The sequence below is a fragment of the Culex pipiens genome, chromosome 3, assembly GCF_016801865.2.
Source record: "Culex pipiens pallens isolate TS chromosome 3, TS_CPP_V2, whole genome shotgun sequence".
Lineage (NCBI taxonomy): Eukaryota > Metazoa > Arthropoda > Insecta > Diptera > Culicidae > Culex > Culex pipiens.
In genome coordinates, this window is record NC_068939.1 from 79,324,213 (window position 1) to 79,580,904 (window position 256,692).

Here is a 256,692-nt window from a genome sequence, read left to right on the forward strand (position 1 = left end):
TGTCCACGAGGCGGGAGGAGGGGGGGGGGGGGGGTAACAGATTCCCAAAAAAGTGTCCATGTGGTTTATGGATGGTCCCTATCAAAGTCGGCCCGGTTTGTAAAATAACATTTTCAACGAAACTACTTTTAAGCACCTTCTCAGAAAGAACTTGGCCTACCCCAGTACATGTTTCAAAATATTAATATTGAGAAAAGTCTTAACTTTAAACAATATTTGATAAATAAATTGAAATCATATCAATATCACTTGCAATTTCTGTAAGTTTTTTTTAATAGTTTTTTCTTACTCTTGCTAATGCCTTAATTAAAGAAATAATTGCTCCTAAATGGATTATGATGCAACACACAGCTGTAAGGAACTCCAAAACTCTGTTATGCACTTCAAAATAACTTATTGTATCTTGATTATTCACCAATAAAACCAAATTGAATTGAATATCAATATCACCCCGGTTTACGGTACTCCGTTTTGTTCAGATGCACATAGGCTTCATCCATAAAGTACGTCACGCTAAATTCAGCCAAAATTTACCCCCCCCCTTCCCCCCCTTTGTCACGTTTTTTCTCTACTTATAACACGTAATGTCACGCTTGTTCAGACCCCCCCTCCCCCCCTAGAGTGTGACATACTTTATGGATAACGCCATATGCCTAACATTTTGGTATGAAAAGCTTAAGAAAATATGATTTCTATACAATGTTCAAAAACAAATGCTGCTCTAATATCATGTTTTAGACGATTTTTGAGCACCCTTTTATGTTTTAGGAGCAAGTCAGCACCATACTCTTTCAGGAAAGTTGTAAAGCACCTTCCAGAGCAATCAAATATGAATCCGGTTTAATATACATTCCATACTCCGATTTTTCGAATATCTGAAGTTCGATTATCCGAAGGTTTGTATTGGACTTCGGATAATCGTATCATTAACAAAAAATGGTTTAAAATATTTTAAGGCTTTTTTCTCTCGTTCGATAAGTAGAAGCACACCGAATCAGATTTCAAACTCAATCAACTTTATTACACAATAACGGTATAAACAAAAGTATAAAACTTAGCATAGATTTTTTTTAGTGAGCAATAGTCAAAGTATACAGTAGAAAACGTCACGCACGTTCAGTACGCGACAGCTGCAGTTAACAAAATACTGAGTATTCGTTGTTTTCTGTTCCTGACAATTTAATAACTCATAACTGTTACTCCTCATAAACTATCGAAACTGTTGGAACAAGCATCACTCATCTTGGTTTTGTTGTTGTCGGTCGGTTGGTACAGTAAGTTACTTTGCATTTCGTATTGTTGCTGCATTTATTACGATAGTGTGCTAAAGATTCTTTAGAAAAAGGGGAACACTAGTTGTTTATTAAGCTATTTCATGCTTCCAGTTTGAGCTTTTTGTTGGTGATTTATATATTTTAGTTTGTATAAAAGGGGAACACTTTGAGTTCTGGATTTTCATTGTTTTTTTTTAAGTTTTCCGACAACTGAGAAGAAACGAATGGACTGAAAGATAACCTTTATAAAAACATTCTAACGTTGCGTTCAAAATCAATAAGTCAAGCCAACCAAAAGCCAACATTCTGTGAGAATTTCTTCTATGGCTGAACGATGAATTTTTCACAGAATTTTAAATTATTTGCCTAAAACAGTTGTAATTTAACTTTTATAATTTTGCTCGGAATGCCTTTCAATGGCTGTCTGGAAAACATTCCTCAAACAATTTCCACTCAACTGAAAAAAAAAATAGAAAATTATAGCAATTAATCTATCCATTTCTTCCCAGCTATAAAGTTGTTGGTGTTTCAAATTGGTTACGTGTCCGTGCTTATTTCCGGCAATTAACATGATTTTATTTCTCACAACAATAACCCAATCTATCGGTTTAAAAGCTACGTAGCAATATGGTTTGTCTATAGCTTTAAGTGTTCGTATGGTATCGTAGACGTGTTCTTCAGTTCATAATCACACTGGAGTTTCGCTAACAGATTTTACTTATTTTTTTTGCGTTTATCCCAGAAAAGCAGCATTAACTGGTTTGCTATATAAATGGGTAAGTTCAGCGTTCTATCCAATTTAGTTAACTTTAAACTGTATACTGCAAGAGTAACTTTCTTCCAACGATGTATAGAAATGAAACGCTCTGCCAGCAAGTGAGTGGATAGTTGCCTTCCACGCGAAGCTTTATGGCTGTTAAGCTCCACGTGGACGGTGCAAAGCTTTCAACTCACCACCGGCAGTGGCATAAAATAACGTTTTAAGCGTTACAGCGACGACGGAAGAAACAGAGAGCGTTATTTAGCTTGTGCTAAGTTAAGCGGAGAGCTTAGTCGGGATACACAACGTGGCAACTTATCTATAGCTCTATAGTTGTGTCTTCGTCGCAGCGCGGTAACTTGAATATTTTATCTATCATCAACGGCCACATAAAACTGGTAACAATTGTACAAATTCTGTTCTGTTATCATAAATCGGAACCACCATTTATTTTGCGTCCCAGCACAGCCTACACGGCGAATTATGTACATCTTGTAGGATTTGGTTTGTGCGAGCAGAGGGCCGTTTCAACGATAAACTTTAAATATGATTCAATTCGCTTGTTGATTACCTCCTTTGAAATCGTTTCGATCTATTATCTATACAGCATGTATTTGTATTTGTTTGCTTAACTTTAATCTTATTTTAAGATTCTAGCGCTTCGCTAATCCCGTTCCACTCTAGGAGTGTTTTCATCTTCAAACAATTGGGCTTATCTCCTAGTTGTCGCGCAATTATAGCCCACACACAAGTAACTATTACAGTACAAAAAAGACGGCCTTCCCGAGACCTCCTTCCTCAAACAAAGTAAATATCAAACTTCAACGAGAATGATTGCACTCAAACTTCTTCGCCCTCGTCCGAGTTGGTCAGCCGGACCTGGGCCGGCTCGGTCGTAACGCCGTTAACGGCCATCTGCTGATCACGCCACGGCGTCGTCAGGATCTTCATGCGCTGCAGGAAGGTTCCCGGTGTCACGATCAGCTTGTAGCAGGCCACCAGCGGGATCATGATCATCGAAGAGCCGGCGATGCACCAGCCGAGGGCGTTTGCCCACGGTGGGTAGACGTAGTCCTCGTAGCTCAGTGGTTCGTACCCGATCAGGCCATAGATGATGATGAAGAGCAGGAAAATCGGCGCTACGAACTTCCAGCAAACGCGCCAGTAGATGCCTGGCGCGAAACCGATCATGTCCTTGATGTCGTCGCAGAAGCGTTGCGTTCCTGGGAATGGGAGGGTTTCAAAAATGTTCTCTTTTAGAAGTAAAAAAGAATTCTTACCATAGATCCACGACACCGCAATCGCCTCAAACAACACCGCAATCAGTATCGAGTAACCGGCCGCGTACCGATCCAGCAGCTGGAAGAAGTAGAATCCACCCTGGGTACAGCTTGCCAGCCCAACGACAAAGTAAAGCGAAAACAGCCCGGCCACAAAGATCTCCCGATTTCGGCCAATCTTCGGGAACTCATCGCTGAGCGCCGTAATGATCGCCTCCGAACCACCAAACTGTAATTTTGATTAATTTTTAATGTTTCTCTTAAAAGTTGTTTAAAAGTGCTTACCGAGCTATCCAACCCGAGCGTCAGCAGCATCATGAAGAAGATCAACGCCCAGAAGATGCTACCGGGCATGGTCGCGATCGCGGCCGGGTACACGACAAACACCAGTCCCGGACCTTCGGTGGCCACGTCCTCGATGTTCTGTCCGCTGGAGTGGGCCATGTAGCCGAGCACGGAGAAGATCACAAAGCCGGCCACGAAGCTGGTCGCCGAGTTGATGAAGCTGGTCAGGATGGCATCTCTGAGAGGGAAATTGATGTTTTACAACCACATGTTGACTTGAAGAACCTTAAACCTTACTTGTAGACATTGTTGTGATACTTGTTGTACGAGGCGTACGCCAGCAGCACTCCAAAGCCGGGTCCCAACGAGAAGAACACCTGCGTCGCAGCGTCCACCCAAACCTCCGCCTTGAAGATCACGTCAAAGTTTGGACTCAGATAGTACTGGATTCCGGAGGCCGACCCGGGCAGCGTGATGCCACGCACCAGCAGAATCAGCAACACAGCGTACGGAAACAGGGCCGTGAACCAGACCACCTTGCCGGAGGTGCTGATGCCCTTCCACAGCGAGAAGTAACACACCAGGTAGACCACCAGCAGACAAACGGCCATATCCCACTTGATCGTGCCCAGGTCGTGGATGCCGTCACTCTTGTCCAGCTCCAGGATGAACCGACTGCAAGAAAGACCACACTTTTACTTCAAACATCTCAAAACAACGACCCCCACGCCCTCCTTACTTGAAGTACTCGGACGCTGCGGACTGAAACTTGGTCTCGTTGACTGCGACCACCGCCGAAGTCAGCGTAGCATTCACCCAGGACCCGTTGATGGACGCCGCCGCCGCGTCTGCTGCTGCCGCGGTCCTATTCGGTCCCCCAAACTCGAACGGCTTGCAGAGGGCCGTGTTCCATTCGTTGTTGCACAGGGTCCACGGCAGGTGGTCCGTGAAGGACGCGAAAAAGAACCGCAGCGACCACGCGATGATCACGTTGTAGTAAAAGTCCACGTAGAACGCGATCAGCACGACCGCGTAACCGATTCCTGCAAGTGGACAGCGTCAATATAGTTTGAGATCTTCAAGGTGTTACATGGTGACTTACCCTTAAAGAGGGGAACCAACCGGCCCCAACAGGTGATGGCACCCTTCCGATTGAACTGACCCAACGCGAGCTCCATGTAGAACAGGGGAATGCCACCGACCACCAGCATGACACCATAAGGAACGAGGAAAGCACCTGGAAGAAGAAAATAAGCGATAAGTAGCGTCTTTCAATTATAAAAAATTTGGTACCGCAACAAGTATAGGTTATCGCCTAAATTTTACAGTTATCACAGTTTTATTTAAAAAAAGTCGATTTTCCCCCGTTTTCGTCATTTGTCCTTTTCCGCGCGCAGCGCGTCGAAAAACATGGTTTTTTTTCAAAAAATCGTATCTCGAAATATTGTAAACATAACATCACCATTTTTTGATATGTTATGTAAAATTTTCCGAGGAATCCAATAAAAATATTTTCACACATAGGCTCTTTGGTCCCAAGACCTTCAAAACAGCATTTTAAGTTTTCATTCGACCTTTTCAAATGTTAGGCTAGATATTTGAAACATCTAACTATTTTTCCTTAAAAGCCTATCTAATACCCTTTCGTTTGCGTCCAAAACAGCTAAAATTGGTTGAAATGGTGCGGATTTTTTGAAAAAATTGTTTTTTGCTAAAATCGAAAAAAGGCCATTTTACGGAACACCCTTACACGGCGTAGGTCACCCTAATGGCCAAACAAAAATTACGGGTCTTATTATTTCGGCCAAGGAACCCCCAGAAAAATGTTGAGAGTTTCCGTGGGGAATTGGTCTATAATTACATGAAAATTTTCACAAAAATACGTATTTTTCCTGTACAGTCCAGACTCAACTATCCGAAGCCTCGATTATCCGAAGCCTCGATTATCCGAAGTTCGTTTATCCGAAGGTTTGTATGGAACTTCGGATAGTCGAATCATTACCAGAAAAATGTGTTTTTCTTTTTTTATTTTCAAATTCGAGTTCTGCAACTGCAATCTAGTCTGGACCGTATTTTGAAAATGCAATGCTTCTCTAAAAATATTAAAAAGTATTGTTTCTGCTATACTGCCGTTCTACGCATAATTGTCACATGTCAGTTTTGGACGATTTTGACTTTATGACATTTTTAAGTTTAGTTTGATGTGTACTTTAAGGAAAACACATAAAACATGGTACTTTGTTCGGAAACTCATTAAAAACAACACCAAGTCTGTTTGTCCCATCGTTAAACTTCTACGCATAATTGTCCCACCAAATACTTTCTTACACGGAATCATTAGTTTTACTAAGCATTATGTCTTGTTTACCTTTTGTATAGCAAGAGAATCACAAATAAGGGTGATAAAATGCTAACTGGTGCGATTAGGGACACATAGGGCTAACAGGAACCCACGGGACAATTATGCGTAGAAACACAGAAATCAGTCGAAAAATTTCAATCGCTTTTTTCTCAGTTGCACTTTTTTGAACATGGGACAATTATGCGTAGAACGGCAGTATAGGGGTAACAAATGACCGGGATTTTTTCATACATTTCGATAGTAATAATATTTTTTGTGATATACTCACAATTTTCACAAAACTAAGTATTTTCTAAGAAATACTAAAAATTAAGGTTTTTTACAATATGGGTATCAAATGATCGGAATTTTTTCATTCATTTCGAAAGATATAACACAAAAATCACAAAATTACGTATTTTCGACAAAATCACTAAAAATTTATTGTTTTGCCTTCCTCGATTAAAATGATGTCCGGGTCCATCATATGACACGTCGTTAGTTGAATTATTGAAAGACATTTCAAATTAGAATAAAACATTGAAAATCTGGCAACCCTTATGTTATGAAAGTAATGAGCACTTAAGTGTTATTTATACACATTTTAGAGGCCGAATCTAATATATTTCGATGGAAACAGGATCAATCATGCGACCTATCGTTGGGTGCGTAATCAAAAGACCTATCCAACGAGTCCAAAAGATCAATGACTATAAAATGTGAGGAAGGCATCAACCACATTACGGTGGATTAGGTAACGTTTTATAATGCAATACAATTTTTGAAACACTCTAAATTTTCACAAAACTACGTATTTAAAAAAAAATCTAAAAATTGCAGTTTTTTTTCAAACAAAAAAAATTAAAACTGAAATTTTGAGTTTTCAAAAGTACGTAGTGCTGAGAAAATTTGGAGTATTTTTTCGAATTGTATGATTTTTTTGGAAAAAGACGTAGTTTTGTTAAAATTTAGAGTATTACACAAAATATATTATTTCTAGCGAAATGTATGAATAAATCGTGATCGATAAATCGCTTAAATTTATAGTATTTTTTTGGAAAATACGTAGTGTTGTGAAAATTTTGGGTATTTTCAAAAAAGTGTGGTATAACGTTCGAAATGTATGAAAAATTTCCTATCATGTTATACTTATATAGCAAAATCAATCATTTTGAGTATTATTTCGAGAAAAAATTGCATTTTCAATACATAAGAAAAGAACGTATATTTGTGAAAATGTTCATGTAATTATAATTGCACTGGATAACTGACACTATCCCAATTCTATAACACTATAACTTTTTAATGTTTGGATGATTTTTCATAGGAGGACCAATGTCTTCCATATAGCCAAAATCCCATAAGCTAGGACTTGTACGTAATTCAAATGAGTTTTTTTTTCGGTATCTCAGGATTGAAATCGAATTTTGGGGATCAGTGAAGGTCGAAAGTTTAGGCATTGCACAAAATGGTTTTCTTAACTCAATTTGGCCTAAACTGCACGTACAATAAGATAGCTCGACAGCGACAATCTGTTCTTCCCAGAAATGAGCGACACAAAGTACAAATTTTCATGTGTGGGGTGTATAGTTCTAATGTATTCAACTTTATCTCATAAATTGTTTCAACATTTGCCTTAGAGAGGAAACGCTTTTGAGATGTACACTTTTCCGTCGTAGCTCACGCACTTGGAAGAATACAAGATACCTTATATTTTTGTAGATTAATTGTTATTTAAACTAACTTGAATCTTTAAAAAGCCTACAAAAGTATTGCGAATTAAATGGTGTCGCAGGGTGGTGTCGCATTTGATGAAAAAAAAGTATATAAAAAAAGCATTTGTTTACCTACCTATCTTTATTTATTCTTGATTCGAATATCCGAAGTCCCATAAAACCTTGGGATATTCGAAACTTCGGATAATCGAGGCTTCGGATACTCGAGTCTGAACTGTATATGCATTATTTGTATAAGTTACTATGTGTGTACATCACACCAGGTCACACCCCCACACATATGCTTTATGATTGCGATAAGTGTCCCGCTTAAGTCCTTTCACGCGTTCGTGTGTAATAATGTGTGAAAAATGGAAAGCAATCACCGAAGAGGGGTTACTCAGCTCTCCTTTTCTCTGGAAAAAATGAAAAGAAAAATAATAACGACACGAACGAAGAAGGTGTTAGAGCGTGGCCCGTGAAAAGGGGGCTTGGCTCAAAGTCAGTCCAAGTCAGTCGTCCGCTAAGGCAAAGGAGGAAAATGTTGGCGGCACTCTTGTCCGTGGGGTTTGACAATGATGGCAAATTTTCCCTCAAAACGGCTCTTCACGCTGTATAGCGGAGAGAGAGCCCGCGTCAAGTGCCGGTGAAATGAGAGTGCTTTAAAATTGAAATAAAAGCTGATGCTGGATGGAAGGACCTTTCAGAGGGGGAGGAGGAAGATGCAACGCCACCGCCGAGGAAATGCTACAAGAAATGGGGTCATTTTCACGTTTTGCCCCGGCTTATGTCGACCAGCCCCGAAGATTGCTGTCAATATCAAGTGGGAAAGGGAAAGAGATGTGGGAAATATGCTTCTTGCCTAGATGAGCATCAGAAAGGACGCGTCAAGAAGGCAAGCAAGGAGGATGTCCTTTTTAAGGAGAAGCACTTTGGGCCGCTATTCATACAGCGTACAACACTGGTTGCGTCGCGTAACAATAGGAAGGAAAAAGGCAACACAAAAAATCGGTAATGCTTTTAAGTAATATTCGATTGTGAATGATTGCCGGGAAGTGTGCCAAAGAGCCACGCTGGGAAATTGTCGTGAACGTTAAGGAAATGTGGAGGAAGAAATTCGTTTTCACCTTTTTGAAGATAACATGGTTGATTGATTTTTGAAGTTGTTTGGTTGATCTCCAATTTGAAAGTGACGATTCTCAAGAATTTGCAATTCCCGGAATTCAAGAGTCGGATTTTTGTATATTTTTAGAGTTTCCAGGTTTTGGATGTCAGTAATTTTGCTAACTTATCGCACATCGCTTTTGACGTTCCGAGAAAAACGCGTTTTAATGTTTGACCTTGAATAAACAAAATCGCGAGAGAAAAAAATGTAAACAATAACAAACACGTTTTGTGTGGTTGATCATTATGTGCATTATCCTGAAGGTTGGTTGAATTTGGTTGCTGGAGTCCCGAGTTATAATTACAAATATTTACGGTAGTCGAGCTCGTACTTGTGTCAAACGCGTTCTGACCTGAAATCATTTTGCCCTTTGTCGCACTTACATCAATTTTCAGGCTGTGTCAAGATAGCACGACAAGATTGAAACTTCTTTCATATGAAAAGTGACAAAAATCTATGGAGTTTTCTGATTTTTATTGAATATCTCAGGACTGAAATCAAATTTTGGGGATCTGTGATGTTCAAAAGGTGAGGCATTGTGAGCTGCACAAAATGGCGTTCTTAACTCAATTTGGCCTAAAATTGACGTGCGACAAGTTAGCACGACAGCAACGAAATGATAAAATATAAATTGGGAGATTTTTTTTCAAAGGTCCGTAAGCTATTTCGTTTCATATGTTTATAGGACTTTCTCCACATAAAAAAGCTCTAGAAATATTGTCTGATGCATTTGAAGACTTTTCATTGATTTTTTTTTTATTTGGATAAGACATTTTTCATTCATTCCTTACGTCGAAATAAGGAATTTTGCATCATTGATTTCCCCATACAAGTCAATACAAATTTGAGGTTTTCCATACAAAATTGTTATGAGTCATAAACACGGCGTATTTTCTGGGCAACCTTAAGGAGAAAAAATAGTCATCGCTTCTTTTAAATGTGTATTATAGGAAATATTCTCAGCTTTCCAATGCTTCTATGAGCGAAATGATTCATCGAGAAATTTCTGAGATATCTTTGTTTTAAGTTTTTTGTTCTAAATTCCTTTATTATTTATTGGGAACTTTTTAAAAACAGTTTGTGAAACTTGTCAAATGATGTGTTTCATGTGGCATTTACTCATCAAAATGTGCAAAATAAGATAAGAAACAACTCTGTAGAAGGGTGCAAAACGCTTATCATTTTTAAAATTAAGTTAAACTGAGTTTTTGAATATGTGGAACATATTTAGAAATGAATAACCGTATGAAAACCGTATTGTAATGGACATCACACCGTCTTTTCAGACTGAATTTACTAACTAACGGGACAAACACAGAACACCCAGAGGAGATGGGCGGGAATCGAACCCGGGCCCCTTAGCATACATGAGGGATCGGCAGCCGAAGCCGCTAACCACCGCGCCACGGGGTCCTCCTCCACAAAATGTATTTTTAAAAGAATTAATAGATTATTACATATTTTTTGTGAACAAATATCACTCGTCTGCTCAGATTTAGCTGATAAATCCGATTTTTTTTGCAAGTTTGAGTTTGATATGGGTATTAGATTTTTATGAAAAAAAATAACACATTTCCTTAACCAAATATTTACCAGTTGCATGAATATAACACATGTTTTATACTCGAAATTGAACTACAAATTACTGTCGCAAACTTCAAGAGAAATACTTTTCGTGAAGATATTTTTTTAACTTTTCTTATATGGAATGATCAAGGAATCGACAATATTATAGAAGTCTTATAAATTTATCTTTTATGTTTTACATTTTACAAATACTTTGACTCTTGTTCAACTAGTTTGGAATGGAAGTTTCTGTTTGATTTTTTTTCTATTAAATACTATTTAATTTTGATTTAAACAATAAAAATGTTTGTGACGATGTTTTCAACATTCAGAGTTAAAACACACGAATTTTACTCCTACTTTTAAATGCTTTTTCAACAGAAAATCATTTTATATTTTTTTTCTTTATTTTATACTTATAAGAATATGACTTTTGAAGTTTGCAACAGTAATTTGTAGTCCATTTTCGATTTTAAATCATGTTTTGTATCCATGTTCCAGGTTCATATTTGATTAAGGAAATATCATATTTATTCATAAAAATGCAATAATAACCTTAACAATCTCAAATCAGCCAAAAAATCGGTTGTATCAGCTAAATCAGAGCAGACACGTGATACTTGTACACAACAATTATGTAATTATCTTTTGATTCATGTTAAAAACATATCTCTCCACGGTTTTATGTTTTTAATTGCACATATTCAAAAACTCTGTGAAAAAAATATTTTCAAAATATTTACCGGTTTGCAACATTCTAAAAGTTGTTTCTATTATTATTTACACATTTTGATGAATAAATGACACATAAAACACATCATTTGACAAGTTTCCAGAACTGTTACTCAAAAGTTCCCAATAAATAAATTAAATCAAATTCCGAATGAACACAACAAAAAATTCGAATTAAGTAACACTTAAATCACTAAAAAATCTATTTTATGAAAAATTCTGAGGTATTTGGATTAAACCAATTAAATGGACAAAACGTTCCCATTTTTTTTATTGACTTATAGTCATCCCTCATATTCGGAACAGTTTACAGATCGACCAATGATTAAAAAATAATAGCAAATCGACAATTGAACTTAATGATTCGCTTTTACCTTAATTTGAAAGCTTTTCTTGCGATCTTTCGAATGCTGTATCGAACAACTGCAAATTTTGACTTTTATAGCAAGTTTTTGAAGAAAAACTTTGACCCTTAAAAACCACAAATTCGGAACACTTTTTTCTTACGGATGTATATAAACTTTGGTTCTCTCCATGAGTAAATATTTTTTTAAAAATAATGACTTCAGGCACTGAAACCAACGATACTCAAGCATAGTTATGTTTTATGAATGGTCTGAAAACTTTTTTTTTGTATATATCAGTTAAATTCAGGTGTTTCACAATCGTGGGAGGCACAATAACATGCCACAATTATGGAACAGGCAATTTGGAGGCAGTGTTTTGCTGCTCTGAATGAAATAGTCTTGAGATGCAGTTTTTTTATTGTTCTCATCTTAATTGCCTTAAAAAACTTCAGCTACCAATATTTAAGTTAATGGGAAGTATTTGGAAGGAGCATCGTAACTTGATGTACTAACCAATTTCAAAAATAAATAAATTGTTAATTCGGAATGAATCAATCATTTAATTGAATAATTAAGATCAAAATCAGTTACGCTTAAACTAAAATTTTATGGCTTTAGAATTATTTATTTGTTCATTGTGCGTTTTATTTCGGCAACTTTTCAATCATTGCATTTGTGCAAAAATAAATTTTCAATTTGAAGTATTTACTACAAGATTAAATAAAAAATAAGCAAAAAGCAAAACAAATATTTTAAAGCCATAAATTCACTTTAAAAACACTCCCACAATACAAGAAAAAAATATCTAACAGATCCCTTTTTCCTCCCCCGCTTCACTCCATGTCCAGATCCATTACCCACTTGTTGAAAGCCATAATAATTTATAATAACACTGTTGCCCAAGTAAGATTTCGTTCGTCCAGAACGGTTGTGGTTCTTTCGCTCCCAAGACGTGTGTGATTTCTTCTACTCTGATGAGTCCTTCTATTTTTTGCCCCCGAAACGGTTAAGGATAAAGTCACACACACACACGCACAGCTAATCCTACCATCTAGAAGTCCCCCATCCTCCTCGGAACGAAATCGGAAGCTGGGTGGGAAAAGGCGTTGATGATGATGACAGATCAAGAACCGGGGAGGCGGGGACGTTGCGGAGTTTTGCAACGGATTCGCGGTCGAGTGGACACGAAGAATATGGATCAAACCACGTGGTGGTGAAAACGGGGAAATGTGGATGGGAAAACTACGCCAAGTGGAAAAACGGAAAAGAGGAAATTTCCGCTGCTTTCTTTTAAGCAACCGGTGGCACTCAACTTTTGCCTTCAGCTTTTCAGCAAGTGACACACCCCTCGGATTGGCACTCACTTGGTGGTTCGCTATGAAGGCGGGGGGGAAATGAATCGTACCAAATGTGTCACGTGCACGGGGCTTTTCCCACAGTTCAAGATGGTTCGGTGGTGGTTCGTACGACTACAAATCATAGCGGATTGGGTGCGTGGTTAAACTCTGTAATGAGCCTCCGGAAGGAATTTACGCGAGCTGAGAAAGCTGGTAGGGCTGAAAATGGATTCAACAGGTTTGTGAAACCTGTTGAATCTGAGATATCAATTCAAATCATTCAATTATGTTTTCGTTACTTACCGCCGCCATTTTTGTAGCACAGGTACGGAAAGCGCCACACGTTGGCCAGATCGACGGCGAACCCGATCACGGACAGCAGAAAGTCCACCTTGCCGGACCAAGTTTCGCGCTGGTCCGAATCGGCCAGGTCGATGCAGTGGCCCCCCTTCCTCGAGCTGGCCTTGATCTGGCCGAGGGTGGTCATCGCCAGGGCGACCTCCTCGCCACCACCCCCGCCCCCACCACAACTTCGCTCGTCGACGCCGTTTTCGCCGGCCCCCGCAAGCCCGCCGTCGCAACAGTCAGCGTTCTTGGTTAGTTTGCCAGTTTCGCTTTTGCCTGTGGGGATAGACAGATAGGGTAGAGAAAAAAAAAAGTTTCGTTATTTAATATCGGAAACATGGATGTAAAATTACATTATTGAGTTAAAATGATAGTGCAGACACTTTTTCCATCCCTTTGTAATCAATTATGATGCTAAACGGTACCACTATTTCCCGGATGTATGCAACTAGCAATATCCTGGGAAGCATTGATGAGTATCTATGTATATTAGTGTGCCCAGAATATGGGACTTTTTTTTCAAAACCTCGCTCCTCAAGCTGAATATCGCTCCTTGGGGACCATACACAAACCACGTGGACACTTTTTTGGAAATCTCAAACCCCCCCCCCCCCCCTCGTGGACAATTTCCATACAAATAAAATCTTTTTTGTATGGAGCGTGGACAATCGCCAAACCCCCCCCCCCCCCAAGGTGTCCACGTGGTTTATGGATGGTCCCTTGACCTGTTTTAGGACTCTGGATCAAATATGAGCAAAATCGGTCAACATTTACCCATTGATACTTAAAGGAGAAGTTTGTATGGGGAAAATCGAAAAAAAGTACATCCGCTAAAATCACCGTCTCCTAGCAAAGCGAAGCCGAAAATCGAAAAAATGTACATAAAAACATTTTTTTACGCGGTGCGTTACGTTTTTTTCTAATTTGTCGATTTCTCTTTTAGAAGCAATTTGTAAGTTTTGTTTACATCTATAAATCGCTGTTTGAAGCTTGTAAAAATATTGTATGGTTTAAGAGAAATCTAGAAAAAAAAGCGTAACGCAACCGCGTAAAAAGAGGATTCTCTGTATGAAAAACACAATTTTCTTATGGTTTGGTCTGCACGGCCTGCTGTACTTCCATCCAAATATGCTCAAAAGTGAGATTCTTATTGGAAAATTAATGCTCTACAACTTTGTAGAACAAACCAAAGCTCTAAAACTCGATCCCGAAAAGTTATAAGCGATTCAAAAAAGTCATTTGTGTATGAAAAATCTTTTATTCATCAACTTCAGGCTCGGGTATCAATGGGTAAGTCTCAACCAATTTCACTCAAAATTTGCACAGATGCTTAAAATAATCCAAAAAACCGTTCTCCGCTTGTGGAGCAGGGGGTCATTTTTTCTAGGCACCCTAATGTATACACGGCGTGGCTAGAATAAATTATTATAAACCGAGGTACCCCATCGGAGATTTATACGTAGAAAGTTGTTTTTTACCGGCCTGAATCATAATCTTTTAAGATCTAACTGTAAAAATCGGGTTTTTCAAAAATTTTAGGATTTCGATTTTTAATCGATTTTTTTTAAATATTTGTTACAACAGAATTGTAGAGAAAGTTCAAACCTTTGATTAGAATGATTAGACCAAATCGGCTTAAAATGTTGTTGAAAACTCGTTGAACCGGTCCTGTGTGCATGACGAAGGCCAATGTTCAAAAAGTTTATTTAAAAGAAGATAAAAAAAATTACAGCTTTTGAGCATGAGCATGAGCATGGTTGACTGCCAATAAGCTGCTACTCCGTTATTGACAGATCAGCTGAAGTTGAACAATGAATCAAAAATGATCAGTGGGATCCAACAGTCACAGTTATTTTGCTCCACTATTATATAGAAATGGCTTTTCACCGTGAAAAAAATAAAACCTTATTCGAAAAATGTACAATTTACCCGACGCCGTGCCTTCCGATCAACGTTGATAAAGAAAGGGCTTTGAAAATCACAAAACAAATAATAAAGATTACACAAACACGAAAAACACAAATTACGCTCAAGACGCCAAAAATTCAGCAAGGCAAGCGCGTGGCCACGTCGCAGCATACAATTCACGACAAAAATGTGAAACAAAAGGCACACACAAAAATCACTTCTCACTCCGAATATTTTTTAACGACCACGCGCTCCCTTTGTCAATTATGCACTCTGAACACGATCACGAATACAGCACAAAAATAACACCCCAAAATCAATCATCCCGGCACTGCTGCTCACACGATACTGACTCTAAAAATATGTTTTTGCCATTCCGTCGTGAAACTACTTACTTTTCCTGTCATTCTTGAACGACGAAATAGCCTACTTTTCTGTACCAAAAATAACAGAATCGAATAGCAACACTTTTCAAAATAAATGCTGAAAAGTTCTACTTTTCAGCACTGAAATGGGTGCTGAAAAGTTAAACTTTTCAGCACTTGTTTCGAAATAGTAGTTTATGCAACAAGTTGCAAAAAGAGGATTTTTTCAGCACGAGTCGTACATTTATCCAACGAGGTTCACCGAGTTGGATAAATACGACGAGTGCTGAAAAAATCAAGTTTTGCAGCGAGTTCCATACAACATTTTTTGCAATTTCGAAAAACACCCATTGAGTGAAATTTTAAGTCGAATTTTCATGTATTTTGTCAATAAATCGTTTAAATCAAAAAAAAATTGAAAAGTGTTACTTTTCGAAACAAGTGCTGAAAAGTTTAACTTACAGTTTTTATATTAAAAATCAGTTAATTTTTGCTTTTTGCATTTTTCAAGGGGCAAAATAAAAAAAATGGGGTTCGTCATGCACACGGGATATGTCTTGAGAGTCTTCACCCCAAATTTCAGTCAGTGATTAGTGATTTGTGTCAGTGATTCTTGCAAAAAAAATACCTAATTTTATTATGTAAAATTTAATTTGCAATCGAAAAGTGCATTACTGATTTTTTGATAAAGGGCTCCGTTTTCATGATAAAGCCACCGAAAGTTTGATTTCAGCGAAATATGTGCATTTGTTCGATTTTTTAAAAGAGTGACCATGCGTTACCATTTCTAAAAATATTTGTTTTTGAAAAGTTCAGAAAATTTTCTATAAAATTGAAGATTGGGCTTCTGGTTACAAAGATACAGCGGCTTAAAAAAAAGAAACAGGAAAATTGAAGTTTTTTAAGTCTCACCCAAACAACCCACCATAGAGAACTCAAAAGTTGCGGATTTTTGTCTCCTAAAACATATCAAAAAATCTCGAATATCAAAAATTTGGGAAATAAAGTTTTTGTGAAAAAAAAGTTAATTGAAACATCGGCAAATTTTTTCCGTGAACCTATTTTTTTTTCAATAGTCCTCAACAATACCTACAACTTTGCCGAAGACACCAAATTGATCAGAAAATTCACTCAAAAGTTACAGCTGTTTGGATGTTTACGTACCATTTGTAAAATTGTATGTTGACTTGTATGGGTGAACCAATGACACAAAATATCTTCTTTGGTCATGGGGAAGGACCCCACAAAGTTTTAACTAAATAAAAAAATACAAATAAAATTCATTTCCGGTTTTGGTAGCGAATTGCTCTAAGGGAACGTTCTTTGATTACGTAACGCAGTTGGGGGGGAGGGGGAGTCGGAAGCCGTTTTACAATCCACAATTTTTTAAAAATTTGTATGGAAATTTTGTTACGGGGGGGAGGGGGTTTATAAATCCGATTTTTTGCGTTTTCGCAAAAAATAAAATTTTATACTTAGATATTTTGGAAACTAATGATGGCAAAATAACTGGACAGGTGTATAATGCATTTTAAAACACGTTTTTCATTCAAATGTTGAAACCATGGCTCGTAATTTCAATTTTGATACTTTTTTATTTTTTGCCCCCCCTCCCCTTGACCTTGGTCAGAGTCGAGGAACATAAACTTCAAAAAATATTTGCAACGGCCTAACTGTCTTTACAATTCTGTTATAACAGATATTCTCAATTCTTAAAGAATGCAAAAACTAGATGGTCCCCAAAATAGCATGTGAGCAACTCTCTACGAAATCATTGGCATTGGTTCACCCATACAAGTCTCCATACAATTTTGGCGGCTGTCCATACAAAAATGGTAACAGAAATCAAAAATCAAACAGCTGTAACTTTTGAGTGAATTTTCTGATCAATTTGATGTCTTCTTCAAAGTTATAGGTATTGTTGAGGACTATTGAGAAAAAAATAGGTACACGGAAAAAAAATTGCAGATTTTTTAATCAACTTTTTCCACAAAACTCAATTTCACAAAATACGTATTTTTCATTTTCGAGATTTTTTGATATGTTTTAGGAGACAAAAACCCACAACTTTTGAGCCATAGAGAAACATGGTCAAAACATCTGCCACCGAGTTACGCATTTTAAAAAAATGAAGATTTTTGGAAAAAATCGAAATTTCATGCAAAAACAAATTTGACGTAATTTTTTAATGTAAAATTGAATTTCCAATCGAAATGTACTGTACAGATTTTTTGACAAAAGGGCTCTGTTTTCAAGATATAGCCACCGAAAGTTTGTTTTCTGCGAAATATTTGCAGTTTTTCGATTTCATAGGTCATAGGGAACTTTGTGGGGGGTTTGAGCGAAATCAAAAAATACAAATAAAATCCATTTCCGGTTTTGGTTGAGAATTACTCATGTAATTTGAACCGGAACGATTTTACTCTTTCTCTTTGCAGTAATTGCATTTGAAAAGAGCATAAACCGAAAAAAGTTCTAATTCTAATTTTCAAAATTATTCTAATATTTGCTCATGATTGGCTCCGAGACTTATAATTCAATATTTCGAAAATCAAAAGTTGGAAATTTCATAAAAATTTCCACATTTTCGCTTAGTTTTGGTGTTGAAAAACAAAATTATTATAAAATTTGTCAAATCAGCACTGATTTCGTAAATTATTTTTCAAGTGTCATGGTTCAACTCCCAAATACAAATACTTTGATAAAAGCTAAAAAAAAAAAACAAATGTAAAAAATTGTATTGGTTAGTCGTTTTCATCGTAACTCTTCATCAGGGGTTCATTTCAAATCTGGACGTAATTCTTTCAGCCATAGCCGAGGAAATCAAGTGCATGGTCTGTTGTGATATGTCTAAATGAAGGTGTGTCTGGGAGGTGTTTTTAAAAAGATCATTTCTAGAGTTTTTTTTTAACAGGTCCTTTAAACATATAAAAGACAATAGCTTATAGGACCTTTAAAAAAACTCTTGATGTTTTTTAGTGTTTTAAAGTCTTTCCTGAGTAAGGAAGGAAAACATTTCAAATAAAAAATAGGGAATTCCTGCTGCGAATCAGCGTTTATAAACTATCACGATTCAAATTATGCACCCAAAGTGCAGGAAGACAAATGTTTGCCGTTTAATCAATAAAAGCGATTTAATTGGCATTACTCAGGCAGAATCCAACATGATCGATTTGAACTTTCACCTCTAATTTCCTAACTCAACCGGGAACCGTGTGTGTGTGTACGTACATCACCATAAATCAGAACCATGTCAATAAAGGTAGGTAGGTGTTGTGCTTTGCACGGTAAATGGAGCTGTTCTCCCGTTTTTGGACAGCTCGTAGTCTGCCTGAATAATGTCAAGTGGTGGCTCGCTCAAGTTTCAACCCCCATCCCTTCCCATACTTCACAATGAAGGGATGCTAATAATAGCACCCCAAACAAAATACTGAACATGTGTACACCACACACACACACACGTAGAAGCCAATCGGTGGCATCAGCATCCTCAAATTGATAAAGTGTTTGGTAATGTTTTTGATGTTTTATCCTACTTTAGAGTGCGCACATGTGGGTGGGGACGGTGTAGGTGTGTGTTACAGAGCAACCAAGAGAGCGCCATTCTGGGGGAAGTTCATCGTCACCTTATGCCCACCAACCAACCACCTACCCCACTACCCTGTCACTTTTGACACTACCCCTGGTGTGAGAGAAAATTGCGAGGAAAATTGATTTTAAGCGGAAATTTGATTATTATTGCTTCGAGAAGGGGAAAAACGCGCGCGGCAACGACGGTATCATGGTTCGATGGAGCCCCAGGGCAAAAAGTCCTTGTTGTTCGTCGGAATTGTCCCCTTCTCCGGGCGAGAAGGCTCATTGTAAAATGTGTCAAACCGGTCGGTCGTGGCCGATATTGGCCCGAGCTGTGGTGGGAGGATGTTGTTGAGTTTATCAATGCCAAGCGGTACCAAAATGTGAAAATTTTATTCATTGTATCAATGCTGAACAATGACAATTCTATAAATAGTACTAAAGTAAGCTGTAAAAATTGGCAATGGATTGTGAAATTTATAAATGTAAATTTTGAAAGCCATTACAGATTTAGCAGACACAGTACCGGTCAAAAAACATGAAATTGGAAGAATTCTCAAATCATCCTCTAAAATCCGTTTGCTAATTTTATGGTCTAATCTTTTAGCATCAAGCGTCTGAATAATATAATAAATTCAATGATATTGCCGTCATCTAAAATCATGTTATTATTGCAACCGATTTTTAACATAATTTTTAAATGCTTAAAATTTTAAATGTTGATTTTCTAGTGCGGCCACACAGAATTTACTGTTATCCTGCACAGAATTTATGCTTAGTGGAACACCACTTTTTTAAGACCTTTATGCTCTTGCTATTATACTAGTGAAAGTAGTTGTTTTTAAACAAACAGCTACAATTGTGGAACACCAGAATTTAACTGATATTTTCACAAAAAAAAAGTCATCAAACCATTCACAAAACAGCTTGAGTTTGATTGGTTTCAGGGTGTGAACTCATTATTTTGTAAAAAAAATGTATTCCTGTAGAGAACCAAAGTTTGTTTACATCTGTAAGTAAAAAAAAGTGTTCCGAATTTATAGATTTCATTTATCTTTTCTTGATTTCTTGTTTTTCTTTGAACATTTGTTTTAAAACATAAAACATTACAATCGGTCGTTACACCAATCGAAAAATATTGATATCTCGGAAATTATTGATTTGATCGTCAAAAATAATATGTAAAGTTTATGCTTCAATAAAAAATATTTATAATTTTTGAAATACCAGATGTTGCACCATCCAAAACTATAGCGCAAAAGAAGCAAATTTTCATCCCCTAAAACGTATCTGGAGTTTGTTCAAAACAAGGTTGTTAACGATAAAACCATCGAGGTTCGATAACGATAACGATAGTTCTATCCGATAATTCTATCGGCGATAATTTTATCGACGATAATGGACGATAGCTTATATTTAATAGTATTTCTAAAATTGACTAAAACAACCAATTATGTTGAATTTGCAAGCCTTTTTTTTTTTTTGATAATATGATTATTTTTAAAGTCAAAATCAAATCAAATTATTCGCTCTACAGCATTGCCTTGGCGTTCTCGATTGCGAGATTCCTACTCGAAACTAGGTGTCCGAAGGCTTGATTGTTGAGGCAATTGCATACCTCTTTTACACCTTAGCTTCCATCCACCCCTGGATTCGAACTGACGACCTTTGGATTGTTAGTCCAACTGCCTACCAGCGACTCCACCAAGGCAGGACCCAGGGAGACGACTCCTACACCTGGACTGAGCTAACGACCTAACCTTTTTTTTAGGTTAATCCGGGGCCAACATTTACTTCCCGTCCGACGGAAGGCGTGATCAGACAAATTTCGTCTCAAAATTTGCCACCGGGACCTTCTGGGATCGAACCCAGGCCGACTGGGTGAGAGGCAACCACGCTTACCCCTACACCACGGTCCCGACTAAAAAAAATCACAAAACACCGTTTTTTTTTAAAGTACTTAAATTTTTATTATTTGCAATATGGGTATCAAACGATTCGAAATTTTAAATGAATTTTTACTGTTTTAGAGATTTTTGAACGAAATGCTAAAATTTTCACAAAATACCGTATTTTCTCGAAAATACTAAATTTTTTATAATTCGCGATATGGGTATCAAACGATTCAAAATTTTAAATATATTTTAACTTTTTATGAGATTTTTGGATGAAATTCTTAAATTTTCACAAAATACCGTATTTCCTCGAAAATACTCAATTTTTTATAATTCTTAACTTGGGTATCAAACGATTCAAAATTTTAAATGTATTTTAACTGTTTAAGGGTTTTTTTTTATGAAATACTCAAATTTTCACAAAATACCGTATTTTCTCCAAAATACTCAAATTTGTATGATTCGCAATATGGTAATCAAACGATTCCAAATTTTGCATGTATTTTGACTGTTTTAGAGTTTTTGAAAGAAGTACTCAAATTTTCACAAAAATACGGTATTTTGTGATTTTTTAGTATTTATACTTTGAAACTTACCATATTATCATAGCTTGAAAATTTAACATAATTTGGCTGGTTTTAGTAAATTTTAGATTTATATTTAATATAAGTTATCGTCCGTTATCGTCGATAAAATTATCGCCGATAGAATTATCGGAATAACGATAACGACTATAACGATACCCATTATCGTTATCGTTAGACGATAATATTATCGACGATAATTCTATCGATTAACTTGGTTCAAAAGGTCCAATAAACCAAATTATTTTTGTTTGCTTCTTATGTGTTTTTGAAACCGGCTTGTGACAGGGGTATTCAAAAACACCCAAAAAGCAAAAATTAAAATGTAGTTTATTTAGACCTTTAAAAAAAACTTCAGATATAAAAACTGAAAATAAAAAATACGTTTGTATTTTTAAAATTCAATTTTTGAAGTTCGATTTGTATGGAAAAACTAATTATGCAAAATGGCCACTTTGACATAGGTAGTGCATGGACAATGTTTCATTCGAATCATAAAATACAAAATTTAAATTCTCCTTTAAAAAATGAGAAATTCGAGAGAATAACTCTTACTATTTTATTTTTCATTTTTTCCCTAAGTTTTCCCCTGGAATTGCAGAAAATCTAAAAATCTAAAACGATTATACTTTCTCAAAATGTGGTGCAATGTAATCGTAGGAAAGAAAAAATGATTTTTTTCCAATCTAAAAAAAAAAATATTTAATTTGAAAACCATCTCATTAAGTGAACGCCGCTCTCCAAAAGAACAGAAAATAAAACATGCCTCTCATTCACCCAACAATCTGGAGGACACAGTTATTCAAGCATCTCTCTCAAATCGACGACGACGACGCAGACAATGATTGAACGTTTCAGCGTTCTGAATAATTTGATTTAGTATTTATGGAACCTCTCATCTCGGCCTGTATCATCGTCATATCGTAGCCACTTCCATTGAGCGACATCATCGTTTGACATTTGGCACTCTTATTTATTGAACAGATTTCCTCCCTCCCCGCCAAGCAGGTCTCAAAATTCACTAAATAGGATTTTCGGTGACGTAATCAGTGCCACTTTTACCATTTGTGAATGATTTCCCCCCTCCTTCCCCTGTTGATACTCTCAGCTCATGCTGAAAAGGACTACAAGTGTCTTTCGACGGGTGGGTGGCATCGCGTGACAGGATTGATAGGGAAGTCGATTTTCCAAACTCACCCCCACCTAAAGCATATCGGTTGGTTTATGTGGTGGTGCTGTTGCTGCCAGAAAGAAGTTGGATGAAATGAAAGCGGGGAACCGTCGACGATGCTGGGGTTGCTGCTGGCCCATTCGCAAACGGAAATAGCAAAATTACTACTGCAGAAGAATTCTCAACTGTCCTGGGAAATGCTGGAAGCGGATTACGGCGGGAGGATTATACTTTCAATTGCGTTTGGTTTTTTTATATTTGCTCTGAATTGTTCTAAGATAAATAAAGACATTAAATTCCTTAAATATGATATTGAATTCTAAGAGTATTTAATATAACCGACAGCCAAATTCACAAAAATAATGATCGAATTAATGTAAACAATGGTCTCACTTATTTGAATAAAAAATTTGTTTAGGCATTAATTTCAAATGGCATAAACTTTTTACGATTTACACGTTACACGTTTTAGTATTTTCTTTAGAATTATTGAATACTATACTGCACAGTAAAAAAAATGAAATCTTGAACTTTTTATAGTACCTCGTTTTCGAAGTAATATTATCTCAGTTTAGGTGGAAGAAATGGAATTACTAGGGAAAAGTGGTAATTGACAAATTTCGATTTAAAAATTAACCATTATTTTTTTAATGTTTATTATCATTGTTTGCAGACCTTTTTTCAGATTTTAACCAAACGTTGACAAAAAGGAGAGTTCTTTTATTACGCAACGCATTTTTTTTTACCGAATTTTCTCTTATTCACAGCAACAGTCTGCGTGTGATTTTTGCCACGTACAATATCAACATGCTTTTAAAAAAAGTACCAAACCAGGGGCAAAAGTTATTTTTATTTGCTACAAAATAATAATAAGGCCGTTGCATATATTTTCAAAGTTTATGTCAACCCCCCCCACCCCCCCCCCCCCCCTTTAAAGTTGGCTTGAATAATCAGGAGGCAAAAAAAATATTTTTTCGAAAAACTTCAAAATTTTAATGAAAATTAAAGTTTAATCAACTGAAAACCAGTCAAAATGCATTTTCCTGCGTTTATAATCATATTTAGCATGTTTGAACTCCTTTGAAAACATTTAAAATTTTCATGAAATACCAATGTACAGTCCCACGAAAAGTTTTTTTTTTTGCGAAAAAAAAAATCCGTCAATACCTCGATATTTTCAAAACTAATGATTGGAAAGCAACTGTACGCCTGTAAAATGCATTTTAAAACACTTTTTTCATCCAAATGTTGAAACCTAGGCTTGAAATTTCATTTTTTTTTTGCCGAGGGACATAAACTTCAAAAAATATTTGCAACGGCCTAAGTTGCAAATTCAAGTGTGTTAATGCGTTAGAGTAGTTTAAAGCTATTTTTATTATCGACTTTTCTGTGTGTATTTTTCAGTTTAAATTGAGGTAAATAACATCATAAAAGTGGTAATTTTCATCCATCCAATATTAAACTTTACAAATTTACATATTTTTTTACTGTGCAAAATTTATAGATATTTTTGGATTTATGGTATGTTTCAGTGTTAGTGTTTTTATTAAAGTGTTTTTCGATGCTTTAAATATTGCACAAATAAAAATGTTATAGAAAATTTCTTAACATGAAAAAATATATTTTCAGAAATGGTTTAGAAATCGAAAAACTGAGGTCAAAAAAAATTATAAATGAAAAGTCGATCACCATCTTTCGAAAATTTTGAAAAAAAATTGGCCAATTTTTTTACCTTTATTCTCTATGATTAAAAAGTTGCGAGTTTTAGTCCCCTAAGACATATAAAAAAATCTCTAAAAAAACAGATTTTGTGAAAAAAGTCAATTAAAAAATCGCAAAAAAATACCGTAAAAGGGGTTGACTTTGATAAGTTTGAGATATTTCCGCAAAATGAAGAGTACAAATTAAATACGTACGAAATGCTATGAAATCATACTGACCATGTTAGAGAAGTGTTTAAAGTTCTTCAAGAAGAAGTTTTCATAAAATTTTGCAAAAAAATTAAATAGTTAGTTAACTACAGTAAAGAAAATGTTCATTATCTTATTACAGATTGCAGCGATTTTTAGACAATCGTGCAACTTGTGGAAAGCTCTATACCACTAGCGTGTCCAGATCCTTAAGGAAGGTGGGGCAACAATATGAGCGTTTTGAAAATTTCGTCGTTTATGGACACCCCCATAGCAATTTTAGAACAAACTTCTGAGGATGGTGGGGCAACTGCCCCATGTTGCCCCACCCTGTGCACGCTAGTGCTCTATACAAAAGTGCACACCTCAAACTACAGCAGAAAAAACTGTCTAAAACATACACCCTAGTTTGAAACTGTTATAAAGTGTTCGAAAGCAACAAAGCTCAGTCGAGACGCGCACCACTCTAGGCGAGCGCGGGGAGAAGGGGTAGGATTTAAAGTGTGCAAATATTTGGTGTGCAGTTATGATTTGCAAGGGTGGAGAATTTGGTGCAAAGTGTGCAATAATACTCTCAAAGTGTCATGATTTTCTCAATGAACACTATTTCGAATCGGAAAACGGAAAGCATTTTCGGATTCTTTGATCAATTTTCCACTAGGAGAAGGTAAAATAAGTTTGTAAATAATAAATATTATGTCCTTTTTTAAATATAATAAAAAATCAAATTTATATGCATTTTCAGTAGAAAAAAAATCATATTAAATGTGAAAATTTTTGATACTTGAAGCACGTATCAGTTTAAAATACAATATGAATCGATAATTTTATAAACAAAACTAGTTTTAACAAATTTCAGGCAAAATTGTGACTTTTTAACAATTTTACCTAAAGTTTATATGTATTTTGTTTAAAAGCATATAAACATAGTTAACTAGATTTAAACATTGTTTTTTTCTTAAAAATTATATTGACCACCTTAGCGATAGGAAATTTAAATTAAAAATATTTTTTTTGACACCTTAAATCTAATTTAAACAAGAAAAACTATTTAATAGGCATTGTCACCCCGGAATTCAAAATAATAATTTTCAGCGCATGTATTTTTCAAGCACTTTTTGCAAAAAGTAGACCATGGACCTTGCGTGGCATATTCCAGTACATATTTTTAAAATAATAATCTTGAGAAAAACCGTAATAGTTGGAAAATATCCTAAAAATAAATTGAAATCCCATCAATGTCACCCCGATTTACGGTACCTATTTTTTTCTGAATAGTCCTCATCAAAACCTACCATCAATTCAATCACAACCTTGATGTAGGTCCATCAATTTATTAGAAAATTCCTTCAACAGTAACAGTTTTTCGGATATTTACGTACCGTAAACTGGGATGACTTTGATAGCCCGGGGTGACATTGATAGAAATTTGATTTGGCCACTAATTTTGATACATCCAATGTAACAGTCACATCTTTGCATATATGTTCGATAATAAGCTATCCCTTAATGCTTACATACTCAAAATTCTCAAAAATGTTTAGATATTAATTTGACGGGCATTTGAAAAACCTATCAAAGTCATCCCGGGCTATCAAAGTCACCCCAGATTACGGTACCATTTTAGTATGAACAGCTGCCAAAATTGTATGGATACTTGTACGGGTGAACCAATGACACAAAATGACTTCTTTGGTCATAAGGAAAACCCCCACAAAGTTTGAGCCAAATCAAATAATACAAACAAAATCCGTTTCCGGTTTTGCTAAAGAATTGCTCAAATATGTATTTATTTGATAATTGATTCGAAATGTATCTTAAATTCAACCGTGTTGATGCCGTCATCCCACAGCAATGAACCTCTTCACCCCGATCAAAACAAGGCTGTAGAAAATCCCCTGACTGCCTTCCGTTTTTCAACATTTGTTTTTAAGAGTTTAAAAATTCACCTTGGTGGATCGTTTCGCTCTGTTAAATTTGCCAGTGAGTGGAAACGAAATTATTAAATAGAAAGAAAAAAAATGGTTATTGCGCGAAACCGCAAGAAAAAAAACTATTACTCAGCACTTTAAAATTTACGAGGATGCCACCTGGTGAATTTATTGACGCTGATCGTAATCGGCGATGTATTGTTGATTAGCAGTTTATTTAGCTCAGCGCTGTCCAAATAAAGTTGATCTATTTTATTTCACACATTGGAATGTTGCAATTAATTTATTTTAAAGTGTTCAATTGTAAACAAAGGATATTTATTGATAATAAATTATTTGAGTTACACTAAAAACTACAGAAAAAGTCGTTTCAGACCAAATTGTGAGTATTTATAAAAATGGCATAAATGACTAAAAACCAACAATATAAATCATGTAATTTTGTTACACAAAACCATTCCTCAGAAATATTACAATGAATTTATTATCTTAGTTTTTTATTCTTTACAGCACTTTCCATCACGATTTAAAGTGACAATCTGACTAGTACCAAAGAAACCCGTATCGTTGATTTTTACCTCACCGGTGCTAGAATTACCTTTTTTCGCCTTCCCCATCTCTGCGGTTGGGGGTTCCGATCCGGTTCGTTTGCTCGTTGATGAACGCCGTTGATTGCAGCTTTGAAGGCCCTTGGTTCCTAATTTTGACCCCAAGACCACACGTCCACCGCTACAACCTCACTCACTAATTCGCACAATCGATCACAACAACTGTTCCGCCAACATGGTTGAGCAATTCTTTCAAGAGAGGAAAAAAACAAGTTACCCACTAGAACACCGTTTCCCACTTTTCTACGCTTCAGTGCGTCAGACTTCGTCCAGTGATCACTCCGAAATGCTTCCAAAGCCAGGTCTCTAAGAAACGAACCACTTCATTTGATGTCTACTATAGTGTATACGGCTAATTAAGATCATCGCACGACGATGACTTCTCCGCCCCAAACATGAGGGCCAAGTGTGGCTCGTAAACGCACTAATCTACCGCTATGCTGGAGATTAACAAAATCTCTCGTGACTAGACATGCCGCGTGAATAAAAAAGTGACAAAGCGCGCGATGTTTAATCAAACATTTCCTTTCAGGTTGAACTGGAAGAAACTTGGAGATCTTCTTCACAATTATGAACTAACAAAGGCCACGGTTGAACAAGTCAACATTTATTGTCCCACTATGAGCAAGCCGACTGTGGGATATTTGATTAAATTGAAATGTAATTTTAGTGAAGAAAAAGCATTGTTTGTCTATCGACTCAATAGTCAACTGCGCGAGAGGCGGATAAAGTTACGACTGAATGGTTAAGCCAATATCAATAATCCGACAGCAGTGAGGTTAATTCAATAAGGTTAATTTCAATCAAAAGGATGGTAAATAAACAGTGATTCAAACATTTACAATATCATTAGACTGAAAGAAATGTAGTCTTGAAGCTTCAGTTACACAGTTGAGAATAGTTTACTGTTATCATAGGATAACATGAACTACAGTCTGAATAGGGACAGCCGTTTTTGACGCACTAAAAAGCATCAATTCTAGAAATGATTGTTCACATTTTTTGAAACCATAAAAAAATATTATAGCTGAAACAGCTGTACCTATTCGCCCCATTAAGCCCCCAGAAGACGGTACCTCAGGTATTAAAATTCGTGACATCTGGGCTCCCTTTCCCGAGCATGGGTAAATAACACGGGAAATGCAAAATAACACCATTTAATGGTACCAAATTTTGGTTTTGGCAAGCCCTTGAAAAAATGCCTAAAGTGTTAGTTAATACGAATCTTTGTTATTATACCAAATTTTGGTATTGTTCTGTTATTGGGCAAATTTTAAGAAAATGTCGAATTTTGACATACTGTTACTTACTTACATACTTAAAAACGTAAATCTACTCCAAATTATAGCCAACTATTTTATTTTGGTCTAGAAAAGTCAATTGTGATCTTTATAAATTAGGGAAAACCATACATTGGTATTGTAAAGGAATCTTAAATAAAAAAAATTTAAAATAAAATAAAGGTGATTCATAAAAAAAAACTATTTTAAATGATGTTTAACATTCTTAAAAGTATGCTGATACATTTGAAAATGATAAGAAAAACATTTATATATTTAGACGATTATGATTATGATTATGTCGTAAAGTTACGACATCAATAGGTTTAACGTGAAAAATTTAAAAATTTAGAATGGATTTTACTTAACATTGTGTGCCTTGTTCGTCATAATCGATTAGCTCGAAAAAATAATGTCAATCTTTGTTAATTTGATAAAATAACTATTTCAATACCAAAATGTTGGTATACATGTGGTATTCGGACTTCGTTCTAAAATCCTTTTAATATTGAATTTGTGTTGAATCCTATTCAGTTGGAATCATGCATTCTCAAAAATCCCACGAAAAATGCCACGCTGCCTGGGCTATAGCCTTTCTCGTTCTGGTTTAGTTTGTTTCTCTTTCTTTGAATTTCCTGATATTTTTGCCTGCAGCTGAAACATGTTGATGCAGCAGCAACTCGTTTTCAACAAGCGTTGATAGCTCAGTTGGTAAACGGGTAGCTAAAATGGTGTCTGTACCTTACCTGTCATGAGTTCGATTCCAGTATTCCTTTAGTTTTCTTTACCTGATATTTTTTGGCTCTCCAAGTAAGACTTCGTTTTCCTGCCTTTTCGAAGAATTTAAATATAGCATCAAAATTCTACCCATTTCTCATTGCAATCCCATTAGTCAAATTGAATTCTCGCTGTAATCGTATAGAAAATTCTCATTGTTTTTTGTCCAATGAGATTTTTATTTACCCGGAAAGTTGATATTATCTGGTATTCTTTGCCCTTGGAATGGCACGTTTTGGTATTGCTTTGGTCTTCGAACGAAGTTGACTTTATAGCTGTCGGCCACCATTGCTAGTACCAACCACTAGTGTCTTCCTTTTTATCTACAAGGACTTCGCCGCCCTGGGCTCCTAAGTGTATTAAAGTATGGCACGGAGCGACGGCGCCGAATACCCATATTTACACAAAGAATTTTAGAGCGCCCGCCGCGGGATTTGAACCGGCGACCTCTGGATTGGAGTCCAGTGCGCGGTCCGATTGATCCACACGGGCGGGACTTTGGTCTTCCCCATACCGTTTTTTGGTATGATTTCATGGTATTATACCATCTATTACTGGGCAACCAAGGGCACATTTTGATAATTGTTATTATGCCAATTTATACAAAATATGGTATTCCCGTGTTATTTACCCCTGCTCGGGTTGTTTAACAACTCAACAAACGGATATGATTCCGCTAAATATTTTTAATATCTTGACAGAATCGATTGGTTCAGTCCCTGATAGCACAAAGCAATTTAAGTACCGTAACCGGGACATTGATAGGATTTCAATTATTTTTTGGAATATTTTCCAACTTATAAGGTTTGGTTATAGATTATTATTTTTTAGACAGGTAATCGGGTCATTCGTCCTTGCGTTTTTTTTTTTGTTATTGGATTGTTATTGTAATAACAGACTTATAAATTTTTAGTTATTATTCGAACAAATCTTTGTTATTATTTTTTGTTATTTTAACAACTAATCCGATCATCCCAATAACAGTTGGCGGTATTCTTCCATAACAAAAAATGTTGTTCTTCATTTGTTCTGGCTATCAACTAATATCAGACCAGTAACATATTTCGTTATGATCACATAAACTGTTGTTTAACTCTTATGCAAAAATGGAATTTTCAAGAAGATATACATAAAACAATATTTGTTATTGAAAAGGCATGAATTTTGTTATTACCGTCTGCCCGGGTAAGATACAAATTAATGTTATTATATATTTAGTTAACTAAGTTTATATGATTTTTAACAAAATACATATAAATCTCAGGTCAAATTCATAAAAGTTAAAAAATTTGCCTAAAATACCATAAATCTTCTTTTGTTTCTAAAATTATCGATTTATATTGCAATATAAACTGAATTCGATGCACGAATCAAAAGTTTCCACATTTTATATGAAATTTGTTCTACTGAAAATGCATATAAATTTGAAGATTTTTTCGAATTGTGTATCAAAAAACATATTGTTTCCTAGTGGGAATGCATTCCGTTTACTGATTCGAATTAATTTTCATTTAGAAAATCATGACACTTTGAGAACATTAAAATAATCCGGTTGATCAACATGTTCGTAATTATAGTTAACTAACTATTTAAACCTTTGAAAATTTTATGAAAACTGCTTCTAGACGTACTTAAACACTTCTCTTCTACGGTCAGTATGATTCCATACACAGTAAAAAACCCGATTTAATCCCACCTGGGGTGAGATAGAACCTTTCTTACTAAAGAATATAACGATGGTAGAACTTCTTTCAATTCATAACATTGACTTTGTTTAGAAGAAGAAGAAAGTATGATGAAAGCAAAGAATTATAAATGATATGATTTCCAAAAGAAACAAAAAACGCCATTTTCACCAAAAGAATATTTTTAATCGTACATATTCTTAATCAAACAAGCGTTTATGACAAACGCGAGCATAGCAAGCTTCACATGCGCCAGTGACAACGCACACCGCGGTAAGCGCAAAGAAAAACCGAGGTATAAGTGAACCGCGTGTGCCGCACGGTGCAGGGAAGATAGCCATTCAGCTTCTACGAATGTGACAGAGTCAGAGATAGCTATTTTTACAACCGCACCACTACACACTCAATCACGAGTACCTAGGTAGAAAGCCATTGGCGTCGCCAGCATTGAAAACTTTGAAAACGATATAAACGATGAAAAGCTTAGAAAGCTCCTATTGAAATCCAATGAACTTACGAAATCACGAAAAAATTGAGTCTACTTTTAGGCGATTTTCGGAGCCCACGGAAAACAAATAGATTGTAGCCGGATGAATGTCCTATGTCACAAAAGTTTTTAAATAAACATTGGACAGTTATGCAAAAACAAACAGGGCAAAAGAATCCGAAAAGCTACGATATCTTACATGTTGTAGGAAACATCGGTAGACAAGCTACTACAAACGAGTATAAGTCGAGCCAGCAAATATATGCGCCAGCATTCTCGCGCCAGTATTCGAAGCTCAACTTGACAACTTGTCGACTTGGCGACGAAGCGTCGAAAATCGATGAAGTGTGATTTTTTGACGATTTTTCCGATTAAAATTCATGCTGAATCGACATATTTACGAAGATGGAAATGACGTCCTGGCTTAAAGTAAAACCTATACCTTTCTTTAGTAAGAAAGGCAAAAAGTAAATCGTTCTAAAAATTGATCGGGATTGCCGATCGATGTCGAATTTGTTTCAGATGCTCACTCATGGTCTGTACTATGAATGTAGCAAGATATTTTGAATAAAATCAGAAATGAAAAATGCTGGCGAAGGTCACCAGGTGGGCTTTTACCTTTTTTTAGGGATTTTTTTTCTTATGGTAGGTCAATCAAACGGCTCTAACTCCAGAACCATATTATGAATCTGGATGAAAATTGGGAAGGTTGTAGGGCTCGAAAAATGCAATTTTTGAGATGAATAAAAGATATGAAAATGAAAAAAATTGACCATATTTTCATTTGAAAACTGTGTATTTTGTTGAAAAGTCTGGCCGCATCCGAAAACAGATGGATATTTCGAAATTTGCGCGGCAACTCGCCCAGGTTCAGCACACTAGCTTTCATCTGCATTTAGAAGAATCGAAATCGGATATATGGGAGCTGAGAACGGCGCGACACAAAATTTAGCAAAATTTTACCACATACGAACATCACTCGACCTCCACGGAATTTATTTTCTCAAAATTCGAGGGTTGGAGATAGACGAGTTCTGTCAAGGTGAATCGATAGAGCGTCGGAAATCGATGCAGTGTGATTTTTTGACGATTTTTCCGATTAAAACTCATGCTGAATCGACATATTTACGAAGATGGAAATGACGTCCTGGCTTAAAGTAAAACCTATACCTTTCTTTAGTAAGAAAGGCAAAAATAATGGTAATATTACATCTGGTAATGAATACATCTTATATGTCTGAAAAAATGGGTAAATTTACCAGTGTTTTAGTATTTAACTACTATTTCAGTCTAAATTGAGGTTTTATTACATCATAAAAGAGGTAATATAACACACACAAAATTATATTTAATTTGTACTCTTCAGTTTGCAAAAAAAATCTATGAAAAATGCATTTTTGAGCAGTTCATACACAGAAAAAAATATTCCTGTAAATTTACATTATTTATCATGTACCAAAAGGTATCATGATAAATGATGTATATTTACATTAGGTTCATTGGAAATTTACATTAGATTCATTGGAAATTTACATTAGTTTTGAAAATTTACATTAGTTTTGGAATTTACATTACTTTTGGAATTTACATTAGTTCAAATCAACTAATTCTGATTGGCCAATGGGAATGAGAAGCTCGACTTGGAATGCAGTAGGAAAAGGGTGTGGCCTATGTTCTATTTTAAAATTTTTGAAGCGGGCAGCAAAAGGAAATTCGGATTTAAAAAAGTTGTTTCACAGGTAGGGGACGCTTTCTCGTCGACGGCCAAGTGGAATAACGCTGGACTGGAATCGAACGGACGACGGGTAGGATGTTCGGTGTTACTGCTGCTACCCGCTGCCGACTGAGCCATCTTCGCATTTTATAAACGAGCGGCTAAAGCATCAACTTGTTCAGGTCGAGGCTCAGGCAGTGGGCAAGCGAAATATGAGAGCGATAGAAAGAGAACCAAATATAACTATTTTTAGTTCGGGTAGTTTTGAAGTCAACGTTTGGCAGAAATACATTGGATATATGATTTACATTAAATAGGAATTTACAGGAAGCCGAACACGGGTAGAAATTCATCAGATTTGAGTTTCCATGCTCAACGTTTCCATTAGATTCATGATTTACATTAGATTTAGATTTACATTGGAGTAATTTCCATGACTTTTTACTATTTACATCATATTTCAACATTACATTATGTGAGTTTACATAAGAAACAGTTATTACGTGCTGTGTAAATTTACATATTTTTTCTGTGTAGGCATATAGTCAAGATGTCAAATTTGAACCACATTGGAGTGACACGCTTTTTGGACTGCCAGTTCTTATTAAAGTAACATTTTGCACTGCTGAAAATATATATTTTAGCTCACATCAATAATTAGAAATTTGCTGAGCCCCTAAATCCCATATTTCATATAGATTCCCCATCATCTCGATTGAATAAATTGACTTTAAAGTTACCCTTTCGTTCTTGAGAACTTGTTCCAATGACCCGAAATTTCCAGACATCAGGAATGTTGTATCATTCTACCAAATGACGTTTTGATTGCTTTACTGGTCTTTGTTTCGCACCAATACATTCATATCAGCAGTTTTTTTTTATTATAATCCGATGACTAAACCATCCATTAATCACTTTCAAGCAAAAGTTGAAACCCACCTGCTCGTACGTCTGGAACTTCGTAATCCAAACCCAAGCTTGAACAAACTTAACGTGTATTTGCATACATCCCGCGGAATCTGTCATGCAATTGAGAAGTTAACGCCGACTTGGAACAGACAACTAAATTCTTCAAGTTTAACCTCGACTGCAGTGTTGCCGCCGGGACAAATCAAAGAATTAGCACGTTTAACTTTGCCAGCAGACAGAGAGTGCAGTCTCCATGCATGTTCTTAATCCACGCTGAAGCGTTCGCACAAAGTCGGACGTTGATTAGTTTCTAACGATTAGATAATTGCAACCCTGGTCCGTCAACTGGGGACTGTCCGACTCTGTGACGGTATAGACGGTGCAAATTGCGGTCAAACCGTGACAACCTGAAACCGATATTCCCACAGTCAATTTGCAACTCACCTAATCGATAGACTTCTAGACGTGTTAAACTAAGTTCTAGGCTTAACTTAAAGTTAAGACATAAGTAGATTAGGTTGAGCGCTTTGACGACCGTGACTAGACGACTTCTAAAGTCGTGATCCTGCGATCGAAAACCAGTTCAAGCAACATTCCTATAAATGCACAATATTTTGGTAATTGCATTACTACCAAAAATGGCAAAGCATTTGATAGTAATCTTAGCTCCACGGTCACCGGTTTTGGGGGAGCCACGACTATTAATCTTGTGTGTCATTATGACCCTGAAGAAGGACAAGGTGCGGGGGCGAAGCCGGCTCTTGGGTAATTTGAAGGTTGACGGTACCGGTTTTAGACTGAGGAGCTTGGCACAACTGACGGAACTGACGCAAACTCGTTCAATATTTATTAGGTTTGATGATCATGATTAGATGGTCATTGGACTGAGCTCAACATATGATAAAAATAGATATCGTAGCTTATTTAATTCTTGAGATGTTGCATAATTTTTTTATGATTTTGGATTCATAATTTAGATCAGTGGTTCTCAAACTTTATCGTTCCATTCCCCCCTTAAATTAAAAAAAAAAATCAAATTTCATAATCTTAGATTCAATGTTAACCATAAGATTGAAATAATCATTAAAAAGTAAAAAATATGAAAGAAACATACATTTTCAGTTTGTGAAATAAACTGAACAATGACATGAAATGTACTGTTCCTGTTTGAATTAATGCTCATGGTTTTATTAAATGATTTTTGAATCATGTTTTATTCATAAATATTGTATGCTAAATTTACCAAAAATGTACTGGAATTATTTCTGAATATTAACATTTTAAATATAAGTATAAGTTTTACTGTTCAAGTTAATAAAATATTTGAATTCTTTTAAACTAAACAATTTGATTACAACCACGGCTCCTTGAAAAACATCAAGGGTCTCGTGTTTGAATCAATGCAATATGGTGAAAAAATTTAAAATATCTGAAAAAGTAAGTATGACGTAAATCACAAAAACATTGAAAAAATTGACTTTTTAAAATGCAATATAAATACTATCAGAATTTTTAAGTTAAATTTGTTTTCAAAGAACTGTAAATTTTAAGAAGTGTGTACAAAAAATCTCTTCAAAAATTTACGCTTAACTCTAATTTTAGGAAAAAAAATAAAAACTAAGATTCGCTTGTGTTTGAAATAAAATCCAAAGTCGAAAAAAAATATTTATAAAGCTTTTCTACTTTATATCTTAACCGCTTTTGTTTATAAGCTTAAAAATATCCACAAAATCACATTTTCAGTATTGGTAAATCCATCCCAATTCGATACTAAAGAAAGTGTCAGATGCGGTTTTTTATTTGCAAACGCGTTTAAAGGCATTGGATTTCTATTGCATCCTCATTCCACGCCTAGAATTACCAAATTCACCCCCATTGGGGAATTCCTCACCGGTCGAGAAACACTGATTTAGATAATTTTGGATTGATAAATCTGTATTTTCAGTGGAAATAACAATTTCTTTTTGAAAAGGTTTTAGAAAATTCATCACAATTTTCCCAAGTCATTAGATCTTAGTCATCTTAGAAAATTGTTATCAAAAGAAGAAAAATAGTTTTTAACATATTTCGAAGCATTTTTAAACAACTTAACTAATGAATTTGAAGAAAATGAGTTTTTGTGCTATCATAAAAAATGGCTCATCCTCCTAATAGTGGTCTAAACACCACTTCATATTCAACATATTTGCAAAGATTCTATGTTTGTGAGTAAAAGTTAAGCATTTTTCGCATAATTATACAAAAATATAAAAATTAAATATTGCTACACAAAGTTAACAGCTCAATGCGTTAGAAGGTTAATACATTAAAGTGGTTCGAATTAGTAATTTTTACATTTACACATTTAATTGGCAAATTTTGATGATAAAATTGCTTTGCTTCTTCTTAGTCTTCTCATCAAATTAATCGAACCGGTTCTGCAAATGCTAACCAGTACATCGTGGGCTCGTGACCTTAAAATTGAAACTTATTCTCTAATACTTGGCGCGCAATTCCATTTCGAGTCACACCTGGCCACAACTCACAAAAGTCCACTATTTCATCTCACTGGTTAGTATGCACACACCATAATCACTTCCCCCAACATTACCACTTTCGCGCCCAACTCAAATTAACACCAAAATTCGCGCCAAATATCGCACCCACCACTTGATCGTTACCGTTTCGCGCGAGATCAGAATTTGAACTGGCCGCTGCCGGACGAACCAAGTGGCAAAGCTTTGCCCCAAGTTCAGCCTCGAAAGCACTCTCGCCACCAGAGTCGTTGCTCGTGTGGGGCTTGAGTAGCTTTTTCATGTTTCTTACCAGATTTGTGTTGCTTTATTTGTGCGCGCGACCACCACCACATGCTTCGTCGTTGAATCGTTAGGTTTTCCAACTCAATGCGAGCACCGTGTGGTGGGGGAGCTTTAAAAAGTTTGCTTTAGAATTGGAGAAAACATAAATTTCGTGTCTCTGAAATAAAAGATTTGTTCCAGATGGTCACAAATTTGAACTAGATTTTTGAAACACTGATTGTTTCTTTACTGAATTATCTTTTGAAAGTAGGGCGTTTTGCAGCAGTTGCTTCACAATTTTCGAAATATATCATATTTATGGAGGAAATCCTTACCTATCCAGAAATGACTCATTTTTTAGAGAGCCGACATTTTTCCTTGATAGGTAAATACATGTATGTTAAATATTTCCAAAACACACAAAAATATCTCAAATTACACCCCGTACGGTAAGCTGGTCGAGCCCTCTCGAACCCCCTACCATTGCACTGTTTTACTTTTCGTTTTCGGACATCATCTCAATGCTGGTCTTCTCCGTTGAAACCTCAAGTAGGTGTGTGGTACTGTAGTGTGGGCACTGTTGCCCACAAATTGACCAGAACCTCGCGTCCTCCAATCCTCACTGAACAATACAGAACAAAATTTTATTTAATAGTGTGGTCACTTTTACGCGCTAAACTTCGTTTTTTTTCTTCAAAGCTTGTCGAAAATAAACATAATTGTACAATGTTGGCATACGAGGCGATTAGTGATGGACACAAAATATACAGAGTTCCCAAGAAACCAAATAAGGTTCAGTGTCAACTGATCGACTGATGATATAGACAAAAGTTTAACAAATCCGATCCATCTGACTCTCTCTTTCGGATCAAATCTCTCGCCGTATATTCGCTCTCTTATCACTTCTCGCGGATTGATCTTCACACTGTCTGCCATAAAATTTAACAAAAGGACAAGTTCTAATAATTATGTTATTGTAACCTCAATCATGTATTCTCAACAACTTCGCCAAAAAGTTCAAACAACGCTTTTTTTTATTCATAGTAGTTCAATCGAATACTTTTTCAAAAATAAATTCATAATAGTTAGATAAAAGTAAAAAGAAAAAGTTCAATAAGCTGTGGAACGAACGCTGCAAACTTATTAAATATTATTCGAAACAATAAGTTCATACAATAAGTTAGCAAGCGGCTACTTCACTAGCACTAACACTAAAGATTCTTAGTCGTTACCCCGAGCATGGGTAAATAACAAGGAAAATGCGTAAAATACCTTTCTCTGTTATAAATACCAAATTTTGGTATTCCTGAACCCTTTACAATTTGCCTTAAGGATTATGCAAGAGCAAAATGTGGTATCATACCTATTTAAGGTATTGTTTTGATATTGTTAAATTGCAGAATTTGTCAATGATCGGAAACCACATTTTTATATTATTTTAGTATTAAAGTTTTTTCTCAAATTCTTCTGAAACTATGGGAAAAATTTGACCAATTTTAATAAGATTTAAAAACCGAAAATTTCAAACTTGATTTTTAAAAATGTTGATATAACCCCTACAGAAATGACTTCAAATTGTGAAAAGTCATGGTACCACATTTAGGTATTAAGTGATTTATCAAATTCCTCTTAAAACAATGGGAAATTTTTTTACCAATTTTGACAACATAATCAATTTTTGTACCCTCCCAAAAAATCGACTTTTTGGCGATTTTTGAGCGAAACCTTTATCTTCAAACGACGATAACTCAGGAACCACAAATCTTAGAGGGTCGGTCTTGCACTCAATTTTGAAGGAAATTGGACGTAGAATCCATTTCCGTGATAAAAATTTAGATTTAATATATTTTTTCTACCTGTATTGCGCAATTGAAAACTTTAAATGGCCGTATCTCAAACTAGCCCTATTTATTTTTAAAATTTGACCTCACCATCGTATTCCTCGGCCAATTTTACATAAGAATCACTTATCGACAGAAAGGAATATGTTTCGTTCCAGAGATATCGAATTTTAAAGTTTTATGTATTTGAGATTACCTACATCAGCTGCACTCGCTGCATCTGCTAGAAGCACTCAGTCGTTCTGAACAATAATTACTACCTGGTGTTCTGTAAGATGAATTATTTTTATAATTTTATACGATTTTGAGATAATCAATACCTTGAACAATCTATTTTTTGTTTAAGAAATATTTATTGGGTAATTTTTAATGCAACGTTTTTCCTGATCACAGTGTCATTGAACCATATTAAGTAAAATTTGAACTTTTAATATTTATTTGCAAATGCTACAACGTTTTTACAATATATTTTTAAAACATATATCATTTTTCTATTGTTTTCATATTATTCCTCATTCCTTCCCACTTAATCAAATTATCAAATCAAATTATGATGATTTTTTTTTTCAATTCTGCTACATTTAATTTCAAAAACAAAACCATATACTTCTGATACATGTGGACAGCAGCTGTATCGTCTTCCAAGATTTCGAAATGGTTGACAAACAAAAAAAAAGATTATTGTTCGGACGGTGTCGAAATCAACACCACTGAATTTGATCTTAATCAGATAATAAATAAGATTAATCTTTGTGATTTTCTTACATTTTTCAGTTTTATACTTTCAAGAAATCCTCTTCCTTAATCATGTTTCACGAGAGTTTTATTCATGTTGATTCATAATTTTTAACACGATAATGTATCGTACACTTTTTCTAAAGTGTTACTTACAATATCAATTGCAATTTCCTGCTAGCTCTGCGGGTATTCCATTCTGCCCTGTATTGCGTGTCGTTTTGGCTCTGTCCTGTGGGCTAATTTGCTAATGATTATTTGGGATGAAATCTTATTTCAATAAATAACCAGGTAGCAGTTATTGATCAGCGCGCTCGAGTGCTTCTAGCATATGCGACAAATAAAGCAAATACAGGTAATCTCAAAAACCTAAAACTTTAAAATTCGGTATCTCTGGAACGAAACATATTCCTTTCTGTCGATATGTGATTCTTATGTAAAATTGGCCGAGGAATACGATGGTGAGGTCAAATTTAAAAAATAAATAGGGCTGTTTTGAGATACGGCCATTTAAAGTTTTCAATTGCGCAATACAGGTAGAAACAATATTTTAATCTAAATTTTGATCACGGAAATGGATTCTACTTTTTGCGTTTCTTTTTGTTTCGTTGTCCGTGTCTGTCGCGGGTGACCAAGAACGGCCATGATCAACGACGACCAACATTTTCAAAACTTTTTTTCGTAAAATCGCGATAACTTGTGATGTTTATAAGCAAACCCCTTATGCCTATATATTAAAAATTTTGTAATTGTCTGTTCTTTGTAGAACATTGTTACACTCTAAAAAATAACCCTGCAAAATTAGAATAAACACGAAATTTTAAAATGAAAAATTTTGTTCTAAATGAAAAATGACCCTTCTGGGTCAATGTAGATTCGAAAAGTACATTAAATTTCCCATAAAATGACATCTACCAAAAAAATTTACAGTCGAGTAACGGGAAATGGGAGAATTTTTAAAACTTTTTTAGTGTTTTTTTAGATAAAAAATACGTTTTTTCGGAATTCTGAGTACGCCATCAAATCGGGCGTCTAATTTTACATAAAAGTCCGTTTGACACCAAATGTCTATCATATCACCGTTTCTGGCTGCAAATTATCGAAAAACACCTCTTTTATCGCATGTTCAAAAATAAAAGGGGTCGTACAGCCCCTCCGTCACGAGATATCAAAAAACGGATTCGGATTCGTGATCAGGGACAAAAGTTACCCCTTAGGACAAAGTTTCACGCAAATCGAAGAGGGGTCGGGGCAACTGCTGTGTGAGTTGGCGGAGAATTGCCCTTATTGAATTTTTTGGTGAACTTGAATCCAGTTTCATTTAAATAACATTTATTTTTCAATCTTGTTATTTTTCAGAAGCTTCAAGAACTTAGCCGTTCATCAATGACAAATGTATTCGATGTGGCGAAGAGTATCACTAAGAACAACATGGAATCATCAGGTGAGTAGATTTTACAGTTGCATGTGGATCATTTCAATTTTTTCACTAACTGCAACTGCTGCACTAAAAAATGGAATGAAAATACCAAATTTTGGTATAACTTATGCAAATAACAGCGACCAAAATGTGCCCTTGGTTGCCCAGTAATTGATGGTAAAATACCATGAAATCATACTGGAATACCAAAAACTGTTTTTTTAAGGGCGCGGGAATATCTAAAAATAAAATCATGGCAATACCAAATTTTGGTATTGCAATGGTATTATTTTGCACTTGGAATGACATGTTTTGGTATTGTTTTGGTCTTCCACATACAAGATTTTGGTATGATTTTATGGTATTTTACCCTCTATTACTGGACAACCAAGGGCACATATACAAATTTGGCATTCCCGTGTTATTTACCCCTGATCGGGTACTCTAAGCTTAAAACTGAAATGACAAAAGTCAACTCGGTCCTAACCAAGTCCCTGCACCAAAAAAGACCTAATAAAAATAATGTATGAAACATAAAATTAGTTAGCTTGTGATTTTTATAAGAAATACTATTTTTGTACAATTTCAAACAATGCTTAAAATTAATGCATGCCTCACAACCATAAAATTGTCTTAAAACTTGCATCAAAGACAAGTTTAAGTTAACGCAATTAAGATTTATACTGATACAAAGAGTTAAATTTATAGAATAATAGTTTAAACATTTCAACCAAATAATAAAGTGTTTAATTTACCTTTAGAATGTAACTTTAAGTATTTAACAAAGTGTCCCTAGTAAGGACACTTTTCTATGAAATCACAACACAAAGTTGCAATGGCTAAATTTTAACTTTAAAGCAGTAATTCCTTTCTGTAAAAAAATGGTCAAAAGGTTTTGAGTTACAGATTTTGAAATATCTTCATTGCTAACATTCAGTTCACCTTCTACAACCCAACCCCGTCTCTAGACTTAAGATCTCAAAATTCGCCAAAATCCAAACTTTGAATCTTGCAGAACACATTTTTTGGTACAATAGGCCCAATATAGCAATAAAAAAACAAAAACTAAACAAGATAAAAATACTAAAACGTAACTCATTAAGGCACAAAACAAGAAACGAAAAGTTTTTCGTAGAACAAAAGTTGCTCAAAATGACTCCCTAGCACGGGAAAATTAAAAATATTTGAAAAGGATTTGGGCACAAGAGAGATAAATTTGGACCATTCTAGTGACCACGCGTGGTCGAAATCGTTTGGCACGCCGCTGCTTGCCCGGCGCTGGCACCCACTTGACATAATCCGATTGAGTTCCCCGCCTTGTAATCGACTGAACGAGGGACTGAGAGAGCCCACCGAGAGCGGTGCACAATGAAGTTGGTGGATTCTTTGCGTTGAATTCAAGTGTTGTACACGGTATAAATATTCGGCAGCATATAACATAGGGAACTAATCGCCCGTGACCCATCCTGGTGGTTGTTACTGCTGCCTGGAAGGGAACTTATCCCTCAACTACCACAACTATTGACAACACTTTAAAAATCATCAAATTAAGTTAAAATATGTTATGTTTATATGCCAATGCCAAATATTAGTACAACCAGTAACGTGTAAAGTAAATCATAAGTGGAAAGATGGTCAATAGAAGGTTAAAAAAAGTAGAAATTTCAGTTCATTCGAATCAAACCTGCCCGCCCGTGTGTTAAAGGCTGAAAGTGAAAACATAAACAACTTCTCACATTATTTTCAATGGGCTAAATCTTGGCCAAACGGTCAGCGCCAGACGCACTCAGCCCAGAACAAGAGAAAAGAATTTGCTGACCAAGCCGAGCCCGTTCGTGTTTGATTCTTGGAAGTTGAACTAAAACCTGTTTTCCCAGTTCATGGTTTACAATTTTTGAAAGTTTTTAGTCGTAATCCGAGGGTGGGGAAGGAATTCCGATTCCGAATGGAACGTGGACTTATTTCAATATTTTGAACAGCAGATAAATAGAGTGCAAATTACTGCATTTGCTCTCGAAATAGCACGCCCTCATTGATTAGCAGAATATCTCAGTTCATGGTTGGAATCCTTCGTGGTAGCCACTTAATCCATGCCCACAACAACTACTGACCGAATTATCAGCAAGTAAGCAGCAAAAACCACAAACTCCATGAATCCCGTAGCTTGCTTCCGCGTTGAAGGGGAGCACGCTGTAAGTTTAGCATAAGTTTGAATCAGTCTTCACAGACAATGCTGTTTTTGTAGTTGGATTGATGAAATCCACTAGCGTGCACAGGGTGGGGCAACTGCCCCACCATCCTCAGAAATTTGTTCTAAATATGGTCAGAAGGTGTCCACAAATGTCCATATTATTGCCCCCACCTTACTCAACGAGCTGGGCACGCAAGTGATGAAATCATTCTCAAATAGTTGAAATCAATGGTTATTTTTTTATTTTTGAAAAGAAAATTAAAGTACCGTCAAGAAATCATGCTTCTCAATTCACTAAAGAACTCGAGCGGCAAAACAGCAGCATAATACTTCAGTTTTGATCCACGCAAAAACCACTCTTCGACGAACAACGCCAGATTGAAATAGTTGCTTCAATTAGTAGCTTGATGTAATCAGCGCAAACTTGTGGTAGAGATAACCGTTTCTTCTGCAGGTAACGTGGTTTATTGTCGATTTTAATAGTAGGAATTCACAATATTTTGAGAAATGAATAGACAATCAACAAATTTGTATTAATTTACAAAGCATATAAATTAAGTTTAAGTATTCATGGAAACTATATAAATTTAATTTTAATTATTTTAATTCAAATGAATTTCGATAAAAAATAAAATGAATAATATAAAAATTTCCAAAATTCCGCTGTGTGTATGTGCTTCCCCGATCATTTTTATTCTCAAAAGAAGTCTAAAAAGTGGTAAACTTGATTAGGCAAAAACCAATTATAGAAAATCAAGTTATTTAAATTGAAAAATGATATCAAATGAAAACTAGTCTATGTATCAATTCCAACTCTAAAAAAGATCCGAATTATTCGCCAAAAATTAAACTTAAATTTTCATTTTTTAAATTTAAAAAGCATTAAAAAGAAAAACTCTCAATTTTCTGACAATAACGGATTTTGTGATTTGATTTGTTTTATGCAACTTTGTTAATGTTTGAAATAACTTGGATGTGTTTTTGACTAACAATTCATACTTAGAACGAAAATCGGAGGAAAAAATGGTTTTTGAATTGTTTTCATTTAGTTGCACTTTTGTTTACCAAAAAAAAATAATTTTCTAGGATTTGAAGACCAGAAAATTAAAATTGATATTCTAACTAATAGTCTCAGAATGTTTAAAGTTTTTGATTTTTTCTCAAAATGGTTTTAATGGCACACTGAAATGGAACTAAAAGTGGCTATGACTCAAAACAGTGCATTTAAATAAAATAAGGCGTTCATAAAAAAAAATATGTTTAATAAATCGAAAATAAAATATTATTTTTTCTCGAAATGGTTTTAATGGAACTTGCAAATGGAACTTAAACTTAAAGTGGATATTACTCAAAAACGTTGCATTTAAAAAAACGTTAAAGCATTTTCGATTGCATATTCGATTTTACGTCGAAAATTGATGCATTAGTCTGTTTTGTTCTAAGTTCGCTTTTTTCAAAGAATCCCTATTTTTGTATAACCTATGAGAAAAATTTTCACTCATACTTTTCTGTGACTTAAGAACTGCTATTTTTGGCCCTCTAAAACATATCCAAAATTTATTTAATTTTAAAAATACGGATTACCAACAACTATGCCGAAGACTTTAAACTTTAAACAACTATGCCGAAGACCTTAAACCTATAAGAGCATTCGTTCCTAAATATCGAATTTCGAAAATTGTCATGCTGCCAAAATTGTTTGAAGACTTGTATGACCAAACCAATGATGCAAAACGGCAAACGGGAAGAAACCTTATGCCAAATCAATAAAACACAAAAATTTTAACTCACGAAATCGCCTGATTTCGCTCAAAAGATTAATTTTCAAAATGGTGAGGGAAAAGAATCACAAAATTTAATCTTTGTACATGATTACAGCTAAGCTGTGGTCAAACATCAGCTATATAAATGAATATTTTTTTCAGATTTGTGATCCCAGAATTCAAACTCATGTAAAAGCTAAAAACTGTCCATTTGATTGGAAATAAAAAAAAGCAATTTATAATATGTTCTGAATAGTTTACAAGCAATTGCACTAGCTTTTTTCAGTAATTCATTTTTTGTTGAGAAAATATGTATCGCTCCCTGGTTTTTTGCGAAAAATTGGAAAGGGGGAAGTCTTTTAAAACATAAAATGAAATTACCATTGCCAAAAATCATTTTAAGAATTCATAAAATGCTGAAATTTGTATGATCCAATTTCACCCCCCAGACCCAATGTCACCCCTTATAACGGTATCTTTTTGATTTTCTTGATGATCAAGTACGTTCGTGAATCATGAAAAAAGTTTATAAATTTAATTTGTTTAATCACTCATTGAATGAACAATCTTTTAAATTCGTTTTTGCTTCCAAAACCACTAAAAACGAAAATAAATTAAATTTATCACTTGAAACAATTGATATTCTCTAGAAAGTCACCATTTTTCCGAGATTTTCAATGTTGTATTTTTTACTTGGATTAAACTTTGGCTATTCATTTTGTATCTCAAAAGAAACCAATTTGTGGCATTAGTTTTTCAATATACAAGTCTCCATAGTATTTTGAGGGCCGGTTTTACAAAATGGGCATGGAATTTTTCGAGAATCTGCATCTTGAGAAGGTTTTTTCTTATCGATTTGGTGTCTTCGACAAAGTTGTATGATTAGGACTTTTTAGAAAAAATAAGAAGACGCGAGGAACATGTTCCCATTTTTTATTTCACTTCTTATCACTTATAACTATATTCACAAAATGCGTACGCTTTAATTAATTTTTTTTGTGTTTTAAGAGACCAAAAACGGCATCTTTTACGCTAGAGTTCAGGATGGTTCAAAATCAAAGCTATAAACCCTTGAAAAAAAAAAGCTATTTGGGAAATCTCAAAGTTCATGTATTGAACCAACTTGAAAAAAAAACAAGAATGACTTTACAACTTTTTTGATAGAGTACACTTTTTCGATATGGTGATCGCACACTCCAACTTACCTGGATGGTCTCCCAGCTTGACCGGGGTCGCCAGTAATCTCAGCTTCTCCCGTGGGTCATCCAGCTCGAACATAAAACCGGCGCTTGCCCGCCGGTGGCCCGCGATTCCCCCGAAGTCAAAAGGTGTGTGTGATCACACAAGAACACCAGGAAGCCACCTGTTGATGCTCTTTGTGGGAACTATCTTAAGATTTTGGTGGTGGATGTGCTTCTTTTCAACCAAAAAGGTTAACAAAACAGTAAAGCTTTGCTAAGTGTTCAACAGGAACATTTTGAGAGTTTCTAAATTTATTCAAAGTTTCACTAAAACCACATTATTTCTGTCAGGCGTCCAAGTTCCGTCGGGGTTGCACAGTCCAAAAAGGCCAACATCACACCGCCGTAATTAGTTCAAAGAAGCTGTCGTACGCGCCGGAACTACAATCATCCACTTCACTGAAACCGACTGGTTGTCGCCGACGGGGGAGTTCTAAAACAAAACCGAAACTGCACCACTCCTTATTTCCGGACTACCCGGAAGTTCACTTCACTTTCCAGAACTTCTGGAACTGAACTAATCCAACCAACCAGCTAATTGTGTCCCGAGCTGTTGCTGCTGCTGTTCTGGGAGATCCGCACCTGGCGACGGTCCTTGGAATACTGGCACCGAACCTGGCCCACTGGGGCGCTTTTATAGGCTGTCCATGCCGAGAACCGACGAGGACCGTTTGATCCTTGAACGACGACGACGAGAATGGCGCGCCTGTGTAACGCATCGCACAATTCGGTGGTGGTTTGATGGAAGGAACTTTTTCTTGCTTTCTTCCTGCCCTGATAGTAGTGTACTACACCACGTGTTGCTTTTGAAGAGTAGAGATTCTGAAGGGAGATGGGAGGACTTCCTTTAGGAGGGGAAGGAGGAGGGAATTACGCTTTTAAGCTTGGAGGTGTGTTAGTGTTACGAAGACATTGCTCATAGTAATGACCCCGCACGTGAGAAGTAATGGGAATCTTTCAAAGTGTTAAAAAAGTGGAGTAAATTGCTGGCAGAATTTGGAGCAAATCGTTTTGTGGAGATGTTGGCCAATTTACCAAATTTAATTGATGGTTAACCACTAACTAACTAAAAAAACTAACTTTTGTATAACCATCTAATGATTTGATACACTTTTTATTATAAAGAGAGTTACGTTTATTAACGTTTTCAATTTACAATAGTTCAAGAAGATTTTATGAATACGGAAAAACCCTAAGTAATCAAAACTTTCATTATTTTGTTCAAATTTACACAAAGCCTTTTACGTGTGTTCTATTTATGTCATTTTAAAATTGATTGACCTGTTCAACTTTGTTTTCAATTTTAAAGGTATATAAATTTTTATACTAAGTGGATAGTGAACAAAAGTGTTTTGGATACATTAAATCAAACAACCAAATCAGGGGTGATGAAATACAGTCAAAACTCGATTGTTGGAAGGCCTTGTGATCACTTTGGATAATCGAAACAAAACAAAAAAAAATGTGTTGCCTTATTTTTTATTGTCGAGCATAGGTATCCTAAAGGGTCTAGCTCATTTCCCCGAATGACATTTCCCTGAATGCCATTTCCCCGAAAATCATTTCCCCTAATTGGCCACATCCCCGAATACCACTTCCCCTAATCAGCCACATTCCCGAATGTCATTTGCCCGAATATCATTTCCCCTAATGCCATTTCCCCTAATCGGTTATTTCCCCGAAGTGACACTTACGCCAATTGCCATTTATTTAAATTTAAACTGTCCCGAATTTTCATATCCCCTAATCATCATATTCGCTAAAGCCTTTTTCCATGACTAACAGTTATTTTCTTTCTCAATTTTACCGAACAAACAGCTTTTTTTGTTGATTAAATGTTGTAAATTGGGTATTAAACCCTTTTTATGAACAACGGTAAGAAACACGATTAAAAACCATTTCTGATAACGTTTCTTTCGAATTTATGCAGAAAAAAAGTTATTGATAAGACAATTTTTTTTCGATGGATCAACTACACAGAAAAAAATTAAGGTAATATTCATCAGGAAAATGTGACAGATTTCGTGTCAAAAAATGATTAATTTTACCCCAGAAAATGATGAATTTTCATCAGTTTGTTATGAATATTCATCAGGTTCATATTTTTACACATTTGTTATGTAATATTACTCAAAAAAGAGGTAATATTCAACCTGCCAAATTTTCAACATTCCAAAATTCAACTTTTTTTTCTGTGTATGGTCCCCTTGGAACGAGCTGTCAAGTAGGAGCTTTTCTGCCTAGAAGAACCGTGAAAGGAATTTTAAAAAAATGAATTAAAAATCCATTTTAAATCCTTTGCGGTCGTTCAAAGGGTCATTGTACTTAGAAAAATAAACTTTATCGTTGTGAACAATAATATTACAAATTTAAGCTTAATTTTAGGACCCAATCACAGTCCAGACTCGATTATACGAAGCCTCGATTATCCGAAGTTCAATTATCCAAAGGTTTGTATGGGACTTCGAATAATCGAATCACGAACAAAAAAAATTTTTTTTTCGTTTTTTTCTTAAACATTAAATTTGAGTTCTGCAACCCCATTTTAGTCAAATTTGAATAGTTGATTGCCTATTAAATAATAAAATGCATTTTTTTCAATATTTCAACACCGCCATATTGGCTGCCATCTTGGATTTAAAAGTTTCAAATGACTTTAACCTAGTTTATTGGTCATACTTAGGCATCAAAAATAGTAGTTTATGCAACAAGTTGCAAAAAGAGGATTCTTTCAGCACGAGTCGTACATTTATCCAACGAGGTTCACCGAGTTGGATAAATACGACGAGTGCTGAAAAAATCAAGTTTTGCAACGAGTTCCATACAACATTTATTGCAATTTCGAAAAACACCCATTGAGTGAAATTTTAAGTCGAATTTTCATGTATTTTGTCAATAAATCGTTTAAATCAAAAAAATGTTGAAAAGTGTTACTTTTCAGCATTTATTTTGAAAAGTGTTGCTATTCGATTCTGTTATTTTTGGTACAGAAAAGTAGGCTATTTCGTCGCTCAAGAATGACAGGAAAAGTAAGTAGTTTCACGACGGAATTGCAAAAAAAAAATTCGTGATTCGATTATCCGAAGTTTCGATTATTCGAAGTGAAATTTTTCCGAGGCCTTCGGATAATCGAGTCTGGACTATACTAGATTTTTTTTGTTCAATTATCATTTGTATTCAACCGCATAATTAGATGTTGTTTTTGAGAAATTTGCAAGGAATTTTGTCTTTTTTCATATTTTGGTCAAGAACCCAAAAATCTAACAATAGGTACATAAGGCTGGTACAAATTTTTTTTATGTTTTTGTTGATTATACTTTTCGCCAAATCTCAAACCAGCTATGTGAATAAAATGATCAGTGTGAACGGGGTTCTGTACTACGAAAATCGCACGGTATGTTTTTCAAATCTTAAAAAATAACAAAACTTCTATTGCATTATTATTATTATGTCTATAAGAAAAAAGTATTTGTTTTGAGAATATATATAAAAAAAAAGTCTGAAACAATATTCAATGTATTTGAATGAAAAAAAAACCTTTCAACACCCCTTCCCTCCTAAAATGTTCTGTTCTGAATGAAGCCAAAAAGAAAGTTGATCATTCAAGGCCAATACGAACCTTTCAAGAAATATTATATGTAGTTTGATGTGATAAAAATTGCCATCATTTTTTTCGTATAAAATACGCGCTCCTGGGCACCGAGCATTTCGCTTGACCGCGTTCGGGGAAATGACTATTCAGGGATATGACTAATCGGGTAAGTGGCCCATTCGGGAAAATGGCATTCGGGGATGTGGACGATTAGGGGAAATGGGAAATTCGGGTAAATGGAATTCGGGGAAATGACTATTAGGGGAAGTGTCTTTTCGGGGAAGTGGCATTCGGGGAAATGTCCCTTCGATTCATCCTAAACTACTCTTAAGTGTGAAGTTTTTTAAAAGGTTCTATACACAAAATATTCAATTTTTGCTTTTTTAGTGTTTTTGTATACCCCTGATTCAAGGCGGTTCTGAAAACACTCAAACACAAATATTGAAAATTTTGTTTATAGGACTTTAAAAAAACTCTAGAATTGATTTAGAATGAAATTTAGAATATTTAAATCCAAGATGGCGGCCAAAATGGTGGCTATGAAATAATGAGAAAAAATCATTTTGAATTTTAATAGACAATCAACTATTTATTCAATGTTGACTAGAATTGGTTCACAGAACTCGAATTTGATATTAAAAGTAAAAAAAAACGAATAAATTATCCGAAGTCCCATACAATCCTTCATCTATCAAAAAATTATCAAAATTTTAATGGAAATAGAAGTCAATGCTATGAGACGCGGGTTCGATTCCCGCCTTATCCACTGAGCTTCTATCGGATGGTGAAGTAAAACGTCGGTCCCGGTTTCTCCTGTCTCGTCAGAGGCGCTGGAGCAGAAATCCCACGTTAGAGGAAGGCCATGCCCCGGGGGGCGTAGTGCCAATAGTTTCGTTTTTTTAGAAGTCAATTCATTGATATATTCAAAATAATTAGAACGAGTAAACTACGAACTGTATTTTAAGATAAATCCTCCAAGCTTTCTTACATGTTCCGCACGAGTTTTGCAACCACGCAGTGTTGTTGTCATCTCGATGATAATATTCAGAAGTTCTTGTGGTGAAAACAGGTCACTACTGCCTTCACCCGTTGATGTTGGTTGGTTTTCCCTCGGTTGCTGACTGAAGCCAGGAGGTGTTGTATTCTCTGCAACTTTTTGCCGTTGATTCATCGGCAATGGCTGCAGATTTGGAACCACTCGAGCAGATCCCGCTCCTGGTGACGCCAAAGCAAGAAAATCCACGTCCGTGAATGCTGGTGGTGTCTTTCGACGATTTGGTTGGTGCCTGGTTGTCGCTTGCTGCCTCACATCCATGTCGTACAGGCCACGGAGGACCTGTTCCATGGGGCGTTTACCTGGGTCGTCATGGCTGTAGTATTCAATCTTTGTGTTAGCATTAGCATTAGCATTAGCATTTGAGGACGCCCTATCCACGGATGGCTCCACAACGCTTATCCCACTGTTTGGTCTGGTTGTGTTAGACCCTCATCCGGAACAATAATCCAACACGGGAGATACCATGTCTTCATCTTTTGATGAGTGTGTAATACAGCCCAGGGCATAAGGGGGTCCTTGCCGGGTCTAAGCTATCCTTTGGGGAGCGGAAGGAATGTTAGTAAACACCTATCTAAAGTGCGCAAGGATCCCTGCGTCACCTTAGGGGTATAGATGTTTGTAGGGTGGTTTTGGACTCAATGTTAGTAGAAAGGTAGGACCCTAGGATATACCTCGAAAGGTATTGCGGGTTGATAAAAAGTGGTTTATGTTTTATGATATTAAACTCATACAGTCGGCTGTAATGAGTAATGTGGATGATTTAAAGATTTATGATTTATAAGTTAATAATAATAGATTATTATACTCAGTCAGCCTGCTGTACTGAGGAAAATAATGATTTATATATTTTCAATTTTACGTTTAGGTAGGTTTTAAACTCATACAGCCGGCTGTATCGAGTAAATAGTAAGAGAAATTTTGGTGTTAAATTAAAATCGATTCATTCTTAGACAGCCGGCTGTGGAAAGACTGAATCGCCGGGAAAATATACTGTGCATTTATTATTTTCTACATTGGTGTCTCTAGCCGAACAATTAACCGAAGAAAAGCAAAAAACAAACAAACACGAGGTAAAACGAACGACGACAACGGAAACCTTCCGCGACGAACGCGACGTGAACTGTTAAAAGCATAAAAAAATAAAAATACAAAAGACGCGGCGTAGTTCTACTTCAAAATACGAAAATTGAATTTGACACCGACTCGATCTGTGAGTTTGTGACCTCTACTGTGAGTCAACTGTGGTATTCGGGAAGAGAAGCACACACACATACATCCAATCACTCATTCTCTCACATCGTAATCACGATCTTTCGCTTGCTCACACTAACACCATTCATGACGAGAAACAAAACAAAACATAAACATAAATAGAACGCTCTCACCGGGTCCGGAGCAGTAGCGCCATGTGGGTTTCAAGCTGCAGCTTCCTCCGCAATCACGCCGCCAAGTCAAGCTGCTGTTGTTGGTCGCCTCCGTTACACCAACACCAACACTGTCATACACGCCAGCATGTTCTCTCGGCACTCAAGTGCCTTCTTTTCCGGGAAGAGCGAGGAGCCAGGAGAGCGCGGCAAAAAAAAACTGTTTCTCTCTGTACTCTGCTTTTTCACAACCATTTTCGCGAGAGAAAATTATAGATACACTAACACCACTAAGTTTCCTCTCTCCGGATGGCGTAGCCCAACAAGTGCTAAAACATGACGCCATTTTCCTCCTGCTCCAAATTGAAACAAAAATCACAAAAATTGCACTTTTTTTCTCAAGAATCACTTGAATTCCACATTATTCGTACGTAGAAACATTTTCCGCGACGGATGAATAACTTTTCACTGTTAAACTTAATATTTTTCACATAGAAATCGTAAAAAAATTATGCCCGTGACAGCACACACGACCGACCCGTAGCAGTGCAGCTCTCTCTCCCTGTAGTATTCAATCTTTGTGTTGTTCAGGAAATCCCGAACGTAGTTGTAATCCTTTCTGGTAGGTAGCAGAATTTTGAGTCCATCAGCACACAAGCGAGTTGAACAACCGGCTCCGTGGCTTAATGGTTACGGCTTCTGTCTCCCAAGCAGAAGGTTCATGGATCAAATCCCGGCCGGTACCTTTGAACTTTGAAATCAGGAATTTGAATATGAATAAAAACTAAAATGAATCAGGTGGGATTCGAACTCACACCTTTGGATAGGTGGTCTGGGACGCTAAGCAGTCGGCCATCAGAAGGTTTACACTCTAGTAGTGAATTGATCCGTAGTTTTGAAATATGTTATCTTCTCATATTAAATACACGCTGATCCCTGATTTGCCTGAGGGGATTGGAAGTCTAAATATAGATCGAGTTTCCTTCAGATGCTTGCTTCTATGTTTAGGCGGGGCCGAACAATGCCCAGCGACCTCGGAATTGGACCGCAAGGAGCTCTGTCATTCTGAAATGGGTCGTTGGAAGCAGCGCGAGGGCTATCACCACCTAATACCCGGGACTGAGATAAGTTGTATCAGGATTCGGCATATTCAAAGTCTGATACAAATTATACTTTCCCATAATTTCGCTACCGGTTAGCGGGTATTGGATTGGACCACACACACACCAAACACACACACACACATCAGCACACAAGCGAATTGAAGCCCGTAAAGCACCAGATTTGATAAATCCGGTCAGCCACTTTCGCACCGAATCCGATGAAATGGTTTCAAGATGAATTTTGAGCGTCATTGCTCAAACTGCCTGGCTTTGCTGGTAGCGCATCAGCATTCTTTAGCTTCTTCAAATCTGCCGATTCTGCTGGTGAGGACCGCCTCTTTTTCTTGACGTGAAGCATTTTTTTGTACTTTTTAGCACTTCTGACGCACGTCTGACTCGCTGCTCTGCTAATCGCAGAATGAGCATTGCTAGTAACAATTCCTCATACTAGAAATATCAAAATTGCAAGAATAACGATCGTACAAGCGATTGTTCCACTTGCCCTAACGATCATCTTGCCCCACTGTCCCCTATATGGACAAAGGGATTGCATGGACAAAATTTCATCCAAGATTAAAAATACAAAGAAAAGTCAATATGCGAAAACGTAAGTCAATTACACAACGGCTTATTTTTTAAATACTATTTCCAAATCCGCAAAACTTTCTGTGTAATAGTCTGGTACGTTGTCCCCGTCACCCAAGGCATCCAATTCTGCCTTACTAGAACCTCCCGTAAGCACCAACAGCGTCTGAAACCCGGCCACCTTTCCAAAGGCCACATCCTGTGCAATCATATCTCCCACGAACAGCACCCGTTTATCCTGCTCGATTCCGTAATACTCCTTCAACTGTTGCACCAAGTGAGTTCCAGGTTTCCCCAGCGTAACTGCCTTCCTCCCAACGCTCCGTTCCAAAATTTCCGTGTAATATCCCGTTCCGATCGAGCTATAAGTTGGCGTAAACACGACCCGGTAGTCCGTTGCACCTCCAATGAACAGACACTCCTGATCACATTTCAGGTACATCTCGGCTCGTAACAGCTTGATATGGCTGCAGTTGAAGTCATAGTCCACTATCACCGCTTTGACAGGTTTCTTATCGTGAATTACGGGAATTACAACCTGCAGTGACTCCGGTTGAGGGTCGTCGGGCTAAAGTAATACAGCACTTGATTAATTCACCACTGTTTAAATACACATCTTAGCTTACCCCACTGAGCACTTCGTAGCCAGCATCCCTTAAAGTTTTCAGGAAAGCATTCGATCCAATCGCGTAGATCAATCCGTTGAAATTGATCGACTTCAAATACCTGACAATACTAACAGCCGGGTGTACAAGATCCTCCTCGGTTACTTCATGGCCCAGCTTTCGAATCTGCTCCTGGTAGTTTTCCAGCGGTCGAACGCTGTTATTCGAAACGTACACTACTCGCTTCCCAGCAGCCTTGAGTGCTCCGATGGCCTGGCCAGTACCTTCAATTGGTCCGTAAAGATTCCACACAACTCCTGTTGAACGATCAATTGATCCCAATTAGTATCGGCAAACGGCTTTTGAACTAGTTGCACTTTACCATCGCAATCCGTCAGCACGTAATCGAAGGAATCTATAAATTTGCGCTTATCTTCCTGGCTTAAGTCCAGCAAACGCTGTGATAAGATCGGTGAAGAGTTGCTGTCGCTGCCGCTCATCGTAACGTGAGGGTCGACTGTTCGGAACGAACTGAATCATGTAAATCAAGCAGCGTAAAATGTCAAATTATCGTTTTATTAGATGATACTGATAACTTATCTGGATAGTTGGTTCATGAAAAAGGAGGAATCGGGACACATTGCCGAGCAGGGGTAAATAACAAGGGAAATGCGTAATAATACCTTTTTCTAGTACCGTCATCTGGGGCGAAACGGGACACATGGGGCGAATTGAGACAGCAGTTTTAGCCTTGTTACATCTTAAGTTTTGGACGTTTTTAATTGTTTTCGGATAAGACAGGCACAGATCAATAAAAATAGTGAATCGATTTCCAAATTTCAAGCTTTCAAGTGCTCCAAAACGTGCTGTCCCTATTCAGACTGTAGTCCCGATTCGCCCCAGATGACGGTATCAATACCAAATTATGGTATTTTTAAAAACTTTGAAATTTGTCTTGAAGGATTATGCAAGAGCCAGGGTTGTTAAATTATCAAAATATCAGCTCTCAGCAACTACAATTATCCCGCCTGAATATTCATGACTCAAATACAACTGCTTTTCTCTCCTTATTGATGCTCTCAGCGCCGAACATAGCCGAACACGTTTTCGTGTTTACACACTCGCGATTGACATTTTCCTTTTCTCTCTCATTTCCGCTTCCACGATCATGCTACCGCAACAGTGATTAACCACAAAAGCCGCCACAAAACCAATTTCGCAAAAGGCAGTTTAACGGGACGTCTTGCGTGGTCGGCTCCTAATCGCCATCTCGCGATCTCTCATAGCATTTTTCTGAGAGATTGAGAGACTCAGCGGTGAGAGCGCATAGTCGAGGAAAAGGGGAAGAATGATAGAGCGAGAATGACATCGCTGGGAATCACGAGACACAAGAAGAGATCTCAGAAGCTATAGGGACGGCCGCTATACTCTCGGATGTTTTTGGTGCAGAGATAATCAATTGATAGCTTTTATATCACTCTTTTGCAACACTGGCAAGAGCAAAATTTGGTATCGTGAAAAAATATGTTATTTTTTATTACTTTATTTCTCCGTTAATAAAAATGTACATTGGGGTCTGGATCCCCCTTGGCTCGATTTTATGGGTAAAAGTAAGTAACTGTGCCAATTTTGAGTCAATCGGTTAAGATTTAAGGGTCGCAATAGACCGTTAAAGTAGGTAAAAAAATCTTTTAATACAGATACGGCTTCTTTAAATCGCTAGAACTCGTCAGGATTAACTCGGAGCGTTTGCGGTCTTCGACAAAGTTTGTTCAGTATAAAATTGTACATAAGGATCTCTCACGTTACAATTATCCGACACATTCAAGGCCACCTTTTGACAGAATTTTGAAATTTTTGCTTTTCTCCATACATTTTTTCCATTTTTTCTATACAAACTTCAACGATCAATAGCGACCCTTGAACCTTAATCAATTTGGCTCAAAATTGGCACAGTTAAAATTGAAGTATGAAGTTTTGTTGAATGTTAAATGCTATGTTAAAAAAGGATTTTAGGGTGGAATTTGTTTTCTGAGTCATTCTAATCAAAACCTACAATTTTTCTGAAGACATCAGGTCGATCGGACTATCTTTTCCCAAAAAAAAACATATTTTTGAGTATCAATGAGTATTATGTATGGACGAACCAATCATGCAAAATAGCTATTTTGGTGGTTGGGAAGATTCCTATTATGTTTTTGTCAGTTCAAAATATATAAAAAATATATCATGAAATCTGCCGATTTTGTAGAGAATTGCTCTTCTGCTCACGTCTACTTAATCCTAGCTGTATTAATAGTTTTGGCTATTTTTGAATTATGTGTGATGCGTTTCTTAAAAGTTACTTTAAATTAAAACAATTTATTTGTCCGTGATGTCAACTCGACTGACTGATGCTACAAATTATGTTTTTTACTTGCAGCCAAAACTTCTTCCACTACTCTTCCCAAATCAGCAAAACTTTCCGTATAAAAATCTGGAACATATTCCTTCTCACAGCCAGCATCCAAATCCGACTTGCTAGTCCCACCAGTCAACACTAGCAACGTCTGAAATCCGGCCACCTTTCCAAACGCCACATCCTGCGCAATCATATCGCCCACGAACAACGCTCGCTTGTCCTGCTCGATTCCGAACTGCTTCTTCAGCTGCTCCCCCAGCGGTTGACCCGGCTTGCCCAGGATGGTCGCCTTTCGTCCGATACTTTTTTCCAACATTTCCAGGTAATAGCCCGCCCCCAGGACGGTGAAGTTGGGCGTCACCGAAACCCGGCAGTCGATCCCCCCTCCGATCAACAGACAGTTCGGGTCACTTTTCAGGTACATTTCGGCGCGCAACAGCTTGGTATGATTGCAGTTGAAGTCGTGATCCACAATGACAGCCTTCACCGGTTTCTTATCGCGAATTACGGGAATGATAAGTCGCAGCGACTCGGGCTGGGGTTCGTTGGGCTAAAATAAGAACAAGTCAACCCTTCTAAATTGCATGGTAAACTCAAATAGTTGACTCACTCCTGTGATGACTTCGAAGCCGGCTTCTTTGAGCAGTTTCAGGAATGGTTCCGCACAAATGGCATAGATCAGCCCTTGGAAGTTGATTGACTTGAGGTACCTGACCACGCTGATGGCCGGATGGATGAGGTCCTCTTCGGCAAGTTCATGACCCAGGTTGTGCACCTGTTCCTTGTAGTTCTCCAACGTCCGAACGCTGTTATTCGACACATAAACGACCTTCTTGCCGGCATCCTTCAGGACTCCAATAGCCCGTCCAACTCCCTCAATCGGACCGTGAAAGTTCCAAACAACTCCTGTAGTCGAAATGAAACTTTAATTTTCTCCAAAAGTGTAGCAAACCCTTCCAAAAATTACCATCACAATCGGTCAGAACGTAGTCGAATGACGCCACAAATCGTTGCTTATCTTCCAGACTGAGGTCCAGCAAACGCTTAGTCATCGTGTGTAGAGTCTGCTGTTGTGGCGCGGTCGGCGGCTTGAGTCGTACTAATAATATTTGCGAAGCGTACCAGGAATACCTCACCTCCAGCTGTGGTTTATTAACCACAAGTAGAGTGTACGCGAAGTAGTACTGGCAGCGAATATGTGGAAGAATTAAGCGCTCGAAGTCGGTGAAGATTAAGTTCAATTGAGCGCCGTTGAACTGCACGTGACTGATGGAGTGAACAACAAAGCATGTCTAGAAAGTTAAAAAGAACCACGACCAACTATTTCTTTAAATATTTTCGGTTGGATTTTTCGGGAGCTTTGAAAAATGTGTTTTAAAAACAGAAATAATTCATCCATCCCTAACCAACCAACATGTTCCCTTTCTTCGAAAAATATCGACGATAAGCGATTGATTCCACTGATAAATGGTACACAGAAAATGCAATAAAATTGATATTGATTTAAAATTTAATAATCTGCACAGGATGACCAAAAATGACTTAAGTTTTTTTTTTCAAATTTGTTTTTATATGAAACTTATGTTCAAATAAGCCGTTTTGTGTGATTATTTTCTCCATTCAATATCCCATTCAAATAAAGGCTCTTTTCTAACAAAAAGTTATGGAAATATTCGAAAATCTGTATCTCTAGTAGGAATGCACAGACCAATGTGGTTTCTTCGGCAAAGCTGTAGGTTTTGATCATAAATTGCAAGAAAAAATGGTCAAATACTCTTATAAAATTATTTTTCCATTAACTGTATAAACTCTTTGTTTCCATAATTTTCAATCTTTACATCAGTAACTAATTCGGCAGAAATGGACGAGAATGCATTTTTTTTTAATTAAAAAAGAATTAAGGTACTCAACCGTAAAAAGAAAGGAGAAGGGAAATTAAATGTACTTTTGAATCTGCAATACTCCAAAAGGGTCCTATTTTCACATTTAAAAAATGATTTTCAAATTTAGTGTTTTTTGTAACTTTACATAGTTATTGTTTTCAGTGTAACAATAATTAATAAAAATTAGAGCAGACAATTTCAAAAATTTTGATGTATAAACATTAGGGGTTTGTTTGTAACCATCACAAGTAACCGCGACTCTTCAAAAAAAGTTTTGAAAAAGTTACTTTTTGTTTCTTTGTTCGTGTCTGTCACGGGTGATCTTGAACGGCCATGATCGACAACGAGCATTTTTTTCAAAACATGTTTTCCTAAAAGCGCGGTAACTCGTGATTTTTACAAGCATAACCCTATTTTATGCTTTTTTTTAAATTGTCAGCTCTACGACATAATAGAACATGTATAAAATTCTTAAAACACAAAAAAAAATTGTGTGTTCATATAATTTTTGTACTGTTAAGTAACGAAAAACGGCAGCAGTTTTGAAGCTATTTTTTGTATTTTTTCGATGAAAAATAAGTTTTTCGGGATTTTGAATGAAAATTACATCTTAGAACAATGAATGTTTCCCAAAATCCAGAAAATCTGTTTATCGGAAAGCTCGTTCAATTTCCCATTGGTCGCATTCAATTGAACGCGTTGGTTAATTGATATTAACTTATTTGCTTTCCAGGAGGGTATCACCTTCCAACTAAAGCCAAGGGCAATATAATTGGGTCCTAAAATTAAGCTTGAATTTGTGATATTATTGTTCACAAAGATAATTGGGAGCGTTCTTTTATTAGGTAATGCAAATAATGAATTTTAAGACCCCCCCCCCCCCCCTCATAACAAAATTTCCATACAAATTTTAAAAAAATGTTTGGAGCGTAACACGATCTCCGACCCCCTCCCCTCCCCCCAACTGCGTTACGTAATAAAAGAACGCTCCCTAAAGCTTATTTCACTAAGTACAAAACGATTACCGTAAACCGGGGTGACTTTGATAGGATTTCAATTTGTGTTTAGAATATTTTCCAACAGGTAAGGTTTTTCTCAAGATTTTTATTTTTAAAACATGTACTGGGGTAGACTACACAAAGTCCATGCACTATTTCGGAAAAAAAGTTTTTTCAATAATGTTTAGAAAAATAGTTACGTTAAAAATTCTTAGTTTTAATTCCGGGGTGACTTTGATAGTCATAGTTTTTCTTGTAAAAATCATATTTAAGATGTTCAAACTTTATTTGTACGCTAAATGTACCATCACTAAAGAAGCTGATATAGTTTTTAAGAAAAAAATCAATTTTTATATTTAGTTAACTAAGTGTATAAGATTTTTAGCAAAATACATATAAATTTTAGGTAAAATTGTTAAAAAGTCGGAATTTTGTCTGAAATTTGTTAAAACTAGTTTTGTTTGTAAAATTATCGATTTATATTGCATTTTATACTGAATTCAAAGCACGAATCACAAGTTTTCACATTTTACATGAAATTTGTTCAACTAAAATTGCCTATAAATTTGGAGATTTTTTTTAATTGTGTTTCAAAAACACATATTATTTATTATTTACAAACTTTTTTAACCTTCTCCTAGTGGAAAATTGTCCAAAGAATCCGAAAATGCATTCCGTTTTCCGATTAAATATCATGTTCATTGAGAAAATCATGACAATTTGAGAAGTTTTAAAATAATGACTTTCATCAGCATTTTCTAATTATAGTTAACTAACTTTTTAAACTTGTCAAAATTTTATGAAAAGTTCTGCTTGAGGTACTTTGAACACTTCTCTACCACGGTCAGTATGTTTCTTAACCATTCCTTACGTATTTTAATTGTACTCTTCATTTTGCGGAAAAATCGCAAACCTATCAAAGTCACCCCGTTTTACGGTATTTTTATTCTATAGCTTGACACAAGTTCACGATTTGAACATTGAAATGCAAAATTTGGTTCCATAATTTATTAATTTGTTCAACTTTATGCCCAAATCTTATTTGAAAATATGTAGTGGCAATAGGCCGTGTTCAACTACAATAGGGTCCTAAAACCCTATGTAAATTTTTATGTACAACGGTAAAAAACACGATTAAAAACCATTTCTGATCACTTTTTTTTAATTTTAACCCTCTACTGCCCAAATTTTTTTTTCGAACATTTTTATTTTTCCTTTGTTCAGGAGGTCATTATGAGCAACTTTTGTTGTACGAACAATTTTACTTCTCTTGTTTTATGTTTTTCTTGTTTCATTTTTAGTATTTTAATTTGCATTTATCTTGTTTAGTTTATGTTTGTTTTTGGTAGTATTTGGACTATTCTACCACCTTCTATCATTACATTTTGCCTATCTATTTTTTTTCATGTTTTTATAGCCACATTTTCATTTTTTTGCTTGTTTTTCACATTTTCTGCTATACAATGGCACCATTATCATTTAAACTTTAAATAAATACGTAGAGGCATAGTCTGGGACACTAGAAAAATTACTGCATACTTTTTTTTACTTAAAATATAGGAAATGTTAGTAAAAAACACAGCCAAAGTTGACACCTAAAAAAGTGACATTTTTTAAAACATTAGCAAAGTCACATAAAACAAGTAAAACTTCCAACCCATACATTTTCTAAAATTTCAAGAGTTCTTCTTTCCAATTCTTTTTTAAGATCAAAAATTGGTCGAAAAATTGATTTTCAAGTGGAGTCTAAAAGTTCAAATTTGCTTAGAGGGAGGCGAAATTGCCTTTGACTGTGTTACAGCAAGAAAATTAATCGTTTTTGCAAGGCCAAAATAGTTTGAGAACCACTGTCTTGGATAAAAATCCAAAGTAGTTGTCTAAATGTTAAAGAAAACACAAATTCAAACCACTCACACTAGCTATTCAATTCTGGTCTGCATAGCCGGCATGCCGTGCCATAATCTCGCGTGTCATATCTTCAAATATATCAGTATAAAATCTGACCATTAAATGCTGTCTTACCCTTAAAAAGAAGCACGTTAACCAACTAAACTGTTAGTATACTTCGTACCACCTTCTGAGTCATTACAGCAGTTTGCACCTCTCCAAGACAGCTCATCAATGCGGCGGTTGCTAAATTTAAGTTTGGAAGATAAGCGTCGATTCCTGGAATCCTTTGACTACGTCCTGACTGATTGCGATGGTACGAAGAAATGGTTTCTTTTGAAGTTCAGTGGGATTCACGTTTTACAGATTACTTCATTTGATTCACGCAGGAGTTTTGTGGACTTTGAATGAGCCTCTTGAAGGAGCTGATCGTGCCATTAGAGCCTTGAAGGATGCTGGAAAACGTATCGTTTTTGTCTCGAATAATGGAGCAAAATCTCTGGAAAGGTATCAGGAACAAATTGCCGGATTAGGACATTCGGCGAGTGAAGACGACATCGTTTGTCCGGCAATAAGTGTAGTAAGACACTTGCAGTCAATCAATTTTCAAGGATTAATCTTCGCGATATGCTCAAAAACCTTCATGGACATTCTTAGGAAAGCTGGCTATGAGGTCATCAGTGGGGTAAGTTTTTCGATACTGGACTTTTTCTGAATAATAAAATTTAATTTGCGATTGATTCTAGCCTAGCGATCCTCTCCCGGAGTCCGTTGACATTATCGTGAGCACTATTGATGACAAATTACCAGTGAAAGCAGTCATATTTGACAACGATTTCAACTTCAACCATATGAAATTGTTTCGCGCCGAGTTGTACTTGAAAAATGACCCCAACTGTTTGCTGATTGCTGGAGCAATCAGTCCACGAATATTCGTAACCCCTCTGGTGGATGTGACCGGCATGAGCCAATACTTTAGTGTGTTAGAACAAAGTACCAACAGAAAAGCAGTAATTCTAGGAAAACCAAGTCCTCGCTTGGCCGAGCAGCTGAAAAATCATTTGCAAATCACACAAAATCATCGGGTACTGTTCGTGGGCGATATGATTGCTCAGGATGTGATTTTCGGGCGGTTCGCTGGATTCCAGACGTTGCTGGTGCTCTCTGGAGGAACCAGTCGCGAAATGGTTGAAACACTGGAGAATGACGAAAATGTTCCTGATTTTTACACGGATAGTTTTGCTGACCTTGATCGTTTGATACAGGATGTAACGCGGGATGGAAAAGGCACAACTGAATAGATTTAGAGCAATTACTTTGAGCAAATTTCATTGCTGTTTATATTAACTAATAGAAACATAATGCATCTTAATAATCATGTTGCAATCATTCTTTTAACCCTCTACAACCCAACCCCGTCTTTAGACGGGCTTCGATTTAAAAAATCGCCAAACATCCATTTTTCAACCAATTTTTGATCTTTAAAAAGCATTGGAAAGAAGAACTCTTAAAATTTTAGGGTTGGAAGCTTTACTTGTTTTATGTGACTTTGCCAATGTTTTCAAAAATGACATTTATTTAGGGGTCAAGTTTGGCTGTGTTTTTTTACTAACATTTCCTATATTTTCAGTAAAAAGAAGTATTTATGCAGTAATTTTTCTAGTGTCACAGACTTTGCCTCTACGCATTTTTATACATTTTAAATGATAATGGTGCCATTTTATAGCAGAAAATGAGAAGAAAAGCAAAAAAAAAGTGACTGTAAAAACATGAAAAAATTAAATAGGCAAAATGTAATGATAGGAGGTGGCCAAATACTACCAAAAACAAACATAAACTAAACTAGATAAATGAAAATTTAAAATCTAAAAACAAAACAAGAAAAACATAATTGCACAAAATGACCTCCTGAACATGGGAAAAATAAAAAAAATCGAAAAATTTAGGCGAAGAGAATGTAAAACATGGCTTAGGCCAAAATAATATAAAACATGAAATGTGAATGTTTTAAGGCAAAATAACTCAATCTGAACATTTTTTTCTAAATTTTTCTTTCGTATTCTGCAGTGAGTTTGAATAGATTCCACACAACTTTCTAGAACATAGCATAATTTTTTTACCCACACTCTGACGCGATACAGGCTAGGGATCAAGTGTCCCGGGGATCAATCTATACTCTCCCCTATTCGAAGTCTTTGGCAATAAACAAATAAATTGCAATGCTGTACACTTTTTATAATTAAAAATTTTGAAGATCAGGATTGAATGAACTTCAAATCTAGAGTTTTTTTTTTAAAGGACCAATAAACTATTGTCTTTTAGATGTTCTAATGTTCTAATGTATTACAACCCTTTTCACCTGACCAGGTTATTAAGAATATTTTTTATAGTTCCCAGTCACGAAATATACTAGCAGAGCTGGTTCTGCCAGAATCCTGCTAGAACGGTGGAAAATTTCTGCTCGAATGCTGTAAGAATATACAGCTCTGTAAGAACTCTGCTAGAATTCTGGTAGAACGTCGTGACTGGATTTTAGCGAACAAAAAAAAAAGCCAAAAAAACAAAGAAGATCCTTACTTAAAAAATCATAAATTTGTTTATTTTCCAATCAATTTTTGTTAACCGTTTAAAATATGAAGTATTTTAAAACTTCCAATACACTAAATTTACATATTTGCTTTTGAGCAATTTTCTACGAAATAGGTTTTTTCATAATTTTAATTTTGTATTTTTTAATCCGACTGAAACTTTTTTGGTGTCTTCGGTATGCAAAAAGAAGCCATTTTACATCATTATTTTGTCCATATAATTTAAAAATATTTAAAAATTCAAAAAAATTTATCTTTTGAAAGAATTTTTTGATCGATTTGGTGTCTTCAGTCTTCGGTAGGTATGGATAAGGAATACACTGAAAAAAATGATAGATGGTAAAACAAATTTTGGTGATTTTTATTTCACTTTGATTTGACTTGATTTGACAAAAAACACTATCTTTATTTTTATTTTTTTTTTTCGTATCAGCAAAGTTCAAAAAACCAAAATATAGAGAATTTTTACAGCTTTTCAAAAAGCCATTGACCTGGATAACCCCTATTTCATTAATTACCGGTTCAGCAAAAAACAATCAAAATTAATAAATTTCTTAATTTTTTTTTTTGTAAAACAGAACGCATGAATGATATCTGAAACTAATATCTGAAGCCATTCATAGAAAAAAAAAACATGATTTATTATTTTCGCTGTTCGATCTAATAAGGAAAAATCAGTCTACATTTTAAACTTTATCACACTTTACCAGTATGCTTTCCAACTTCTGCAAACGAACAATATTCCACGAGAGGCGCTAGTATCGCATTAAATAACCCTCTTGTATATTTGTATTCCCCCATTCCAAACACTGGTACTCGTTTTACGCGCAAACGTCGCAAACGTGGTTTTGTTTTTATGCAGGTTTCGTTTTGTGCTGCCTGCCACAGCGACTGTCGAATGAGTGCCATTTGCGTATTGTGCTTTGCACCCAAATTATAAAATGATTTTGAATATTTCTAGTAAATTTTCATAACTACCTATGAGTCACGGGTTTCCTATGCAGATAGGACCTTTTGAAAATTTAATCAAGATTTGAAACATTGACTCATTCAATGCAAAATAATAACACTATAAGAAATTTCAAAACAATATCAGTTTTATCGAAAAAAACAACGTTTTTACCTCAGCCTATTACACTATAATTTAGTTGTTTTTTTTTATAATTTAAAAAACAACAACCGACCGAGTGTTAAAAAGTATATATTTTGTCTGAGAGAATAATGTTGTTCATGTTGTTATGAATACCCACAAAACAAAGGTCTTGATGTGTTCCGGTAATCTGTTTTTTTATGCGTGAATATATTTAAGAAGTTCTTGGGAATAAAAACTTCTTGACTCAGTCTGTTCACTGTACATTTTTGCTCTCAGTCTGGGAGGTATTTTCTCTCGATTGGGTGCTGCACTAGGGTGCCCAGAATATGGAACTTTTTCTCAAAACCTCGCTCCACAAGCTGAATATTGTTCCTTGACCTATTCTAGGACTCTGGGCCAAATATGAGCAAAATCAGTCAACATTTACCCATTGATACTCGGAGGTGAAGTTTGTATGGGAAAAATCCAAAAAATGTATGAAAAACTCAATTTTCTTACAGTTTGGTCTGGACGGTGCGCTACTTCCATCCAAATATTCCAAAAAGTGAGATTCTTATAGGAAATTTAATGCTCTACAACTTTGTACAACATACCAAAGCTGTAAAACTTGACCCTGAAAAGTTATTAGCGATTTAAAAAAAGTAATTTTTGTATGAAAAACATTTTTTCACCAACTTTTGGTTCGGGTATCAATGGGTTGATCTCAACCAATTTCGCTCAAAATTAGCATAGATTCTTAAAATAACCCAAAAACTGTTTTCCGCTTGTGGAGCAGGGGGTTATTTCTTGGCCACTCTAGTGCTGCACTGATTCAGGTGTAGAAAAGAACAAGTAAAACTGTTTTGCACAGTACTACAATGATTATAAAAGAAATATAACTTTCTAACAGTTGATTCAAACTATTTACCATTTCAAATAATCTGCTTTAAAAAAGTTCTTTTTCCTTTCGAAACTAATGTGAACATTTTCGAACAAACCTATCACAGAAAAAAATATGTGAATTTACTCGACACGGAAAAAATTAATCACATGTAAACTCAGTTGATGTAAACTTGAAATTCGACGTAAACGGTTAAATCACACGTAAAATCATGTTTTTAAGTATATGTTGTTGCAAATTTACATCAAATTGCATTTAAGTTTATATGTTTAATGACGTGCAAAAGTGTTACAACATAAATGATGTAACGTTCGGAAATATTTTTTTGTGTGTAGAATTAAACGGATTGAAAATGTTCATTTTTTCTCAATTCGTTTTGTTAACAACTTGCCCGTTTCATTCATAACCGACAATACCACATCTATGAATTAAAGGGGGAGACGCAAGCTGTGGCAAAATACAGCGTGAGTTCCACCCATCCCATTCAGTGAGTGTTGGCCATTCGCTGACTTTACATCACCATTCTGACCTGCTTCACAGGCCCCGTCCCGAGATTTGTACTTCTGTTTTACCCAAACATACATTTGCAGGGAGACGAAGCCTGGGAGCGAGAATTTTGCTAGTGAAAAACGACCTAATCGACACAACATCTGCCTGCGTTCTTTGTGCAAATTGCCGTAAGTATCGCGGATTCGGAAGCTGGTTGATGATGACTTGGTCGACGATGAGGACGTATTGGCACTGCGGGGAAATCCAAGAAATGTTTTTATTTACGCTAAATCCAATGCCTTTGTTGGCGGCCAAGGGTGCTATTTGCCACATTTGCAAACCCAGTGCTGGTGACCCCTTTCAATGGCCACAATTCATTGTTTGAGAGCTCTCCGAGAGTCATACGAAAATATTTTGATAAGACCGTGTCGTAGAAGGTCGCACTCTTCGACATCTTTTCCACGAAAACTTACGGTACCTCTGGCGGATAGTGTGTCAAGCTTTCTCCGCCACTTTCCAGCCGTGAATAGATGACATAATCTTGGCCGTAGAAACGTTCACATCTGTTCGAGTTGGAGATGATGGTTAATTGCTGAAATTCGCAAGGCGTAGTGTTTATCAGAACTTGAACGTCCCATGTTGACTGAGTGTTATCAGAGTTGTGTACTACACCAGCAGTCGTCGTCGTTGCGATTCTAGCCTGGTAGTAGTTTTCCCCCTTCTTCTGAATGTATTGAAGTTAGTAGACGGCCGAACTTGGCTGCGAATGCTGGAAGTCCACGTAAGTGTTTGCAAACTTGATTGCCGTGCTGCTGGCCGCGGCCAATTCAGCACAGAGTGCGCTGTATTTGTATCCTATAACTGGATCGTACCGTGGATCATCCCAGCTGAGTTTTGCTTTGATCGTGCTGGGAACAGAAGGTACTGCAATTCAGGTATGTCGCCAGTGAATTATCTAGCGTGTGAAACCCTAATGAATGCGCGTGAAAAGTGGTGGTGATTTTAAAGTTTGATAAGCTGTAGAAATGTTGAAACAAACAACATGTTTATCGAAAAAAAACCGTAATGTGATTCTCGCCACGGTAGCACATTCGATCGGCTTCAATGCTTGCAAGAAAAGAATAGTATTTATGTTCAAGTACTCATAACATTCGAAACTTCATTATTTATTAGAGCTATAGAGATGTAACCTTTGGAGGACCTGGCTCCGGAGTTGGAGTAAAAGTAACAAAATCTTATCAATCTCAATGTCAAGGTAGAAAAGTAAAAAGGTTGTTTAACAAATGGTTTTAAGAGGGACTCTATCAAAGAACAACTACAGACGTTCTGGAGCAAAATTATTTGATAACGATTGTTAAAACATGGCGTAACATTCGCAAAAAAATGTTTTAAAGAAAGTTTATGATTTTTTTTATTATTATGAACTTTCAACAAATACAATAAGAAAATAATGAGAATTCTTACCCCTTTCCAAATAAAGTCTGTAAGGCATTGAAATGTAAAGGTCTGGGAAAACTTAAATTTCATCCAATTCGTTTACTTCAAATAAAAATAATAATATGCATAATTTCTTTTTTAAGAAATGAGAAAATTATTAAGGAAACTAAAAAGCTTTTGGAAAAGATATCAAACCAAAATAACCCAACCGCATAATCACGAAAAAATCGTTTTCTTTTTGATATTGTCGAGCTCGAATATGATCTCAACACCATTCTGAAGTGATTTATAATTTTAAAATCCAAAATGGCGGTGATGAAATACTGTGATACAGTCCACACTTTTTTTCATGGTTTTTTTTTTCAGCGAACAAAGGCATGACCGTAAATTGACATATCTTTCAATTTCATGAAGTTTAATATGTCGGATTATGGGGTTTCTCTCATATTCCGGAAATGTCCCCAAGGGGCCACCGGTAACTGGTTCTAGATTGGCCAGAATGGCTCAGTGAACAACGGCATTACCAAAGATGGACATATCTTTCAATTTCATGGAGTTTGATGTGCAACATGATGGGTTTTCATCAAAAAAGTCAAGTTGGCCGTTCATCGGATTCGGGAACCGGTTCCAGGTTACCCGGAAGTGGCCACTAACACTCCAGAGTGGTTCTGGCAATCGTGTATCATGTTTTAGTAAGTTTTATGGATCAATTTCAACTATTATGAGAGTATTGGTATCACATATATGTGAAAAACAGTAAAACATGAACTTTTCGGATATTCCGGATTTCCGAAACCAGTACGTGCAACCCGGAGCATCCTGATTGGTTGAAATTTGCCGGAGATACAGGTCGTCAAAGTTGGGGTCTCAAAAAGATCCTTTTTCGGTTGTAGCCGATTCCCGGTGGCCACAGTGACCAAATCCGATTTTCCAGGTCGGTTTCGGAAAGGGGACGTTCTAAGCTTTCATTTGTAACCGAAAAAAACCGGAATCGGTCGAAATAGATTTTTGACGATTTTTTAAAGTTTGGGGTCGAAAAGGACCCCAATACCGTAGGAAGGTTAAGTGTGGTTGGTTCAACTTTTCAGCACCAAAAACAGTATTTGAAAGTAGGGAAAAGTAGGCCGGTTCGTTTCTCCCGAAGGACACGAAAAGTTGACAATTTCACAGCGGAATTGCAAAAAAAGATTTTTTGCAATTCCCTCGTGAAACTACTTACATTTCCTGTAATTCTTGAACGACGAAATAGCCTACTTTTCTGTACCAAAAATAACAGAATCGAATAGCAACACTTTTCAAAATAAATGCTGAAAAGCTCTACTTTTCAGCACTTGTTTTGAAAAGTAACACTTTTCAACATTTTTTTGATTTAAACGATTTATTGACAAAATACATGAAAATTCGACTTAAAATTTTACTCGAAATTGCAAAAAATGTTGTATGGAACTCGTTGCATAACTTGATTTTTTCAGCACTCGTCGTATTTATCCAACTCGGTGAACCTCGTTGGATAAATGTACGACTCGTGCTGAAAAATCCTCTTTTTGCAACTTGTTGCAGAAACTACTATTTTGAGTATGAAAATTTGTATAACAAAAAATAATTAAACGGACGACACCTTAATAAAGTTTCTGTGCCAATTCAGTTGAGGATTTGGGGCGCTTTTGAGGTTGAAGTTATTGTCCGTTTCTTTCAAAGGTACACGCCGCGCGGCATTTCAGAATGTGCCGTAGACATTGTTGCCAGCAATTTTCTGCACTTTTGATGCAATAAAAAACACACCTGGCAACAATGCCAGGCGATTCGAAGAAAAATATCAACAAAAACAAAATGCGCAGTATGGAATTTGAAAGCGCGCATTTGCCAAAAGTGCGGCGCGTCGATCCGAGGCTGGTTTGGCGCGTGTCTTTTTCGGGAATACTCGCAATATTTCCATTAAAAAACGTTACCAATAACATTGCAGGGTCAACTCGAATTATTTTGCTGTCCTCGACTTAAAATATGTACATAAAATTCCACTGTATAAACTCATGACAATGTTTCTAATCAGCTTCAAGCTTACAAAAAAAATAGCGTTTCTCCACATATTTTTAACAGTGTTGCCATACAAATTTCAACGCTTAACAATGACCTCTCAACTTAACCTTTTACAGATTTGTTTCAAAATTGTAACAGTTACCTAAATTTCCCAAAGAATCGAACTTAGGCTCAGTGATTTTTCACGCTCAAAAATTGCAATTTTCATTCCAAAATACTAAATTCTACGGAAATTTCGCGGAACGTGAAAAATGTTAAAACAACTTTGCAAAACGTATATTATAAGTAAAGAAAATACTTTTTTATAATTTATCTTATATTATACTTCAATCAACTATAACTTGCTTCAGCAATATTTAAAGTTTTAAATAAACTTCTTTATTTTTATTTCCGTAAGATGATATTTTCTACCGAAAAGAACATTAAAGGGATTTAGTGTGAAATAAGTTAAATTAAATTATTATAAACATTTTAAAATAAGTATGATCTTGCGCATGCTCTTTGTTTTTCTTGACCTTTTTTCTCAACATATTCAATTTATAAAACTTAAAAAGTATTTTCTGATTGGCTTCTATTCTATCTGCTTAACATTCAATTGAATTATAAATCAAAACAAGATTAAAGCGTTGACTTGTCAAAATGATTAATATAACTTTTTTTACGATAATTTGAAAGATTTTTATAAAAAAAGAAGTTAAAAAAATGCTATAGCTTTTCTTCTCCCCCTCTTCAAAAGTTTCTCAAAAATATAAAGATGCAAAAAATTAAATCTGTAATCTTTAAAAAAAATTGTATTAATTATTTAATTTCCAATTTCACCAAGACTATTAACCCCTTTACTGCCCAAATTATTTTTTTCGAAAATATTTATTTTTCCCGTGTTCAGGAGGTCATTTTGAGCAACTTTTGTTCTACGAAAAACTTTAATTCTCTTGTTTTATGTTTTTCTTGTTTCATTTTTAAGTATTTTAATTTGCATTTATCTTGTTTAGTTTATATTTGTTTTTGGAAGTATTTGGCCAACTCTACCACCTTACATAATTACATTTCGCCTATCTAATTTTTTCACGTTTTTGATTGATTGATTGATTTTTTATTTGGTAGGAAAAGCCACCAAAGCAGTAGCACCAAAAACCTACATCGTTTTAATACAATATACAATAAATTTTAGTGTTTACAATTAACTTTTAAATATCCGGTCAAACTCCATTGGTTTCCACCTGTGAAGGAGTTTGGTTGATCCTGGCAAGAGAAATCTGAAATGATATAAAAAAAGTGCATAGATTATGGCGATAAAGGCAAAATTATAGAATAAAGATAATTGTGTCGGAAAACTAACTTTTTAAACTGAGTTTTAGAAGGAAGCAAAAGTGAAAAAAGAAAGAAAAAAAGAAAATAAAAAGATTGGAAAACAAAATAATCTACTATGTAGCAAGAAAATCAAAGGATTTAAGGATATGTTCAATAACAGTGGGTCATTCAAAAAAGAGAGCAATTTGTTTTTAAATATTGATACGCTTTGACAATCACCAAATTTATTCCAAAAATAATTATATAATTGAGCACCTTTGAAAGATATGCATCTTTCGCCGGCTAATGTTGAAATATTGGGTCGGTCTAATAAATTATGGCTTCTGGTAAAGTGTTGATGGTTAGATAATTTGAATTTTGTATTACTGTGAGTTTGTTGATGTAAACATAAATAAATGAAGCAACATGTTTGAATTACGTAAATAGCTCTGACAGGAATGATGTTTTTGTTAATGTTGTACAAATCGGCAGAGTGACTTCGCAGTGGTTTTTTATAAATTATTCTTAAGATTTTACAGTCACTTTTACAGTCACTTTTTCAATTTTTTGCATGTTTTTCACATTTTCTGCTACAGAATGGCACCATCATTATTTGAATTGCAAAAAAATGCGTAGAGGCATAGTCTGGGACACTACAAAAATTACTGCATACTTCTTTTTACTGAAAATATAGGAAATGTTAGTAAAAAATACAGCAAAAGTTGACCCCTAAAAAATTACATTTTTAAAAACATTGGAAAACTCACATAAAACACGTTAAACTTCCAACCCTGAAATTTTCTAAAATTTTAAGAGTTCGTCTTTCCAATGCTTCTGAAAGATTTTTGATCGAAGCCCGTCTAAAGGCGGAGTTAGGTTGTAGAGGGTTAAACCAAATCATCAAAGATCGTGAAAATTTTGTGAGATTTTAAACAAATCATAAAATCAATTAAATTTCACGGAATGTCACGGAAATTTCCAAATTTTAAAATTTCACGCTGCCGTGAAATCGTGAAAATTCACTAACCCTAGAAATAAGTATTGGCCCCAAGTTTTTTTTTTAATTTCATATCAGCCTTGTTAAATCATGTTTAAAAGCCAAAAAATAATAAATAAAATCAACGGTGGTAAAATTTGTAAAATCGAACATTTGAAAGATTTTTTTTGTTGGTCTCCGAAAACTAAAATTTAAATTTAGATTAGCAGTAAATTTGTTTATCATTTCAGGTACTCTATTGAAGCTAGCCTTTTTTCCTGTTTGAAACGTAGCTGCAATCAGCCACATCATCACCATGAGTGACGAATTTGATGGATGTGAGTGCATCTGGAGCCACGAGATTGCGATGCGTCGGCTGTTGTCGCTGGTACGTTTGTTTGCTGTTGATTCAATTTCAGCAACTTTTACAATAACTTGCTATTTTTTATGTTTCAACAGCTTCGCAATGGCCAATCTTACTGCACAGACAACGAGTGCATCGATTGTAAGTAATCCACATAAATTTCCTGAAATTTTTAAAAAAATAGTTTTTTTCAAATCTTATTTCAGTGCCCAACGGTCCGAACCAGGGCGTCGGAGACAATTTCTTCATGATGATGATTTTCATGATTTTCGCTGTGATATTGTACGTGATGCGACCGGCGTCCCTTCGCCGACGGAACGATCTGAACAAGCCGCTGCCGCCATCGAACGATGTAAGAGCGCCCTTTCATGCTAAAATTTGTATAGTTTCAAAATATTTACTTTTACTTTTTTTCAGGGTCCCAACGACGGATCTCCACCACCGGCAGTCAATTGATGCGTTAACGCTGTAAAGTTCGGTAGTTTTTGCTCCGCTCAAAATTGTAATCAAACTTTTCCACAAAAGTGACCCTTCCTCGGTCCATTTTAATGCAATTTTATAAAATGTCCAGTGTTTTTTTAATATTCTAATAGTGAATTTGGCAGCACACAAAGTACAGCAAAAACTGCGGAACTTCAACGCGATTCTGTCTTTCATTCCTACTTGGTCTTCTAATTGATATGTTTAACGGAAATGCAACACCAAGTTCAGCAATCAATTTATGGCAATTTGTTATCCAATGGTGCACTAACTTTTTGTTTGTGTGATGCTTCAGAAAGTTTCTTTCAATTCCTTTTATTTGTATAATCTTACATAGATCTTATAAAACCAATCATATGAAAAGCACATGGTGAAAGACACACTTTACCAATAATAATTATCTTTTTTTTTTACAAATCCAAAACACGCAAATCTACAACTTCCGACTGGAATCTATGGAGCAAATATTATTACTATTCTATCGTTATTATGTGTATTATTTTATTATATAGCAGTGCTACGAAAAAAAACTACAAAAAATCACACAAATCCACGGGGAGCTAATGGAAAAGACATTTTGAAACATTCTGATCGCGGCGTTTTTGGGAAGAAAATTCCTAAACTCTAAACAAAAATCGGTAGCACGTTTGTATGTTTGCTAGGTCAAACGTTTGTTTCTTTCTGTTCGAAACCCACTTGTATTCCTGACTAAATAAGTAAATTAATTGTAACTTTACAAATCTGACGAAATAAAATCAAACACGTGATAAAAAAGCAAAATTTATTTTTTGAGGTATCACAATTCTAGGAGAAACTAAGTTACTTTGGCCTCTTTTACAAACGGTGGACAATGCACACCTGCGCGTCTGCCGAAAGGCTAAGAAGTGTATTAGAAATCATCCGGGAATTAGAACCAATTTCACCTAAACCAGATTCTCAATACCATGACAACGACCCGATGCTGGCTGCGCCCATCTCCTACGCATACCAGGAGCAAGGATAGGGGATTTGGAAGAAGAAAATTTAAAAAAAATATTCTTCAAATTTCTTCAAACTATGGAAGTTTATGTAAAAAATATATATTTTGCTAATTTATTGACTCATTTTTAGATATTTTTTAATATTTTAAAAATATTTGCAGCGAACTTTGTTATCTGTACAATAATTTAAATATTCAATAACGTCATGATTCGAAATCCTGACACTTAGTAGCATATCATTTTTGTTATAGCGGGCAAAAAATCATGTAAAAAGTTGGAAATGTAGAAATATCATCAGTATGTAGTATAAACAGTCAGTTTTAAGAAAATGCATGCAAAATATGTCTTTTCTAACAATTTTTCATCAGAATTTTAAAATTAAAATGACTTGTTGTGTTTCGAAACCCGGACACTGATAAAAGCTGATTCGAAATCCGGACACTTTTGGTTCGAATTTCGGGATTTTTGACCCCCCTCCCCCCCCCCTTTGTAACAAATCGTAACAGATGAGCCATCCCCCCTACCCCCCCTGTAACGCGTAACGCAAGGTCTTTTTGCAAATTTTTATGAGTGCTTATATGAAAATTTTGCGTTACGTAACAGAATTTTTCAGCACACCCCCCCTCCCCTAATTTTCGTAACATTTCGTAACAGACACCGACACCCCCTCCCCCCCCTAACTGCGTTACGTAATAAAAGAACGCTCCCAGAGTGGCCAAAGCACAGAGTAACCCAGAGTGTCCGAAGAAATGTCATTGATTTTTTTGGCTCCATAATGTTTGCTGGTAGCAGGCGTGCGATGTACCTGCGATGTACCACCAAGTTGAACCAAAAATCAAGAGGCAGTGCGAACTCTGTCTTACTCTGTGGCCAAAGTGTCAATTAGTGTTATCGTATAACCGACGACGTATAACCCTTCCTTGGGCTTATACGAACCCAACGCAACAAAAAGCACCTCGATCCGACGCTCCGTATTGAACTGATTCGCGTTCGAACAAAACCGTTGAAATATATATAGATTTTCCAACTGTTAAGGGTTTTCTCAAGATTATTATTTTTAAAACATGTACTGGGGTAGGCCACACAAGTTCCATGCACTATTTTTAAAAAAAAAGCTTTTTTAACAGTGATTAAACAAATTACGATAAAAATTCTTTGTTATTTCGGGGTAACTTTAATAGTCATAGTTTTTCTTGTTAAAATCAGATTTAAGGTGTTCAAACTTTATTTTTACGTCAAATGTACCATCACTAAGGATGCTAATATAGCTTTCAAAGAAAAAATCAATATTTATATTTATTTGATTAAGTTTAAAGCTTTTTAACTAAACACATATAAATTTAGTAAAAATTTTAAAAAGTTAGAATTTTGCTTTTATTAAGAGCGAGTCCACGAACAGGGCATACCCCTTTGTATGGGACGTCGTTTGTACCTCACCAATCTGCCTGAAATTTTCAGAGGTTGTTTGTACATATAAAACTAGCATCTGGCCAAAATATGAGCACTCTAGGTCAACGGGAAGTGGGGCAAACCGGGACACAAAGTTTAAAGGTTCAAAAACGTCAAAAATCTTAAAAAGGCTATAACTTAGGCAAAATTCAATTAAATTTCAAAATTCAGAACGCATCTGAAAGGGCTCAAAAAATGCAACAAAATGCAGGGTAGAACATCCCGATTGGTTAAATCTAAAGGAAGTTATTGGCATTTTAGTGAAAAAATAGCATAATTTTCAAACTCAAATAAAAAAGTGTTCCATCCAGATATCAACTCGGTTCGACCTGCAGCTTGTAGGGGACATCTGGGACTACCATCTGAGACTGAGAACGCTTTGGGTAAGGCAGTTTAACATATTAAATAGACACTTTTACTTTTGGTGAAGTTTTTGTTTGTAAATTTTTGCTGGGGGGACCCCTAAGATCCCATTTTCTGGTGATAATTTTATCATATTCGTGTTCCTGAGATAATTTCACAATAAAAACATGCATAAAAATGTTTATTTTGATCCATTTTAACCCTTTAAAAAATTAAAGTTAAAAAAAATTATGAAGCTGCTTTTTTTCTGGTGTCACCCAGTATCCTTGGTAGAGCGTCCAATTTCCCGTCCCGGGAAAAAATTTCCCGGGAATTCCCGGGATTTCCCGAAAAAAAAAATTTCCCGTTTCCCGGGAAATTTGTAAATTTCCCGGGAATTCCCGAAATTCAAGCGGAAGTATACATTTTCTGAAATTTTTGGAACCATTTTTTGAAAATGCTCTGATAAAATAATGAATCAACAAACTCAACATGATTTTGTTCAATGAAATGTATTGTTTGGCTTATATATAATTAATCAGATTATCAGAAATTATGATATCAGAATTATTCCTGATCATATCAATTTTTGAAGCAACTGGGAATTGATCTCGCTTAGTGAGTATTAAATTATTACAATTAGTTAGGCTTTTAACAGATTGATGTTATTTCATTTAAACAATATTAACTCCTTACCTCCAAATTAAAATTGAGATTTTTTTACGATTTTGTTTACCATGATCAAATGAGATGAAAATCGAATTTGTGCAAAAAGAATTAATTCAATTGGTTGAATACCTAGTACTAAACAAATTACAATTTGAAGTAAAAAAATTATGGAGCACTGGTGCAACTCCAGGTGTTAGAGAGTTAGATGTGAAAAAATAGAAGACTTTTTGTGGAATGAAGTTAATTTATCGTATAATTTAAATCATGTTGCATAATAATACAACAAAAAAAAAACATTGAAAAATTACTTTCTATTGTTTGTTCTCAAAAAAATGCAAAAATATATAGCTTGCTTCAAATATTTGAAAACATTGGGTTGTTTGGAGTGAAACCAACACTAAAAAGCTTTACCATTTGTTATATCTTGACAGATACATATTTCGTCTACTACTTGCAGACTTCATCAGTGTTCTGTTCTCGACTAAGAACTAAGACTAAGACTCGAGAACAGAACACTAATGAAGTCTGCAAGTAGTAGACGAAATATGTATCTGTCAAGATATAACAAATGGTAAAGCTTTTTAGTGTTGGTTTCACTCCAAACGAAATACGTATCTATCAAGATATTAAAAATATATAGCGGAATTAGAAGGAACAACTCGTCTCTTTGAATTCATAGTAATGCATTCTGCTAAAACGCTCAACCAAACCACAAGAAATTTTATGATTGTGGATTATGGATTCATTTTACTCACAGTTTGAACACATTGATAAAAAATATATCTTATCAAAAACTACCAATATACATTTTCTTGTAGTTGAATGATTTTTTACATGCAGTCAAGCTGTTAATTGATTTTCACACTTATTTAAAACATAAATGTTGATGTCCTATACAATTTTGTTGCATAATATTAATTAAAACCAAAATCATAACAATTTTCAATAAATTTAAAATTTCCCGGGAATTCCCGGGATTTCCCGGGAAATTGGCTGAAAATTTCCCGTTTCCCGGGAAATTTGTAACCCCGGGAAATTGGACGCTCTAATCCTTGGAAACGAGCTTGATTTTCTATAAATGTGAATCGAAGATTTTTTTAACTTTTATTTTTTAAAGGGTTAAAATTGATCAAAATAAACATTTTTATGCATGTTTTTATTGTGAAATTATCTCAGGAACACGAATATGATAAAATTATCACCAGAAAATGGGATCTTAGGGGTCCCCCCAGCAAAAATTTACAAACAAAAACTTCACCAAAAGTAAAAGTGTCTATTTAATATGTTAAACTGCCTTACCCAAAGCGTTCTCAGTCTCAGATGGTAGTCCCAGATGTCCCCTACAAGCTGCAGGTCGAACCGAGTTGATATCTGGATGGAACACTTTTTTTATTTAAGTTTGAAAATTATGCTATTTTTTCACTAAAATGCCAATAACTTCCTTTAGATTTAACCAATCGGGATGTTCTACCCGGCATTTTGTTGCATTTTCTGAGCCCTTTCAGATGCATTCTGAATTTTGAAATTTAATTGAATTTTGCCTAAGTTATAGCCTTTTTAAGATTTTTGACGTTTTTGAACCTTTAAACTTTGTGTCCCGATTTGCCCCACTTTCCGTTGACCTAGAGTGCTCATATTTTGGCCAGATGCTAGTTTTATATGTACAAACAACCTCTGAAAATTTCATGTAGATTGGTGAGGTCGATGCGAGATGGGTATGCTTTGCCCGTGGACTCGCTCTTAATACTTGTTTTGTTTACAAAATTATCAATTAGTATTGCATTTTAAACTTGATTCGAAGCACGAATCAAAAGTTTTCACATTTTATGTGTAATTTGTTCAACTGAAAATCCCTATAAATCTGGAGATATTTTTGAATTATGTTTCAAACACACATAATATTTATTACTTTAAGTAATTTAATTTACTTATAAACTTATTTTACATTCTCCTAGTGGAAAATTGTACAAAGAATTCGGAAATACATTCCGTTTTCAGATTCATAATCATGTTCGTTGAGAAAATCATGACACTTTGAGAAGATTAAAATAATGCTATTCATCAACATTTTCTTAATAATTAATAATCTAATTTTTTCTAATCTTATCTAAACTATAGTTTGTTATGCTATACTGAAACATCATAATTGATGTTTAAAGTTTTTGTCACAACCCCTTCAAAATGGGCTCGATAAATCAGGGGACAAACAACGAGTTTTTCAAAAAAAATTAATGGAAGTTTAAGTGCAATCAACTAAAATCAATTTAAAATCCCTTTTCCTGCGTTAGAATCATTCTTGCATGTTTGAGATGTTTCAAAAATCTTTTATAGTGTAGTGAATTTTGAATGTACAAAACAGAATAATTTATTTTCCATTTTTTTTTATTTTTCGTCAAATCTTACAGGGGGGGGGTCCATAACAGGCAAAAAAACGTTTTTTTCAAATGGCTATTTTTCAGCATAAATGAAAATAATTAATAAAAAAAAATGGCCAGAATAATTCAAATATTGTTCAAAATACTTCAGATTTCATGGTTCTGTACATAAGGGTAACGAAATAGTGCATAAAATATTGAAAACTTGTGAAAATGCTCGTCGGTTCTACTAAGGTGAAATTTCTTTCAATTTTCTAATCAATATTGAAATTTGAAAAGGAAAAAGTTTTCTTTATCAAGTCTAAAAAAATCCTAATTTCCCATTCAGCCGAGTAAATTTTTGTTCCAATTTTTTCCAAGTTCTGTCTCTCGCATCGCGCATCGCGCTGCATAAAAATCTTAGGCACCCCCGCAGTTAGCTTGCAAAATTTATAGCCACCCTGTAAACATTCCGTTATTCAAAGCTCTTTTCAAAAGCTCTCTCTCATCACCTTGGTAACCGTTAGCCGCCGCGCGACGACGCTCGCACTTTCTGTCTCTTTCTCTCATCCGCTCTCATCAGCTGACGGACGCTCCTGTTTTCTCTTTCACTCCTCCCTTTGTCTGCTGTCGCGGCCTGCTGCCGACCAGCGTTCGCCGCGGTCGTCCACTTTGAGTTCATCAAGCAACGATCGAACATCATCTCTCGTCTGGAACTGAGGCCCTTGCTCTGGAAGCAACGCTAAAATTCAGCGAAAAATTACGAAAGTGTAGCAAGAAAACCTGTCGAGAATTTCTTCCAAAGAGGCCTGTACGAAGTAAGCAAAAGGTGAGTTTGATTTGTGGAGGGTTTCTTTTTTTGGTTGGTGGAAAATGGGTTGTTCCTACAAAATGGCGTTTCGGCGTGGCCTGCTTTGTTCTTTGTCCCCAGATCAAAATGGTGTCTGCTGGATTGGACGAAAGCAAGGTGGATTTCGAGCACCTGGAGGAGGAGGAGTGCGGCTCGGATGATTCGGACTCGGCCGAAGTTCCGGCGGGGACGCTGTCGTCCAAGTTTGACCGGACGGACACGTCGATCAACACGCACCCGTTGCCGCATGGACGGTACACGCTGATCGGGATCGACATCGATACGACCGGCCGCCGGCTGATCGACGAGATCGTGCAGATCTCGGCGTACACTCCGGAGCACCAGCACTCGCAGTACGTCATGCCGCTGATGAACCTGAATCCGGCCGCCCGGCAGCGGCACCAGGTTCGCGTCATTACGGTGGGTTTCTTCCGGATGCTGAAGAGCATGCAGACGTACCGGGTGGTGAAGACGAAGACGGAAGTGTCCGCGTTGAACGAGTTCATCACGTGGCTTGAGGAGAGGCTGCGGGAGGATGAGGGATCTGATGGGGTGGTGCTGATCTACCACGAGCAGCGCAAGTTCGTGCCGTACATGGTCATCGAGGCGCTCAAGAAGTACGCCCTGCTGGACCGGTTCACCGCCACGGTCAAGTCGTTCGCGAACGGGTTCAAGCTGGCCGAGCAGAAGTGCACCAAGACGATCAAGTACTTCTCGATCCGGCAGCTGGCGGATCTGGTCATCGGCGAGGACGAGGCCAAGGGCGGATTCGAGGGGAACGCGGCGTATCGGGCCCGGCTCGCGTACCAATTGGCGCGGAAGCTGGCCAACGGTGAGTTTGAAGTGGTGGTCGCCATTTTAGTGTCTATTGTTTGTTCGTGTCCATTGTTGATGGTGGCCTCGTGGTTGGTATTCTGATTTCTATTGTTCTCCTCAACAGAAGGCGCCACCCCTTTGCACAGCACGGACCTGACGGCTCCGGAGACCGACGACGGCAACAAATCGGACACCACCACGGAGGCCGACACCGAGAGCGGTGCCGAAAATCCGAAGCCCCAGCGCAAGAGCTGCGCCAGCAGCGTGGACGAGAACAATAACGAGGTCGTCGCGACCTCGGACGATGAACAAACATCGCAACAGCAGCAGCAGGACCAATCCACCGTCCTCGACAGCTCCGTGACGGTCGAAGTGGACGACGTCACCGGACAGCTGACGACGGTGCCGGAACCGCAGCCCCGCTCCCGGCCCACGACGGAAGCCGAGCGGGAGCAGATGTGCACGGTGCTGTGCGAGCTGGCCTCGCCCATCTCGTGCGAAATCGGCGAACTCGACGAGCAGGAGAAGATCCTGCTGCGCCAGAACTCGCTGCGGCCGGTCTTCCTGCAGTACTTCAAGACGACCATCTACCACAGGCAAGTGTGGACTCGGTCGCGCTGGTAGATCAACGTTAAAACTTCTTCTTTTTTCGCAGAGTTAAGGCTGTAACGTACCGACGAGTGCTGGCCGAGTACGGGCACGACTTTGAGTCGCTGCGGCAAATCTGGACGGAGAGCAAGCGCGAGGGCCTGGAGCAGGTGATTGCGAAGCTCACCGAGCTGAAGGAGGAGGAACGCACCGAGCTGTGCGAGCTGCTCGACTGCCACTACGATCCGGACAAGCAACAGCTGAAGCCGGTCGTGAAGCGCGTGCGACGTCGCACCTCCAGAGGTAACCCCAGAATCCCTCGACGAACCCCCACCGACGATTTCATAACCTCCCTTTCTTCAATCCGCACAGGTCGCCTGTTCTTCGCCAACAAGAACAGCAACACGAACAACAACAACAGCTTCGCGAACAACAGCAACGTCAGCAACAAGGAGAACCGCAAACCCAACGGCGGCCCTGGAGGACGTAACAACAACAACAACAACGCGAACCAGAAGAACTTCAACCAGCAGCAGCAGCAGCAACCGTCCTCGCCGACCGGAAACAAAAAGTTCCGTCAGCGTCAGCCGAGACGTCGTCGCAACAATAACAACAACAACAACAACACCATGGACAAGCAGAATGATCCCAACTTTAACCAGCCACCGATCATTCAGGCTAGCGCCTAAAGTTTGCCAACTTGATAGTTAAGGAGAAAACTCGCCTAATTTGAATTTGATTCCAAGTTTTCCTTTTTTATTAGTAAGCACTGATTAGTAGTTTTTATCAACGCGAGAGAGAGCGCAAATCAGCCATCGGCTGCGATGAGAGAACGAGAGAGAGAGGGAGAAATAAGTACAGGAGTGTAAGAGAGAGTGTTCAGGGATTTTTGATCGAAGATCTTCCTTTCAATTCCGTTTCCTTCTTTTCTACTTTTTTAATTCAAACGTTATCTGCAACACACGGTTTAGACATTAGGGGTGATATTAGTTGATAACTAATGTAATTTTAAAATGTTTATATTTTACCTTTACTCCAAAAATTACATTATTGTAATTCCACACATTTTATTTACACAATTCTCCAGAGCGATTTAGGGGTTAGACGTCGAAAATGCTCTTGAAATTGCTTTTGAATTTATCGCAAAAAAAAAACAGAAACGCGCCCCCTTCCGGTTTCGGGAGGTAAGCTTTTTTGTTGCGGTCCAGCTATTACGGCGAAAAGTTTACGCGAAGAAGAAGAAAAACCTATACACGAAGATTGTAAACATTTGAAATGTAACGGAACCGTTGAGCGCGCGAGAAATGCACACCTGGTTCGGGAAGATTGTGTGCTACGCGTGTCGATAGTTGCCGAAGGTGAAGAAGAAGAAGAACACAATATCTACTAGTTTCATTGTATGAGAGAGAGAGAGATATGGAAACATCCTTGGAATGATTTGAATTTGTTGGTTCCAGCCAAACCGCAAGGCCCCGTCGTCTGCGACGTTCTGGGGACACTTGTTTAACAGCGCAAAATATAGCGAAAGCAAAAAAAAATCTTTGTTTTGTTTTAATCTATGAACTAAAGACTTATCCAACATCAATAATTATTTTAACTTTTAATAGTTTAAGATAAAATTATTTGGTTATTTTTATTAACGATCGCAAAGTTAATCCTATCCATCCGATGGTTATTCCGCGGCGACCAAATGATTGTTCTAAGGCTTCGTGGAATTGCTGACTAGGTATCATCTTGTCCTGTCTTGTCCACCTTTGAAATTTTGAGGTGCTCGAAATCAACTGTTCAGTCTGGACTAGTTTTGTCAAGTGAGTTGTGTCCACGATGTTGGAGTTCAGACGCCGAAGACTAATGAACCAATCTGGCAATTTAACCACAGAGTTCGATAGCCAGCCCTGTACAATGTTCTTGAATACATATACAGGGTCTGGTATGAACTCAAGAGTAAGCTCGGGTGTCACCGGATGTGGCGGCCTTCCTGGCCAATAGATGTGCGACGGACCACATATTCACAGCTCGGCGCGTGACGGAGGAATACTGGAACCAGGGAACTGTATGTCCTGGCTGGCTGGACATTCGAGGGGCAGCAACCGGATAGTCCAGCTTGGCATGGCAGAACAGACCTCCGTCAGATGGGCTGGGAAGAAAACGCCAAAAGTTAGTATTAAGGAAAAGGTGTGAAACAGGAATGCCCGCTCTCCCTCCAAGGATGTTTATCTTCGCCGCTTGAAGCGAAAATTCCCAAAGCTAGGAATTGATCACCACGGCAAGCTTGAGTTACCGCAAAGATAGTAGATTACCGTTACTGCTGGCGTATGTGGACGATCTGCTGGTCATAACGGAGTCATTGCAAGAAATGGATGAGTTGGTTGGAGAGCTGGAGGTGTTGCTGGAAGAGGCAGTTAACTCCTGGTACGCGATCCGTATTCAACCCGGGCGACGGTGGAAGACACTTTTGACATAGGCGTTAGCATAGGCGGCATGAGTGTCAAGTCAAAGCCGTACCTACCTCACTGCATACCTGTCAGCTACGTTGAACAGACCAGTCTCTGTAAAACAACGCTGTCTACAAAGGATTCGAGTTGCAAAGATGCAAAAAAAAAACACCGTGGATAAGGAATGGCGTGAGGCTTGTGTGGGAACAACGGAAATCACTCGCAAGCTGTTGGGACAGAGGATGATAGTTCAGCGTGTGAAATCTGGACATTTCATGTACTTGGGACACATTTCCAGGAGAAACGAAAATCATCTATTGACATATTCTGCCGTGACGTTACAACGGTTTGACGTTAATTTTTCATTCATTTTTTTTTGCTGAAACTCAAAAATTTCAAAGAAAGCACCGCAATATTTATACAGATTCTGAAAATATTAACGTTGAATTTGCGATAAGGATACATTAGACAAAGGGTCAACTCTTCTCAACTCTCTGCTGAAAAAAAAACCTGGATTTGAAGAAAGAGGTCGACAGAACCTGCCTAGTCCCAGAACAATCAGACAGCGAGGAATCATTAGCTAGTAAGTCGAATCAGTCAGAGAGTGAAGAATCTGGACATCTGAATCAGTCGGACAGAACGGAAAGCAGTAACGTGGAGCAGTCGGAGAACGAAGAAGATGGCCAAGAAGGTGGTCCTTTGGAGCATGAAGAAACGGGTGAGTCGGATGATAGCGAGGAGGCCAATCGGATAGAAATCTAGAGATTTTTTTTTTAAAGGTTATTGTGTTTCATATGTTAATAGACCGATTCTTTCGTGACGGGACAACGTTTGAACGCATATGTTTTCAGTTTTTTGCTGATAACTTTAAAATCTGTGGGAATAGGTACCAATAATTATACAAATTTGGAAAGTACAGATTCACTCCAACAAACATTTAAAAACAAAAAGTTTAAGTCAAGTGAAATACAAATGTAGCGTGACGGGACAAAATCGTACAATTGGATCCTTTTGATTTTTATACACAAAGTGAAGAACTCTGCTCTTCTAGTAAGTTTTCGAAAGAACCTTTTTCTACAGTTGTTTCTAAAATTGCTGAAGATTTTACTTCCTGAATCACCCAATTTCGTCAAATTTTGTTGATTTGACAGGTACTTCTTTTCGTGACGGGACAACGCAGATATTTTGCAAAAGAGAATACTCCAAGTACTCAGGGAATGTGCAATCCAAGATGGCGGCCAATATGGCGAAGCTAGAAAATTGAACTTTTTTTCAGGGGTGTAACAGGCAATCAACGGGTCAAATTCAACTAATTTGGGGTTTCTGAACTCGAATATGAGCCATAGAATACTCCAAAATACTCAGGGAATGTGCAATCCAAGATGGCGGCCAATATGGCGAAGTTAGGAAATTTGATTTTTTTTCAGGGGTGTATGAAGCAAACAACGGGTCAAATTTAACTAATTTGGGGTTGCTGAAATCGAATATGAGCCAAAGAATTTTCCGAAATACTCAGGGAATGTGCAATCCAAGATGGCGGCCAATATGGCGAAGCTAAAAAATTGAATTGCATTTCCTGAGTACTTTGAATATCTAAGGCTTATATTCGAGTTCAGCATCCCAAAATTACATTACTGTATAAAAAATTCCAATATTCTAGGTTCGCCATCTTGGCCGCCATCTCAAATTTCACATTTCCCGAATTTTTTGAAGTATTCAAGAGGCCGTATCCGAGTTCAGCGATCCCAAATTAGTTAAATTTGAATAGTTGATTGAACTTAAAAATCCTTTTATGGTGTTTTTTTCAATTCAGCCGCCATATTAGACGCCATCTTGAATATCTCGCTTCCCTTTGAGACTCAGGAAAATCAACAGGCAAATTTGGATTCAGGAGGGTCGATTTAGTCTAGATCGATCAAAAACTGGCCTGTTACACGATTTGTTTCTAGACACGAGAAATGAGCACCTTTTTTTGAATCCGTGCCTTGACCAAAAAATTGGCGTGACGGGACAACGCAAACTTGCGTCAGTCGTAACTCTGGTTCCTTTTGACGAAGAGAATCCAAATTATGATGCAAATCCGATTTCACGAAGCATTGCAAACTAAACAATTGTATTTTTTCGTGACGGGACAACGCTTCGATATACCCCCTTTTTAAATGTCCTGTATAATTTTATACCTACAGAATCTACTTTTGTCAGTAAGAGGGCTTTTCAAAGAGTCCTTTTACTATAAAATTCCGTTTAGAATGATTAAATATCTGCATTCCATCCATTAATTTGAGCAATTATTTGAAAAAATTGGGAAAATTAAAAAAAATCTGCGTTTATACGTTTTACAACTTCTGCTCACAGATATGTTTAGAATAGGAACTTTGGTGTGGAAATATGTTTTTTTGTGTGGTTCAAATAGTTGGAAAACATGTAAAATTATCAGAACCATCCAAAGTTCAACTTGATAAAATGACTGCTTGGTAAACAAGTGCTAAGAATCGGTCAATAGGTCCTTTTCAAAAAAAAAAAAACTCTAGAGATGATCTTTGATGCAATTTCTGATCGTAACAGTGTTGGAATGCAAACGGCAACGGATTGATAAAATTTATCGATTTAATGTAAGTTTTTATTATTTATTGCTTATTGCGAGATAAAATCACGTTTCTCCTTCGCTTAAACTGACAGGAGGTTAAAGCCTCCTTACTTCCGCAGTATAAAAATAAGCAAGTTGACCTAAAATCCAGAGTTGATTTGGCTGTCAACTTGGCTTGTTTTGAATATTTTCCAAAAAGTCAGGAGAAAACTCAAGGCAACCTTTGACAACAGTCTAGAAAATATAAAAGTGAATATTCCTGGACGGTTCAATATTATTTTTGTGTGTAAATTATATTCATTTGACGAAAAAGAGAAAAAAATAAACAAAGTAAATGAATGCAAAACAGGATAATATTGAAGAAAACTGAAGTGAAAATAACACACTATTACTATTCATAATTGTATTGCCTTACATAACTGTATTAGGAATCACTAGGGAGTATCCATAAACCACGTGGACACTTTTTTGAAATCCCAAACAGTGGTTTAAAATAAAATGAAAAGGAAAAAATAAAGTTTTCGAGCATTGCTGTCTCCAGAAAAATGGTTGCAAATGGAAAGGTCCAACTTTTGGTTGGTTTAAAATTAGGGTGATTTCGAAAATTCATCTTTTCATCAATAATTTTGAGAATTTAATTGTCTTGTAGAAAGTTGTAAAGCTTGCTTTCGGCACTAGAATTATTTTTACACTAGAAATATTACGATCCACCACATCTTCTTTTATTTTTGACCTTGTCGAAAAAGTTTAGAATCACTATTTATAATCCCTATAAAAATAACGAGTTACAAAATAACACTCTCTTCCACACCCTCTATGAAAAACTTTACATCACTTTGATCATGCAGCGCGAGTCCACTTTTGAGCCGATAAACCGTTCCGAAACCAGAACCTAACCGTTCAGTCTTCTTCCTTAATGCAATTCTCTACGAGTTGCCTCAGGTTTGGATTTTCCATCGCGGCCGCTATTCGTTCCTTGTCGTTGATTTGCTTGTTTACTGAAACATTATTTTCATTTGAAAATTTGAATGCTTCTTAAATTAAATGCAATTTTCCAACTCACTTTCCTCCTCGGTCGAGTGCGCCCCCTTCTTGATGTAGATGTCCAGCTTCAGGTTGTGGGCCAAGCTGCGCTGGACCTTGATCCGGATGCACAGCCCAATCAGCGTGGCCAGCGAGCAGTGCGGCACGGTCGGGTTGAACTCTATCCGCACGACGTACACGTTCCCCTCCGTCGGTTCCTGCACGAAGATGCCCTCCTCGTAGACCACCTTCAGGTCCTCCAGCGTGTTGGGCTTTTCCGGGTCGCGGATCGTCCGGAGGAAATCTACAAGGAATCGAAATCAACTTAAATTTATAACAATGAAAGTGCGTAAAACTTACCGTAAATGGTTTCCCGCAGGTCATCGACCGAGCGGTAACCGAGCTGGGTTAGGGAAGGCGACGCAGCGACCTCTTTTGCAACAACAGCACCACCACCAGCACTTCCTGTAGAGTTTGTTCCGTCACCCGTAAGGTCGTCTGAGGTTTTCTTGCGGAAGAACGATAACATTTTCGGGCACTACACAGCTGACCTGGCCGGCGGGGGTGCACGAGGAGAGTACAATAATCAATTCACTCGCGCAGAGTCACGTACGAGAGATTTTCCGCGATTGGAAGCGCTGTTGGATCGGATGTTATCTTGATCGCTTTCGTTTTGTTTTGGTCGTCTCTTGCACAACACTGTTGTTGTTGTTTGACGTTTCGTTTTTGGGTTTAAATTCAGCCGCCGAGAAATTGAGCCGCCCGTGAACTTTTAGTAGGAGGATTCGGTAACCGGGATATTTCACACTTCATAAACATGGATTAAAACAAGTCAGGGCTTCACAGCTGCCGGATTCCGAAAAGTTGGAGCCGACAAATTAGGCCAATTTACTACAACTTTGTAACGAAGTTGACTTTATATCTGTCGGCCACCATTGCTAGTACCAACCACTAGTGTCTTCCTTTTTATCTACAAGGACTTCGCCGCCCTGGGCTCCTAAAGGTATGAAAGTATGGCACGGAGCGACGGCGCCGAATACCCATATTTACACAAAGAATTTTAGAGCACCCAACGCGGGATTCGAACCGTCGACCTCTGGATTGTGAGTCCAACTTTGTATGGATTCTTAAATTGTTAAATTCTTTCAATTTCAATTCGGTTTTATTGGTGAATTATCAATATCCAATAAGTTCTTTTGGAATACATAACAGAGTTTTGGAGTTCCTTTCAGCTGTGTGTTACATCATAATCCATTTTGGAACAATTGGGTACTAAAGCCCTATGTCATTTTTTATGTACAACGGTAAAAAACACGATTAAAAACCATTTCTGATCACTTTTTTTTCATTTTAATGCAAATTTTTTTTTGACAAGACAACATATTTTCGATGGATCAACTATGGTCCCCTTGGAACGAGCTGTCAAGTAGGAGCTTTTCTGTCAAGAAGGAACGCGAGGTTAATTTAAGGTTAATTTAAGGTTAATAAAATGAAAACTTTTACTGCTACAGTTTTTGAAAATCTCATTGCTAACTCATTTAAATGTTTTAACTTTTAATTCGACTGTATAATTTCTTTCATTTTGTCGTTCTCGTGAAACCGTGTACGTCTAAGTCCAAAATGTAAACAAACGTTTAGGTGATTCCGGTGGTTAGTGAGTGGTGGTCCACGACGTCAATCAAAACAGAACGCGTCCGCAGCCAGGACTTGGACGCGGATACCTTCGAAGGAGGATGGTGCGGAACAAGGTTAGGGGATTAGGGGAAAGTTGGTTTTCAAAAGGATGAGGCCAGCTTCCTGCCGGATCTGCAGCTGGACCGAAATGGGTAAGAAGGGTGCTTGGGTGTTTGGTGGCGTTTGTGTTTGATTTTGTTTGTTTTTGTAGGACGCCGTTTATGCGGATGTGAATTTGCACCGGTTGTATTCGATAAAGTTAATTTTAACGGTGAGGAGAAGGATCCGACGGAAGAGGGAAACGACGAGAAGCGATCGGAGGTGGTCAGCACGGATGTTGCACTCGGTGCCGGCGGTTTACGACTATCAGCAGCATTATGTGCCGGAAGTGATGACGGGACAGTGTGGGATGTCCTGAGGGTCCGAAGTCCATTTCTCGGTGCGGGACATGTTTGACGAGTATTACATAAACATCCGGAAGAACAGTTTGCACCAGTTCTGGAAGAACCGTCTGTACGAAAGCCGCAGGTCCTGAAGCTGTCGTACTCGGATTACTTCCAGAGGTTGGAGCGATATCCGACGAACCTGATCAAGAACATCTACCTAGAATACCGAAGAAGTCACCGGTGAGTATTGAGAATGTGTTCAGTGTCTAGCCAATTTAATTTACTTTCAAACTCTTTCAACAACTCCCGCCCGCAAACTCTCAACTCGCGACGGCGCAGCTTCGGCCGGATGAACTGGCAACATCTGTGCCATTCTCGAAGGAGGACGATGCGATCGGGAACTATCGGTTCATGCGCTTCACTTCCCAGTCGGAAAACGTCGACTTACCTTCCCGAATTAACACCCAATGGCCAACTCCTCCAAGCCTGTCCTGATGATGGCCGGCAACGAGACTACCCTGTTCTCTACATCGCTGTCGCGCTCCAAAATGTAAGCCGCGATGTTATGCAGCATAAGCAGCGAGATAAGCAGCAGTTTTAATATTAAAATAAAAATAAAAATAGAAATAAAATCCATCACATTTTTCGAAAATCATCTCTGTAATGTTAAATGTTATTTATTGTTGCCATAAAAAGTTTCTTCTTATAATAAAAGTAAAAAACTTTTACCGATACAACGATTTTGTTCCAGAAGTGCATGCACGCAGAAAAATCCGATTGTGAATCTGGCAAAATGTTTGATGCACCTCACAAACATGTTTGTCATCTCAGGGCCAGCAAACATGTTTGCCAAATTCAACCTAACATGTTTGTGGGCTTAATAAACGAGATTGTTGTCATCAAAACGTTGTTTGTTTGTAATTTTTATAATCGCTTTTATCAAACCAACAAACATGATTGTCAAAGGAACTATCATGATAGGTTGGTTGAAACATCACGATTGTTGATTCAATCCATCTTTTTACCGTTCCATAATGTTTTGTTTTGTTGAATATGTCAAAGTCAAGATTTTGTTTTTCAATTATTATTATTCAACTCTTTTGAGCAAGAAACATAAAAATGCATTAATTTTTAAGTGATGATTCTCGACATACGTGGCCAAACACCGATCTCAACCGATGTCACTTTCCGCCATCGGTTTCTGGAGCTTGGATCATCGCTGCAGTTGCCAACATGGAAGAACCTAAGAGTAATTTTGAGTAATTAACTTTGGCAAAAAAGAAAATAAAAACTATATTACCTGATAGACCTGCTCCCTTCGGCGTCCACAGCTAGGGGAAAATAAAGAAATATCCTATTCGAGCAACTTGATGAATCTTCAAAAGAGGTCACTTTTTTACTGAAAACGGATAATAAAGAAAAATAAATAATTTCTTTGAAAATTTAATGGATACTCACTGATAACAGCTTCAAATTGATCCTTTTTTAAAATTGTCATGATAAATATGAAGATTCGATCGCACGATTTATAATTTATAAAAATATTGCACGATATTTTCTTATGTTTGGCCCGTTCGCCATCTTGAAAGCAGAATATTGAACAGAAAGTACACAGTAAAATTTCCCTACACGTTTAAAAGAAGAAACGCTCAAACGATAAACCAGTTTGTCAAACTGAATAACATGATGGTTGGATGGCTAAAGGTGTTTATTGAATTCATTAAATTTGTGAGTTGACTCGATAAAATATGGCAGTTGATTTTAATAAACATGTTTGTTGATTCAAACTAGCAACATTTTTGTGCGTGTGGTAGTATCACAGACAAACAGACGTGAATCATCATTGATTTTATCAAAAAATCCATCGTTTACCAAAGAAAGTTCGAAATTGGGCTGCACACTAGCGCTATCTGCAGTCCTGTTGCGAAAACATCATCATTTCGATAAACCAAATTAAGCGTGTACCCATTTTTCCCTCTAAGCGTGTACGAATGAAAACTGACAGGTGTTTGTTTATGTTTGCTGTCGATTTTGTTTTCTCATTCTATGCCCAGAAAATTCGCAAAAGATGGGCTGGAAAGTTGAATAATCCTGCTAAACTCCCATCATAATAATATTCCACCTAGTATTCCGCAGCATGTTCTGCCCCGTGACCTGCAGTTTTGTTTAGGAAATAAGATGAGAACCGGTGTGATGGGCAAGTCGCGTAAGATTGAATAAAACTGATCGCAGGTTGCGTGATTGTTATCTTCCAAGCTAATGCCGGGTGTGGGCATGTAAAAGGGTTGGAGCACAGACAAACAGACGTGAATCATCATTGATTTTATCAAAAAATCCATCGTTTACCAAAGAAAGTTCGAAATTGGGCTGCACACTAGCGCTATCTGCAGTCCTGTTGCGAAAACATCATCATTTCGATAAACCAAATTAAGCGTGTACCCATTTTTCCCTCTAAGCGTGTACGAATGAAAACTGACAGGTGTTTGTTTATGTTTGCTGTCGATTTTGTTTTCTCATTCTATGCCCAGAAAATTCGCAAAAGATGGGCTGGAAAGTTGAATAATCCTGCTAAACTCCCATCATAATAATATTCCACCTAGTATTCCGCAGCATGTTCTGCCCCGTGACCTGCAGTTTTGTTTAGGAAATAAGATGAGAACCGGTGTGATGGGCAAGTCGCGTAAGATTGAATAAAACTGATCGCAGGTTGCGTGATTGTTATCTTCCAAGCTAATGCCGGGTGTGGGCATGTAAAAGGGTTGGAGGTTCCGATTTAGTTTTAGCGGAGTGGCAATATCATTAGTTCATGTTACAGTGAAAAAAAAAATAGCCACGGTGCCAAGGCGAATGGGTTGCTTCAGATTCAAGGTCTTCAAGGGGAACAACCTAGGAAATAGCATTTATACTGGCGGATTTCACCAAATTATGAGCATGTTTAACTGATGTCGGTCGGACGAAAAAACCAATGCAGCTGCTAGAGGTGAAGGGGAGTGGAAGTCCATCAATTAAATTGTGTTAAACTGATTTATTCTTTTACATATCCTGTTTTCAAAATGTTCAGTTAATCTACTCTGGACTGGCTTGAACTCCAGTGTCGTGTCTTTGTCTCCTCCTCCAAGTCTCTTTACCAAACAACAGATCGTTGGTCACGATGTCATCGACCGAAAGTCACACTTCTACCATATCGAATTATTTCAAGAAAATCTACCGCAGTTAACCAAATCAAATTAACAATGCAACATTGGATTTTCTCCCCACGTGATGGCTATAAAGAAAACATTGCACACACACGGTGATGCACTGAAACGTCAATGGGCCAAGGGATACGGTGGCGCCACCGACGACGTTCGTGTCTTGTTGCGGTACTACGGCATCCATTTTTTGACTGATTTGAATTTGAAATGACGGTTTTAGTTGGCGATGGTTTGAAAAAGAGTTGCACGTCTGTTTGTCTGTGGTTGGAGGTTCCGATTTAGTTTTAGCGGAGTGGCAATATCATTAGTTCATGTTACAGTGAAAAAAAAAATAGCCACGGTGCCAAGGCGAATGGGTTGCTTCAGATTCAAGGTCTTCAAGGGGAACAACCTAGGAAATAGCATTTATACTGGCGGATTTCACCAAATTATGAGCATGTTTAACTGATGTCGGTCGGACGAAAAAACCAATGCAGCTGCTAGAGGTGAAGGGGAGTGGAAGTCCATCAATTAAATTGTGTTAAACTGATTTATTCTTTTACATATCCTGTTTTCAAAATGTTCAGTTAATCTACTCTGGACTGGCTTGAACTCCAGTGTCGTGTCTTTGTCTCCTCCTCCAAGTCTCTTTACCAAACAACAGATCGTTGGTCACGATGTCATCGACCGAAAGTCACACTTCTACCATATCGAATTATTTCAAGAAAATCTACCGCAGTTAACCAAATCAAATTAACAATGCAACATTGGATTTTCTCCCCACGTGATGGCTATAAAGAAAACATTGCACACACACGGTGATGCACTGAAACGTCAATGGGCCAAGGGATACGGTGGCGCCACCGACGACGTTCGTGTCTTGTTGCGGTACTACGGCATCCATTTTTTGACTGATTTGAATTTGAAATGACGGTTTTAGTTGGCGATGGTTTGAAAAAGAGTTGCACGTCTGTTTGTCTGTGGTAGTATCAAAAACTTTCCAACTTTTTTTTTTTTTTTTTTTTTTTATTTCACCAACGCGAACTTTTAATCCAACGAACGATCTTTTTAAATTTAGAGTATTTTTTCTTTGTGTGTACCGTCGGTGTTGTTGTAGCTGCCCTCGTCACTCAGTCTCGCGAACTTGTTACTGGTGGGAATGTTGGCGGATGTTGATGAGTTGATACGCCATTGGTCTATAGATTGCCGGAAGTAGCTGAACGGAGCCTTATCGAGAAATTAAAAGTTAGAATGTATGCGTGCAACATGGAGTTAATCTTTTCAAAGTGCCATGGTAATCTTCACGGCAACTTCACAGAAAGTTTAACTTCATGTTGCACACACTCTCACTTTTAAATTCTCGATAGGGCTGCGACCCTGGATACGGTAATTAGGGTGTAATAACTTCGGGTCGAATCCCCGGCGCGATGGCGGTCGACGCGGCGTTGGTTTGTTTACCTATTTGCACACGGCCGGTAGACGAACTTCGCGGGTTTTTCGAGGCCGCACTCGAAAAATTTCGGAAAAACGATGGAGCACTGACCACTTGAGTGCTGCTTGCACTCGTGCGTACACGGAGGTGATTCTTGATTTCCTTGATTTTTTTTAATTATTCTTACGCAACTTCGGAATTTTCTTAATAATAGAAAGTATTTTGTTCTAGATCTTGTTAGACATCTTGTTCTATCCAGATTTTTAAGCGAAGATGGCGTTCGAATGGTGAACGCCCGAAATGCCAAAATCACGAAGTGGTACCAACATTACGAAACAAGTGTGACACGGCATGACAGCCATACTTTTTTTTCTAATGTTGGTGCTACTGCGCGATTTTGACATTTCGGGCTTCACCATTCGAACGCCATCTTCGCTTAAAAACCTGGATAGAATATATTTATGTGCCAAAGTCTTAGAGAAGTGTGTTGCGAAAGGAAAGTGGGGGTCTGAAAATCTCAAATTTTGCGTTACAAATTAAAAGTTTGCTCTTTTAAATTTTGACGTCCATGAAATTTATTTAATGCAATTATTAAATTTGTTTGACAAGAACCTAAAAACTTCCCCCCATTCCCCGGATGAGGATACCCCCAAACTGACAACACTGCTCTTATCAGCCGCCCCACCATCGTGGAGATGGATTGTTTTGACAGGATTGACTCTCAGCTCGAAAAACGTCATCAACTTTGTTGTTTATTTTGATTTTCCCCGATTCCGTATGCGACTTTCAGCTGCTGCTGCTGCTGGTGATCGCGACTTTTATTGAGATCAGCGCGTAGACCGTTTTCCTTGCTTTATTCAGTGCAAAATCCGTGTCCACCCCCGCCGTCGCCGCCGCCATCCGGGAAACTGTTCCGCTGTGTTGTAGTCGCGCTCGTTTGTGTGTGGGTGGTTTCGCGAAACCGAACCGCGATCTCGCACTTTTCTTCTCGTCGGACTTGAGAAAGAAAATTTGCCGCGATCGCGCGCCAGTGAAAAATCGTCTCAGCTCAGCTCAAGTCGCAAAAAGGTCGGAAAATTCCTCGGAGTAGCCAAATTGCTTGCTCGCGTGTGCTCGCGGTTCTAAGTGTGTGACGTTCAACGTTCGGATTTTTTCCCCACAAACGCAAAGAACTCATTTCATAACATTGGCAGTGAAAACGGAGGAAAATCGGGAACGCCAACGGAAGCTAGGAAGTAGCGAGTTCAAGAGATTAGAATTAAAGTGGAACCGCCCAAATGCAGGACGACACGGTGAAGGAAACGACGATGGCGGACGAGGCCCTTGCGGATGTTCCGATGCCCCGTGGCCGCGAGTTCAACAAGTTTTCGCTGGTCCATCGGGTTTACTACGCCTGCCGGGATGGGTTCTCGCGGCTGCTGTTGGCCACCCTGAAGGACATTGACTGCGAGCACGACCGGAAGGCCATCGTGGATCAGGTGAGTGACCTGCTGGTTCCCGTATTTGGTTTGCGGCGAGTTTTTAGTTCTTCCGCGCTGTTGTGGCGTAATTTGGTTGATGATGATGATCAGCTCTGTAGTAGATTCGCTTTCATTTTGGCAAACGGCTAGTAGCTTGAAACGAGCCGAAGTTTACTTCTGGTTTTGCTTTGCTGAGAGAATGAGAGCTGAGGAAATGTTATTACATTTGATTTCAAATAAGTAGTTCTGCTTTTCTTAAATTTGACATAATTTTAATTTTTACTTTTTGCTATTTGATTGTTTTTGAATATTTTTTTTCAAAAAGCAGTTTCAAAAACACCACATACCAAAAAAGGATTTTTTGGTTTTATTGGACCTTTAAATAAACCTCTACAAATGTGTATTCAACACTATTATTTATTTATTGAACCTGTCAAATAAATTGCAAGTGCTTTTCCAGGAGACGAACAAAAAGTTTAAAAAAATACTTGAATCACTTTATATTTGATGATTTTTTTAAATCAATATCTTTTATTTCTTCTATTTTTTACAAATTAAAACTGTTGAACATTTGTTTTTTTTTGCTTCTTAAATTTTTCAAATTTTGTAGAATTTTTGAATAATGCTTGAATTTTTAAAATTTTATCTATAAATTACGCCGTTGCAAATATTTGTCAATGTCTATGTCGCCCTTCCCTTCAAAGTTGTTTTTTGAATTAGGCTGGTACAAATATTTTTAAAAGTTTTTGTCACCCACCCCTTCAAAATTGGCCCGAAAAATCAGGGGGCAAAAAAATATTTTCACAATAAACTTCAAAATTTCAATGAAAATTCAAGTGCAACCAACTGAAATCAAATTAAAATACATTCTCCTGCGTTTAAAATCATTTTAAGCATGTTTGGGTTTATTAAAAAATCTTAAGATTTTTTGAAAATTTTCGATGCGAAATCTTTTTTTTTCGATACAATTTTTGTTTTTGTCAGATCTTAGATTTTTTGAAAACCAATGATTGCAAAACAACTGAACTAGTGTAAAATGCATTTTAATACACTTTTTTCATTTAAATGTGAAGACTATGGCTTGTTATTAAAATCTTTATATTTTTTTTTTATTTTTTTGCCCCCCCCCCCCCCCTTGAAATCGGCCAGGGCCGAGGGACAAAAACTTTTTTAAATATTTGCATCGGCCTTATAAACTTTGATTTCTTTTTTTATTATTTTAGAATGTTAAATGTTGAAATTTTTGTACTTCATACTTTTGAATTATTGAATGTAAAATTTAAAGATTTTTTTAAATATTTGAATTATATTTAAATTTAGTTAAATTTTGAACTTTTGAATTTTAAAATTATTTTTTTTATTGTTTTAAATTAAATATTTAAATGCAGGCCAAGGATTGATACCTAAGAGCATGCAATGGCACTGACCTTGTTGCGTGCTCTTCGGTTGACGTCCACGTAAGGAACATCCTGGAAGGAGCGCAACTAACTACATCCGTAGTTCTGTTAGATCATCCGAATTATCTTGATCAGAACAGTATAGCTCTGGTTCCTTGCGAGTGTCCTATTTTCTTACCTCCACGTTGGCTTGGTTTTCATGATGACCTAGCTGGTGGCCTGTGGGAACGGATCGTAAACCTTTGACCACCGCAGGTCAGAGTCGAGACGGCTAGAAGAAAGGGGCAACAATGTGGGAAAGGGAAGTAATTTGTGATTGTAGACGGTATTGTTTTGATTCGCAGTATGTTGAGTCAACTTCTGTGGATGTACCTGAAACATCGCACAAAGGGGTTTCTCTTCTCTTCATTCTCAGCTACCACCAATCTCCTATTTTTATTTTGCTCTACTGATTCTCACTTCTTCATTGATTCTTCTATTTAATATCCATCATTTGATTTTGATTTTTCTTACTTTTCATTCTCTTGTCTCTCAAAGCTTTTTCACTCTTTTTTACCAATTGATACTGATTTAACAAACTTTGTGTTTTTCGTTAAAAAAAAATACTTTTCCTCAATGTACTAGTAATATCAAGTCTATTTATCATTAGTCTTTTCTCTTTTGATTTTATTGCGAATTTATTTATTTGAATAATTCTTTATCTGTCCTATAAGTTATCATTACTATAATCTACGCTTGTTTTTTATCTCTATTTATTAACTATTGTCTAATTTTATATCTACTACATCCAGCTTCTCATTTTTATTCTTTAAAATAAAATCATCATTCTCTTACTATTGATTCTTGATTTTTATAAAATATATTCTCTTTAACAGTCTATTGTTTTTTAATCTTCACCCTTTTTTCAAACAAGTGAGGTTTCAGCCCTTACTCAATTTATGGAATGGTTAATGGATTTACACAAATATTACTATTGTACTTTTGGTAAACTTTTATAACATGCTTAGGACCAAAAATTGTAACAAAACACCGCGACAAAAAAATAGCAACATATAAACACGACTCAACACTAGGAAAGATTTCAGGAGAAAACAATACACAGTAAAATAACAACTAGTTTTTGAATTCAAACTAAAAATATAACAGTTTTTGCTCCTCCTCCTCCTTGCCCTGATATACAGTGTAAACTAACAGGATATCGTTTCAATAAAATTACAATTACAATTACAATTTAATGAAAGTTGATAGGCACACTTTAAATGGTTAGGCGCTTATACTTACATCAAACCCTACGTAATGTACCACCCCCGGCCGAGTTAAAATGCGTAACCGGAAAAGAAGGTGTGCATGCCTGGCACGAACACTCAAAGCGTGTTCTAGCGTGCTGCTCGTACTGACTCAGAGCAAGGGTGAGATGTAGGTGTAAGGGCAGTGCGTGTTCGTCGGGAACCTGGTGCATAAGATCGGTCAAGGCCCGTTCTTACACTGAAAATTGCGAATTGCGAATTGCGAATTTTAAATTAAATATTTAAATCTTAAATTTTGAAATTTACTTTTTGAATTTTAAATTTCCGAATTTTATATTCTGTTTGAATTTCGAATCAATTTTTTCGTATTTTTTTTAATTTTCTTACTTTTAACATCAAATTCGGGTTCTTTGACCCCACTTTAGTCAAATTTTAATAGTTGAGTGCCTATTAAATTACCAGATGCCTTTTTTGAATAATTACTAGTTTAGGGGTCATAATTAAGCTCGACAATCAAAAAAATAAAATAAAAATAAACGAAAAAAATAGTTTTTGTGTTTCGATTATCCAAAGTGTTTTTTTCCCAAGGTCCCAATTTTTATTTTAAATTTTGACTTTTTAATCTGGGTGCTGAATAGTGGTTCGCAAAAAGGCCTAAATTTGGAACTGTCAAAGTGGAACCAATTTACTGTTCGCCAAAAGTAGAGAGTTTTGTGATCGATCATTAAAAATTGTATTTTTTTTTTTTTGCAAGAATGAAAAATGTGTGGCTTTTGAGGACCTGGGGTTGAAGTCAAGAAACCTTAAGAAAGTTGAAGGCGAGATCGTATTTTTTATAATTATGAATGGAAGTTGTTTATGGAGTCGATGCGGTTGTATCCATCCAGAAGCTGTCTTTATTGTTTGATTCCGTTTGAAAACCTGGTTTAGTGAAAATCCTTTCTGTTTGTTGGATCAGCTTCGCTAGAATTAGCGATGTTTTTTCGCCGGATCAGGATTCCAGAATCAGCAGAATTACACACAGAATCGCAGAATTACACTCTCGCCGCAGTTCTTCGTCACCCGTAAAAAAGAAAAATCTCTTCTAACCGATTGAAATGCGACAATTTTCCAGCAAAAAATTTCAAAACTAAACAAAATAAAACACATACCATAATACTGATTATAAAAAGCTCATTTACTGCCGTTCTACGCATAATTGTCCCATGTTCGAAAAAGTGCAACTGAGAAAAACGCGATTGAAATTTTTCGACCGTTTTCTGTGTTTCTACGCATAATTGTCCCGTGGGTCTATATTCGCCCTATGTGTCCCTAATCGCCCCAGTTAGCAGTTGATCACCCTTTTTTGTGATTCTCTTGCTATACAAAAGGTAAACAAGACATAATACTTAGTAAAACTAATGATTCCGTGTAAGAAAATACTTGGTGGGACAATTATGCGTAGAAGTTTAACGATGGGACAAACAGACTTGGTGTTGTTTTTCATGAGTTTCCGAACAAAGTACCAGATTTTATGTGTTTTTCTTAAAGTACACATCAAACTAAACTTATAAATGTCATAAAGTCAAAATCGCCCAAAACTGACATGGGACAATTATGCGTAGAACGGCAGTTTACCAGTAAGAAAAAAGTCATGCTTGAGCTTGAACATCCTCCTACTTTGTAGATGTAAACAAAGTGGGATCATTCGAAAATCACGTTACGTTATATTCTCTCTATTCATCACCCAATTTTTAATTATTAAATTTATTTATTTTTATTTAAAATTTTAAAACTAAGCAATTTTTATATCTACCTATCTTCAAAATTATTGTTACACACTTAAATTTTTTACCGAATTCGGTAAAAACTTTCCGAAATTTCGAAAGAATCGGTAAAGAAGTTCATTATTGTGCATCGTCCAACCGAAATTTGGTAGAATTTTGTTCATTTTGACAGATGACAGTTTACCGATCTGAACTATTTTTTCAAGTACCGAATTCGGTTAAAAAAAATCTAAGTGTGTATATTTTGAGTTTTTTTTTAGCAATTTTTGTTTTATTTTATGATTGTATCATTTATGAAGTATTTTTTTCAATTTTGGTTTTTTTATTTTCTAAATGTTTAAATGTTTTTATTTCAAATTAATTTTTTTTGGATTTTGGAATTTTCAAAATGTTAATTGTTTTTTTGAAGATTTATTTTTTATTTTTAAATTTATAAATTTATAATTATTTTTAAATGGAGTATTTCTGGGCATGAAAAGGGATCTCAACGCAGTTCGAAGTCGCAATCTAGCGTGACATAATTGATAGCGGCTAAACGTTAAAATTTAGAGCTAAAATTGTTATAATTCCTGAATTAATTTATTTAAAACTTGTTTCTTCTTTTACAATCAGTAGATGTCGTTGTGAGCCCTTCTAGACATTTGTAGAGCTTGTCAAAATGAACATCCCAAAATTATCATCCCAACTCCCAAGCCTCCCAAAAAAGTTGGAATGGTAACTTCAACTCGCTGGTTCTCGGGCATAACTCAACCAATTTAGACGATTCTTTTTCCAGTGATTTGTTAGGATGGCTAGATGATTTTAGAACTTTGCATCAAATCTGTAATTTTCGCGATTAAAAACATCGTTCCAACTTTTTTCGCCAAAAATTTCGCAGAGGCAGTCGTTTTTAAAAAAGGTGGAATGATCTTTTCGGCTGCAGAAATTACAGATTTGTTTAAATCAAGTTCTGCAAAATTTTGGGATCATGTGGACATTCTTACAAATCAATACTGATTTTCAATTGAAAGGCCTCCCTGATGTATTTTTTTGCGAATGTCGTTCTTTTGTAGAGGCTGGAGTACTAAAAGCTTGAGAATTATTCTTGGAACGATCTTCAAGGACCAGTTAAGACAATTATCGTAATCCTGCCGTTGGGTCCAAAATAGGTACGGGGTCCAATAATTGATTTTCCCCCCATCTCTCTCACTCCGATTCTCTTTCCCGAAACGTAAATGAACGGTAACATATCGCTTTTCGGACGTTTCTTTCCTCGCAATGCGTCCAAACTTGGCTTTTCACAAGTGGACCAACCGCCCGATCACACAACCACGGCGAATACGACGAAGAAATTAAATTTATAAAAATTCGTCACCTGAAATTCCCACGCTCTAGAGCAGTTAGCACACGTACTACGACGAAGACCCGAATGAGCGAGTGTGTTTGTGTTTTGGTAAATTCTTGATGCGTTCGCGTTTTTTTAGTTGAGTGCCACGTGACGATTGCTGCGATTGCAAAGATTTATGATCTATTTGTGCGTGCCGACCTAAGCACTTTGAAGAATTTATGAGCCATTTTTCAATTAATTTCGTGTGTCTAGTAAATAATCTTATTTCAGTTTGATCATTACTACAGAATCCAAATGTTTCCACACCAAACTTGACTTACATTCGTCGCGTTAAGGCCTTGGCGAAGTCATCTGTCTCTGTTTGTGTGACATGCGCACTAAATGGGGTTCACGTTCTTTTGCAAAACAGCTGGCTTTTGTTGAGCGGCTGCCTAGTGAAGTGAAATGTTTAGAGCCAGGGCGTAAATATCTTACTATAGAGAAAATATAATGCTAAAGGAGATAATGACACAAATGGTTGCGTCTTTTGTCAGCCGACAAAGACGCGTGCGAACGGGGCTCGTCTGGTGATTGATTCGAGCGGCACTGCAGCAAATGTCGAGTTTTATTTGAAAAGATCCTATATAAATTGGAAATAACATAGCTTACAGCACCCGCATCTAATCTAATCTAGTCTTAAATAAACACAGCCAGTTCGAAGAATGCAAGCTGGAAAGTCTTGTGATTTGATTACGCCCCAAGCACTTTTCTTGTCAATGATAATGATTGCAGTACGTCCGAGAACACTCGAAAATGTATTACAAAAATTAAGGCGGCCAGCCCTACTGCCTCCTACCGCAGAGAGGATTCTGAGAGCGGATCACATTTCCCAGAATCTACAGGGGAGAAAAAGGATTCATGGACATACCATACCAAACGCTCCATGTTGTAATTTAAAGTGTTATGTGCTTCTCTGTAGCTCGAAATTTGCGAGAATTTTCCCCCTAAAACAAATGAACAAATTGAAAATTGAAATCCTCGCGAAGATGGAGCCCACGGCATGTTTTCTGGACAACCTTAAGGAGAAAAAAATAGTCATCGCTACTTTCAAAAGTATCTTATAGGAAATTTTCTCAGCTTTCCAATGCTTCTAAGAGCGAAATGTTTCATCGGGAAATTTCTGAGATATCTATATTTTAAGTTTTTTGTTTTAAAATCTTAAATCATTTATTGGAAACTTTTAAATATCCGCCCAGGAAACTTGTCAAATCTAGATTAAATTTTCAAAAGGTCCTATCTGCATAGGAAACCCATGAGGGATAGGTTGTTTTGAAAATTTAATCTAGAAATGATGTGTTTCATGTGTCATTTACTCATCAAAATGTGCAAAATAATACAAGAAACAAGGTTGCAAACCGCATTTTGAAAATGAAGTTTTAATCGAATTTTTTAATGTGTGGGATTTACTCAGAAATTAAAATCATAAAACCGCATTAAAATATTATTTTTACAAGAACAAATAGATTATTACATAATTGTTGTGTACAAATAACACCGGTCTGCTCTGATTCAGCTTGGAATTAGCTGATACAACCGAAATTTTTACAGGTTTGAGATTGATAGGGTATTACAAGATTTTTATAAATAAATAACATATTTCCTTAATCAAACATTAACCAGTTGCATGAATACAAAATATTGAAACGAAATTGAACTGCAAACTACTGTTGCAAGCTTTAGGAGAAATACTTTTCATTAGTATGAAATGATTGTTTTAGTTTTTTTTTGTATTAAATGATCAAGGAATTAGCAATATTTTAGAAGTTTATAAGACTCTCATCTTCAATCTCATCTTTTTTTAATGTTTTATTTCTTGATTCTTGTTCAAATAGTTTGGAAAGACTTTTTTTGTTTTTTTTTGTTAAAATAATAAATAATATTGTTCAAACAAAAAAAAGTTTGTGACGGTGTTTTCAGCATTCTGAATTGGAAGACTCGAGTTTTATTGCTACTTTTAAGTGCATTTTCAACAGTAAACATTTTATAAAATTTTATATTTATTTTATACTCATGAAAATATGACTTTTGAAGCTTGCAACAGTAATATGTAGTACATTTTCGATTTTAAATCATATTTGTATTTATGTTCCTGGTTAATGTTTGCTTAAGAAAATATCAAATTTATTCATTAAAATTCAATAATACCATTAACAATCACAAACCTGCCAAAGTTTTGGTTGAACAAGCTAAATCAGAGCAAATACTTTATATTTGTACACAAAAAATATATGTAATAATCTAATAAAAATATATTTTTACATTGTTTTATGATTTTAATTTCTGAATAAATTCCATATATTCAAAAATTTGGTTAAAACTTCATTTTCAAAATGTTTAGCGGTTTGCAACCTTCTACAAAGTTGTTTCTTGTCTTATTTTGCACATTTTGATGAGTAAATGACACATGAAACACATCATTTGATAAGTTTTCTGAACTGTTAGTATAAAGTTTCCAATAAATAATAAAGAAATTTAAAACCAAAAAACTTAAAATAGAGATATCTCAGAAATTTCCCGATGAAACATTTCGCTCTTAGAAGCATTGGAAAGCTGAGAAAATTTCCTATAAGACACATTTGAAAGTAGCGATGACTATTTTTTCCTGAAAAGTTTGTTCTAGAAAACACGCCGTGAGCCGTGTTATTTGAATTTTGTTACTTATGTATTTACACACTAAATCAGGGACGCAATACTCGGTAAAAAATTTACCGAAATTACCCTGTAAAAATCAAATTTTACTGAGCTGTCAGTTGAATTTAGGAAATATACTGAACTACGGTAAAAAAATCGCTGAAAGTACCGTACTTCAGTACTTATTTCACTGAGCTACTCAGTAAACCCTAGTTTCCGGTAAATTATTGGTACTCGGTAATTTAATTACCGAGTACTCAGCTAAAAACCTTGTGTTTTACTGAACGCTCAGTAAAGTTTTACCGAGTCTCTCAGTTGAAACTTATGTCATTTTGTAGCTGTCATTTTTTTATTTGGTCGCTGTTGTCGGACATTTCTCTGAGTACATTCAGAAAAAAGTAATTTAAAACTATAAATTGTGACAAAATAACAGGTATGTGTCTTTTTATTTGAGAAAATTAAATTATTTACTATTTAGAATAATTTTTCTTTCAGCTCACGTCGAAGCTTCATCTTTTGATCCGTTTTAGAAGGAGCTGGTTTATGTCGTCATTTTTGCTATTGTTTAATAATCAAGAAAAAAAAGTTGTGATGTTATTGTGAATGTACATAGGTATTGTTAGTGAATAAATTTGGTCATCTTTTTGAATAAATAAAAGGAAAATAAATTCAATCCATAAAAAAGCATTACCGTAAGCACCGTAATAATTCAGAATATGTACCGAGCAACCGGTAATTTTTTACCGAGGTCCTCTGTAAAAGTTCAAACCAGCTGTCAGATTAGCGTTTACTGAGCTCTCGGTAGTTTAAACTTTTACCGAGCTGAGTACCGAGCACCCGGCTGTTGAGATTTCGGTAAAAATTTTACCGAGTACGGTAGAAAAATCTAAGTGTGTATGTTTTGTATTATGTGTTTACAACAAGAAATAGGTTTTTGGTGCCACTGCTTTGGTGGCTTTTCCTGTCCTAAAAAGGAAAATAAATTCAAATCAAATCAAATATCGGGAAAATGTTTTTTTTTTGTGGAAAAAGTTAATTAAAAGAACCGTTTTATCATGTACCTATTTTTTCTGAATAGTCCTCATCAATACGTGCAATTTAGCCCAAGACACCAATTCGACCAGGAAATTCCTCTAAAAGATACAGATTTCAAATATGTACGAATACTCAAGGACGTATTGGGACCATCCATAAACCACGTGGACACTTTAGGGGGGTGCGGGTTAGGCGGTTGTCCACGATCCATACAAAAAAAATCTTTTGTATGGAAATTCTCCACGATTGGGAGGGGGGGGGGGTTTCCAAAAAGTGTCCACGTGGTTTGTGGATGGTCACATTCGACTATGAAAAACAAACAAACATACTCGCAAACAAACAAACTTTTTGACAGTTTGGAAGTTTATTTGCCTGCACTCGTTTGCCGAAACGTCAGCCTGCATACATTTGGTTTTGTTTGCGAGTTGGGCAAACTGTCAAACACAAAATACTGCGAGTTTGTTTGTTTGTTTGCCATAATCTAATACCTCCTTTACGTACCATTTTTGTATGCACGCATGTTCTAAATCGCGAATCTGGCAGATGGCCCCTTTACTCATTTCTGAGTAGGTTCGGTTTTTACGAAAACTGAGTGATTTTGAACATGCCTACAATATTGTATGGAGACTTATATGGGTGAATCAATAAAAAAAATAGTTCAAATACTCTTTATTGAGCAATTCTCTGAGATTTCGGTCATTCGTTTTTTTTTTTGTAGTTTTTAATCAGGATGAAACTTTTTGGGGTGCCTTCGGTATGCTCAAAGAAGCAATTTTGCATCATTAGTTTGTCCATATAATTTTCCATACAAACTTGGTGCCTTCGGCAAAGTTGTAGGTAGGATAAGGACTACACTGAAAAAAATCATACACGGTTAAAAAAATGGTAATTTTTATTTTCACTTTTTGTCACTAATACTTGATTTACAAAAAAAAAAAAAAACACTATTTTTAATATTTATTATTTTTTTATATGTTCAAATGTCACATCAAATCAAATGCCAACTTTCCAAAAGTTTTAAGAATGTGCAAAAAATCTTTGACCGAATTCTAAATTTTTCAAAAGTGGGCAAACATGGGCAACAATTAAAAAAAAAAGAATAACAGCGACTATTTTCAAAAAAGTTACCTAAAAATGGCTATAACTTGAAAACGGTGCTCTTTATCAAAATTTCACTAATGTACTTTTTGATTGCAAATTTGTTTTTACATAGAAAAATGAAGTTGAAGTTTTGCGACCAATATTTATTTATTTATTTTGAAAATGCCAGTTTGATATTGATTCAAAAATTCATAACTCGGCCAAAGATTTTCTGCACATTTTTGCAAATCAAGTTTTAGTGTCAAAAAGTGAAATTGAAAATCATCAAAAAAATTTAACCATATATATTTTTTTCAGTGTAGTCCTTATCCATACCTACAATTTTGCCGAAGACGCTAAATCAATCAAAAAAATCCTTCAAAAGATACAGATTTTTTATTTTTTCATTTGTACATCACTCATCTTCTCGATAACATTATTGCTCCCGCTGTCAATATTTTTTTCAGTCCCTTCAAATAGATTGCTTTGATTTTTCATTCTATAATTTGATAACTCCCGCTCTCGACGATCCCTTCAATATCGATAACGATAGAGTCCACTGTATTTCGTAGGGAATTGCTCATTATTTCATTTCAGTACATTTCTTTCAAAAATTTGGATTCGCTTTTTAAATAAAACCAAGTTCAAGGTGTTGGTCTCAATCTCTGATTTTTCCTTCTCAGAAATCAAAACAGAGTCACCACAACGCAAACTTAAACGTATCATTCGCAATCGCAAAGATTTCCGTATTATTGTTTCCGCCAGCTTTTCCGCGCTGGGACAATTTCGCAGTCTCAGCTCTTCCCAGTTCAGCAGAATCCGTCCAAAGTTCAATTTTCCCGCCCCGTGTGCGGCGGTGGGAAACTGCGCGACAACAACCCGGGAAATCAACAGGGTAAACAAATTTTCTTAATAACACGGTCATCGGGTGATTAATTTAATGGTATTTTTTCTTTGAACACAGTCGCGGATTCGCTGGTTGATCGTGCACGTGTTTTGATAATTTTTTGGAAGGTTGATTGAAGAAAAGTAGCTTTTTAAATTAAAAATTTCATTTTCATATCAAAATGTTTGGAATCATTTGTCTGAAAAAATAGAGTTAAACCACATTGCTACAACATAGTAAACTCTTCCACAAATTACCCAGGTTGAAGGACCGGTTCCTGAACCTGGGTTTGTTCCCAACGCGACCGGGCGCCATTCTTCCTGTGTGATTATTTGTAAAGTAAACGCTGCTGGAGAACCCGATCTAAAAATAACGCAACCGTTCTTCGAAGAAAGAAACCCTCGTGTGAGCAACATCTTGGCGCGGTTTCTTGTGCGGCGTTAAGTGCCAACAACGCTGAGGTGTGGAATCAGCTGGTTTTGTCAGATTATTCACCAGAAATTCTCCCGGCAAGATAATTAATGGCGGTTCTCCGTTTGTGGACCACTTTAGTGAACGGAAGGAGTGGGGACGCATGGTGCTAGGTGTTTCAGATGAATTTACGATGCGCAATTAGATGCTGACGTGAAATTAATAGATTCAGTCGAACTACAGGCAACTTAATACTGGATGTTTGGAAAATTTGGCAGACAAGAAATAGCAAGTGCTCCTTGAAGTGCTCGGTGCTAAATTTATCTTAAGTCCCTGAAACATAATCTAGATGTGGATAACGCCTTGCATAAAATGCTTTACTGCCAAATGCATTTTCCCAAAATTTCATCAACGGATTTTTTTTAAATGTTTAAATACGTTAGAGCACTTTAGGGGTCTTGTTTAAGCTCAACGACTCTAAATAAAACATCGAAAAAAAAATGATTCCAGGTTCAAATTCCGAAGTGATTTTTTCCGAGGACCGAGGGAATAATCCCTCAGGTGTACTGAGCTCGAATCCCAAATATGAGTTTGATTGGTTGCGACAGGACCTGGCGCTTTTAATTTGAAGTTAAAATTGGTGTGTTTTGGTTTTTGTCACTTTTGAACCCTTTATCGATTTTCGATTCTTCCAAAAATCCTCGTTAGCTTATAGTTGGTGTTCTAGGAAACAACTTTGCCGAAGAGTGCGAAGAGATTCGTCCACTTTGAAGAATGTTTTATTTTTGTCATTACCTACTTATTTTATTAGGTCCTTTCAGGTACTGCGACCAGGTTATGACCGGGGATCATATGAATAATGTTACGGAATTTCACGGGTTTCTTGTTTTTTAACATTTTTTGTGACAGTTGACTGAGCTCGTCTTTCGTTTTCGCTACGTACGTCTGACTGTGCTTACCCTGCTTTCGCTCACACACATCCGAACGAATGAGCGCAACGCAAAGTCACTCACAGTAATTTGACTCTCATCACATATTTCAATCGCGGAGAGCTCGTTCGTTTCAATTCTACCGTAACTCCAATCACTTGGCCCATGACTGCTCTCAAATTATTGCTGTCAACACACCTACCCAAAGAGAGAGGAAAAGAGAGAAAGAGCATGTGTCGTCGTGTCGCCCGGCTGTTTGAGTGCGGAGTTCGGCATTATGTCGTGTCAACTTCGTGTGTATCAACATACGGTCGCATCCAAATCGACGTCAACATTTCAAAAAGCATCATGTACAAATCATGCGTTTTGAGAAAAACGCATTTGAATGTTGAGCATCATTTTTCAATTCCCATTTTAATATAAAAGCAAAAGAAGATGTTCTAATGATAACATGATGAAAAACATTGCTTTTATGGATACTTGATCATGCAAATTCAATAAAACATTATTTCCGTAATTTTATTTAAGAAAAACAAACATAACTTCTTTTGAAATCACCAACGTCTATATCACCCTGCTGCAGCGATGGAATAATCATCATGAAAAGAAAATCATTGGACGTTCATCAATTCGCAATTCGCAATTTTCACAATTCGCAATTTTCAGTGTAAGAACGGGCCTTGACCGATCTTATGCACCAGGTTCCCGACGAACACGCACTGCCCTTACACCTACATCTTACCCTTGCTCTGAGTCAGTACGAGCAGCACGCTAGAACACGCTTTGAGTGTTCGTGCCAGGCATGCACACCTTCTTTTCCGGTTACGCATTTTAACTCGGCCGGGGGTGGTACATTACGTAGGGTTTGATTTAAGTATAAGCGCCTAACCATTTATAGTGTGCCTATCAATTTTCAGTAAAGCAAAAAAACTGTTTAATTTTTAGTTTGAATTCAAAAACTAATTGTTATTTACAGTGTATTGTTTTCTCCTGAAATCTTGCCTAATGTTGACTGTTGAGTCGTGTTAATCTGTTGCTATTTCTTCTGTCGCGGTGTTTTGTTACAATGTTTTGAACCTAAGCATGTTATTCAAAAATCTATCAAAAGTACAATAATGTTATGTGTGTGACTTTGATCATTCAATATATTGAGTAAGGACTCAAACCTTACTTGTTTGAAGAAAAGGGCGTAGATTAAAACAATAGACAATAAAGGAAAAAGCATACTACTTAAAGTTCGCTACTGAAAGAATAATTGTATGTTGAAGGAAAGAAGAGTAAAAGCTGTATGAAGTAGATTAAAAATATAGGCAATAATTTATGAAAAAAAAAAACTTAGATAGCATTAATGACAACTTTAGGAGCCGATTAAAATAATGTTTTAATTAAAAAATAAGTTAGACAATGAATAAAGAATACATCAAATATGAACAGGAATTAACCCGAGAATTAACCTCGTTCGCATATTAAGGAGAACAGTTTTTGTTAGGGAAAACACATAGCAGTTAAAACTGGCAAATTGAGTAGAGGAGACTTGAAAGATAAGTGAAACAGAACTAAAGTAGTTGGAGATAAGAAGAAGAGATACTCCGAGTTGCGATGTTCTAGGTACATCCACAACAGTTCGTTCAACATGCTGTGAATCAAAACAATACCTTCTACAATCACAAATTACTTCCCTTTCCCACATTGCCGCTTTATAATGTAGTCCATGCTCTGCAAAGAAAGGGATGTTAGTAAAATATAAACACTTTAAAATAATGATACAGTTACTTGCGGGAACCTGAGTGACATCAGGGTTTCTGATGTTGTTGCTGTTGTCTCCAGTGTGATAATATCACTCCGAAGTGGTTGTCGTGGTGCAATCGTTCTCCAACCGTAGGCCCAGACACGACATGAAAATGAAAACAAACAAAAACAAAACAAAACAAAAACAAAAAGATGCATTAGTATATGAAAATAAGAGAAACAAAGGATCATGCAATCAAAATAAAATGGTGGATAGTAAACAGAAGCCGAATTAGAAAATCAGTAATACATAATAAAGAAATATAAGATAGGTAGTAGCTGAAAGTGGAAAGAAGAGAAACCCCGTATTGCGATGTATCAGGTACATCCACAACAGTTAACTCAACATGCTGTGAATCAAAACAATACCGTCTACAATCTTCCCTTCCCACATTGCGCATCCCTTTCTTTTTGCCGTCTCGACTCTGACCCTCGCTGGTCAAAGGTTTACGAGTTCGTTTCCACAGGCCACCAGCAAGGTCACGTGTTGTCATCATGATGACGAAACCAAGCCAACGTGGAGGTAAGAAAATGGGTAACTTGCAAGGAACCAGAGCAACTGTTTTGACCAAGATCAACTAACAGCACTACGGATGTAGTTCCGCTCCTTCCAGGATGTTCCTCACCGGGTGTCAACCGAAAAGGTATCATTTCACCCTTGGCCTGCAAATTTTAATGGTTGATTGTCTTAAAAAAATTCAAGTGTATATTTAAAATCAACGCCATTTTGGCCGCTATCTCGGATATCAAAACTCTAATCTCTTCTGAGTAGTTCAGGGGTCATACTTAGGCTTGACAATCAAAAATAAGACAACAAAAAATAATAATAATATTTAATTTCTAGGATTTTTTAAATCATAAAAATCGAAGATATCTCACATTTAAAGTAGCGTCGACAACAAAAGCCACATATGTGTGATTGTTATGTTGTCGTCTCCAATTTCTTGCCCCGTTCGCCAAACGCGCTCGGAAAAGCAGTAAACTCTTGCGGAACTACACGAGCCAGACTGCAACCATCAATTGCGAGCCGACGACTCGTGCTCGTGCATTCACAATAATTACAGTTTGTGCACGATGTCACGGTCAGGATCGCCGTTCATTTGTTAAAGACTCGTTGATCGGGCGTAATCCGTTGTGACCGAATTTCTTTCTTGAGATGGTTCAGACACAATTGTTTGTTTTATTCGTTTATTTGTTTACTGAAACAACTGATTTCCGCTGCTTCATACTTCTACAATTAAAGAGTCGCCGTCTAACTTCCCAGCAACTCGTCCTGTTCCTGCTTCATGACGCAGTCCAGCAGTTCGGCCGGGTGTACCTCGTAGTTCGGGCTGTCAATGTCCTCCGGCAGGGCCATTGGCGGTGCCGGTGTAACTGGTCTACGCTTCAGACAATGTCGCACGTGCCGTTTGATCTCCTTGGACGTGTTGAACCGCTTGCGACAGTAGGGGCACTGCTTGGGGACGTGCACCGCAGACAGCGGCTGGTCCGGGGGTCGTTTCAAGACCGGGCAGGCCAGGCGCTGGTGGCGGATCATGTTCTGGTTGGAGGAGAAGCCCTTGCGGCAGTACTTGCAGATGGCGGAGTTGATGTAGAGAGAACCGTCGGGATGCAGGACGGGGCAGACGTGGTCTTTGTGTTTTTTAAGGGTCTTGTCGTTGGTAAAGCCACGGTTGCAGTGCTCGCAGTGAATGCTAAAGGTTACGTTCTTGAGCACCGAACAGTTGCTATTTTCGTGACGGTTCCGGGAATTGGAGGACGCGAAGACCTTGCCACAGTGTTGGCACGTCATGGCGTGCATTCTCATGTGACGTTGATACAGCGAACTCGCGTGGAAGCTCAGCTTGCAGTGCTGACACTTGAGCCTTCCGATGGTCACGAATTTGGTCTTTTTAGTGCGGTTGAGCTTGATTTTAAACGTTGGCTTCGTCGTCGGCCTCTCCACTCTAACCGGCTCCGGTTGCTGCTCCTCCTCGCCCTCACTCTCGGCTTCGCTATCAATGATGTACCGTTGATGTGTCAAGGCTTCGTCTCCAAGTCCTTCCTCCCCGACCGGCACCGGCGGCGGCGGCGGCGGCGGTTGTTCCCCCGTAATCGCCTCAACTTCAGAATCCACGTCCTCGTCTTCGTCAATCGCAATGACCTGCGTCTGGGCATTTAACTTGCACTCTTCAGCCTGGAAGTTGTTCTCGTCTTCCGGCAGCGCTTGTTGTGTTTGTACTTCCGGAGGATACGCTACATCGACGGTAGTGGTGGTCGTGGTCGCCACCAGTTCTTGACTGCCGGAACCGAGCACAAGCTGCTGGTGCAGAGTGGCGTCCGCCTGACGGGACTGCTTCCAAAACTCGAAAGCGGCGTCCAGCCGGGCCATGCAGTCGTAACATATCTGCTGCGGAAAGTTGTCGCGGTTGGAGAACTGAAATTAGAAAAGAAGCCATACAAAACAAAGGTTAGACTTTTCCTCCGGTGGACTTTCTCCACTTTCCCTAAGAAAGCTTGCAGCATAACGGTACAACGCCACATAATTAGATCCTGCCCAACTCACCTGCAGCTGCGTGCAGTAGATCAGCATCAGATAGACCGGTTCTCCGTTGTTTTGCGAGATCGCGTCCACCGAAATCGCCTGGAAGTTGTCGGTCCGGGAGCACGTCCGGCAGCACGTGTCCATCGTGCTGGGATTTCAATTCAATCGATACGAAACACTTTTAGTAAACCAAGCCCTAATTTAATCAGGAGTGCAACATGCAAACTTTTCTGTGGCGTTCGTTGCGGCCGGCTGAATGCACTGGAAATTGCAACAACAACAAGCATCAAGTTTGACGTTTGGCTTTCTGCCTGCGCCTGCAGAATCCATCTCCTCGTCCTCGATAAGACAACAGGGTGACCAATCAAGAGAGCACACCCTTACCAAAAATCATGATTTTCTGAGTTAAATATCCCACTTTTCATACGATTTTTTGAGTTCAAGTACTATAGTTAAAATGGTTATATGGGTTGAATTGAAAAATTCGTATGAAAAGTGGGATATTGAACTCAGAAAATCATGATTTTTGATTAGGGTGCATCTCTTTGGAAAATGAGCGTTGTTTAAAAAAAACTTTTGCAAATTTAGAATGTCGTTTGCACTCAATAAGCAAGAAAACTATTCGAAAAAATTGCGCGCACATTGAAAAGGGACCATCCATAAACCACGTGGACACTTTAGGGGGGGGGGGGGGGGGGGTAAGCGATTGTCCACGCTCCATACAAAAAAGATTTTTTTTGTATAAGGCATTCTAGTCAGAAATTTACTAACACATTAAAAGTATGTTTACATTACAGCTGGACGTTTGTTTGCATCAGGTTTCCTATCTCTTTCTAGCAAAAGTTTTTTGTCCGGCGACTTCTAACTGGATTTTTTGACTGATAGCTCGATATGTCAGACAACATACTACGCAGGGCTGTGACAGCTCGAGCTCGATGAATGTTTGCATCAGGACACCGTGACGAGAAGTTCTTAATTTTTGGGTTAAATTATATTTTTTTCACAGGGCCTAGAAAGCCTTATGGGCAATTGTCCACGAAGGGGGGGGGGGGGGGGGGGGTTGAGGTTCCCAAAAAAGTGTCCACGTGGTTTATGGATAGTCCCAAACAACTTAGTTTTGTTACAATCATAACTATAGAGTTATCTAAGCCCGCTCTCACGCACACTAGCACGCCATTTGTTTTTTAATTTAACCTCACTTTTTTTCGTGTACGTACACGCAATACATGCGCACGTAGATAAAACTCAAGAATGAGTTTTGAGGAAAATTACGTTTTATAAATGTAGGTTTAACGGTCAGATATGGGGTTATTCAAATATTACGTCCAGAGATTATTTTTCTTTTCATAATTCTCGATTAAATTTTCAAAAGGCCCTATCTGCATAGGAAACTCATGAGGGATAGGTTGTTTTGAAAATTTAATCTAGAATTAAAAATCTTGAACTAAAAATTAATCCTTTAACCTAGCCTTGAACTAGAGGTGGGCAAAACCGCTCTTTTTAGGAGCCGCTCATTTTCGTTCGCTCATTAAAAAGAGCCGCTCTTTTGAACGGTTCTTTCGCTCTTTTTAAAAATTTGGATGAAAAGGGTTTATTTTAAGATTCGTGCGATTTTATTAGTTATTTCACACTGGACTTTTATAAATTATTTGATTTTCAAAAAATAAAAATTAAAACGAAAAATCCATAGGTCTTGGTGGTCTCTATATCAAGATTTCCAGAGTTTTTTTTTGAAAAGGACCAATAAACTATTGTCTTTCATATGTTTATAGGACCTAATCAAAAAAAAACTCCAGATTTCTACTCAAACCATAACATTCGAGTAATTGAATGGCATCCAAACTTAAATCTAGCACAGACAACAGACGTTTGGGCTCGATTCTTACCTTGTGTAAATCATTGCAACGGTTTTTTTAGTTGTGGCAATCCGTTTGTGGCGCTGCAGTCGCTTTGCCCTGACACATTGCCCGCTGTCAAAATATCGCTTTCCGCCTACTGTCATTTTCGTTTCGCCATAAGATTTGTCGGTTTTCAACGTTTGTTTGTTGTTCGTTTGTTCTGGATGAAAAGTTGATTTCGGCCGATTTCAGCAAAATCTCTCGCGCTTGCAGCTGCTTGACAAATGTGAGGCAACCAAAGTGGCCAATCTGGTTCCTGAACCGATTTTAGCACCGACGGATAGCCGATTGGTGTACGGCGTCGTTATGGAGAAGGTGTGCAAACGACCGACGTTCCAATCAAGATTCCCTCGGAAAATACGGTCGCCCGGTAACATTTGAAGAACCACAAATCGCACAAGGCCATCGGTTTAATCTCTACTGATCCTTACTTGACCAAATACGACACCGCTTTGGCACTGGCGGAAGAGGATGGGAAGGGAAAGGGTGGGGGTTGGAGGATCGCTTGAACTGGATATCCGGTGGGGGAAACTGACGTGCCGGGGGGAACATTCGAGATGGCGACGAGGGTTCGCCGGAAGTGTCGGCACTAGAAGATGGTGTGGTTTTCGAGGGCGTTGAAGAGGTTGGTGTCTTGGAGGTGAGGGGTGAGGTGTTCGTGGAAGCTAGTTTGTCGGTTCCGGAGATAATCTTCGGAATGCGGTCGTTCGGGGCCAAAACGTTTACGAGGTCTTGCTGACGGCGCCGATGACTTTCACACTTTGTCGTGTCATAACGTGCTGTTTCTCCATCTTCGACAGTTCCGGATTGTTTCATTTCTGGTCCGGAACCATCTTTTTTCCTCGAAGAAACGTTTGACCATCCTCCCGATTTCCACCAGGTCTCCTTCTCCTTTTCGCTCTCCTCTTTTGGTTTTGTTGATAAACATAATCAGCAAGAATTTGACAGCCTCAAGCGCGGCCTTGGTTGCTGTGTTTAAAAAAGCATCAGGCTAGACTCTTATTTTAATATCGATAATTAAATGGAAAAAAATACATCCATATGCTCGTAAATCGCGTTGATTAATTATTTAAGTAGATTTACTACAGCATAAAAACGTAATCTTTACCTATTTACATGTTTTTTCGAAAAATTGAATTAATATATTTTAATATATTTCTAGGTGATGCATTTTCAAACACACCTTCTCAGAAAACCATCATGGCTGCTTTAGAGAGTGGCAATAGGCTAACAGATGGCGCTAGTAGATTAGCAGGATGCGGCAGCCATTTTTTTACACAAGATTTTCAAATTATTTTGTTCTAGCCGCTACGTCTGTTGTCTGTGAATCTAGGATTCTGGAAAAATTAATTTTAAATTTGCGTTTATTTCTACATGAATTGAACTAGTGCTGATATTTTATTTGGAGAAAACTCTATGTGAACTCTTTTCTATAAACACTAAAGTTTAATCAGACAAAGGGATTTTTTTTTCCAAAATCTCTAAACTATTCAATAGATTTTTGGTAATATTTTACAAATTATGCAATTTGAAATGCTCAAATTTTTATTCCGTTAAAACTTTAATGTACAATCAGTAATACAATTAAAAGTTTTTTTATACATTTTGTTTAGAAAATCATCTACTTTTGAGATTAATTTTTATCAGCTTTAAAATATTTGAAAATGCATTTTCAATTCTCAAAAACTAATTTCAATAAATTATATTCATAACAAAAATCCGGTTCTTTGAAAAGACCGGAGTTTAAAAAAGAATCGCGGTTCTTTTTTTTGTGAGCCACGGTTCGTTCGCTCTTTTCAAAGAACCGGCTCTTTGAGCGGCTCGCTCTTTTTTTGCCCACCTCTACCTTGAACCCTCTTATAAAACCTATGTAAAATTTTCACAGGAAGTAAAAACTTTATTTGAAATATGCGCTCAATGTGTTTTCATTGGCGGGTTACGACAGCTTCTAAAGAATATACTTGTTTTGTCGTGCGCGCTAAAGGCATCGTTGCGTGACCGAGTTGTTTGACGGATGGAGCCCCGGCGGTTCAACCACCCGGCCAGTTGACAGGTAAACAAAAGCAACCACCTTTGGAGGTGAAGAACACCACCGAATTTTTACAAGCTCGTGGCGATAGTGGAAAATTCGTGCTTGCCATTTCATTAGGGCACATAACTTTTTTAAACAAGAGTGTGTATCTTTCACACCTTATGTAAACTGTCATTTGAGTGCAAGGGATACACTATTGTTTACAAAAGTTATGTGCCCTTTTGAAATGTTAGGCTCCAATTTTAAATTTGGTTTCGAATTTATTTACAAACTAACCCGATTTGGAACCAAGCTCCTCAAGAAGAAGAAAGTGGAATTCTACACCCACAAACGACGGAGCGAACGATATCATCGGGTAGTTGTTCGTGGTTTACCTGATGAACTGAAACCGGATGAGGTCAAGTAACTGCTGAAGATCTCAAGCTGGACGTGCTGGAGGTGCATGTCATCAAGCGGAAGGAAAAGTCCACCGTGGACAAAACTCCGTACATTGTGGTCTTCCTCAAGGGATACACCAATCTGAAGAAGCTCTGTGCAATGAAAGTTGTGGCAAGCACTACACTCATCCCCCGGTGGTTGGTCACTTTTACGTTTGTCACTTTTTCGTTTGTACCCCGTTGGTTTGACAAAGAACTGTCACTTTTTACACGGCGCTCACGCACACTAGCAAAACAAACGTTTGGTAGTGTGTGTGAACTCCGTGTAAAAGTATCATCCGGTGAGAGGCATACCCGAACAATCGGCCGAACGTAACCCAGTGCAGGAACTGCTTGCAGCTGTGCCATGGAACCAGTAACTGCACCTCAAGGGGAGGTGCAACAACTGTGGGTGTCCCCAGAAGACGGACGAGTGCTTAGTCCAAGAAGCCGAGCCGAAGCGGTGTGCCAACTGCTCTGGAGCCCACGAAGCCACGGACCGCTGCTGACCCAAGCGTGCGGACTTCATCCGGAGGCGTCAGCAGGCGTCGAAACCAAACCCGCCGGCGAGGAAGGCGGAGAAGCAGAGTCCAGCAGTTCTGGCGTTCATGTTGGCGGAGTTCACTCCGCTGCCGGGCGCGGTCCCGCAAGCAGGAAAGAATAATCAACACCCTCGACCCTCAGGAGACTGCTGTTTTGTATGTGCTTTAATTTTATTTGCAGTGATATTTGCGGAATTACTTTTCTAGCATAATGATTGTATAGACGCCGAGATCTGAAAGTTTGATATTTTTACAACCCTGATTTGGAGCGATAGGTACCGGTATGTCTACGCATTTTTTCTACTGGGTTGATTTTGTGAAATGTAGATCCGTTCACAGAAACTGATTATGTGGATAATGCAGCACAGTAGGCCTGGCCGCTTTGAGAGGCAGTTTTTGTGAAGGTGTGGTAAAACGGGCATTAAAGTTGAAGGTCCAAACAACATTTTTTTTCAATTGCTCGCATTTGCGTAGAACTTGTTTAATTTCAATTCTCTTAGTAGGATTCTAAAGGTCTTTTGAAGCACTTCAAAATGTTCCATAATGATCTGGAATTTGTTTAATTTTTTTCTCATAGCTTTATGAGTTACTGTTAAAAATGAATATTTTTAAAATCTCAATTTGTTTTTGCAATAGCATCCAACACGCATCTTTGTTTGGTTTTACTAAATTGCATTTAGCACTCAAAATTCGAAATAAAATGATTCATACAAAATTGAAGCGCCACTCTTGAAACTTCAACAGTAAACCATAAACTCAGTCAGGAAACAACCAATTTGTCGCCGCGGCGTCATCATCGTTTCATGAAAACGGTTCGTGAAAACGGGCTTAAAATTTCAAATAAAACGCGTCCCACACGCACGCGGTTACTCATCAACATTCTTCACATTTTCATCTCAAGTGCATTCACTCACCAACTCTCAGCTGATGACTAACGGAGGGATTTTCTTTGGCTTCTTTTTCTTCCAAGGACTTCACCGAAGAGGACCGCCAGGTTTACACGCCGCTGATTGCGGCCGCCATGCGTGGCCACTACGACGTGGTGCACATTCTGTTGACCCAGCTGCGGCCAAATCTGGAGAAGGAAGGTTGCGTCAAGTTCGACGGTCATCTGATCGAGGGTGCGTCCGCGCTGTGGGTCGCGGCCGGCGCTGGCCATTTGAACATAATAAAGCTGCTGGTGGAACATGGGGCGGATTTGAACCATCACACGCGGAACCTGTCGACGCCGGTGCGGGCCGCTTGCTTCGACGGGCGGTTGGACATTATCCGCTATCTGGTGGATCACGATGCGAACATTAACTTTGCCAATGCTTACAATAACACTTGCCTGATGATTGCCGCGTACAAGGGACACGCCGAAGTGGTGGAATATCTGCTGGAGAACGATGCGTTGCCGAATGAGCAGGCCAATTGTGGCGCCACGGCACTGCACTACGCGGCCGAGTGTGGCCACGTGGAGGTTTGTGGCGTTCTGTTGGATTATGGAGCGGTTTTCAAGCAGAATGAGTACGGAATGACGCCGGTGATTTGTGCGGCGGAGCGGACCCGCGAAACGGTCGTGGAGTTGTTTGTGAACAGGGCTGGATTACTGACGCGGGAGGAGCAGATTGACGCGCTGGAACTGATGGGAGCGTCTTTTGCGAACGACAAGGACAATTACAGCTTGGTAAAGGCGTTTCGCTACCTCATCTCGGCAATGGAACTCAGGTAAGCTCGTGTTTACATTGAAGATCCTTCAAAGGGTAATAAGATATTGTCCCTTACAGATTCGAAGACATTAACCACCAGGTGCGCAAACCGATCCTCCCACCGATCCCAGCCTACGAACACTGGATAGAGTGCCAAACCATGCAGGACCTTCAAGCAATCCGGTACAACCACAACTCGCTGCACATGGAATCGCTCACCATCCGCGAACGCATCCTGGGCCGGCACTGTCCCGAGGTGGTCCACTCGATTGTGTTCCGCGGCGCGGTGTGTGCCGACAACGGGCGCTTCGATCGCTGCGAAAGTCTTTGGCTGCACGCGATGCACCTCAAGCAGGCAAACTCCCTCTCGATTCAGCGCGATCTGCTGCGCTTTGCGCAACTCTTCTCGCAAATGCTCTCGATCAACGTGGCGCTGCGCTTCTGCAACGTAACGGAAGTGCTGGCCGCGTGCGTCGAAGAACTTGGCCTGAACCAGCAGAAGCTGGTCGATCCCGGCCCGAAAGATTTGATCGAAGTGGTAGCCGAGGAGCACGAGCTGAACATTGTAACGGTGCTGTACTTGATCACGATAATCACGAAGCTGCTGCGGCAGAATACGTCAACGCAGGTCACGGATATTACGGAGGAGAACATGCGCGAAGTGTACCGGCTGGTGTACCGGTTAAACCAGATGTCGGTGAAGTTGCGCGACGATCAATCGCTGCTGCATCTGTCCGTGAATGGGGTCACTCCCGTGGATGACTTCCACACAGATGATATCTGTCGGTAAGTTTTACTATTTGTTAATACACAAACTTTGTTGGGGCCAAGTTCCCCAACTTGATTCTGCGGGTGGACTGTATTTTCGGATTCCGGTGATAAAAACACTTGCGGTCGGTTTTCTCACTTTACTTCCCAAAACATTGGAATTCTGATCAACTATTTACACAACACTCGTTGTGTCTCGTTCGCGTCCCGAAACGGAGTGAAAATCTGGAGCAACATTTGAAAGGGGCGGTACGACATTGCTCTTACGGCCTTTGATTACACGCGTTTAAATGGGACGAAAGGCCGTAAGAGCAATGTCGTACCGCCCCTTTCAAATGTTGCTCCAGAAATTATATCTCTCTCTCCCTCTCCGTTCGTTCATTTTCGCGAGCTTCTGCTTTGCGCCGTTTTCCTCACTTTTTTTTTTCGTTGCGCGCTGTCACGTTGGCAGTGCCGTCGCTGACAGTTGCGCAAATCTGCACGCAAATTTGAGTAGATCTGAGTGAATATCACTCAGTTTTCGTGGAATTCTGAGTGAAATTTACTCCAATCTGACAGATGCCCCCTTTACTCATTTCTGAGTAGGTTCGGTTTTGACGAAAACTGAGTGATTTTGAACGTGCGTGTGAGGAAAACATTCGGCGTCATGCCGAACCAGGGGGTAGCGAAGAAGCCGCCATCTTGGAAGTTCAGATAACAAACACTCAGAATCAGCATTATTCATATTACTTTGGTAACACGAAGTGTGTTATCCTGGTTAAACTCAAAAGTCCCATGCAAATGTGTAAAACCAAACTGAAAAATGTGTAATGCCAATTCACAGTGTACGGGCGCACTGTTTGGTCGACCAAAAGAAAAAAGCAAAAAAAGGTAAACAGAAAAATCACTTTTTTCGATATGAATTTTCAGCCAATATTGGGATGGAATCTCCAAGGATATGATAGAATTTGCCATCAGCAACACAATTCACGTGTTTTTTTCAGGTATTTATCGATTGAATTGCGGGAAATTTGAAAATAAAAAACCCAAACAATGATTTGTTATGGGCTACCATTTGACAGCTAGTGCTTTTGTTGTGGGCTCTCATTTGACAACCGTGCTAATGTCGACTGTTGTCAGTTTGCTTTGGTCGGAATAGGGTTGCCATCCCCCCGTGCCGAACTTTAAAAAGTATTTTCAACGGCTTTACACTCCAAATTTTTTTTCGCTGGTCGGCAGTTGGTCTTGCAATCCAAAGGTCGTCAGTTCGAATCACGGGTTGGATGGGAGGGGGGAGGGAAACTTTTTTGGTGCTTTTGGTATGCCCAAAGAAGCCATTTTACTTCATTAGGTTGTCCACATAATGTTCCATACAAATTTGGCAGCTGTCCATACAAAAATTATATATGGAAATTGAAAAATCTGAATCCTTTGAATAAATTTTTTGATGGATTTGGTGTCTTCGGAAAAGTTGTAGGTATGGATAGGAAATACATTGAAAAAAATAATACACGGTAATTTTTTTTGGTGATTTTTAATTTAACTTTATGTCACTATAACTTGATTTGCAAATAAACGCTATTTTTCTGATATGTTTTAAGGTACCGTCATCAGGGGTGACATTGGGTCTGGGGGGTTAGATTGGGTCATACAAATTTGAGCATTAAATGCCAACTTTTCAGAATTTTCCAGAATAGGCAAAAATTCTTTGACGGAGTTATGAATTTTTGAATCAATTGTCCGATTTTTAATGTTAAAACATGAAACATTCGTGAAATTTTCCGATCTTTTCGAAAACAATATTTTTTTATTTGATTTGCAAAAATTAAAAAAAAAAGACAGATTTCGTAGAGAATTACTCAGGTGTAAAAAGAGGTTTGAAGGTTGTCTCGCCGTCTCAAACCTTCGGACATCTCGTTTCGAGTAGGAATCTCACAATAGATAACGCCACCCAAGTAACATTTTTAAACCAACTAGCCACCACCTAGTTTTATGAAGGTTTTATGGTAGCATCTTGAATGCTTAATAGTTTTATTTGGGCATTCACTAATTAATAGGTTCTAACAAAGTTTTATGCCTCGGACATAAAACCTTGTGACAATAAAAGCTTAATGGCTTTCAATAAGGTTTTATGAAAGTTTTAAGAGAGTCTTGAAAACCCAATGGCAATGTCATGCCAAACGGTTTTATCGCATGCTTCTTTAAAACCAAGGGTGTTTTAGCTGTCAAGTGCCATTAGGCATGCAAAAAGCTTAATGAAAACCACAAGCTCCTGAAAGAGCTTTTACCGCGGCCAATTAGCAGTGCATAAATATGGCGCTAAACGCGTGCTCTGATTGAATGTGATTGACCGCCATCTTGGTTGAAAAAATAGAGAACTGATAAATTTGATTTAAATTTGACGAAAACACTCATTTAAGCTGAATTGCTGATATATTGTGAAGGCAGACAAAAATCAAAATACGAGCGCAACCTGTCAAAGCCTGTTGCGCCACAGCTTACGACAAACCACTCCATTTTTGTACGGCGCAACAGATTTTTTCGCGCAACAGAAGAGATGCGCACTTCGGTTTGGTGGTGCGCGGATTATAATTAACATAGCGATAGATGTTTATAAATAATTTGAACATTTGAACTCCTATTTAGGTTTTATAAATAGTCCGTGACAACCTTTTGCGGAGGTCCTTTTGGGTTTTAACAGAGGTTTATCGGAGTTCTGGGGAGGCTGTTACGACTTAGTGGTTATAATGTTGGTTTTGGCTGAAAGGTTTTATAGCGGTTGTGACAGCTTTCATAAATCCTAAAATGTTACTTGGGCAAGGCAATGCGTGAACAATTTGATTTTGATCTGTTTTGTTTTTTTTTATTTGATCAAAAATAAAAAAAATAAAAAAATAAAAATAAAAAAAGGGTTTTCCTTACAATTTTCCATTTTGATTTTAATCGTTTTGTGCCAATTGGGTCCTCAACAAAGTTGTAGCGGACCCCTGAAAAAAAAAAAAAAAAAAAACGCACGCACACAAAAACATAAATGCTGATATTGATTTCATCCTAATGGCACAAGTTGGTCAACATTCATTTCGTCGCCGTCGTGCTAGCTTGTCGTTCGCGCATTTTGGGCCAAATTGAGTTAAGAACGCCTTTTTGTGCAGCTCACAATGCCTCATCTTTTGACCTTCACAGATCCCCAAAATTCGATATCAATCTTGAGATATTCAATGAAAACCAAAAAGGCTCCGAAAATATTTGTCACTTTTCATATGAAAGTAGTTTCAATCATTTCGTGCTATCTTGTCACTCCCTGAAAATTGATGTAAGTACGACAAGTGGCCAAAGGAATTTCAGGTCAGAACGCGTTTGACGCACGTTCACGTACAAGTAAGACTACCGTAAACATTTGTAATTATAACTCGGGACTTCAGCAACCAAATTCAACCAAACTTCAGGACAATGCACAGAATGGTCAGCCAAACAAAACGTGTTTGTTATTGTTTACATTGCGTGTTTCCGTTTTTGTTTATTCAAGGTCAAACATTAAAACGCGTTTTTCTCGGAACGTCGAAATGGCGGGTGCGGCAAGGTAGCACGATGACGTCGCTTTGGTAGAATTGGCAATTTTTCATGATTTATGAAAAAGGTTGGCTTTTTTTTTACTTCATGTTTAGATGTAGAAAAAAAATTCTGTCAAAAAGTTCTTCACATAACTGTTGATGTCGTGCACCGTTTTCATGTTACGGCCACCTAAATATAACGTAATTTTTTTACGAGACGGTAACTCAGCAAATATGCATTAAATTTTAATGTTACAAGATGAGATTATCGTGAAACATTTAAATCTTTAAAATGAATATGTTTTCAAAATTATCAAATCAACCTCAACATTGGATACGGTTTTTGGGCCAAAAAGTCATAAATTAATCGGTTTCGGAAGTCTCGAACAATTGCTCACAACGCTTATTTATGCATTTTGAATCAAATAAAGACTTTGTTTTACCTTTTTATTTTTATTTTTTTTTTAATTTTTGGACCACCGATCAGTACAAAACGTAAAAGTGCCGAGGGACAAAATCTACATCTACGAATTACTTTTTAAAAGTGGGATTATGTGCAATTAAAAAGTAGCAGTAAATTACATATGTTTCAAATTTACACAGATTTCCCTGCATCGACACCGTCAAACTACTGCTGAGATGTGGCGCACCAATTTCTGTGGTGGACGTTGACCGGAACACCCCGCTGCATACGCTTTGCTCAACAGTAAGGACATTCAATATTCTGACTGCCGTTAAGCCTAATCCTCATTCTCAAAAAACCATATTCTATTCATACCTCAGCTGCAAACGATCGCCATTCGCATGTCGGACGATGACGTCAAGGCGGTGGTCAAAGAGCTGACCGAACTCTTCATCGACGCCGGAATCCACCTCGATGCGGTCAACAGCGAAGGTCTGAAGGCGTCCCAAGTTTGTGTTCAAAGTAGGTTTCTACCCTTTTCATTCCGATCCGAACAAATTTTAATTAACTTTTCGATTACCTCTCGCACCCGCGCGTCTAGATTCGGTGGGCAACTTTATCCGTGGCTACGAGGCACGCGCCGTGAATCTCAAATGCTTGGCCGCGCGCTGCATAGCGTTGCACCGTGTGCCCTACAAGGGCGGAATCCCGCGCCAGCTGGAGGCGTTCGTGCAGCTGCACTGCTCGGAAAAGTACTGACTGACCTCCGCCTCTCGTCCGGGGTCAGGCGGAAAATTTAAAGTTGGAATTGCCAGGTCTTCCAGGAAATGGTGGTGGTGGATCGAGAACGATAGTGATGACAAACTCATTTTATAGCAGCAACAGAAAGTGGTGGAGCAGTTTAATATTTACACAACTTTTAAACAACAACACCGTAACGTAACGACAAATGTGATTTTTACCCGAAGGAATGAAGGGAAGGAGAAGGACACTCTTTGAAGCAAAAGTTTGTCCCTTCTTCATGAAGCTTGTTTTTATTGCTAGACAACATTTTGATTGGCGGAGAAGGATAAGTTTTCGTTAGAAGGGGTGAAGCAACCTAACGATGATGCCATGAGATTACTTACTTACTTGCAATTTTGCTGTGGTATATAAAAGATATTATTTTTTAATTGTGGAAACAAAATATATCGAACAAATTGTATCTAACTGAGTGTTGTTTTCTTGATCCGAAAGGCCTCCTAAAAAACTTGTCATTGTTCTGATTCGTCATGGAAAGATCGTCCTCGCGAGTACCAAGTCCCCAACCACCTCCTATTCTTCGACTTGAAAGCCGCGTAGTACTCAGTCGATCGCGAAGAGCTAATGAAAATAATGGACGAGAGTAGCTTTCCCGGGAAACTGTAGGACTGACCAAGATGACAATGGATTTGGCGCGGTGCTGTGTGAAGGTATTGAGTTTTGCGGATTTTTTATCAGGCTTGATTTTTGTACGGGTTTATTCGTACAGTCTCGATTATCGACTATCCAAAGCCTCGAATTATGAAAGCAAAAAAAAAATCCTACGGAATTAAATGATGACAATATCAACTATTTTAAATTCAAATACTTTTTTGCTTTGGCTCCCTGTCAGTATAATTTGAATTTGAACACGAATTCGATTCGAATTGTATACGATTTCCGTTTCAAATGCAACAACCAGTTCGAACACGGAACCGGGGCTGCCTCTGTTAAACCCCGGTCGGAAATGGGGGGCGAAATTCTGGCGTTCATCTGGCAGAATTTTCCCCAGATTTGCCCAAGATTTCTACCCTGATTCTAGCGAATATGCAACAAACCGGTCGTGCACGATTCAACCGATTGAACCGAATGATTTTTTTTGCCAGACCCAGTCATCTCAATTTGAATTCTGAAACGGAATCTAATTAGATTCAGAATTAGAATTCTCGATTAAATTTTCAAAAGGCCCTATCTGCATAGGAAACCCATGAGGGATAGGTTGATTTGAAAATTTAATCTAGAATTGAACTGACTGGGCAGTAATTACGCCCTATTTTCGCCAGATTTGTCTGGTGTTACGCAAAACCTGGCTAAAAAAGTGTGCGAAGTGTGTCTGAACTGCACGACATTCAATACTATATATCAATACAATACATGCAATATTACGCCCTTTTTAAATGTAAGTCTTGATTTAAACAAAAAAGTGAAAAAAGTGTTTTCGAAAAGATCGGAAAATTTCACGACTGTTTCATATTTTAAAATTGTAAATCGGTCCATTAGTTGCTGAGATATCGAAAATAGTGGGTTGTTTGAGTGAGACTTATAAAACATCAATTTTCTGTTTTTAAATCTTTGCATGGCAATATCTCAGCAATTAAGGGTCGTATCAACAAAGTTGAAAAAAAGCAATTAGAAAATTTTCTCAGCTTTTCAAAAATATTTTTTTCAAAGGTGGGCAAACATGTGCACTATTTAAAAAAAGAAAAACTGCGACTATTTTCAAAAAAAACCTAATAACTTTATCAAAATTTCACTACTTACACTACGTACTTTTTGATTGCAAATTTGATTTTACATCGAAAAATGATATTTTGATTTTTTTTTAAATCAGTATAGATTCAAAAATTCATAACACGGTCAAAGATTTTTTGCACAACCTGGAAATTTCTGAAAAGTTGAAATTTCTGAAAAGGGGCATCAAGCCCCTAAAACATATAAAAAATAAAAAAATAGAAAAAGTGTTTTTTTTTGCATATTTAGTTTTAGTGACAAAAAGTTAAACTAAAAATCACAATTTTTTTACCGTGCATAACTTTTTTTCAGTGTACTGCCCATGTTCACATAAATGTCCCATATGCAAAAAACAGCAAGCTGAGAAAAACGCATTTGAAGTATGTCCCATACATAAGGCTACTTGTTAAGTTTTCGCGAAAAAACTGGATTTCCTCCTGATTTCTAGAACTAAATATTGGATGTTATAGGCTTTTTTGAAAGAGCACACAATTTTGAACCAAACTGCATCAATAACTCGAAATCGATGAAAATGCATATGTGGCATTTATGCAAAATGGCTTCTTTGGACATACCGAAAGCACCATAAAAGTTTCAGCCGGATTGAATTTTGAACCAAACTGTATCATTAACTCAGTCTCCGCCATCACAGCATACTGTCCATTGGCCTGATGCTCCCTTTCCGATCCCCAGCTTAGATTATATCTACTGAGAAAAGTTCAATGCGGATGGAGAGGAAATCGAGCTCAGTTTCCCCTCACAAAGACTGGAGTTGTATTGTTAATTTGATTTTGGTTAACCGCGGTGGATTTTCTTGAAATAATTCGAACTGTCAAAAATCCACCAAAGCATCTACCACATTGACCACACAAAAAACTGTGGTAGAAAAGTATTCACCGGTAGATGCTTTGGTGGATTTTTGACAGTTCGCATTATTTCAAGAAAATCCACCGCGGATAACCAAATCAAATTAACAGTGCAACTTGGTAGTAAGTGTGAAAAAAACCATGATAAATATGAAGAAAAACAAGAACAAAAATGAAAAGATAGTATGTCAATACAGATGGATCGATGATCCCCTCACTAGAACATAAAAGAGACAGATGGTAGGAAGAGCAAAAGCAAAGCAAAGCAATCCACTTTAACGACTCCCGGGTCTTTTGTGGTCTCTGTTGCAAGTTTCAGCTCATTTCTAGGCGTCCGAAGGTTATGTGTGGTGAGTCACTCAAAACCTCTTTTACGCAAATGGACCGACGTTTTACTTCCCCATATGATAGAAAGCCAGGAGGATAAGGCGGGAATCGAACCCGCACCCCATAGCAACTTAGGGATCTGCAGCCGAAGCCGCTAACCACTGCGCCACGAGACCCTTCAGGTAGAGCAAAAGATGAACAGAAAATCAGAAATAAGAAATAGTCAATGCGGATGGAGACAAAATTGGACTCTCCCAAAGACAAAGACATCAATGGAAATGGAATGATCTCACCTTTACTTTTTTTAAATTTTCAAGGGTTATCATCTGCAGCCAGCAAGCATAAGTTTAGTCCTATTGCAAACCAACTCAAAATTATTTGTTGACAGAACATATTTTTAAAATATTTGAAATTAACTGTGATAATTAAAACCCACGCAATAAACCATGTGGCGCATCCATCGAACCTATCATTCCACAATGCATCTCCACCATCGGACCCCTCCTCCTCTTCTATGTGAAAAGTGTGGTGACAGCAGCGTGGACATAATTAAAGCTTTGTTGACAATAAATCACCCAAGTGCCAGGTCCTGTTTGCTTATTTGTCCGATGATCATCATCACTGTCAACACACTATCGTGTGGCGGACATAACATGGAAGTGGTGGTTTCGGGTTGTTTCGTCTAGGGCACAATAAAATTGTACTCAACAATAATGTTAGCAATGCTGATTTATGGATTTTACGTAACTTTGTTAGGATTTTTTCGTTTTGAAGGTTTTACCTTTTGGTCTTGAAAAATTTTCCATTAGAAAAAATGGCGCCATGCCCGATAAAGGCCTCGTCAGGGTCGTCCTGTCCGAATGTAAATAATCCAACTCAACAGAATAACAAAAAAAGCATTCCTCATAAAAAGCTCCGGCCATCGATTGTTTACCATCCGTCCAGGTGGTCGCTGCTGCTATTGGTCGATAAAATGCATAAAAGTTCTTCCTGGCGCGCACTTTTTTCTCTTCTGCTCTTCTTGATTTCACCCTGATGTGTGTTTGGAATTGTTCCCTGCCGCGGCCATTTCCCGAACCCACCCCTCGATGAATAATGGATTGTGCCCAACTGGAACACCGCGGTCAGCCGGCATTAATGGGGACCATGCCCTGGCGCGGTGGTCGTCAGGAATCGAATCAGCTGCTGGCGATGTTATTGCTCTGGCTGCTCGTTTTGAACTTGTCCACGCTGGATAACCTTTAAGCGAACAAATTTTAAAATTTTAGTTTAGTTATTAATTAAAAGTGTGGTCAACAATTTTAGCAGTTGTTATTTAACAAAAAACCTAATAGGGGAAATTCTCGTATGTTTGGCAGGTTAAGCACTCGCTCCTAACTCCATCCAATTTGCTGATTTTCACTATTTAATTAACTAATTTTGCAAAACTTTTGATAGAAACTTGCTTGCTCACTTCTTATTGACCTATTTAATACTCGGTTTCAGTAGAAAACGCTTTTAATGAGCTGTTATTGAATTTCAAAGAGCTGATATGGCAACATTAGAGGCACGCTGGAATTAGATGCTGTTCCCCTATCTCTTATTTTTATATTTTTTTTTTCATTTGGTTTCATTTGGAAAATTGTTTATCACAAGAAGATAAAATTTCATAAAAGATACTTGAGATGGCCAGGGTTACCAATAAATTTCACCGGATTGTTGTGGTGGTCACCACGTGGCCTCATTTTTATCAAATGGGCTTTCCTTTCGTGGGAAATCTTGATTGCGTGTGACCGGAGCGTTTTGTTAGTGGGCAGTTAATTCACTAATTTGTAATATTAGTACGCGTATATCATGCACCTTGAGCGTTTCCGGTTCGATGGTATCTGGTACATTTTTGTGTTGAAAAAAAGTTATGCTTGGATTTAAGGTGCATTTTTTTCCTTTTTCCTTGTCCACGTCGTAAATAGTAATTAACACAATTAAAAATAACTTATACTTTTTCATTTATTCGAAACTTTTCAAATGATAAGACTAATTTTCAACGGTACCTCTCATCCAATGACGACAGTTTAAATAATTGATAACAAACAAGACCGCTTGTTTGATGTCTTCTACTTGGAGAATTGTTTGAACGCTTATCACGTTACTTGAATTGCTTGTCATTTTATTGCGCGGAATTTTTTAGGCCGATTTGAATCGTTTCTTTTGTCTCAGGAACGGTGTTACCTAAGAAGACTTTGAGTTGTATACGTTTAAATTTAAATTAGTGAAAAATGTATTCGGAAACAAGTTGAAGTAGATTTCGTAGAAAACTGATCATTGCAAGGCAACTGTACTGCTGTATAATGAATTTTATAACACTTTTTGGTTGTTGTAAGCATGGCTTTTAATTAATATTTTTATATTCTTGCAGTGCTTCCACTTCCATGCCTTGAACAACAATTGATTTTAATTTGCCGAACATCAGAAAAAATTGTCGCTTCAAGGCAAAAATATGAAAAACATGTAATATCTATCTTACCTGGAGCGTCAGATTTTCCGTCCCAGGAAAAAAATCTCGGGAATTCCCGTGAAATTTTTTTTTTGTAAATTGCCAGAGAATTCCCGAAATTCAAGCGAAAGTACTTTTCTCAACTTTTTGGAACCAACTTTAATAAAATGCTCTGAAAAAAATAATAAATGAACCACCTGTAAAATGATTTTATAAAACATATGAAACTTATATAACAATTCTTTTTATAAAACTTATGATTTATCCGCGTTTCCGAAATATTTTGTTCAAAAATCCATCTCATCGAAACAATTTCACAAGTTGTGAGAATGTGATTCAAAATAGTAAATTTTGTAAAATATTCATGAATTATATTTTGAATTGAATTATGAATCATTCAAATTTGACATTTTCTTATGGACTGGGCCTTAAAAAAGTGGGCACTTAAAAAACTCCCACCTCAAGATTTGATCTCATGACAATGACATTTAGATTGCATATCTTAGTTACTACCATCTTATTCATGCAGACCAAAACTTATTGAAATCGGAGAGATAATTGTAGAAAAATCCATTTGCAACAATTTATCATAAAAAGTTGCCTTTTATTAAAATATAAAATTACGCCCTTACATAAAAGTTTATGTCACCATTTCCAAATAATGTTTCAAAGCTTCAAAAAATTCAATGGAAACACAAGTGCATTACAAAGACATTTCTTTTTCAAAAGATGCGGGGTTTTGTCCCCTACTACAGGGGTGCACAAAGTTTTTGGAGGCTGGGCCAAATTTGATGCTTAAATGAGTTTGCGGGCCAAATTCATAAAATAGGTTATCAAAAATAATACGTTATTTTGATTTAAAAGACAAACACATCCATCAGTTGAAAACACAAAAGGACAGTTTTTAATCAGTATTGTTGATTTTATTTTTTTAAACATATCACAAAAAAAAAGTTGAATGTAATTGTGTTTTCATTAAAATTTTAAAGTTTTTTTCATATTACATAAAATCTGAACAATTCAAGTAACGGCGTAATTTTATCTATGAATTAGGTGCAACTAAAGAAAAATCGTTGAGATTCAGAATTTCAACATTTTAATGAGAAAAATGTTAGAATATGTTTTAAACACTCGTCAAGTTGAATTGTAAAAAAAAACATTTTATCATAGCATAGCATAGCATTGGTGTCTACCCGTAGCTGCTACTTCGTTATTGACCAGGACCCTCAAACATTGCTCCGTGGACCACAGATGAAAAGTAGGAACCAATCATCACCCCTTCGCAATATTCAAAGGTCCCTATCATGCTGATCAATACCGACGCCAGCCACGACCAGTAGTGGTAAGATACGGGGAAGTGGATGGGAATGTTAGTCCGATACTTGAGTGATGGGACCGCTAAATCAGCTGCGTCTCCGACAAAGTATCACATGAGTTTTGAGGGGTTAGTAAGATGGGTATGAGGTCAGGATTCACTGTGGTAGGTGATGCGACCATAAGCAATTTGTTTATCGGTTGAAATTTTAAAAATCTTAGGCAGCCGGCTGCGGAAAGAAAGCTATCTAGGAATTTAAATATAGTATTAATTCGACCGCGATTCTCCAGAAATTCTCCGTCGGCGTGCCTTCCGATCAACGGTGATGTAGGAAGGGCTTCATTTAGTAAAATGATTTTATATCATAAGCCTTAAAACATATTCGACGACGTGCCTTCCGATCATCGATGATATGGAAAGGACTTAATCCAGCAAAACGACTTGCTAGTCTCAAAAAAATAGGTTCGTTTTTATAGAAAACTATAAAAAGAGAACAACACAAAAAAAAAAACTCATCGGCCAACGAACGCGAGTAAAAAAAAACAATGAAAAAAGAAGAAGGTAAAAAAACAGAACTGCGCGTCCCGAAAAGCACCACACTAATGATGCTATTATTTAATTATAATGACCAATCACCCCATGCACTCGAACAGCGACACAAAAGAGACGGAAAATAACACGAAAAAACAGGACTGCGCGTTCCCACAGGCACCGCACTACTCAATTGTAAAAAAAAAAACATTATTATCGAAAAAATACTTATTGTCTTACTGTTAATTGAAAATTTACTAAAATTCTATTTAATTTTGAACATGCTCAAAATGATTCTAAACGCAGAGGAATGCATTATAATTGAATTCAGCTAATTTTACTTCAAAAAATCATTGATATTTTAAAATATTTTGAAGAAATAGTTTTTGCCCCTGTTATTTTAAGCGAATTTTTCATAGAGGGGGGAAGGGTGGGTTGGTCGACAAAAAGCATTGTAAAATATTTGCAACAGCCTTTTTTCCCCAATTTAACATTTTGTCTGCCTGAATCAGATGGTAATCAATCCGATTCGTTATCCAACTGTCATTAGTTCGAATATCGAGAAAGATTTCCAAGTGAAAACTAGGTTTGAAGGTCAGTTCATAAAAAGGATCATCAAGACTTTCAAATTAATATGGAATACTTAAGGCTACAAACTCTTGCTGAGCAAAAATCCGTTCATTTTGCCGATATGACACCATGGTTTAACAAAAACTGCCAAGAAATTTATTCGATAAATTTGGAACTTGGGAAATAAAAATATAAAACTATGTCGATTTTGCAACTTTCAAATTTCACTTTGCTATCAGAGTAGTCATAAGTACGTTGCACGTATAAAAATATTCACAAAATAAACCGTGATTTGCTGAATCACATTTTTATGTTCTTCTATTTTAAACGTTTAAAAGTTTACGAAATCACAAGTCTGTTTTTACGAATAATATCGTTCGAAGTGTTTTTACGAAAACATTTTTAGAGTTTTTTTTTTTTTGAAAAGGTTCTTTAAACATGTTAAAAAAATAGTTTATAGGTCTTATAAAAACTCTAGACTTTTTTATTCAAATGTTCATAGGTTTTCACAAGCTTTACAAAGCTTCTGGATCTTTTATTGAATAAATATGTTTTGTAAGGAATAGAAAAAAACAATTGTTGATAACCAACTTTGAACTGAGGAAACCCCGAAAAACTATAATACAAGGTATCTCTTTAAAATCGTTCTGACAGTTAAATAAAAATGTTTTTAAAAAGTTGTTAAAATTCCGTATAAATCCGTATTATGCAAAAAATTCCGTACACAAATTCCGGCCTGTTAAAAATCCGCGAAGAGGGTCAAAAATCCGTACGTTAAGGAAAAAATCCGTACAGTTGGTAGCCTTAGATATTTTTAGAAATTATTGCAGATTTCTACCTAAATCAAATTTGAACGTTTTATAAACATTCCAAAGTTTAGACGATATTAATAATAGACATCACACCGTCTTTTCAGACTGAATTTACTAATTAACGGGACAAACACAGAACACCCAGAGGAGATGGGCGGGAATCGAACCCGGGCCCCTTAGCACACATGAGGGATCGGCTGCCGAAGCCGCTAACCACCGCGCCACGGGATCCTCTATATTCACTGTTTCACTCACATTGAAATGTGTAAAATTGTTTTAATTATTTAAATTTTTGAACAAAATATTTGTGTCGTAAAATGGGGATAAAAATATTAATAAAACATTGGTTTTTTTCAACAAAAAATGAAAATAAAAAAAGTTATCATATTTTTTTTTTCAAAATTAATTTCGAAAAAGTATAAAATCACTTTACAAGTGGTCAACGGGCCCTTTTACATGATCTTTCAAAACGGGTCCGCGGGCCAAAAAAAATCACCTCGTGGGCCACGTTTGGCCCGCGGGCCATACTTTGGTCACCCCTGCCCTAAAACATATAATAAAATTTCAAAAATATAAAAATACGGATTTTTGGAAACTGAATTTATGTGAAAAAAGGTTAGTTAAAAAATCACAATTTTTTCCGTGTACCTATTTTTTCTGTATATTCCTCAATACCTATAACTTTGCCGAAGACACCAAATCAATCAAAAAATTCCATGAAAAGTTACAGATTTTCAAATATTTTTGTATGAACAGCTGCCAAAATTGACACTAAATGGCTTCTTTGGTGATAGGGAAGGCCACCACAAAGTTTGAGCCAAATCAAAGAATACAAAAAATATAAATGGTCGCAATCGGCCGATTTCGTAGAGGATTGCTCCTTTCTATTTTCAAGATTTATTTCAACAAAGATTTATGCTTGAATTGTCAAAATTTTAATCTTGGTCTATATTTTTCGTATTTTTATAGAAGTTTTAAAATTTGTTGTTTCCAATTAGGCGCTCAGATTATACTTAAAGACGTTAAAATCTGAATATGTCAGACACTATCACGTGAACTGGCCAAAACAAAATGCAATCTAATCAACAAAATCGAGAGGCTGCTGCACATGTCGGCACTTTCCTTATCAGGACGCACACTCACAAGAGACGGTTGTGCCTTGAAATGATGCAGTTTTTCGAAACTGTTGTGTAATGGGTGTGTTTGTATTTGCCGAATAGAAAGATGCGAAGTTTTTGTTTGCGCACTTGAAATTGTTGATTTCTGCTGTAGTGGTACAAGCACTGATAAGAGCAGTATATTTGCTGGATCGCGTCATTGCACTTCAATTTAAAAGTTTCTAATGAATGTACAGTTTCTGAATATCTAAAATGTTTTGAATAAATTTTAACGGCAAAAATCTTTAAAAAAAACCTTACTTTTTTGTTCATAAAAATAAGCAATAAAATAAAATTTTAATGAACGATTAAGCTTATAATATTTTTTATCTGTGCTAAAACTATCCACCCTAAATTTGAAAGAAAGAAACCCTCTGGCTATTGTCCCTTCCACAATGCAACACACAAAGTGGTGGCACATGTTCGCAGCTCGACAATCGATTCGACGACGACAAAAGAATGACTTTGGGTTGAAACCTCAATCGCCACCAGCTTTCGGTTTGTTTTGGATGGTTCTCACTTGGCTTTGACGGCTAAAATAGAACAACATACCTACATCCTACATGTATGCTTATACAGAAAAGAGTCCTCATTCTCAGATCGGTGCAGCTGATAAGACTTGTCACCAACGGTGGAAAACCACATGCTGCGTCGGTGGTTGTGGTGTGATGACCATTGAAATGAGAAAGGAAAATGAGCGAGAGCGCGAGCGGTCGAGGAGAAGAAAATGCTCGCGCTTATTCTCCTGGCTTTTTGGGTTCGCTTCGTACTAATCGGTTACTAGTAGCCGTACTACCACAGCGACGTGCGTGTTTATGTACTAATCTGTATTCATAGCATCATGCTAAATCGTCATCAACAAAGTGTACTTGTTGCCGCGGAGTTGGAACTATTACCATTTTGAAGCTTAGGGTGGATGGTGTAACTTACTCATTTGCAGTTGTGTATTTCCAGCTTTGTTTGTTTGTTTATTTTTTTCATATCTGTTTAAGCTGTTGCGTTGAAAAAAAAAATCTGGTACAGTTCTAGACTCGATTATCCGAAGGCCTTGACAAAATTTTTCTTCGGATAATTGAAACTTCGGATAATTGAATCACAAAAAAAAAGTTTTTTTTCGTTGTCTTATTTGTCCAAAAAACACAAAAAAAAATAATTTTTTTTGGGGGTTGAGATTTCCAAAAAAGTGTCCACGTGGTTCGTGGATGGTCCCATACAAACCTTCGGATACCGTAAAACGGGGTGACTTTGATAGCCGGGGTGACTTTGATAGGTTTGCGATTTTTCCGCAAAAGTCATTATTTTAAACTTCTCAAAGTGTCATGGTTTTCTAAATGAACATGAATTTGAATCGGAAAACGGATTGCATTTTCGGATTCCTTGGACAATTTTCCACTAGGAGAAGGTTAAATAAGATTGTAAATAATAAATAATATGTGTTTTTTAAACACAATTAAAAAAACTTCAAATTTATAGGCAATTTCAGTTGAACAAATTTCAACTTGTGATTCGTGCTTCGAATTCAGTATAAAATGCAATATAAATCGATAAGTTATAAACAAAACTAGTTTTAACAAATTTCAGGCAAAATTCCGACTTTTAACAATTTTACCTAAAATTTAAAATTTAAAAAGCTTATAAACTTAGTTAACTAAATATAAACATTGATTTTTTTTTCTTAAAAACTTTATCATCTACTTTTGTTATGGTACATTTAACGTACAAATAAAGTTTGAACATCTTAAATAGGATTTTTACAAGAAAAACTATGACTATCAAAGTCACCCCGGAATTTAAACTAAGAATTTTTACGTAACTCACGGCGTGTTTTCTGGGCAACCTTAAGGAGAAAAAATAGTCATCGCTACTTTCAAATGTGTCTTGTAGGAAATTTTCTCAGCTTTCCAATGCTTCTAAGAGCGAAATGTTTCATCGGGAAATTTCTGAGATATCTCTATTTTAAGCTTTTTGTTTTAAAATCCTTAATCATTTATTGGAAACTTTTAAATATAAGTCCAGGAAACTTGTCAAATGATGTGTTTCATGTGTCATTTACTCATCAAAATGTGCAAAATTAGACAAGAAACAACTTTGTAGAAGGTTGCAATCCGCTAAACATTAAAAAAATGAAGTTTTAGCCGAATTTTTGAAGATATGGGATTTATTCATATTCAAATAAAAATCATAAAACCGTATTAAAATATGATTTTACAAGAACAAATAGATTATTACATAATTGTTGTGTATAAATAACACCGGTCTGCTCTGATTTAGCTTGTTCAACCGAAACTTTGGCAGGTTTGTGATTGATAGGGTATTACTAGATTTTTATGAATAAATATCATATTTCCTTAACCAAACATCAACCATCTGCATGAATACAAAACATGTTTAATACTCGAAATTGAACTGCAAACTACTGTTGCAAGCTTTAGGAGAAATACTATTCATTAGTATGAAATGATTGTTTTAGTTTTTTTTGTATTAAACAATCAAAGAATTAGCAACATTTTAGAAGTTTTATAAATCCCATCTTTTTTAAGAATATTTCATACAATACCTTGATTTTTGTTCAAATAGTTTGTAGAGGAAGTTTCTGTTTGATTTTTTTTTTGTTAAAATAATATTTAATTTTTGTTCAAACAAATAACAAAGTTTGTGACAGTGTTTTCAGCATTCTGAGTTGAAAGACTCGAGTTTTATTGCTACTTTTAAGTGCATTTTCAACAGTAAACATTTTATAAAATTTTATCTTTATTTTATACTAATGAAAATATGATTTTTGAAGCTTGCAACAGTAGTATGTTGTACATTTCCGATTTTAAATCATATTTGTATTTATGTCCCTAGCCGGGACCGTGGTGTAGGGGTAAGCGTGGTTGCCTCTAACTCAGTCGGCCTGGGTTCGATCCCTGACGGTCCCGGTGGCATTTTTCGAGACGAGATTTGCCTGATCACGCCTTCCGTCGGACAGGGAAGTAAATGTTGGCCCCGGTCTAACCTGGAGGGTTAGGTCGATAGCTCAGTCCAGGTGTAGGAGTCGTCTTCCTGGGTCCTACCTCGGTGGAGTCGCTGGTAGGCAGTTGGACTAACAATCCAAAGGTCGTCAGTTCTAATCTTGGGGTGAATGGAAGCTAAGGTGTAAAAAGAGGATTGCAATTGCATCAACAATCAAGCCTTCGAACTTCGAACACCTAGGAATCTCGCAATCGAGAACGCCAAGGCAATGCTGTAGAGCGAATAATTTGATTTTAATTTGATTTATGTTCCTGGTTAATGTTTGCTTAAGAAAATAAAAAAAAAATTCATTAAAGCTCATTAACAATCACAAACCTGCGAAAGTTTCGGTTGAACAAGCTAAATCAGAGCAGACACGTGACATTTGTACACAAAAAAAACCCAAACCATAACAAAAAATATGTAATAATCTAATAGTTCTTGTAAAAATATATTTTAATTTCGGGATAAAATGTTTAGCGGTTTGCAACCTTCTACAAAGTAGTTTATTGTCTTATTTTGCACATTTTGATGAGTAAATGACTCATGAAACACATCGTTTGATAAGTTTTCTGAACCGGTAGTGTAAAATTTCCAATAAATAGTAAAGGAATTTAAAACAAAAAACTTAAAATAGAGATATCTCAGAAATTTCCCGATGAAACATTTCGCTCTTTGAAGCATTGGACAGCTGAGAAAATTTCCTATAAGACACATTTGAAAGTAGCGATGACTATTTTTACCTGAAAAGTTTGTTCTAGAAAACACGCCGTGTAACTATTTTTCTAAACACTATTGAAAAAACTTTTTTCCAAAAAAGTGCATGAACTTTGTTTGGCCTACCCCAGTACATGTTTTAAAAGAAAAAATGTTGAGAAAACCCTTACCTGTTGGAAAATATTCCAAAAACAAATTAAAATCCTATCAAAAGTCACCCCGGTTTACGGTACTCAGTACTTCGGATAATCGAGTCTGGGCTGTACTTCAAAAATGTTGACCTCATTTTTTATGTAAAATCGAGTTTGCAATCGTACTTTACATTTTTTTGATTACGTGCACCGTTTTCAAAATATATCCATTCAAAGTTAATTTTTTCCGAAAAATATCGGATTTTGATTTTTTATAATAGTGTCTGTTATGTATTCCAAAAGAACTTATTGTATATTGATAATTTACCAATAAAACCGAATTGAAAAAAATAATAGTGTCTACACTTTTCTTATTAATTAATCCAACAAACCCAATCACCAAATAAGAAAAGGTGGCAAAATTCCTAGAATTTAGGAATTTGGTACTTTTTTTGTTATTTCAGTGTATGATTGTCTATTCCTGAAAATATTTTTTCGAAAAGTTTAGAAAACTTCCTATAATACATCTAATAAAACATTGAAGATTGGACAACTATTTGCTGAGATACAGCGGATGAAAGAAAAGGAAACAGGAAAAAATGATTTTTTTAAGTCTCACCCAAACAACCCTCCATTTTCTAATTATTTATCTTTCATTTGCGTCCATGACAGATAAAATCGGTTGAAATGACGGGAGTTATGATTTTTTTGTTGAAAATTAGGTTTTTTGCAAAAATCGACGAAAATAGCCATTTTTCGGACAACCCTACACGGTGTGGTTCACCCTAATGGCTAAACAATAAAATACGGGTCTAATTATCTCGGCCAAGAAACCCTAAGAAAATTTTGAGTCCGATCCGAGAACTTTTTTTTTCGAATCATGCCGTTTTTATGGTGAATTGCTGTATACCTAAATATTATACCAAGTTTTTTTTTATGTTCAAATAATAAAAAAGAAAATATTTAATGCGCTAGGCATTTTGCGTATCTGCGAACTAAAATTTAAACAATTTTCCCTAAAAAGTAAAATTAATTCTGATATATGCCGAATACAAATTTTAATGCTTTAAAATTCTTTTCGATTACTTAGTATTAGGGTGCCCAGAATATGGGACTTTTTCTCAAATCACCGCCTCAAAAGCTGATTATTGTTCCTTGAGCTATTTTAGGACTCTGGCCCAAATATGAGCAAAATCGGGATTGCCTCAAAAGGCCGAAACTCAAAAGGCAGAATCTCGGAAGGCCGAAATTCAAAAGGCCGAATTTTGTCTTTTGCTCAGAAGGCAAAACGTTCCAAAAGGCCGAATGTCTCGATAGGCAGAATGATTGTGGAATTCAGAATTTTGTTCATATTTTCACGATTTTAATTGAATATGATGTGTAAACTAACAAACTGTGTTCTTTTTTGTAATTTCAAGCGAAATAAGTACATAATGAGTACAATCTGTTTATCTTTTGCGATCATATTGTTACCATGCATTAAAGTGAGTAGAGTAGAATGAATTAAAGCGTTTCAAAAGTGTTTCAATCTTGTTGTTTATTGAATTAGGGTGACGATAAATAACTGAAATTTGATCATTCGCTACCAAGTACTTAAATGAATTAAAATTATTGGAATTGATTTTTTGCGGCAAATAAATAAATAGATAGATAGCATTGCTAGAAAGTTATGCCTTCTTTATTTTGAAACAAATTTTTGTTACATAACTATGGTTTATAAAAATAATAAAAGCAAAACGCGCCCGAAAAGGCGGAAACGCAACGTTTCCGCCTTTTCGGGCGCGGTTTGCCTCATGAGATTCGGCCTTTTTGGGATTTGACCCTGTGAGAATACTGCCTTTCGAGTAATTCGGCCTTTTGAATTTCACCAACTTTAGGCTCGGGTATCAATGGGTTAATCTCAACCAATTTCGTTCCAAATTTGCACAAATGCCTAAAATAACCCAAAAAACTGTTTTTCGCTTGTGGAGCAGGGCGTCATTTTTTCTGGGCACCCTACTAAGTATTCATCTGTTCATCTATTTCCACAACCAAATCTGAATTTTCAGTACATTTTTTTTAATTTCGGGAATTCCCGGGACAAAATATAAAAAAAATCCAGGATTCGGGAGTTCTCGGTTTTGAAAAAATCCCAGAAATTCCCGGGATGGACGCACTAATTACACTGACGAACAAAAAATTACAAAAATGACTAAATATTTTTGAAAAATTCAAAATGCACGTGATTCTGGGGACCCCAAACTTCATTCTTCCCTTCACTGAGCAAAACTCACACAGCGCATCGAAGTGTTTCGCACATGATCTGACCCTGCAGTACAGAGCACTCAAATATCAATCGCAAAACACTCGAAATTGCGGTGATTGGCCATGAAATAATTTCAATAGCCAAACACTTGAATTTTAAATGGTGTTGAAAAATAATAGTACGTACAAGCGATATACAGGTTCTCGCTTGCTAGTCGTGCACGCTACCACTGCGCCGGCCGGCCAGTTGAAAACGGGAGAGTTTTTTGTGCTACTCGTTCCAGCCTCGCTTCTAGCCATTGATAAAAGTCGCGCTAAAATCAATCAGTGAAACACATTAAATTCAAGTGGAAAATCACGTTGACTTTGAATAGAGCTTGTTTTGTGTAGATCAATTTCAAGTGTTTTCCTCATCACTTTGAATAGTTCAAGACAGTGGGAAAAATTCATGAGCAAAACACTTGAAAAGCTTAAACCACCCGAATGACAATAACGTGTCAAAAAATACCAAAAAGTTAATCGCCCAAACACTTGCATTTGATAGTGATTTGGATTGATGTTGAAACACAAACCAATTAGATCTATGATGTGGCTTTATTCAATCATTCATGTGTTTGGGCACTTGAATAAAAAGTGTGGCGTATTTTCAGTGTTCGAGTTGAGCCTGCGCCGAAATTTTGTTGGTCGGTGCTACTAACAGTTTAGTTTCTCCAAAAAAAAGGGCCCACCCTACAAAACCGTCCCAACCAAAGTCAGAAAAAAAGAGTCATCACTCCAACTATCGCTGGCTGTACGAGTGCACAATACCATTATTTCCATCATCCATCGGCCAACGCTGGACTTGGACGACTTGGTAGTGTGCTGCAGCACTACACTTCATTGGACAACACAGCTTGATACAATATTTGAATATTATCGAAAATATCTTGACTTCAGGTTTAACTTGTGGAAACGCATGGTTGTTCTTGTATTCAGTTTTTCTTCTTTATTTTTTATTATATTTATTTGCACTTAACACGTTTGGATTTTTTTTAAAGTTTAAGGCCGTCTAGAGGTTAGCTTGGGTTGTAGATAAAATCATTAATTTTCTGTTACACTGTGTAATGGGTGAAAAGACTGCCAGAGGCCGGTGTCGCGGAACTTCTCCCAATTGCGACAATACACTATACACTCAGCAGCTGCTGCTCAAACCACAACTGGTGTGCGTCTCCTCCGTTTAGTATCAGAGAGACCGTCCACTCAGCCAGTCCTAGCCTAGGCACTATTCTGTGGTGTGGTGAGAGTCGCGCTTTCCGTTTCAGTCTAAGCCGGGACATTCGACGATAGTGACGTGCAGCGGTTTTGTTGGGAAAGTACTTTTTGTACTTGTGGATTGTCCTGGTGTCCTTCTCTCCACGTGCAAGGAAAGAAATGCAGTTGTCACGTGCTGCATGCAGTTGAAGAACTTTGAAATGACAGGACAGGCTTTTGGGGGGAGAAAAAGTTCGTCATTGAACTAGAATGCGCTTATCGAGCACACAATCACAACCACACACAAGTGCACTGGAATATTGATGAGCTCAAGTCATCACTTCATGGCAAAGTGGACAACCCACGCGACAGCCATGCTGTCTTCGTCGTACAAGATTTAGTGTCCTGTGAGGAGTTCCTCAATTCGAACGAGACATGCAAACAAATTTGGGTCCCGAAGATATGGCTATCTGTGAAAGTTGAAACAAAGTATAAAGTGACAACCACTGTGAATAGAACAAGTGAAACCCAAACCAAACCGCATGTCGTCTTCGTCTAACTGAGTGATAACGAAGAAAATACAACGTCGTCAAAAACAACGTGCTAAAAGTGTCCTTATTTTCGACTGGAATGTGCGCATTTTCGTATTCGTGTCAGCTGAAATAATAATAATTTATTCGCCGAGAGCGGGGAAGTGAAACAAAACACAACAACACAAACAAACAAAAATTACTTGAAACTAAAGAGATGTACTACTACTAAGTCCGCCGACTAATCGAGCAGCAGCAGTACGTAGAAACGTATAACACCAGCAGCACTGCACACGTAAACCGGGCGGATAGATTAAGGTGATTATTCATAGTTTGTACGCGAGAAGAGCACAGCGACGAAAATAGTTTGCTGTTTGTTGTTTGCTGAGGGGAAATATTTGATGAGTCGACTGTCTTTAGCGTCTTTATTCATGGATGGGGGTACCACACTGGGGCACCCGCATCTGGTTGATAACAGAGTATATTGATTTCTTTGCTTCTGTGTAAAAACTAATAATATTGTAAGTAGATTCGCACGCCTTTCAAGTTTGAATATAATGTGCTAGCATTTCAGTTCGATTCAAAGTCCTTTTAAGTTGTTTGATTTTAATGAATTTGAATGCTTATTAGACAGGCTTTTAAGGAAAAATAGTTAGAAATTTCAAAAATCAAGCCTGACATTCACAGTAAAAAAACATGGTTATATTACATCAGGAAAGGAGTACATCAGAAAAAATGTGTTATTTTACTTCTACTGCAATTCCATTTGAAAAGGAAATAAACCGAAAAATGAAGTTCTCCGATTGGGCTCAAAATTTTTGTGGAGGTTCCTTGACCAAAATAATTAGACCCGTATTTTTTTGTTTGGCCATTAGGGTGACCCACACCGTGCTAGGGTGGTCCCAAAAGTGGCAATTTTCGTCAATTTTCGCAAAAACCACATTTTGAAAATAACTCCGCTCCATTGCAACCGATTTTAGCTGTCTTAGATGCAAATGAAAGGTGGTTAGTTGGCCTTTCAAGGAAAAATAATTTGAGGACCGAAAAATAGCTTAATATTCGAAAAAGTCGTATGAAAACATAAAATTGCGTTTTGGCCGTGTCTGGACCAAAGAGCCTATGCCTGGAAATATTTTTATCGGATTCCTCGGAAAATTTTACGCAACATCTAATCTAATCTAGTCAAATCCTAGCGCAGCCAATCTTTCGAAGGGATCCTGGAGAGTGCCTTAGGTTAGATTAAGCCTAGCACTCTTCTTGTCATTTATTAAAAATTGTAGTGCCCCATTGCATCAGAATGCATTGAAACATCACAAGCGTTAAAGCGGTCAGGCCCACTTCGTAAAGTCGTATCGCTGTGACATGAATCGTTTTTTTTTTTTAAAGTGGGTTGAGTTTGTTTTTCGAATGCAGGGCTGAGCTGTAGGTTAGTCGAGGTTAGTCGTCGACTAACAAGTTCTTTAACAAAAATGTCGCCCTCCTTAAACCATTTGGCGCCCTCAGCAGGGCCTAAGATAAACGTTGCATTTTGCAAAATTTGCCAAGTTGCCGATTTGTGCTCTAGTAAAGAGAGTTTTCCAAGAATAAAAAAAAAAAAAACACAATTGGTGTCAGCAGTTATCACAAGTTACGATGGCATCCTTAAAGCGGTTATAATATTGAATTAATGTGGACTTTTTTTCAGTTTGTGCCCTTTTTAAATGGAATTCTTGTCTACAGATGTGTAATTTTACCACTTTTTCGTTGTCATGCCACTTTTCAGTCTAAATTGTTGTAATATTACATCATAAAAGAGGTAATATTAAACTTTCCAATTTTACATCTTCCAAATTTACACATTTTTTAAAGTATTTGAAAAAAAATGCTATTTTGAAGGTTTCGGGATGTTTTTTTTTCCTAGTTCGTCAGTATCCCGTTTTTGCGCGCGCCGCGTCGAAAAATCCAGTTTATATTTCAAAAAAAAAAAACTTATCTCGAAACCCTGTTATTAGAACTTCACCAGTTTTTTTTTATATTTTATGTTAAATTGTCCGAGGAATCCGATAAAATTATTTTCAGACAAAGGCTCTTTGGTCCCGAAATCTTCAAAACAGCATTTTAAGTTTTCATACGACCTTTTCAAATGTCAGGCTAAATTTTTGAATTTTGTAACTATTTTCCTTAAAATCCTACACAGTTAAAAAATATGGTAATATTACGTCTAGGAATGAGTACATTAGCCCGGGTCAAAAAAATAAAAGTTGCTCAAATCAAAAATTATATGAGATTGCCCGAAAGAGTACACAAAATGGAGGCTCAGGCCAAAATTTCAGCCCATTTGGTTGAAAACTGGCTTGCCTTGAGCAGGAACAAGTTTAAATGGGAATTAACCCGTAAAACTGGAGCATTCAGGTAAATTGCTCTGTACAAGTCAGCCGTTAACAAATGACAACTTTTGCATACCATGGGGTCCTAGGGGATGGTCTGGGGAACAATTCCTCCAAAGGGTGCAAGACGATCCGAGGCCCCTGGTCTTGCCTTGAACCGGATTCATTCCGGCGTCACAGAAATTCTGATGGTCCCAGCATAATGTATAGGGAAAAATCAAAGCACACTAAGAAGGCTGCCTCGATCAGAGGACGCCACATGGCAATCAGACACCACGTGGCCGAAAAATAACTTCAAATTCGGCTTCAAAATTACATTTAGCGTTTTTAAGGTGTTTTTGGTCAAATATCTGGCTGTATAAAGTGTCCTAGGAATAACAAAACTACTTTAAAAGCAAAAATTGATGATACCCTCCTGTCACGTGATGGCTGATTGCCATGTGGCATCCCCTGATCAAGGCAGCCTTCTTAGTGTGCTTTGATTTTTCCCTATACATTATGCTGGGACCATCAGAATTTCTGCGACGCCGGAATGAATCCGGTTCAAGGCAAGACCAGGGGCCTCGGATCGTCTTGCACCCTTTGGAGGAATTGTTCCCCAGACCATCCCCTAGGACCCCATGGTATGCAAAAGTTGTCATTTGTTAACGGCTGACTTGTACAGAGCAATTTACCTGAATGCTCCAGTTTTACGGGTTAATTCCCATTTAAACTTGTTCTTGCTCAAGGCAAGCCAGTTTTCAACCAAATGGGCTGAAATTTTGGCCTGAGCCTCCATTTTATTATTATTATTATTGTTTATTCATGTAATGTAAGACACAGTCTTATAAAATATTACATCTTGATTCAGTATGATAAATTCACAGCTTCGTAACCTTAACACTAATACTATTTATAATTACTATTTTATCTCGAATGCGTTTTGTTAATCCTAATCGTTGAGTAAGTTTAGCAATTGTCTCTTGAAGCAAGGAATATTTCTACATGATTTTAAGTTTGTAGGTAGAGAATTCCAGGTAGATACGCCTCTTGCAAACAGTGAACCATTATAATAAGCAGAGGAATGATTAGGTATAATAAAATTATTCGTTCTCTGATTACGAAAAGGAACTAGTTTGGTAAAAAGATAGTTGGGTTTTTTACTATGAATTATTCTGAAAAGTGTAACTGAAGAGCGAAATTTTATGAATTGGGAAAACGGACATCCTAAGAGATTACTTTGGTAGTTTGTAACACTATCATATCTTGAAAGATTATATACATATCGAACACATGCATTCAGGGCAACTCTGAGTCTATCAAGTGCAGCTACTGAAGCGTTGGAAAGAACGAAATCTCCATAGATAAAATGAGGATAGATTAGCGTTTTAAACAATTTAAGCTTCGTGGCTATATCGAAATTTTTGGTAATTAGATTAAGCTTTTTAAGTGTTCCATACACTTTTCCAACTTGTGCATTTATGTGCGAGCTCCAGTCCAGATTAGATTTAAAAATTATACCAAGGTTATTGGCGCTTTCAAAAAATTCTATTCTTTCACCTGACATAACTAATGGAGGCGGGGAAGGTGGAGTTTTTAGATTACTTATAAGAAGAGCTTTTGTTTTACTTGGATTAATAGGAAGAAAATTATTTTCGGACCAATGATGAACTTTGTCCAGATCATGGTTGATTTCATTCGAAATTAGAAGATTATTTGAATTTTTCTTGGCACAATAGTAAATTTGAACGTCGTCAGCAAATAAATGTACCAAACAATGATCTAAAATTGATGGCAAATCATTAATAAACAATGAAAAAAGAAGAGGACCAAGTACGGAACCTTGTGGCACACCAGAGAGAATAAGTTCGAACAACGAATAACAGTCATTGTGATAGACACATTGACTACGTTCTGATAAATAAGATTGAATTAGAGATGCAGCATGTTGGGAAAACCCAAAGATAGATATCAGTTTATCAATAAGTTTAGCATGTGAGACACGATCGAATGCTTTGGCAAAGTCTACCAAAAGTAAAATAGCAACTCCTTTTTTATCAACACAGCAAGCAATATCATCATGTACTTTGAGAAGGGCTGTTTCAGTGCTATGATCCTTTCTAAACCCAGACTGGAAAGGTGATAATAGATCAAATTCATTTATGTAACCCTGGATTTGTGCTTTCAGTATTTTTTCAAGAACTTTCGAAAGTGCGCTAAGGATACTAATTGGTCTCATATTTGTAACACAAGAGGATGAAGCTTTTTTCTTAATTGGTATTACTTTGACTCTCTTCCAAGCTTGGGGAAAAACAGAACTTATAATGATTGAATTAAATAGGTGGAAAATCATCGGTAAAATTAAAGGCAACATTATTTTTATAAATTTTATGGGGACATTGTCAAGACCAACAGCATTGGAACTAATAGAGAAAATTGCATTAATTATTTCATGATTTTCTACGGGTTTAAAGTGAAAACCATTTGGGTTTGCATTGGGAATACTAGTATAGACTTGTGACGGAGTGAAGTTAGACGTAAAAAATTGATTAATATCATTAGCAGAACTATCACACACTGTCGAGGATGAATTACTCTTGGTGACGCCAAGGTTTTTAATATTCCTCCAGAGCTGTTTACTGGGAGCAGAAAGGTTAATTCTTTGTTTAAGGTGGTTAGATTTAGCATTTTTTATCAACAGATTTACACGATTTCTGAGAGTCTTGTAGAGTGAGTGGTCTGAATCTAAATTACTGTGCTTCCAGTTTCTATATGCAATATCTCTATCAATCATAACACTCTGAATCGTATTGCTAAACCAAGGATTTGATTTAGTTTTGCTTAGTCTAAGCGGAACAAATTCGTTAAAAGAGTAAACCAGATGTTCATTAAGTAAATCAACTAATCTGTTAGGATCCGAGATTTCAAAGTAATTAGTCCAATTAGTATTATAGAACGCATTTTGAATTGCAGGTAAATTAGAAAAATTGTAATCACGATACCAAACTCTATTTGTATCAGGATTCAATGAGAATTCAATAGTTGACAAAATTAAATCGTGCCTAGAGATTCCGGGCATAGAAACTTGGTTAAATTTTAAGACCGAATCAGGGTTATCTGTAAGAAAAAGATCTAAGAACGAACAACCAGAGTTATAAAAGAAAGTAGGCTCTTCATTAATACAGCAATAAGACATAATTTCTAATATTTCACAAAAACGGACCGATTTGGTATTCGATTTGGAAGGATCAGTATTAAAATCACCGATGAAATAAGTTGATTTGTATTTGGAATGATATTTAGAAATCAGATTGTGTAATATATCAGCACAGTCTAACTGAGGTGGGTTGTAGATAATACCAAGTAGGAAGTGTTCATTACTACACATGAAATCAAGAATTAAAAATTCGGTGCTACGATTGGGAGGGATTGGGTCATTTGACGATTTTTCAAGAATTCTGCATTGAAGACCTTTCCTAAAATAAACACAAATACCACCACCACGGCGGTTACGATCATTTCGAATTAGTTGATAACCTTCTATGCAGATCATTGAATCCGTTATGGAATTATCAAGCCAGGTTTCAGTAAAACAGATAATATCCGCTTTACTTTGCGTGAAAGTCAACTTCAACTCTTCAAATTTGCTAAAACTTCTAGCAGATAAACTTTGAACATTAATATGACAAATATTTAACTTATTTTGATTAAAAATAGCGTTAACTACAGCTTTGGTAATAAATATGTTTGCAGAGGCATTATTAGGCGGAAGATTATCCATTATCAAAATCAAAAGATGAACATCGCAGAGAACTTACTAAACTAACCCAAAAACTAAGATTTAAAACTACATTCGAGATAAAATACTTACTACTAAAAGCGTTTGCAGAATTCATAGTTCGATTTGAGTTGCTCTAATTCTTCACTCAGCATTCTTTCAGCATTCGAAACCAGCATTTGCAGCATCACAGCATACAACAGCAGCTCCACCGCCGAACCTCCAGCTGCTAGCTCCTTCCAAAATAGTCGATTCAGCCGCCGGTGGCCTCCACTTGCTCGGGGGTTAGGCTCGCCCCTACGGAGTGACCACTGACCTGCTACGTCCAGCGCACCCCTACGGAGTGGCCGCAGGACGCGTTGCAGGCCAGGCGACCGGCCACACCGGGCCGGATTTCCCCTGCGGCTGTGTCCAGTTACTGAGCAACGGATGACTAGCGTTAGCGTTGCCTACGGACCGACTGCGATGTAAGGGTAGAACATCACTCGTTGACGTCATTTCCTCGTGGCGAATTACTTTTTACTGCATCAGGAACAAAACTTTCAGGAGGGGATTTGGATACATGGAGAATAAAGGATCGGAGTCATGGGAAAAACTTGAGGCAGGAAAATGAGATTATCAAGGATAGGGTAGTGTTGTATTTTTTTTTTATTTTTGACTTTTAGGAAGGAAGATAAGAAGGGAAAAATTTAAGGATGGAATCATAGGAAAAAAAAAATGGAGGGATAAAGAAAAACTAGTAAGGATAGGGAAAACTTAACAGCCATCGGTGGCCTCCACTTGCTCGGGGGTTAGGCTCGCCCCTACGGAGTGACCACTAACGTGCTGCGTCCAGCGCACCCCTACGGAGTGACCGCTGGACGCGTAGCAGGTCAGGCGACCGACCACAACGGGCCGGATTTCCCCTATGGCTGCGTCCCATAGCTCGGTAACGAAGGGCTTGCGTTACCTACGGACTGATTAACTTTAATTTTTTTTTGTGATTTCTTTCTTTTTTTTTTATTTCTAATTTTTTTTTGTTTTTTTATTTTTTTTTTTAATTTTTTTTTTGTTTTTTTTTTATTTTTTTTTCTGTCGTTTTTTTTTTGATTTTTTTTTTTAATTTTTTTTTATTTTTTTTTTATTTTTTTTTTTTGACTTTTAGGAAGGATGGAAGCACGGGGAATTTAAGGATGGATTCAGAGGAAAAAGGGAAAGGAAAAAGAAGAACTATTGAGGAATAGGGTATTATCGAAAGACGGCCAGGTGCTCCAGGGTTGGGCATGGCTCAGCAGGTGCGTTTCCTCTTCCTTTGGCGTACACGATTCCGTTCCTGGAGTAAACTTTCTGGACTTTTCCCTCCTTCTTGAGACGCAGAGCAGCAGCACGGATCTCACGGTCCTCCTTCGTTAAGTTCTCATTGACGTAGATACGGTTGGTGTTCTGGAAGCCAATGTGGGACAGGTTCAGGTCTCGATGGTTAAGGTAGCCGGCATAGAAGGCGTTGCGGTCTGCACGGAGGGCAAATTCGCAGATTATCGGGGGGGGTAGAACCCACAGCAATGGGAGATTTGGCCAGCCTTGCCAAACTCGCCAAGGGGATTTTGCTTTCGTCACAGCCCAGCCTGGTGACGATGAACCCGAACATAGCCACAAGGTTTTCATTCTGCTGGTACGGTACACCTGAGATGATCAATTCGTTCACCTTCTCCACTCGTCCAATTGATGCATTTGCACGATCAACATCATGCCGAACTCCAGAAACTGAGTCAGCAAGCCGGTCAATTTTACTGCCACACTCAGTTTTAAACGCTGCCAGGGAGTCCTCCAGCCCGTCGATCCTCTTGTCCAGATCCTGCTTAAAGTTGTCCAGTTTGGCCTCGATTTTGCTCCACAAATCATCGATCGACATGATGGAATCCTGTTCGCTATCGCTTCTTGGTCTTTTGTTTATGTTGCCGTCGAAAAGAGAGTTGACAGAATCCGATCGTCCCGCGAGAGAAGAGAGTGACATGGATCGAGTTATACCATGGCTTTCTACCTAAGGTACTCGCGATTGAGTGTGTAGTAGTGCGGTTGTCAAAATCGCTATCTCTGACTCTCTCACTCCACTGACACTGACATTGTTTATGTTTTGGTTTTCCTGGCACGGTCCATTGTTCTTTTGTTTTTATTTTGGTTTTAGTGGCACGGCAAGGCTGTATATCAAAGGTACTCGTCATCTTGCTTTGCATTAGTGTGAGTGCATGACTCCGTGCCACTAAAACCAAAATAAAAACAAAAGAACAATGGACCGTGCCAGGAAAACCAAAACATAAACAATGTCAGTGTCAGTGGAGTGAGAGAGTCAGAGATAGCGATTTTGACAACCGCACTACTACACACTCAATCGCGAGTACCTTAGGTAGAAAGCCATGGTGGCACGGAGTCATGCACTCACACTAATGCAAAGCAAGATGACGAGTACCTTTGATATACAGCCTTGGAGTTATACGACAGTTCATGTGTATAACAGTTGGACAATTCTTGAGGGCTTCTCTGGGAATGGTCTTCAGAAGATCCTGAGCATAGTATTAACCAACAATTTAAAAGCTCGGATAGGCACCAGAAAACACAAACTCGCACGAACCGAAACTATTTCGCACTAGTTTAAAGACTCGTTAATCGATTGCCGTCGGTTTCAAGGTGAAAGCACGGAAGAATGCACTTAAAGTGAAGAATTAAGAGCACACTAAAAACTTGTTTACTCGTCGCTCATCCCTTTAGGATTGATGAGATTTTGTGTACTCTTTCGGGCAATCTCATATAATTTTTGATTTGAGCAACTTTTATTTTTTTGACCCGGGCTAGAGTACATCTGTTATGTCAGAAAAACAAATGTGTTAGGATTCTACGGAAAAGTTACATAACATCACGGATATCATTGTCCGTGATAACATATCAATATAAGGAAACATCCCGACTATTACATATTTCCAGATGCTGAATAAAATCAGTTAAATCATTGTTTTACACATTTTATTAAAAATTTGAAAAAATGTAAAACTTAACAGTGACCAGGCAAGACATGCAAATGAGCAAACAATCAAACATGAAAAATGTTTAAAATTACCCAAAGTTCTAGCAATATAAAAAATCGTAAAATATTTCGTTATGCACACTTAAAAAGTTTTCGAGCAAATTGTTGATTTCCTTGGGGGTACATAAATCAATAATTAAAAAAATCATCTTTCAAATGTTTCACTTTATAAAAAAGTTTAATATGAAGTCTACATTTAATGGTAAGAATAATGTCCTTTGAAAAAATGGTCAAAATTTTCCCATGGTTTTTGCCTTATCAAGCAAAATAAGAAAAAAATTACAAATAAGGTTATAATTTGATTTGTTATTTGTTATTTGGTATTCTTTCATAAGACCGGTTCAATAAAAACAAATTGCCTATGTTTTGGTTATGTAATTATTTTATCAACGCATTACCGACAGTCATGATTTTCTGATAACAAAATCAGTTGTTATTGTTGTTTTATTATAGAGGTTTTACACTCCATGTGCATTCGCTTCTTAACAAAATCAGTTATTTTAACAGGAAATGACCTGAGTAATTCTCTACCAACTCACACGAAATCGGGAAAAGATGATGTTTGAAAGTTTGCTTAGATGCTTTCTCTAAATTTGGAAGTAGAAGGCGTAGATTGCGAAATAAAAATTTGGTGTATTTGACAAAGTTGCTTGGATTGACAAACCTAACAACTTTTTAGAAGACAAAAAAAAAATCCAAAAATATTCCTGAAAAGTTAGATTTTGAAAATCACCCTAATCGTGAACCAATCTAATTTTCAACCAATCCAAAAGTTGTTCCTTTCTATTTGCAACAACTTTTCTCAAGACACTTAAGCTCCAAAACTACATCATTTTTCGGGAAATATATTCTACACTTAATTTTGCGATCTGGACCACTGTGCAATGTAAAATTTGTGTATTTATGATGATTTTGGTAACATAAATTCTTCAAAGAAAATTCACTTGTTGGGATATGTATATCATGTTTTGCTTAAAAAATTGAACACCTGCTTTTATTTTCTTAAATGTTCTGTCTCCTCTCTACATCAAACAGCCCAGAGGGACGATGTTAAATAATTAACATTTGATATGTTGTGAAACATCAAACATATATTGTATTTTCATTCGAGTTGATTAATTGATTGATTGATTGATTCAATTGATTTAAAACAAAATGTTGAACCAGGTACTAAGCTTACGGTGTTGATTAGACTAAATGAAGTACCCTCTCATGGTTCGTAATCTGACCGATAAGGACCCCGCTGTGTGGGTTATTCAGGGAGATAGTGATGATACCATACAGCAGCAGTATAATAAGAGTTATTAATAAATTGTTGCATTTCACTTTTTCCCTGTGTCCTCTTGTTGCCAGCCGCTGTGTCACTTCCTCGTGGAGTTATTTCTGGCACAATTATGCTTCGATTATTTCCACCCGTTGCGTATGGACTTCAAAAAGGTGAATTAAAGCTGATCGATTGGAGGCTTTTAGGGTAATTATTCGATGGACATTAATATTTTGTCATAATTTATTTGTATTTATATAGTTTAATCAAGAATATTGTTTAAACGATGTTTTTGGATTAGATCTTTTTTTTTCTAAAGAATAAATTCTCGATCCTGAAATAGGATGACTAAAAAAATGAGAAATATTTTTGTTTTCATATATATTTTTACATCTTCCTACATTAGTTGTGAATTGGTTGTCTTTGTTGTATTGATTTATTTCACTTTTTCAAATTACATTTAAATTTTTAATTAGTTGAAGGTAGTTAAACAGATTCAAGGAACATTTTTATCTCTTTGAAATGAAGACACCAAAGAAACTAGGCCTACGTCATAAATTATTCCAGAGTGCTATCGATCGCCAAGTGAATCACTCTTAACAGACGACCGTGCGTTTCCACACCAGCCCGTAGAAAAGGGGTTAATTTGTCCGATTCTCGCATCCACCTCATCCATAATTTTCCAGTTCGAAGACCTTTTGTCAGGCAGACTATCAACGAGGTGGGTGGGCCAAACTCCATTTTTATCTTTCCTGGATTATGTGCAACTCTCCTCTCTCTCTCTCTCAGTGGGAAATTAATACCGGCCGGCAACGAGGCACCATAAACTACTCTAGCCGGCTTCCGATACAAGAGAATGGAAAAAATGATGGAAAACCCCATTTTGGGAATAATAATTACCCTCAACTCGACGCTGTCGTGCTTACTTGTCGCACGTCGTTTTTTTACGTTCCGAGAAAAACGCGTTTTAATCAAGGGGATAAAGTTAGAAGAAGATTCACAATTCCGCATACTTTATTGCAAGATTCTTTAGGTAAACACCGAAAATTTGGTTGAAATTTTAAATAGACAAAAAATGCTATAAATCTCTTTATTTTATCTGTTTTCGATAAGAAGCCGATTAATTGAATCATTTTATAGGCGATAGACTATTTTTCTAAGCTCCAAAACATATTTTGTGTTGAAAAAATATTTTTGTTGCCAAATTGTCTTGCCTAATTTGTGTACACCAATATCAGTGTCTTGAGTTTGTTTATCTTTTGCTCTTTGGTCTGACAGGGGGATTGGCAGCCAAACCCACTTTGGTCTGACAGTTTTGGTCTGACAGCTTCATGCTGGATTTTGGTCTGACCACGCGGGGGATAGGCAGCCACACCCCCTTGGTTTTAATGTTTGACCTTGAATAAACAAAAAAGAGAGTACACAATGTAAACAATAACAAACACGCTTTGTTTGGTTGAACATTATGTGCACTTGAAGTCTTGAAGTTTTGTTGAATTTGGTTGCTGGAGTCCCGAGTTATAATTACAAATGTAGTCGAGCTCGTAACTGTGTCAAACGCGTTCTGACCTGAAATCCCTTTGGCAAGTTGTCGCACATACAACAATTTTCAGAGTGTGTCAAGATAGCACGACAAGATTAAAACTTATTTTATATGAAAAGTGACAAAAATGCACGGAGTTTTTTCGGTTTTTATTGAATATCTCAGGATTGAAATCGAATTTTGGGGATCTGTGAAGGTCAAAAATTGGCCCAAAATGCACGTGTGTCAAGTTAGCACGACAGCGACGTATTGAACTTTTTTTTGCTCAACCCCGAAATGCGGACGGAGCGGTGGTTGTGACCAGCTGATTTTTATTATCGTCATCATCGTGACCGCGAGATTTATTTCCACGAGTTGGCCAAAAGCACGCAGGTATTATTGTACGACTGACGCCCGTCGGAAGTCAGGGGAATTTGATGGATTGGATTATTACCGCCCATCAGGTGGATTAAAGGGGCTGGTCAACATCATTTCCCAGACTGGCAAGGACACATTCGAGCAACATGGGCGAAACTGTTGCTGAGCAGTTTTAATGTTGAGCGAATAACGAGGTCGTGAAGGAAGGAGGTTTTTGTTTTCAGTCATTTGCATTACCTTTTATTTTTCTACAAAATACGAGATTGTGCCAAAAAATCTAATCATATCTGATACTCCTGGAAAATTTGTGAGGAGCACGTGAAGGAAATGTCAACCTAGGGGAAATATACCCATTTTAAGCCTAATAAGCGGTCGTGTTTGAATGATGCTGGATAATCTGGAGTGTTCCTTGAAATTTACTAAAACCAAGTACACCAACGAGTAGAGCAACTTTTTGTGAACATTTCTGTTTATTTTCACTTTTATTAAAAGTTATGCTATTCCTTTTACAAGCATTTAAAAAAAATATTTCAAAAATGCATTCTAATCAGTCGAGTGCATTGGGCCACGCCCATTTTTCTATTTTCAGCATAGTTCTTTTTTCTTCCAGCGCTCTTTTGGACCTGCTTAGTGCTGCTAAAAATGATGAAATTTTAAGCGAACACTCACGAAAAGTAGCATTTATAGAGAAAATTTCCTGGCATCACTGGCTCACTCCAACAGGCGCTGCTGGTGGTGTTGGTGGCCACCCTTTGTTCTTTATTTGCCTTCGCTTCTCGCTCGGCTTTCTTCAGCCTTCGATTTGAATGGGTCGTCAAAATTCTAACGTCAAAAGACTTGGCGCGTTTGTTATTTTGACCGGTTGCTAATTATTGAAATATTTCGAGATTATTTTTCAAGTAAGTGACTAACTAATGTGCAAAAGAACATGTTGCCGGTAGTTGGAAGCAAGTTTATATCTTAAGCGCTTTGAAAACGTTAGCGCAAGTGAAAAGATATTGATGGTGACTTTCGTTAAGCAGTTAACCTCTCATCTTGAGTGTAGATGTGTGTGCCACCAAAATGATGAGAAATGGTCTCGCAAAATCGAAATTATGATTCATATGATGAAGATAGGTGTTTGATTAGAAAGGGTATATTTCAAGGAACATGCAGCCCGGCGTGATTTACGTCACAACTACCAAACCCTGCAATTGCGCCACGCCACTAACCATGTGGTCAAAAATCCTGAAGGTCATCCCGTGTCCCACAACCAGCTGCTGACTGGTCCGAGAACATCTGCGAAGTTCTCACATTGCATGCGATTGTTTATGCAAATTGTGCCCCGGTGTAATTTGCATAAGAAACTACTCTATTCCGCTCCAAGTCAGGTTGCTACCCCAAAAAGGTTGGAAGAGCTGCAAACAAATCACTCGCCAACCACCTGCAAATCCTTCTGGGTCAATTCGGCCCCGCTGGATTTGTGCTGATCCTGCAGCGGCACTGCGCTGGGGGGAACTGGTCAGCCTTCAAGCCGCATGTTGACGGCGGGTTCGTGAGTACAAGACAAAGGCGGGCGACCTTTCCGGGACCTCCGAAGGGGCCTGATGGCCAACGTGCTGCTTAGCAACTCAGCGCCACCAAGGATATAGCATTCTTCACCGGGTTGGCATTTGGGAAATTTACGCAAGGACACGGGCACTTCCTGGTGCCGAGGACGACGGCGACGGTGATGCACCGTTTTGTTCTCTTGTTTGAACATGGTGGCGAGTTAACTTAAAATTTTTAAATTTAAAATTATCAAAAAAAAAAAACAAAACTTTTAATAAAAATTCTCATCGGAAATCTGATTTTCCAAGCTTTCCGAAGTTGAGTCGGCACCATCGACGCAATATCGAGCTTCCCGGCAAGACTTCCGGAGAAAGCAGAAAATAACCATTAGTAGAGCTCCAGAGCGGAAGCTTTGAATGCCGTTGAAGCGTAGTGAAAGAAATCCATAGAAATTAAAGCGAAATGTGTTGGATTATAGCAGGAATGGCTTTACAATTGCCATGATTCCTTGCAAGGTTGGTCAGAACGCAAGAATGTGAAATTCATTGCTGCAGTTCGTCAGTTGTGTGCTTTCTTGTGACAACAACCATTTAGTACTTTTCGAAAAATCGATTTTTAAAGTTTGTTGGTAAATAATTTCAAACTATGAATGATAGAGCTAAACTTTTTGAAGCAATCGGTTCGTATACTATCGCTAAACAAACGCTCCAAGTTTCAACTAATTTGGTTACACCTGTTAAAAGATACAGTAAATAATGTAAACAAAAATCTGAAAAGCACGTGTCACAAGTGTGTTTCGAAAGTAAAATTGTACTACGTGTCACAAGTGTGCACAGAATTCCCATTCAAACTAAAATAGGCTTAAATCAATAGTTTAACTGACTTAATCAGTATATTTTCAAAGAAAAAAGGTTGCATTGCCTTTAGAAAGTATGTGTTTACATAAATTTGTGAAAAACAAGAAAAATTTTCCACATTTTCCAACAACATGTATGACGTGTCACAAGTGTGCACAATCATTTTGATGATAAATTGGTATATGTCACAAGTGTGTATTGCGATATCCGGGAAACGGAAGCGAGTTTCCAAAATCGGGTTAAAGCATCTTGTAGTGTTTGTTAAGTATAGCAAAACGTCATCATTAACTCATTTTCGACCAAAATGGTCTATGTTACAAGATAGCACACAGCTGACGAGTTGATGGCCTTGTGTATATACGTTAATTGCGGAAGTCGTATATCCTTTCGTCGGCAGGACAAAAAAACACACCCACAGTTTTGTACAACAATACAAAATCCAGCTAATTTATGTGGTGGTGCTGCAAGAAAGGCCGGCATTCGACTCTTGACTATAGCCACGTGGATTGAAAAAAAAGAGGTAAAATCGGACACGTGTACGAAACTTGCTGGTCCTTAATTGCAATAAAATTGGATCGCCTACCGGTCAATCATGACCTCATGGTTGATGCTTTTCACGTGCGGAACAGGATTCTTGTTGTCGTGGGTGCTGTGCATAGAACTTTGAGTGAATCAATTTATAATGACAAATTTCGTAAATCAGGTTTGGATGCTACAGATTCGGAGCACAGAGCTGAGATGGATTTTAGTTGCACTGTGTGGAAGGTCGAAGCTGTTTGGTTTTGTGAAGAAGAATGTTTTTATAAATTGATGGAGAAAATCTGTTTTAATTCAATTTATTCACTCGTAATATGGCGTAATATGGTGTTGTGTTGGCAATGACTGGGCCAATTTGATGCTCTTTCATTGTGTTCAACATCTTAACAAAAACATAAAACAAAAAAAAACTGTACAATAAATGAATGAGGTACGATAAACCAAATAAAAAAGGACTACTCACTGTATAAATATTAGATGTTGTCATTACCAAAAAGATAATTGGATGAACTTTTCCTGTTATTTTGATTTCTGTGATTTTTCTTTCTGGAGTGTTACTGGAAGCGATGAAAGAATCTTTATCAAAAACGTGCCACTGAGGAGCACTTACTAGTATGATTATATTGTCTTGCGCGAAACATCGATGAAACTAAACTAAACAATATTTGTAAACAGTATTTTGTTTTAACTGATGTCCTCTTGAAAGTTCAAATTTGTTCTAAATTTGTTTTAAATGACGTCCTTTCCGATTTAAAAAGTTAGTTTTGTAATACAAAACTTAAAATTAATCAATTCTTAAATTCTTTTCTGAAGCTTCTTGAGTATTCAATACTGTCAACTAAGAATAGTAACTAGATTACAAGTTTAAAAATAACAGGCTCTCAAATAAACAATCAAATTTCATAATACAAATTGATTGCAAACGGGCCAAACATTCAATATTACGCCCTTTTGAAATGTTAGTCTTGATTTTAAATTTTTGAAAATATTGTTTTCGAAAAGATCGGAAAATTTCACGAATGTTTCATAGTTTTACATTGTAAATCGGACCATTAGTTGTTGAGATATCGACATGAGAAAATGGTGGGTTGTTTGGGTGAGACTTAGAAAACATAAATTTTCCTGTTTTTAACCTTTGCATGCAATATCTCAGCAACTAAGGGTCGTATCAACAAAGTTCAATTAAGCAAAATATAGAGAATTTTCTCAGCTTTTCAAAAATATTTTTTTCAGAGATGGGCAAACATGGGCACTAATTTTAAAAAATGAAAAACTGCGACTATTTTCCAAAAAGTTAACTAAAAATGGCTATAACTTGAAAACGGTGCACTTTATCAAAAACTCACTAAAGTTCTTTTTGATTGCAAATTCGATTTTACATCGAAAGATGAAGTTGAAATTTTTTTGCGACCAATATTTCGATTTTTTGAAAAAAATCTGTATTGATTCAAAAAATCATAACTCGGTCAAAGATTTTTTGCCCATTCTGGAAATTTCTGAAAAGTTGGCATTTGATGTCCTCTAAAACATATATAAAAAAAAAATAAAAATAATGTTTTTTTGCAAATCAAGTTTTAGTGACAAAAAAGTGAAATTAAAAATCACCAAATTTTTTTTTACCGTGTACCATTTTTTTTTAGTGTAGTTCATATCCATATCTACAACTTTGCTGAAGACACCAAATCGATCAAAAAATTCTTTCAAAAAATACAGATTTTTGAATTTTCACATATCACTTTTGTATGGACAGCTGCCAAATTTGTTTGGAAAATTATATGAACGAACTAATGATGCAAAATGGCTTCTTTGGGCATACCGAATGCATCAAAAAAGTTTCAGCCGGATTAAAAAATACAAAAATTAAAACTAAAGAAAAAAGACCGATTCCGTAGAGAACTGCTCGTGGAGCAAAAATGTCACGCGATTATCTCCTGATTGGATGAACGGATTTTGACCGTATTAGTCTCATTCGATCCGTCTTGGGGTCCCATAGGTCTCTATTTAAAATCAGCAAGTTTAGTTAAGTACTTCAAAAGTTATGCTAAAAAAAAACGATTTTGGCGTATGTCCGGAAGATTGTAAAAAGGGTGTTTTTTGCAAGAAAACCTATCATGTTCTACATTTTTAGGTATTAAAGGTATTCAAAAGACCTTTCCAATGAGCCCAAAACATTAAAGATCTGACAACCCTATCAAAAGTTATTAGCACTTAAGTGTTATTTATACACTTTTTGGAGGCCGGTTCTCAGATATTTCAATGAAAATGATGTCCGGGTCCCTTATGAAACCCGTCGTTAGTTAGATAATTGAAATACCTTTCAAATGAGTTTAAAACATCGAAGATCTGACAATCCTACCAAAAGTTATTATCATTTAAGTGTTATTTATACACTTTTTGGAGGCCAGATTTCAGATATTGTGATAGAAATATTGTCTGAATCTTCCATGCGAACTATCGTTGAATATGTTTTTTATCAGACCTTTTCGATGAGCCAGAACTATTGAAGGTCTGTGAACCCTATCAAAAGAAATGAGTAATAAAGTTGATTTGTTAAACATGTTAAGGGGGAATGTTGCTATTTTTACTGAATGTATTGACTTTATGAATGTGAGGAAGGCACCAACTACCTAAAGGTGGATTAAGTAACGTTTTTACATTTTAGGTCACGGTGTATTTTTCCGAGAACAATTCGACAAGTCTGATATCTGCAATTTAGAGTCTCTTGAAGCATATTCACAAGAAATTTGATGTATATGAACAAGAACCCATCGATTTGCATCAATTTTCTGTAGAAAAATCCTATAAAATCTTAAAAATAAAAGTTGCTCTAGACCCCCCCTGGGTGCTGAAAAGACAGTGATTTTCGAAAGCTCCCCACTGCTACCCACTAATACAACAGCACTACAGCTGTAAACATAAAAAAAGTAGAAGGCTATGTTCAAGCTCAAGCGTGACATATTATTTGCTGCTGACGTGAATAGTTTTGAAACATTTTGGATCTGTTGATGTTGATGTTTTCGATGAAAAATTAAGTGTATCCCACTTTTTCCTTCGTATACTAAACGATGGGCGGCCAAAAGAGACCTTTTTTGTTTTCCACGTGATGAAAAATTGTGTCAAAAGTGGGTGGTATTTCGTGAATCAGAGGGGTTGAGTGTAAAACTTTCTTTTTGGACAATAAGAATTTAACGTTTACTTCTCAATACTTTTCCTTGATTATAATTATTTAATTATTTTATGGGAGGGTTTTACGTTCCTAAAAAAAGTTTGATTTGGTACACAGTCTAGACTCAATCATCCGAAGACCTAGGATTTTTTTTTGATAATCGAGTCTAAACTGTGTATCAAGACGAGTCCGGATCCATAAATTAAGCTTTGAACTTTAAACACTATATATTTATGCTTTTGATCAAGTCACTTTTAAATTTGTTAGATTTTTTTTTCGCATTTTAAATATTAAATTGCAAACAAAAAACATAACGAAAAGGACTGCTCACATATTTAACTCAAGAATATAAAAATAATTTTAGTAAAAGTTAGAACGAAAATTTTCCGTAAAATAATCTTATAAATTTCATAATTTCAGCAACTCTCGATTTCTGGAGATTTTTTCAAGGTTCCCGAGACAAAATAATTTGAAATAGGTAATCATTTCAACGAACTCGTCCACCATTTTTTTTTATTTTGTGTAAATAGATAAATTTGAAGTGAGAAAATAATTCAAGTCTAGAGTTTTTTTTTTAAAGGTCCTATAAGTCTTCTATATGTTTATAGGACCCAATCAAAAAAAAAAAAAAAATTATGTGGTTGAGGGTTAAAAGTTACCATTGAGTCCACAGTACACCCAGAACTGGGTATCGGCATACGAGAGGATAAAGAGCACGATTCGGTAGTAAAATGGTACTGTGTGCGGACGGAGAGGATAAATCCCGAAATTACCGAGAGTACTTTACTCATGGTTCATCTTCAAAAAATAGTTCATCTATCAAAAAAAAGTACCGGTACCGAGACTCGAACCCAAGACCTTCGGCATATTGAACCGTGCCTTTGCCGTACGGGCCACCATGGTTCGGTAACTAAGTGGCGGTCATTTGTCCATATAAGCCACTCAATGGATGAACTGTTCCAATGAACGAATGAACACGCAGAGGACTATACTCTCGCAAAGTAGCACTTTCCCCACGTTTCTTTTCGTGAGGACAATCCCCTCGTTTTTTAACTTTGGGTGTATAGTGTGTGGCATTCAAGGGCTTAACATATTATTTTCACCAAAATAATTGGAAAATCTTCTACAAAATAACCTGAAAATCCTTTTTTGCAATTCCGTCGTGAAACTACTTACTTTTCCTGTCATTCTTGAATGACGAAATAGCCTACTTTTCTGTACCAAAAATAACAGAATCGAATAGCAACACTTTTCAAAATAAATGCTGAAAAGTTCTACTTTTCAGCACTGAAATGGGTGCTGAAAAGTTGAACTTTTCAGCACTTGTTTCGAAAAGTAACACTTTTCAACATTTTTTTGATTTAAACGATTTATTGACAAAATACATGAAAATTCGACTTAAAATTTCACTCAATGGGTGTTTTTCGAAATTGCAAAAAATGTTGTATGGAACTCGTTGCAAAACTTGATTTTTTCAGCACTCGTCGTATTTATCCAACTCGGTGAACCTCGTTGGATAAATGTACGACTCGTGCTGAAAAAATCCTCTTTTTGCAACTTGTTGCATAAACTACTATTATGTCTCAATAGTTGCAAATTGTAAGAATTAGACCGATTCTTGGCGAAGTACAATATATTGATTATTCTGATTGGTTTCAGACCAACAAAATGTGTAAATCCATTTCCAAATTTAAACCTTTAAGTACCTACTCTAAACACTGCTGTCGCTAGCCTGTTTCTGACGTAATACAGACTTGATACTACTTTCCCAAACTAACCCTGAGTTTGTAACTTTGTCCCCTTCCAGCTAAAAAATGATAATATTCCTCTACCTGATCCTGGTGCTGGCCTGGGCCCTGCTCATCATTATCCTCAAGTGCAAAAAGGCACGCGCCAAGCGGCTGGCCGAGCTGCAGGAGGCGTCCCAGCCCGTCCACGTGGTTCAGATCGGCTCGAACCTGTACGACATAATGTCGATTCAGCACCACCACCACACCCACCCGATGGGCCGGGTACCCCCGTACGGGACGGTTTACGACTGCCTGGGCACCGGTGACCATCAGCACCACCACCACGGGACGACGCCGGGTTCCAACGGGGGAGGGCGCTCATCGGTGACACATTCCAACGCGGCCTTCGTCGGGGATGACGGCAGCGTTTACCCGGGAAGTCACATCTGTAAGTTATTTGATCTTTCGAGAAGATTAAAAAAAAAAAAATAACTGCAAAACTGATGAATTCATGAATAATTTTCTTTTGATTTAAAAAATAAAATGCGCAAATATTTTCACTGTGCCGTAATAAACTTTCCACGATGACAATTTTTATTGTTATCTCGCCTTTTTAATTGTTTTCCTTTCCCCTTTTCAAACAGCTCCCCTGGAGCCACCCCCTTCGTACGATGAGGTGATACGACTGCCCGCTCACTATCCCAAGGTGGAAACTTTTGTGCCCGAGATGGTGGTGCCCTCCGACGAACCAGCGGCGGCAGCAGGCACGGCAACTAGGAGCGCCGCCACCGCCCCCAGCTGTGAGTCCCCGCCGGCGTTCAGCGTGAGCGGGCTGGCCCGGATAAAGCCCATCTCGGCGGCGGTCAGTCCTCCGGCCGCGGCAACGGTGACGAGCACCTAGTCAAGCGCAGGAAGCTACACTGAACATGGTTTTGTGAATTAAGTTTAAGGATTAACTCTAGTAGGGATCGACTTAACGTGCAATGAATTTGAGACAAATCGTTGTAAGAACTATCAGCAAAATGTTAACGTTTGTAGAACAAATAAGTTACCATCTAGGATTTTTAAGAGAATCACTATTTGCCATATCGTTTTTAGTAAATGTTCACTGAAATACACGAAACTTCGGTGAAATAAATAAAACGTGTTTGGAATCATTTCACGACGAACAGCCGTATAGTGCACAGCTTGCATTCAAGCTTGCGTTCAATAAATTTGAATTCCGGTGGAGTGAAGAGGTACCACGTGGAGAGCATCACAGGGAGATCTCTGAGTAATTCTCTACGTTTTCGAAAATAGTAATATTTTTTATAATTTTGATTTGAATGGAAATGTCCGAGGGCCTCGTGGCGCGGTGGTTAGCGGCTTCGGCTGCCGATCCCTAAGTTGCTATGGGGCGCCTTATCCTCTTGAATTTAGAATAGGAGTTTGTATGGAGAGAACCTATTTTGCATTTTAAAATAAACATGTTTGTTTTGAATGTGTTTTAACAACCAACACGCAATTTTAATTTTAAACTGGTTTTGAGAACGCTGTATCTTTTGGTGGGAGCAAAATAGCACCAATGATGAGTTACCTTGCTTTTGGGAAAGATAATATTCTCAATTTCAACCCTTTTAAGTAGGTTTTTCAATTTGATGCAGAATAAAAACCGGGACCGGTGGTGTAGGGGTAAGCGTGGTTGCCTCTCACGCAGTCGGCCTGGGTTCGATCCCAGAAGGTCCTGGTGGTATTTTTCGAGACGAGATTTGTCTGATCACGCCTTCCGTCGGACGGGAAGTAAATGTTGGCCCCGGACTAACCTAAAAAGGTTAGGTCGTTAGCTCAGTCCAGGTGTAGGAGTCGTCTCCCTGGGTCCTGTCTCGGTGGAGTCGCAGGTAGGCAGTTGGACTAATAATCCAAAGGTCATCAGTTCGAATCCCGAGGTGGATGGAAGCTTAGGTGTAAAATTAGTTTCATTAGTTTGTTTTACAAAACACGCCGTATGACAATGTTGATCAGAATGCTATGAAACAGCATCTCTATGTTTAAATACACTCAAACCCCGATGGTTTGACACCAACTGTTGTCAAACGAACGGGGTCACGTTTTAGTTTGACACCCCTTTTACACGGAGTTCACACACACTACCAAACGTTTGTTTTGATAGTGTGCGTGAGCGCCGTGTAAAAAGTGACAGTTCGTCACTTTTTAGTTTGAATTTGACCAACCAACGGGGTACAAACTAAAAAAGTGCCAAACGAAAAAGTGACCAACCACTGGGGGTTGAGTGTAAGTGAAAATTAAGTTATTCTCTCTGTCATCAAATTAGACGTCATTTTTCAACTTGCGATATCTTGGAAACAATTGGTTTGATTTTTGAAATTTCTTTTGACAATATTTTAGATTTTTTGCAAATATAATCATTTTAAAAAAATATGCCTTAGATTTCAGATGAGCCTACATTTTTTGAAAAGTTCTAATCATAACCATAACTTTGCCGAAGACAACAAATGGATTAAAAAATCTCTTCTCAATTTACAGATTTTCAATATTCACATGTCCATTTTCTATGACAAGCCTACAAAATTCAGGCTCTTTTTTTTTTAAATAAAATTGTTGCTTTTATTTAGTCATTATCATACATTTACATGATCCATTTCATCGGTATTTAGGCCACGGCCTGTAATAATCAGTAGTTTTTTTTTCTTTCCTTCACTAGGGTTAGTTCCACTCAAAGCTTCTTCCAGTTTCTTAGCATTCTCCGTTTCTTCAACTCTTTTTCCAGACTCGTTTTGTTCCGCTAGCGTTTTGTTTTCCTTCATGATTGTTTCATTTGCATTGTCACTGTTTCTATTCTTCTCATCCGATCCCTTTTCGCCTTCTCCAGCCTGGTTGCTTACGGTTGAAACATCCAATATCTTGACTGGATGCAGAACAGATGCATCGTTGGCGACAACTTGAGCAAAAGTGCTACTTTTTTGCTTAGACAAAAAAGAAGCTCCAGTACTGCTACGCTTTGGACAGTTAACTTTCATATGACCTTCCGAACCGCATCCCTGAATCTTTATCAGTGCTGGTAAATCTTTATACAACTTTCATGGATGAATGCATGCATGAATATTCCACGCACACCATTCCATATAGGAAATCCTGTTTCTACTGCAAACATTTCTCGACTAAACTGCTTTACCTTTCCATATTTGCCCAATTCCCTTCGAATCTCCTCATCTCCTATCTCTGGTGTTAATCCAAAGATCCGGACATATTGGATATCCTCTCCAGCAACCATTACCATTGTTTCCGTTGTCGTTCCGTCGGCGTACCAAAACGTGGTTTCCGCTCCTAACCTCAAAAGTGCCTATCTCATCAATTCCGTTGACTGAAACTTTACATAAACGCTGTGATCCTCGCGATACATTGCAGATATCTCCTCCCATTTTTTCGATCTCACTAGGTTTTTTGGCCAAATTTTCCCTAGTTTTTGTTTAATTGCATTTGAAGAACCTTCTGTTACCAAACGGTTATTGAAAAGGAAATAGTTGCAAGGAACACCAAATCTCTAGAACCAGTTATTCACACAAATTGTAAAATTGTTATTTCGGTAAATAAAATGAATTGAATTGAAAAACTCCTCCCATTTCCAGCCGTGATTCCTAAAGAACTGGAAAATCTCCGCATCCTTCGGCTTCCTTTGGCCAACACCGAAATAAATTCGGATGGTCGAAAAAAAGATTGATTAAATTACGCAAGACTATGTGGAGGGACCTGTTCCCCAGGTTAGGGGCGGCTCAAGGAAATCGGTGTCCTGCTCCATCGTCGAGGTAAGCGTCTGTTCTCCAGGTTAGGGGCGGCTTACAGCAGATAGAGTTAGGACCCCCCCCCCCCCTCGAGCGTCTGTTCCCCAGGTTAGGGGCGGCTCGGAACAGCGTCTGTTCCCCAGGTTAGGGGCGGCTGACTAACAGTCCCAGTGCCAGGGTGGGACTCTAAACAGTCCTGGTACGACGGTCCTCCGGCGAGACAGGGGGTTGGTGATGGCTACACGCACCCGCCGTAAAACCCAAGTGCAGAGAGCTCCAGATGCGAGCCGATCCAATCGCCGACCCGATTTTCGGGGATCCAGGGATTGGAAACTCGGGACGTGGAACTGCAGGTCTCTCAATTTCGATGGGAGCGACCGCATTCTTTTCAACGAATTGCGGGTCCGCGGCCTCGAAGTCGTAGCGCTGCAGGAGGTGTGCTGGAAGGGGAAGGACCACCAAGAGTACGGGGGTTATACTATGTACTGGAGCGGCGGCGACACACACGAGCTGGGGACAGCTTTTATCGTGCTGGGCGAAATGGCGAAGCGCGTGATTGGGTGGTGGCCAGTCAACGACAGAATGTGCCGGTTGAGAATCAAGGGCCGATTCTTCAACCTGAGCATAATCAACGTGCACAGCCCGCACATGGGAAGCGACGCCGATGACAAGGACGCTTTCTACGAGCTTCTTGACCGCGAGTACAGGAAGTGTCCAAAACACGACGTCAAGATTGTCATCGGCGACTTGAACGCTCAAGTTGGCCAGGAGGAGGAGTTTAGACCGGTTATTGGGAGGTTCAGCGCCCACCAGCAGACGAACGAGAACGGCCTACGACTCATCGATTTCGCTACCTCCCGAAACATGGCCATACGTAGTACCTTCTTCCAGCACACCCCCCTATACAAGTACACCTGGAGATCACCAAACGACACGGAGACGCAAATCGACCATGTTCTCATCGATGGTCGGCACTTCTCGGACATAATCGACGTCAGAACCTACCGTGGCGCGGACATCGACTCGGACCACTACCTGGTGGTGGCAAAGCTGCGCCAACGCCTGCCTGAGGTCAACAAGATCCGGTACCGTCGCCCGCAGCGGTATAATCTGGAGCGGCTCAAGGATCCTGAGGTCGCTACCCAGTACGCGCGGGAACTCGAAGCTGCGTTGCCTGACGAGGGTGAGCTCGCTGAAGCCCCTCTGGAGGCCTGCTGGAGCCATATGGAAGCAGCCATCAACGCAGCGGCATCGAGCGCCATCGGGTACGTGGACCGAGTTCGACGGAACGGCTGGTTCGACGAGGAATGTCAGGCGATTTGGGACGAGAAGAAAGCAGCGCGGGACAAGTGGCTGCTGCACAACACCCGTGGGAACAAGGAGTCGTACAAACAGTTGCGAAGACAGCAAACCCATCTCTTTCGGGACAAGAAGCGCCGCCTGGAAGAGTTGGAGTGCCAGGACATGGAACAGCTGTATCGCTCCAACGAAACGCGTAAGTTCTACAAGAAACTCAGTCAATCCCGGACTGGCTTCATGCCGCGGGCCGAAATGTGCCGGGATAAGGACGGAGGCATCTTGACGGACGAGCGTGAGGTGATCGAAAGGTGGAAGCAGCACTTCGACGAGCACCTGAACGGCCCAGAGGCGGAGTACCAGGGCGACGGGAGAAACGACGTCAGCGGTATGGTGGACGGCGAGGACGAGCCAGCACCCACGATGAGCGAAGTTAAGGATGCCATCAAGAAGCTGAAGAACAACAAAGCAGCGGGTAAGGATGGTATCGGTGCTGAACTCATCAAGTTGGGCCCGGACAAGCTGGCGGCCTGTCTACACCGGCTGATAGTCAAGGTCTGGGACACAGAACAGCTACCGGAGGAGTGGAAAGAGGGAGTAATATGCCCGATCTACAAGAAGGGGGACAAGTTGGAATGTGAGAACTATCGAGCCATCACTATTCTCAACGCGGCCTACAAAGTACTGTCTCAGATCATCTTCTGTCGTCTGTCGGAGCGAGCAAAGGATTTCGTTGGGGCGTACCAAGCCGGTTTTGTGGAGGGGAAATCGACGACGGACCAAATCTTTTTGCTACGCCAAATCCTCCAAAAATGTCGCGAGTACCAGATCCCGACGCACCACCTGTTCATCGATTTCAAAGCCGCGTACGACTCGGTCGATCGCGAAGAGCTATGGAAGATCATGCACGAGAACGGCTTTCCCGGGAAGCTGATCAGACTGGTGAAATCAACGATGGACGGGGCACGGTGCAGCGTGAAGATTTCGGGAGCGATGTCCGACCCGATCGAATCGCGCAAGGGACTGCGACAAGGCGACGGTATCTCCGGCCTCTGTTTCAACATTGGGCTTGAAGGTGTTATGAGGCGGGCGGGCTTCAACATGCGGGGCACGATTATCAACCGGTCCAACCAGTTCATCTGCTATGCCGACGACATGGACATTGTCGGCAGAACGTTCGAGGATGTGGCCAGGCGGTACACCGAATTGAAGCGGGAAGCGGATAAGGTTGGATTGAAGGTGAATGTTGCGAAGACGAAGTATCTGCTGGCAGGAGGAACCGAGTCCCTTAGGGCTCGCATAGGACCGAGTGTGATGATCGACGGGGACGAGTTCGAGGTCGTGGAGGAGTTTGTGTACCTCGGATCGTTGGTTACGTCGGACAACAACTGCAGCAGAGAAATTCGGAGGCGCATCATCACCGGTAGTCGTGCCTACTATGGACTCCACAAGACCCTACGGTCTGGTCATCTTTCCCGGCGTACAAAGTGTACCATGTACGAAACGCTGATAAGACCCGTCGTCCTCTACGGGCACGAGACGTGGACGATGCTCGAGGAGGACATGCAAGCGCTTGAAGTTTTCGAACGGCGAGTGCTTAGGACGATCTTTGGCGGCGTGCGTGTGAACACTGTATGGAGGAGAAGGATGAACCACGAGCTGGCGCAACTCTACGGCAAGCCAAGTATTCGGAAGGTCGCCAAGGCTGGCCGAATCCGGTGGGCCGGACACGTCGCAAGAATGCCGGACGCGCTGGATGCGCGCCAACCGAACCAGACTATCAATCCGGTGAAGTTGGTGTTCAATTCAGAGCCGGTTGGAACGCGGCGGAGGGGGGCGCAACGTGTGAGGTGGTTAGACCAAGTGGAGGAAGATCTTCTAAGTGTGGGAGTTCCGAGTCGGAATTGGAGAGTAGCAGCCCAGGACCGAGTTCAGTGGCAGCGCATCTGGAGACAGCTCATGACCCGGAGGTTGTACGAGCAGTAAAAGTAAGTAAAGTAAAAGTAAGTAATGTGGAGGGATGGTCCGATTTGGATGATATTAGTTGATAACGAGTGCTGGTCAGGGTGGTCCAAAATTGAGATATCGAAGTTCACTAGGATTAATTCCAAATTTGAGCTCGATCTACACTGGGGAACCCATGCTAAAATGACCATGTTTGCGCGGCCAGATTTGAGGATGTGATAGATTCAAAATATTTCACCTGGTTATTTTTCAAAAAATCTTTATTTACAAAAACCAGCTTCGAAAAATGGCACAAAAAGTTTCCCTTGAAATCTATAGTGTTAAATATTTTGTGGTAAGTAACAATTAGTAAAAAATGGTGTTCACAGATCGATCTTTCTTAAATGCTAATACTGTTTGTGTGTTTATTACTTCGTGTTTAAAAATATAAATATCTCTATCATCTTCTCAATTTATTTACAATCCAAATATACAATTGACTCAGTTAATATGTAACAAATAAATTAATAATTGTTCTCAGTACTCTGTGCTTCTGGTTAGGAATGTTAATTTAGCAAACATACACAATCTTCTAATGAACAATTTCACCTTTCATCATAAACTCGTGGTGGCTTGCAGCTTAAAGTACCTGCTCCTACTCTCCACCTCATGCCCAACCGTGCCCCTCCGCTCGTCCACCGTGTAGCAGGTGCTCATCGAGGGAATGTTACTGCGGCCACTTTTCAGCCGAATAAAGCCCCAAATGAACGCCATCAGGCTGGTCACGATGATGACGGCGCCGAGTCCCTCCAGCACCATCCGACTTACACCCACGGAGGGCAACTTGGCCGCGGCGGCTTCCTCCAGCCGCATCCGGTTGAACGGCGTGTCCGGATCGTCCGCCATCCGACTCATCAACATTTCGTCGTAATACGCGGACTGATCTTCGCCGGCGTCACCTTCGTTGTCCACTCGGTCCGCTTCGGCGATTCGGTTGAGGTCCGAAATGTCCGTTTCTCCCGGCTTTCCGGAGCCCGAATAGAGCTCCTTTTTGATGGACTTTGATTTGGTGCGGTTCTGGTTGGGTACCGGGAGGATCGCTATCTGGCAGGCGCCCAGATATTCGTCCTTGGAGATGTCCTCCTTCATGATGAGGCAGAATTTGTAACTGTTGGGAGAAAGGATGTGAGTTTGATTGTGAACTCCTTTAATTTTATCATGAGCGTACCTTAATTCACTCTGCAAATCATACGCTCCGATGAGTTTGGTAACAAAGACGTAGTCTGTAGCGTTTGCGAGTTCCGGCATTTGATTACAGGAAACCTGATGGAAGAGGGAAAAAGATTTTAGTTTTTAATGTTTTGAGCATATTTTTTCAATAAGTACCTCCGAATTGTACAATATATTCTCTGGGTCATCATCGTGGAACACGTACACGAACCGGCACGAGTAATCATCCGTTTGCATGCGCCAGTACAGAAAAACATCGCTCTCGTCAGTGAAGTTGATCCCCTTCAGCTGCACGTCCCCACTAATATCCCGCACGTAGGACATGTTGTTCTTCAGCTTCAGCATCACCTCAATCGTCCGGAAGGTACTCTCCGCGGTACGATCCTTCCCTCCGCTGCCGTTACAGTTCATGCTGTCGGTGGTGATTTGCAGCAGGGAAGCGCCTTCCAGATGGGGCGGAGTGGCACAGACCGCTCCGAGGACGTCCTGGGAAGCGATCCGCGATGTGGACAGCCACTCGGCAAAGGGTTTCATGGAGCAGTCACACGCCAGCGGGTTGTTCTCGAGCGAGAGGCTGTGAAGTTCGGTCGCGTTGAAGAGGGCGTTTTGGGCTATTATGGTGATGTCGTTGCCGTCTAGGCGGAGTTCCTTGAGGGAGGGCAGAGGGGAGACGATGTCGGAGGTTAGGGCACGCAGGAAGTTGTGGGTGAGGTCCAGGACGATGAGTCGGGGGAGGTGCTTCAGGGATGATCCGGATATGGCAACGATGCCGTTGTGGCCGAGGTCGAGGACTTGGAGCGAGGCTAGTCCGGAGAAGGCGTGATCTTGCAGGACGTCGATCTGGTTGTGGCGGAGAGAGAGCATTTGCAGGTAGGCTAGTCCTTCGAGGGCGCCATTTTGGATGCTGGTGATGGAGTTCTTGTCCAGGTTGAGAATCTCCAGGCCCTTCACCATTGGCAGTGTGGTGTTCTTTAACGGACCTCGTATCGTGTTGGATCGGAGGTCCAACTCACGCAAGCTCAGACTAGACTCGATGGCTTTCATGCTCTCTGGGGATTCGCCCAGTCGATTCCCGTTCAGCTTGAGGTGGATCAGGTTCTTCAACGGGATAAAACTCTTCGGAGCCAGATAGGATATCTGGTTCTCACTGAGCTCCAAGTAGGACAACTTTGGCAACGAGATGAAATCTGTATTCTGGATCGCCTTGATCCGGTTGTTGGACAGGTCTAACCTGTCTAGCTGTGGTAGAGTTACGAAGGACTGCATTGGAACACCAACCAGAGCGTTATTCGGGAGTCCCAACGCCTGCAAACCCCCTTTGATCCCCGCAAACGCCATCCTATGAACTCGCTTAATCTCCCCCGAAGATATCACCAACCCCTGCAGCGAGACATTCTCAAAGATATTCGCATCGCTAATCACGCTCACGTTCTTCAGCGTACAGTCCAGCAGCGAAACCGCATACCTCGAAGCCCTCAACCCCTCCGCGATCAACTCCAACCCGTGCAGATCGCCGCGACATCGCAACGTGTGGGGCATATCACAACCGCACTCCAAATTGCTGCTCTGACTAACGTTTGGGCACTGCCAGTCGCCCAGGTCCACCACCGAAGAAGCGCCCGAACTTGCCTTCTTCTCGTACCGCTTCTTGCCCAGCTCGCCCTTGTTGACGTACTTGAGCGCGCTCCATCTCACCCCGAACGCGTCCCGGGCGGCCGCTTGGATTCTTTGGTTAGTGTCGGCACTACTGCTAACGCTGCCGCTAATGCTACTGCTACTATTGCTGCTGCTATCACTGCTACTGACTAAGGGTGCTGCATCCTCGGCGGGCTGCTGCTGCAGAGGGGTGTTGACCGATATCGGGGCAGGACCTCCGCCGCCAGCGATGCCGGCAGTCGTGAGCTCGGCTGCACCGACGGCCAGTGTGGCGAGCAGGTGGCATGCGACTAGACACAGGATTAGGTGGAATCTGAAAAGGGAAGAAAAGCAAAAACGGATGAATTAAAAAAAATCGTAAATTGTATACTGTTTGGGACCAATTAATCAGATTAATCAGATCATTTTCATAACATTTACATAACTCTTAGTGATTAAACCAATTAACAAAAGTTCAAAATGTATAATTTCAATCGATTCCACAATCACCTCTCGTATAACCCATCAAATCAAGCTTTCACACATTCAAGCATTGATTAGGCGCTCGCCGTATACCTCGGCAGCTTCTGTTTTGTTCGCCCCGTTCCCGAGAATGCCGAGATCAGGTCAAGTTCAACCCGCGGCTGTTTGCTGACGTATTTTTTTTTGTTGCGATGAGGAACAACTCACTCACTCTCAGTCTCGTGATTGCACCCAACCCGGACAGTTAAATCTACAGCGCAGTTTGCTGTGGGGGTAAGATTAGTTAGTTAGTTAAAAGTGAACTTGGAATCTATTTGCATAATATTTCTTGGAAACCTATCTTTAGACCGGTATATGAGTGTTCGTTTTCAACATCAATTTGTTCTAATCAATAACTGTTTCAGTTGAACTCAGAGCAAGTCAAAGTAAAACCAAACATTTCCGTGTAATTGCCATTCTAGAGTATACAAATTGCAAAGACACAATCTCTCAGTTCAACTCGGTTATGCAAACTGATGGCCAATTCGTCGAATCGTAGTGTCAGGCCGGGGTCAGCCATTTATATATTGATAGTGATAAGTGCCGAGCGCGTCGATTCCTGACTCGCAACTGATGGTGATCGATAGTAATAGTTTGTTCTTACTTTTCAGTTTAGGAATTGTGGAACGTCCAGCAGTCTAGCCAGTTGATTGGAGGAGTATCGTTCAAGATGACCTACCCGAATAAGCTAATCAGTGTCGTTCTGCTCGCGCTGATCACGCTCGATCTAACTCAGGCAAAAGTGTTCCAGAAGTGTCCACTGGCCAAGCTGCTGGATAGCAATCAGATATCGCGGACGCTGATCTCCAACTGTAAGCGTTAAAGTTGCATAATTCGAAGCTAACAATTTGGAAGACACAAAACCTTTTTCACCGCAGGGATCTGTCTGATACAAGCCGAGAGTGGGGCGGACACTTCGAAGAAGACCTCGCTGGACAACCTCTCAGCCAGCTACGGAATCTTCCAGGTATGACTACGTCACCTTCAAAACCAACCTGCTGTTCAACTCGAATGATGTTTCAAATTGCAGATCAACAGCAAGGAGTGGTGCCGCGTGGGAAGAAAAGGTGGGAAGTGCAATAAAGATTGTGAAGGTGAGTGAAGAATCGAAGTTATGCGATCTTCTCGGGAACTCATAATCCCCTGGCATATTTGTGCACAATTAGTCATCATCGGGTTTTATGTTGATTGCTGTCGCGTAATTAATTATGACTTTTAAACATTCGCAGACTACCTCACGGACGACATCACCGATGATATCGAGTGTGCCAAGCAGATCTACCGCGATCACGGATTTTCGTACTGGAAGGGCTGGACGACCAAGTGCAAGCAGAACAAACGGCTGCCGGACATTTCCGGTTGTTGGAATTGATGATGCAGTGGTGGAATGATGAGTGATTATATTTTGTTTACTACGAATAAAGAATTGTTGTTGGGGTAAAACCACAGAAAAAACTAAATCAAAAGAGAAATGAAGAGTACAAACTAAATACGTACGGAATGCTATGGAATCATACTGACCATGGTAGAGAAGTGTCCAAAGCACTTCAAGAAGAAGTTTTCATAAATTTTTGAAAAAGTAAAAGTTAGTTAACTATAATTAAGAAAATGTTAATGATAAGCATTATTTTAATCTTCTCAAAGTGTCATGATTTTCTCAATGAACATGATTTCGAATCGGAAAACGGAATGCGATTTCGGATTCTTTGGACAATTTTCCACTAGGAGAAGGTAAAATATGTTTGTAAATAATAAATACTATGTGTTTTTGAAAAATAATTCAAAACAAGCTTCAAATTTATAGGCATTTTCAGTAGAACAAATTTCATATAAAGTGTGAAAACTTTTGATTCGTGCTTCGAATTCAGTTTAAAATTTAATATGAATCGATAATTTTATAAACAAAACTAGTTTTAACGAATTCTGGGCAAAACTGTGAGTTTTTACAATTTTACCTAAAATTTAAATGTATTTTGTTAAAAAGCTTATTTAACTTAACATAAAAATAGATTTTTTTTTCTTACAAAATTTATCAGCAGCCTTAGTGAAATTTGATTTTAACAAGAAAAACTATGACTATCAAAGTCACCCCGGGATTCGAAATAAGAATTATCATCGCAACTATTTTTTTAAACCAGGGGTGCCCAACCTTCTGGCGCTGCGGGCCAGTTTTGATTTTTCTGAAGCAGTGGCGGGCCGGAACTAATATTTGATAAAAGATAAAAAGTAAAAGTATTTTTTTTATGATTGGGTTCTTTTTGAAGTAAATAAATACATTGAATTACGATGTAAAACACAGCTGAAAGGAACACCAAAACTCTGTTATATACCTAAATGAACTCATTGTAACTTGGATTATTCACAAATAAAACCGAATTGAATTGAATTGAAGTAAATAAATAAAAGAACTAGTGTTGCTAGATTCATATTTCTTGATTTTAGGAGTTAAAAACAAAGATAACTTTCAAATATGTGTTTATTTGACTTATTATAATTTTTGTTTGTTAAAAATTGTATAGTTAATAACTATTAGTTATTGTTTTTGAGTCTACCGCCGTAACAACACGATTCTACCAAGTTTCCGATTATGGTTCATATTCAGTGATGTCCCTAGGACCCTTTGGAAACACTCTGAGCTATGTGGATCATGTGGGATTCAAGCTATCCTTTTGCTTACAAAGCGAAACCCGTACCACTAAGACAGGAGCTGGCACCCTTTAGCATTACTAGACTCCAAGATCTGTATTCCAGGACACTTTGGAGGACCTAGAACATCCCAAAAATGATCCACATAGCTCATAGTGTTGCCAAAGGGTCCCAGGGACATCACTGAATATGAACCATAATCGGAAACTTGGTAGAATCGTGTTGTTACGGCGGCATACCCCAAGATCTGTATTCCAGGACACTTTGGAGGACCCAGAACATCCCAAAAGTGATCCACATAGCTCATAGTGTTGCCAAAAGGTCTCAGGGACATCACTGAATATGAACCATAATCGGAAACTTGGTAGAATCGTGTTGTTACGGCGGCATACCCCAAGATCTGTATTCCAGGACACTTTGGAGGACCCAGAACATCCCAAAAGTGATCCACATAGCTCATAGTGTTGCCAAAGGGTCCCAGGGACATCACTGAATATGAACCATAATCGGAAACTTGGTAGAATCGTGTTGTAACGGCGGCATACTCCAAGGTCTGAATTCCAGGACACTTTGAAGGACCCAGAACATCCCAAAAGTGATCCACATAGCTCATAGTGTTGCCAAAGGGTCCCAGGGACATCACTGATTATGAACCATAATCGGAAACTTGGTAGAATCGTGTTGTAACGGCGGTAGACTCCAAGATCTGTATTCCAGGACACTTTGGAGGACCCAGAACGTCCAATAATGAAATGTAACTTTATTTTGCCTGTTTCTGTTTACTCATGGAAGAATTTAACTACTGGTACCAAAATTGTAGATTAACACAGCTCAGAAAAATTCAGGCCTGAAAGGGTTAAATTAGATTAGATTAGAAAGCAAAACATGTAACACTATAAAACCATTTTTTGATGTTTTTGTTTCAAATTTTGGATAATAGGCTCCCTACCCCGACAAAAAATTCAAAGGTTCACCGAGATAAAAAGTACCGTAAATATTTAATAATTCCTAAATTCCTAAATCTGAAATGGGTTTCAGCGTGTTCTTAGAATTTAGAGCCTGCGATAAACCAACTTCCATCGAACAGCAAATTTCCATTACCAAGCAATCAAATCACCGTTCCCGTTACAACTTTATCAACACCCCCGCCGCAAGCGCGTCATCTGTTTCCGATAACACGTTTTTGCATCACACTTGAGACGGGTCCTCTGTTTGTACTACCCACGTTCTTTGAAAACACCGAAACGATCTTCGGCGAGCAAACACGACACGAAGCCGATCTCGTTCCGGTCCACGGGACAAGCCCCAAAACAACAAACAACCACACACATTCACACACAGAAATCACTGACCATTAATGTAGCAGCAGGCACGTGGGGATTCCCCGGATTCTCCGTCGGAATCGAACTCGTTCTCTCCCTTCCTCTCTCTCCTTTGCCGATCAGTTCTCTGTTGACGCACGATCGCGGTTGATCTTTTCGCGGTTACTACAGGCTCACGCGTAAACTTTTGTTTTTTATAGCATTCTCTCACGAAAATTACTGCGAAAAAGTACGAAGCGATTGGCGCTAGGTGTACGAGAGAGAGAATGAGAGGGAGAGAACATTTGCTTAGCTGGTCTCCCAGCCCATGGGTTGCGAGAGTCATTATCATCATCACTTTCGATCGGATCGGCAGCTATAGTACAAGCGCGTGTCGTCCACCACGCGGCCGCCGTAATTAGGGCCCCTCCAAGTCGATGGCAAACACTCGTCGGGTCAACTCGCCGGCCAGAGAGAAAATCGTATTTGCAGATCGATAAAGTACAAACATTGTGGATACGATAAACACCTGGAGACTGCAATAAGAAGCCGGGTAGATCGAAGAACTGAACGCACAAGAGCTGTGATCTCCGAAGAAGTCGAGTCGAGGTTCGAAACCGCTGTTCCAGAACATTCAACTAGACCATACGTATCCAAAGTGCCGAAGGGAAATCCATTTGCTCAGGTGAGTGTTGACCTGCGTTTAATATTCAAATCAGGTTACAGCACACCACCACACTTCATTCGGGTTAGTTAGTGGCTAAGTGACACCGCGACGAAAACGATAATCCCCACATCATACGGGAGTGAAACAAACAAAACCGGGTGCGAGTGTTGGTGCGGATCTACAAATACCGCGCCAAAATTAGCATTTAATACCTGTACTAGTGCCCCCGGTACACATACTCGATAGCTGCCGCTGTAACTAAGTGGGGATGTTTGTTTTTGTTTCTGTGCCACTTTCGGTGTGTGATCGTTTGATATCTCGTATGTGGCGTGTTTTTGTGAACCACGGAAATTTTCCGGGAACTTTTTTGTTGGAAGTTAACATCTCGGGTTAGCTTTCAAAAGGTTCTAAGCGCAAGGTTTAAATGTTCGCAAAATAAGTTTGACCCACACATAAGGCTACGTGGATTTCCTCCAGAATTCTGGAACTGGAAATACTGAAATTTTTTGGGTTTTCTGAAAGAGCCAACGAATTTGAACCATACAAAAGAACTAACTCTAAGAGTTATCTTCTTGAGAGTGTACATTTCCATTTTTTCGAAACATTTGGCAATGAAATGTTAAAAGATTTATTTTTAGATCCAAATTTAAAAGATTTCCAGAAAGGAGTCCTCGTGGATTATGGACATGGGAACCATGTTTGAAAAGCCATAAATTTAAAAAAAATATTTCGGTAGGATTTTTTTTCTTGGTCCTCTAGTAAAAATGTACAAAAAAAAAACAACCAAAATAAAAAAAAGGTATTTGGAAAAAATTCTATTTGTGAAAAAAGTTAATATCAAAATGGGTGTTTTTCTCTACAGTCAGTGTGACTTATTTTTCATGAATTCCCTTCCTGAAATTCAGATTTTAGTACAGCTGCCAAAAATGCATGGAGACATTTAACAAACAATGATGCAAAATGGCTTCTTTGATCATAAGAAAACCCTCCAGAAAGTTTCAACTCTTAAAGGCTCCTGCTTCTTTAATAAATATTCGTAAAATGCAAAAAGGATAATTTTCGAAGATTTTTGCCAAAACATGCATTTTATTTGAAAACTATGAATTTAGTTAAAAAAATGTGTCGTAATTTGCGAATGCAAATTCGATATCACATGAAAAATAAAGTTTCAAAATATTCTGGGATATTCAACCCTTTACAACCCAACCCGGCCTCTAGACCTGCTTCGATCTAAAAATTCTCCAAAACACAATTTTTCAACCAATTTTCGATTTTTAAAAAGCATTAGAAAGAATAACTCTTAAAATTGAAGAAAATGTTTGGATTGGAAGTGTGACTTGTATTATGTGACTTTGCCAATGTTTTAAACGTTAGATAAAATTTGTACTGGCCTAATATTTTCTATATTATATAAAAAAAATGTGTGCAGTAATTTTTGTATTGCCCCAGACTCTGCCTATAAGCATTTTTAAACAATTAAAATGAAAATGGACTCATTCTAGAGTAAAAAAGTGAAAAACATGCTAAAAAAATAAAAAAGTGACTGCAAAAAATTTAAAAATTGAACAGACAAGAAGTAGTAGTGTAAGCCATGTGAACATGGGAAAAATAAAAAAATTCGAAACAAAATTTGGGCAGTGGAAGGTTAAAAATACATTTTTACAGTTCAGATTTTGTACCATCCTATCATAAATATCATACAAAAACCCCGAAATTGAAAACATGGTTTTTGACTGTTTAAGGGGTTACATACATGTAGAAAATCACAAAATTTCATATTGCAGAAAATTTATTAAATCCACTTCAAAGATAATTTTCAATCACTCCTGAAAGTTTTATGAAGATATTTCATTAATTAAGTGAGTTAGAGACGATTTAAGCTCAGAATTTTGCCATGCGCAAAGCCAACTGTCTAACTTTTTGAGCGTTTTTCTCTGAACACCAATTTGATTTACGGGTGCCACGATATCTCGAGATGGGACGGACCAAATTGGCTAAAATTTTGGGTGAAGACTCCCAAGACATGTCCCGTGTGCATGACGAAGCCCGATTTTGAAATTTTGAATTTTCAAAAAATACAAAAATCAAAAACTGGTGATTTTTTAAATGAAAAACAGACAAATATTTTTATCTTTTTTTAAAATAAACTTTTTGAAAATCGGCATTCGTCATGCACACGAGACGAGTTTAACGAGTCTTCACCAAAATTTTGAGCCAATTTGGTCAAGACAGTGTTGAGATATCGTGGCACCCGTTTTTTGAAACTGCTAACTTCAAATAGCTATATCTCGGCAATGATACAACCAAATGTCTTCGAATTTGTTTTGTTGAAAGATGAAAATGTATATTTTAATGCCTTGAAACAAATTTTGAAAAAAGCTTATGTGTTTGCTCAAACCAACCTCTGATATTTTTGCTGATTTACATGTATGTAACCCCTTAAATTTGAAATGAAAATGAAATAAAAAATCGAAAAATTATTTATCTGTGCAAGAGACCATCCATGAATAACGTGGACACTTTTATGGACATCTAACACTCCCTCTTCCCCCTCTTGTACAATTTTCCATACCCCCCTCCCCCTCCCCTCCCCTAAAGCATCCATGTGGTTTCTGGATGGTCCTCAACTGTTTTTAACTGAAATACCCTGATCATAACAACTTTGGCGAAGATACCAAATCGGTCAGAAAATCTTTTTTCAAGATACATTCACATGGATACATGCCCATTTTGTGTGACCAGCCTACAAAAGTCTATGCAAAAACTAAAAATTTAAATTTAATTCTTTTGTATGTAAATAAAGCTTGTAAAAAGCTTCACTAAATCAAAATGAAAAAAATCTAAAATCGAATGTCTAGAGTTAAAAATGATAAAAAATGGAATTATTCGTTCCTCCCTCACTTCGCGAGGTATCGCAAACTGGACCACAGATTCATGACGGGTACTAAAATTATCCCTAATTCCGATTTCTTGTGAGTTGATAGAAAAATCGCAAATATAGTCTGGTGATTTCTAAATATTTACTGTGATTTTAGTGTTTGAACTTTCTTTATCCAATCTTTTGTCACTGAAGTATTACTTTAAAAACGTAATTAAACAATTAAAATTTCAAATTGACGACGACTTCAACAGTCAAAATTGAACTTTACATATTATTGGAGTAGTCTACTCATTAAAAAAATTAAACTTCAAATTAAAAATTTGAAGATCCCAAATTAAATTACACATTCTATTGACCTTTCGCGGTAAATATGAGAAATCTAGAGTTTGTAGGACCTTTCCAAAATAATCTCTAGAAATATTTAGTTTGGCTTAGAGAAGGTGCACCTAAAATTTAAATTAATCTTCATAATTATTTTTGAAAACGTATACTCTTACACAATTCTGTAATTAGATTCAGTGTTAAAAATAATATCTACACATTAATGTGAATTACCGTGAAGATGTCCCACACGATATGAATTTCTTCGCTTCATTTCGGTCCAATGTGTACCTGCAAATAGAAAAAGAAAAATCAATATCAGTTAATCGGTTTCAATAAAACACTGTCATTAAAATAATATCCTTCATTTTCTTAACTGAACAGATAACCAAAACACAAACATAATGCCATCCACAACCAACCTGAACCGCACCTTGCCCACCCTGCTGTTGGTGGTCCTCGTTGCCGCCAGCACCCTGTTCAGCGGCACCTCGGCCAAAGTCTTCACCAAGTGCGAGCTGGCCAAGGAGCTGGGCAAGAATGGCATCTCGCGCACCTTCTACGGCCACTGGATCTGCCTGGCGAACGCCGAAAGTGGCCTCAACACGACCAAGGTCACGAAGCTGGCCAACATGAGCGCCAGCTACGGCATCTTCCAGATCAACAGCAAGGAGTGGTGCCGGGAGGGCCGCAAGGGTGGCAAGTGCAACATGAAGTGCGAGGGTGGGTACTTTCTTTGAGTTTCAGGTGGTTTGCTGAATTTTAAATAACTTTTTTTCTTATTTTAGATTTCATCAACGATAACATCACTGACGACATTGAGTGCGTGAAGAAGATCCAGATGCAGTACGGTTTCAACGGGTGGAACTTGTGGCAGAAAAAGTGCAAGGGCAAAGAACTGCCCAACATTTCCAAGTGTAACGTTTAAGGGGGAAACCAAGTGCAATATATCAGTCAAGTGAAACGTGCTCAAAAAGACACAAACGTACAATATGTGATAACGATTAATTCCTAAAAAATAAAACGCATTTTATAAGCCAGTTTAAAAACAAACATTTAAAACCCATCAAATACAAGAACCAAAAGAACAGCTGGTCGTAAAGTTCCTCGCCTGTGCTGCCGCTCGTTTACACAAGTCTCCCGTTATGGCGTGGTTGGGCCGGTTTGGTGCCAATTTCATTTCCCAACTTGAATTGCCATTTCTGGTTCCACGTGTCCACCGCTGCTGCTTGGAACTCCTTTTACTTTTGTTGAGCCCTTTTTCGGGGTGATCTTCGAAGCGGTGGTGGTTTTAATGCCCAAGTCCACCGAAGCGAGTTTTCTTCCAATTTGGAAAAACGAGTTAGTAAAGGTAACGCAGTGGTTATTTTGTAAAACGGTTGGTTGTTGGTAAGCCTCTGAGCGATTAAGAGGTTTGAACACGTGAGCTTCAAGGTTTCCCACGTGAGCTGCTGGTTTGTAAAAATGAAACATAGCTGACGGTTCATGTAGGAATAGGAGAAAAATATAGAATTCACAATTCTATTTTGGCCTTTGAACATTCTACGTTAGATTGCAGCATTCAAAAGGAAAATGAATGAAATTCAATTATTTTTCGAAGTGGTAAAACATGTTTATGGAACTCGTTGGAAATCGGCTCCCTTCCCACTAACATTTACACACAAGATCCTCTGTAATTACTCTTAGCTTTAAGAAAAATGTAATTACAACAATTACAACGAGAATTAAACAAGATAAATGCAAATTTAAAGACTAAAAATGCAACAAGAAAAATATAAAACAAAAGAAGTAAAGTTATTCGTAGAACAAAAGTTTCTCAAAATGCCCTCCTAGACACGGGAAAAATAAAAATGTTCGAAAGTTTTTTTGAGCAGCAAATCCGAATTGAAAGAGTTACATTCTCAACCAGAACCGATTTGATCATTCGGAATTTATACTGCTTCTTTTTGTTTTCCGACAACGACTCACGCTAAAAAAATATTCGTTTTGCAACTTGTTGCATAAACTATTTCGTAAACTCATTTCATTAAAAACAATTAATAATTAACTCCAAGGGGGTTTTTAAAGGTTGTGTGTATAAAATTACAGAATGATCTAAATTTTTCATTTCAAAATTTGCAGTCTATTTTAGGACTAATGGCATACTTTAACATTAAAAAAAATGAAAATTGAAAAAATATGTTTTCTATAATTTTTTAAAATTTATCTTTTTTCAAAAGAGCTTCAAAATTTCCCATTTTATTTTGAAGCTCCAAAAAAAAATATATTTTCGCGCATTTTTTCAGTAAAAAAATATAACATAGGTTTATTTTTAAAATGTGTAATGTGTCGATCTAAAAACCGTACTCAAAATATTTTTTTTGAATATTTTGAAAGCATTTTTGTATAGACAGCTGTCAAAATTTTTACAAGATTGAAATGGACGAACAAATGATGCAAAATTGCCTCTTTGGTCATAGATAAGCCTAGCAACAGTTGCTAAACCAAAATTCGTACACTGCAAAGAAAAACAATTGGAATACTGTAAGGTTGTAAATTTGGTAGGTTGAATAGTACTTCTTTTTTGAGTAATATTACATTTTTTTTTAATGTGGACAATGAAAATTTACCAGTTCCTGATGCAATATTACACATTTTTTGACACAAAATCTGTCATCATTATCTCCATCTTTTTTTCTGTTTATTGTCAAATTATTTGGTCATGTTTCATGGAGCAATTTTTGGGGGGTCCTGGTAAATAACGGAGTAGCAACTACTGGTAGACACCAATGCTATGCTATGCCAAGCAAAACTTTTAGAATTGTCTGCTCTACAACTTTGTAGAACGTTGTTACACTCCAAAAAAGTGCAAAGTTACAAAAAACATGAAATTGCAGAATGCAAAAATGTTCTAAATGAAAAAATAACCCTTTTGGGTTATTGCAGATTAAATTTCCCATAAAAAGCCATGTTCCAAAATATTATACAATTGAGTAAAGAAAAATTGCAAAGGTTCTAAAATTATGCATTTTTAAATTGTGTGTTCTTTGGGAACCTAGTGTATAAGATATAGGCACACAGAAAATTGCGAATAAATTCACATTTGATCATTTTGACATTTCCTGTAAAAGATTGTGATCGAATTAATTATGTTTTTTTCTAGTTATTTCTTAGCACCTGATACCGTTTATTACGCAAATTTAATCATGCGTTTTTTGTCACTAATGTGATAACTTTTAACGATAAAATATCATGAACCTGTACGTCGGCGCTCATCAACAAGAAAAAAAACCTTGCCAAATAAGACGTCAGGTCAGGGGAGGGTGTTATATTGCGCCTCGCAGACAGGAATCAATAAATCAACTCTATGGCTTGAGCTTTTTTTGGGCTCTTAAGCCACAGAAGACGAAAAAAACTAAATCGCTCGCCAAGATACCGGCTGAGCCTAGCATGACTGGGTGCTTTCCAGCGAAATCCGCCAAACGCGGGTTGACTTAAATGGCCGAGACAGCTGGAATATCGCGAATGATTGATGGCTTTTCAGGTGTGTTTATATGGTAACGTATATGGCCTTTTGATGTCGTTTGTTGCCATTTGTCATAGGTTGGGGGCCGGCGTTTTGATTTGACCGGGTCATTTGGAGAATTTCACAATTAGTTGCGTGAACAATGTTGGAGGTGGTTAATTTTGTATTCAATTTGTTTTAAGGCAGAGTGAAAATAGTTAACAGACCGTGAATAATACATTTGCATACGATTTACACTAAATAATTCTAGCCAATTATCCACAATAATTGTGAGTGTTTGAATAAAAGTGCCAATTATTCACCGGAAGTTGGAGCAAAAGCCCTCCTCCAGTTTGTCCATAGAAACGCACTTCCCGCTCGTTCACAAGGGACCATCCATAAACCACGTGGACACTTTTTTGGGAATCTGTTACCCCCCCCCCCCCCTCGTGGACAATTGTCCATACAAAAAAAAACTTTTTTGTATGGATCGTGGACAATCGCACCCCTCCCCCCCCCCCCCCTTAAAGTGTCCACGTGGTTTATGGATGGTCCCCAAACTAGTACAGCAATAAAACATCAACAGAACAACAAACCATTGTTATCCGAGCATTCGTTGGAGAAGGTTGTCTGATTCAACATGACTCGTCGCGTCCCGGCGCAAAACGCCGGCAATATCGCCCTACCTGCGGCTCAAGCAGGCAAAAAAGTGGGAATTTCCAAAAGGAAGGTTGAGGCCTCAACTGATGGCCAAAAACCGGGGATTTCCAAGAGGAAGGTGCTTTTGGAAGTGACATCGAACAGCAAAAAGACGAAAAAGAGCGACGGTACTGTACCGATGGATGAGGAGGAGGAGAACTCTTCATCGCACGAGGAGCAGCTATTGAAGAACAACAAGTTTGCTGGACTGCCTGACGAGGACCAGGTAGCGGAAGCAAAGGAGAATGAAGTGAAACAGCGAAAGGAGAAACTGCCTCCTTTTTATGTACGGCAATCAGCAGCAACGATCGACTTTCGAGCGGGGCTGGTTGAACTCATCAAGTCTGGGAAAGTCCAAGGCAACATTCGTCTGTGTCTGGACGGATTTAAGGTGCTGGTGCAATCCAGGCAGCACTATCAACTGGTCAAGGAATACTTGACCGAAAACGAGGCGGAGTACTTTACCCATGATGTCGTCATGGATAAGCCGTACAAAATCGTCGTCAGAGGTCTGTACGACATGCCAGTGGAGGAATTAGCTGCCGAGCTAAAAGTTTTGAAACTGGATGTGTTGGCCGTGCACAAAATGAGCCGACGCAACAAAGACATCAAGTACCGTGACCAGCTCTACCTGCTGCATTTGGCTAAGGGATCGACGACGCTTCCTGAGCTGAAGGCAATCCGAGCGGTTTTCAACATTATCGTGTCGTGGGAGCGATACCGACCAGTGCACCGTGACGTCACACAATGCTTCAACTGCCTGGGTTTCGGGCACGGAGGTAAGAACTGCCACCTGAAGCGTCGTTGCGCCAAATGTGGTACCGATGCGCACATCACATCCCAGTGCATCCAAGATTCGCTGGTGAAGTGCCTCAACTGCAACGGTGAGCACTCGTCAACCGACCGAAAGTGCCCCAAGAGAGCTGAGTTCGTGAAAATTCGGCAGCAAGCATCGACGAAGAATCAGCCTCAGCGTCGTAGAACTCCTCCAGCCCTGGTGGAGCAAAATTTTCCACCTCTTCAACCGCGACGCCAGGTCCCAAACTTGGCACCGTTGCCGTTGGATCCCAGGAAGAGAGCTGAGATGAATCATCCACGGCCGGGTTCCAGCCAGGAGTCGAGACCGCCACCACCGGGCTTCAGCCAGGAGCCAAGACCAACCCAAGAACCAGCAGTTGAGGAAAATGGTAATGATCTTTACACCTCAACCGAACTCCTCAATATTTTCAAACAGATGTCCGCTGCACTGCGTGGATGCAAAACCAAGACCCAGCAGATTGAAGTGCTGACCTCGTTCGTCATCCAGTATGGATCGTAGGTCCCTCAAGATGCTGAATTGGAACGCTTGCTCCATTAGGAGGAAGAACTTAGAGCTGGTGGATTTTCTTCGCGAGAAGGAGATCGACGTAGCTGCCATCACGGAAACTCATCTGAAGCCCGGTGAAAAAGTTTATCTGCAAAACTACAAGATCGCGACGCAGCTCGACAGGACCACCTCTGGAGGAGGAGGTGTGCTTGTCGCTGTTCATCGTGATCTCAAGCCACGCCGGCTGCCACACTTCAAGCTGGACATCATCGAGGCCGTTGGGGTGGAAATTCCCACTTCGGTTGGCCCAGTACTCTTCATTGCTGCATACTGCCCACGTCAGGTGAATTCCAGAGATGGTTCAGCAGCAAAACTGAAGAGCGATATCCAGAAGCTGACACGGCGGAGTGCAAAATACATCATCGCTGGTGACCTCAACGCGAAGCATGAAGTTTGGGGCAACAGCAGGAGGAATCGGAACGGAGTGATTCTGCACAACGATCTGCAAAACGGATACTACAACGTTGTGAGTCCAGATCGTCCAACGAGGGTGGCTCGGTCTGGAAATCACTCAATCATCGACTTCTTCATTACCAATATGGCTGAGAACGTGGCTCATCCTGAGGTGTTTGAAGAGCTGAGTTCTGATCACTATCCGGTGGTTGTGGAGGTTGGAGCTTCCGTTACTCCGCAGCGGCAACCAACCCGGAAAGATTACCACAACGTTGACTGGCAGCAGTTTCAGCAAGTGGTCGACAGCAACATCGACTATGATCAACACCCTGAAACTTCTGCCGATATTGATCGTTCGCTGGAGGTGATCCAGCAGGCTATCAACCAAGCAGAGGCTGCCAACGTTCGGGAGGTTCCTGTTAATTTTAAGGTAACTGATATTGACGTAGATACTAAACACTTGATAAGACTTAGGAATGTTTATAGGAGACAATATCAACGGACTGGGGACTATGACAAAAAGATTTCAGTGAACAATTTGAACAAAATCATACAAGACCGACTTGACAATATCAGAAATCAAGAATTTTCAAAACATGTAAGCCAGCTTGGGAATTATTCAAAACCATTTTGGAAACTTTCTAAAGTTCTTAAAAACAAACCAAAGCCTATTCCTCCTCTTATTGTTGAGGATTCTCCCTTGATTACATCCGAGGAAAAGGCAAATGCACTTGGGCTTCATTTTGTTAGTTCTCATAATCTTGGCGCTTCCATGACCAGCCGTAAAGAAACATCAGTTGCCAATAGTATTTCAACAATTAATAACTCTACCTTTGAATTTCCTGCAGATTCCCATGTTTCTGGTGAGGAAGTCAAAGTTGCAGTAAAACAAATGAAAAATATGAAAGCTCCTGGCTTTGATAACATTTTTAATCTAGTGTTGAAAAAACAGAGTGATCAGTTCTTTCAACATCTAGCCAATATTTTCAATAAATGTTTGCAACTTGGTTACTTCCCCACCAATTGGAAACTGGGCAAAGTCATACCAATTTTGAAGCCTCAAAAAGATCCAACATCGCCAACAAGTTATCGTCCCATTAGTCTTTTGAGTAGTCTGTCCAAACTCTTTGAGAAGGTCATCTATTCAAGGCTTTTGGATTTTACCAACGATAATAATATAATTTTGAATGAGCAGTTTGGCTTCCGTAAGGGACATAATACTGCTCATCAACTTACGAGAGTAACTAAAATTATCAAGCAGAACAAGCTTGAGTCTAAATCAACTGCTATGGCTTTGTTGGATGTTGAGAAGGCTTTTGACAATGTTTGGCATGATGGTTTGATACATAAACTGTATTTGTACGGTTTTCCAATGTATCTAATCAAAATTATCCAGCACTATCTTTCGGAGAGATCGTTCAGGGTTTTTCTGAATGGGATTGCTTCTGGATTATTCAACATTGATGCTGGGGTTCCCCAAGGAAGTATTCTTGGCCCACTTCTGTACAATATTTTTACATCTGATTTGCCTACTCTTCCTGGTAATGGTGTGTTGTCACTTTTTGCTGATGACACTGCCGTTATTTATAAGGGTAAAATAACCAGATATTTAGTTGGCCGTCTTCAGAAGGGTCTTGACGTTCTTTCCGAATACTTTGGCGACTGGAAAATACGCATAAATGCAGCCAAAACTCAAACCATCATTTTTCCACTTTCCAAATCGGCCAGATTTGCCCCAAAGGATGATGTTTTGATAAAAATGAATGATGTTTCGATACCCTGGTCAAAGGAAGTTGTCTACTTAGGTCTCATACTTGACTCGAAACTTTTGTTTCGGCAGCATGTAGACAAAATATTGAATAAGTGCAGCATTCTCATCAGGTGCTTGTACCCTTTAATTAACAGAAAATCAAAGCTTTCTTTGAAAAATAAGCTAGCAGTTTACAAACAAATAATTTATCCCGTTATTGAGTATGCAGTACCTGTTTGGGAATGTTGCGCTAGAACTCATAAATTGAAGCTCCAGCGTGTCCAAAACAAGGTACTCAAAATGGTTTTGAATGTTCCTGGCTGGACAAGATCAAGTGAGGTTCATGGATTAGCAGAAGTAAAAATGTTGGATCAGAAGATTCAAGAAAAATGTTTGAAATTCAGGGAAAAATGTTCTATTTCTGAATACCCCTTGATTCAAGGATTGGTTTAGTTTATTGTAAGTTTAAGTTAGTTTTAGGTTAGGTTATGTTTTCTTAACATTTTTTTTCCTCATTGTACCTAGTGTTACAAAAATGATAAATCATATACTTTTAAAGTTATGAAAACGAACAGTGTTTAAATCACGAAAAGCAAACTAAAGCTGAAGAGCCACAGCTGACCACTTATTATGTAAACCAAATGTAATTATTATAAGAAAGATTCAATAAAGTATATTTAATTCAAAAAAAAAAAAAAAAAAAAAAACAGAACAACAAAGATAGCATTATTTGAACAAGTCGAAATAGTTCTACAATATGTTTACGGAAGAGACTAGATTTGCTCACAATCTTATCAGTTCCGTTCCAGCGAGTCAAAAGTGATGGGAAAAAAGATAACGCCCGAAAGGTGCTTCACCAGAGCGAGAGAAAGAGATCATGTTACTCACCTCGGCCGTAGATTTCTTTTGAACTTGCGCACAGAACCGTGACCGTAAATGAAAGAAACAAAAAACGTCAACAAAACGTAAGATGCCGTCATGGTTTTGTAATGGGTTTGACGTCGCTCTAAACGCGCGAACACATGTCGCCGGTATCATGTTCTTGCCTTTCAGTTTGGGCTCACGTTACGAATCGCTCGCTGGAAGCGTTTAGAGTCGTTTGGTTTTGAGCCGCGGCTCTCTTTTCGGTAATCAAAACCAGTTGTCGGTCGAAAATGTTGAGAGGTTTTGAGGCTTGAATTTCGTGAAATCAATGAAATTCAATTTATGTTGCTGCATTGCAGGTTCCATCTTGTTATACACAGAAAAAAATATGTGAATTTACTCGACACAGAAAAAATGAATCTCATGTAAACTCAGTTCATGTAAACTTGAGATTCGACGTAAACGGTTGAATCACACGTAAAATCATGTTTTTACGTATAATTTGTGACAATTTTACATCAAATTGCATTTAAATTTAAATGTTTAATGACGTGCAAAAGTGTTACATCATAAATGATGTAACATTCGGAAATATTTTTTTGTGTGTACGTCCTATCTTTTTTCATCAAACGTGTCACCAGATTGCAAACAAGTTACGAAATGTTCATGTGATTACACGTATACTGCCCATGTTCGCATAAATGTCCCATATGCAAAAACAGCAAGCTGAGAAAAACGCAAAACAAGTTTGTCCCACACATAAGGCTACGTGTTAAGTTTTCACGAAAAAACTAGATTTCCTCCTGATTTCTAGATCAAAGTACTGGATGTTATAGGCTCTTTTGAAAGAGCACACGATTTTGAACCAAACTGCATCAATAACTCAAAAGTGACGAAAATGCATATGGGACATTTATGCGATCATGGGCAGTATAGCGATATTAATTGTGAAAGACAACTTGTCATTTCATAAACTGATTTTTACAATATTGATAGAAGATAAAGATTTAATTCAGCAAATTACAGGGTTTTTTTAATAATTGTGTTATAGTCATACACCCGATTACCGTTAACTGGGGCGAATCGGGACTACAGTCTGAATAGGGATAGCAGTTTTTAGAGCACTTAAAGCTTTTAAATTTGGAAATGGATGTACACATTTTGTTGGTCTGAGTCTGTTCTAACCGAAACCAACCAGAAAAATCAAAATATTGTGCTCCAACATGGTTAAAACTGCTGTCCCAAAAAATAAACTTTCAGTTCTCAGCGACTACAATTATGGTCCACAAATGAAAAGTAGGAAAAAATCATCACCACTTCATCATGCTGATCAATACCGAATTCAGCCATGACCAGTGCACCAGTGTCCAGATACCAAAATTAAGTGGAAAATTGTTTTTCCGAAAAAAATATACCGTTCTGAAGCATTGGTGTCTTCAGGAGAGTTGTTGCAATAAGGAATATTTGGATACTAGTTTTTTCTCGACTATAAATAACTGTCTTTGCCAAAGTTTGGGTGAAAATCTAATTTCAAACGCCTTTTTACTACAATATTTTCAAATTAACATATTCCATTGCCCAGAATAGATCATTTTCCTGAATGCCATTTCCAGAAATCCATTCTCTAGGATGGTCAATTCTTCAGAATGAAGCAGTCTTCAGTTAGCTTAGCTTAGCTTGGTTGACCGTGCAGACACTACCCGAGCATAATGCTTGCAGTTGCCAGGTTGGCGCCGGCAAGGGAAATAAATGCGTCAGGGTTGTGCCGAACGACGGCTTCATCATTTTCCAAGTTTTAATCTTTTAAGTGCTTTAAAAATTGCTTTCCCTATTCCGACTGTAGTCCCGATTCGACCCAGTTGACGGTACGCAGATTTTAGGTAGTGCAAGATTTCACGCTACTTCCTACGACTCATTTCAAAATGGCAGAAAACATGGCGACCAAATTCCGAGGTTGTTGGTCATTGTCTGGCCCCACCTAAACATAGAAGCAAGCACCAGGAAGATCATCGATCTATAAATAGACTTTCAATCCCATTGGGCAAATCAGAGAGCAGCGTGTAAAAGGGACGTGGCGTTAGATCGTGCTGCCATCTGGATTTTTTAAGTGCAAGAGTGGAAAAGTGCTGAGTCATCGTCTAAAAATAGACGGCGTCCTATCTCGCCCAGCAAAACGAAGTCGATAAAGTAGTCGGTTTCGATGGAGAAAAAGTGGAAAATGTGGTTTAAAAATAGCGACGCCATCTCCCTATTATTGAGCTTAGAAACTTTGTGCGACATTACTGATCTGATCATTCCATGGAATGCACTCCTGGAGTATGAATCTTCCGGTGACCAACGGGTTAGCGTCCCAGAAAACCAATCATATGGTGCGAGTTTGAATCCCACCTGATTCCAGTATTTTTTGTTTATATTCTATATCCAATTCCAGATTTCAAATTTCAGGAGAACGACCGGAATCTGAACCCTGACCTTTCTGCTTAAGAGACCGAAGACGGAACCATCGAGCCACGGATCCGGTTTTTATCTAGAATTACGATATCTTTGTCACCTTTCAAGATTTGTGCAATCTCGTACCAATTATCGTGTTTGCTTCCAAAAACAAGTTCTAACTAAATTAAATTCCAATCATTCGAGTCCAAGGTTTCCTACTGCTGTGCGTTTTCTAAATTTTCACACAACACAAACGACATCGCGGTTGATGCCAATCTGGGCTCCCACATGCGACTCAGAACCAGAACGGTCTGCGCTGACGATTATCCACCGTGTCTCCCAAAAAGGGGCTTGAGAACCAGTTTTGAACCAAATACTTTGCAAGCTGAGAGAGGCGTTTGTAGGGTCGGGTGACGTGTAGTTGATCTAGGTAGAAAATCGATGTTTGTTTATACAAAGTATGAAAATTCAGAATTTGAGACAAATTTAAGACTTTTGAGGACAAATTTGGTTGACTTTCGGTCTTTTGGGGGAAATCAAATCACTGAAGAAGAAAATAAATCAGTGTTTTGATTTTCCCCAAAAGACCGAAAGCCAACCAAACCTAACCTCAAATGTCTATTAAGACGGTCGATTAAATTAAGAGTTTTTTAAGGGTTCAAGATCCAAAAAAGCACAACATACCCTATTTCAGCGAAAAATTAACATTCTTGCTCACAAAGACCGCATTTTTTTTTTTCGAAACTCGAAAAGGGTAGGCAGTAGTCCGAGTTGGTATCTGCTGGTTCAAATCTCGAATCACCCGCGGGTGCAATAACAACTGACTGACTTACTGAATGGCAACCACTTTGGGGTGTGAGGTGTGGGCGATCTCGTCATGAGGGGTGCACACACAGGTAGCCGCGGAATATGTTTATTTTCCTCTCAATTCACTGCTGCTGGCTGACCCAGACGGGGGGTTGCTTTAAATACAGCTGACCGCCCACGGTTCAGATTGGTGGAGGTTCATTTCGCAAAACGATCACTTCTGCCAGCACTTGTGCGCGTATTCAAATGTGTGATACACGAACCCATGACCATCAGAGTTGGAGTTGGCGAGACAAGTGCGCGGATCTGAAATGCCGGGCGAGCGGTATTGGTCTATTGATCAGTGAAGTGACTTTAGTGACACCTGAGAGGAATAATTATGCTTTAGCCTAGATTGGGGTTTGAGCCATTTTTGGGTAACGGGTATGTGAGATTTAAATTTGGCACAATATGTGAACAGGTGAGCGAGGGGTTGCCCACTTGGCGCTGCGTTGAAGTCCTTTGGTATGATTTAAACATTTGAGTATTGATGATTGACTCTGACTTTGGTTTCTAGCGATTTAGCAACTCCGACTCCAGCTTGCCAAAAAGACTCGACTCCACCGACTTCAACAACAACTTCCAGACAAAGTTGGTGAAAATTTGCCAACTTAGAATCCAGCTGCTGCAGATTTCGTAACTCCGACTCCAACCCTGGTTTCACTCCCTCCACTTCCTCCAATTCAGTGTAATGTGATTCAAAAGAAGAACTTTAATTGCACTAAAACTACACTGAAATAAAAAAAGTACCAAATTCCTAAATTCTAGGAATTTTGCCTCCTTTCCTTATAAAGTAATCCAAAAAACCCGATTACTTAATAAGGAAAAGTGGAATTTGGTACTTTTTTTTATTTCAGTGTAATCATCCAATTCAGACGTCAAAGTGAAACATTAAATACCCTACTTCACCCTCCAAATAAACTCAAGCGCCTAATTTCACACCCCAAAATCGATCCCCCAATTGGTCATCCACAAACAAAAAAACGTAAAAACGACGATCGTGTCGCCGACAAACACAAACAATGCAAAAAGGCCAACCGAAAAAAACGATTGAAACAATTTTCGGGAACGAACTTTATTTCACTTTAGTCTCTTGGCCCATTCATGGTACCATTTGGCTCCCTGTTGGTGGGGCTGGCGGTGGCGACGCTGCTCATCAAATGCAAATTAGTCAACCATGAATGGTATCGCAACGGACTGCCACAAAAGGCAGTAACAGTTGATAGTCTGCCCAAAAAAAAAACGTAAACAATTGAATGATTTCGTCGCAAAAAATAAATAAAGCAAGAAAGACCTGAAGTGAGAAAGCAACAAGAAAGTTTGACGAAAAGAAAAATATAAAAATTTACATGGAACTTGGACAATCCGTCAAAATGGGGCTCAAATTAAAATTTGAAAGAAAATTCTACAATTTTTTTACAGTGTTATATTCTTCCAAAAAGGTCACATTATATTATGCTTATAAGTTCATGCTGATCCGTCGCCGAAAAGCGGAAATCATATGCTTTAACGACTTTTGCTGGTCATTGTGTGACGGTTGGTTGATAGTTTCCTTTTGTTTGTTTTTTTAAAGAGGCGACACGTATCGATTGTGTTTAATTTTCTGGAACCCCGTTCTGACCAACTACCTCTTTTCTTGCGCTGAGGTGTTTTATTTTAACGAGAGTACGAAAATGGAATATCCGCTCAGGAAATTGAAATAAACGGTTTCTCGAGGGGTCACCCAAATAGGGCAGGACAATGTGTGTGTGATTGTCGCCAGTGAAATCGACGACTTTTCAACTTCCAACAGGTTTCAAACGCAAATTAGTAATGGCTTTCATGCACATCGAACCAAACACGTGTTCAAATATATTTAGTTTTTTTCTTTGTGGCTTCGAACCTTCCGTTTACAGAAATAACTCAAAAGTCGGCAGCGTAGACACGATTTTGTCCCTTTCGTGCTTCCACCTTCAGCATCGCAGTCGTCAGCCGACGCAGATATACACCGTGGCGAATCAGATTCTCTCTGGAGCTTATGTTTTGTATTTGTCCAACTTATTACCCGGTTTTTTTTTTCTCACCTCCACCGGTGGGTTGCCTGAACCGTGAGATCGTGTGAGCTTGAAAAGTTAAGAAATGTATGCGCAAAAGGCTACTTTTCAAATTTGAAACACAACAAATTTATTATATCCGTATTCTGAAGAATCTCTCACGTAACTAAGGGTAAAAGGTAGTGTTTTTGAACAATAGAGTAAATTCTCTTATCGTTGAAACCTGTATCTTGGTTCTGGAAATTAAGGAAAATGCCCCAGTGTTGAACTTCAGGGTAAGGGACCAATGTCCGTCGATGTAGTACTTCAAATAATGAGCTACTTAAGTCTTAAGTCAAACGATGGAGCATTTTTCCCATGTGTGTTCTCCCCGGAAAGAAATGTATCTTTTGATTTTTTTTTATTTTGCTCAAACTTTTTCCTATGGCCAACGAAGCTATTTTGTGTTAGGGGAAGGTGGGGCAAGACGACTATATGGGGCAAGAGGAACAATCGCTCGTACGGCCGTAATTTTTACAATTTTGATTATTTCCAGTATGAGGAATTGTTGCTAGCAATGCAATTAGCTGATTCTACTACCACATAACCGCCAAAACGACGTAAACGCTACGGGGCATAAGATTTAATGAAGTTTTTTTCAAAACCTTTGTTTTCTTATAATATTTGGAAAGTACAAAATAAGGCATAGGGTTCGTTTTAAGACTCATTTTATCAAAATGCTATTTTTCCTAGATCAGTAGTGTCCTTACCAATGACATGCACCTATTACAAAGTATGGTTTAACTTTTGGTTATTTTTGTTGAGAGCTTTTAAAAAATCTTGTTCAGGTGGGGCAAGTGTACCATATGGATTTTTAGTATGGAAAAAAATACGAATTGCTGCAACAACATATTTTATTGGGAAATAAATACATGAAAGTACTTAAAAAGTGATGAACAATTGTTAAAAAAAATTGCCATACAAAATATAGTGATATTATGAAAATTTACTATTTATCATCTAAGTAATATTTTTTTCGTAAAAACGATTAAATTTTTAGTAAAATATTGCTATTTAATCTAAAAATGGAAGAAACCATTCAAATTCATTCTTATCTGATGTATCTAAGTGATAACAGTCCAATTGTTAGCAAATTCACATGTTTTTTCATGCATTGTTCCTCTTGCCCCTACGGGTTGTTCGTCTTGCCCCATTAGTTGAGTAGAACGTACGGAAAATAAAAAAAATTGAAATCAATTTTTTACATTAAAAAACAGGATTTTTTAAAAACTTGTTCTAACAAAGTCTTAGTCAAGACCTAGAATAAGATGATTACAATAAAATCCGACAGATTTTTTATCTTTTTAATGGGTTATAACGAGCATTTCCTTAGCTTGTTACACTTGCCCCACTTTCCCCTATTGGTTCAGCCATACAAGTCTCCATACAATTTTGGCAGCTGTCAATACAAAAGATACGTTGTTGTTGTTTATTTATTTATTTCTGGCTGCTTTAATCTTCTTGGTCATTCGCTGCCCTAACAGATACGTTAATACTCGAAAATATATATCTTTTGAAGGAATTTTTTGATTGGTTTGTTGAAGGTATTGATGAAAACTATTTAGAAATTATGGTACATAAAAAAATATGTGGGTTTTGAATTAGGCTGTTGCAAATATTTTTCAATGTTTGATACCCTTGCAAATTTTCCCGAATAATTTTGGTACACAAAATATTGTTTTTCAAAGAAAATTGATATTTAATAACTGAAAACAATTCGAAAAGAATTTTCCTGAGTTGAAAATCATATTTAGCATGTTTGAACTTTGGTCAAAAATATTATGAATTTTTGTGATTTTTTTTTCGACAAATAAAAATTCGTTGTCCATAATGAAATATTTTGAAAATTAGATTTCAAAACAACTGTGCTGTTGTAAAATAAATTTTGAAACACATTTTCATTCAAATATGTAAACCATGGCTTGAAATTTAATTTTTTGTGTTATTTGGCACTTCTCCTCCCTTGATTTTGGTCAGAGTAGAGGGACATAAACTTAAAAAAAACATTTGTAACGGCCTTATCTATTTTTTAAAAAGTATGTTTTTTGGAATTTTTTATTTTTTTTAGGGACCATCCACAAACCACGTGGACACTTTTATGGAAATCTCAACCCCCCCACCCTTCCCCCATGGTGGACAATTTCCATACAAATAAAATCATTTTTGTATGGAGCGTAAACAATTGCAAACCCCCCCCCCCCCCCCCCCCCCCAAAGGTGTCCACGTGGCTTATGGATGGTCCCTTATATGTTATGTTTTAGGGGACAAAAACTAGCAAGTTTTGAGCCATGTATGGGCAACCATTTTGCCGAAAAGTTATGATTTTTTGAACAAATTTGGATTTTTGGAAAAAATGAAATGGATTTGTTTTGACTGCAGTTTTTACTGCACTTTACAGAAATTTTGATAAAGTGAACTGTTTTCGGGATGACCACTTAAAGTTTGATTTTAGCTAACAAGCTTTGAATATTTTAAAATAGTGTCAATGGTGACTATATCTGAAAACATTTTTTCCGAAATGTTCAGAAAATTTCCAAAAATTTTGTCTTAAAACATTGAAGAAAAACAAACAGGAAAATAGATGTTTTCAAATTCTCACCCAAACAGTCCCCCATATTCAAATGCCAATATCTCAGCAACAAAGGGCTCAAATTTTCAATTTGTGATATTTTCTGGTCTTTCCGGAAAATTAAAAAAAATGGAATCAAGACTAACAATTATTAAGAGACATATATCAAATTTGACGAATTTTGTCCAAATAAACTTTGAAAAATACAGTTTTTGGAAGTTGATTTTTTGCGAAAACAAGACTAATACAATAATTTTTCAAAATACTTAAAAATTGTTAAGTAATTTAATCAGCTGGAAACTTTTTAAAATGCATCCGCCTGCGTTTATAAACACTTTAACATACCTAAGTTCGTTGATATTTTTTTAAAAATTTTATGAGTTTTTGATGTAAAGCAGCGCAAAAAAAAATCTTAAATTATTTTTTTCTTCAGAACTTAGATTTTTTGAAGACTGATGATTGCAAACCAACTGTACTAGTGTATAATGCGTTTTCCAACAACTTTTTCATTGAAATTATGAAATTCTGGCTTGTAATTTCAATATTTTTTAGATTTTGTGAATCGAAAGGTGTTTTTTACATCATGAACTGGTAACATTTTTATAAGTTATGTTAAATTTTGGTATTTATTTATTTCTTCAGGTAAAAATACACAAGTTATGAAACTTCCATGATCGAAATTAATCACGATCACGCGTTTAGTTTGACTGTCCAAAACGTTCTGATTTTATTGTGATCAAAAAGTCCCCCAGAGCCTCACACACGAGGTACTGAGGTTTTGCTTATTGAGCATTAATCGAGCTACTTGCTTTAATCGCGGCGAGGTAAACGAATTTTAGCTTTGTTCGCAGTTTGGATAACTGTTGTCGGCTGTGTTGATGATGTTGGTGGTGTCGATCAATTATGCGGAAAGCAATTTCCGTAACTCACACAAAAAGTAATTTTCAACAAAAAAATCAAGCGAAAAAATAATCGTTTGCTCTCCTTAAAATAATACTTTTAAACCTTCAACCTTACACCATAAATTCAAGATTCAATTTTCAAAACAACCTATCCGTCATGGGTTTCCTATGCATATAGGACCTTCTGAAAATTTAATCTAGAATTATAAAAATGAAAAATCAATTTGATTCCGAGTATTTTTTCAGGAAGCTCGTCAAATTTCCTACATATTATTCTTTGACTTCTTTTTGATACACTGTAACGGTTTAGATACAGCAATATTTCTAGATATCTTTTTCAAAACAACCAATGCGCCATGGTTTTTCTATGTTGATAGGACCTTTTTAAAAATCCTAAAATTAAGGTGTCTTCGAGAAAGTTTTTCCAAATTTAATGCAAGGTTCTAAGATAAATATGGCGCCCTCCACAGTTAAAAAAGTAAATCAGTTGCATTTCTCCATACATTTTGACGATTTTTCCCATATAAACATTAAACGATTAGAGGGAGGGGTGGTAAGAATGAGCTCAAAGTTGGGATTTTATGCCTAGTGATGGGTCAATCTTTGATTTCAGGGAGTAGCCTTGAGGAAGCCCGGATTTGGACCACCCTAAAGTCTTCTAAGATTCATTGTTATCGAAAAAAAAGTGTTTAAAAATAACTGTTTCGAGTTGGAATTTCTCAAAAACACATTTTAAATCGTTTTGCATACATTTTTTCTTTTTAATCATAACAACTAATCGAAAAGACACGTAAAAAACTAATTTGTTTTCAATTTTATCACATTCTACTTTTAACAAGTTAACATGCAAGCCCAGTCCAGGGTAATTGAGATTCTAAATAAATTTTAAAGAAGGCATGTCTTCCAAGTTTTAGTACAATTATAACCATAAACTGTTCAAAAACTTTTCTGACAATTGATTACAGCTTAAAATTTAGCAATAATTTTGTGCTACATTTTCTTTTTAACCAAAGCAGCATCATGTAACGTTAATACTACATACGTTCCTATGTAAAAAAAACTGTCATTAGCTCCCTGACCCGTTTCTGGCCACTGTGGCTGGAGAATGGCCACACGCTCATGAGCCGCGAGAAGAGCGTGATTAATTGAATCCACGTTTACTTATGAGTGTTTGTGTGTGAGTGAGAGTGTCTAGTGTACATAATTATGAGCTTTGTCTGATCCATGCCGATGTCGAGGCCATGGCTAAATCCTCCCAGCATCCAACACATTTTCAGGTTAGGTAACTTCCGTTGGTCTGTTGGTGTGATGGTGGACAATCCTCACTCTCTGAACTCGTTGGCAGCGATGATGCTGGATGATGTCAATTTATTATTTCGTTAATGAAACTGGGTAGATATTAATGGGCGTTGTGTTGCGCGACTCGCCGTTGGTGGGCGTTTTGAGATTATTGGAAAATGAAGATTTATTTCGAACATGTAGGCTTTAATGCCGAAAGGGCTGCCAAAGATCTAATTGCGAGTGTTCGAGGATCGAGAAAGTCCAAGTGATTTATTTTGGTTAATTGTACCAACTTAGCGCCATGGAGTGTAGCTTTAAGAGCACAGTGTCGGTCGAAACAGTTAGGATATCTTTTATATTGGACCAACAAGTATCTCTTTTAAAGTGTCCTTTTTTCATTTCTGTCGATAAATGGAACAACACAACTTAACAGCAGCTTATTGAACTCTTTACCTTGATTAACCCTTCTCAAAAGATAGTTCATGTTCACACTTTCTATCGCTGATTTCACACATTCAGCCGTCACTGCCTCCGTAATAGATCCAGTGAAATTTATGCCGTCGATCGATTCCTAATGGACTCTCGGCAATGTCCAGCGATCGACACCCACGCACGCGACCATTGCCGCCCCGTAAATGTGCGCCAATTTATTCAAAGAAATCTGAAAACTTCGTGGCCACGACCTGCGCTCCGCCGCCGACTGCATCGCCGCAGATCGACCGCCCAGAGGCCGATACGACGACGACTATGGCGTTGGTCATAGTGAGTTCAGATAGCCATTCAAATTAATCCATAAGTTATCACTAATTTATGTCGACTAAGGTCGGTGAGCTTTTTTCTGCGCCACGCTTCTATTTGCTAGATTTTTTTTTCAGAGTCATAGGGTGGTCCTGGTGAGGTTTTTTCCACATTAATTATTGTAATTTTGATTTGGATGTTCAAACTTCTTTTGAAACATTTCAGCAGTCTCTTAAATCTATGGAACAGTCAAAAGAATTATAGAATTTTTTGACAATTAAAAATAATCAAACAAATTACACCCTGAACCAAAATTTCTTCCAGTTCACCCATTTGCGACCTTAAACGAGCCCGGGTGTTAAACGGCGACCAACCGCCCAGTCGACTTATAGTCAATCCACTTTATGGGATTGCCTTTTAGCCTTATGTGGCGGCGGCTTTGGCGTGAACAACTTTTACTATCGGGACGACAACAACAACAGCTGTCTCGTCAGTAGTATAGTGTAGCACTTCTTTCTAATATGTTAACCTCTAAAGAGGGTGAGGGGGGAGAGGATGGAGGACCGCCCTGGGTGCGTGGGTCGCACAAATCAAGATTAGCCCCTGACTTGGGCAGCGCGGCGGCGCAACGCGATATATTGACCAATTTTGGGGGATTTGTGAGGGAAATTTATGAACATTTAGGCGAAATTGATGGTCGAAGGAGTGGTTGCTTCGGACGTGTGGGCTGGGCTGTTTGCAAATATTATGCATTCGAATTGATATATTAGGCTGAATAATGCAAATAAATCTTAATGCGATGATTTCACTCATAGTTGATATGGTGAACAGCTTACAAAAATAAACTCAAATAATCCGGAAGCTTGCAAAGCCTTGATAAATTCCGCAATAACTTTGCAATATGACTAAACCTTGAGCTCATAAAAGCATTGGTCTAGGACAGCGATTCTCAACGGGGGTACCGGGCCTACTTGATTTACACGGTAGGGGGTACCAGCCTAGAAGAAGGTTGAGAATCGCTGGTCTAGGACTTTTAAATTTCTAAACAAATCTAATCAAACAGAAGCATAGCAGCTTCAAAGAAATCATCCTGGAAGAAAAGTGCGTCCATCCCGGGATTTCCCCGGGATTTTTTATATTTTGTCTCGGGTTTCCCGAAGTTGAAAAATATACATATTTTGGACAGGAATTTCAATTTGGTTGTGAAAATTTTCGAACAATTTAATAGATAGGGTTTGAATTTTTATTGGGCCTATATAAGCAAAAATTTAGCTTATAAAGGAAAAAGTTGATATTTTATCATACAGATCTGTAAATTGCCTAGCTATTCAGGCATTATATACTCTCAAAAAATGAGTTCGCGTAAACGTGAACAGAGTTCATGTCAACGGGAACCAGGAAAAAACTGTTCACTTTCATGGTGCAATGCACTATAAAAGTTGAACAGTTTTCTTCCTAGTTCCAGGTAGCATGAACTCTGTTCACGTTTATGCGAACTCATTTTTTGAGAGTATGTTATTTGATGTATTTTTTAAAGATTTCATTTTATTTTTACGTCAAAGCATGTAAAAAACATTAGTTTACAAAAAAAAATATTTTATTATTTTTCCTTCAAAACAATTAGCAATCGTATTTCCAATATTTAATGCTGCGAAATATACTGTCCCTATTCAGACTTTAATCCCGTCTTTGCTCCAGTTAGTAGTAGTGACTTGAATAGAGATAGAAGATAATTTGAAAAATATTTGTAGCGCAAGTTAGTAAATTCAAAATATAATAATTAAACATTGACTGTAGGGACAATCCATAAACCACGTGGACACTTTAGGGGGGGGGGGGGGTATGGCGATTGTCCACGCTTCATACAAAAAAGATTTTTTTGTATGGACAATTGTCCACGAAGGGGGGGGGGGGGGTTCGAGATTCGAGAAAAAGTGTCCACGTGGTTTATGGATGGTCCCGTATGTAATTTTCTCAGTTTCCGTTTATTTTGTTTATTTTGTTCAGGCATTATCAAAGCCATAAAAAGGTTTTTTTTGTTTATTTAATTGTAGAAATAACTTTAATCTGAATTGGTTTGTCTAATCTAATCTAATCTAATCGAACACAAGCGCAGCCAGTCCGAAGAAAGCATCCGGGAAGAACTTATGGTTAGATTACGCCTCAAGTTCCATCTTTTCATTATTAATGATTGCAGTACTTTCGAGAACCCCCGAAATGTATTACACTCACTAAAGCGGCCCGGCCTACTGCGTTGCATTAACCGCAAGAGACAGATTCTATGAACGGAACCCACATTTCATAGAATCATCAGGGGAAGAAGAAGAAGTGGGGACATACCGTACCAACCACTTCGAGTTATTTATAGAATATGGTGTGTGGTGTGTGTAGGGGAAGCGTTGGGAGAGGGATTGTTGTATTATTTAGTAAATGACCTTGTGACATTATTTCAAGACTACGGATTAATTCACTCAAGGGGTGTCAACCCCTCGGTGGCCGAGTGTCTAGAGCATCTGATTACCAATCCAAAGGTGTGAGTTCGAATCCTACCTGATTCCATGCGTTTTTTGTTCATATTCAAGGTTCAATTATAGTCGAATAATTTCAAGGGGACCGGTCGGGAATCGAACCCGGAATTTTCCTAGATTTTTTTTTTACCCTGATTTTTCGGGCCAACTTTGAAGGGGGGGGGGGGACAAAAACTTTAAATAAAATTTGTACCAGCCTTATAGTACACAATATAATGGTAATATTACATCTGGGAATGTAGACATTATGCAGATAAATGTGTAAATTTACATAATTTAATGTAGATTGGCACTTATTCCACATATTGAGGTAAAATTACATCAAAAAAGAGGTAACATTAAACCATCCAAAAATCAACTTCTTTTTACTGTGTAAATTCGAAGATTCTCGAGACGTACTACTCCCAATAATGCGGCCAGGCCTACTGCATTATGTTATTCTGTAATGGAACACATTTCAAGAGAGGATCACGGCTACGTCACGACTGTCATCCACATATAAAGCGAATGAAGTCAAAATCGAACCAAGATCGAACCAAGTTTTAAGCGCGTTGCTTTTGAAAATGTCGTATGCGCATTGAACATAAATAACTAAACAAAACTTAAACTTTTTTAAGTTTAATATAATTTTGTTTATATATATTTAATCTCAGGGGACAACTAGGGGAACTGTATTTAATTCCGTCAAGCACCTAATGTTGGCGTATCAGCACTGTGGTGTTCAGTGACAGCAAGTTTAAAGTTTGTTTGACTGAAATTTAATAAGTATTCCATTCATTTTAAACCAACGCAACGGTCAGAAAGAATCAAACTAATTTAATTTTATTTCAAGGTGACTGAAGATATTGAGATTTTTAGTTTAGTTTAGTGAGTTTGGTTGTATTGTATCGTGGAGAGGATGCGTGGACATACCGAACCTAGCGCAATTCAACACAGAAAAAAAAACTGTTGAAAATAATACATCAGGGAATTGTAACAGATTTTGTGTCAAAAAATGTGTAATTTTACTTCAGGAACCGGTGGAATTTTTATCATTTTCTGTTGAATTTCTTATGTTTGACTCAAAAAAGGTAATATTCAACCAACGAAATTTTCAACCTACTGACATTATTTTTTTTCTGTGAACCATTTCTCATCGATTTTTATAGAATTTTAACCCTCTTATGCTCAATTTTATTTTCATTTTTTCCATGTTCAGGAGGTCATTTTGAGCAACTTTTGTTCTGCGAAAAACTTAACTTTTCTTGTTTTATGTTTTTCTTATTTCATTTTTAGTTTTTTATCATGCATTTCTAAAGAGATAACTGCATGATAAAAAAAAACTGTAATGTTTGTTTTTGATATTATTTGGCTTATACTACCATCTTCATTTTCTGCTATAGAACGAAACCATTGCCATCTAAATTGTTGAAAAATGCATAGAGGCATTGTCTGGAACATAACAAAAATTATCGCATACTTATTTTACAAAAAATATTGGAAAAGTTGACCCCACATTTGCAAAGTCGCATAAAACAAGTAAAACTTCCAACCCTAAAATTTTCTAAAATTGTAATAGTTCTTCTTTTCAATGCTTGTTAAAGATCCAAAATTCTTTGAATAATGGATTTTTGGTGAAATTTTAGATCGAAGCCCGCCTAGAGGCGGGGTTGGGTTGTAAAGAGGTAAAGCAAATTAAACCGTTCTCGAGAAAATTGTATCAAAAGAATAAAATATTTGCCCTTGATGCCCCTATCCCCGAATAAATCATCCCCCAGAATCTCATTCCTTAGAATTAAACTAAAAAAATATATAAAATTTTGAATTTTCAGTTTTCAATAAAAGTTTTTCATATATTCCAGACACTACATTTTTTTGCAAACAAACAGAAAAAAACTTGCAGCAAAACATCTGGCCATCAACAAATGTCCTTTCCCTCATAGTTTGCGAGAAATTTCACAAACAAGCCATAGTAAGAGCCGGCGTGGTAGTGGCACATTAGTTGTCATTGCCGATTGCAATAATAACCATATAGCGCCGGGTTGGTCGGTCGGCCGGTCGTCAGATGCACGCGAGAGAAATCTGGTTTCCTTGCATAAGACGCGCGAGAGTGCGTGGAGCGCATGTAACGGACTGTTCGAGGTCCAATCTCCGGGGTGCAACCATAAAGTAGCTTGGAGGCTAATTTATGGTTTTTGAAAAATTACTAAATCAAGAGACATTTTAGCCTTGAAATCAAAGCACACATCAAACCAACACGTTGTTTAGGGACGATCCCCTCTTTAAGTATTTGTCATCTCAAGTCAAGACCCGTGAAGCGCTCACGAGGAGTGCCGTCGTACTGAGACCGGTGGTGTACCAGAATGAGGCAACGCGGGCAACTCCTTCTTGATCGAGCCAACAACACCCACGCGCGCATGGCCCCCAAAGTCAGAGCCAATCCCGGCAACCAAACATAAGATTATGCCGTCAGTTTGTGTTTGTTGTTGTCGAGACTTTTGAGTTCGCCGTTTGGCCTCCGCTGAAAATAAGCTCCGCGTGCACGCGCGTTTGATTCAGGTTTTCGGTATATCATTAAGGAAAAGTACAACTGCTGGCGCGACCAAACACACGATTTGCTTTCAATTTTCAAATTTTTGGAAACGCTAATTTTCATAACAATAGAACCCCGCAGACCTCGGCCCGTAATGGAGTGACACACTGCCATGGCCCGTCAAGGAGGGGTATGGTAATTTTGGAAATTTTGTAGACCACTCGCTGGGTAATTTTGGCAGCAAGTCAGTTTGTTGAAGGTACACCGATTGACTGACTGAAATTGCATGGTTTTCGTGCGATTTGGCAAATAATGACTGTTTGTTATGGAATAGCCTACCGAATTGGTCAGCTCAGTAATGAAATTAGTCAGTTCAGAAGAGAAACAATTAGTGGAAATTTTCGTATGTTTGACAGGTTAAGCACTCACACCTAACACTATCCAATTTGCTGATTTTCACTATTAAAACAACTTATTTTGTAAAACTGTTGATAGAAACATTCTTGCTCCTTACCTATTGAGCTATTTATCACTCGATTTCAGTTGAAAACGCTATTTCATCGTTGTCGTGCTAATTTGTCGCACGTGCATTTTGGTTAAAATAGAGTTAAGAACGCCATTTTGTGCAGCTCACAATGCCTCACCTTTTAAACCTCCACAAATCCCTAAAATTCGATTTCAATCCTGGCAACGATGCCAGATTATTTTTTTATGGGAGATCTGTATTTTCTTAAAAATAAATCTGTATTTTATCTGTATCATGTCAAATTCAAAGCCATAGAAGATTTTTTTAGACTTTTAACAACAGATTTAAGCATTTTAATCATATTAAAGCATAATTCAATTACTAAATTGTTGAAATTTTTAAATCAAGGCATTTTTAAAAAATCTGTATATACAGATTTTTGTGATTTTTGGGATCGAAAAATCTGTATAATACAGGTAATCTGTATATCTGGCTGAGATATTCAATAAAAACCAAAAAACTCCGTGCATTTTTTGTCACTTTTCATATGAAAGAAGTTTCAACCTTGTCGTTCTATCTTTACATAGCCTGAAAAAAATGATGTAAGTGCGACAATTGGCCAAAAGGATTTTAGGTCAGAACGCGTCTGACACAACTGCGAGCTCGACTAATGTAAACATTTTCATCTATAACTCGGAACTCCAGTAACCAAATTCAACCAAACTTCAGGACAATGGACAGAATGGTAAACCAAACAAAACGTGTTTGTTATTGTTTACATTGCGTGCTCTAGTTTTTTTTTTAAATTCAAGGTCAAACATTGAAACGTGTTATTCTCGAAACGTCAAAAAGCGACGTGCGGCAAGTTAGCACGACAGCGTCGATAGATTTTGACACATTTTTTCTTGTGGGTGTAGTTAAAGAGTTAAACAATCTACCAAAATACCGAGAAACCTATCCAAACCCGGTCACCGGAACAAACAATGCCCCAAAACGAGCAGCTACTTGTCCACTCTCGGGAGCAAGACATCAAGCTTTTTGTCAAAGTGGTGAGCAAACATTTGCTTAAATTTCTTCTACCAGGGGTCTGTTTTTTAACGGTTTCAATAACTACCATCCGATAAGTTCCAAGCAAACAGCCTCGGAACGTTTCAAGTGCCGTGGGGAGGTCAAATTGGGCAAGACCGCTTCTCGTTGCTTTTGTTTGTCCTCCACCCCACGTGAGATGTAATCGATGAATTAATAAAGGAAGCAGTTTAATTTACAAAACTGAGCCAGCAACATTGCCGAAAGGCCTGTTGTTTCGGCAATATCTTGATTGCACTGAAAACCTAACTTTTAACGAGCATGTATTGTCCCATTGCAACTGTTTGCTGTGGGAAGGTAAATTAAACATCCGGAGGGAACTCCCGGACTTTGTTCCAGGCACAAAAGGTTGCATTCAAAAGCAGAAAAGTCCTCCAGGGCTTATATGAAGAATCGATTCCAGAGACGATTGACTTCCCGGGGCTTCCGATGGCCGTTTTTGTGAGGGTCACGCGTGTGTGCATAAAAAGTCATGTTTTTTAAAGTCGAAACGCGTAGCGCATCATAAAGGAAGAGTATGGAAACGAGGCAAAACAAAAACATATTATGCTGCGCGCACCCACCACCAGACAATCCAACGCAACGCAAGAGGGACCATCAACGAATTTGTTTGTACCAGCAGTTGAATTTGAATAAACTCATTTCCTCTCCGACTTCTCTTCGGTTCTGCTTTTTTTTGTCAGTACTTCATTCACAAGTCCACGTTCAGTTGGCAACAACTTTTCACCTCGATTTACACCAAAGTGATGTAGGTTTTTTTTTTATATATTTCCACATCAAGTTCACTCATTTCCGAGCCCATCGTGGCAGCAGATCCGTATCGGAGAGTTGCGGAGTGCGTTACGGTCACTGGTTTCAGCACAGAACCACACGCCACACAACACCGGAGAACGGATCTACCACCACCAAGAAGTGGGTTAAAAATACGTGCCAGAGCGATGGTTTGTTTTGATTACTTATTGCAGACCCACATTATGGTAATGGGTTCGGGACTTTGTCTGGAGCATGGCGCGCGTACCACACACGTCGAAGGTTGGTAGAAATCCATGGGTTGTGGTTATTGAAAGATTTTTGAGGGGGCTTCAACACCTCGTCGTTGTCGTGCATCGCACGTGCATTTTGGGCCAAAATGAGTTAAGAACGCCATTTGCCAATTTGTGCAGCTTTCAATGCATCACCTGTTGACCTTCACATGTCTCCAAAATTCGATAGTCAATAAAAAACCAAAAAATAAAACTCATTGCATTGTTGTCACTCTTAATATGAAAGAAGTTTCAATGAGATCGTGCTATCTTGACACACCCTGACAATTGCTGTAATTGCGACGACTGGCCAAAGGGATTTTAGTCAGACTGCGTTTGACACACGGACATGCCCGACTACCGTAAACATCGGGACTCCGGCAACCAATACAACCAAACTTCGGGACAAAGCACAGAACGGTCAGCAAAACAAAACGTGTTTGTTATTGTTCAGGGTATGTTATCCATTAGTGGACCCCTTTCCTATAGATAGAACCTCTGAAGGTTTTTTTGGTGAAAAATTCAATAAAGTCACGATTGGTGTTTTTGTCTATAAATCTTTTATTTGGAATGTTCAGCATAATTGAAAACAATGTTAACTGACATTGAATTGTCCTTTTCGCCAAAATAAGTGTTTTGAGTTCGACATCTGATTTTTTTTTATTTAGTCAGCAATGGCCACTAGCATTTTGAAAATAAACATGCGTGGTGTTATTAGCAACTGTAAACAAAATTTGACTTTTTTTTGATAAGGTCCTATAAACAAATGTAAACATTGAGTGTATCCCTTTCACACCTTATGTCAAAGTCCATCGGAGTAAGCGGGATACACTCAATGTTTATATTTGTTTATAGGACCTTATCAAAAAAAAGTCAAGAAATCTATTGTGATGTTTTGGTCAACTATTTAATTAATTAATATGGGAAAAAAATGCATCAAAGTAACTTTTGTTAATCATTTTTATGTTTACAGCGGTTTTCGACACTTTTTTTTATCTTTTACGGAAGTAAATGTGTTTAAAAGTTTGCTAGGTTTATATGTTGTTTGAAGCCATATCTGTTAACAAAAAATATTTGTTTACAATGAAGAGTTAGCAAATGCCCTCTTTTATGCTTTATATCTATCATTAGACCTGCAACCAAAACATGGCCTGCATCAAAACATCAAATATCGATTAAATTTGATATGAAAACAACAATTTTCCTATAGTGGACCCGGGTCCATAGTGAAATGGGGTCCATATCTGGCAAAAAACACTTTTTTTTCAAATGGCTATTTTTCTGCACAAAGGAAATAATTGATAAAATAAATAGTCTGAATTTTTCAAAAGACTTCAGATTTCATTGGTTTGTACAAAGTGTTATGAAATAGTGCTTAAAAAATTTAAAAATTGTGAAAAATGCTCGTCGGCTCTACTAGGGGGTCCACTAATGGTTTAAGATCAAACATTAAAACGCGCCAAACGTCAAAAAGCGAGGTGTGACAAGATAGCACGACAACGTTGACCTGGTTGATCAAGTCTAACAATTGTGGGAATCAATTTTAACAAATTGAGTATATGTCTTGTACTTCTCCGTTTATCCAATAGTACTTATAATGAAATAAAAAAATGTAGAAAATTTAGTAATTGGGTCTTTCGAATTACTAAATAAGGAAAGAAGACGAGATTCCGAGAATGTAGAAATCATGTATTTTTTATATGTCAGACTAATTCATTTTATTTTCGTTGAATGTATTATAATAAATTGGGTTTTTTTTTGTGTATGGTTATTTGAGTGTTCTTAGGTGAATACAAAAAGACGACAGACTTCATCAGAGTTGCAGACTTCATCAGTGTTAGTCGAGAACAGCACACAAAAAATGTAATAGTTTATTTTCATTCCATTATATTGTATTCTCTGTAGCCCAACAAATAAGCTAGAGCTTTTCCCAGTATTAAATGCATCGTCTTTGCTTCGGCAATACAAATACTAAAATTGGAACGATACAGAGAAGATTAGCATGGCTCCGGCGCGAGTATGACAGGCAAAAAAGCATCAGATTTATATTATTTATTTTACATGGTCTAAGATGACATTTTATTTGATGATATTTCCAAAAGAGTTGGTTAGTTCAACAAGAACAGTAATTTGAATTGAATTAAATCAAAATTAGTTCTTTTACTTTATATTTTTTTGCAACACATTTTTAGAAAATTGGTCCCAAAAATTAAATTAAAAATTATTCTTTCGCTTGAATTGCGGGAATTCATTGGAAATCCTGGAATTTTCTCACGGACGCTTCAGTGTCATCTAATTTGTTTTTTCCATTTTTAAAATGCTGATATCTTGGCAACTATTGGTTCGGTTTACAATGTCGGAAAATGAAACTTATGGAATGCATTTAAAAAAAAGCTATGGTATAATAAATTGTATAAACATGTTTAAAATATATTTGTTTAGCCATTTAAAAAACATTTTAACTTAAAATGCATATAAATTGAAATCGGTGCACTCTATCAAAAATGTGTTGAGTCGTTTTCGATAGCTTTAGGGGGGGGGGGGGGGGGGGGGTTTGACGATTTTCCACGATCCATCCAAAAAAGTTTTTTTTGTATGAACAATTGTCCACGAGGGGGGGGGGGGGGGCTTAACAGATTACTAAAAAAGTGCCTACGTGGTTTATGGATGGTCCCAAAACAATTTTGCCCGTGACCGACAATTTTCGCCACTACCGCCGGCTGCCTGATAGCACTTATAAAAAAAATCTTGAAACGACGATCGAACAAGTAACTTTTTGGTTGGTAATCGAACATTTACGTTAAAACCATGATCTTATTTTGATTTTGTCTCAATTTTTGTTCAAATGCCCCCACATTAATGTTAAGTTGATAATAAATATGTTAATATTCCAACAATTCCCCAAGAAACAAAAGAACTCCAATAGGCCAATATGTCGAATTTATTATTTGCAAATCCTCCAACTATTCAGCTACTCCAGTAGCTTGCAACTTGCATATAGAGTTGTTTGCCGCCGTTCATCTTTGTCTTCCAGTGACAGTTTCTCGCGGGGATTCCGAGATTTTGCTGTCTCTGCTTCGCCTCAGCACCGGAGTTGGTGGTTGCACCCGGTTTACTAAATCAATACAGAAAACCATCTGGGGGGATTAATATTTGTTTTATTTCTTCCCTTTCAATACCGCAAACATGATTCACACACACACGTGGGCCTGAAGACCAAGACAAACCTTGGATGAGTTATGCTCCGTGACCTGTGCTGGGAGGAGAAGGAACGAGGATCATCGAAAGAAGAACAAACACACACACGAGACAAACACTTCTGGCGAGCTTTTCCTGTAAACCCCGCAGTCGGCCTCTGCCCAGACTGACACATTCTGGAACACAAACCTCCTCGCGGGTCTCGGCCCGTCTACGTAGGTGATCATATTTACACACAATGGCGACAACGATCAACGACGCGACTGCGAAGACGGGGGAACTCCGAGAGGCAAGACGTTGGAAATTGAATGTAAATTGTGTGTACGACGATGGGCCGGAATGGGCAATTTCGATTTTCGAAATTGTCGATCTTCTGGGGCTTAGCCCCCACGTGGTAATCCTGTTAGCTCGCTCTCCCTCTGGGGGGAACCGGTAGTGTTCCCCCGGCGGAATCCCTCTCGACCCGATTCGGTTCAACCCACGTCGGAGACGACGTGCAAATGCCGCCCTCGTGAGACTGATTGTACTTGTAAATTTCAATGCTATTGTTATTAGATTGGACTCCATATAAATTGGCTTATTGGCGACGTTGGGGATTCGTGGCCGGGCTTTTGGGACCCCCGCCTCGGGTGATGCTTGCTAATCCCACACATGACACACACTCGTGCTCGCGGAATCGGCGCTGGGCCATGTGGGCGAATCCGCGTCGTGTCGTGCCGGAGGAGACGTGGACACAATTCTGATTGAAAACAGATCAAACCTTCGGCGAGGAAAGTGTTTGTGTGCCAGGACAGGACAGGGCCTGTTTGTCATGTCGTGGCGTGGGTACGGGATTTGGAGACGGCAGCAAAAAGTGGTCTGAATTAATCAATTTCTTCTTAAGCTGGTTCGGAAGATGTTAGTGAGTGAGTCGTGGATCGACTGAAATTAAATTACTAGGCATTAATATTGTTCTATTTTAGTAAAATATACTTGTACTAATTATGTAGCTTTATCACAATCAAATAATTCACCGATTTGCCCCAACAGTGTTTCACAAATCGAGACACCCGACCCAACCATCAACAAAGTCCGAGGTGTACTCAACTCTCAAGTACGCGTCGTCGCTGCCTCAACTCTTGCGCGTAGGAGGTTGACCCGAGAACGTGGCAATCCTTGTTGACACCCACTAATCAGCAGCAGATAGGTTGGTACTCCATGCGCGCGGGCCAATCAGTCTAGAGCGGATCAAATCTGCGCAACCCAACGCAACGCGGTACGGTTCAGCTCAGCATCCATAAACTGGTTGTTGGTTACGAGAAATAAATGATCATGTCGACATCGTGGCGCTGAACTGAACTCCGAGGCGCGTGTCTTTGTTTGGTGCGTAGGATGATATCCCCAAGCACATGACGGCGTTGACGACGACGAGTGGGTTGAGATATTGGGGGCTTAGGACCTCTCCAAAGCTGTAGTAGGAGGCAACAGCAAACAAAGGTCACATTTTGGAGAGATCTTCTCGCGGGGCTGACAACCCGTCACATCATCGAGTGCATGACTAACACATCAAATGGTTACCGAATTTTGGGAGATTTTCGAAGAGGACCCGCGACTCTTCAGAACATTGGAAAGGCATCAGGGCTGTTCTTGAGTACCGACTTTGACAGTGTGTCACACTGACAAACAATCGGCGGAACTTGCTAGAACTGTGCCCGTGTGTTGGCGGAGGGTACCGGTTTCTTTTGCGCACATTTTGTGCGACGAAACTTGGATGGGCGATGCATCATCGAGAAATCAACGGCTGACGAACTCCTGGTGCTCTGATCGTTACAGGGCAGTAGGGCGTCCAAATTTCCCGGGTTTTGAATTTCCCGGGAAACGGGAAAAATATTTTCGGAATCCCGGGAATTCCCGGGATCCCGGGAAATTTTTGAAACAGTCATAAAATCTCTATTTTCATTATATTTGTTATGTTTTTGAAGCTTAAAATCATAGAATTAGCTCAATCATATTAATTGATGATAATTAGGGTTACTGAATTTTCATGATTTCGCGGACAGCGTTAAAATCGTGAAATTTCTCATTTTCCGCGGAATACTATGGAATTCAAGGAGTTTTTGAATTCAATGCATAAAAATAACAAACTTGAAAAATATATTTTATCCAAAAAGTTTAAATGTAAATTTAATAAGTATTCAATTGAAAAAATTATATTAACTTTTTTAACTCTTTAGTTGATTACTAAAATTAGAAGGGAACACATTTAAATAGATTTTTAACAACATTTATAAGAAACGAATGCTCTGAATAAATAATTGAAGTAAAAAGAACAAAGTTCAGCATCGGAAAGTAAGTTTGCAGGGATTTAGACGAATGAATTTTATTTTAAGCTTTTTTCTCCTTTAAAATTGCCCACAACACAATACTTAGAATGTTTACTGAAAATAGAAGTGCATTCAAGTAAAAACAATTGCATTTTCCTGAATTTATTATCACTTTTAGCCCGATTTGGATCAATTAAAATTATTTTGAATTCAAGTGAAATTTACATGAACAGTTGAAATCTCATATTTTTTGAAAACTAATGATACCGTCTTCAGGGGTGACGATGGGTCTGGGCGTGAAATACGACAAGTGCTTGAAAAAACAAGTTTTACAACAAGTTGCTTACAACATTTTTTGCAATCCCGAATAAACGCCTTTTGAATGGATTTTTTGCAAACATCCATATGTTTAATAAATTCACCGTTAAAATTAAAAAAAAAATAACTAATTGATACTAGCGCCTAAAAGTTCAACATTCGCAAAAAAAAACTTTCGCAAAAAAAAATTCATTAAGTTACTACCGCCAACTAGGAAAAAACTGAAAAGCAGTATGAATATGTAAGGAGATTTTAGAGCAATAAATTTGCAAATCCTTGTTCTGTGAAATTGTTTTGTTTGTTCCTGCCATTCAAGCCATTCAAAACATCATGCAAAAAATGGCTAATTTGCCCCACATGCCAGTGTTTGATGAAAAATAATTTGATTTGTTTTTTTCCAAATCTTAAATCATAAATATAGGTAGAAATATCAATCTTTTAAAAATATATAAAATCAAATAGGAAATATTTAAAACATAAGGCATTCTTGCGATCAGTAAACTAAAATTTTAACAGTTTTCCCTTATGAACCAAATTAATGCTGATATATGCCGAATTCAAATTATAATGTTTTAAAATTATTATCGATTATGAGGTTTTTAACTGTTGATCTTTTACCCAATCAAATCTGAATTTCCAGAAATTAGTTTTTTTTAATTTTCGGGAATTCCCGGGACAAATTATAGAAAATCCCGGGATTCGGGAATTCCCGGTTTTGGAAAAATCCCGGGAATTTTGTCCCGGGATTTCCCGGGATGGACGCACTACAGGGCAGACAGCTCTGAGGAATCAGCGGAAGAACAGAAAGGAGACGGGAGGTTACCGCTGGTGGGGATGCATTCAAACGACGAAATGCTGCAGTCATCCGATTTAAAATGCAAATCGGACATCTTTGTCGAGCGATCTTTTTATTACAAGTGCATACATTTTCACTTTATACACAGTGCAAGGTTTAAATTTATGTTTCAAATAGTGTTGATCAAACTATCGTAGAAATATATTAAAAATGTTGTGCAAAGCATAATTTTATTGTTTTTTTATGAATCAGTTATCATCTATGAAACTTATTATATTTATAAAATTGTTTAAAATTTTCATTATAACAGCAATGCTAATTTTATTTCAAGTTTTTGACCCCCTCTGCCCATATTTTTTTTCCTAATGATCAGTGGAACAAAGAAAAATCGTTGAGAAATCTGGTGAAATCTATTTCGAATTCATTGTATTACGTTTATTTATGCATTTCTAATCAAATAAAGGAAATATCGTTATCTCAATAAAGTAATTCTATCGGCGATAAGTTATCAACGATAAGTGCCGAAAACTCGTTTAAAGTAATTTCATATAAAGATTTTTTTTTTCAAACCAAATCTTCTCAGAATTTGAAAGCTTTTTGTTTTTCTTTTTAAAATCTAGTAAGTTCAAAAGTACAAGTACTCAAAAACTTAAACATAAAACTTTTTTTTAACAATCAATTTTTCATAATTTGCAATAGGTTTCTAACAACGCAAAATTTTTGTAAAACTTTTACTTTATTTTTACAACACATCGTATTTTTATTAAAAATACTCAAATTTTCAAAATTTGCAATATGGTTTTCAAGTGACGCAAAATTTAGAACTTTATTTAATGAAATACTACGATTTTCATTATTTTAAATATTGGAATCAAACGAAGCCAAATTTGTGATTATTTCCGATACAAAAGAGTTTTGCTTATAAATACTTAAATAATCACCAAAACCTTTTTTTAAATACAGATTCTTCATAATTAAAAATATGTGCATAAAAAGATGCAACATTTTGCATCAATTTTCGCTGGATAAGTTTTTTTTAAGTAAAAAAAAAGAAATCCACTTTAACGACCTCCGGGTCTTTTGTGGTCTCTGTTGCAAGTTTCTGCTCATTTCTAGGCGTCCGAAGGTTATGTTTGGCGAGCAAGCTTCCCTGCACCGTGCGGTACACGCGGTTCACTTGTACCTCGGTTTTGCTTTGCGCCTGCTTTGTTCGGTTCACACCCGTACCCGACTCTCTCGAGCCGAGGGTATTTTGGTTCAACGTACCAGCGCACCACGACAATCTCGGCTCGTCGCCTCGGTTGTGTGTCTAGCACTCACCCGAGGCATGAACCCAGCGTATGAACCAAGATGCTTCACTCGGTACGAGCCGAGGTACGTGCCGTGGTACGCGCTGGCGGTACAAACCGGTTTCAATACCACGGCGCGTACCACGGCTCGCTGGGTTCATGCCTCGAGTGAGTGCCAGACACACAACCGAGGCGACGAGCCGAGATTGTCGTGGTGCGCTGGTACGATGAACCAAAATACCAACACACAATGGGTTCAGACTCGTACCGAAGCTAGAAAACCAAACCCGCGGTGTGCGTTGGCACTGGCGCATGGGAAGCTTGGTGGTGAGTCACTCAAAACCTCTTTTACGCAAATGGACCGACGTTTTAATTCCCCATCCGATAGAAGGCGTGATCAGGCAAATCTCATCTAGAAAAATGCCACCGGGTCCGTCTGGGATTGAACCCAGGCCTCCTTACTGGGGTTTATAGGCTACCAAGCTAACCACTAAACCACCGGACCCGGCAGTTTTTTTTAGTATAAAGTTCTAAATTTGTCCCGCCCGTGTGGATCAATCGGACCGCGCACTGGACTCTCAATCCAGAGGTCGCCGGTTCGAATCCCGCGGCGGGCGCTCTAAAATTCTTTGTGTGAATATGGGTATTCGGCGCCGTCGCTCCGTGCCATACTTTCATACACTTAGGAGCCCAGGGCGGCGAAGTCCTTGTAGATAAAAGGAAGACACTAGTGGTTGGTACTAGCAATGGTGGCCGACAGCTATAATGTCAACTTCGTTTTTTTCTAAATTTTTCACAGCACACCGCTTTTCTAAGATGCTTAAACATTAATAAATGGAAATGTGGATTTCAAAAGACGCGATTTGCTTTTTAATTTGTTAAGTCAGAGTTTTTACTGATAAACACTATTTTTTTAAAATAAAATACCGTATTATATTGAAAATACTATTTTTTAATCAAATTGGAGTACAGGTATTAAACGTCGAAATATTTTGCATTGATTTTCAATAGATTTGATTTTAAAGTATTAAAATACAAAATTCTCACAAAATACCATATTTCTCTAATGACTTAAATTTGGTTAATTGTTGGATGAAATAAACTATGAAAGTTTACGATATTTAAAAATTGCAAATCAACATTTGAAATTCTGTTGCAATTTTAATTAAAACAATCACCCATGCGAATCGTGAAAATTTGTGTTGAAAATTAAATACGTTTTTTGTGAAAATTTAAAAGTTTGCGTTATTTTATAATACATATACAGTGGACTCTCTGGCTGTCGATCTTCTCGATATCAATATTGCTCCAGCTAACAATAAATTTTGCAGTCCCTTCAAATAGATTGCTTTGATTTTTCGTTCTATAATTTGATAACTCCCGCTTTCGACGGTCCCTTCAATATCGACAACGAGAGAGTCCACTGTAATATATTGCTTATTATGGCAATTTGAGTTCGATATCTTGTTTTAATTTGAGTTTTTTATGCTTAAAAGTAGAATTTGTTTGAATGATTTCCTTTTAATAAGTTATATTAAATGTGTTATAGTCGGTCAACGCTGAGAGACTTATCGTATTTCGATAACTTACGAAAACGACAACTTTGATGAAAATTTTGTTTAGTTTTCATAAATTCATCCAGGTCCATCTCTTTTAAAAAAAAAATCTCATAGAATCAGGAGGAAAAAAATATTATTGCTGAAAATTAAGGGTTTTTTCAAATACACTGTTTAACGTTCATATTTGTATTTTTAATCAAATAGGACACATTAAAACTTTCCGCAAATTTTAAATTTTGGGACCACAGATTGGAATTCTTTTCATAAAAACGAATTTCTCTTTAATTAAGAATAATTCTTTTGAAAAATCTAGATCCTGATTGTTTAATGAATCATTGCATCTTTTGTACCAAAAGAAACCTCAGTTGCATAAAAAAATCAAGCAAACGGGCCCGATCAGCAGTTTTAAGTTTAACTACTTTTCGCGCACCATTAACTTTAATCGTGCGTCGTCGTTGTAACCTGGAATGGTTTAATGGTGTCTCGTCGGCTAAATGCATTCGGCACTCTCTGTGCCCTGTGCGTTGTACTTTAGTGTGAGTGGGATATTCAATTAACGTTTTCCAGACTGACGCTTACGGGTCGTAATGTCTTATTTACGCGACACTAGATGACGACGGGTGACGCGGTGATGATTCAGGAGTTGACCTGCTGAGGAACAAAGAATTAAAATAAGGTGATCAAATGGAAACTAAGCTGATGAATCATCACTAATTTTACTCGCAATGAAAACAATTTAAGAATCAGCTTGCTTTACTAACTACAATTATAGTAATGAACATCTTAATGTTGAAGCTAAACGCTTAACGACTCAAAACTCACACGTCAATTCCCAAAAGAAAGCTTCACTGTCTACAAATTGAACAAATCTTCCGGAAATTTACACCTTCTAATAAAACCATTAGGCAAGCAATAAAGATAGCGAAGAGAAAAGGGGGATCATTAAAAAACGTCACGCTGACTATCGCGTTAAGCTCGGTTGTCAACTCAGTGAACTTCGGAGCGATTAAATGCATTCTCACCGAACTTTAAGGTCACACTGACGAACAACATATTTTGTTTTCAACCCATTCGTGTGAGTTGTAAAGTCGAAATTAGACCAATAAAACGTGCTCATCGGCATAAGTAGTGTAATAAAAATGTCAACAATTGGCCCTCATACCCTATAGAACCAAAAGCAGCAACAAAGTTGCATTTCACCTTCGTCGTCGTCGTTCATCATTTCACTCCACTTTCCAAACGGCGATATTTTTATATTATTTTTTTTTTTATTATGGTCGCGTTTCGCGGGGAGGATAATAAACCAACAATAAATATGTAGATATGTGTCCCCCCACGGAATTGTGGTCGCTGCCCTCCCTCCAGGCTATATTGAGGCACCCCCCACTGGGGCAGGAGAGGAGGTGGTCCTGCGGGAGAAAGAAAAGTAAAAAAACACCTACATGCGGAAGCGCGGTTGAGGTCTTTTCGTTGGCGCAGTAGTGGTCGCAACAACTTTTTAAAGTTGTTGTGGTTGCGAAAAGATGCTTGAAGGATTTTTGAGAAAATTTTGTCAAAACGTGTGTTGGTTCTTTATACAAAACTCTAGAACATCAACCAAACAAAAAGGTCCAACAAACCATATTTTTTAGCTTTTTGGGTGTTTTTGAATACCCCTGACACAAGGCGGCTTTTAAAACAAAAGCAAAAAAAATATGGTTTATTGGACATTTACAAACATTAATAAATCCAGAAATACGCCTAAGTAAGAAAGGTATAGTTTTTTGTACAGCCTAAAAAGACAAAAAATAAAAAAAAATCTGTGGAACTAGTTTATTTCGCGTTAAACTAATGGCTCGGTTTTTTTTAAATTTAGCAAATACACAAATAGATTAAATAGAATTGCGAATAGAGCTAAAGTAGCATGGAATTTATTTTGTATACAAAATAATGTCCTAGTAAATTAAATATTATCTTTTTTTACAATCATACAAAAACACATTTGAAAAATATTGTTTCTTATTGATTTACTTAAATATTTTGTGATTTCCAAGAAAGGTATGGCAAATTAAAGCTAACGAGAAATGCAACATGCAATATTTGTTATAAATGTAAAAATAACGCTTGGATTTTTTTGCATGTAGGCTAGCAATTTTTTTCGGCTTTGAGCAAGGTTGGTAAAAAAACAAAAAAAAGTATGTTATCTCGAATTTCAAAAAATGTAAAGAGACTAGACGTGCCCTAATTGAATGTTAAAAGTTAACAATCGATTTAAAAGAAATCATCAAAAATTAATATTTTAAGAAATGTATTTATTTGCTCCATTATTTTTTGTTAAAATTTGGAAAGGGGATAGGAGAGGTGGCGGTAAAAACAATAATTTAAAAATGCATTGGACTTATTAAATCGAAAAATATTTTGCAAACTTTTGGTACATTGGTTCCGATTTGGCTAAAAAATTTAATAGGGTGTCGTTGGTAAAGACAACTAGACATGTATTTTTTGTTAGCTTGTGGGTAAGAGGGGTCGTCTTAGCCAAGTTGGGGTGGCGCGAAAATTGTTAAGTAATTCAAGCTACAGTAGTATTTCTTTTACATGGATAGCAAAGATTTGTTTTATTTGCTGTGGAAATTTGAATTTAAAAACAACGCTTTAAGACATTTTCCGATAATCGTCATTTTTCAGGACAATTATATTTTGGTTAAGATTATCAAACCATAAAAAACCCCAAACTAAATTTGATCCCAATTGGAGTATTTTTAGTATGTTTGTTTAAATTTAATTAAAATTCCTCCTAGATCTAAGAAACAATAAACAATTCCACAGAAATGACATACGTTTACAGATTTGGGGCCATTCATAAACCACGTGGACACTTTAGGGGGGTATGGCGATACAAATTGTCCTGTTTGAAGTTTGCAAAATTGGTTAGATCATTGAAATTAAAAAAAAAACAAATTTATTTTGTTTAAATCAATATTTTTGATCTTATGATGTTATTTGTTCAAATTTTACTTGAATATTACAATGACGGCAACATTTCAAGAGGCATCATGTACATTTGCAATTCTGAAAGTTCTCTTAATATGATACATTTCCACTAGAAATGAACAAAAGTTACCTAAGTTAAGTTTGTTTAATATATGATTTTGAATAAATTGATAGAAACAAAATCTTCCTTTAAACAAAATGACTCAATTTATGTTTAACTGAATATGGATGATCAAATATCGATAAAAGCGACGTTTCTTTTATCGTTTGATATAATTATAAATTGATGCTTAACATTACAATGCGCTTTTTTTTCTCAAAACGCATGGTTTGTACTTGATGCTATTTGAAATGTTGACGTCGAATTACTTAATATTTAAAAATCAAAAGTTGAAGTTGTCCATCAATTTCAGGGAACATTGATCCTCTCTCTAAAATGCTCTGAATTTTATTTAATTTTGCGAATTTCTACTCCAAAATGAACCAGCATATCGTCGTTGTCGTACTATCTTGTCGGACGTGCATTTTGAGTTAAAAACGCCATTTTTTGCAGCTCTCAATCTCTTACCTTTTGACATTTTCAGATCCCCATAGAGCGTCCAATTTCCCGTCCCGGGAAAAAATTTCCCGGGAATTCCCGGGATTTCCCGGAAAAAAATATTTCCCGTTTCCCGGGAAATTTGTAAATTTCCCGGGAATTCCCGAAATTCAAGCGGAAGTATACATTTTCCTAACTTTTTGGCACCAATATTTTGAAAATATACAAGAAAAAATAATGAGAGAACCTTATTTGATTTTATTCATTTCAATCGACTGTTCATAATGAACTAATAAGCTTGTCTGTAAATTGCATATCAAGGTTTGATTCAGATATAATTTATTTTGGAGCATTCGCAACTAGGAATATTGTTTGCTTACATGTTGGACAACAAAACATACGATATTATGGAATGAATATTAACTATTTTATTTTTGACAACTCATTTTAACGATTTTCTTGTTAAATAATTTTAAAATAAGATAGTTACCTTTTCCGGCCAAGATTAAATTTGAGATTTGTTCAACAATTTTAATTACCTTGACCAAAATGGATCGAAATTGCATTGATATAATGAAACTTAAAAAAATTTAAAAGTACAGTTTGAAGTTATAGATTTATGAAGCACGTGAGCTACCAAGGGCGTAAGAGGGTTATATATGAAAAAAATATTGTTTATTTTCAACCACTTTTACACATTGAAAATATTTAATATACCTAAAATCATATCATAAATGAAACCATGAAAAATCGTTAGAAAACAACTTCGTATAATATGAAATTTACCCAAAGAATGCAACCATATTTCAAAAACTCGCTTCATATATTTTGAGTTGTGATTTCATTGAATAGTGTTTCAAGTAAAAAAGCGCTGCAAATTAGAGTTTTAAGGCAAATTTAATGATTTGCCATGATATTATTTCTGCAAGATTTTTTTTTTTCGTTTAACTTTATGGTCACTAAGACAAATTTAAAACACTTTTATGGTTGTGGAGCATAGATTTTCACTGTTCAGACACTTTGATTAAACAAATACTTCTCAACAAAAAATACTATTTTTTTTATTTACTACGATTTAAAGTCAGCATAATTTTTTTTATATTTTCTCAAAGTTGGATGTTTTTTTACAAGCATTCAAGCCATTAATTGATCCTCACACTTATGTTGACCATTAAGGTTGCTGTTCTATAAAATTGCGTTGCAAAATATTGATCAGGATCAGAATAATGTTGGTTAAATTTCAAATTTCCCGGGAATTCCCGGGATTTCCCGGGAAATTTGTTGAAAATTTCCCGTTTCCCGGGAATTTTGTAACCCCGGGAAATTGGACGCTCTAGATCCCCATAATTCGATTTCAGACGAGACGAGATTTGTCTGATCACGCCTTCCGTCGGACGGGAAGTAAATGTTGGCCCCGGACTAACCTAATAATGGTTAGGTCGTTAGCTCAGTCCAGGTGTAGGAGTCGTCTCCCTGGGTCCTGTCTCGGTGGAGTCGCTGGTAAGCAATTGGACTAACAATCCAAAGGTCGTCAGTTCGAATGCCGGGGTGGAAGGAAGCTAAGGTGTAAAAAGAGGTTTGCAATTGCCTTAACAATCAAGCCTTCGAACACCTAGTTTCGAGTAGGAATCTCGCAATCGAGAACGCCAAGACAATGCTGTAGAGCGAATAATTAGACTAGAAAATTCGATTTCAATCCTGAGATATTAAATAAAAACCGAAGCATTGTTGTCACCGTTTATATACAGAGGTTCAATTCATGCTATTTTATAAAAAACAAGCCTTACCCGACAAACTTCGTTCTGCATTTTTTTTCGTTTGTTGACGTTTTAAACTTTTTGGCTTATTCAGCCTCCTGTGACCAAATTTGATTTTACGTAACTTTTCCCATACAATGTGCAAATTTTCCGGAATCTGTTCCAGAGTGGCTAAAGTTGTCACTTTTTGGCGTAAGAACCATCCTTGGACTTATACGAACCCTACACAGCAAAAAATCCGATGGTAAAATCGCATGCAAAAGCATGCACATCACCTTCGTAAAAAAAGACACTTAATATTACACACTGCATGTAAAATTTTGTAAACACAAAAAAAAAGTTGCAACCGACGGGATTCAAACCAAGCACCAACAGTAAGGACTAGCGCCTTAGCCCACTCGGCCATCAGACCGATGAAAAATGGAAAGGATAAACGTATATATGAGCTTGACATTTCGGTCAAGTAGGTATCCCATACTGATGGGCTACATATTTCAGGGTGTAATATTACACAGAATTTCATAAAATAATGCAAAATTTATTTTACACCCAGGCCTTTTACACGCAGCTCGATTACTACTTTATTTGCTGTGTACGCAACAAAGAGCACCTCGATCCGACGTTCCGTGTTGAATTGATTCGCGTTCGAACAAAACCGTCGTAATTTTTATATATATAGATAATTTCTAAAAAAAATACTTTTCTTTATAAAAAAAAATATTAATAGTTTTTTTTAGGGGTCCTGTTTTTCAGTTCAAAGATCAGAAATCACTCCCTCATCACCGAAAGAATCTTTGCCGACTAGCGCGCAACCATTCGCGAGCGAACACGACGCATTGGCTGCCAGCTTCACTCAGCGAAACAAATACTTCGTGAATTTCTTTTCCTTCGTGAATTTCTTTGCCATCATTTAGAATTTGATTGTTAAATGTGTCTTTGGTGTTGTGTAAACAACAAAATTGCAAAATATTATTGACATCATTTTAATCATTTTAACCAATTCTGGAGCAACATTTGAAAAGGGCGCATAAGCATTTTGACAGCTAGAACTATTTTGCAAATTCCGAAACAACAGGTAACTATTTAACAAAACTCGCTACGTTAGATGGTAGCTGAAAAGGCCAGCTATTGTTTAACACATCGAGTTTTGTGAAAAAGTTACCTGTTGGCTCGGAATTTGCAAAATAGTTCTAGATGTCAAAATGCTTATGCGCCCTTTTCTCGTGTTGCTCCAGAATTTCTTAAATGATCAAAGCAAAGCCGATCGCAAACCATTTTCAGTCAGCTTTGAGCGACTTAACAATATTGGTCTCTCTGAACCAATCGCTGTACTACCCAATTGGAGTGAGAGGGAGAGCAAAGAGAGAGTTTTCAGTAGCGATTAGTGTGGAAGTGATAAACGGTAGGAATACATCAGAGCAGTTTTTTTTTAAAAGGTCCTATAAGCTATTGTCTTCCATATGTTTAAAGGACCTTATAAAAAAATTCTGGATTTGTGCTCGCGAGTGACTGATTCTTTTTGGAGCAATCAGGACCCTTGGTTTTTATTTAATCCAAAATCGTCAATGTGGACCACCCAAGCGTTCTCACCAAACCCTGCCTTGACGTCGCTCACATAAACCAATCAAAATCAAAGCAAAACTTCAACAGACTGTTTCCAGCCCGCAAAGAAACAACGACCCACGAGTGCCATGTGCGTGGGTTTGCACACTGCTGGCTGGTGCCCTGGCCAACTTCTTTTTAGATCTTTCAAACTTCAACTTGTGACCGAGTCAACACCCACAGCTTTGAAGAACATTTCCTTAGCGATCAGCATATGTATCACACAAACTCCACACTTTGTTGGCAGAGTTTTTCTGTAGTTTCTCATAACGATCGGATAATTACCTTGACTGATGACCGGCGCTGGCGGTAGCTCGTCGGTTTAACCGGTTCCACCGATGATGGCAGCAGCCCTGCCGTTCCGATCGCGGCCAATCCATGTTCGCGATCATCAATCAACAGCAACGCACCCACGCACGTGCCACAAATTTCTCTTTCTTCTTTCTTTTTTTGGTTGGGATTTTGGGTTGGTTTAGTCCCAACTAACTTCGAACTGCGATGTGCTTCTTCACCCGCGCGAATCGCTCACATGTTGTGCACGTTATCGTTGGCGCGCATTAATTAACTCCGGCCTTTAATAATTATAAGCGATGGAATTCCAACTTCACACCCCCACGCTCGTTGATTGCTTCTGGGTCACACACACTTAATTACAGCTCACTTTGTCACCCGACAACTCGAAACTCAGCTCTCCCTTTCTTCCTTGTGAAATTGTAGAATTAGCATATCAGCATCGATACAATCGCACTAAATCATTAAAATGACCCCGCGCAAATTCACCACATGTTGACAGGATTCGAAAGTTGTCCTCGAGGAATTCGCTGCAAATCTTCCGCCAATTATCTAAAAAGCCACTCAACACCTTTTGTATCAATCCCCCGTCACTCCAAACGTAACTGATAACGACAGCCTCCGTCCAAAAATTAACCCTTTAATCCCCGCGACAAATAACTACAATCCAACGGCGGAGGAGGACTGATCGCGACTCGGCGGCGGCGCACAGGCGACTGACGACGATCCCCCCACATGTGGCGCGTTGTGTCTCTGCTGGCTCTGACTCTGGGTTAAAGTTGTTTTGTTGATTTTGCCTTCTTTCTGGTCGTCGTCGTTGCGTTGCTGCTTGGGCGGACTGGTTGTTGAATCGGTCGTTGTTTGCTCAAAATGAGTCGTACTGGGGCGAGGGCGCGCGCGCGATCTGCAAAAGAGAAGGGACGTTTGGGAATTGGTGGACGGGGTTCTAATGTTGTTGAAGTTTTTTGTTGAAAATGTTGTAAATCTGAGCATAAAATAATGACCAAAACAATTGCAAGGTAATTACAATTAATGATATCTTTCAAGATTTGTTTTTGGGATGTGTAGTGTCCCTCGAATGGTCTAAAGTATTGCCAGCCTCGAGTCAGTAGGTAGTGGAATTGTAATTATTATGGCATCAGTCTAGCTGCATACAAATGTATAATTGTCGTTCCCTTTCGTCTTCCGATCGTCGTCCGGAACAGACGTCCTAAATCGATCTTCAATAAAGTAGTGTAACAAAGTCTAACGCGTGTTTCCCTAATCTCAAATCACAACACTTCAAGATGATTTCATATTAAAAATTCATTCCCCCGTAATAAGTAGAGGTCTCAAAAATCACGTAAATTGTAATATTTCAACATAAAAAAGGTTTTTCTCAACAGTTTGTATGGGAAATTAATGGTCTCATATGCAACAGCGACGAATTGCGCTAATTCTCCAAACATACTTTGAACATACTTTCAAAAAAAAAAAAAAAAAGAAATCAAATTCACGTGCCTTTGCCCAAAAAAAATTGTATCTTTTTGGGCACCTTAATGTTTCTTTATGAATTGAGAATGTGCAGCACTTTGACGTTCAAATACAGCTTCTAAAACAAGTTTTCATCAAATAATGAATAATAATAAATACCGACTTTCGGGGTGACATTGCATTGGAAGAAAAATTTCCACATTTTTGTATGACCCAATTTCACCCCTGATGACGGTAGCTTAATGGCAATGAGCAAGCAAGTTTTTCACAAACGTTTTGCTAAATTAAATGTTTGAAAAGCTCGTTGAAAAGTGAGAATCGATTAATTCAATGCAAGAAGGGACAAATCCTAAATCTGGCAAATTTTTTTGAATTTCCCCTATTTTTTTTAGAATTTGAATCTCCAATATTTGGTGCAGCTCGTCGATGAAAGAGTAATCGAAAAACCATCCATTGGGGATCTGACCACTATACCCAAAGTTTTGAGCAGTTAGTAAATTTTACAAAAGATTTATGTAAAGACTATATTAAATTTGCATAAAATTAGAAAATGTGAAGAAGTACCGAACCATCTCAAAGTGCCTTAATTTTCGTATTAAATCTTATGTTTGATCTACGCAGAATAAAATACTAAAATTTCCACATTGCAAATTAAGAAAATTTTAATATTTTCGTTTGTGAAAATTTTAGTAAGGCCGTTGCAATAATTTTTTTAAGTTTATGTTTTTCGAGGGAAGGCAAACAAATAAAAAAAAATATAAAAATTTAAATAACAAGGTTTTAACATTTGGATGACAAAAAGTGTTTTAAAATGCATTTTACACCTCCCCAGATGTTTTGCAATCTTTAGTTTTCAAAATATCAAAGTACAGCCGATTTTTTTTTTGCTGAAAAAAACTATTTGCAGTACTGTATAACGGAAATTCACAATAAAATAAAATATTGTTGATCGATCTCAAATATGCTCAATATAATTTTGAACTTAGAAAGTGCATTTCAAATTATTTTCAACACTTTCGGACTTTTGTTAAAATCGTTTTTTTTGCATAACTTTTGAAGTACTTAACTAAACCACATAATTTTTAATAGCAACTTATGGGACCCTAAGTCCGGGTCCGGTGGCGCAGTGGTTAGCGTGGTAGCCTCTAAACCCCAGTATGGCCTGGGTTCAATCCCAGACGGACCCGGTGGCATTTTTCGAGATGAGATTTGCCTGACCACGCCTTTTATCGGATGGGGAAGTAAAACGTCGGTCCATTAGCGTAAAAGAGGTTTTGAGTGACTCACCACACATAACCTTCGGACGCCTAGAAATGAGCAGAAACTTGCAACAGAGACCACAAAAGACCCGGGGGTCGTTAAAGTGGATTACTTTGCTTTTTTTTTGGGACCCTAAGACAGATCGAATGACGCCAAAACGGACAAAATCGGATCAGCCAATGCCAAGATAATCGAATGACAATTTTTTGATCAACATACCACCACACACACAGACATTTGCTCAGAATTTGATTCTGAGTCGATAGGTATTATACATGAAGGTGGGTCTAGGAGGTCTAAGGAGAAGTTCAGTTTTCGAGTGATTTTATAGCCTTTCCTCAGTAAGGTGAGGAAGGCAAAACTCCACTAAAATTGAAAAACCGTTCAAACATCATTCGTGTCCTATGTGCATTTGACATTTTAAATTTGTTTTTTAAAGTCGAAAAAAATCCAAGAAATTTCTGCTTTAGAAATTTATAAATCTGTTTATTTTTCACAGTATAACATTTTCAAAATATTTACAGATCTTCATATATTAACAGATGAAACTTGTTAAACAGGCCTTTTGTGCACGACAATGGAGAAAAAAACCTAAACATTTGAGGTGGATGTCCCTATTTTGGATCTACTATGAAAAGCTCCACCTTATTCTGAATTGTTCTCAAGAACAGTTAAACAAACACATGCTATTTGCGGATGATTTTCTAGCTTATTTCATGCACATGACTGTAGAAGACCCATTGTTCGTGTAACTCTTATCAGTTTGTTATCGCAGGTGAAAAATGACAAATAGTTTTTGGCTGTATTTTGGACCTAAACAGAAAAAGTTGGACCTATTGTGGGATAAAGATTTTCCTTAATTTGGACCCCCGCTATTTAACACCGTGTGCTTGAAAAAATTGACTCTATATTAATTTTAAAATAGTTATTTTGTTTATAGAATTTGTTTGACCTCTGTTTAAGTAAAAAAAAAGTAAATCTTTCCCTGTTCCTGAGGGGAACACCCGTGAAGTGTATCGGGGCGGCATTTACAAAGCGGATTCAGTGGCATTTTTTCTCAACTTAATGTTAACATGTAAGGTCGCCTCCCTAAGGTGTCGTGATAAGGTCCAGTTTGTGACGATACACTACCTTCCCTTTACTAAGCAATCGAAACCAGAAGAGAAACGATCACCAGTTGTGTTGGTCCGAGCCGGGATTTGGACCCCGATCTACCGCTTACTGGACGGAAGCGTTCCCACTAGGCTACGTGGCTCGGTCAAGACCTCTGTTTAGGCTGGTACAAATTATATTTAAAGTTTTTGCTCTGCCCGAAAAACAGGGAAACAAAATATTTTTACAACAATGTTCATATTTTCAATGGAAATTTAAGTGCAATCAACTGAAATCAATTTAAAATGCATTCCCCTGCGTTTAGAACCATTTACAAAAACGCAAAAGGTTTTTTTTCACATTTTTTCGGCATTTTTGAAAACTATCGATTGTAATGAGTTTTTCATTGAAATGTTGAAATTCGTGCTTGTAATTTCAATTATAATATTTTTTGAATTTTTTGTTGCCAAAGTACTAGAAGTTTTTAGAAGAGTTTTTTTATTATGAAACTTTTGTTAGTGAGAGGTAAGTTGGGGAAGCGTTCTGAGCTGTCGTAGGGTAATTTGGAGCCAATTCCGAAATGTGAAACGAAAAATGAAAACGCTTTTTGAATTTTGCTCAAAAAACTTATTAAATGTAACTATTTCATCTTGAATGGAGTGCTAAAAAGTTGATAGTGGTTCTAAGATTGTTCTTCAAGAGAACGATCACAAGAAAATGCCAAGAAATGGATGAAATCAGCTTAATTATGTCCCTTGGGTCCAAAATAGGTACTAAATCTGGATAGGTACCATGATTTTTGAGATTAAATTGATTTAATTACCGGCAAAAATTTAAATTTTAAGGCCACCCACTTGGTTTATTCATGATCCCTAACAAGATATGATTAAAAAAAATCTGAATTTTATACGAAAAAGATTTTTTTACTAATACTAATACTTTTACTAATGTACTGCAATAACTTGAATATTTAAGCGATGATATATACTTTTTTGGGTATGTACTAAAATTTTTGTAATTGCAAGACGAGTCTTTATGGATCAAAATAAGTATAGGTCATACTAGCCATACGTGCGACCAATAACAAATTACCCTTTATTTTCAACGCGCAGCGCAACTTCAGCGCAACTCCGGTGACGATTCTCTGGAGTTTTCTCTCTCTCTCTCTCTCGAAATGTTATTGTATTGAGCACGTACACATTTGTCTCGTGGCCCACCCACTCACACACATTCGCCCTCCCTGCCCCGCCACGCCACCTGAGCCACCGCGGTTCAGGTGTTTCAGCGAATAAAAGCTGCGCAGTGCGATTGTTGTGCAATCGAATGCATTTGTGTCCCATGTGCGATTGACATTTTAAATGAGTTTTTTTAAAGGTTGGACAAATGAAAAATAAAATTAAAATAATATTTAGAAACCCAAATGAAATTCAGCGAACCTTTTTTGTGTTCACTTAATTTTTTTTTTAAGCTGGTGAATCTTTCAGGGCTTAATTTATTTCGTTTCTACTCCAAAAGACGACACAGATTTCACATCAATACTATTTATTATTGAGAAGAAGTTACCATCAAAGTCAATTACATCCTAAATCAACCCCGCCACTCCGAGGTCCCCTCCATCCGCCATTCCCCCTGCGGGACCCCCCTGCAGCTCTTCCGTCGTCTGCGGAACCACCACCAACGCGGCCGGAATGTTGAGCGTCTTGCCCGGACAGAGCGCCTCGTACTGGTGCTTCAAGCTTTCGAGCTCAAAGTTGCACGTGGCCAGCGCGGTTCGCAACTCACACAGCAGTACCATGTCGGAGCGCAGTTCGTTGAAGGCGACGCAGATTTCCTCGATCGGGGGAGGATTCGGGTCGACCTTGAACTCTTGCAGCGCCTGCTCGAGGGCTTTCGCCTTCTTTTGGCCAACGTTGGCGGGGAGTTTCATCTTTTGCGAGCGCAGTGAAACGCCGGTTCCGCGCAGGTCGGTGAACTTGATGCCGGCCGATTCCACAGCGCTGACGACGGAGTCCACCTTGGAGGGACGCGGCTGTTGTTGGATCTTTTTCTTGAGCTTTTTGTCGGACTTTTTGTGCGATCCGGACTGCTGGTGCTGCTGCTGCTCGGCCTGTTGCTGGTCCGCTTGGGAGATCAGCTTCTGAAGGTCCTGCGTTTTGCGCTCGCGTTCCTTCTTGCGTGCCTCAATCTTCTTCAGCTCGTTCAACAGCATCTGCTCTTCCTCGATTTGTTTCGGAGTTCGATCAAACAATTTCTTCAACTGTTCCTTCCGGCGCCGTTCGTGCTCGCCGTCAAACGTGAAAATCTTCTTCTCCGGAGTTCCACGGACCTTGTTCAAAATTCCAATCACCTCGTAGTAACGCTCCTTCAAGTCCTCAACCGTTTTACTTCCGTAATTCGCCCTATCCCAGCGATCAGCCATAATGATAAATCTCACGTCGAACCGCTTCGCCAAGTCAAACAGATGATCCGTCTGCGGCTTCGTCCACTTGGTCAAGTTCGTCTTCAAGTGCGTGTTATAATCGGTCATCGTGTAACTCGGAATGTCCAGCTGCTTGTTGAACTTGGCAAACGGATACTCCTTCGGCTCGTCCGACGCACGCTTCCAGTGGTGGAAAACGGCCCCGTCCGTGCGGGCCGGATTCGTAAACGGTGCCCACTCCCATCGGCGCACCTTCTTCATCCCCAGCCGGGCCTTGTTCGACTTGTAGCCGGTTCCGGTGTCGGTCGGCAGCAGCGGCGGCGCGTCCTTGTTGTCATTGTACAGCAGGGCAAAAACCTCTCGGTGCATGCCCTCCGGGCGCTTCACGGCCAGTTTCCTGCAAAATAACCCATATTTTTACCAAAACTACAAATTTAATCAAATCAAACTCACTTTTCATAGATTTTCTTGTTGCGGGCGAGCAGCGATTCCTTGGTCAGCTCCGGCGTCGGAGGCCGCTCCAGATCGAGAATGTCCCGTACGTCGGCCATCGTGGAGCAGGTTGCTGTGGCCCGCGGAGACTTCCTTGTGGATTTTTCACGCAAATTCACTGAGTTTAGACTGAAAAACTACAAAAATGATGAACGTTAACAGCGAAAGTTCGCGGAAAGCATCAACAACATTAAATTTGTTTTGACAGCTCGAGTTTGGACTTGGGAAGGAACGGTGATGAAACGAAACAACTGGATGAAAACGGAATCGAAAGAGACACGGAAAATAATGATGAAGAATTTCAAGCCAAACAATGCAAATCTAGAGTTTTTTTTAAACATTTTTTATCAGTTTTTAAGTACTTTTATGCATCAATATCCCAATAAAATATGTTTTTGCAGCAATTCGTTATTTGTTCCATTCTTAAAATCCATGTGGTACACTTGCCCCACTTAAACAAGGTTTTTTGAAAAGCTTTCAATAAAAAGCAACGAAATGATAAAACATACTTTATAATAGGTGCAAATCATTGGTAGGGACAATACTGATCCAGGAAAAAATCTTGACTTTTTTTTGATAAGGTCCTATAAACAAATGTAAACATTGAGTGTATCCCTTTCACACCTTATGTCAAAGTCCATCGGAGTAAGCGGGATACACTCAATGTTTACATTTGTTTATAGGACCTTATCAAAAAAAAAGTCAAGAAATGCATTTTGATAAAATGAGCCTTAAAACGAACCCTAAGCCTTATTTTGTACTTTCCAAATATTATAATAAAACAAAGGTTTTGAAAAAAAACATTCATTCAATCTTATGCCCCGTGGCGTTTACGTTGTTTTGGCGGTTATGTGGTAGTAGAATCAACTAATTGCATTACTAGCCACAATTCCTCATACTGGAAACATCAAAATTGTAAAAAAATACGGCCATACGAGCGATTGTTCCTCTTGCCCCACCTTCCCCTACTTTTCTTCGATTCATTTTTTCTTTCCTGCTGAATTGAAAATATTGTAAATTTAACTAAAAACTTTTTGATAAAGTTAAGTTTTCGAGTTGTAACTATTTCCAATTAAAAAAATCAAATATTTTGCATCTCTAAAAATATTCTTTAACGTCATCTGGGGTGAATCGGGACTACAGTATGAATAGGGACAGAAGTTTTTAGAGCTCTTTAAAGCTTGAAATTTAAAGAAAAAAAGGACAATAATCTAAAAAAACGGTACACATTATTTAAATTAATGAAATTTTTTTATCGAATGCAAGCGATTTTTCTCATTTAAATATTTGCTATGTGTTTTGTCGATTTTTTAAAATCATGCTTGGCCAACAATTCGAAAAAAAAATGTTTCTGGGAAAACCATATCATAAACTTTGCCAAAGATTTGTGATCAGAACATGCCATCTCAATGTACAGATTTACGAAAATATTTATAGCACTTGTGTATGGACAGCCCCCATTTTGTATGAATCAATCATTAGAGCTTCATGACGTTTCGCGTACGCACACTAGCGCACCATTTGGTTTTACTGGCTGACAAAATTTAACCTCACTTTATTTTCGTGTACGTACACGCAATACATACGCACGTAGAACGCTCTATAATGCAAAATAGTTGTTTTTCAAATTTAATGATAATCGATTAGCGCCGGGTCCGGTGGCGCAGTGGTTAGCGTGGTAGCCTCTCACCCCAGTATGGCCTGGGTTCAATCCCAGACGGACCCGGTGGCATTTTTCGAGACGAAATTTGCCTTCTATCGGATGGGGAAGTAAAACGTCGGTCCATTAGTGTAAAAGAGGTTTTGAGTGACTCACCACACATAACCTTCGGACGCTTAGAGATGAGCAGAAACTTGCAACAGAGACCACAAAAGTCCCGGGGGTCGTTAAAGTGGATTGCTTTGCTTTTTTTTCGATTAGCAAAAACGAAGGAAATTAAATAATCTTCAAAAAAAAATGTTGCGTTATTTTTTTGTTTCTAATCTGTTGGTTTTTGCTTCTTTCAAATATTTTGTCCGGGATATCATTCAAATGTCCACCATTACGGGGTTTGTCTTCCAGTACCCCTTGAGACCGCTCGTGGTACCCCCAGGGGTACATGTACCCCAGGTTGAGAACCGCTGCTTTAGATTATTCATCTACATGTCTTTCAAGTGCCCCAAACTAAAATTAAATGAAATTTTATTACAATTTGGAGAAAAACGAATATTAGTGTTGGAGGTCACGGTGGCTCTTCCGGCTTTTTGAAAAACTCACCCGAGCTATAAGCTATTATTGTCTTTCATATGTTTATTGGACCTTTAAAAAAAACTCAAGAAATGGGCTTAATTCGTAGAAGAGTAATTTGTAAAATAAAAATTTGGGAATTAAAAAAGAGGGATTTGAAAAATGTATGTAGAGTTTGAACTCGCTTATTCGAAGTCCTTTTATTTTTTATTTTCTGAATAGTTTGGAATCTAACCTAAAATATGACTTCAAAATGCTATAAAGTTATTTAAATTTATGTTATTGCAGATTGCAACGATTTTTAGACAATCGTGCAAGTTGTGGAAAGCTCTTAATAATAATTACTGAATCGCATTCAGTTATTTATTTTACCGAAATGACAATCCAAAATTTGCTGTGATGCATTGGGACCATCTATAAACCACGTGGACACTATTCTTTTGAAATTTTAAGAATTTAAGAATTTAAGAATTTAAGAATTTAAGAATTTAAGAATTTAAGAATATAAGAATTTAATAATTTAAGAATTTAAGAATTTATGAATTTAAGAATTTAAGAATTTAAGAATTTAAGAATTTAAGAATTTAAGAATTTAAGAATTTAAGAATTTAAGAATTTAAGAATTTAAGAATTTAAGAATTTAAGAATTTAAGAATTTAAGAATTTAAGAATTTAAGAATTTAAGAATTTAAGAATTTAAGAATTTAAGAATTTAAGAATTTAAGAATTTAAGAATTTAAGAATTTAAGAATTTAAGAATTTAAGAATTTAAGAATTTAAGAATTTAAGAATTTAAGAATTTAAGAATTTAAGAATTTAAGAATTTAAGAATTTAAGAATTTAAGAATTTAAGAATTTAAGAATTTAAGAATTTAAGAATTTAAGAATTTAAGAATTTAAGAATTTAAGAATTTAAGAATTTAAGAATTTAAGAATTTAAGAATTTAAGAATTTAAGAATTTAAGAATTTAAGAATTTAAGAATTTAAGAATTTAAGAATTTAAGAATTTAAGAATTTAAGAATTTAAGAATTTAAGAATTTAAGAATTTAAGAATTTAAGAATTTAAGAATTTAAGAATTTAAGAATTTAAGAATTTAAGAATTTAAGAATTTAAGAATTTAAGAATTCTAGATTAAATTTTCAAAACAACCTATCCCTCATGGGTTTCCTATGCAGATAGGACCTTTTGAAAATTTAATCGAGAATTTAAGAATTTAAGAATTTAAGAATTTAAGAATTTAAGAATTTAAGAATTTAAGAATTTAAGAATTTAAGAATTTAATTCAATTCAATTCAATTCGGTTTATTTGTGAATAATCAAGTTACAATGAGTTCATTTAGGTACATAACAGAGTTTTGGAGTTCCTTTCAGCTGTGTGTTACATCGTAATTCAATCGAATGTGTTATTACTTATAAATATTAAATAGAAGGCAAGAGTAAGAAAAAGTTTTCAAAAAACTTACAGAAAGTGCAATGGGAAAAGGATAGATAAAGAGAAAGCTTAACACTAGATCACAGAAAAAATATCAATTATAGATGTGCTTGATCATCAGCTCCCCAAGGGCCAGGAATTGTTCCGCCTTATTCCGGCAGCTCCGAAACCGCGTCATCATCTCCCCCGCGAGAGCAAAGAACTCCGGCAGGGTGAAGAGATCTTCCCCGGTGACTTCTTGCTGGGCCGCATTGCCGTTACCGGCAGCGACCACGCTGGCGAACGAACGCCCCCAACCAGGAGGGAACGCTGAGTTTTCCGCTGGAACCGTACGCTGTCCAGCTGCAGGAACGGCTGCGCTCGTACTTCGCTGAGGAGAGTGGGACGCTGCAACTTTCTTCTTCCTCTTTTCCTGCTCCTCGAGGTAGGCCTTGCGCGCGACGCATCCGCGGTAATTGCCGGTATGGTTGCCGTCACAGTTCGCGCACTTTACGCGCGGCTTGGTTTGTTCTGCCTTGTCCCCCAAGTCCGCCTTTCGTGGCAGTGCGCACGCCTCCGAGAGGTGTGACTCACCGCACTTCACGCAGCGGGGCCGGAGGTTGCAGTTCCGCGAGCCGTGGCCGAATTTCTGGCAACGGTGGCATTGCGCTACGTCCGTTGGGTTCTTGGAGTAAAACCGCCAGTTTACCCAAAAACCGTCCAACGTCTTAATCCGCCGCAGGTCTTGGATCTTGACGGTGCCGCGGTCGAAGTACAACAGGTACAGTGTATGGGTACCTGTTACCGTTGTTTTGCGCGAGAGCACTTTTATCTCCCGCGGTTTTATTCCGGCGTCCGAAAGGTGCTTCTTCAGGTCGGAAACCGGACGGTCTTGGTAACCCTGCAAGACGACCTTGACAGGGGGCTTCTCTGGGTTGAATGTGTAGAAGTTGAAGTTGCTACGCTTCAATTCTTCAAGCACCAGGTCGAAATTCTTTTTGGTCAGTGTGATCACTTGCACTGACGACTTGCCGATTTTTAGACAATATCCGAGGCCTTCCAGCAACTCGTCAACATCGTCCGCCAACGTGTCCAAAACAAAAATTGGAGGTGGTCTTCGTTCCGTAGGAGAATTGTTCTTTTTTAACGTCGACACTTTTTTCCGTGCACGATCATCATCGTCGTCGTCGTCGGTAGTGCTACTACCGTCGGTGTTGTTGTTGTTTTCTTCGTCGTCGCTCAGCATCTGGAACTCGTTCCTGATGGGGATGTTGGCGGATGTTGATGTGCCACTGGTTGTGGCACCGGAGGTACCGGAACGGGTTCGCACTGGTGATCTCGGAACATATCCGGGATGTAGTAACTTTTTATCGATGCCTTCTGCGCTCACGCTCCCCTGCGCGATGGCGCTCCCCTTTTTGCACACGGCCGGTAGACGAACTTCGCGGGTTTTTCGAGGCCGCACTCGAACTGCCACGGCCACGGCCGGCCTTTGGCATGCTGGAGAAGCAAACTCGCGGGTAATCACAATCAATAGCGACGAAAAAATCCGAAAAAACGATGGAGCACTGAGCACTTCACTGCTGCTTGCTCTCGTGCGTACACGGAGGTGGTTTAAGAATTTAAGAATTTAAGAATTTAAGAATTTAAGAATTTAAGAATTTAAGAATTTAAGAATTTAAGAATTTAAGAATTTAAGAATTTAAGAATTTAAGAATTTAAGAATTTAAGAATTTAAGAATTTAAGAATTTAAGAATTTAAGAATTTAAGAATTTAAGAATTTAAGAATTTAAGAATTTAAGAATTTAAGAATTTAAGAATTTAAGAATTTAAGAATTTAAGAATTTAAGAATTTAAGAATTTAAGAATTTAAGAATTTAAGAATTTAAGAATTTAAGAATTTAAGAATTTAAGAATTTAAGAATTTAAGAATTTAAGAATTTAAGAATTTAAGAATTTAAGAATTTAAGAATTTAAGAATTTAAGAATTTAAGAATTTAAGAATTTAAGAATTTAAGAATTTAAGAATTTAAGAATTTAAGAATTTAAGAATTTAAGAATTTAAGAATTTAAGAATTTAAGAATTTAAGAATTTAAGAATTTAAGAATTAAGAATTTAAGAATTTAAGAATTTAAGAATTTAAGAATTTAAGAATTTAAGAATTTAAGAATTTAAGAATTTAAGAATTTAAGAATTTAAGAATTTAAGAATTTAAGAATTTAAGAATTTAAGAATTTAAGAATTTAAGAATTTAAGAATTTAAGAATTTAAGAATTTAAGAATTTAAGAATTTAAGAATTTAAGAATTTAAGAATTTAAGAATTGGGTCCTAAAATTAAGCTTAGATTGCTGATATTATTGTTTACAACGATAAAGCTTATTTTTCTGAGTACAATGACCCTTTGTACGACCACAAAGAGTTTAAAATGGATTTTTAAATCAATTTTGAAAAATTAACCTCGCGGTCCTTCTTGACAGAAAAGCTCCTACTTGACAGCTCGTTCCAAGGGAACCATAGTTGATCCATCGAAAAAATGTTGTCTAGTCAAAAAAAAATTTTGCATTAAAATGAAAAAAAGTGATTAGAAATGGTTTTTAATCTTGTTTTTTACCGTTGTACATAAAAATTGACATAGGGCTTTAGTACCCAATTTAAGAATTTAAGAATTTAAGGATAAGAGTGCTTGTGTTTTTTTCCGTGCTATGAACGAAATGGAAATGAAACTGCTGTCAAATATGCTCATTTTTGCAACGCACACTTCGGCTTTGACCGCGCGTCTTCTCGACTTTTTCGAGAATCACTTTTGAAGAAAAAACAGAAACGTCAAAACAAATTTCAACAAGCGCTAAAAATTGTGTCGGAAAAAATCCAAAAACCGTTGAAAATACTGATTTATTTTGACCTCAGTTGCAGTATTCAAGCTTGACTCGTTCTAGTGCACAGATTACGGTAGTAATATCTTCCCCACGATGGCCGCAGCACCGCCCAAAGAGGACCCTTTCTGTTCGCGTGTTTACATCGGCGGATTGGGCGAGCAGGCGTCCCGTCAGGACATGGAGGAGCTGTTCAAGGAGTTCGAACCGTACACGGACCTGAACCTGCTGCGCGGGTACGGCTTTGTGCAATTTCCTACCGAGGAAGTGGCCAAGGCGGCGATTACGGCGTTGAACGGGAAGATGCTCAAGGGCCGCAAATTGACGGTGAAGATCGCCAACGATAACCGGGGCAAAAAGGGAATACTGCCACGGGGCGGGGGAGGGAACGTGGGGGGAGGCCGGGACCGGTCTCCGATCGGGAGCGCCGGCGGACCGTTTCATGGAGCGCGGGGAGGTTATGGTGGCGCTGGGATGTACGGTTCGGCCGGCGGGATGGACATGGGCGGCGGCTACGGAGATCCGATGATGGGCGGTGGTCCCGGGGGGTTGGCACCGCCGGCTGGGCCGGAAAGCAACGACTGCGAGATTATCGTCGTGTCGAGGGATTTGACGTGAGTATTGGCGGGATTTGGGGGCTTGGCAGCGATTAAATTTTTAAATTTGATTTCGCAGGAGCTACGCCGAAAACATCGAGGCCAGACTGAAGCGTAACGGTCTCACGGTTGATCTGCTCTTTCCGAACGACGACGTTCCTATTGGGAAAGTCCTGTCGAACATTGCGTCCCGTGGCAGTTACTACGCCATTCTGATTACGCCGGAAAACGAGGAACGCAACAGCATCACGGTGAACGTGCTCGCCGGAGTTCCGGCCGAACATCGGAACATGCCAACGGAGGATGCCATCGCGTTCATTTGCAAGGACTTCGAAGACAGGTTGCGGGCGGAGCAGCAAGAAAAGAACAAGTTCCGTCCGATGGGTGGAAACGCGGTGCGGACTCCCTCGCTGCAGGACAAACACCCGGAACCGATCCAGAACATGCTGAACCTGCTCGCGAACAACCGCCAGCTGACGGTGCTGCAGTACGACCGCCTCATCAAGTATCTCGGCGAGCGCAAAGAACTCCAGATCAAGTACGAACTCGGCGAAGACGTCGACGCGTCCTCCATCTCGAGCCGGTTGCTGCCGGAAAAGTCCAAGGAACAAACCGAAAAGGAGCTCCAGCGAAAGATCATGGACATCCTGAACAAACCGTCGATCGTGCCGCAAAAGCCCCGCGCCGACGTCAAAACCACTGCCGCCGCCGCGTCGTCCTTCTCGTCCTTTGGCAATGTCACAATCGGCGACGTCTCGTCCTCTTCCTCGAGCAGCCGCCTACCACCGAAGGTCGCTGCCCCGTCCAGCAGTGGACTCCCGATTGCGGCGGCCGCCCCCAAACTGCTGCACGATCCCAAGGTTCAGAAGGCGCTCGACTCGCTGCTGCTGTCCGGACTCGGCGGAGGGCTTAACTTTTAAACCGTGAACAACTACTCAACATTCGAGACTAGGATTAAGGAGAGAAGATACAATCAACTGACAAGCAAATAGACACAAATAAATGGCGCGGAGCGGGAAGATTTTCCGAGGTATTCATCCGGAAGGACATCGCTATTGTAATTTATCAACTAATTTTTAAACGAAATATGTCTCAGTCGGCAAACGAAATCTTGAGAGTTAATAGTGAATAAACGAAAAGTGCTGAAATTGGCTGCTTGTTTGATTTTATTGGTCAGTCAAAGCTCCTATTGGTACTCTATGTTCTGCTCGTGTTTTTGCCATCGTAATATTTAATGTTTGGCCCTTTTTAAATCTTAGTCTTGATTCAAAAATTAAAAAAAAAATTTTCGAAAAGATCGAAATTTTTTACGAATGTTTCATGTTTTAACATTGTAAATCGGACCATTAGTTGCTGAGATATCGATATTAGAAAATGTTGGGTTGTTTAGGTGAGACTTATGGTACGTTCGTTTGATGGCTAGTTCCACACTGAGTGCCACACTCAGAGCTGTCAAAGTGTTTCTTTGAAGAAACTCGCGCTAGTTCCGCACGAGTTTCGCCGCCATCTTGGAACTGAAACTCTAGTGCCGCACTCGATATTTTTTCAGTTTCATGCGAGTTCCACGCGCACTGACAAATGACGTTCGATTGAACTAAAACTGGCACCGACGAGTACGGCACTCGTCGCACCGGCTCTTCAAACGAACGTACCATGATATTCGTTTTTCTCCAAATTGAAACAAAATTTCATTTATTTTTAGTTTGGGGCACTTGAAAGACATGTAGATGAACAATCTCAAGCATTTTTGAAATTGGTTTTTCGTAAGTAGGTCGAATACCGATGCTAAAAAGGCTTTGTTTACCAATGGCTCTTGCGTCCTTTTGAAAACTAATCCGAAAAAAATGTACCTGAACACCAGTTCCGATGCAGCTTTCCTCAATTCTATTTCAACACATCAACAAATTAGCACCCAAAGTCACGTTCCACGTTCTCCCCACAACCTCACAAACCGCTCCTTAAACTATTTTCAATTGTGGGCTCCAAGTTTCCATTTCATTTGCCAACCGCATGCCGACAAACGATCTCTCCAAGACGTGCGGGCCCTGCTGAAATATTTACACTAAATTTATTATTCATTTAAGAGTGGGGGAGCGGCCCGTGTGGATCAATCGGACCGCGCACTGGACTAACAATCCAGTGGTCGCCGGTTCGAATCCCGCGGCGGGCGCTCTAAAATTCTTTGTGTAAATATGGGTTTTCGGCGCCGTCGCTCCGTGCCATACTTTCATACACTTAGGAGCCCAGGGCGGCGAAGTCCTTGTAGATAAAAAGGAAGACACTAGTGGTTGGTACTAGCAATGGTGGCCGACAGCTATAAAGTCAACTTCGTCGTGGGGGAGCGGGAGGCACTTTATAGTGCTACATTTCTTGCCCTCGTGCACTTACACCACCCACCCACCTTGAACTTGAAAGCTTGGCGGAAAACGTTCAAAGTTGCACCATTAGTTCTGCCTGCCTTCTGGAGGTTCCGGTTGTTCTGGTTTACTTCGCGAAGTCTTCGAAGAACGCTTCGAATTCAAAGTCCTTGAAAACTACGCCGGAGGATAGCGCAAAGCAATTGGCCAAGTAAAAGTTTGGAATTGTCCTGTCACCACCACCACCACCTACAGGATGAAAAGTTTCCCAATCACGACCACGTGGCTTCTTCTGATGGCTTTCGCGGTTTGGGATGCTGCAACGGAAACATCAACTGCCAACTCTACCCTTGCTGCTGGAGGTGGTTTGGCAATTACTGCTGGTGTACTTCCAACGACCACGATGGCGGCGGTTTCTGCGGTTTCCGGAACAGGTGTGGCAAGCCGTCCAACACCGGTCGGTTGGTTCGGGGACACCATCCGCAACGGGCTAACTTTCTTCGGCACGGCCTGGGACACCGGGATGGAGCTTGGGGTGGAGGTGGCGAGGCGGATTTTTGGTGGACTGAAAATTGGATGATGTTAGGAAGTGTTTAATTATTATCTGAAATCAAAACAAATTATAAAAAAAAAACAAAACATGCAAAAGTAAAAAAGTTAAGGATTTGAAAATTTTATTTTATGTTTTTATTTCAACCTTTCCGTTCAAAATTTCTCAAAAAATCTGTTTGTTTGTTCAATTTTTTTATGCATACTTAGTTAAATAAAAGCTACCGTAAACCGGGGTTACTTTGACATGTTTGAGTTTTCCGCAAAAAGAAAAGAGAACAAATTAAATACATACGGAATGATATGGAATCACACTGATCATGATAGAGATGTGTTCAAAGTTCTTCTAGTAGAAATTTCTATAACATTTTGAAAAGTTTATAGAGTTAGTTAACTATTAATAAGAAAATGTTGTTACTTAGCAGTATTTTAATATGCTTAAAGTGTCATTATTTTCTCAATGTACATGAATTCTAATCAGAAAACAGAATGCATTTTCGAATTCTTTGGACAGTTTTCCACTAGGAGAATGTAACATAAGTATGTAAATAATAACAAATTATGTGTTTTTGAAACATAACTCAAAAAAAAAAAAGTTATAAGCATTTTCAGTTGAACAAATTTCATATAAAATGTGAAAACTTTTGATTCGTGCTTCAAATTCAGCAATATTAATCCATAATTTTGTTACATTTTTAACGAATTTCAGGCAAAATTCTGAAATTTTTTGGCAATTTTACCTAAAATTTAAATGCATTTTGTTAGAAAGCTTTATAAGATCATTTATTAAGTTAACTAGACATAATCATTGTTTTTTTTCTTAAAAACTATATCAGCAACTCAGTGACGGTACATAAGACGTAAAAAAAATGGAACATCTTCAATCTGATTTATAACAAGAAAAACTATGACACCTCCGAATTCAAAATAAGAATTTTCAATGCAAATATTTGTTTAAACACCATTGAACTTTTTTTTCAAAAATGGTGCATTGACCTTTGCCTACCGCAGTACATGTTCTAAAAATAATAATCTTTAGAAAATCCTTACCATTTGGAAAATATTCCAAAAATAAATTGAAATCCTATCAATGTCACTCCGGTTTACGGTTTCAACAAATCTTAAATTTTCAGAGCACAGATCAGAAAATACGGAAAACTTAAGAATGATTTAGTATTTATTTATTTTAGTGTTTTAGTATTTTAGTATTTTAGTATTTTAGCATTTAAGTTTTTAAGTATTTAAGTATTTAAGTATTTAAGTATTTAAGTATTTAAGTATTTAAGTATTTAAGTATTTAAGTATTTAAGTATTTAAGTATTTAAGTATTTAAGTATTTAAGTATTTAAGTATTTAAGTATTTAAGTATTTAAGTATTTAAGTATTTAAGTATTTAAGTATTTAAGTATTTAAGTATTTAAGTATTTAAGTATTTAAGTATTTAAGTATTTAAGTATTTAAGTATTTAAGTATTTAAGTATTTAAGTATTTAAGTATTTAAGTATTTAAGTATTTAAATATTTAAGTATTTAAGTATTTAAGTATTTAAGTATTTAAGTATTTAAGTATTTAAGTATTTAAGTATTTAAGTATTTAAGTATTTAAGTATTTAAGTATTTAAGTATTTAAGTATTTAAGTATTTAAGTATTTAAGTATTTAAGTATTTAAGTATTTAAGTATTTAAGTATTTAAGTATTTAAGTATTTAAGTATTTAAGTATTTAAGTATTTAAGTATTTAAGTATTTAAGTATTTAAGTATTTAAGTATTTAAGTATTTAAGTATTTAAGTATTTAAGTATTTAAGTATTTTAGTATTTTAGTATTTTGGTATTTTAGTATTTTAGTATTTTAGTATTTTAGTATTTTAGTATTTTAGTATTTTAGTATTTTAGTATTTTAGTATTTTAGTATTTTAGTATTTTAGTATTTCAGTATTTTAGTATTTTAGTATTTTAGTATTTTAGTATTTTAGTATTTTAGTATTTAGGTATTTTAGTATTTTAGTATTTTAGTATTTTAGTATTTTAGTATTTTAGTATTTTAGTATTTTAGTATTTTAGTATTTTAGTATTTTAGTATTTTAGTATTTTAGTATTTTAGTATTTTAGTATTTTAGTATTTTAGTATTTTAGTATTTTAGTATTTTAGTATTTTAGTATTTTAGTATTTTAGTATTTTAGTATTTTAGTATTTTAGTATTTTAGTATTTTAGTATTTTAGTTTTTTAGTATTTTAGTATTTAGGTATTTTAGTATTTTAGTATTTTTATATTTTTGTAGTTTTGTATGATGGAATTTTTGTAGTTCTGAATTTTAATTTTTATTTCTGTTTTTTTTTTATATTATTGGTGTTTTCTAGTTTGGTTTGTTGATGTATTTTTGTATTATCGACTAATCTTTTTTCCGTTAAGGTTGAACAATATAAAACCAGAGGTTACCTGTAAGTAACCCATAAACAAGGTTGCACCTTGCGTTCATATTTTAAAGTGCAGTCGTACTTCTCCTCGGTAATTTACATTAGTTTTTCTGCCATGGTCTCGTGGTTAAAGTCCTTTTAGCTTTCGATGAGCTTTCCATGCTTTTGTTTCACGACCAGCAAGGTTGCCCTGTGCTTGCATGTGACCTAACAATTGCATTTAAAATTTGAATGCTAAATATTACTGACTGGTTTCAGAAGCTAAGTATGCTGCCACGTGTGCAACCCACACATGGCAGAAGAAATTGCAGGCTAAAGTAAGTTAGTAAGTTAACTAGCTGCCAGTCACAAAGCCACAGGATAATCGGTGCGTTTTTGAGTTCAAGTTTAAATGGCACCTGTAGACGTTTGGCCCAGAGGGAAGACACGGATCAATAATTAAAAGACACTACTGGCGGCTAATAATTATCTTTATTGCCGCCACCACTCGCGTGCTTGACCGCGTTACACTCTGATATCGACTAACTCACTCTTCTCATCTCTAGACGTCAACCATAGTTGATCTGTCAGCCAGTGTTGACCAGGGTTAGATTCCTACATCCCTCTCTTCCTTGAAAATGATAGATACTTTACAATTCTCGATTAAATTTTCAAAAGGTTCTATCTGCATAGGAAACCCATGAGGGATAGGTTGTTTTGAAAATTTAATCTAGAATTGATAATTTAACTGTTTAGCAAACTAGATTGTCCTCATAATTTCCCTGATCTGAACACACGAGTGGATTTACTTTTAATCTAGTATTTGTTGGTAACACTAGTATTACAATCTTATATCTTTTGCTGAGTCAAACGAGCATTTATGTTTACAGTATAATCTCTTGTCACGTTCTTTGAACTTTTAACTAAGCCATTTCACTCAATAAAGTGTTGTCCTTTCACTCTCCTTTCTTAGTTTTTCAATTTAATTGTTGCTCCGTCACATTTATTTATCTTGTAATTGTAAATTCATAATTCCCTACAGTTAACCGCTATCCTATCGATCCAGTACCACCTCATCCTTCACCTAAAACAAATTAATTTAAAGTTAATAGAATGCTGAGCGTTTCCCTATTTTCCTATAATTTGAGTCTAAAATCTTGTACGCAGCATAGTAATTTTTTATGGACACAATGCAAATAATATTGGATTTTATAAGACACTTGCTTCAGCCTCTTTCTGAAAATGACTTGTTTTTTCCTTGTTTTGAGTCCGGTAGATTTGAATGAATAAAGATAATCCTCAACTATCGTTCCACAATTCTATATCTTAAAACAATAACAGTCGCTCAAACAAGTTATTTGCCGAAACAAGCTGGAGCAGTTCTTTGCGCTGCAAAAGCTGATGGGGAAATACCTATGCCCTGTATATGTGCAAGCTCATACACCGTGTTAAAGTCTTAGCCTTCAGTAACGAACTGACAAATGTTCCGTGATATAAACTTAAGCTTTCCTATACTTTTTCTTCTTCCCTAGCAAAACTAGCAGTTGTTTTAAACAGTTTTATCTGCTCTCGCTTAATTCATTAAAATTACAGAACTTATTTCATCCAATGATTGTATCTGGATTATTTTGTAGCTGTAAGTATCTCCAAAACTCTGCATTTTGTAATTAGTTAAGCAAAATGTATTATGATAAGTACAACCAATAAACATGAATTGAATATAAGTTATTTCTCATTCATTGTCTTATGGAGTTACCGAATATTAACAATTTCACGGTGCCTATCAATCAGAGCCCCCTGCATCATTACTCCTGTCACACATTCTCAAGCATTTAATCAACCTCATAAAGCAGCGTCTACACCTAACTATTTTTACAATCAAGTTATAGCGGAATTGGGCCCGTCAACCTGACAATTCTGGAATACGAAGACATCTTCGCACCCCCAAACAGAACCCTATCTTGCAACCATCCTCCTTCAAATCTTAAGGACATCCCTTAGCTCATCAGCAGTCTCCTGGTGAGCCGCCAGCCAACTCGGCTCCGAGCAGCACACACTCCGTCCAGATCGGCACCCCGCCCGCCTGGCTCTCTTGCCATGCGTACGACCCAAAGGATCCAGTCAACCCAGGTGACTCTCTGAAAACCCGGTTTGCCGTTGAGCTGCACTAGCTCGTGGTTCATCCTTCTCCTCTGTGTGTTGTTCACGTGGAATTCGGCCTAACGCAGTAAGACCTCTCCGAACGAACTACGTGTGCTTGCAAAACCTCCTCCTCCTGTGACCTGTTGCTAATGAAACTCAGTAATAAAAAAAAGGTATTTTGTAGGTTTAATCACTGGTAGTTTTATTTAGAGCAGGTTAAAGTTTGGCTTTACAACTTCTACATTATTAGAACACCATCAAACGCCTTTGATGCCTTTGACGTTTGATGAGTACATAACTTTAACGAATTAAAAACAACCAGCAAAACAAACCTTCCACTTTAACGTTCCCAGATCTTTTATGACCCCTATTGTAAGTTTCTGCTCGCACCTAGGAGTCTGAAGGTTTGAATGGAGAGAAAACCCAAACCTCTTTATACTCCTTCACCCACGGCTTCGATCTGACCAGCCACTCTACCGGAGCAGGTTTGGTTTGGTGTGTTGTTTGTTCGTATATCAGGGAGACGACTTCTACGCCTGGAATGACTCCACGGCCTAACAACAACTAAGGGCGAAGACCAACGTTTTACTCCCCATCCGAATGGAAAGCATTAGAAGAAGGGAAACGAACCCCTGATCATCCGCTTACAACGCGAACCGCGTAACCATTGGACCACACCTGCACCCAAACGAATTCCCAAATACCCTAAAATTTCCTGTTACTTTCCAATCGTTTCAACTGTTAACTTGTGCATACATGATCCCTAATGGCACTACTGAACTTCCTTAAAAATATCCTTGTAGTTTGTACCTTGAATTCCAAAAGTTAACTGTGACTGTTACTTACGGCAATGTTACAATGTTGACGAATAATAAATCTTTATAACTTCATCTTTCGATGATCATACACAAGCCTGCAGCCCCTACTCCAGGCCTAAATATTAATAAGCCATCTATACGCTAGGCATGAGTGATCATCGCCAAGCCTCCTCTTCACCAATCTGCCACGTTATCATCCACAAGCCATATCTGTGCCATGAGCATGAGTGGACAATCACAGACTTCCTCCCTCTCAGGCCTTACAGTGGATATTCACAAGCCATCTCTCCGCCAGGCATGAGTGAACATCCACAAGCCTCCTCCTCACAAGGCTTCCCTGTAATCATCCATAAGCCATCTCTCCACCAGGCATGAGTGGACAATCACAAGCCTCTCCCATATCAGGCCTTACAGTAGACATTCACAAGCCATCTCTCCGCCAGGCATGAGTGAACATCCACAAGCCTCCTCCTCACAAGGCTTCCCTGTAATCATCCACAAGCCATCTCTCCACCAGGCATGAGTGAACAATCACAAGCCTCTCCCACATCAGGTCTTACAGTAGATATTCACAAGCCATCTCTACGCCAGGCATGAGCGAAAATCTACAGGCCTCCTCTTCACCAGGCTTCCCAGTGAACATCCCCAAGCCTCTCAACGGCACTAAGCCATCCCCCGGCACTAAGCCAACCCCCGGCACTAAGCCCACCTCCGGCACTAAGCCATCCCCCGGCACTAAGCCAACCCTCGGCACTAAGCCAACCTCCGGCACTAAGCCATCCCCCGGCACTAAGCAAACCTCCGGCACTAAGCCAACCCTCGGCACTAAGCCAACCTCCGGCACTAAGCCATTCCCCGGCACTAAGCCAACCTTCGGCACTAAGCCAACCTCCGGCACTAAGCCATCCCCCGGCACTAAGCCAACCCCCGGCACTAAGCCAACCTCCGGCACTAAGCCATCCCCCGGCACTAAGTCAACCTCCGGCACTAAGCCAACCCTCGGCACTAAGCCAACCTCCGGCACTAAGCCACCCCCCGGCACTAAGCCAACCTTCGGCACTAAGCCATCCCCCGGCACTAAGCCAATCCTCGGCACTAAGCCAACCCTCGGCACTAAGCCAACCTTCGGCACTAAGCCATCCATAACTTTTTAGCCAACCTTCGGCACTAAGCCATCCTAATCCTAATCCATCCACCTTCGGCACTAAGCCATCCATAACTTTTTAGAACAAGATCACCAGATATCAGCTGCACTGAAGGATCAACTGTATCGTTGCTTCAAATCAGCCGTACGATTTGTACACAACCTTCGCCGACGTGATACCACAGCAGCTGTCCGCAACTCTATCCTTGGAATTGACTTGCCATCGAAATACCGCCTAAGGATCTGCAGTTTCATTAGACAAGCCTACTACGACAACCTACCAGACTACATCCATCAACACCTGCAACGCCGTCAGCAGCAGCGAACCCGCTCCTTCATCATCCCTAGACACACCACTTCAAGCGGAAAAAGTGTCCTGGATCACGGAGCTACCTGCTGGAACGGTTTACCAATCGATTCTACTTAATTTTAGTTTAACGAATAGCTACAGTACTCAGTTTGTATGGATTATTTCTATCAATTATATTGTTCCTACAGTTACTTCCTTGACCTGATAAAAAGTTGTTAACTAACAGGTTATCGTTATAAATAAACGCATAAATTACAATTACCTAAGTACACTACAGATTGTCAAGGCAAACAGATTGGCCAATGTTTCTGGACACCAAACGTGCTGGACACCAACCGCCCTTTACGCCCAGCAAAACTGGCAGTGTTGCAAGCGCAAAACATACGTTGCCAGTGCCGATTTATTTTGCATCGGCCATTCTGTCTCCCTCGACAATCTGTAAAGTACACGCGTGCAAAAACAGTTCACAAGGGCTGTCAAATTTCTAACCTTAGAACCGAGTCAGTTTCAGATTGAACTGAATTAAGCGCTGAACTGAAATGCGGCAACCATGCCTAACCAGCTTCCAAACGAATGCACCAATAGAAACGCTCTTTGAATTATGCCCACAAGATTCCAATCACTTCAACCGACTACCAACTGTTTTCCATTTTGCAAGTGAAGAAATGAATCAAAATACCAGATTAACCTGTCGTCTTATCTCTAGTGACCCTATTTGAATGAAATAAGATCAAGCCAACTTTCCTCTGACCGACTGGCATTCTCGATTGCGAGATTCCTACTCGAAACTAGGTTACCGAAAGCTTGATCGTTGAGGCAAATGCAAACCCTATTTTTTTTACCTTAGCTTCCATCCACTCCGGGATTCGAACTGATGACCTTTGGAGTCCAACTGCCTACGAGCGACTCCACCAAACAGGACCCAGGGAAACGACTCCTACCCCTGGACTGAGCTAACAACCTAAACTCTTGGTTAGACTGGGGCCAAAATTTACTTCCCCATCCAACGGAAGGTGTGATCAGACAAATCACGTCTCGAAAAATGCCACCGGGACCTTCTGGAATCGAACTCAAGCCAACTGAGTGAGAGGAAACTACGCTTACTCCACACCACGTGTCCCGGCTCCTCTGACCTTTATAACACAAAAAAAAGATGCAATTTGAAACTTAAATTACGGCCGTTTGTTATCCAAAACGAAGACTTTTAAGAGGACCCAAAACTGAGTACAAAACTGAAAATCAAGTAAAACCTAACTGACCCTCTTTAGCCGTGTAACTATGTAAACAAATGCACAATGTGTATATTTTTCATTCAAATGCCACCGCTTACGTGTACACGCATACACTCTTACTGCTTTCACAATCTCACACACCCGCTTACATACTTACAGATTGTTGTTCTTATAATTCCTCCTCCTTTTCACACCAAAAAGATACCTTTCTTTAGGATTCCCTGAGACACTTCCACTTGCACTTTCACTAGATTTTTCTCCTCGTCGCCAATGTAGACGTTTGGCCCAGAGGGAAGACACGGATCAATAATTAAAAGACACTACTGGCGGCTAATAATTATCTTTATTGCCGCCACCACTCGCGTGCTTGACCGCGTTACACTCTGATATCGACTCCCTCACCCTTCTCATCTCTAGACGTCAACCATAGTTGATCTGTCAGCCAGTGTTGACCAGGGTTAGATTCCTACAGCACCTGGCAACAGCATGGCATCCATTACCGTTGTAGAACGCTAACCAGCACGATATGGTGGTGACTGGAGGTGGAATGTTGCTAATGAAGGAAGAAATGAGTGACACGAGTGTAAGTTGCACACACCCAAGTGACTTTGGAAGTTGAATGGATTTTTGAGGTTACTTGTCCTTTAAAACTACCGAATTGTGTATCTTAAATAAATTTTAATTTTGTTGTGCACTTTTGCTGGATATTTGAAAGTAATCTTGAATCGATTTCAGTTTTCATATAAGCACTGATCCATTTGTCTATTGATCACTATTCAAAGTGTCATTAATTTTCATTTAAAAATCTCTTGCTATTTGCGTTTTGCTAAATTTCTCTTATACCCTCTCACAATCGGATTAATTTGCAATTGAGCTTAGACAACAAGAAGTGAAAAATCGATTTTACAGAACAATATGAGTCTGACTTGGAAATCAGCGTGTTCAGAAAGTCTGTATAGGAAATCCATAGCATATAGGTAAAAATAATTATTAATTGAGATTAATATCGACTTTTGAAAATGCATCTTTGGCTTTGCAACAAATCAAAAAGAAAAAAATCCTCATCCTTTTGTCTATGCCACACGTGCTCCTCCGATACAAGAAAAAGTCCACCGTTTTTCCGCCACTTTCTGCTGTTTAAATCAGTTTCCACATAATGCTGACAAAACAAAGCAGCGGAAGTCCCAGGTACCGCATTTCCGATCCGAATCCCGCCGATTCTGAATGTTCTGTTGCACTCTCCTATAGATGTCTAGATGTTATGCAACCGCAGCCAAATGTGCGATAAATTGAATAAACAAATTGCAGTTGCGTTGCCACCACCGCCCATGCAGTCGTTTGTTTTGATATAGGTTTGCAATAAAACAGAATAAAATTGTTATTTTGTTTTTGCAGGTGCGAATTTGCGTAAATATCTATTCTTCACGGTACAACTCAAAGGTATGGCCGGAGAAAAACTAGGTTTGTTAAAACATGGCTTCTCATATACATTTTAAAATGTCTTAAATTTGTTTTTGTTACAGAGTAAGTAACATCAAGCAATTCTCTGACATTCGACAATGATTCCCAAGTAACCATCCAGCATTAATAGAAATCATAAATCAGTTGCTAAACAGCATTCACCAGCTAATCAGCTGTAAAACGGCAAAGATTAAAGCAAATCAGCTCTAAAATAACTGCTCTGATAAAAGCCGTTTTAGAGCTGATTACCAACTGTCACTAGCAACACTGTTATATTTTTTCAACAAACTGGCAACACGTCTGCCGTTTTGACTGAGAGTGAAAGAGAGCGACCGAGAAAGAAAACAAACTCTCGTTTTCTCGTAGAAAAGCCAAATCAAAATAATCATGGCAGTGAAAATTTCGATTGGCAAAATTGCAACTGGAGCCTGATTTTCTCCTACTTTTGTAAGTATAAGACAAGATTATCACTTACCAATTATCCAATAATGAACAAATATCTTTCAGGATGCATGGAACAAAGTATTTGCCTTCCACCGTGGGACTTATGTCTAGAAAACAGTGGCCGTTCCGGAGATCTTCAGTATCGGCAAATGGCCGGTAAATTCCGGATTTCAAAGCTGCAGAATTTGCCGGAATTGGACGTCAGGATGCAATAGGCATTGAAGGCTCCGGCTGCAGGTTCAGGACAGGAAGGACACACTCGCAAATTCGTTGAAGTGTATTTCTAGCGCTCCAAAGTTTTGTTTAGTTCGGGTTATATTGAAGAAATTTCGGTTGAAAAATGATCTATGAAGTGCAATAAAAAGTATTTTAGTCCAATCTTAGTGTTTGCATGTTTTTCTCTGAAATCTTAAGCTGAATCTGACTCTAGACTCCGAGGGAGGCAAGTTAAAAAAAGGTTTTATTTCGAATGTTATATTAGAAAATGTAACAGTATCTGAAGCTGCTCAATCCCGTTAACAAACCATTTCCCAAACAGGCGTGAGGATAAAGGCACAGGAACCATCAGGAAACATCGACGATCACTCCCAACATCCCATTATCAAATTCCCAACAACGCGATATCATTCAAAAAAATCAGATTCCCCTTCGGTCAGCTGAGAGTCGGTAATGTTGTATAGTAAACAAACTGAAAATAGAACGGGCAGAGCGAGGAACGGGAGAGAGAGAAAATATTTTGCTCCTCCCATTTTTTTGACATTTGCAGGGTTGGATCGACAACAGTAGGAGCCCAGCTGTAAAACAGAAATATAAAGTCCAAAATCAGCTGCAAACCGGCTGTAAATGCGCTTTTGGTGCAATTTTGAAAACATCTTAGCTGTTATGCATAGCACTAAATGCGCTTTTAGTGCTGAATAATTTCCCGTTTTAGTGCTATTTGGTTACTTGGGTACAGGAATACCAAATTTTGGTATTACTTGGGCAAATAACAGAGACCAAAATGTGCCCTTGGTTGCCCAGTAATAGATGGTAAAATACCATAAAATCATACCAAAATTGTGTGTGTGGAAGATCACAAGAATACCAAAACATTGTATACCAAGGGTAAAATAATACCCTAAAATAAAACCATTTGAGGTATTTGAAATATTGCTTGAATACCTAGATATGGTATTGCTATGGTTTTATTTTTCGGTATTCCCACGCCCTTGGAACATCAGATTTGTTTTATTCCTGTTGTCTTCCACACACATGATTCTGGTATGATTTCATGGTATTTTACCATCTATTACTGGGCAACCAAGGTCACATTTTGGTCTCTGGTATTTGCCCAAGTAATATCAAAATTTGGTATTTACATGCCATTTTCAGTGCAGCAGTTGCAATTAGTGAAAAAAAACGGAAATGATATAACAATGTTATTAAAATGAAACTGGATTCCAGTTACCAAAAATTCAATTAAACTATCGATTGACTCGTTAATCAAAGTATATTTTTTATCCCGACTTAGGGACATTTCAACGATTTCAAAATATTCTTAGTGAGTACATCTAAAATTTTAAAAATCATTTTCAACATTTTTGGGTTTCAGGTCATTTTAGTGCAAACATTGGTCAAAATTTTCCCATAGTTTCAGAAGAATTGATAAAATACGGTAATACTAAAATAATACCAAAATGTGATATCCTGACTTCTTTGAAATTTTCCACAATTTCAAGTCATTTCTCAGAGGGGTAAATCCAAAAATTTGAAAATCAAGTTTGAAATTTTCGGTTTTCAATGAATTTATTAAATTTTTTTTTGCTTTGAGACATCATTTTTTTACCAAAGGTTATTTGAATGACACTATGTGAGTACTTTTTCTATGAACAAAAAAGTCATTTTGCATCATTAGATCGTCATACAATTTTGGTAGTTGTCGATACAAAAGCTATTAATAAATCAAAAATCTGTAACTTGCGAACTGATTTTCTGTTCGACTTGGTGTCTTCAGCAAAAAATAGGTCGAAGGAAGGTTTTGACTTTAGAGTAGTTCTCTCCGTTTTTGCAAATCGACTTTTCTCTGTATTTTTTTTTTATTTGGATAAATTGTGTCCTCCCGTGGTACTTTAGATGGGAAAACACATTTTTTTTCGGAAAAACGCAACTTTCACCAATAGTAAATATTGAATCGAACATATTCTTATCATCCATACCGTGCTATGTCAATAAAAGTCATTTTGCATAATTATTTTTTCTATACAAGTCTCCATTCAATTTTAAGTGCTGGTCATACAAAATGGGACCTATGTAAATGTTTGAAATTCTGTATCTTAAAATGAATTTTCGGATCGATTTGGTATATTCGGCAAAGTTGTAGGGTTACGATTTTGACTTGTAGGAAATAATGGGTAGATGGAAATATCTCTGATTTTTTATTTAACTTTAAATAAAAAAAAAACATAGCAGTCCACATTAACGACCCCCGGGTCTTTTGTGGTTTCTGTTGCAAGTTTCTGCTCATTTCTATGCGTCCGAAGGTTATGTGTGGTGAGTCACCCAAAACCTCTTTTACGCAAATGGACCGACGTTTTACTTCCTCATCCGAAAGAAGGCCAGGAGGAAAAGGCGGGAATCGAACCCGCGCCCCATAGCAACTTAGAGATCGGCAGCCGAAGCCGCTAACCACCGCGCCACGAGGCACTAACTTTAAATCACTAACACTTGAATTCCTAAAATAGATATTTTTTAATTTTCGAATGTTTTTTATATGTTTAAGGGAACTTAAAAAGACATTTTTCGAGCCAAAGTGTACTTTATATTTTTTTGTACCGTTCCGTTCTCAAGTTTCCTACAATTTTCTCTCAGAGGTTTAGCCCGTTTGGCTATTAAATTCTGAGATACAGCCTCACACAGAATTTGAATCGATGAAAATGAGTTTTTCCAAACATCACCTAAATAGTTTGTAATTTTCAACTGATGGTTTATCGTAAACTAATGGTTCGATTTTAAATGTTAAAAAATTAAACTTTTGTGAAATTTTCTCATCTTTTCAATGAAAATAATTTCAAAATGTTAAAACCAAGCTTAACTATTGAAAAGGTCTACAAATAGATTGTATCCTCAGTTATTTTTTTTTAATTTCACGCCGTTTTTCATTTACAGCCACCAAAAATATTTTTTTATGTTTATGACGGACCTTTATTTACATTTAAATGTATTAATTTTTTTACCCATCTCTTGATTTTTTTTCGTAGGTATCAGAACATTTTCTTTAAATTTGCTTCAATGATATGGAATACCTTTGGTCCAAACAAAAGTTTCTTAGATACATCCTCCGAAAGAAAATCACACAAGAAAAACGAAGTTTTCTCTACATTACCAATACATAGCGTTGAATTTCGAAGTGACGGTTACTAACGTTCAGGGTTGTTAAAATATCAAAATATCAGCTCTCAGCAACTACAATTATCCCGCCTGAATATTCATCCCTCAAATACAACTGCTCTTCTCTCCTCATTGAAACTCTCAGCGCCGAACATAGCCGAACACGTTTTCGTGTTTACCCACTCGCGATTGACATTTTCCTTATCTCTCTCATTCCCGCTTCTACGATCATCCTACCGTAACAGCGTTTAACCACAAAAGCCGCCACAAAACCAATTTCGCAAACGCAGTTTAACGGGACGTCATGCGTGGTCGGCTCCTAATCGCCATCTCGCGTTCTCTCATTGCAGTTTTCGGAGAGATTGGGAGACTCAGCGGTGAGAGCGCATAGTAGAGGAAAAGGGGAGGAGTGATAGAAAGAGAGAATGATATCGCTGGGAATCATGAGACACAAGAAGAGATCTCACAAACTATAGTGACGGACGCTATACTCTCGGATGTTTTTGGTGCAGAGATAATCAAATGATAGCTTTTCTATCACTCATTTGCAACACTGCTAACGTTGATTTTTACGGGATGATTTTCAATTTAAAAATATGTATCATAGGAATTTCCGAATTTAAAAAAAAAAACTATATTGAAAAAATATCAAATAAACCCACATTTGATATCGACGAAAACAAATGCAAAAATGTGCAGAAATTTTTTTTTGTTTCATTTTGAATCTGTTTGATTTTGTTGGAAGCAAAAATCACACAAATATTTTATGATCCATCCTAAATTAGCTATGACTTACAGTGCACTTTGTTGTTTTAGTTGGCTGTGTTTTTTACAATGATTTATTTTATTTTCAGTTTTACGATCCCCTTATTTTCTCAGCATTATTTTCAAGCAAAAACAAAAAAAACTGATATTTTTCTTATGGTTTAGTATACAAAATATTTTCTCAGATCATAAAATTTGTTTTTTAATGCATAATATTAAAAAAACCTGCCCGTCGGACTGGTTAAGGTTAAGGTGGTAAAAGGTGTCTTTCACTTTTGGGGCAATTACTGTCAATGATAGTTCTGAATTCAGGGTCCAGAAATAGTAAATTGAATTGAAAAAATAATCATTATTTGTAAAATGTTTCTACAAACAACACAAAGAAACTCATTTTTTATTGAAACATTCTGTATCAAAATTTGAATGTTTTTCTAAAACAAATATGGCCGCGAAATGGCCGATTGGGAATGATGCCTTCCAGAGCATTAATATTCAAAAACTTACCAAGAATGACATTTTGAACAGATCCAAACTGAAGGTTAATATTATAGATAACAAAGAAGGTGAAGCACCCAAAATGGTAGTTGCATGCAACTAGTAAAAGTATTACTTAAGATTTCTTTACGGAATATTAGACAGGAGAAAAGGTACATATCATTGGCTGGTTAAGGACTTGTTCCTAAATCCCTAAAATTTTCCGGAGCTCACAAACTTTTTTTTAACTTTTGATAATAAATGATCATGATGAAATGTTGCTTGCTCAGTTCTTTTCATTTGATCTCAGTTGAAAGCGCTTTTTAGAAGCTGCAAAAGCAAGTATATGCATTATTCATTCCGGTTAAAAAATCCAAATAAAAATTTATGAAAATTATCATATAGTTTAGAAATAGAATCTGCTCTTTTGTATCGAAACAATCTAAACTGATAATAAGAATCGCAATCCAAGACCTCACATAAATCCTCGACCTGGTCAAAAGGGAAAACGGCGCTGGCACTGCCGTGTGGCCACACAAGCAATTCTCTAATGCAATTACGTAAGAGTCCGAACTTTGTTTGGTGCTTCCATGCAGAACTCTTGACAATTCCTCTTCGTCCAGGGGTTGTGATTGGGAACCAGTGTTTGCAGCGTACAGTGGGTTTTCGATGTCATTTTTTCAAAATAAATATGTCTCAAAAAAAAGAAGAAAATTGAATGTCACATCATAAATTTATGTAATATAGAAATAAAATTCTTAAATGTGCACTTCACGAAGTCTCACTGTCCTCCCCGTAGCACGTGGCTCGAGCCATGCATGCCCGTAAGGACAACCCATCACCTCACGAGGGTCCACAAACTGGCCGTGGCATTCCATTTTCTTTGGTCCTACCTTCCGTGGCACCGAGATAAGGTCAACTTCTGGTTTCTCGGACCGTTGAGATGGATGGGTGATATGAGAGAAAGGGGGCGGGGAAGGAAGGGGGTAGATATTTTATGTGATTTTCGTTGGCACGTGGCATCTTGATACGGTGCACCGTGTGCTGTCTGTATATCGTCCAAACAACAATCAGGCTAAAGGAGAGCAGAACCTACAACAAAAAGGAAAAAACGACAGCCAGCAAAAATGACAAAAATTGTGAACGACGAAACAACCGGGGTTGACAGGGCGTAATTTTTCACCTTTTTTTTTCGCTTTCTGTGTTGGAAATATAATGCAGCAGAAATAGTGTTTGAACTTTGGAGTATTGTTTGTTTTGTTTCGTGTACACATTGAGAGTACTCCAAATATCTGTGATTTATGGCTTGAACAGCAGTGTTGGCCAGGAGTTTTTGTTTTGGGCAGAGTAAATAGTATTTATGGTAGTGTATGCAAGGG

At 37.8% G+C, this 256,692-nt stretch overlaps 14 protein-coding genes, 1 long non-coding RNA gene and 1 other non-coding gene across 24 annotated transcripts; 8 read left to right on the forward strand and 8 right to left on the reverse strand.

The window, feature by feature from the left end:
• Positions 1-994: 994 nt before the first annotated feature.
• On the reverse strand, positions 995-46,655 carry LOC120422641 (sodium-dependent dopamine transporter). Of its 3 annotated transcripts, XM_039586142.2 has the most exons (9): positions 36,535-36,666; positions 27,083-27,281; positions 13,106-13,423; positions 4,702-4,836; positions 4,339-4,642; positions 3,897-4,274; positions 3,600-3,837; positions 3,315-3,543; positions 995-3,257 (listed from the first exon to the last, which is right to left on the reverse strand). In XM_039586142.2, exons 2-9 carry the CDS (start codon positions 27,099-27,101, stop codon positions 2,875-2,877), a joined length of 2,004 nt encoding a protein of 667 aa, XP_039442076.1. In that variant the 5' UTR covers positions 27,102-27,281; positions 36,535-36,666; the 3' UTR covers positions 995-2,874. The 3 variants fall into 3 exon arrangements, with proteins under 3 accessions (XP_039442076.1, XP_039442075.1, XP_052565505.1); XM_039586141.2 differs by lacking the exons at positions 27,083-27,281; positions 36,535-36,666 and adding an exon at positions 45,877-46,655; XM_052709545.1 differs by lacking the exon at positions 36,535-36,666 and having other exon boundaries at positions 27,083-27,441.
• Positions 46,656-53,620: 6,965 nt separating this feature from the next.
• On the reverse strand, positions 53,621-54,832 carry LOC120422642 (uncharacterized). Its single transcript, XM_039586144.2, has 3 exons — positions 54,601-54,832; positions 54,240-54,535; positions 53,621-54,181 (listed from the first exon to the last, which is right to left on the reverse strand). The coding sequence occupies exons 1-3, from the start codon at positions 54,716-54,718 to the stop codon at positions 53,657-53,659; spliced, it is 939 nt and encodes a 312-aa protein (XP_039442078.1). The 5' UTR covers positions 54,719-54,832; the 3' UTR covers positions 53,621-53,656.
• A 913-nt stretch (positions 54,833-55,745) lies between these two features.
• Positions 55,746-58,035, reverse strand: LOC120422622 (uncharacterized). Its single transcript, XM_052709917.1, has 4 exons — positions 58,030-58,035; positions 57,587-57,911; positions 57,230-57,525; positions 55,746-57,169 (listed from the first exon to the last, which is right to left on the reverse strand). Exons 1-4 carry the CDS (start codon positions 58,033-58,035, stop codon positions 56,615-56,617), a joined length of 1,182 nt encoding a protein of 393 aa, XP_052565877.1. The 3' UTR covers positions 55,746-56,614.
• Positions 58,036-61,552: 3,517 nt separating this feature from the next.
• Positions 61,553-63,611, forward strand: LOC120422653 (uncharacterized). Its single transcript, XM_039586158.2, has 3 exons — positions 61,553-61,703; positions 61,777-62,072; positions 62,134-63,611. The coding sequence occupies exons 1-3, from the start codon at positions 61,622-61,624 to the stop codon at positions 62,686-62,688; spliced, it is 933 nt and encodes a 310-aa protein (XP_039442092.1). The 5' UTR covers positions 61,553-61,621; the 3' UTR covers positions 62,689-63,611.
• Positions 63,612-66,420: 2,809 nt separating this feature from the next.
• On the forward strand, positions 66,421-73,801 carry LOC120422646 (small integral membrane protein 14). 3 transcript variants are annotated; one of them, XM_039586149.2, is made up of 5 exons: positions 66,421-66,625; positions 72,429-72,565; positions 72,637-72,682; positions 72,748-72,893; positions 72,959-73,801. In XM_039586149.2, the coding sequence occupies exons 2-5, from the start codon at positions 72,494-72,496 to the stop codon at positions 72,995-72,997; spliced, it is 303 nt and encodes a 100-aa protein (XP_039442083.1). In that variant the 5' UTR covers positions 66,421-66,625; positions 72,429-72,493; the 3' UTR covers positions 72,998-73,801. The 3 variants fall into 3 exon arrangements, with proteins under 3 accessions (XP_039442083.1, XP_039442084.1, XP_052565506.1); XM_039586150.2 differs by lacking the exon at positions 66,421-66,625 and adding an exon at positions 67,225-67,372; XM_052709546.1 differs by lacking the exon at positions 66,421-66,625 and adding an exon at positions 67,340-67,358.
• A 5,672-nt stretch (positions 73,802-79,473) lies between these two features.
• Positions 79,474-81,913, forward strand: LOC120422638 (maternal protein exuperantia). The gene is made up of 5 exons (XM_039586136.2): positions 79,474-79,644; positions 79,747-80,497; positions 80,606-81,077; positions 81,137-81,372; positions 81,442-81,913. The coding sequence occupies exons 2-5, from the start codon at positions 79,753-79,755 to the stop codon at positions 81,756-81,758; spliced, it is 1,770 nt and encodes a 589-aa protein (XP_039442070.1). The 5' UTR covers positions 79,474-79,644; positions 79,747-79,752; the 3' UTR covers positions 81,759-81,913.
• A 4,876-nt stretch (positions 81,914-86,789) lies between these two features.
• On the reverse strand, positions 86,790-87,804 carry LOC120422637 (MIP18 family protein galla-1). Its single transcript, XM_039586135.2, has 3 exons — positions 87,475-87,804; positions 87,155-87,418; positions 86,790-87,089 (listed from the first exon to the last, which is right to left on the reverse strand). The coding sequence occupies exons 1-3, from the start codon at positions 87,641-87,643 to the stop codon at positions 86,992-86,994; spliced, it is 531 nt and encodes a 176-aa protein (XP_039442069.1). The 5' UTR covers positions 87,644-87,804; the 3' UTR covers positions 86,790-86,991.
• Positions 87,805-94,558: 6,754 nt separating this feature from the next.
• On the forward strand, positions 94,559-124,786 carry LOC120422631 (protein fem-1 homolog B). 2 transcript variants are annotated; one of them, XM_039586129.2, is made up of 6 exons: positions 94,559-95,257; positions 118,158-118,897; positions 118,957-119,664; positions 123,780-123,882; positions 123,960-124,101; positions 124,181-124,786. In XM_039586129.2, the coding sequence occupies exons 1-6, from the start codon at positions 95,057-95,059 to the stop codon at positions 124,336-124,338; spliced, it is 2,052 nt and encodes a 683-aa protein (XP_039442063.1). In that variant the 5' UTR covers positions 94,559-95,056; the 3' UTR covers positions 124,339-124,786. The 2 variants fall into 2 exon arrangements, with proteins under 2 accessions (XP_039442063.1, XP_052567009.1); XM_052711049.1 differs by lacking the exon at positions 94,559-95,257 and adding an exon at positions 117,976-117,999.
• LOC120422632 (zinc finger and BTB domain-containing protein 17-like) lies at positions 110,950-112,607 on the reverse strand. The gene is made up of 2 exons (XM_039586130.2): positions 112,321-112,607; positions 110,950-112,191 (listed from the first exon to the last, which is right to left on the reverse strand). Exons 1-2 carry the CDS (start codon positions 112,441-112,443, stop codon positions 111,028-111,030), a joined length of 1,287 nt encoding a protein of 428 aa, XP_039442064.1. The 5' UTR covers positions 112,444-112,607; the 3' UTR covers positions 110,950-111,027.
• A 3,208-nt stretch (positions 124,787-127,994) lies between the features above and the next one.
• On the reverse strand, positions 127,995-129,374 carry LOC128093605 (uncharacterized). The gene is made up of 2 exons (XR_008212625.1): positions 129,123-129,374; positions 127,995-128,522 (listed from the first exon to the last, which is right to left on the reverse strand). It is a non-coding gene; the product is annotated as an uncharacterized LOC128093605 (long non-coding RNA).
• Positions 129,375-141,426: 12,052 nt separating this feature from the next.
• Positions 141,427-176,148, forward strand: LOC120422629 (lysozyme c-1). Of its 3 annotated transcripts, none has more exons than XM_039586126.2 (5): positions 141,427-142,305; positions 173,170-173,370; positions 173,437-173,525; positions 173,589-173,652; positions 173,788-176,148. In XM_039586126.2, exons 2-5 carry the CDS (start codon positions 173,229-173,231, stop codon positions 173,928-173,930), a joined length of 438 nt encoding a protein of 145 aa, XP_039442060.1. In that variant the 5' UTR covers positions 141,427-142,305; positions 173,170-173,228; the 3' UTR covers positions 173,931-176,148. The 3 variants fall into 3 exon arrangements, with proteins under 3 accessions (XP_039442060.1, XP_039442058.1, XP_039442059.1); XM_039586125.2 differs by lacking the exon at positions 141,427-142,305 and adding an exon at positions 172,643-172,792; XM_039586124.2 differs by lacking the exons at positions 173,170-173,370; positions 173,437-173,525; positions 173,589-173,652; positions 173,788-176,148 and adding exons at positions 162,230-162,600; positions 162,797-163,295 and having other exon boundaries at positions 141,440-142,305.
• Positions 169,435-224,736, reverse strand: LOC120422627 (leucine-rich repeat-containing G-protein coupled receptor 4). 2 transcript variants are annotated; one of them, XM_039586122.2, is made up of 5 exons: positions 224,001-224,736; positions 180,609-180,665; positions 170,558-172,370; positions 170,400-170,494; positions 169,435-170,339 (listed from the first exon to the last, which is right to left on the reverse strand). In XM_039586122.2, exons 1-5 carry the CDS (start codon positions 224,105-224,107, stop codon positions 169,787-169,789), a joined length of 2,625 nt encoding a protein of 874 aa, XP_039442056.1. In that variant the 5' UTR covers positions 224,108-224,736; the 3' UTR covers positions 169,435-169,786. The 2 variants fall into 2 exon arrangements, with proteins under 2 accessions (XP_039442056.1, XP_039442057.1); XM_039586123.2 differs by lacking the exon at positions 180,609-180,665 and having other exon boundaries at positions 224,001-224,733.
• LOC120422630 (lysozyme c-1-like) lies at positions 176,865-181,427 on the forward strand. The gene is made up of 3 exons (XM_039586128.1): positions 176,865-177,190; positions 180,759-181,097; positions 181,163-181,427. Exons 2-3 carry the CDS (start codon positions 180,779-180,781, stop codon positions 181,300-181,302), a joined length of 459 nt encoding a protein of 152 aa, XP_039442062.1. The 5' UTR covers positions 176,865-177,190; positions 180,759-180,778; the 3' UTR covers positions 181,303-181,427.
• LOC128093670 (U6 spliceosomal RNA) lies at positions 209,333-209,441 on the forward strand. Its single transcript, XR_008212675.1, has one exon. It is a non-coding gene; the product is annotated as a U6 spliceosomal RNA (small nuclear RNA).
• Positions 224,737-229,412: 4,676 nt separating the features above from the next.
• On the reverse strand, positions 229,413-230,944 carry LOC120422648 (DNA methyltransferase 1-associated protein 1). Its single transcript, XM_039586153.2, has 2 exons — positions 230,704-230,944; positions 229,413-230,647 (listed from the first exon to the last, which is right to left on the reverse strand). The coding sequence occupies exons 1-2, from the start codon at positions 230,799-230,801 to the stop codon at positions 229,414-229,416; spliced, it is 1,332 nt and encodes a 443-aa protein (XP_039442087.1). The 5' UTR covers positions 230,802-230,944; the 3' UTR covers position 229,413.
• A 6,237-nt stretch (positions 230,945-237,181) lies between these two features.
• On the forward strand, positions 237,182-239,006 carry LOC120422644 (nuclear receptor coactivator 5). Its single transcript, XM_039586147.2, has 2 exons — positions 237,182-237,873; positions 237,935-239,006. The coding sequence occupies exons 1-2, from the start codon at positions 237,356-237,358 to the stop codon at positions 238,773-238,775; spliced, it is 1,359 nt and encodes a 452-aa protein (XP_039442081.1). The 5' UTR covers positions 237,182-237,355; the 3' UTR covers positions 238,776-239,006.
• Positions 239,007-256,692: the final 17,686 nt, after the last annotated feature.

Excerpts from the sequence above, each read along its gene's own strand:
- LOC120422641 (XM_039586141.2), bottom strand. The coding sequence starts at position 45,949 with ATGTTCGAGCTGGATGACCCACGGGAGAAGCTGAGATTACTGGCGACC. Across the intron at positions 4,643-4,701 it reads GTTGGTTCCCCTCTTTAAGG|GAATCGGTTACGCGGTCGTG; the intron begins GTAAGTCACCAT and ends GTCCACTTGCAG. Across the intron at positions 3,258-3,314 it reads TGCGGTGTCGTGGATCTATG|GAACGCAACGCTTCTGCGAC; the intron begins GTAAGAATTCTT and ends TCCCATTCCCAG.
- LOC120422642 (XM_039586144.2), bottom strand. The coding sequence starts at position 54,718 with ATGAGCGGCAGCGACAGCAACTCTTCACCGATCTTATCACAGCGTTTG. Across the intron at positions 54,536-54,600 it reads CGTGCTGACGGATTGCGATG|GAGTTGTGTGGAATCTTTAC; the intron begins GTAAAGTGCAAC and ends ATCGTTCAACAG. Across the intron at positions 54,182-54,239 it reads GCTACGAAGTGCTCAGTGGG|CCCGACGACCCTCAACCGGA; the intron begins GTAAGCTAAGAT and ends GTATTACTTTAG.
- LOC120422622 (XM_052709917.1), bottom strand. Across the intron at positions 57,526-57,586 it reads CGTTCTGACCGATTGTGATG|GAGTTGTTTGGAACTTTCAC; the intron begins GTAATTTTTGGA and ends TTTCGACTACAG. Across the intron at positions 57,170-57,229 it reads GCTTCGAAGTCATCACAGGA|CCCAACGAACCCCAGCCCGA; the intron begins GTGAGTCAACTA and ends TTCTTATTTTAG.
- LOC120422653 (XM_039586158.2), top strand. The coding sequence starts at position 61,622 with ATGCGGCGGTTGCTAAATTTAAGTTTGGAAGATAAGCGTCGATTCCTG. Across the intron at positions 61,704-61,776 it reads CGTCCTGACTGATTGCGATG|GAGTTTTGTGGACTTTGAAT; the intron begins GTACGAAGAAAT and ends TGATTCACGCAG. Across the intron at positions 62,073-62,133 it reads GCTATGAGGTCATCAGTGGG|CCTAGCGATCCTCTCCCGGA; the intron begins GTAAGTTTTTCG and ends GATTGATTCTAG.
- LOC120422646 (XM_039586149.2), top strand. The coding sequence starts at position 72,494 with ATGAGTGACGAATTTGATGGATGTGAGTGCATCTGGAGCCACGAGATT. Across the intron at positions 72,566-72,636 it reads TGCGTCGGCTGTTGTCGCTG|CTTCGCAATGGCCAATCTTA; the intron begins GTACGTTTGTTT and ends ATGTTTCAACAG. Across the intron at positions 72,683-72,747 it reads AGACAACGAGTGCATCGATT|TGCCCAACGGTCCGAACCAG; the intron begins GTAAGTAATCCA and ends ATCTTATTTCAG.
- LOC120422638 (XM_039586136.2), top strand. The coding sequence starts at position 79,753 with ATGGTGTCTGCTGGATTGGACGAAAGCAAGGTGGATTTCGAGCACCTG. Across the intron at positions 80,498-80,605 it reads GGCGCGGAAGCTGGCCAACG|AAGGCGCCACCCCTTTGCAC; the intron begins GTGAGTTTGAAG and ends TCTCCTCAACAG. Across the intron at positions 81,373-81,441 it reads GCGACGTCGCACCTCCAGAG|GTCGCCTGTTCTTCGCCAAC; the intron begins GTAACCCCAGAA and ends CAATCCGCACAG.
- LOC120422637 (XM_039586135.2), bottom strand. The coding sequence starts at position 87,643 with ATGTTATCGTTCTTCCGCAAGAAAACCTCAGACGACCTTACGGGTGAC. Across the intron at positions 87,419-87,474 it reads CCTGCGGGAAACCATTTACG|ATTTCCTCCGGACGATCCGC; the intron begins GTAAGTTTTACG and ends GATTCCTTGTAG. Across the intron at positions 87,090-87,154 it reads GCACTCGACCGAGGAGGAAA|TAAACAAGCAAATCAACGAC; the intron begins GTGAGTTGGAAA and ends ATAATGTTTCAG.
- LOC120422631 (XM_039586129.2), top strand. The coding sequence starts at position 95,057 with ATGCAGGACGACACGGTGAAGGAAACGACGATGGCGGACGAGGCCCTT. Across the intron at positions 123,883-123,959 it reads TGCATACGCTTTGCTCAACA|CTGCAAACGATCGCCATTCG; the intron begins GTAAGGACATTC and ends TTCATACCTCAG. Across the intron at positions 124,102-124,180 it reads GTCCCAAGTTTGTGTTCAAA|ATTCGGTGGGCAACTTTATC; the intron begins GTAGGTTTCTAC and ends CCGCGCGTCTAG.
- LOC120422632 (XM_039586130.2), bottom strand. The coding sequence starts at position 112,443 with ATGGACACGTGCTGCCGGACGTGCTCCCGGACCGACAACTTCCAGGCG. Across the intron at positions 112,192-112,320 it reads TCTACTGCACGCAGCTGCAG|TTCTCCAACCGCGACAACTT; the intron begins GTGAGTTGGGCA and ends TTCTAATTTCAG.
- LOC120422629 (XM_039586124.2), top strand. The coding sequence starts at position 162,237 with ATGATAATATTCCTCTACCTGATCCTGGTGCTGGCCTGGGCCCTGCTC. Across the intron at positions 162,601-162,796 it reads TTACCCGGGAAGTCACATCT|CTCCCCTGGAGCCACCCCCT; the intron begins GTAAGTTATTTG and ends CTTTTCAAACAG.
- LOC120422630 (XM_039586128.1), top strand. The coding sequence starts at position 180,779 with ATGCCATCCACAACCAACCTGAACCGCACCTTGCCCACCCTGCTGTTG. Across the intron at positions 181,098-181,162 it reads GTGCAACATGAAGTGCGAGG|ATTTCATCAACGATAACATC; the intron begins GTGGGTACTTTC and ends TTCTTATTTTAG.
- LOC120422627 (XM_039586122.2), bottom strand. The coding sequence starts at position 224,107 with ATGATCGCGAACATGGATTGGCCGCGATCGGAACGGCAGGGCTGCTGC. Across the intron at positions 180,666-224,000 it reads AGCGCCGGTCATCAGTCAAG|GTACACATTGGACCGAAATG; the intron begins GTAATTATCCGA and ends TTCTATTTGCAG. Across the intron at positions 170,340-170,399 it reads GATTTGCAGAGTGAATTAAG|TTACAAATTCTGCCTCATCA; the intron begins GTACGCTCATGA and ends TTCTCCCAACAG.
- LOC120422648 (XM_039586153.2), bottom strand. The coding sequence starts at position 230,801 with ATGGCCGACGTACGGGACATTCTCGATCTGGAGCGGCCTCCGACGCCG. Across the intron at positions 230,648-230,703 it reads AACAAGAAAATCTATGAAAA|GAAACTGGCCGTGAAGCGCC; the intron begins GTGAGTTTGATT and ends GTTATTTTGCAG.
- LOC120422644 (XM_039586147.2), top strand. The coding sequence starts at position 237,356 with ATGGCCGCAGCACCGCCCAAAGAGGACCCTTTCTGTTCGCGTGTTTAC. Across the intron at positions 237,874-237,934 it reads GTCGTGTCGAGGGATTTGAC|GAGCTACGCCGAAAACATCG; the intron begins GTGAGTATTGGC and ends TTGATTTCGCAG.